Source organism: Caenorhabditis remanei, chromosome X (assembly GCF_010183535.1).
Source record: "Caenorhabditis remanei strain PX506 chromosome X, whole genome shotgun sequence".
Lineage (NCBI taxonomy): Eukaryota > Metazoa > Nematoda > Chromadorea > Rhabditida > Rhabditidae > Caenorhabditis > Caenorhabditis remanei.
Genome location: NC_071333.1, coordinates 20842659 through 21071189, shown reverse-complemented (window position 1 = coordinate 21071189; position 228531 = coordinate 20842659). Strand labels below are relative to the sequence as shown.

General features: G+C 37.6%; 43 protein-coding genes and 1 pseudogene across 44 annotated transcripts; 25 read left to right on the top strand and 19 right to left on the bottom strand.

The window, feature by feature from the left end:
- Positions 1-1785: 1785 nt before the first annotated feature.
- GCK72_026223 (uncharacterized protein) lies at positions 1786-2099 on the top strand (the record flags this gene model as incomplete). The annotated part of the gene is made up of 3 exons (XM_053736746.1): positions 1786-1822; positions 1871-1931; positions 1976-2099. The coding sequence occupies 3 exons, from the start codon at positions 1786-1788 to the stop codon at positions 2097-2099; spliced, it is 222 nt and encodes a 73-aa protein (XP_053580312.1).
- An 8839-nt stretch (positions 2100-10938) lies between these two features.
- GCK72_026222 (uncharacterized protein) lies at positions 10939-13187 on the top strand (the record flags this gene model as incomplete). Its single annotated transcript, XM_053736745.1, has 9 exons — positions 10939-11119; positions 11164-11390; positions 11453-11691; positions 11737-11833; positions 11888-12039; positions 12086-12338; positions 12386-12738; positions 12786-13059; positions 13107-13187. The coding sequence occupies 9 exons, from the start codon at positions 10939-10941 to the stop codon at positions 13185-13187; spliced, it is 1857 nt and encodes a 618-aa protein (XP_053580311.1).
- A 2366-nt stretch (positions 13188-15553) lies between these two features.
- On the top strand, positions 15554-15985 carry GCK72_026221 (uncharacterized protein; the record flags this gene model as incomplete). Its single annotated transcript, XM_053736744.1, has 2 exons — positions 15554-15732; positions 15784-15985. 2 exons carry the CDS (start codon positions 15554-15556, stop codon positions 15983-15985), a joined length of 381 nt encoding a protein of 126 aa, XP_053580310.1.
- Positions 15986-16436: 451 nt separating this feature from the next.
- GCK72_026220 (uncharacterized protein) lies at positions 16437-16949 on the bottom strand (the record flags this gene model as incomplete). The annotated part of the gene is made up of 2 exons (XM_053736743.1): positions 16437-16578; positions 16624-16949. The coding sequence occupies 2 exons, from the start codon at positions 16947-16949 to the stop codon at positions 16437-16439; spliced, it is 468 nt and encodes a 155-aa protein (XP_053580309.1).
- Positions 16950-24639: 7690 nt separating this feature from the next.
- Positions 24640-25925, top strand: GCK72_026219 (uncharacterized protein; the record flags this gene model as incomplete). The annotated part of the gene is made up of 3 exons (XM_053736742.1): positions 24640-24679; positions 25421-25497; positions 25545-25925. The coding sequence occupies 3 exons, from the start codon at positions 24640-24642 to the stop codon at positions 25923-25925; spliced, it is 498 nt and encodes a 165-aa protein (XP_053580308.1).
- Positions 25926-26945: 1020 nt separating this feature from the next.
- GCK72_026218 (uncharacterized protein) lies at positions 26946-28397 on the top strand (the record flags this gene model as incomplete). Its single annotated transcript, XM_053736741.1, has 4 exons — positions 26946-26981; positions 27030-27579; positions 27626-28199; positions 28247-28397. The coding sequence occupies 4 exons, from the start codon at positions 26946-26948 to the stop codon at positions 28395-28397; spliced, it is 1311 nt and encodes a 436-aa protein (XP_053580307.1).
- A 2078-nt stretch (positions 28398-30475) lies between these two features.
- Positions 30476-33819, top strand: GCK72_026217 (uncharacterized protein; the record flags this gene model as incomplete). Its single annotated transcript, XM_053736740.1, has 9 exons — positions 30476-30797; positions 30876-31070; positions 31326-31619; positions 31697-31882; positions 31937-32233; positions 32288-32695; positions 32750-33169; positions 33219-33669; positions 33717-33819. 9 exons carry the CDS (start codon positions 30476-30478, stop codon positions 33817-33819), a joined length of 2676 nt encoding a protein of 891 aa, XP_053580306.1.
- Positions 33820-46876: 13057 nt separating this feature from the next.
- Positions 46877-48674, top strand: GCK72_026216 (uncharacterized protein; the record flags this gene model as incomplete). Its single annotated transcript, XM_053736739.1, has 6 exons — positions 46877-46886; positions 47754-47849; positions 48173-48245; positions 48300-48385; positions 48432-48527; positions 48616-48674. 6 exons carry the CDS (start codon positions 46877-46879, stop codon positions 48672-48674), a joined length of 420 nt encoding a protein of 139 aa, XP_053580305.1.
- Positions 48675-51077: 2403 nt separating this feature from the next.
- GCK72_026215 (uncharacterized protein) lies at positions 51078-51701 on the top strand (the record flags this gene model as incomplete). The annotated part of the gene is made up of 3 exons (XM_003101925.2): positions 51078-51150; positions 51202-51498; positions 51574-51701. 3 exons carry the CDS (start codon positions 51078-51080, stop codon positions 51699-51701), a joined length of 498 nt encoding a protein of 165 aa, XP_003101973.2.
- Positions 51702-52532: 831 nt separating this feature from the next.
- On the bottom strand, positions 52533-53074 carry GCK72_026214 (uncharacterized protein; the record flags this gene model as incomplete). The annotated part of the gene is made up of 3 exons (XM_003101853.2): positions 52533-52591; positions 52646-52783; positions 53050-53074. The coding sequence occupies 3 exons, from the start codon at positions 53072-53074 to the stop codon at positions 52533-52535; spliced, it is 222 nt and encodes a 73-aa protein (XP_003101901.2).
- Positions 53075-58765: 5691 nt separating this feature from the next.
- On the top strand, positions 58766-59163 carry GCK72_026213 (uncharacterized protein; the record flags this gene model as incomplete). The annotated part of the gene is made up of 2 exons (XM_053736738.1): positions 58766-58880; positions 59075-59163. The coding sequence occupies 2 exons, from the start codon at positions 58766-58768 to the stop codon at positions 59161-59163; spliced, it is 204 nt and encodes a 67-aa protein (XP_053580304.1).
- A 3145-nt stretch (positions 59164-62308) lies between these two features.
- GCK72_026212 (uncharacterized protein) lies at positions 62309-65284 on the bottom strand (the record flags this gene model as incomplete). Its single annotated transcript, XM_003101852.2, has 11 exons — positions 62309-62387; positions 62461-62517; positions 62571-62648; positions 62697-62762; positions 62814-62873; positions 62919-62978; positions 63032-63106; positions 64345-64764; positions 64810-64910; positions 64968-65076; positions 65121-65284. 11 exons carry the CDS (start codon positions 65282-65284, stop codon positions 62309-62311), a joined length of 1269 nt encoding a protein of 422 aa, XP_003101900.2.
- A 5387-nt stretch (positions 65285-70671) lies between these two features.
- Positions 70672-71325, top strand: GCK72_026211 (uncharacterized protein; the record flags this gene model as incomplete). The annotated part of the gene is made up of 1 exon (XM_053736737.1): positions 70672-71325. One exon carries the CDS (start codon positions 70672-70674, stop codon positions 71323-71325), a length of 654 nt encoding a protein of 217 aa, XP_053580303.1.
- Positions 71326-72240: 915 nt separating this feature from the next.
- Positions 72241-73981, top strand: GCK72_026210 (uncharacterized protein; the record flags this gene model as incomplete). The annotated part of the gene is made up of 4 exons (XM_053736736.1): positions 72241-72645; positions 72692-72768; positions 73663-73773; positions 73822-73981. The coding sequence occupies 4 exons, from the start codon at positions 72241-72243 to the stop codon at positions 73979-73981; spliced, it is 753 nt and encodes a 250-aa protein (XP_053580302.1).
- A 3427-nt stretch (positions 73982-77408) lies between these two features.
- Positions 77409-77758, top strand: GCK72_026209 (uncharacterized protein; the record flags this gene model as incomplete). The annotated part of the gene is made up of 2 exons (XM_003101899.2): positions 77409-77551; positions 77641-77758. 2 exons carry the CDS (start codon positions 77409-77411, stop codon positions 77756-77758), a joined length of 261 nt encoding a protein of 86 aa, XP_003101947.2.
- A 974-nt stretch (positions 77759-78732) lies between these two features.
- On the bottom strand, positions 78733-82280 carry GCK72_026208 (uncharacterized protein; the record flags this gene model as incomplete). Its single annotated transcript, XM_003101849.2, has 12 exons — positions 78733-78856; positions 78901-78992; positions 79037-79215; positions 79297-79523; positions 80809-80913; positions 81088-81164; positions 81212-81340; positions 81387-81577; positions 81633-81739; positions 81785-81891; positions 81938-82092; positions 82235-82280. 12 exons carry the CDS (start codon positions 82278-82280, stop codon positions 78733-78735), a joined length of 1539 nt encoding a protein of 512 aa, XP_003101897.2.
- A 469-nt stretch (positions 82281-82749) lies between these two features.
- On the bottom strand, positions 82750-84030 carry GCK72_026207 (uncharacterized protein; the record flags this gene model as incomplete). Its single annotated transcript, XM_003101860.2, has 5 exons — positions 82750-82816; positions 82874-83045; positions 83236-83526; positions 83577-83902; positions 83999-84030. 5 exons carry the CDS (start codon positions 84028-84030, stop codon positions 82750-82752), a joined length of 888 nt encoding a protein of 295 aa, XP_003101908.2.
- Positions 84031-85459: 1429 nt separating this feature from the next.
- Positions 85460-87431, top strand: GCK72_026206 (uncharacterized protein; the record flags this gene model as incomplete). Its single annotated transcript, XM_053736735.1, has 3 exons — positions 85460-85737; positions 85806-86138; positions 87299-87431. The coding sequence occupies 3 exons, from the start codon at positions 85460-85462 to the stop codon at positions 87429-87431; spliced, it is 744 nt and encodes a 247-aa protein (XP_053580301.1).
- Positions 87432-88713: 1282 nt separating this feature from the next.
- GCK72_026205 (uncharacterized protein) lies at positions 88714-89409 on the bottom strand (the record flags this gene model as incomplete). Its single annotated transcript, XM_053736734.1, has 1 exon — positions 88714-89409. The coding sequence occupies one exon, from the start codon at positions 89407-89409 to the stop codon at positions 88714-88716; it is 696 nt and encodes a 231-aa protein (XP_053580300.1).
- Positions 89410-90324: 915 nt separating this feature from the next.
- On the top strand, positions 90325-91544 carry GCK72_026204 (uncharacterized protein; the record flags this gene model as incomplete). The annotated part of the gene is made up of 5 exons (XM_053736733.1): positions 90325-90404; positions 90459-90941; positions 90992-91075; positions 91122-91371; positions 91419-91544. The coding sequence occupies 5 exons, from the start codon at positions 90325-90327 to the stop codon at positions 91542-91544; spliced, it is 1023 nt and encodes a 340-aa protein (XP_053580299.1).
- Positions 91545-93309: 1765 nt separating this feature from the next.
- On the bottom strand, positions 93310-99450 carry GCK72_026203 (uncharacterized protein; the record flags this gene model as incomplete). The annotated part of the gene is made up of 8 exons (XM_053736732.1): positions 93310-93507; positions 93579-94245; positions 94290-94373; positions 94760-95404; positions 96836-97049; positions 98747-98831; positions 99182-99320; positions 99368-99450. The coding sequence occupies 8 exons, from the start codon at positions 99448-99450 to the stop codon at positions 93310-93312; spliced, it is 2115 nt and encodes a 704-aa protein (XP_053580298.1).
- A 135-nt stretch (positions 99451-99585) lies between these two features.
- GCK72_026202 (uncharacterized protein) lies at positions 99586-100281 on the bottom strand (the record flags this gene model as incomplete). Its single annotated transcript, XM_053736731.1, has 1 exon — positions 99586-100281. One exon carries the CDS (start codon positions 100279-100281, stop codon positions 99586-99588), a length of 696 nt encoding a protein of 231 aa, XP_053580297.1.
- Positions 100282-101197: 916 nt separating this feature from the next.
- On the top strand, positions 101198-102417 carry GCK72_026201 (uncharacterized protein; the record flags this gene model as incomplete). The annotated part of the gene is made up of 5 exons (XM_053736730.1): positions 101198-101277; positions 101332-101814; positions 101865-101948; positions 101995-102244; positions 102292-102417. The coding sequence occupies 5 exons, from the start codon at positions 101198-101200 to the stop codon at positions 102415-102417; spliced, it is 1023 nt and encodes a 340-aa protein (XP_053580296.1).
- Positions 102418-104233: 1816 nt separating this feature from the next.
- On the bottom strand, positions 104234-109809 carry GCK72_026200 (uncharacterized protein; the record flags this gene model as incomplete). Its single annotated transcript, XM_053736729.1, has 7 exons — positions 104234-104380; positions 104452-105118; positions 105163-105246; positions 105623-106267; positions 107700-107913; positions 109265-109363; positions 109770-109809. 7 exons carry the CDS (start codon positions 109807-109809, stop codon positions 104234-104236), a joined length of 1896 nt encoding a protein of 631 aa, XP_053580295.1.
- A 73-nt stretch (positions 109810-109882) lies between these two features.
- Positions 109883-110496, bottom strand: GCK72_026199 (uncharacterized protein; the record flags this gene model as incomplete). Its single annotated transcript, XM_053736728.1, has 2 exons — positions 109883-110191; positions 110437-110496. The coding sequence occupies 2 exons, from the start codon at positions 110494-110496 to the stop codon at positions 109883-109885; spliced, it is 369 nt and encodes a 122-aa protein (XP_053580294.1).
- A 4646-nt stretch (positions 110497-115142) lies between these two features.
- Positions 115143-115708, top strand: GCK72_026198 (uncharacterized protein; the record flags this gene model as incomplete). Its single annotated transcript, XM_053736727.1, has 4 exons — positions 115143-115160; positions 115240-115331; positions 115383-115464; positions 115592-115708. 4 exons carry the CDS (start codon positions 115143-115145, stop codon positions 115706-115708), a joined length of 309 nt encoding a protein of 102 aa, XP_053580293.1.
- Positions 115709-121913: 6205 nt separating this feature from the next.
- On the top strand, positions 121914-123493 carry GCK72_026197 (annotated as a pseudogene). The gene is made up of 5 exons: positions 121914-121950; positions 122124-122195; positions 122259-122318; positions 123095-123175; positions 123444-123493. Coding segments are annotated over exons 1-5 (300 nt in total).
- A 1698-nt stretch (positions 123494-125191) lies between these two features.
- On the top strand, positions 125192-126205 carry GCK72_026196 (uncharacterized protein; the record flags this gene model as incomplete). The annotated part of the gene is made up of 6 exons (XM_053736726.1): positions 125192-125258; positions 125306-125472; positions 125519-125619; positions 125665-125848; positions 125897-126103; positions 126152-126205. The coding sequence occupies 6 exons, from the start codon at positions 125192-125194 to the stop codon at positions 126203-126205; spliced, it is 780 nt and encodes a 259-aa protein (XP_053580292.1).
- Positions 126206-128464: 2259 nt separating this feature from the next.
- On the bottom strand, positions 128465-133006 carry GCK72_026195 (uncharacterized protein; the record flags this gene model as incomplete). Its single annotated transcript, XM_053736725.1, has 4 exons — positions 128465-128584; positions 129651-129787; positions 131863-132023; positions 132945-133006. The coding sequence occupies 4 exons, from the start codon at positions 133004-133006 to the stop codon at positions 128465-128467; spliced, it is 480 nt and encodes a 159-aa protein (XP_053580291.1).
- Positions 133007-135450: 2444 nt separating this feature from the next.
- GCK72_026194 (uncharacterized protein) lies at positions 135451-137624 on the bottom strand (the record flags this gene model as incomplete). The annotated part of the gene is made up of 7 exons (XM_053736724.1): positions 135451-135513; positions 135677-135892; positions 135943-136891; positions 137095-137205; positions 137252-137409; positions 137457-137553; positions 137602-137624. 7 exons carry the CDS (start codon positions 137622-137624, stop codon positions 135451-135453), a joined length of 1617 nt encoding a protein of 538 aa, XP_053580290.1.
- Positions 137625-141381: 3757 nt separating this feature from the next.
- GCK72_026193 (uncharacterized protein) lies at positions 141382-141745 on the top strand (the record flags this gene model as incomplete). The annotated part of the gene is made up of 3 exons (XM_003101845.2): positions 141382-141429; positions 141472-141590; positions 141640-141745. The coding sequence occupies 3 exons, from the start codon at positions 141382-141384 to the stop codon at positions 141743-141745; spliced, it is 273 nt and encodes a 90-aa protein (XP_003101893.2).
- A 2106-nt stretch (positions 141746-143851) lies between these two features.
- Positions 143852-146890, top strand: GCK72_026192 (uncharacterized protein; the record flags this gene model as incomplete). Its single annotated transcript, XM_003101898.2, has 3 exons — positions 143852-143931; positions 144063-144723; positions 146639-146890. The coding sequence occupies 3 exons, from the start codon at positions 143852-143854 to the stop codon at positions 146888-146890; spliced, it is 993 nt and encodes a 330-aa protein (XP_003101946.2).
- Positions 146891-148649: 1759 nt separating this feature from the next.
- On the top strand, positions 148650-150270 carry GCK72_026191 (uncharacterized protein; the record flags this gene model as incomplete). The annotated part of the gene is made up of 7 exons (XM_053736723.1): positions 148650-148676; positions 148732-148839; positions 148915-149028; positions 149384-149512; positions 149682-149804; positions 149864-150049; positions 150097-150270. The coding sequence occupies 7 exons, from the start codon at positions 148650-148652 to the stop codon at positions 150268-150270; spliced, it is 861 nt and encodes a 286-aa protein (XP_053580289.1).
- Positions 150271-152010: 1740 nt separating this feature from the next.
- GCK72_026190 (uncharacterized protein) lies at positions 152011-152989 on the bottom strand (the record flags this gene model as incomplete). The annotated part of the gene is made up of 3 exons (XM_053736722.1): positions 152011-152265; positions 152323-152905; positions 152952-152989. The coding sequence occupies 3 exons, from the start codon at positions 152987-152989 to the stop codon at positions 152011-152013; spliced, it is 876 nt and encodes a 291-aa protein (XP_053580288.1).
- Positions 152990-154606: 1617 nt separating this feature from the next.
- GCK72_026189 (uncharacterized protein) lies at positions 154607-156390 on the bottom strand (the record flags this gene model as incomplete). The annotated part of the gene is made up of 4 exons (XM_053736721.1): positions 154607-154914; positions 156021-156133; positions 156182-156300; positions 156343-156390. The coding sequence occupies 4 exons, from the start codon at positions 156388-156390 to the stop codon at positions 154607-154609; spliced, it is 588 nt and encodes a 195-aa protein (XP_053580287.1).
- Positions 156391-162879: 6489 nt separating this feature from the next.
- GCK72_026188 (uncharacterized protein) lies at positions 162880-168133 on the bottom strand (the record flags this gene model as incomplete). The annotated part of the gene is made up of 9 exons (XM_053736720.1): positions 162880-162975; positions 163354-163584; positions 163844-164562; positions 164752-165393; positions 165841-165982; positions 166041-166636; positions 166769-166857; positions 167412-167482; positions 168059-168133. 9 exons carry the CDS (start codon positions 168131-168133, stop codon positions 162880-162882), a joined length of 2661 nt encoding a protein of 886 aa, XP_053580286.1.
- A 3396-nt stretch (positions 168134-171529) lies between these two features.
- On the top strand, positions 171530-174944 carry GCK72_026187 (uncharacterized protein; the record flags this gene model as incomplete). The annotated part of the gene is made up of 6 exons (XM_053736719.1): positions 171530-171685; positions 172881-172984; positions 173711-174054; positions 174108-174450; positions 174503-174677; positions 174729-174944. The coding sequence occupies 6 exons, from the start codon at positions 171530-171532 to the stop codon at positions 174942-174944; spliced, it is 1338 nt and encodes a 445-aa protein (XP_053580285.1).
- Positions 174945-176247: 1303 nt separating this feature from the next.
- On the top strand, positions 176248-176532 carry GCK72_026186 (uncharacterized protein; the record flags this gene model as incomplete). Its single annotated transcript, XM_053736718.1, has 1 exon — positions 176248-176532. One exon carries the CDS (start codon positions 176248-176250, stop codon positions 176530-176532), a length of 285 nt encoding a protein of 94 aa, XP_053580284.1.
- A 3739-nt stretch (positions 176533-180271) lies between these two features.
- On the bottom strand, positions 180272-181273 carry GCK72_026185 (uncharacterized protein; the record flags this gene model as incomplete). Its single annotated transcript, XM_053736717.1, has 4 exons — positions 180272-180349; positions 180397-180556; positions 180609-180713; positions 181035-181273. The coding sequence occupies 4 exons, from the start codon at positions 181271-181273 to the stop codon at positions 180272-180274; spliced, it is 582 nt and encodes a 193-aa protein (XP_053580283.1).
- A 12359-nt stretch (positions 181274-193632) lies between these two features.
- Positions 193633-196114, bottom strand: GCK72_026184 (uncharacterized protein; the record flags this gene model as incomplete). The annotated part of the gene is made up of 5 exons (XM_003115992.2): positions 193633-194166; positions 194217-194405; positions 194453-194662; positions 194728-194895; positions 194999-196114. 5 exons carry the CDS (start codon positions 196112-196114, stop codon positions 193633-193635), a joined length of 2217 nt encoding a protein of 738 aa, XP_003116040.2.
- A 3051-nt stretch (positions 196115-199165) lies between these two features.
- GCK72_026183 (uncharacterized protein) lies at positions 199166-199886 on the bottom strand (the record flags this gene model as incomplete). The annotated part of the gene is made up of 2 exons (XM_053736716.1): positions 199166-199393; positions 199449-199886. The coding sequence occupies 2 exons, from the start codon at positions 199884-199886 to the stop codon at positions 199166-199168; spliced, it is 666 nt and encodes a 221-aa protein (XP_053580282.1).
- Positions 199887-203230: 3344 nt separating this feature from the next.
- GCK72_026182 (uncharacterized protein) lies at positions 203231-205665 on the top strand (the record flags this gene model as incomplete). Its single annotated transcript, XM_053736715.1, has 6 exons — positions 203231-203245; positions 204375-204436; positions 204484-204578; positions 205211-205286; positions 205487-205561; positions 205608-205665. 6 exons carry the CDS (start codon positions 203231-203233, stop codon positions 205663-205665), a joined length of 381 nt encoding a protein of 126 aa, XP_053580281.1.
- Positions 205666-206609: 944 nt separating this feature from the next.
- GCK72_026181 (uncharacterized protein) lies at positions 206610-207075 on the bottom strand (the record flags this gene model as incomplete). The annotated part of the gene is made up of 2 exons (XM_053736714.1): positions 206610-206672; positions 206830-207075. The coding sequence occupies 2 exons, from the start codon at positions 207073-207075 to the stop codon at positions 206610-206612; spliced, it is 309 nt and encodes a 102-aa protein (XP_053580280.1).
- Positions 207076-215969: 8894 nt separating this feature from the next.
- GCK72_026180 (uncharacterized protein) lies at positions 215970-218915 on the top strand (the record flags this gene model as incomplete). Its single annotated transcript, XM_053736713.1, has 4 exons — positions 215970-216029; positions 216938-217033; positions 218686-218784; positions 218847-218915. The coding sequence occupies 4 exons, from the start codon at positions 215970-215972 to the stop codon at positions 218913-218915; spliced, it is 324 nt and encodes a 107-aa protein (XP_053580279.1).
- Between the last annotated feature and the right edge of the window lie 9616 nt (positions 218916-228531).

Genomic DNA, 228531 nt, shown 5'->3' with positions numbered 1-228531 from the left:
TCCATTTTTCGGTGGCGAAACGCCTAGTGGCGAAATGTCCCGGAGCCAAAAAACTCGAATATTGGAATACCGCAGTCCCCCCTTCAGTTGAGAACCAAATCCGCTCAAATTCAACTGAAAAATTACCAGCCTCTCGAACAAGTTTTTCAGGATTCGTTTCACTCACCTCTTCCTTTTCCTTGGCGTTCTCGTCCTCCTCGTCCTCCTCTCGATCCACTTCTAACTCCAGCTCCAGTTGACGTTGGTGCCATTTTTGGTTTTTGAACTGATTGAACGATTTGTAGTAATATTTATTGATTGAAGGACCAAAGGCCGCTTATACATATCAAGGTAAAAATATATATACGAAGTAAAAATACGAAACATTAAAAGTTAAAATTATTGAGAATCAGAAAATTGTCAAAGTTATATGATGCAATATGGGATTTGAAAACAATAGATGAGGGACGTTGGGGGAAAAAGTGAGAAGGGAGGGCATTCCAACAACGCAAAGTTCTGTTAATGAGAAATTGGGAACCTATTTTAGAGGAATTTGACAGGAGAGAGCGTATATGGAAATTATGCCGACGTAAATTAGATACATTTGAAAATTTTACAAAAGAAATGTTGGGAATAATTATTTCTTTGGAGACAAGGAGTTTATACATGAAAGAAAGATCTAATAATAGTCTGCGCCGCTCTAGCGACTCTAAGTGACAATGTAAAAGTGAGTCAAAATAATAATTTGCTTGCTGGAAGTAGCAGAAATATGCTAGAAAAATAGTTGTAAAGTGGAAAGAACTTGTGTTGTCAAAGAAAAACTTATATTTTTTGAAAATATTTTTCTCATCTACGGAAATGGAAGTGATTTGAATTTCCTAAAAATTTGTATACGTACCTTACATTCCATTGCTCCAAACAAACAAAAATCGAGTTTAGATTTCAAAGAAAATAGTTTGGTATTTGAAAAGAATACTAGAAACGATGGGGGAGAACAGCAATCCGGCCGCCGCTCAGAGGGGAAATGAACACATTGATATGAAAAAGAGGGAAACGACAACCTTCAACAGAGAGAAAGAGGCGCAGGTCAGCAGATAGTGGAAAATAGTTAGAGAGCAGTGAAAACGCGACGCGAGGGGGGGGGGGGAGCAAACACGCGTCTCACAGCACGAAAAAAGTGGTCGTTTTGTCTATCGGAAATTTATTGTGAGGTAATTGATCTGTTGATGTTAAGCCGGAACCAGAGAGGAAAAATAAAATTTTTTTAAAAACCGTTCAGGCTAAAGACCGATGGAGAACAGCAAAGAAACTCCCAGCTTGAATCAACCTCCCAGTTTCAATCATTTCTTGACACAGCCATCACCCGGTTTTAATTATTTACTTTATCTGGTCATTTCGTAGAATACATTTCTTTTTTCCCTGTATTTAGCCTTTATTACGGTTTTCTCTTCCCCCTTGCCATTATGAAAGAAGTCACTGGGGAGTAAGCGCGTCTTTGAGTGTGCAGGTGGTTCAGTGGTGTATGAGTAGTATAGGTTTATCGAGTAAAAGTATATAATAAGTGATAAGCAAAGAAAATTGGGGTAGGGGAAATGAGGAGAAACGGTAGACAAATGAAGTATGGGAAAAACAGGGAGAGTCGGGTAAGATACCGACTCAATGACAATGACAGACAGACAACAAACAATCAACATAAAAATAAATTCACCAGCTGTTTTGTGCTTTGAAGAAAGTTGGATATTATCATTTGTGTCCGGACGTCGAACGCCGAATAGATTTGGATTATATTCGCGATTATTGGATCGAATGACTGCTGACCAAGCTGTGTTTTACAACCGAGCTGGTGAAGTATTGATATGGTGCTATAACATTGATGACAACTAGTATGTAGTGATCAACGGATGTGGGGCTGCTTATCCTGTGTCAGAGCTGTTCATTGTCAGAGTTCCAAGGTAACTACACTTCTTTTAATTAGAAAATATAATAATTTTTACAGACCTGAAGCTATGCAAAACAATAGAGAGGTTCGTGCTCAGAAGAAACGAGACTGCGGCATGAGATGGTCTATACCTTCATCGGATATTTCTGGTGCTCGAGGAATTCTACGTCCCAACAAGTGATATGATATTGTCAAATTGATGAATAATTGGTCTTTATGTATATGTGTTGGGTGCTTACTCCTACTTGTTAATAATGTATCAATTGTACACGAAAAATGCAACAATTTCAGTTATACAACTTTTCTAGTTGTATAACTAATGCCTAAAACTGTGTTGAATAAAGAACAATACATTATGTGAAGTTGAAAGAAACAACTATAAACATGCGGTCTTTACCACAAAGTCATCAAAAATAAAAGAACTGACAGGTCTTTAAATCAAATGGGTTTGAAACATATGCATACTTCATCGAAAAACAGTGGGTTATAGTCTTCTAACCCATATGCATTATTCGTCGACATAATTATAACATATAACCCTAATAAATTATCATAGTCAGAATTTGTGTGCTTTTTCAAAGATTGTTAAAAACAAAAAGGGTAATTTTTGAAGAAAGTACGAGCAACACTAACTCAAATAGGTGCAAAGTCAAATAGGTGCATTGCGATATAATAAGCTCTGGAGAACACACGAAACCTATATTTCAACATAAATTTAGCGAAATATTAGTATTTAGAAATAACTTTAATTGAAAAAGTCATTCAATTTATGAGTTTTTATCATGAATACTCATTTTTGCAACTCAAAAAAGACATAGACCGCCGATATTCTTCCGCAATTGTAAGGGTGATGAGAAGGGGGGGAGAGTCCCGTTTTTTTCCGCTGGGGGGGGGGGGGGGGGGTTACCGCCTTTTTCTGATATGGAGGTGGGTGTCGTGCGGGGAACAGCTGCTCGGGGGAGGGCCCTTCCTTTTTTCTTATCCCCATACTACTTGCGCTCTCTCAGGTTTCAAAGAGTAACATAACTTTTTTGAATATTTTCGAAAATTTCGATGTCTCCACTTTGAGAGCTCGTAACTTTGTGAGTTTTTGAGCTACCGTAATGGTTTTAGGCGCATTCCATAGGCAATAACATTGACTTTAAAAACGTTACTGAGAACAATTGCCAAAAACATAATTTGCTGATCTGCAGTTGAAAATCTAGAAAAGTCTTTATCTGAGTTAACAAAAAATTCCGAATTTCGACAATCAGAGAAACTAGGGACTACCACTTTCGTACTCCTTACTCCGAGTTATATCTGTATTCGTGTTCAAATATAAACTGTTCTCTGTAAGACTCAAGTAACGCGTGCCATAGGAATAGATTTTTATACTATTATGTACTATCGGTCTTGGTTAACACATATGCACAATTTTGGCGCCCAACTACCGGTCCCTGGGTTACTGTAGGTGCTCAAAGGCGCAGAACTCAAATTTTTTCTTTTGAATCGTAGAAGTACAATTTTTAGTGTAATTTATAGACGTTCATTATAGATTTCCGCAAAGTTTCGAAAAATTTCAAAAACATTTTGTCGAGTTATTCACAAAAAACTAACTTTTTGGAGCATTTTTTTGTATTTTTTTAAATTTCGCTTCTTAAAACAGAGATCCCCTTGACAAACTTTTGTTTAAATGAAAATCATTCAATGAGTTCACTAATAAATAGTATTTGAGAAAATTTTTTTTTTTCAAAGTGACTCGACCAAAAATTTGTTCAAGAAATTAAAATGCGTGCTTCTTTCTGAAAATGAAGTCGTTGCACTTTAAACTTATTTTATAGTTAAAGTCTTGATAAGGCATATCTTATGCTAAATTTTCGTCGGCAATCTCGCGTTTCACTCTGGATCACTACGCTGTTTAAGGAAAGAGATCACTCTTCTTAACAAACAAGGAGAAACTACTCCATAAGAAGATTTTGTCTCATTTAAACTATCATCATCATTGAAGCTTAACATTTTAAAAAATTCAGAAATTTTTTTTCTACAAAAACTCAAAATTTTAGCAGATGCAGTGAAGTCAAAAAAAGTGTAATACAAAAAGCGTTCAACAAATTGTGCTCTGTTCATTTTCATGTAGAAAACTAACTTTTCTTCAATCTTGAATCGTGGACCATTAAATTGACAATATTCTGCAAATGTGGTTCCTATAGGGGATTGGTAAAGTTCACTCAATCCTTTATAATATTTTTCTTTATATATTTTGTACTGGTCTTTAAATTTCGCTTCTTCTGAGCGAAGAATGACCATATATTTGCCAAGATAATCCTCAATTTTCTCATTATTGGTGTCTGCTCGGTTCTTGGATGGAACCTCGTGGAGCGTAGTATGCTTAGAACTATAAAAATTGGTGTTTATTTGTTTTTGTAAGTCAACAATTATATAATTTATTTCGCGTTATGTCAGAGTTATGTGGAAAGTTTTTTGTTTTTTTTTAAAGATTTTTTGGAATTTTGTATTAATGATGGATAAACGTTTGATTATAGATACTGTTTTCTAGGTAACTGATTTAAACACCTCTGAAGAGGTGTGAGGGGTGCCGATATCCGTACGTGGCTTAAGCTATTATAGCTGGCTGTTATAGCGCCGATCAAAGACCGGTATATTCCACTGAGTGGATTGGGACGTACCTGGATAAATCCTCCAATTGCTCGATTCAGTCGATGCACCAATGTCGGAATTTCCAGAGCCTCCGGTGAATCGGTTTAAAAATAGGTAGGTACATGTAGTTTATTGGGAGGAATAAATCATAGCATAATAAAAGGGTTAAAAAAAGGGAGAAGGCAAAAGGGATACTAAGGTTTTGGGGAGTTTGGACGGGGGAACAAACGTTTGCTTCAGGGAAGCAGTAAATCATCAAAAAATACTGAAACACAAGAATATTTATATTCGTTTGAACCGGCCCCAAATTGTTGCCAAATATTGTCCTTGCGAAGTTGTTAATGCACTTTTTTGTCCTCAAAAAATCATAAGAGGGTAATTGATGTTGTCCTTACAAAGTTGCCAAATATTACATTCGCGAAGTTACCAAATACTGTATTTGCGAAGTTGTTAATGGAAGGGCATGTTTCGGAAGGAAAGTGAAAGTGGTCGAAGGTGGAAGGAATGACGCAACAATTATTGAACAATTATAGAATAATTATGCAATCGCGTTTGCTGGGCGATTATATAATTTAAATGTTTTTGGAACGTCTAAACGTATTTCGAGACGTCTAAAGGTTTTTTGGGGCGTCTAAATGTTTTTGAGACGTCTAAACATTGGAAAAGACGTTTCAAAAAAATTAGATTTTGAAAGGACGTTTAAGTGTTTCAAGAGAAGTCTAAGTGTTTTGAGGGACGTTTAAGTGTTTTTTGGGATGTTCGAGTTTTTGAAGGACATCTAAACTGGAATAGAGCCCAAACGGTGAAACGCATCAGTATCAGCGTGTTTGGTTGTACCTGGTTGCCATTTGTTATACCCATTAACATCAAACTCACTGAGAAACGTCAATTTGACCAATAGTGAGAAATAGTGTGAAATAGTGTGAAATATGAAAAATGATGATAACTTTTTTTCTGAAAAAGATATTAATAAACGGTAAATTGCATCAGAATCAGCATGTTTGGTTGTACCTTCGCTATTTGTTAGATTCATTAAAATCAAACTCACTAAGAAACATAATGCCATTCCATCCAAGTTTCTCGAAATAATTCAATCGCTAACGTTTGGACTCACTTTCCATTCGTTTGAACGATTGTGGCAATAAGGCAATTTTCTTGAAAGTATGGACATAAAAGCGTCTGAAGTATGTTTTTTCAGGTGAAGAAAAGCATAAACTTGAAGATACAGAGGAATTTAATTCCATTCCATCCAAGTTTCTTGAGATGATTCAATCCCTATCGTTTGGACGCATTTTCCATACATTTGAACAATTGAGGAAACAAAGCGATTTTCTTGAAAGTATGAACATTAAAACGTCTAAAGTCATTTTTTCATGTTAAGAAAAGCATAATCTTCAAGATTTACATTAATTTATTGCCATTCCATCCAAGTTTCTCAACATAATTCAATTTCTAACGTTTGGACTCATTTTCCAAAATATGAGCCTGAAAGTCTCCAAAGTTTGCTTTTTCAACTAGAATAAAGCATAATCGAGAGATGATCATATTGGAGTTTCTATAATTGATTCAAGAATCTTCTTAAATGCTAAATCTTATAATGTCATCCCTCTGAAAACAGCAGAAACACATTCCTTGAACTCCATCTGTAAAGCATTTCTCAAAAATTAATAAAACCTTTGGGTCTCCTGAAATTTTATGAAAATTCTGACTCGATGTACCCTATGATAACCCTATAGATGTACCTCATGATCATTGCTCCTCGATGTATTCTAAGATTCACTGTACCCTTCGATTCAATGTACCCTATGATCAAATTTTTCATAGATGTACCATTTTTCGATGTACCCTTGGATTATGGGCCTCTAGTGTTTGATTTTATCCAATGCTACATTATGACTAAACTTCTGACACATAAAAAGCTCGCTTGTTGAGCTTTATTTCAACTCTAGTTTGTTTTGATGGAAATCTTTGGTTCATATTTTTACACATTCTGTTACCCGTATTTCGAAGTTTTATACTATTTTGTATATCCAGTTATAAAATTTTTAAAGTTATCACCCTGTAGTGATTCCGGTCAAAACAGTAAATACGCTGTAACATTTTCAATAGGAGATACTGGCAGACGGTAAAGTTAACCTGATTTAGCATATCTCACTTAGTTTGTGTGCTAAATGTCAAAGAATTTGACAACGAAGAAACTTTTTGGCTCTATTCCAGTTTAGATGTCCTTTGAAAACTTGAACGTCCCAAAAAACACTTAGACGTCCCTTAAAACACTTCGACGTCCCTTGAAACACTTAGACGTCCTTCGAAACATTTAAACGTCCTTTCGAATCCCAAATATGTTCAAAAATGTTTAAACGTCCCAAAAAACATTTAGACGTCCCAAAAAATGTTTAGACGTCCCATTAAATATTGAGACGTCCCTTGAAGTCCGAAAATTTGGTTTTGAATACTTAGACGTCCCAAAAACATTTAGACGTCCCAAAAAACATTTAAACGTCCCAAAAAATGTTTAGACGTCCCTTCAACACTAAAAGCCACTGAAAGTGTTCAAGGGACGTCTAAATATTTTTTGGGACGTTTGAATGTTTTTTGGGACGTTTAAATGTTTTTTGGGACGTCTAAATGTTTTTTGGGACGTTTAAATCTTCAGAACTATATTTTGGGATTTCAAGGGACGTCTTAACATTTTATGGGACGTTTAAACGTTTTTTGGGACGTCTAAACTTTTGAAAGGACGTTTAAAAAAAATTAGAGTTTGAAAGGACGTTTAAGTGTTTCAAGGGACGTCTAAGTGTTTTAAGGGACGTTTAAGTGTTTTAAGGGACGTTTTAGTTTTTAAAGGACATCTAAACTGGAATAGAGCCAACTTTTTTCTTATGTGAATTTTTTTTTTTGGAAAGCACGAGAGGTGCGTCAGTAACGGATGGTGCGCATTAATGGACGGCGAGGACGTGGACCTCCTCACTCTGTGTGTACCAGTGAGCGAAGACGCGTATTGATTTGTCTTCTTGCCTCTGCGCGTCTCGCTTTCTCACTCTTCCTCTCTGGTGTCTATTCATTTTGGGCTAATTTCCACAAAACTGCTCGCCGTTACACATGTAACGTCTTTTTTTTTGAATAGTCAAGTAAGTTCTGGAACGTTTTATAACATATGTAGTATTTCACAATTTACTAAACTTTAACATAGTCATTTTTGTGTACTTGCGTAATTTATCCGTTTTCAATCTTAGAATATTTTAACTTTCAGTTATTTACTTGCTTAGTTAATTAGCCTGTAATTAGCCTTCGCTCATTTTTTGTGCGCGGATCGCAACTATCCACTTTTTTCTGATCTTTGGCAATTGTGCCCCAATGTTTGATCAGTTGATTTCCTCGTTTTTTTACTTGGGATAGCTTCCTCATTTTTTTTCTGTGGAGGTTTTTCTCTTGATGTTCCTGGTGATTCCGTTGACATTTGTTGTGTTTTTGATATTGTTCAGTGCCACCAATGCTGCTTGTCGTCTTCTGTGTATTTCTGGTTCTAGATCGTTTTTTTGTGTTCAACAGTCTTCCCAAACACACACAATCCTCAACATGTTCGATTGTGGCCATGACGTTGTTTTTACTTTTTTTAGTTGGTGACTTGAGGCATACTTATTCCTCCACACTTTGGTTTTGCTCGCTTTTTTTCCAGACCGACTGTTTTGCAACTGTTTACCAGCTCTCGTAGCATTTTTCCGCTTTTTGTGAAGTTTTTGAAATGAGAATCATGTCGTCGGCGAATCGTAGATGTGTTAGGTTGCTACAGTTTATTTTGATACCAGGGGAGTTGTCGTTGTCTTTTTCGTTTCCTTTCAATTGTAACCATGACATTCGGCTGAAAGTCGATTCAAGGAAATCAAAAAATAGATTTAGTGAAATGGGGTCGCCTTGTCTGATACACCTGCTAATGGGAATATTGACGGTCTCTCGTGATTTTAAATACCGAATGGACGATTGGTATTCTTTGATCTCTCTTGCGACCTGCTTCAAACTCTTTTCTGGTTCGCAGTATTTAGAAATCTGTCTTTCGAGAAGTTTTCATGGTGCAAGTCCGTTGTCTGTTGCGACAGACCTGCAGTTGTCAGTGCAAATCATGAGATCGGTTCTTCTGGTTTTTGGCTGGACTTATATCAGATCGAATCAGTGCCCGGACAATACTAGTCTTGAATTGACCACATTTGTTGGTGAACAAATATCGCAAGGTTGATCTTCTAGCGTTTTACCGTGTTTTACCGTGTTTTTTTACCGTGATAGGTTGTTTGCCTGAAGGCGGTGAGTTGGGTCTTTCGGGATCTAGCGTAACCTGAAGTTGGATGATTATCTTAGTGAATCCACATTTAGAATTGATTCTTAAAAACACGGTTTTCAACGAATTTCTGTCAAGGAGACATTGATTTAGACATCGTCAAAGACATCCCTCTCGAAAACGTGGCTGGAAAAGCAGCAGTACACCGTTCACTTGCAGAATAACATTTTTGAAGTTATCACCCTATAGTGATTCCGGTCGGAACAGAAAATACGCTGTAACTTTTTCTGAAAGAGATAGTTACAGATGGTGAAGTATATATGATTCAGAATATCTCAATTAGTTTGTTTTGGGTTTTTTTAGTATTAAAGAATTTGATAACGAATTAACTGAGAAATGACAGTTTTACTTCGAATCGGTTATCAATTATTTTTTCTGTTAATTATCATTTCAATGCATTTTTCCTCAAGTGAAATCTTTGGTTTTTGAATGAGTGTCTCTCTGGTATTTGAGAGGTTTCTTCTGGGAAAGCACAAGAGGTGCGTCAGTAACGTTCGGTGTGCGCATTATTGGAGGGGAGGACGAGGACCTCCTCGCTGTGTTTGTGTACCAATGAACAAAGGCGCGTATTGATTTTTTCTTCTCTTTTCTGCCTCTGCGCATCTTGCTTTCTCACTCTTTCTTTGTGTGTGTCTATTGATTTTAGTCTGCAAAATCGCTTGCCATTACACATTTACGTCTTTAATTGAAAAGTCAAGTAAGTTCTGGAACGTTTTCATAAAATATGTAGTACTTCACAATTACTAAACATTAGCATAGTAATTTTTGTGTACTTGCGTAATTCATCCGCTTCCTATTTGTCCCGTCTTTAGTCTTATAATATTTCAATTTTCTGTTATTGTCGCAACAAAAAAGTTCCGACTTTTTTTCTACATCGGTGTTTGCGGACTTAAGCCAAAATTTGATAATTTTGGCTTAAGTCCGCAAACACCGATAAGGAAAAAATGTCAGAACTTTTTTATTTCGATAATACTTACTTAAATAGTTACTTAACCGATGCCTTCTTTGTTTGATCCGCGTTTTTTACGTACTATTGCATCTACCGTAACAATAGCAGAGACCGAGTGCGGAGAACTGAAGAATTCTATCGCCGCTCGGTCACAGAGAGTGTTCGAGGCTACTTCCGACTTGCGTCAGACGTTGTACTTCTCGGCCAGATGTTTCATTCCCAGCGTGACGAACTTGCCAGGTTTATAGAAGTCTAACATCTGTTGATCTTTTTTGCCACGAAAAGGCTCAATACAGAAGACTCGCAATTGATTTGTTATCAACCTCCAGTACGTGCGCTCTGCCGAACAGCGGCCAGACTCACTCTCAGTCCTATTTGCCCACATTTTCTTCTCCAGCCGTGAGCGTTCCGACGAACGGCAACACACATCTCTTACTTGCACCGTCGCGTGTGAATTTTCGTAAATGTCACGTCCGATGACGTTGACCGTGTGTTTACGAGGGTACAAAAATGAGTATCGATTTTTTTCTTCTTTTCTCTTTTTGTCTGTGCGTCTCAGTTACTTCTTTGCCTCTCGATTGCGTTTTGAATCACATTTTTTACCATCTCACCAACGCGATTTCCTGTTACTGACACAAAAAGTTACTGCTGTTTTTACGTTCTACTCTGTTTCCACTTTCCTTTTCATATGTTCTGTTTTTTTCCCATTCTTCCTGTTAAATGTGTGCTAAGCAGGATAATTCCCGCATTCATTTGTAAAACTAATGGCGCAAGGTACACCTCCTTGCTGTGTGCACCAGTGGGCAAAGACGCATATTGATGTTTTTTCTCATCTCGATTTCTCTGCTCATTTTGCTTTTTCATTCTTCCTCTGTGTGCTTCTATTGATTTTTGCCAATTTCTACAAAATTGCTTGCGGCTACACATTTAACGTCTTTAATTGAAAAGCCGAGTAACTTGCGAAACGTTTTCATAAAATATATAGTCTTTCACAAATTACTGAACTGTAACATAGTCATTTTTTGTGCATTTGCGTATTTTCTCCGTTTACTGTTTGTCCTGTCTTTATTCTTAAAATATCCATTTTTTCAGGGTAAAAAAATGACTGCAAAAGTGGATTTCGATGCGCAAATTACAAATGTTTGCTTCATGAAAGATACTCAGCTCGCTGCAACCACACTGAGCAACGGAACGTTCGAAATACTACATATGGATGGATTGCAGAAGAAAGGCAGATTTTCATCGATTGAGGACACCGTGAACACCTACGGAACGGAGACAGGTATTTAAAAGTTTTGATGATAAACAAGCAATTCTAAAATTTAGGGATTATATCAATTGGGGAGAGGAGTGGAATCAACGTTGTGGATGTATTCGAAGCGAAAAGTCAAACTCACAAGTACAAGTTACCACCGAGTTTCTTTGTGAAAGATTCCGCTGGATTTTCGAATTACCGTACATTCTGTCTGTTGGTTCTCGATGAAAATGATGACACGTCTGCTGTTCGTCTTTTCGATCTCCGAACTTCTATGAAACAATCGACAATAATCAAGGTAAGTTTTTAACCAACAGCAAAAATAAAAGCAAAAACAATCAAATATGATGAGTTTTGAAGAGTTCCGATGAGACAATCAACTCGATAAAAATGACGAAGAAAGATGAAACGTTCGCATTATGCACGAAGAACGGAATAATCCGAATTTATGATGTCAGAAACTCGTCACAACCTATTGATGTCGCTAAGGTCGAGGACAACTTGAATCACATGAGTCTCGTAAACAATAAGTTGATTTGTTCTTCAACTACATCTCACTTCGTATTCAGTGTTCAGAATGGAATCACTTTTGAACAACGGTAAATTGTTCTGATCACTAAGAAAAAGTAATCATTGTATTTCAGCATTCTCACTCAACGAAAAAAATGGATATACGGTTTCTTGCCAGGAACCACCGTTTGTCCATTGTATGCGGTGAATGGAAGTGAAAAATCGTCCTACGTGAGTTTAATTGAATAACGGTATCTCAGATTTAATTGTTTTTTTAAATTTCAGGTTTACTTCACTGCAGTCGACCAACTGACCGCAAAAAAGCCAATTGACACTTTGGTTTACAAAGCCGAAAAGCCGGTCGTCGCAGCAAATTCATCCGAATACTTTCTAGCAGGTTCTGGCGGCAACTTGTGCCAGCAACTTTGTGATTTTGAGTGAGTAATTCTCCTTTTTTCCGTATTCTATGCAGTGATAATTTAGGCTGGATCTGAGACAAGAATATCGAAAACTGAAGGACATCAACCGGAAGCACAGAAAGAACTCAGCAACCGATTTTCAAGAACAAACAAGGAAGAGATATGAACAGAAAGGAATCGAGGAAGGTGATCGAGGAATCATCGACAATGATGTCAAACTAGATGATATTGTAATCAAAGAAGAAATCGGTTCCGGAACATTCGGACAAGTTAGAGTCTGCGAGTCAAAAAAGACCGGACAACTGTTTGCCGTAAAGGTTAGTTTTTGGGTATATATTTCATAACGTGAATTTGAAAATTTCAGATACTGCCAAACACAAAGGCGATCATCGCCGAGAAGCATTTGTTGGAGAGAGAAATCGCGATTCAAGTGAAATTGTTGCATGAAAATGTTGTTCAGTTAATCACCAGCTTGGACACGCCATCGAACTTATACATAATCTTCGAGCTCATGGAATGTTCACTCCGGGAAAAAATGGAGCAAGTTGAGGTTTTCAACGAAATGACGACGTTCCTTATAATGGCTGACCTGTCATGCGGATTGGATTTCTGTCACACGGAAAACGTAATTCATCGGGATATAAAGCCAGAAAACTGCCTTTATGGATCGGACGGATTATGGAAGCTTGGCGATTTTGGTCTCTCAATTTCGACAAAGTTAGTTTTCAAAATGTATAGTTCTCTTAAGTTTGAATTACTTTCAGAGGGATGACAAAAGTTGGCACGGAGAGTTACCAGCCACCTGAGATTCTTGACGGCAAGACCCATTCATTTCCAGTTGATATCTGGTCTCTTGGATGTGTCTTCTATGAGTGCTTAGAAGCGCAAAGTCCGTTTCCACAGTGCTCTACAAAGGCGATGATCGATGCTATCATGTCAGGGAATCTTCGCCGTACTACTTACATGTCTGAAGAATCTCTAATGTTTGCTAAAGAGATGTTGACTGTGGATCCCAAAAAGCGTTTGTCTGCCATGGCGGTGAGCGAAACATGATCTAGCTTGCGAATAAATAAAATGGTTTTCAGGTGTCTCGACATCCCTGGATGAAAAAGCAACGAAAAGAGATCGTGGCCATCAAGCGCAGCAAACTCCGGAACATGCTGTAGACTGTATTGTCACCCCTCATCTATAAGCAATCATCATGACTCATTCTCTTCCACAGTTCATTCCCGTATTCACCAAATTGCTTTTTTTTGTGACCCTCAATTCTTTTTCCTTCTGAATAATTGATGGTTTGTGTAGTTTGAACATACTTTGAGTAGAGTATATTATTTTTTACTCTTTTCTAAAATGCTCTCTTTTCTCTCCAATGACCTTTAGTCATATCACATCCATACCGTTGTTGTGTAGCCCCTTTGAAATCTCTCCAGCTCTTAAAGCGATGTCTACTACTTGACACTGATTCTATTTGTAAAATCCTATATTTTCCCATTATGTTTCTAAGTGTCTTCCGTGCTTATAATTTCTCGAAACTCTTCTCCCGCCTTTTCTAATGTTTGCTACTTGTTCATAGTTAGTCATCTCATGCTTCCCTTGAGATTTTTGAAATTTTTGGAGCACTTAGTACACAGCTTTTTTCTCGATCTATCCCTCTGATTCATCGAGATATGTTTCTTGTTTTGTAAAAGCATCTACTCCTTTTGTTCCATCCCATCCAAAAGCCGTTTTAGCTATTATTTTTGAGTTGTCACGTTGTTGGTTGACAATTCTTTTGCTTTTTTGTATCCCCCCGTGCTCTTTTAACTTTCTTAATCCCGGTGTTCTCATAATTTCCACGTGTTCTAGTTATCATTGTGCTATTTCCTTGCCAAGTTGCCCCTTCCAGTACATATGACTGTCGGTACCCTAGATTCTCTAGAGTCTCCGGTAAATCGGTGTATAAGGGTTCAGTGGTATTTGTAGTTTATTGGGATGAATAAAATGTAGTATAATAAAATGGGTTGAAAAAGGGGGGAGAAGGCGATGGGGAAAAGAAGAAGAGGGAGTTTGGACGGGGGAACACTGTGCTTCGGGGAAGCAGTAAATCAGGGAAGTAAATCATACCAAAGTACAGGAGACAAGAGTATTTATAGTCGAGAAGACCGGCCCCTAATTGTTGCCAAATTGTTGCGTTGCCGATGCCATCCTTCGTCCTCCAAAAAACCATAAGAAGGTAATTGACGTGCTGATGCGGGAAAGCAATTGAGGCGAAACGAGAAGGTTTCGCTTGAGTAGGTGGGAGGATAATTACTTCAATGGATGGAAGGGAGGGCACGATTCGGAGGAAAGTGAAAGTGGTTGAAGATGGAAAAAATGATGCAACAATTATAGAATAATTATAGAACAATTATAAATCGCGTCCGCTGGGCGCGACACTCCCGGGCGGCAATGATTATGTGATAAGAGATAGAGCAAGAAAGAGTGGAAGGGAAAAACAGCTGACTGGGGAAGAAAGGGAATTGAAAATATGGGGAAACTTGGGGAATGCTTTTAAGAAAATTACATAAAAAGTTTCAAGGAACTGGGGAAGATAATGTGATACAATAAAAATACATAAAAGAAAAATGGCGGATTTCCGTCATCTTCCGGCGCCTACGCGATCGAGACGGCGGGTATAAAAGAGCTACTGTATTTTATTTTATCATCATTGGAAATGATTTTTTCATATTTCTTTCCGCTGTTTATTCTGTTTTCTATTTCTATTGAAGGTTCAGTTGTAGTACCGAAATGGCTCTTACAGGAAAATTGTGGGCCGTGCCGTTACTGTATTGGTCTTGATGGGTTGGTTGTTTTGTGGTGTAATCTTTTTTAATGATTCGATATTTTTTCAGGTATCCTGAACCTTATTTCTGTGTTCTTACTCCAACGGAGATTCCGTGTTACATCAGGATTGAGTTTTTTCCGTCTATTGCGGAGGATTGTAAAGTTGAGACAACGACTGAGTCATCTTCAACTCCAATTTCTTCTACTGAACATGAGACTGTTTCTGTTTATCCGAGTTCTACTGTATCTGTGACAGATTTTTCGGAATTTTCTACTCATTCAGTTTTTGATGTACCAGTCACTCCTCTTGAGATGACTGGGTGTTATTGTCCTTCTTGTGATTCTTCATATTCTTTATATGTATATTTGACGTTTGTGGTCACTCTCCTTTCCTTTTTCTTCATTTTGGGAATGTGTTATAGGGTGCATTTTCGATAATAGTGGGATAATGATTTTGACCTAGTTTTGTATTCAAAGAATTCTAGATTTTTGAATTATTTCGTGAAATTATTCTTCTGTGAATGGAATTTTCCATAGTCATAAAATGTTGCGAATTTTAATTGTTCTGTGTTGGATTTTTAGGTCAGAAAGGGGCGGGCCGTTATATGTGCCTGCTAGGGTACAAAAGGACGTGGTCTTCAACGAGAATGTTCATTTTTGGCTTTTGTTCGGTTAGTTATATTTACCTCTTTTTCTTTCAGTCTTTGTCAACCTTCATTCTTCGAACACCATGAACAATTCTGAGTCTCTACGTCATTTTCTAAACCGCGAGTGTCCGCGGTGGGATCTGAGGAACAACATCCCGCTCGTAAACGACCGTTTGGCTTCTTTCGGAAATCTATCGGTCTCCTTTTTACATCGTCCGCAGCGTGACCCAATTCTTGGGAGAATTGTGATTGAACGCTTCAAGTAAGTAATTCATTTTATATGTAAAGTTTTCATCTCATTTTGTGTTTGCAGTGCGATGGACGCCTACTTCTGGTATCGTCGATGCAAGAAGTGGATGTCAATCGAGGATTACTTCCTTGTGCATTATGGTTACGATGTCCGATACCCCAAGGGCTACGTATGCCGTTTGCTGCCGGCCGAGTACAAGGAGGCCGACTGCGAAGTCGGCTCTGATAATCTCTTCCCCCTGGAGGTCTTGTTAATCAACCATTAACCTCTAGATAATGTTTATTTTTATTTTTATTTTTGGCACTTCTTTTGTTTCCAAAAATTATTAGAATTTTGTCTCAAAAAAATTTTGTCAATGTGCCAAATTAAATTCAAAATAATGTCCGAACATTTTTTTTTGTTTCCAAAAGTTTTTTCGAATTTTTGTTTCAAAAACATTTTGTCAATGTTCCAATATTAAATGCTCTTATTCTCGTGTACTTAAAAATGCTGTTTTGTATCCAAAAAGGATTAGTTTTTTGTTTCAAAATTTCACAGAAAAAATACTTTTTCTTTTTTTTTCTTTTTCTTTTGTAAATATATATTATTTGTCTTTGATTTAACGATTTTAAATAAATGTATTTATTTGCAACTGTGTTTTGTTTTTTCATATTACAAGGTCAGTGTGATTAATAAGAATGGGGTTAATTATAGGCCTTGTTGTCCACTAGAGTCATTCAGTTGCTTGCTTTGAGGAAGCTTTGCGAAGTGCCGTTTGCCAGTTCTTCTTCTCCGATATCCGCCTCGTGGCGTGGAGACGCGTCGGGTGAAGTTGACGGGGTGGCATTGTCACAGATAGATTTGTGGTGGATTTTATATCTAAAGACGTTTAATGTGAATTTAGATTGAGTTCAAATTATTTACCTATTCTCGCACGCCTTGCGAAGGCATAGGATGTTTTGGTTCTTTAAAGCTCTGCATGCTGCGGGGTGGTGCCCAGCATGAGTGAGGCAGATCTGGCATATCTTCTTTTTCAATGCAATTTTCACCTTGTCCTTTTGTTTGATGGAGCGACATTCAGATGTGTGATGGCCTTGTTGGCAAAATCTGCACTTTGCTGGTGGTTTAGGTCCACGTTGGAGATCACGATTTGCTCTATCCGTGATAGATTTCAATTGCCAGGTGACGGCCATGCGCTTGGCTTCTTCATTGATTTCTTGGCTCAAATCGGAGTGAGGGCGTTTGGCCATGATTGATTGGAAGTTGGAAGTTGTGGGAGGGGTGAAGTCTGTAATAAGACATATATCATTTTTGGTATTTGTTAAGCGTATACGATAATTGAACGGGTTGAAATAGTTCCCGGTTAAACTTCACCAAGAATTACCGGTAGATTACCGGTAAGTTTACCGGTTAAACTTCACCAAGAATTACCGGTAGATTACCGGTGAGTTTACCGGTTAAACTTCACCGAGAATTACCGGTAATTTACCGGTAATTCATTTATTTATTTATTTTCTTGGTGAAATTTAACCGGTAAACTTACCGGTAATTTACCGGTAATTCTTGGTGAAGTTTAACCAATAAACTTACCGGTAATTTACCGGTAATTCTTGGTGAAATTTAACCGGTAAACTTACCGGTAATTTACCGGTAATTCTTGGTGAAGTTTAACCGGTAAACTTACCGGTAATTTACCGGTAATTCTCGGTGAAGTTTAACCGGTAAACTTACCGGTAATTTACCGGTAATTCTCGTTGAAATTTACCGGTAAACTTACCGGTAATTTACCGGTAATCCTCGGTAAAGTTTAACCGGTAAACTTACCGGTAATTTACCGGTAATTCTCGTTGAAATTTACCGGTAAACTTACCGGTAATTTACCTGTAATTTTCGGTGAAATTTAACCGGTAAACTTACCGGTAATTCTTGGTGAAATTTAACCGGTAAACTTACCGGTAATTTACCGGTAATTTTTGGTGAAATTTAACCGGTAATTAACCGGTAATTCTTGGTGAAATTTAACCGGTACACTTACCGGTAATTTACCGGTAATTCTTGGTGAAATTTAACAGGTAAAACCGGTAATTTACCGGTAATTCTTGGTGAAATTTAACCAATAAACTTACCGGTAATTTACCGGTAATTTTTGGTGAAATATAACCGGTAAACTTACCGGTAATTCTTGGTGAAATTTAACCGGTAAACTTACCGGTAATTTACCGGTAATTCTGTGTGAAATTTAACAGGTAAAACCGGTAATTTACCGGTAATTCTTGGTGAAATTTAACCAATAAACTTACCGGTAATTTTTGGTGAAATATAACCGGTAAACTTACCGGTAATTTACCGGTAATTCTCGGTGAAGTTTAACCGGTAAACTTACCGGTAATTTACCGGTAATTCTCGGTGAAATTTAACAGGTAAAACCGGTAATTTACCGGTAAGTTAATCGGGTAAATTTCACCAAGAATTACCAATAAATTACCGGTCAGTTTACCAGTTAAATTTTACCAAAAATTACCGGTAATTCTCGGTGAAATTTAACCGGTAAACTTACCGGTAATTAACGGTAATTTTCGGTGAAATTTAACCGGTAAACTTACCGGTAATTTACCGGTAATTCTCGGTGAAGTTTAACCGGTAAACTTACCGGTAATTTACCGGTAATTCTCGGTGAAATTTAACAGGTAAAACCGGTAATTTACCGGTAATTCTTGGTGAAATATAACCGGTAAACTTACCGGTAATTTACCGGTAATTCTCGGTGAAGTTTAACCGGTAAACTTACCGGTAATTTACCGGTAATTCTCGGTGAAATTTAACAGGTAAAACCGGTAATTTACCGGTAATTCTCGGTGAAGTTTAACCGGTAAACTTACCGGTAATTTACCGGTAATTCTCGGTGAAATTTAACAGGTAAAACCGGTAATTTACCGGTAAGTTAATCGGGTAAATTTCACCAAGAATTACCAATAAATTACCGGTCAGTTTACCAGTTAAATTTTACCAAAAATTACCGGTAATTTTCGGTGAAATTTAACCGGTAAACTTACCGGTAATTAACGGTAATTTTCGGTGAAATTTAACCGGTAAACTTACCGGTAATTCTTGGTGAAATTTAACCGGTAAACTTACCGGTAATTTACCGGTAATTTTCGGTGAAATTTAACCGGTAAACTTACCGGTAATTCTTGGTGAAATTTAACCGGTAAACTTACCGGGGTCGTATCAACAGAAATATGAAGAACTTTGATGTTATCAGGGTATCCTGATGAAGGAAAAGTGGGCAGAGTTAAGGATCACTATAAATAGAACATGACAGCTGATTAATTCAGTTTACTTCAAGATCTTCTCTGTATGAATGGTCGCAAAACAACTATTGATTCTTTTTGAGTTCTAAATATTTGCTTTTCTGCAATGGAAAAAAGTTAGTTATTGAACAATTCCGTTTAATTGGAAACATTTTAAGTTCGAAATTCGAGATATCAGCCTTTGCCAGCTGCCGCTCGGTTTCCTCAACCGCCTTCTAATCATTTTTACCTCACTGGGTTTTGATAATCATATCCTAAATTTCCCTTTCTGCATCAAACTAGAAACAGAGTTTGAACTTTTGATATTGCATGAACACAGCTTTTAACATAGATTACCAACATTTCCCACCTGCCGTGCGCTTTCCGCTCAACGCGACATTTGGCAACCCAGTAAAGTTCATAATCTTGATCTTTTGATCGCTATCTATTTGGACATGATGTGTGATGGCTTTTCAAAGAAAAGTAACTTTTGGTTTGGAGAATGAAATGATTGAGACTATATTCTGTTAGTTCTAAAACCACTTAAAAAGTGCATTGATTATCAAGGAAAGAACATGTTAATACAACTGTGATCATGAGGGATTGACGTCTAAATATTTATTTAATGCTAATTAAACTAAAACATGGCCGTGATTTATTTTTTTCCAGAACTGCGGAGGTTCTTGAAAAAAAGTAGGCGGAAAAATTGAAACTCAATCTCCTTATGTTTTTCTATTTGGAAATAAAGAGGATTATCATCGATATCCGTTGATTGGATTATATGAATAGTGAACACTCAGAAGCAGTAGCAAGCAGAGGTATTCAGAAGAATGACCCCCCCCCCCCCCTCCAAAAAATTGTTAAGCAGAATGAACTGTGTTTTGACAAATTTTCAACCTTTCCGAGTTGGCCACAATACAATAACAAACCTTGCAGCACCGCTCAGAACGTTATCATTTTTTGCTGTTTTCTATAAAAATTGACCAACTTGACAGTATGTTTTGACGTCACCTGATTGTCTAACAAATTTTATTTTGTATCGTATAAACAGAGCAAAAATAAGAAATAACGTTTGTAGTTGACTGTTTTTGTAGGGACACCCTCTAGAAAAAAACTGGTCATGAAATTCCACCCTTTCAGAGCATATTAGCGAAAAGATTCTCAATTTGACAACCTGTAACCTTAATGTCACTACAAAAAACATGGTCAACTACAAACATTCAACTACAGATCGCCCTACTCCACAAATGGATACAGAGCGGAGTGGGAGCCTGGAATTTTTCCAGCTCTTATTTTTTTCTTCCTTCCCACTATAGGAAGTAATAAAAAAATTGATTCACTCACGAAAACTGATTTTCTGATTTTAAAATATCAGTATGCACATCCGGAAATTTTTTCCACCACTCTATAATTAGGCTTTTTAGTAAATTTTATCCATGAAGGTAGATATCCCTGCTTGTAAAAAAAACCATTTTTTAAATAGAAATAAGAAAATGTGATCCCAATCTCAAAACTCCTTTACCTTAGTTTCATCCCTTTTTTAATAATCTAGAAACATCTAGAAAAGCGGGAAAAGGAACACCGCTCGGGAAACATTTCCAGTTGTCATGACAATGAACTTTCGAACTTTTGAGATCAAATATTGAATTTCACAAAATTGATGACTCCTCGGCCCAGTCTCAAAAATGTAATTTTTTAACCGTGCTTGGGTGACATGACTTGCCCCATATTGATTTTCCTCCATCCGCAAGTAAAGTCATTTATTCCATTTTTTATACAAACATGACGTTTATTGAAAACTTGAAATGTATTAATTCAGGGGAAACAATTGTGTCTCTTTTACAACAAATATTATATGAGGGAGGCATTGGGGTTTCTTACAGAAAAAGAGTAATAAGTGAGCAAATGAGATTGTGTGGAGAGATAAATTGAAAGATCGGGTGTTCTGGCGGTTGTAGATTTGGAACACAACAGCCACTTCTTTTTGTCGTCGTCGTTCTAATCGTCGTAATCGTCGACAGTGTAGTTGAAGGAGTGGAATTGTATTTATCCTCTGAAAAACTTCTATAGTAGTAACTATTCAAACTAAGGAAGCAACGAAATGTACATCTACTGAAAACATCTAACAAAGCACTTCAGAGAAGATTTTTAATGTCACACAATTGCCATCAAAAAAGAAACATACTCGGAACGTCCGGTTTCCAATCTAACTCAACTCCACTGATTCTTGCCCGTCTGACATTTAGGAGGCTGTTTTGAAGGTTATCAGGTTTTAGTAGAACAACCTTTTCTTCTCGTCGTCCTCGTTCAATTGAAGGAGTTGTGTCTCTTCTGGAACAGAACCATAGTTTGAACTATTCAAATTCATAAAACAGTGAAAACGCGCTATTAAAAATGTGTATTTTTAAAAAATATCTCATAAACACTGGATAAAAGTTTTTTTAATGTCACAGAAATGCCATTAAAAATGAAACATACCCATAAAAATCAGAGGACCACACCATAATGTTTCCCCCGAATCTCAAAGCATTTGACTGGTTCTCTTCAGTTTCTTGGTTTTGTTCCTTGTTTTCAAGCCAAAAACTTTGTCATTTTGCTAAACTTGTATTCAAAAAACTGTGAATTTCAAGGAAGCATCAGAATTTAAACATATGTGTTGTGCCACAGATTGTTTATCTGCATCTTCAAAACATTCAGTTCTTTTCCCTGAGTTTTCGTCGGCGCCCAGCTCTTCTTCCTCAGGAACCATTGAACGCTCTGAATTTAAAAATTGTTGCTTAGCTGAAATCATCTTCATGGGAACACACCATCTCTGTTGCTCATTTTAGACCGGTTTGTATGATCCATATCTTATTTGACTCTTTTCCCTGCTTCTTAGTTGGTTTAGTTTCCTGCCTTCTAGTCAAGTTGGTCTGTTTGTGGAGTTTATGATCTGCAAACTATGTATGAAGTTTAGAGTTTAACTATTAAAATACTCCGGAAAAAAGACGGAGCCGTCAAAAAATGGAAAGAGGCATTATCTCTTGTGCATGAAATTATTTGCACGAATTAGCAGCGGTACCACAGGAAATGGTGCTTATTTATCTTCCGGTCTTCTAAACATTCTCTCAACGTTTTCGAATGAAGGAAAACTGTTACGTAACTGTCGGCTGGGCAAATGTAGTTGATGAGAATGTAATTTTGTATAAAAAAGACAAGTAGAAAACAAAGAAAATTGCAAAATCACTGACAGCAATAAAGATGCACCAAACGTGCCGTCGCCAAAGTCTAAATGTGCCAATTAACCTCTATTTTGAAAGCGTGATTAACACTACAGCCGCGAGAAATGTGCGCGCGTTTGTAGGTTAACAGATCCACAAAGTAACATCTGGAGTAGCGCTCGAAATGGAACAAGTTGGGCCGTCCCGCGCGTCCCGGATTTTCATAAAACGGTTGAAAATGAACGTATATTTTTGAAACTTTGAGATTCGCGTTCCCAGCTATGTCTTCAGATTCTGTGGAAGTTTCACAATTCTCCAACAAAAACTGACAGTTTTCCAAAATTCCCGGAAAATACGGGGACGACCCATTTCGAGCGCTATTTCCAACAATTACCTATTTCAATCAAGTTCTGACGCGTTCCCAATAAATCTTTATGTTATCCAACAAACCCAAAGTAGAACTTTGTTTTTGTAGTTGGCAACTTTTATGTATGGACACTCCCTAGAGAGTTATGGTCATTTTAACTCGACAGCTCAAAAATTGCACTGAAATTGGTCGATTTGAAGGACAAATTACTTTGTCGATATGTAACTTTTGCTATTGATACGAAAACACATTTTCGAGATCCGTTACGGCAGATATCAAAATACCTTATAATCATGAACCTATTTACATCATATTAAAAAAACACAAACAAAGAACAAAATGTGCAAAATTAGATTCGTTTTTTGGTTTTTTTTAATGATCACAATGACAAGATCTCGAGTGAACTACTACTTTTTCTTAACATGACTCCTCATATTTAGAGAATCTAACGTGCAAGATCCTGATACTCAACCAGTTGTTTTGAAACAAAAGACAAGGTTCAAATTTACTCACCGCGTTGTGTGAAGAAGCCGCAACTCGAATAGGAATGGCTTCTCTTAGATCCTTATCCTACACGATTGATTGGAACACCTAAATAGTTGAAATACACTCATTGAAGAAATTAGATCGCAAAGACATTGGTATGAGTTAAACAGGATTGTTCCATAACTAACCTTTCTCCATCGCAGAAAAGCAAATATTTAGAATTTATTAAGAATCAATAGTTGTTTTTCGACCATTCATACAGAGAAAGTCTTGAATTAAACTGAATTTTTAATTTGTCCCGTTCTATTTATAGTGGTCCTAAGCTCCGCCTACTTTCACTTCGTAAGGCTGTCCTGATAAGGTCATATTTCTGTTGATACACCCGGAAGCATTTTGAGTTTGATATTTGAGTTATAAGCCTTTGCCACCTGCCGCTTGGTTTCCTCCACCGCTCTCTAATCATACTTATCTCACTGGGTTTTGAAAATGCTGATATCGAAACACCCGCTGCTACATTTCCCTTTCTGCATCAACCTAGAAACAGAGTTTGAACTTTTGATTTCGCAGAAACACGGCTTTGAACAGAAATTTCCCACCTGCCGCCCGCTTTCCGCTCAATTTCGGTTGTCAAAGGTTCCCTTCGCAACACTAGGAAACCCAGAAATGTTCATCTCAATTATTTCCTTCTCTAAACCAAAAGTATTTTTTCTTTGTAAAGTTATCACACAACATGTCTAAGTCGATAATGAGCAAGAGATCAGGAGATTAACGGTTTGGGTTGCCTGGTGTCCCAAGAAGAGTTTTGATATGTAAGATAAAACTCCAAATTCTGTCTCTAGGTTGATGCAGAAAGGGAAATTTAGGAGCGGATATTTTGATATGTGTCGCGTTGGGAATTTTTGATAACTGAGGTTCTAGATTGGTGATCATGGGAGGAAACAGATGAAAAGGTGTTTCAAGATTTAGGATTTAGGAACAACATTTTTTAGAACTTTAAATTATTTCTAAAAAAAAAGTAGGTTTTTCACAGATAATAGATCAAGTATCTTCTCTTTTCCGTTGTTGTCTTTTTTGTGTTTCTTTTTTTTTGAAGGCCATGATCATCACAACCTGCCACAAAAAGATTTTTGAAGCTTTTATAGTTCATATTGATTTCTAACGCCGTTTTAAGAAAATAATTCAAAAAGCTATTCTGCGTTTATGTTTTATTAGGTACTTTTTCTTGAAGCCTGGCCGACCGGACCGGGCTGTGCCGAATTTTGACAAGTTTGCTTCTCGCTAATGTTTCTGGGTCCGGTTTTCACGCTTTATTCCATTGCCGATAGAGATTTGGAAACATTGCATTGAAGTTCCAGTTAATATCAATGGTAATCATCAATTTTCAAAAATAAGAACATAACAATCAGGAGATTGTTTTCTCAACACTCCGGATATTTTTCCGTGACTTTTGAATTATTAGAGTATTGCCCCAATTATTTCAATTTTTAACCAAAAGTTTCTTTTCTTTGTAATACACAACGATAAGATCAAGAGATCAAAAGATGAACGTGTCTAAGTTGCTTGTCGCTTAGAACGGAATGCGCGCGGCAGGTGGGAAATGCTGGTAATCTCTGTTCAAAGCTGTGTTCATGAGAGAGGTATGGGTGTGTGCTAACGCACAGACAAGGGGAGGTGCGAGTGGGCCACGAGGTATTGACAGCTGAGAAACTGTATTTCCAGAGCGGTTGTTTATTTGTTTATTGTTTATTTTCAATTAATTATTAATTATTTTGTTTTAACTAATTAGTTTTCATTTGCTAATTAGTATTTCATTAATTAGTTCAAGTAATTAGTACTAATTAGTTCTTAATCGCTAATTAGTAGTTCATTAATTAGTTCAAGTTATTAAGAAAGTACCCGATAATTCCAGAAGTTTGACACGTGAACATCATAATCTTGTCACGTGAACATCATTATCTTGTCACGTGAACAGCTGATACACTTAACTCATTTTTGTTTTGAGTGCGGTAATGTATTTTTGTGCTGAAACATGAACTTGATTCAATATACAATGTTATTCTCAGAAAAAGGGTGTTTAGTCCCAAATTACCATTTCCGAGCATTTTCACCATTTTTCAAGGTTTTAACAGAAATTTACCACTAATCAAGCACTTGAAAAGGGGCGGAGCCTAACAAAATGGTATTTAAGGAAACCTAGGACCACCTACATTGTCATTCTGTGCAATAACGTGCGTGAGTTTTAATTTTACCTCCATTTATTTATGATTATTGTTTTCAACTTTTGAATATTCATTCTCGAATAACAACACATATGTTCCAGAAAATGGCTAAAAGAGCATTGTTGGTCATTTCACAGATATAAGATAAAGTTCAAATAGATGATCTAACACTTCAATCATCTGATGAATCATCTTCCGATCAAGTAGATGTCAAGAATAATCTTCCAAGCCAAAAGGTATATAAAAATATGAAATGTTCAATCTACATATATTTCTATTTCAGCCAGAGTCTAAAAACATTGTAAGAGTTTTGAGTAAGACATGTGAAGAACCAAAAGGAAAGTTTCAAGGAGCGATTGCAACTGTTCGTCTTCTTCTCGAACTACCACCAGCCTTGATTTTGCTCGACTCAGAAAAATTCGGAGAATGTGCAATCAAACTTATGAAAACTCATAACCCGTTTAAATCTGACCGTTCCATTGTATCCATAGCCATCGAAGGAGATGATAATACAAGCAATGTGTCTATTCAATTCAAACCAATAGGAAACATCAAACCTGTAGATGTTGCTGGTTGTATTGAAGACGCGGATCATGAAATAGACCTTGGTCTTCGACAGAAGACAGTAATTTTCACATATTTGAACCCACCAAGCTCAAATTGATTATTATAACAACTTTGTGTTGTTTTTATTCTATTTTCTCAAAATTTTGGTATTTTTGTTGTTTCATTGATCTATGTACTCACATGTTATTTTACAGTATCTATATAAATTTTGTATTTTTCCAAAAAAGTGAAAGAATGGAACGTTACTTAAGAAGACACATGTGAATAGACAACTATCCAAGATATGTTAAAGTTAAAAATAAAATGTGTATTTGGTAGTGCTTCATCTCCAGGTCACTTGTTGTGACCCTCCGATTTGTTTGATTGTGGTGTTGTGTTGTTATATGGGTAGGGGTTAGGAGACAATTAATTCAAGATTTCAAGATCAAGAAGTTCAATAGAGCAGGGTTGCATTGTACTTGACGTAGAAATCTAAGCATTTTGCTGTCGCTTCATCTCCAGGTCACTTGTTGTGACCCTCCGATTTGCTAGATTGTGGTGCTGTGTTGTTGTATGGAAAAAGGATGGGAAAAGTTCAACTGTGTTCAATAGAGCAGGTTTGCATTTCACTTGACCTAGAAGTATAATCAACAGGATTTGAGAAAATCGCCGTATTATCACATTTTATAGAGAAACTTGCAAAAATGACGATTATTGGACATATGACGGTAGAATGATTGAAAATCGTAGAATTCAGTACTTGGCACTTTTATAAAATAAGTGAGGTCATTGCTATAAAGCAATTACAAGATATGACGTCATGGAATGAAAAGGTAGAAAAAGTTCCAAAAACAATAATTATAGCTAAATACCACGTATTTCTTATATTTCCACTAGTATCAAATGTTATGGAGTAATGCGAAACTTGGTAAAATGACGATAATCGGTCGTATGACGGTGAAACGATCAAGAACGGTAGAATTCACCATAAAATGGGATATAAGGTAAATATCAGCCACACGGTGGGGTATACTAGGCAACATTTTTGACAGAGAGTCATTCATTACGCACTTTACAAGTGTCGGTAGCTCTGCTCTGCTCTGCTCTTATATATTTATTTTTTTTTCAAGACCATAAGATGGATTCGAAACTACATGAGAGTGACGAAAATGTGGTAAGAGAAATCACTATTTTTTCTGTTTTTCATTAAAAATTGTATCAGGTACAAGAGGGAGGAGCCAATGTTCGAATTCTGACTAAACATGCTGAGGATGCGAATGGAAGATTTAATGGACATGTCAATACAGTAACACTTTCTCTCGAACTTTCACCAACGATGACGTCCGATCCACGTGGAGCGGAACTATTTGCCGACACGCTGATTGATCTTGTTAGAAGAAATGACCCATTCAAAACTCCACAGACTAGAGCGGGATTCACCTTTGAATCTTCAGAGTTTCAAGAGACTGTTGGAATTCCATTCCAAAAAATTAGTAACATGTCAGTGTCAAAAATTGTAGAGAACATGTCCAAAATGTCTCAATCAAGTAGATCCCCGCTTGAACTTGAAGATCCTAAACTGACTATGAGGATCACATATCTCAACCCACCAAGCGGAAGTGGTAAACGGAAAATCAATACAGGAGATATTTTTGAGATAACAGCATTTGAGAAGAAGAAAAGAACAGACGATACCATTGACGAACCATGTTGTGAGAGTAAAAGCGTGGTGGAAACGAAACAGACAAGATCAAATATAATGCCGAATGAAGGTAACAAAATCATATGGCCTTATTACAATAATCATGTTTATTTCAGTACTCGACAATTGCCTAGTTCATGCACTGTATCAAACACTTAAGTGTCAAGAGATGCCAGCAAATATTCCAGCGTACCGCGAAGCCAACGGCAATCTCAACAAAACGTTCTCTGGTTTTGATTCAACTCGTGTTGAAGATTTGTATTTGGAGGACGAGTTGAATGAAACTATCAGAAACGACGAGTCAGTCAATGGTTATGGTATGAAAGCTCCGGAGAATGATGACACATTGGAAATTGCTAACGGCGATACTGTCAATATCGTTCGGTCGGACCAATGGACACATTTCATGAAAATGGAAGAGTTTGCATCTGACGTTTTCCCAAGAGGTGCGATTGCCGGGGTTTACACTTGCTGGGCTGGAAGAGTCCTAGAAATGCCATATATCGTAGTCGCGAAAGATTTCATCATGTTTTACGGCAAGACTGAGGCGCCACAGAGAATGCCTCCGTACTTTCAGTTTGAGCTCCTCCCTTTGGTCAAATCATCCGATGATCGGATTGTTTCCGGAGTTTATCGCTACGTTTCTGTTGATCACGAGATTTGGCCGTCGTTGATGTCACTTGGGGACCAGTAAGATATTGTGATTGCTTAATTTTTATTAAATGTTATTTTTTCAGTTTGAACAATGCCTGTCACTCAGCAGACCTCATCTACTACGAAGATGATAATATCAACAAGGTGTCGACGTCTAAAAAAGAAAAAGAGAAAGAAGCGATCGGTAGTTTTTCTCAATTCGCTCGCTCCTCCTATTTCAAAATAAACAAATGAAAAAGATCGTTCTCGGATGATTCATAGTTTGATGCGGTTGGGGTGTGCAAGAATAAGTGTTTATGCAAAATAATGGGGTTGATGTGTGACTGAGATGATATATTTCTGTTTCTTTTCTCATGTTTTGTGAAGGAGAAATGTCATTATTGCAGGGACGATGTATGATAAAAAGTGAGAATTCAAAAATGAAATCACTCAATCAGTAATGAGGAACAGATTTGTAGAAAAATATGAATTCCTCATTTGGGAAATGGATATTGAAACTGAAATTGGTGGGAATCAAATCGTACGGCTCGAAAGGTTGGAAACTTTGGCTGCTGTGAACGGAAAATTATAAATCTTTGATAATGTGTCACGGATTTAATGGTTCTCCTATAATTTCAACTTTTATAGAAATTGTAGATAATTGAACCTAGAGCTCAATTTTTGTAGTTGAGAACTTTTTTGTTCCGGAATTCCCTGAAAAGATATAAGTCAATTTTGCATTAAAAATTGGTTGATTTGAGGAAAAAGTTGCTTTGATCACCTGTAACTTTTCTGTGAGTGCTCCCTGCTTAAAAAATCTAACTGCAGAAATGAAGCTCTGAGTTTAATCATCTAAGATATAAAGATAACAAACAAGAATCAATAATTTTGTAACACACTCACAAAAATTCCTGTCAGTTTTTATGGAACGCGTTTGGAACACAGTACCTTCCAATGAATTGAACCAAACGTTCACCAACTTATTCAGCTTAATCTTCATAAGATCTTTTGAACTGTGGGCGTTAATAATGGTACACGATACAGATTCGAAGAGAATATTTTCGAAGTTAATTTCGTGAAAATATTTCATTTTTCATCAGGTATCAGTATTTGTTTATTGTTTTTCAGTGCACATGTTGAATATTTTATAAAATACACCTCCTGTTGTAAACATCCAAATAACCTTCATTACAATTTTATTTGTGTTGCAAATCTGGGTCACGATTAGTTGCTTTGTTTCCAGTTTTTATCCAGCTAGGTTCTGTCACTACTGTATGAATGACTGCAGTGAATCTGATTCTCGCCTAACTTTTTTGCTTTAATGATTTCCTTTCTGCGTGTTTCTTGTTTCCGTATAGTGTTAACATGTTTTTTGTGAGTAGATGTGTAATTTGTTTTAAACTAGAAATTTTCTCAGAAAAAAAACAAAAGTTGTTTTAATAGTTATAGGTTTGCCGACAGTTGTGATAAAATCACATTTTCTTAATTTTTTTTCAGTTTCTTTTTTCTTATAAACCACTTTCCGTACAGAAAAACATATCCGTTAACTTCTTTGTTTTCGTAAGAAGGCTGGGTGGCTAAATAGACAAACAGTGTGTGCTGTGTTTGCACTTGTTCTGCAGACACCGCAACGCGCAATTGCGGACTACGCCCACGCACTGCCATTTGCCCTCAATGGTCCTGACCTCATTGATTCCTCTTTTTCTTCTCTTGCCCTCTTTCTTCTTCTTCCGGTCTGCCAAACTATTGAACCACGCATTTTTTCGAGCACAATGCCTTGATAACCTCTATTTCAATGCGTTGATAACCTCTATTTCAATGCGCGATAATTATGATTTTGACCCAATCACTAAATGGCCGGCTGTTTGAAAACTCGGCCACGACTCGTTTCATATATGTACATAGAATTTTGAATTTTGCTTTTTTTCTCGAAAACAAGTTTTCCATTAACTCAAAAACAAGTTTTTCACGTAGAATATGAAAAACTGGTATACCATAGCAAAAAAACTCGGCCACATTTCGTTTTCGAGTTAAGTCGAAACCAGAGAATGTCCTGTTGGGATCGACATTAGCTTTGCGCTTTAATGTTAGTCGGTACGCTGGAATGTTAGTCGGCATCTCGACAGGCTTTCACTGGATGCCGTGCCCTCCTTGGATGGGGCAGAGATTCTTCCATTCCCTGTCTCATATCTCATATTTGCTTCATTTTCATTGGTTTTCGATAGCTTTTTAGTCACTGTTCTCTCGTTTATCACGTTCTTTTAATGTATATATCAGTCCTCATTAACTTTTTTGTTTTCAGGTAAATTGAAACACATCAAAACTCGCCTACAATGTCTGCCAACAATGACAAGAAGATTCGCCCATTTGGAATGGGTTGGAAGGAACAAGGGCAAAACCGAGCCGGCGCCAACGGAAACTCTGCTCTCCAACGCAATGAGTCGAACCGTGCTTGGGATTGCGAAAACGTGTTCTACGATGCAACTGGCGGTCGTCGCAACTATAATCGATCGATGCGCAATACTTCAGCGTCGAATGGAATTAAATCGAGGAACCAACACGACGCGGCCAACCGCACCTTCGGCCACGAGCAAGAATATTACAATGCTCCGAGAAAGTTCAGCCATCCATCAAACAGGTCCTACTGTGCTAACGGTGAGAATAACTATCAGATATTGACATCGTTTTACCATATTTGTTAGTTTGGTGGCACTCAATCATTTTCATTTGCAGAAGCGCCGTATTTCCATCCGACTGGTGATGGTTACAACAAAGTGCAACGTGCGCGTGTCACGAGCAATACAAGCACCAATAGTGGGACGTGTCGTGATGAATTGAGTGGAAGTATTGGTGGTGGTCGAACAACGAAAAGTTCCAGAATCAATTCTGCAACGTCGAATGGGAACTTGACGTTCCACGGCTATTCAGGTTAGTGGGATATATTCTGTTTTGACCTATTTTTGCTGTTTTTCATAATAATTTTCAAAAAACTTTTGAAAAATAGCAAAAATAGGTCGAACACTGTGAAATTCTGAGTCGGCGTGAGTAAAAATTCTGCGTCTCGCTGATTCTCTTTCGTTTGCGGTGGAGCGCAGTTGTAGAAGAGGGTGGGCTGCTAATAAGTGAATCAAATAACTTTTAAAAATTCAAAGTAACTTGTAACAATAAAATATCAAATTTCAGGCTACCAACATGAATACTCGAAGGCCAGCGAAGAACGAATCCATTCGAGATATGTCAATCCAAATGGTGGAAATCGTACGAATAGTGATTCCAGCAGCTATCCAGTTCCCGCTGTCAACTACACTAAGAAGTTATTTTCCCAAAACGCGGTCAAATCCTTCGGCTCCTATCAGAAACAGGAAACAGGGAATGAAAGTGCGGGCGAGCACCGAGGACGTGACAACCAGCGCAGAAGCCGCAACGCCAGAGCTTGGTCTGCTGTTGGAGCTGGTAACAAGACTTTTAATGGATATGGTGAGTGAAAGTTCCAGACAAAAAAGTTCATCTAACTCACCATCTCCGACTGTGACTCTTAAAATTTCAATTTCCAGAGCTGCAGCTCGACAAATCCTTCTTGGAGACGGATTCTATGATGTGTGATGAGGTGTTTGACGACAACACCACGTTGGACACCACTTCTGGACAGAAGAAATCGTCGGAACGACTCGATCACCAAGGATCACCTTGTCGCTCCAGATATGATCGTTCCCGTTCAAACAAGTCTTTTTCAGCGTTGAGTGAGTTTATTCATCCGCATTTTGCAGAAAACTTCAACATATTCCCATTTTCAGACGGCTCACACAACATGGACTACATCCCAGTCAAGCATCGTCCAGCCAGAAAATCGGATGATTTGCACTGCGCCCGTCCACCACTCCCACGCGGTGACGAGAAAGTCGATTCGAATAAAACATTCTCTGCAATTCAATATGGAAGCTCTCAAGCCAATATCACCATCAGAGGAGGTACCCGTAAAGCGGACATCATCCCACTGAAACTTCGCCCGGCGGGACTCGTCTCTCAGGAAAACGATAGTTATCGTTCCCGATCAAACCCAAGATTCGGCAAAAAGCCGTTCTATAAGCATGGTGAGTGTAAACTGCCGAATAAGAATTCCGCCAACATTAAATCTGACTTTCCAGAAAATAACCACGCGAAAGGAGTCGACACTACTCTTCAGATGATTTACAAAGGACATGGAGCTGAACATAAATGTCTTGCGAACAATGACAAGAGTGCGGCAAAGTCCACTGGAGCTGGAACGCAAAAATGTGTCACATCTTGTTTTGAGAAAGAAATCGGTGGACACAATCTCGTTGAGAATCAAGAAGAAATGCCACGCGGCGGCGAAAGAGACAATTTGAATGAGACGCCGAATTCTACTCAAAAAGAGAGCTGTCAAGGCATTCAAACCGCTACTAAAGGAGATACCCGTAAAGGGGACATCATCCCATTGAAACTTCGCCCGGCTGGAGTTACTCCCGAAAAGAACGAAGGTCGCCAGTCCCAATTGAAACCAAAATTTGGAAACAAGTCGTTCGATGAGTATAGTGAGTGTAAACTGAAGAATAGGAATTTCAGTAACATTAAAACTGACTTTTCAGAGAACTCTCATGCCAAAGGACTCGACACGGCTCGTTGTGTACAAATCACGGATTCCAAGTTGAATAATTCCGTCGTATGCGTCACTGGTGAACCGAATGATACTGCCTGCTCCGTTATGAAACAATCCTATTTCGTTATGCAAGGCAAAACTGTCAAAGCTGAGATGAGTGAAAATCGGGAAAGACTTGGATCGGAAAATCCAGATCAAGTGATCAATGATATCAATGCCGGAAAGGCCACTGGTGCCAGAACGGCAAATTGTGTCACATCTCAACTCGAGAAATGGATCGGTGGACACATTCAGTATGAGAGTCAAGACGACACTGGAGTCTACCAACAAGCTGCTCTCAAACACAATCAGTCGTTTGCTGGCTTTGACTCATCGTATTCGGATTACACCGGTGCGAAAAAAGATGAACGTGAGTTAATTCAAATAACACCAAAACATACTATAAATAATGTTTGCAGAGCTATCTAACTACGTTGCTGCAGTCTCGGACGATGGATGGGGAGTCGAAGCTTTGAGTGACGTTGTCACGGAGCGTGCCGTTGTTGTGAGCAAGGCCGAGCCGACCGATGGATGTGTTATGAAAGTTCCGAAGGATTGCACAATGGAGGGCCAATGGATTCATTGCATGAAGTTGAAAGAGTTCTCATGTGAGATTCTTCCAAACGATGAAAATGTCGGTATATACACATGCATTGCCGGAGGAGTTATTTCAATGCCTTATGTGGTCGTGGTTGAAAACTATGCAATGTTCTACCGCACCGACGATGAGGAGGCCCAGAAAATGCCACCGCATTTCGAATTCCAGCTCATTCCACTGGTGGAGCCTCTGGATAACCGCGTCGTTCCCGGTGTGTACCGTTACATCTCTAGTGATCACGAGATCTATCCGCAAGTCGTGGAGCTCATTGAGTAAGATATTGTAATCATGTTACTTTAATTAAATGCTCTTTTTTCAGTATGGGAAGCGCATACAGCTCGAGAGATCTTATGGACAACAAAGCTGATCGTCTCAACATGGCCTCAACTTCTGTGGCTTCTGATCCAACCAATAATGAATAGATATAAGATTGTCCTTTTGCTCTGATTTTCGTGCTTATTTTTGAATTTATAGTATATATCAAACTATTTATTGTGTATTATCTAACGCAATGTGTTTATCCCGTTTATTTGCCAACTCTTCTTTATTCTTGAGAACTTCCAAAATAAACTGTGAATGTGTACAGTAGTAGGAATTGTTATTCAGGTCTTTCAGGTCGGATGAAAAAAAAAACTCGATCTACTAAAAAGAAAAAGGTCTTAAAAAATTAGACTTTGTTTATGATTGAAAAAACATAGTAAATATTGGAACTAAAATATACTAACTAGTAAGGTTCTCGCTAACATTGTATAATAATTCCACTGAACACTGTTCCCCATTGACTTTTATATTTTCGCCGCATCTTTTAGAACGAGGAATTAAAAAATCATGTCACAAACAATCCCAATCTCTTGGAGAAAAAGTAGAAAGGTGGTGAGGACAGAGTTTCGAAGCAGGCACGAGAGAAAACTTTTTAGCCGTCAAATTGAAGCATTTGCGAGAACACATCTGGCATTCTGTGAAAAATGAGTTTTTGAGTGAAAAAAATTAGAAAAATTATTTTTTCTAAAAATATAATTTTTTTGATGTTCGTTTGTAGAAAAACTCAAGACACATCTTTTGGTACATGTTTCGACTAATTTGGAGCATTTTTTGATGAGTTATAAAAGTTTTCCCGAGGGCGCCACTTTTGACCTCTAGAGCTGTGGCACGATGCTCAGAAAGTAGAATGCCAATTCAACATAACTTGTTGTTTATTTGAGGGTTTTCCAACATTTTGACAATAAAAACTCAATAACTCCAAGAGAAAAACAAAATTTTTTTTTTCAAATTTTCAAATCACGATCAGGAAAAATCGATTATCAAAAAAAAATCAAAATTAGAACTATTTCAAAAAACTGATTTTCGTATTGCTGAATGTTTCAGCTATCTTTAAAAAAAAAGTTTATCCAAAACGGTCTTATTTCGGTTGAGATACATATGAAAGTATGCAGGTGTACTCACTTATGCTCGCTACTGTATGACAAGTTTGCTTCTTGCTAATTTTTCTGGGTCCCGTTCTCACGTTTTATTCCATTGCCAACAAAGAGCTTGCCACATAGCACAGAACATCTAACAGAAACCAATGATAATCTTCAATTTCAAAAGATAAGATCAAAGACATAAGGAGAATGAGTTTTCATTTTTTGGTTTTTTTTCTTCAAGAACCTTCGCAAGTTTAGAAACAACTAACTCTTTGGAAATAACGATGTTGCTATTGACTTGGCATTATACAAATAATTAAACATCAATTCCTAATGGTCACACTTGTAAGAAGATGTTATTTCCTTGATGATCTGGATATGTTTTCCTGATAAACAATCAGAATATAGTCTCAAATGTTTTATTCTTCAAACCAACGTTTTCCTATCTTTGTAAAGCCTTCACACAACATGCGTAAGATCAAAAGATCAAAAGATAAACATTTCTGGGTTTCCTATTGTCGCGAAGGGAAACTTTGATAACCGAAATTGAGCGGAAAGCGGGCGGCAGGTGGGAAATCTCTGTTCAAAGCCGTGTTCATGCGAAATCAAAAGTTCAAACCCTGTTTCTAGGTTGATGCAGTAAGGGGAATGTAGAAGCGGGTATTTCTATATCAGGATTTTCAAAACCCAGTGAGATAAGTATGATTAGAGAGCGGTGGAGGAAACCAAGCGGCAGGTGGCAAAGGCTAATAACTCTAATATCAAACTCAAAATGTTTCCGGGGCGTATCAACAGAAATATGATCTTATCAGGATAACCTTACAAAGTGAAAGTAGGCGGAGCTTAGGACCACTATGAATAGAACGGGACACATTAAAAATTTAGTTTAATTCAAGACTTTCTCTATATGAATGGTCGAAAAACAACTATTGATTCTTAATAAATTCTAAATATTTGCTTTTCTGCGATGGAGAAAGGTTAGTTATGGAACAATCCTGTTTAACTCATACCAATGTCTTTGCGATCTAATTTCTTCAGTGAGTGTTTTTTAACTATTCAGGTGTTCCAATCAATCGTTTCGGAGAGGGATTTGAGATCTACGGCATTACTGTTCATGTTGTGGTTTTTCGACTCAATTCAACCTATTTCAAATAAATAAAAGGTGAGTAAATTTGAACCAAATTTCTTGTTACAAAACAACTAGTTGAGTATTAAGAACCAACTATCGCTTAGCGGCTACTCTCGCTCTTATTGCGGTCATACTCACATTTATACTATCGATCACTGCTGTCACCTACATGTCCAAAAAGTAAATCTTCCAATCGGCGACTCGGCCGATTCTAATGTTCAATATCATGTTTGCGAATCTTCATCAAGTTATGTACGCTATCTTTTCGGTGAGTTCACATATTTTTAAACTGTGACCTAGCACGCTAGGATTGTTCTAATTTCTGGTTTGGGAATAGGGTAGTCGGGTTAAGATCTCGTCATTCGGGAAGTGGGTAACAAAATCGGGTTGGCGTCTAGTTCTGAATAAGTAGTTTTGCATCTAATGATGATTGAGTAGGTGATTAAAAAAACTTGAATTCAAGGAAACCTTAAATAGATTCTTTCTCTGTTTGTTTATAAATAACATTTTCGTGCAAAGAATATGTGAATATGTGATTAGATTGTAAAGTGTTGAGGCATGTTTTCATTTCAACTGATATTGGATTTGTATCCTTTTGATACCTTGAAAACGTTGATATCTATAAAGTTTTTCCAGAAAAACCACGCCAGATCGATGTACAAGTTGGAATGTGGGCAGTACAATCGTCGCGGTGGAGCGAAAATGCATTATAGATAGATTGTTTGTTTTTAGAGAAGATGATCACAAAGAATGCCTTGCCAACTAACTCTTCCACTCTCCCTATCCCTATCCTATCTAACTAAACCTTCTCATCCCCTTCAAAATAGTTCATTTTGTTAAAAATCTACACCCTCACCTTATTTTTTCCCGAAAAATATTCTAAATTTAAAGTAAATGTTTATTTTTATTTTCAAGAGCACGATCGGAAAACAAGTCCAATTTGTAGCTTACTGCATACACACCCAAAGGTAACGTATTAATTACTGATAACTAACTGTATAAAAGAGAATTCCACTACATACAGAGCTTATGTAATAACCCATCATGCTCTATCCTTTACAAAAAGCACATGATGTTATTAATGGTCAGAATGGGACACCCGAGGAGTACCCGAAGAGCGATAGAGCCATCTTGATGAAACTGCCAGAGAGTGTTGAAGTAGGAAAATCATGAAAGCAATAATTCGAAAAATAACATTTATCATTTATTATGTTTGTAACAAAATTGATAAAATATGTTTTTCTTTTGCAATTTTTTCTTCGCATTCCTTCAGTACTCCGTTTCGATTAGTTTGTGGATTACACCCAATGGCTCTCCGGTTTCGTCATTCACTTCGGTGGAATATATCAAATTTTTCAGGCAGTTGACATCAAAAAATGGTAGGAATGTGAGGATTTGATGCGGCTGATAACTCCCTGAGCTGAAGCTTGTTGGTCTTCAATTTGAACGTTGCGGTCTGAGTGCTGATCATTTGGAGGAGTGGGTCACAACAAACTTCATCTTAATTTGAATTTTTTACTAATTTTGATGCACTTTAGCTTTGTTGATATCTCTTTTAGAAAAAAAATTAGCTTGATTTTTCTCATTGCACACTTTTCATACTTTTGGTCAAATTGCCGTTTCACAGTGAGTTTAGTGTAAATGGGGCTGAAATTTAACACAAAAGTACAACAAAACACGATGATTTTGATACATTTTAGCTTTTGTTGATATTTCTCTTAGAAAAAAAGTGAAAAAGTGAAAAAAAAAGGCTTTCTCCATGTTTGTATACAATTCCAACCAGCACATCCAATCTCCACGACTTTCTACTATTTACACTTTTAGAGGAAAATTCTAAATTTCAAAACTAGTCGATATTCTTAGTATCCTTTTCCTCATATTCTCCTCTTTGAGACTGCCCTTGGTCTATTGTTTGGGTCTTTCGCCTTCTTAACATAAGAACACTTGTCTCCATATCCCTTTGGGGAATCTGATTTAGACTCCTCTCCTGCGCATATTTGCTAGTAGACCACCATTTAGTCATTCTTTCCTCATCTCGACCTAAGAGAAGGTTGTTCTAATTTGTTTCTTATTCACTCCAAGACACTTCTGCCCCTTCTCTTTTCTAGAACTCCTTTTTATTCCTTCTTCCTAACTTGTCTATTTGGCGGCTTGGAGGCACCTTTTGATATGAAGAACTATTCAGTTCTAACCAAATTCACTCTCATCCTCCTTATTCTTATTCCTTTTCCTGTAAGTCCGGCGTTGAAACTTGATCACCGTCAAATTCTCTACAAACACAATGAAGCCGATTTTTGAAATACCTATGTTTTTATATTCTAGGGGCTAAAGACCGTAAAATATGACAACGAAAAAGAGAAAATCCCTGATTTACATAGCTTACTAGTGAATGACTCACACGATGGTTGGACAACATGATATATATATATATATATATCGCTGGAAAGCTGATGTTTTTCTGATGCCGAAACTGTAATCAGTTTTTTCAGTGGCCTCCCAGTCTTGAGAAATTCAGCTCCAAAGTTTTTGTAAATGTTAGTGCTAAAACTCAAGTTCCCACTCCGCGTGTTGCCCCAACACGTAAATCCATTCGGGAAATAAACAATTCAGCGGTTGAATGGTCTAGGCGGTAGCATGTGAGGCTGTTGGTGGACACTCTATGGTTCGATTCCTCCCACTTTTTTCTTTTTTTGTCGTATTTGTTTCGGGTGCTATGGTCATCATAATGTGTCAGAAATGAATTTTTCCAGTCTATATTGACTTCCTACGACGTTTTAAGAAAAACATTTCTTTTTCAAGAAAACTGACTTTTTTGTGGCAATTCCATGATGAGAAGTCGATCGTAATTTTTTTTTGAAAAATGTATCTTTAAAAGTTAGAAAATAGATATTTTTTTCAAGCAAATACTCTGCTTAATGTGTGATGATACGAAGTTAGTCGCAGTCTGAAGATCTTTATCATGTAAACATGTTGGAATCAAATATCAAAACGCATTTTCTATTAGACCAAGCCCTACTAATAACTCAATCTCTAAAAAAACGATTGTTTCGTGAAGTATGAGAAAAACTTCAATTTTGATTTTTGAGGTCTTCCGGTAAATCATTTTTGATGCTCCAAAACAATAGTTTTTAGTCTATTTATTCAGTCTTGTCATTTTTCTTTAATCCCGTCACAGTTGTTGGTCATACCACAAAGCTATCTTCGAAAATCTATGTTCCAATCATATTCTCTTGGCCAAAACAAATTGGGGGCCGTGGCCTAGAAATTCTACGTCGGCCGCGTTGATTTTTTTCGATTTTGACGGTATTTTCGATTATTTTTGTTGTATTTCGTCAATAAATTTGATAGAATACGGCAAATTTTGATAGAAAAACACTAAAAAACTATCAGAAATATCGCCAGAAATAGCCAAATACTGAAAAAAAAAACCAACGGAAAATTTGGTCAGAAATTGTTCTAGAAATTTCACTTCGGCAAAGTTATTTTTTTGGTATTCTGCTATTTCTGGCGTTATTTTCGATTGTTTATAGCGTTTTTTAAAATCAATATTTGCCGCATTCTATCAAATTCATTAAAGAAATAAAACAAAAATGATCGAAAATTAAAATTAAAAATCAACGCGGCCGAAGTAGAATTTCTAGGCCACGTCCTCCAATTTTGTTCGGCCAACTCAATGACCAAGCAGGTTGAAAAATTCTTGAAGCTGGAAAATGAACTCGCCGAAACTAATACATTTTGATATGAAAACATAGCAGACCACAATACGTCTTCAATATTTTCAAAATTCTGAAAGTTTGTGAAATGAATACTCTACCCTCATTCAGCATATGCTGAAAATTTCAGCTTATTGTAATTTTCAAAAAGTTATTTTTCTTATCTATGAGCACCGAATATGCGTTTATTAATCAATTTCTTCTCAACTTCGTTCCTTTTCTCATCACCTCAATTATGATTCAGTTAAGTCTATTTTCAGCACTTCAAAATGATCCCCGCGCTAAAATCATGCAGAACGCTCCAGTCAACAGTGCTCCACCCATCACCGATCGCCATCTTGGTGACTAAAGACGATCGCCGCTTTTGTACGAAATGCGAAAGAGAACTCGAAACGAAGTGCAAGGACGACAGTAGTCTTCTCATGACTCTCAACCGACACGCCAACAAGAAACATGGAAGAGAACTGAGCACAAAAAACGCCTGTGTGATTCGAGAGTAAGTAATTATCAAACATTTGCTTTTTTGGGTAGAAAAGAAATATAATTGACAGTTTTTCAATGTTAGGGATTTTGGAAACTGAGCTGGGTACCGTGAGTATCTATGATAATCTTTCAGAGGGCGCAATGGAGAACTGCGCATCACTTACGATCTCAAGAACCTTTTCTGTTTCTCCGGTCAGCCGACTCACGACACCTCCGATGAAGTATCAGATGATGAAGAAGAAGAAGAAAAGGTGCATGAAGACGAAATTACGGTGGAACAAGAAGAAGAAAATGATGATGAAGAAGAAGATACAGTGGAAGAAGAAGAAGAAAAGGTGCATGAAGAAGACGGGAAGAGTGAGAGTTCTGAGCAGGAAGAGAATACGAAAAAGTTCTCTAACTCCCGGTCTGGTGATTATGATCACAATGTTGACGCATGTTTCCTTCAAACTAGTGTAATTGATTCGAGGCGCTGTTCATTGGAATCACCCGTAGTGGCCGGAATCAACCGGCGGGGCAACATTAAAGACCAGGAACATGTTCCGCCGGTTTCTAATGTCTCTCGGGATATCTCCTACATCAGTTTTGGCAACGAAACGAGCCTGTCACAGATGAATAGAAGTGAAGATCCGAATGATGAAAGATTAATCAGTCCGCAAAGGTACGCTTACTAAATTTTCTTCATAAATTTGAATCAAAAATATTGTTTTGCAGGGATCAACGGTCGGACATTTACAACGGAGAACTCAACCCGGGAGCGCATTTGACGATTGAAGCGGAGATTGGAAGCACTGTGACATTCAAAATAAATGGAGCAGTGTCGGAACTACCGTCTACGGGAGGAGTTGCTCCAATCAAAACAACATTCAATGAGCAGTCTCATGTCTTCACGGCATCAGCGATGGAGTGCGGAAAATGGGCGACTCTTTTCAAAATGATCAACGGACCACAAGCTATCATTATTGTTAAATTTTATTGATGTTTAAGTAGATTATTCATTTCGTTTGTGGTTCTTAACATAAATTCCTGTTAAATATTTAGATTTTTCATTTTTTTCAAGCCATTTGGTTGACCACAGAAAAAACCAGAGTTTTAACGAGAGGACTGTCTAGGCACCAACCTAAAACACTATTTTTTAGCCACTCAAAAGATCATTTTGATGCAAAAAAGTCTGGGCTGAAGAACAGTCTCACTGCACAGAAACAGAAGATCGAATTCACACCCTCAAAAAAGGAAGAAACTTATGCATCAGCCTAAAACTATAAAAATTAAAAATATCACTTCTGCGCCTACTTATTTTCTCATATGTCTTTTTCTCCATCTCTTCGCTCATGCATTTTTATTCCATAATTATACGAAGATTTTGCCGCGTTTTCAGAAGTGAACAGTTTTGTTTTCTGGGCTGCACGGAATCAGTTTAAATTTTCGGAACGTTTCGGTAAAATTTACCGGCAAATTTACCGGTAACTTTACCTGAAAATTACCGGCAAAGTTACCGGTAAATTTTACCAAAAATTACCGGATAATTACCGGCAAATTTACCGGTAAAATTCTACCAAAAATTACCGGTAAATTACCGGTAAATTACCGGTAAATTTGCCGGAAAATTACCGGCAAATTACCGGTAAATTTTACCAAAAATTACCGGTAAATTACCGGTAAATTTTACCAAAAACTACCGTAAAATTACCGGTAAACTTACCGGTGAAACTTTACCAAAAATTACTGGAAAATTACCGGTAAATTTACCGGTAAATTTTACCAAAAATTACTGGAAAATTACCGGTAAATTTTACCAAAAATTACCGAAAAATTACCGTTAAATTTACCGGTAAAATTCTACTAAAAATTACGGGCAAATTACCAGTAAATTTACCGGTAAAATTTTACCAAAAATTACCGGTAAATTTTACCAAAAACTACCGTAAAATTACCGGTAAACTTACCGGTGAAACTTTACCAAAAATTACTGGAAAATTACCGGTAAATTTACCGGTAAATTTTACCAAAAATTACTGGAAAATTACCGGTAAATTTTACCAAAAATTACCGGAAAGTTACCGGAAAATTTACCGGAAAATTACCGGTAAATTACCGGTAAATTTTACCAAAAATTACCGTAAAATTACCGGTAAACTTACCGGTGAAATTTTACTAAAAATTACCGAAAAATTACCGTTAAATTTACCGGTAAAATTCTACTAAAAATTACGGGCAAATTACCAGTAAATTTACCGGTAAAATTTTACCAAAAATTACCGGTAAATTTTACCAAAAATTACCGTAAAATTACGGATAAATTTACCGGAAAATTACCGGGAAATTTTACCAAAAATTACCGGCAAATTGCGGGTAAATTTACCGGTAAAATTCTACCAAAAATTACCGGTAAATTACCGGAAAATTTACCGGAAAATTACCGGTAAATTTACCGGAAAGTAATTATCGGAAAGCACACACTGCACGCAATTGAGTTCGCTAAGCAGGTGAAATGTCGCATACTTGCCAATTGACGGACCGTCCCGGCCCGGGTGGAAATTATTTAAAAATTTTTGCATCCCAAAAATAATTTTCAAATGTTTTTTATCACTGAATTCACTGTAGAACTAAGAAAAATCATCAATTCAGTCGATTTTTTGCAGAAAATGACCCAAAAACCACTTTTTCAAAAATTATTGCTGAAAAAAACATGTTTTTCGAAAAAAAGTCGCGTCACCCGGGCCGAGCCGGGCCGGGCCGACCGGGATGACCGGGCCGGGCAGGTGAAAATTTGGAAATCGGCCGGCACTTGACAAGTATGAAATGTGGTCCCCTACAAATCCACAGTAATCCGATTTAGGCATCGCTTTTTGTGGCTCATCGGAGGTTTTCAGTTCAATGAGTGGTTAGATGTTCTTAATTTGCTAAGCATCGACGATATCAATGAAAGCTGGCTCTGCAAAAATTACGGTGTTTCCACTTTGAGAACTCGCAACTTATTGAGTTTTTGTGTTACGGTGATAGTTTCAGGCTCATTCAATAGCCAATAACACGGGCTTTAAAAATGTGTCTTTGACCAACTACCAATAACAATAACCTGCAGAGCTGTTGCAAAAAGTGTGGAAAAGTTGTGAGTGTGAGGTTACGATAAATGTCAAACTTCAACAATCGGCGAACTGGGGACTACCACCTGCGTACTCCTTACTCCGAGATAAGTCTGTATTCGTGTTCGAATATAGGTCGAGCCTTTGAGTTACGAGATTTATTGCAAAATTTCGTGCTATCGCCTTCTTTTCGTTACTTGACCATATATTTGATAAAAATTGAACGTAGGGGGGGGGGGGTGACACCTCGCGTCATTTCCATGAAAGAAAAATCCGAAGTTATAGCTGCACTAGTAGACCTCCGAGGGGGTAAATTTACCCACTGATAGCCTGAATGATGGGATTGGCGCCTGGCTCTAGTTCTCAGGCTGGACAAGGGCCTGCCCAGAGCGTGAGCAAATAGTGCTCGAAAATGTGTCAAAGATGCTCCAGCGGGCCTGGTCTATGGGAACCATATTCGAACCGCCCTCTTGGTGGTGATAATTTTACAACGAGATATTATGTTATGAGTTGGGAGACCAGTCACCTACAAACAAATATTAGGCTCAGTAGATTTTCACATGCTTACTGGCTGTCTGCAGAAGCTCAAGAATGAACTAAAAGCGCTCCAGCTGGCCTTACCTATTGGATCATATGATCAAATTCACACCACCCAGCCTACTCACAGATGAAGTTAATTTTGCCATGGGGTTCTCTGCTGTGAGACCAGCTATCTAGTGCCTGATTCAAGGTTGCTCAGATAGCCTCAGGCTCAAAACCAGACCAGAGGTATTTAGAGTCATACGGGGTTTTTTCTTACAGCTCTCAATGTCGCACCGGAGGCACGCCAAAAAAAAATAACTGAAAAGACAGGACCGTAAGGGTAAATTCAACGCCACAGGGATGGCCATCTAGGTGGTTAAATGTTTACCTTCAAAGAGGAAACCACCCACTAACCTGAAACTCTGATCAGTGACCCGTAGACGTGATTTTTCGTCCTGTGAACAACCATCAGTTGAGGGTAATGTGAGACGTTCATCACATAATGACCAAGCTTTCTATTAATTTTCGCTGTTTCAATGTTTAATCTGGTGATGATAATCGTAGGAAAATCAATAGTTTCCTCATGTGAAGCCTCATGGGTAAAACATTTTTTCTTTATCCTCTATGTTGTTAAAATTGTGAGAGACCCCTCACCTCACTTAACCAGGCAAGGATTGAGCGAAAATAAACATTTAAGAGACAATGTCTCGCTCAAGCCACCAGACAAGGTTACACATGCACCAAGTTGATCCGTTTCGGCTGATTTTTTGATATGTTGGTACCCTAGGAATTCTAAGAATTTTATACCATACCTTATTAAGCTCCGCCCCCTTTGACCTACCAAAACGATCAATTAAAGTTGAAAAATGAAAATTTTTCTTTCGAAAGATAGGATCAAAATTCTTTCAGAAATGAATTGCCAGCCTCATTTTGTGCATTTTATAAGATAAACTATTTTTTCTAGCTACCCTGCATCATATAGAAAAAATCACTTTTTTGAAAAATTTGTCAATTTTTTCATGTTTTTTGGATTTTTCGGTTGGTCGAAGTACTGCGGTCCGAAATAAATTTATGATTTTAAGATACACATTCGTGTTGGCTATCTGAAAATATAAAGACTTTTCCCAGATTTGGGTGTCTAGCCGAGTTATGATCAAAAAAGTGGCAAAATTTAAGACATTTTAACGTACCCCCCTCCATGGTAAAAAATGACTGGGTGGCAAAAATCAAAAATATTTTGGATTTGAGTTATTTAAAGTTAAAATGGTACTCACACAAATTAGCAGACACTTCTGACCACACTTCAGTGAGTTACAGACACCTCCTCCATTTTTTCGACTCAAAAATTTTGAGCTCTCGTAACTTTCCAGATTATTACTCAAAGTTTATGAAACTTTGAGAGAATAGTGGAATATACTTTAAAAACACAAATAAAGTGTTGAAAGTAGATTATAAACAAAAATTCTGGTTTTTCATGCGCCAGAATATCTTGCTCTCGTAGACCCATGAAGTTCTCAGATATGAAATGAGAACAAAGTTGAACAAAATGATAGAAACTGACTTTTAGTTATTTTTTTGTGTTTTTGAAGTATATTCCACTATTTTCTCAAAGTTTCATAAACTTTGAGTAATAATCTGGAAAGTTACGAGAGCTCAAAATTTTTGAGTCGAAAAAATGGAGGAGGTGTCTGTAACTCACTGAAGTGTGGTCAGAAGTGTCTGCAAATTTGTGTGAGTACCATTTTAACTTTAAATAACTCAAATCCAAAATATTTTTGATTTTTGCCACCCAGTCATTTTTTACCATGGAGGGGGATACGTTAAAATGTCTTAAATTTTGTCACTTTTTTGATCATAACTCGGCTAGACACCCAAATCTGGGAAAAGTCATTATATTTTCAGATAGCCAACACAAATGTGTATCTTAAAATCATAAATTTACTTCGGACCGCAGTACTTCGACCAACCGAAAAATCCAAAAAACATGAAAAAATTGACAAATTTTTCAAAAAAGTGATTTTTTCTATATGATGCAGGGTAGCTAGAAAAAATAGTTTATCTTATAAAATGCACAAAATGAGGCTGGCAATTCATTTCTGAAAGAATTTTGATCCTATCTTTCGAAAGAAAAATTTTCATTTTTCAACTTTAATTGATCGTTTTGGTAGTTCAAAGGGGGCGGAGCTTAATAGGGTATGATATAAAATTCTTAGAATTCCCAGGGTACTAACATATCAAAAACTCAGCCGAAACGGATCAACTTGGTGCATGTGTAACATGGCCTGTAGGCCTATGCTCGAGCCAGTCAGAGATTGTCTCTTAACCACCTAGATGGCCATCCCCGTGGCGTTGAATTTAGCCTTACGATCCCTAGTTTGACTAATAAAAAAACATTATATATTTTTTATGAATTCCCTCTTCTGGCGTCGAATTTTGTAGGCCAAAGGTTTCTCTTCTGCTCAATTTATCAGAAATCCATGAAAAACTGTCGAACGCAACACTGCCAATAACGAAGAGGGGCGAATGAGGAACATTGATTGCACAACAAAGAGAACGCTCAAATTGTGGAAAAAATAGAGAATAAAACTGCGTTTTACCGGAAAAAGTTCATCCAAAGGAAAACTTCGAAAATAAGTGCAAACGAGAAAATAGTTTTGAATGTTCATAAAAAAAGAAGTCTCAGTCATCGGACGGTTGCCATCTTAGTACTTTCACTTTTTATTTGATGACTCATGGACATAAGATGTCCACTACCTGCTCTTTAGTCATACATATTTTTTCAGTTAAAAATTCGAAACACCTCAGGTTCATTGCGTCTCAGGTTGCTGTTTTTGCTTGCGTAAACAAATTTTCGAATTGCGGGTTGTCAATGTTCTTCACCTGTCGTTCTTCATCTTCTCTTGCTTCATAATAAACATTCCGAGCGGCAATAAGCAACCCAGGGACGCCTGCAGTTTGCAGGAGAGATCGAGGCGTAGAGGCAGAAGAGGGCGGTGCTTTGAAGCAAGAGGAGGCGGAGCTTGGAAACAGTATAAATAGGACACGACAGAGAGACAACTTATACCAGGATCTTCTAACGAAATGAAGATTGAAATCATTTACTCTTTATGATTATTTGTGAATTTTAATTTAATGTTTTTTTGGCGATGGAGAAAGGTTAGTTCTGAAGTAATAGATAATGACATTTTTAAGAAGACATGTTTTGAATGATGTTGGTTCCGGATCATATTTATTCAAAAGTGAATAGAATTTTACTGTCAGTGTTCCGTAAATATGTTCATTTATGTATAGTTAGTAACAATGATAATACATATGAAGTCATAGTAAGCTCTGCATTTAGGTTCATGTTTACTGAAAACAAAACATCGAACAGCAAGACCTATTAGAACGACATGTTCCTTTTTGATTCTGACGTTATTTGATTATGACGAACATAGAAAAATATGACTAAAATATATTTCACAATCTTGACAATCATAATTTTTTATTATTATTACTAACATAAACTCTTTTTAAACCATGGGTTGGTCAAGATGACTTTGTCAGCCAATAATAGTTCAGTTAATCTTTTGTGTAATGCTTTGCTGTCTTCTCGCACTACGTCGTCTTCTCCCCTTCCCCCCATTCTCAAATTTCTTGTTCACGCCGGCACCAGCTGCCCTTTTACTTTTGAAGGCCTTTCTCTCCCCTAGACATCAAAGAGACACAACCAAATTTCATACTAGCCAGTCGACCTTTAGATAACCTTAATGAGGTAGTTATGTGACTCATTAGCATTAAGTTTTGATGGTCACTTCATAATTTATGACCCTGTAAAGTAATTGGAAAAGCTTTTAGTTTCTATGCATTGCGAGAAAAAGACATAGGAAAATTTGAAAAGAGAGAAGTCACAGACATCAGTGTATTAGTATAAAAAAAACGGGGGTGTGTAACTTTCGGCCTTCAAAAATAGTTATTTGCAATCAATTCAAAACATAAATGTTGTTTGTCTTAATGTGACATGTTTAATTGATTTACTTTCAGAGAAAAAAACTGAATCTGCCAAAGCAAATATCGAGGAAGAGAGGAAAAAGAGGGAAGATGTCGAGAAAAAATTGGAACCAATGAAGAAGAAAGAGAGTGAGTATTGTAAAATTATCTATTTACACACCGTAAAACCTTTAATAGAGGGGTCCCCAGTGCCAAGAGTTTGGAGAACAATATCTCAACTACCTTGAGAACTATCAAATGTATTTCAACAAAAGAAATATTTCACAAATATTTAGCTATAATTTGTCTGTTAGCAACTTTTCAATATCTCGTTTGAGAAAAAAGATATAGCGTGTGAAATAGATTTTGCTTTGGGGGCACTTCTATTAGAGTCTTCAATTTTTTTACGATCACAAAAAGAAGGCATTCACAATTTGAAACAACTTTCAGATGAGGAGATCAAAAAATTGAAGACCGGGTTGAAAATAAGCGAGGACGCGAGGGAGAAGCAGGTCATGAATATGAAAAGGATAATAGACAAAGAAAGTGAGTAATGGACAATCCTATAAATTAGCAGAGAATAATTGATACACTTTTCAGGGAAGAAAACCGAGAAAAAATGAAGGAAGAGAAGAAAACGAGGGAAGCAGTGGAGCAGGAACTGGAAGAAATAAAGAAGAAAGAAAGTGAGTACTGTTTGATTATTAGTTTGTAAATTCGACTGGTTTTCAGACGAAGAAGTGCAAAAATTGTGGGCTGAGCTGGAAAAGGAGAGGGAGAAGAATCGAATGCTCCAGGCTCAACTGGATGAAGTCCCCAGAAATGAAGGTAAGTATGAAAAAGTCTTATATAAGTTGATTGGTATACTTGGAAATAACTGAAAAGGCATAATTTCACAATTTTTGTCAATTTTCAGATGTCCCATCTGAAACAAAGGAGATGGAAGTTCAGGCATCTATTGAGAAATTGGATTAAGAAAGCCAGACAGGTATGTTATACTGAGATCTAGTTAATCTAATCACTCATCGGATATTCTCTGGATTATGTTATCCTTGAGATTTTTTTCTACTTTCACGAAATTTTACCCTTTTCAATACAAATTTCAGACATTGGAGCTCCTGAAACAACAAGTCGCCCACCCTCGCCACCCAAACAAATTTTTGAAACTTTTTTTTCATTTTTTGTTTTAAAATTCTGGTAAAATATACAGTTTTCATGTAAAAACACCCTTTTGTTTGGTTTTTGTTTTTTTCAGAAGTTAAAGAAGTTTGCTGCCAGAGAATAGATATCGGGTTTCCATTTGGTTTGGTTTTGACTTGTTTCTTTTCGACTCATCCGCGTCGTCTTCTACCTACTCATGAATTTTTGAATTGTCAAAGTTTCGATATTTCTCATGGGATTTTTTTATTTTTGGGCGTGTTTCGTGTGCCTGAAGTCCTCTTCATTTGCATTTTTCAAGTAACCATTTTTCAACCATACAACAAAATTCCGTCAATGCTCTAATTGGGGAAAAAATAGAGAATAAGGCTGCCTAATATCGAAAAAGTGCATGAGAAAGAGAACTCCGAAAATAAGTGCAAACGAGAAAATAGTTTTGAAAGTTCTTGAAAAAGGGAAGTCTCAGTCATCGGAAGGTCGCCATTTTGGTACTTCAACTTTTTTTATTTGCTGACTTATGAATATAAAAGGTCCACTCCCTGCTTTTTTGTCATATTCATTTTTCAATTACCGATTCGAAACACCTCAGGTCCAATTCGTCTCAGGCTGCAGTTACCTCCTACGTAAACAAATTTTCAAATTGCTGGTTGTCAATGTTCCCCACGCCGTTTCTCCTATTCTCTCGCTTTATAATAAACATATTCCGAGCGACAACAAACAACCCAGGGACGCCTGCAGTTTGCAGGAGAGGGCGAGACGTAGAGGCAGAAAAGGGCGGAGTTTAGAAACAAAAGGAGGCGGAGCTTGGAATCAGTATAAATAGGGAACGACAAGGAGACAACTTATACCAGGATTTTCTAACGGAATGAAGATCGAAATCTATTTTTCTATATGATTATTTGCGAATTCTAATTTATTTCTTTTTTGCAATGGAGGCTTCTGTCAATGGAGGTTGGAGGTTAGTACTGGGTCAGTTAAAAATAACATTTCTATAGAAGGGAACTAGTTTTTAGTGAAAGTAAAAAAATTTTTACCAAACTTGTTACACCAAAATCAGAATTTTTCTTGCACGCCCCGGTCCGTCGTCTCTTCACACCCTTGTGTTTTGAAATTCAAAATGTTTTTTTTCAACCAAACGTTTAAATTTTTTTCGAAAACGTCGAATTTTTTATTATACTTAAGAATTCAATCAAACGCTAGTTATGCGTAAAGAAATTAATAATTCGAAAAATTTAAATTCAAAAATGTGGTCGAAAAGTAGGTACTTTTTCTTTTTTGAAAATCTTCTAGTAGTTATTCTCTAGAACCTTTCTTCGTATATTCAAACGGTTTTTATTGTATATCATGATGTCATTTTCCAATAGGCTCCTCTGTTTCAAATAACATGTGTACGTGACCCCGCGTGCACCTGCCCTTGTCGATGTTTCGCACGAGAGCGGAAGGGCATTGCGCAATTTGAAATAGACATCTGGTGACCTTTCCCCAGTATCGTTTAGCAGAATCCACTCGCATGAACAGATTAACTCCCTCTTCGAGATTGGGGGATCGTTTGAATGCGCACGGCATAGAATAATTACAAGCAGAAAGTTGCTTTACCAATAACAACTTATAATTTTGTAAACGGGTCTCTCTCTCTCTTCCCTAGACATCGGAGGGATCTGTTATTTTTAAAATGTTTTTCTACTCTCACGAATTCTTGAACGAAATGGTGATATTTTGTAATTTTTTCCAAAAATGTCGAATTTTCGACTATACTTTCAAAAGCTGTTCATGCATCAAGAAATGCAATTTTTTCCATGTGAAATTTATTTCGAAATTCACAAAAGTTGGTTGAAAATCGGTTACCTTTTCTTGAAGGCGGGCCGAAATTTGACAAATTTGGTTTTCACAGAAAGTTTTGTAGTAAATGTTTTAGGCAATATTATATTTCAAGTTTTTTCATTTCAGTTCCACCTCAGCATCACGGAGGCCAACCTGGCGGAATGATGTGAAAGGGACAGGATGCTTTTTGAAGAGTTCCGGAACCAGTTGAGGCTGGGATTCATTTAAAAAATTTTTTTGAAAATTTAAAGAACTGCCAAGATTGTCCGCTGTACAGCGACCAGTTCCTTCGTGAGTGATCAATCAGAATAATTCGATTCGACTTTTTGAACACTTTCAGCAGATCGGAGAAACCTGTTCAACCCGCAACACACTTCCCAAATTCCCTAAAAAGTGAGCATGAAACGGGTGACTGCAAAGCGGCTCTTCTTCAATTATCGGAAGTCTAAGACGCACGATATCAAAGTCACAAGTGAGTTTATAAAATAGCAGGCTTCTCAATTACTTGTTTACTTTATTCCAGAAGAGGAGTGGAAGCGAATCGAAAGTGAGGAGGGACAAGAGTTCTTCGATTGGTGCAAAAGGGATCGCTTGCTTTTTGAAGAATTCAAGCACCAATTGGAGAGAGGCTTCATCTGCACCAGAGAAACGGATGAGTTGGGTGCAGGTGAGGAAGAAGAGGATGAGGGGGAGGAGGAAAGAGAAGAAAAGAAAACGAGGAAGAGAGGAAGACCACGCAAGGACGAGAACGATGACAATGAGGGCGGACCGGATGGAAAGAAAACGAAGAAGGACGAAGCAGGACCACCGTCAAAATTATGTTATAATAAACTTTTTTTAAATCTAAAAACCCTTTGTTTTTCGGTTTTCGTTCCTTTCAGAACTTCAAGTTAAGGTTACTTTCTTGAGCTTTGCTACCAGAGAATGGGTTTGCGGTTGCCATGTGATTTGGCGTCGTTTTCTTTCTTCTTGGTTCGTCATTTCTTCGCTCGTCATTGGCGTCTTCTTCCATCACGTGAATAGTTGCATTTTTGCAGTTTTGAGTTTGCTTATCCGATTTTTGGCTTGTATCGTCTGTTTGAAGTTCCTTTTCTTTCGCGTGCTACAAGTAACTGCCAGAAATTGCATTTTTCGAGAGACTCAAAGCTGATTTTAGACAGAATTTCTTCAATTTTTTCAGTGTATTACTTTAAAGAAGGTTGAAAAAGCATATAAACAACGTTTTCTATTATAATTTTAAAAAGTTTCAAAAAGTTTAATCTCAAAAAGTTTAGTATTGATGTCAACACTAGTTTTATGTTTTTAAAATTGAAATTGTACGATTTCAAATGTTTTACTTTCATTTATTTCAAAAAACATCTTGGACGTCATATTCCTCAGCTCTCCCTTTTGCAATCAGTGACAAATGACTCTCGTCTTGTTTACATAAAAAAAACCATATATTTTCTCTTTTGTTTTTACTGTGAATCTTATTTCTGGCAACGCGCACACTTTGTAATAAAACGGGGGTTGCAAGCAGAGTGGGAAACTAAAAGAATATTAATATAAAACGGGCAGCAGAGAGGAAACGGCAGGTGTGGGTAGTGGATAATGAAAAAGGAAATGAGTGATACATGAGCTTGTGGGAAAATATGAAGTAATGGAATTGGTTTTATTGAAAGCCATAATTACTTTACGCTTAACATTTATTAAATTATATGTCTTCTTTCACAATTATGTATCCTTTAGATAGCTGGAATTTGTGTTCGGCTTTAATTTCCTTCGTGCTTTACCTGTAAGCTCGTTAGATTAAAAATTTAACAGGAACCGGCTGAAAAAAACTTACGAGCTGCTTCAGAGTTTTCACAACCCGTTTTAATGAACCATCTGTAGAATAAATGCTTTGCCCGAGTCGTAAATATTCATTGCTTGCACTGAAATATGAAAGTATAAGAGAAACAATTCGAAAATGGTTCGATTCTACTAACCATTAATCCAATCTTCATAAATTGGAGACTTCACAGTGTGCTCCAAGACTTCGACTGTCTTCATTTTGCGTTCATCGGGTGGTCCATACGCAAGAATTGCATAGAACTGCCTAGCCAAATCCTGTGGAGAGCAATCTCCTGAGACTGGTGAATCTTATATTTGCTCCATTTCATGTTTTGTCATGAACGACTGATTTGGTGTCCACGATGGGGAATCTGAAAATAATTTGAAAGTTTTTTTTGAAAGTTTTGAAAGTTTACAATGTAATTTTGATTTACCTTGGCTCGAACTGAGGAGTGTTTGGATTTAAAGCTTTCACAGGGAAGATGTTGCAAAATGTGAATTCAGTTCTTGACTTCCTGAAAAAGAGGAGGATACAATAAATATTGAGAAGAATACTAACCAAGATAGTGTGTTTTTGGTAACATATTGATTGGTTGTAACAGTCCTGATACCAAATTTGTTGGAAGATGGCTAGCGGTAGACGTGCTCTGAAGGGTCCTATTCATCCGAGTTCTTGATGCGAAGAAGTTATCTGAAACAATTATTCGAGGTAATTGGACTGTTTTAATTAGGATTAAAAACACTAACCAAGAAGAGGGTTTGGTGGCAATGAATTGGACGTTTGCAAAGATGCCGCGCACGGCAGTATTTTCACTCCAAAAAATGGTCTGAAACAATTTATCAAGCTCCCGCAATGGCAACTTAATAACTGGATTAAGTTTTAGTTATACTCACTTTGCCAGGTAGTGGAAGCCGAGTTGTTTGTAAGAAAGCTTCTTGCTGAATAAATACTGATACTTGATTGATTGACTGAAAGTTTCCAAAAATAGTTTATCGGAATCAGTATCTCACCACAGTTTCCTTGAAGCATATTCAAAAGGCTGGATTCATATCGTATTGATGGACATACATCGGGTCCAGTTGTGACAGCCAAAACAAATAATAAAATAATTAGAATTCCAAAATAATCACTCCGATACATTTCGAAATTTCAAGACGCTAACACAAAGCGTCAAGATAACACCAGTAGTTTGACAATATGATAATAATATGAATATTAGAAGTGAGCAAAGTATGAAATGGTTATAGACACAAACTATCACCGATACATTACATTCTGCTCCGATATGTTGCTCCAGGGCTTTCCATAAATGTTGCCGAGGAAACCAGAATGCTCGAGTTCATGCAAGATAATTTCCTTCTGCTCCGCTAAGCTCCACCTTTTCCGTTTTGGGTGTGGCTATGTTTCCTCCTTGCGTAATTGAAGTACATTTTATCTCGAACCAAAGTATATACATATGCTTGCATCAAATAACATATTAGCCGCCTCCTTTCACTTTATCAGGTTATTTTGATAATATCATATTTCTGTTGATACGCCCCGGAAACATTTTGAGTTCCAAATTCGAATAAACCAACCTTTGCCACCTGCTGTTCGCTTTCCGGTCAAGCTCCGTTATCAAAATTTTCCTACGCGACTTACGCGACACTAAACACGTTGATCTCCTGATCTCTAGACCTCAGACGAGGTGCTTAATGGTTTTAAAAAGAGAACAAACTTTGGGTTTAGAGAATAAAACCATTGAGACGATATTCTGATAGTTCATAGTTACTTACTTACTTACTTACTTAGTTACTTAGTCGATCCGTTCTTAGCTCAGTTGGTGTGGGCGCGAATCACAGCTATCCACTTGTTTCAATCTTTGGCGATTGTGCTCCAAGGTTCGATCAGTTGGTTTCCTTGTCGCACTGAAATCTCTTTCCTCGGGGAGTCGGCCCATCGCATTCCTGGTCTTCCTACTGGTCTTTTCTCATTTCTGGGAATCCATTCTTGAAGTAGCGTTGTCTACCGATTATCGTTCCTTCTCATCACGTGGCAGCCCACCCCAACTTTCGTTTAGTTAAGAATACAAGAGGATCTTTTACTTGGGATAGCTTCCTTATGTCTTCTCTGTGAAGGTTTTTTTCTCGCTGTTCAGTGAGGGTAATTTCGATGAGTTTCCGTTCAAGTGCGGCATGTGTAACTCTTACTCTTTCGGATAGAGCTATGATGAAAGTCCATGTTTCTGATCCATATGTCAACGCGGGGAAGACAGTGGCGTCGAAGAGTTAGGCTCGGATTTTTGGACATGATAAAGCATCTGTTGTGTTCTTGATGTTATTCAATGCCGCCCATCCTGATCGTTGTCTTCTGTGTATTTCTGGCTCTAGGTCGTTTTTCGTATTTTGCAGTCTTCCCAAATACACGTATTCCTCAACATCTTCAATTGTGGTCGTAACATTGTTGTTTCTTATATTTATTTGATGAATTGAGGTAAATTTGTTTTTCATCACTTTGGTTCTGCTTGCGTTTATTTCACAGTTCTAATGCAACAGAGTTTTTCTTCTCGCAGTTCTTTTACATACAGTTCTTTTGCAAAGTCATTTCTGAAACAATGTAGTAACGATTTGGGGCTCTAATTGTGTTTTCTTGGATAAGTTATCGCGAGAGTTGTTGCTTCGAGAGTCTAATTTGGAATTGAATAATAATTAGACAAAATATAAGAAAGAGAGCGGGAGAGATCGGATTACGTAGGCAGAGATGACTAACGTCAGTCGAGATGATACTAGTAATAAAAAATTTGTGACGAAATGAGAAGTTTTATGAGAATAAAGATCAGATAGAACAGAGTTTTTGTTTTGGGAATAGGTAATTAGGTATTGAAGACATGGGCGGGTTTAAATAAAACTTTTTTAAAAACATCAGAACGGTTACATATGCCAGCGTTCACATCAATGGGGGTACAGTGATAATTGGATTGAAACTGTGATCGAATGGTTTCAAGAAGCCCTACTGTTTGGGGAGAAAGCATAAAACGGGAACTACCAAAAGGGGAGAAACGAAAACGAAAACAAAGTGAGAATCACGAGTACTTGTGGGGTAATTTACGAAAACTTTGTGCCATACTTGTAAAATAGTTAAATTAGTTTGAATGACTTGTCTTCATTATGTGGGTTTTCAAAAATCACACATCAGGAATTTAAGGTGTATAGGATCAATATCCGTTGAATAAGAGTTTTTTTAATTTTAAATAAAATGAGCCTCTGGTTTTGTGTTTTCATCGTCGCCTTCTATTGGATCTAGAGGTGAGAGCTGGAAGCAGTAGGTGTCTCGGCTTCAGCAATATTTACTTCCAAGGTGTAGAGTGCTGGAAACTAATTGTGTCGGGTTTTGGTACGTATTTTGAAATAGCATTGATGTCAATTAACAAGAACTGTAGTTTATAACCTTAGAGAAAATACGGTGAGCTAGCCATCCATCATAGTTGCAAGTTTTCTTAGTTCCGAAACGACCTAGCTGCTAAACGTCTCAGTTTCCAAGCCTTCCCCTCTCAGTACTCACCTGTCTCAAAACCACGCACAACCCTAACTGAATCCATTTTTGCACCGCATTCCGGTTTTAGCGTCAAGTAGAAAATGGTAGCTATTTCATAGGTGATGAGCACAGCGGTGTCCATATCTGGAATATGGAATTTTTTATTTGAGGAGCGGTAGCGAGAATGTGGACTACGAGAAAGTGATAAGAGGAAGTAGATAAATTGAGAAAGTGTCAAAAAACAAAATTATAATATAATCAGACGCTTAGTCGAGGAAAAGGGGGGGGGGTTGATAGAGAGGATGAACTGAGTTTTTGGATATAGGATTTACAACGGCGTCTGTCCGTGTGTTCATCTGTCCGGAAAATATGTCATCAAGAAAGTAACGTTACAGGTATTCGAAATCCATCTCAAAATTTGGTTTACCATTAAAACTAGCCGAGGTACGTCTATTTCAATTGAGAACTCGTCTGCCCCTGTGTCTGTGTGTCCTGATGTCGAAATTATATATTTAAAAATGCTCAGACAAAAAAGATATGTATCTCGGTTGATTTTCCATTTACACAAAATCTGAAAATTGCTTTGAATTCCTCATATTGTCAGCTTTCGAAAATGAATAATTTGGAAATCTGGACAAATAGACCCACAGAATTTAGGGGTTCCTAATTGAAATTGCTGTAACTCACATGGAATGACTCCCGACTGGCTCCACAAAATTTTTGAACTTTTTGGCTTATTTGATAGATTCTACAGAAAAAATGACAAACTGGACCTAGTTTTCGAGATATTCAGATTTTTAGAAAATCAATTTTTTTTCAAAATTTTTTTTCATCATTTTTTATCTCAGTGTTATCCCATCTGGCGAAAAAAGCAAAAACAAGTAAAAAGTAGAAAATTTCATATACTTTTTGATAAGCTATGAACATTTTTTTGGTCATGTCCCTACTTTGACCAGACCCCCGAAAACTGAGAGTCAAAAAAATAATTTTTTCTGTGAAGTCGTTGGGCTGTTTTAAAAAGCTTTAAAAAATAGAAGAACTCATGCAAACAAATTTTTCAATAAAAAATTTGGGGGTGATCGCGAAAAAAAAACGAAATAAATTTTGTTGAAAATTTCGGTTTTTCAAGATTTTGATGGTGATAGGAAACATGTCATTTCTTCTGTTTAGACTTTGAAAACGTTGATATATTTAAAGAAATTAATAACCACAAACTTTTAAAACCTGTATCAAGAAGTTTGAATGTTTCCTGATCAGTTTCCAATTCGTAGCAGAGGCTCATAAACTGCATTCTTCTGAGGTGGTGAAAATTTCAAAAGCTTGCAACGTGCTTTAAACGTCAGATAAACAATTTTTGCTTTAAAAACATGCTTCAAATGAAAAATTCAAGAAATTCGGACACTTAAAACAAAAATTTAAAATTTTCATTTTTCATGAAAATTTCATGTGGTCCCTTATGAAATTTTCAAAAAAAAATTAAAATTAAAATTTTTGTTTAAAGAGTCCGAATTTGTTAATTCTTCTATTTTAAGTATGTTTTCAAAACAACAGTCGTTTATCTGACGTTCAAAGCACGTTGCAAGCTTTTGAAATTTTCACCACCTCAAATGAATGCATTTTATGAGCCTCTGCTAGGAATTGGAAACTGATCAGAAAACATTCAAACTTTTTGATACAGGTTTTGAAAGTTGGTGGTTATTAATTTCTTCAAATATATCAACGTTTTCAAAGCTTAAACAGAAGAAATGACATGTTTCCTATCACCATCAAAATCTTGAAAAACCGAAATTTTCAACAAAATTTAATTCGTTTTTTTTCGCGATTACCCCCAAATTTTTTTGTGAAAACTTTGTTTGCATGAGTTCTTCTATTTTTTAAAGCTTTTTAAAACAGCCCAACGACTTCACAGAAAAAATTATTTTTTTTGACTCTCAGTTTTCGGGGGTCTGGTCAAAGTAGGGACATGACCAAAAAAATGTTCATAGCTTATCAAAAAGTATATGAAATTCTCTACTTTTTACTTGTTTTTGCTTTTTTCGCCAGATGGGAGAACATTGAGATAAAAAATGATGAAAAAAAACTTTTGAAAAAAAATTGATTTTCTAAAAATCTGAAAATCTCGAAAACTAGGTCCAGTTTGTCATTTTTTCTGTAGAATCTATCAAATAAGCCAAAAAGTTCAAAAATTTTGTGGAGCCAGTCGGGAGTCATTCCATGTGAGTTACAGCAATTTCAATTAGGAACCCCTAAATTCTGTGGGTCTATTTGTCCAGATTTCCAAATTATTCATTTTCGAAAGCTGACAATATGAGGAATTCAAAGCAATTTTCAGATTTTGTGTAAATGGAAAATCAACCGAGATACATATCTTTTTTGTCTGAGCATTTTTAAATATATAATTTCGACATCAGGACACACAGACACAGGGGCAGACGAGTTCTCAATTGAAATAGACGTACCTCGGCTAGTTTTAATGGTAAACCAAATTTTGAGATGGATTTCGAATACCTGTAACGTTACTTTCTTGATGACATATTTTCCGGACAGATGAACACACGGACAGACGCCGTTGTAAATCCTATATCCAAAAACTCAGTTCATCCTCTCTATCAACCCCCCCCCCTTTTCCTCGACTAAGCGTCTGATTATATTATAATTTTGTTTTTTGACACTTTCTCAATTTATCTACTTCCTCTTATCACTTTCTCGTAGTCCACATTCTCGCTACCGCTCCTCAAATAAAAAATTCCATATTCCAGATATGGACACCGCTGTGCTCATCACCTATGAAATAGCTACCATTTTCTACTTGACGCTAAAACCGGAATGCGGTGCAAAAATGGATTCAGTTAGGGTTGTGCGTGGTTTTGAGACAGGTGAGTACTGAGAGGGGAAGGCTTGGAAACTGAGACGTTTAGCAGCTAGGTCGTTTCGGAACTAAGAAAACTTGCAACTATGATGGATGGCTAGCTCACCGTATTTTCTCTAAGGTTATAAACTACAGTTCTTGTTAATTGACATCAATGCTATTTCAAAATACGTACCAAAACCCGACACAATTAGTTTCCAGCACTCTACACCTTGGAAGTAAATATTGCTGAAGCCGAGACACCTACTGCTTCCAGCTCTCAAGCTCCAACATTTCCCTCATCAACCTAGAAACATGGTTTGAACTTTTGATATTGCATGAACACAGCCTTGAACAGCGATTACCAGCATTTCCCACCTGCTGTGCGCTTTCCGCTTAAGCTACGTTATCGTTATCAAACGCGACACTAGGCAACCCAGAAACGTTCCTCTTCTGATCTTTTGATCTAATATATGTTGTGTGATTACTTCACAAATAAAATAAACTGTTGGTTTGGAAAATGAAATAATTAAGAAGATTTTCTGATTCGAAAATTTCGTGATAAATACCCAGATCAGCAAGAAAATATCTTAATACAACTGTGACCATTAGGAATCGACGTTCAATTATTTATAAAATGGAAGCAAATTCAACAAAAACATCGTTTTTTCCGAAGTATTATTTGCTTGCAGAACTGCAAACGTTCTTGGAAAAAAAAATTAGAAGAAATTAAAACGAATTCTCTTTACGTTTACAGTACTGGTCATAAAGGATGCGATATTTGCTGGAAGTGGTCAACTTTGTGACTGTGACACGGCCTCCCTGATTGTCTCACAATATTGATTGTTCATGGACTATACAGATCACAAATAGAGCTTTTTTTTGTAGTTGACAACTTTTTTCTACGGGCACATACCAATAAGTTACAGGCAGTCTATGTAAACAGCTCAGAAATTCATCCTTTTTGCACTGAAAAAGAGTAACATATTCACAAATGTGATCATTTTCAACTAAAACTTCAAGTGTCGCATTTTCTATGTTATATATTATTAGTTCTCACCCGGATGCTTTTTCTACCACTCTCTAATTGAGATTTTCAGTAAGTTTTCATTCATAAATGTTACATATCCCTGTCTGTGGAAAAACCTTTTTTCATGAATAATAAGAAATGCTGCGAAGATGTAGTTCCAATCTCGAAACACATTTCCCTTTGTTCCCTCCTCTTTTCTTCACTAATCTAGAGATATCGAAAAGTGCGAGGAAAGGAACACCGCTCCGGAAACATTTTGAATTGTCATGAAAATGAACTTTCGAACCATTAAAATATCAGTCTCTGTCACCTGCTGCTCGGTTTCTTCCGCCGTTCTCTAATCATGTTTATCTCACTGGAATATGATAATCCTAATATCAAATTACCCGCCTTAAACTTCCCTTACTGCATCAATCTAGAAACATAGTTTGGAGTTGTGATCTTGCATGAACACAGCTTTGATCAGAGATTCCACCTGCCCTACGCTTTTTGCGCAAACTCGGTTATCAAAGTTTCCCTACGCGACACTAGGCAATCCAAAACGTTGATCTTCTGATCTCTGGCACGCTATCGACTTAAACTTGTTGTGGGATGGCTTTACAAAATAACTTTTGGTTTAGAAAATGAAATAATTGGGACGATATTCTGATTGTTTGAAAATCACGGAAAAATATCCAGGTTATTAAGAAAATTGTTTCTTAATTGAACTGTGACTATTAGGAACAAATCAATCATTTATAAAACGCGAATTCAACAGAAACATTGGTATTTATTTAGAGATACAGTGCCGGCCAAAAGTTTATAAGTTTAAGTTGTTTTCAGTTTTGTTGATCAACTTGGAGAAGATGTCTTAGTATCTCTGATTGACTCACAAACAAACTTTTATATGGACTATACAGAACAAAGGCAGAACTTCATTTTTGTAGTTGAAAATGTTTTTTGTACGAGCACTCTCAAGAAAGCAAGTTACAGGCTAAAAAATAGATTTGTTTTTTGTGTTAGTAGACTTTAGTGCGAAGTAGTAGAGTTTTAGCTTGGTTTACTTTAGTTTACTGTTACTTGCTAAAGAGTCGTCGTACAAAAGAACGATTAACTACAAAAATAAAATTTATTTTCGATATGTATAGTCCATACGAAACTTTCTTTGTAGGACAATCAGGAATAAAGAGATATCTTCTCAAAATTGTTTTTTTTAGTGAAAACATCTAAAATTGATACACTTTTGGCCGATACTGTATTTGTTTGCAAAACTGCAGAGGTTCTTGCAGAAAGTCAACTGGAAAATATTGAAACTCATTTTTCTTATGTTTATGTGCTTATCTTTTCAAACAAAGGATTATCTTTGACATCTATTGGAATTTCTTACAATGTGATATGCTCTCTGCCATCAATGGAATAAAGAGTGAAGACCGGTCCCATTTGCAAGAAGTTGTATTCAGAAGTATGATTTCCCCCGGGGTTTTAGAAACTTCAAACCTTTTCAAATACTCCATAATACTATATAATTCTTTTTACAAGATAAATCTTCAACGCTAAATAACATTTAAGCCAAATGACGGTGACAAAAAAGACTGACCGAATTTATTTCTCCTGAATTTAATAATAAAGAATCTTTTTCTGGTAAAACGCGAAATGCTGATATTAACTTATTATTCTATTTATTCTTATTTATTTACGTATGCTCGATACGTGAAGGTTAATCAATTAAAATTAAAAATAGAATACAAAAAAAGAAATACAATAAAAAGAGGAGGGGAAGTCAAGTCCAGAAATGTCAGAACTTATACAGTTTGCAATTTTAATTATATATTATCAGTTTTCTTTTCTCTTCCTTCCTATTTCAGGACTTATGTCTGAAAAATTTGATTTACTCAAGCCGAATGATCTTCTGATATTTTACTATTAGTATGCACAGCCTGGTGATTTCTTTCCGCTTTATAATTAAGCTTTTTATTCATAAAGGTTAGGTATCCCAGCTTTAAGAAAATAATTAGAGATGCTGGGAAAATGCAATCCGAATCTCAAAACACCCTTTCCCTGGTTTCCTTTTGTTCACCAATCTAGAGACATTTAGAGGTGCGGGAAAAGAAGAGCACCGCAGTCTCTCATTAATTTAGGAATTTGGGTGTGTTCGTGGATAAACACACGCTTGGTTATCCGCACCTGCACTATGCTAATGAGATGGAGAGTTGGTCTGCTACGTTTTAGTGGAATTTCATCCAGATTTAGCTTCATTATTTATCAAAATATTTGATTTTGAAAAGAAAAATGGAAAGGTATGATGAAATTGGTAGAGATAGTGAGTAGAGATATGCTGAGGGGTTCGACAGATTGCAATGGTAGCGTTTAGAAAAACTGGAAAAAAACAAAGAGGACAATCACTCAGAGCGTTCAAATTGAGAACGTAAGACATTTAATTCTATCTTTCAATCGAGTGTGATAACATCTGGCCTTCCGTTCCTTTTGGTCATCTGTTGTGTACTTTGCATGCGTGGTTGTACTTTACTGAAAATCGTGTTTGTTTATTTAGGAAACTAAATTCTCTAAATTTTCTTGCTAATTTAGAAAGAAAACCTACGGAAATACGGCTCCACCATTTTTGTTTAAGACTGGGAGTGGCCTGTTGAACCCGAAGCTGCAATTTATATAATTTTAAAGAAAAAGAAGAAGATAAGGTTTCAACAATACTTCCGCATGGTAGTGAAGCAACATTGAGATGCATTATTGGACCGTCTCAACTTCTCCACCCTTTCGCGTGCTTTCTTCCTGCAAAATACAACTTTAAAATTCTATAATTTCTAAATTTGATCTTACCCAGCTTCTTTGAAGAACACATGACTTTCTCGCTTAGAAGACCCTTCTATTAGGAAGAATTGTGGGCTGAAATTATTGAGTCGTTGGAAAAACTAGTAAACAAGTTGATTTGTTTACTTATAGAATTCTCGATGAAGATGATTATCAGGTTTGGCTGTAGTCGTATATGAATATGGTCTGAAACCTATGAAATGAGTTTGTAGACCATGCTTTAATAGTTACCCATTTTTTGCTTTAATTTGCGATGAGCTACTCTTCATTTTGACAACGTGAGTCATTGTTCTAAAATGAATATGTGCGAATTGATGACTGATTCTAAGTTTTTGTATATTTACCTGATGAATGCCGACGTTGGAAGCACATCAGTTGCCATTTCCAACGCGGTTGAGTGGAGAATGCGATTATGTGACCTGATTAATAAAAAATGATTAACATAAGTTGAAAAATAAAATAAAATATACATCATCTTACTCTTTTTTGGAGACACTTTTGCTGCAATTTTTATATCCAGCCATAATTGTTATTTCCTATGAAACGGCAAACACAATCTGAAAAGTCGATAATACCACTGAAAACAAACTATGCGTAAATGTAAATACTTTGAATCAGAAAGCTACGAATGAAAAAAATTGAAAAAAAAAAATTGAAAATGAGTCAATGAACAACACAAAAACACCCTCTGATCAAATCTCCATGACAACTTATCCCGGAGAGACAAAATGGAAGAGTTGGGCGAGGGTGTATAATTAAAAGCGCATGTTACTCATTTTCTCTACTCGAGCGACTAATTCATATTTTCGAATTTTCGCAGATTTGGTGTGTGGAATGAAAAGTTAGTGGGGATTGCAGAAATTATTTGACTGAAGTTATAACTACAAAACATTTGATGATGGCAGCAATATGGAATACGTCATAAGTTAAAAAATGTAAAATGAAAATATGTAAACTACAAATTAAAAAAAATATTTTAGTGGCATTTCGAATTTATTATTGTGTTGTTCGTTTTGAACGTTTATTGACTAAATACTTATAATTTAAACTCCAAATTAACTATATTGCGGTTACGAAGATATGAACATTCTCTACTTCATGCTTTGAGACATAAGTATGAACTTTTCTACAAGCTCAAATTTCTATTTGGCTATGTGGTCCACTTCTAGAACTCTATTTTTGTAGTTGACAACTTTGCTTGCTTCGCAAGACAGACATTTTTCTCGGCACTTGCCTTATTCTAGTGAGATGCTTTATGGTACCCTTTAATAAAGTTCTCAACTAAAAAAATGGAGTTCTAGGATTGGACCACTCAGTCGGGGTCTTAAAGGCGCATCTAACTTGTTCGAAATGGTTTCAGAATGGGAATCATGATTTGCATTTCTTTTTAGACTTGCAAAACCCCTGGCTAGTGTTTGTGAACCGATAGTACAAAACCAGGATATGAGAAATGTCTTACCTCTGTTTCAAGAAGCTATAATCTGCTATGAAATAAACTAAAAACATATTTCAAATAATAATTTACATGCTACTATTTTATTTGTGTATACCGAGACACAATGTTACATATAATAATGAGATAACCTGTAAACAAATAATCTATTGAGAAAAACTGAATTTCTGTTATTGGGAAAATACAATTGAAGTTAAAAATTACAATGAAAACTTAGAAGTGTTTGTGGTTGAGGACATAGTGGAATCTGAATCACTATGATTTATAGAACGATAACGAAAGGTGTGAACCAAAGATCTGGGAGGTTCAGGAAGACCAGAATCATCTAAAGAGGAGGCAATGACAACACTGTTCTTATAATTAGCTATGTCAGTTTCAGGACAGTTCCTACGTAAATAGTCAAACAATGAAGTTACAGTAGATGTAGTGGGGGCAGTAGTTGTAGGAGTGGTTGGCGTGGACGGTGTCGTTTTTTCACGCCAGACACACGAGTCAGATGGAAACACTGGTGGTCTTTTACCCCATATTGTATCTTTTTGAGGTAGTTCGAAATTCGAAGAAATATCGAGGCTGCTTTCGGAACCTAGGTCTCTCAAATCAATACCGTACTTGTATCCTACGCACCTGAAGAGAAACAACTGCATGATAGAAAAAACATAATAAACTTACTTTTCCATAAAATGTTGTACTTCAAAGTTGTGGTCTGCTTCATAGGTAGTTCCAAACACGGAGCAGTTGTGAATCATGTTGATTCCTAGTGAAAAATCGTCCTATAACGATAATTTCACAATTTCCAATTCAAAACTCATCAATTTTTAGTGACTTACCAATAACACAGAACTTTCTGTATGAAGCACATTTGTTCTGAGAAAATGTTCTAAAACTCTTGATCCATTTCGACAAACGTTTGGCATCTCATACACAACATCATCTACCCTAAAAGTAAAAAATTGTGAAATTTAAAAGTAATTAAAGCTTACAAAGTATCTCTTTCTACGTATGTCAACGATAAACACCATGTTTCGGCAATGTGACACCTGAATGAGCCCCAAAACTCGGCGAAACCCCAAGTGGGTTCCCGAGGACGAGCAAGAGAAGCACCAATGGTAAACAGAAGCAAAAAAATGATTTTGAGAACGTTCATGATCCTGAAAAACTAAGAAAATTCAGAAGCGTCTCAAATGGCTTTTAAGGAAAAAATCGAAAGCTCAGATATTCACATCAGAGAAAAAAAAGAATAGACCCCGCTCTTCTCCAATTGATTCGTCACCAGCTGCTTGGACTGGCAATTTAATTTATGGTTTCCTGTTTTCTTAATAGGCCAATTTTAAGGAGGGGGAACACAATGCTCAATTTTCATGTCACTTCGAAGATCCTAACGTCATCTCAATTTTAAATTTTTTGTTTTTCACTTTGAGATAGTTTCAGAAATAATGGAAATTTAATAAGCTTAAAAAACCAAAGGAATCACTAACTAAAAAATGTAATGCGTTCAAGAAATGAAACTTTCCATATCTTCCTAACACAGAGGTTCATTTCTGCATCCAAAATTCGATGAATCCTTTTGTTATCCTCTTGAAATAACAGAGTTATCAAAGGAAATTGCTTTGAGAAGTATTGGAAAAATACCGCGTTTTCATCTGAAAGTATTACAAATGGTTATGATAATCAGAAAGATCGGAAATGACAGCAATTAATTGTTTAATAAAAAACTTGTACTTGATTTGTCCATAATCTTTATTGACGATTAAAAGAAAATGTTTAGTTGGAAATCAAAAATTAGCATGATTCAGTGCGATATTGAAAAGAAAAAATGAGAAAGATATTTAAAAAAGACAATTTTAACAAATAATTCCATTCACACGAGAACTCGGGTAGCGTGTCCAATCGGATGAACCACGACATGGATTTCGGAAGCATCGTTGAGTTTTTCGATGTAGTAGCAATTAACTTTTTTCCGTTGAACCAAATCCGGGACGGTGTAGCAAGTGATGCGATTTCTGTAAACGTCATGATTTTAATAACGCCAACTGATTTTAAACAGTCTTACCCGTCAACAGAAATAGAACCCTTCACCGAATTTGGAATCAAACTCAGGATCTTGCAAGGTTAGTTCCATGGAATAGTGTTTTCCGATTGGCATATATACCAGCACCGATACGACGAAATTGTGGAGATCTTAAGAAAAGTGAATAGTTGAATTTTGCAAAATTTGTATCGAATGCGATCAGTTAGTGATCCAATCACCAAATAGCTGTTGCAAATTATATGAATTCCACAGTTTATGAAAATATCATAGTGATCATATGAAAATAACATAGTGATCATATTCAAAAGTTGTGATCGACTTCATCGCGTACTCCTCGTAGTTGATCTCTGGGGAAATTGAGTTCAGAGCCTTAGCGGCGTCTCTTTCCACCGTGATATTGTCCACTCTGATGTGTATTGTCCTTCAAAATTGACAATCGAACAGTTTTTAAAGCAATGAGTCTATCGCTTGTGCCATACAATTGGTATACTCCATATACTCCTTTTCTTGTGATTGTTTGAGCCGATTGTCAGTTGGATGTATTAATTGTATGGTGACGGTTGATTTGCTTTTTTCAGATGATACATTGCATTTTTCAGATGATACATTACACAAGAACCAACGACAAAAATCCTCGTCTAATCTGTAAAGGAGGTTTAATACTGAAAAGTTATAAACTTAAAAAATAATGGTATCTACATTCTTTTCAAAATTGACTATAACGGATAACGATTGAGAACGTGATACACTTTCGAGTGTTGTAATTTACCACAGAAAACAACTTTTTGAAAATGGTACTTTATTGCAACAGACTGAACACAAATGAAATAATTTATCAAAAAACGTATTACGAGGATTTATATGAAGAACTACTATTTTTAAAATTTTTAGGGTGATGATTAAAAGTGTGATGAATAGATCTTGGAGGTTCAGGTTGGCCAGAATTATCAGAAGAGGAAAACTTGGCAGCACTTTTCTGATAACTGGCCAAGTCAGCTTCAGAACAATTTTCACGTAAATATTGGAAGATTGGCATGGTAGTAGTAGTAGAAGTAGTAGTGGTTGGCACAGTAGTAGTCACTGGTTCTGTCGAAACAGTTGTTTTCTTTTTTTCAAACTCCTCTTCGCCTGAACAACCTTTGGTTGGGAACTCCGATGGCTTTACACCCCATGGATATTTCCAAAAGTCATATCGAGGAAGTTTAAAATATGCTGAGAAGTTCGTGCTGCTATCATATCCATCATCGTTCAAATGGAATGAGTATTCGTACGATCCACATCTAAAAAAAAAGTAGTCAGTGACTGCAATGAATGAGCAAACTCACTCTTTGGACGCCCTTTGACGTCGAAAATTGTGTTCTATTTCCAAGGTCATCCCATCTGTAGAACAGTTGTGTAGAATGTCAAGACCGGGAGCGTATTCGTCCTGTTTAAACAATTACCATAATTCTAACAATTTTGGCCGTTTTCAGTGGAAAATTTCCAACTTTGAGAGGCTGTTATGGTATCACTGATTGTCCCACCTAGTAAAATGCTTTGTAAGTCGTACAAGTCAACAGTAGAACTTAATTTTTGTAGTTGACAACTTTTTTGTGCGGGTACTCTCAAGCTATTTACGTACCGACAAAGTAATTTCTCTGTCAAATCGCCCAATTTTAAGGCAAAATAGCGCGATTCTCAAGCTGCCGTCTTAAAATGACAATAACTCTCTAGGGAGTGTCCGTACAAAAACGTTGTCAACTACAAAAATGGAGCTCTACTTTTGATCTGTACGCTCTATGAAAAACCGTGACACATTCTCAAAGCTGGAAATTTTGAAAAGAAAACCGCCAAAATGGTTAGAACTATTTGTTATTTAGTATAAATACAAACTTTTTCTCCCAGCAACCTCTTTTCATGCAGTTTCAGTTTTTGTTGCCTTTTCACTTACCGCAAGTCCAATTTCACTCCAAAAATAATCCAACTTCTTGTAATGCTCCAATACCTGATTTCTTTTTCCACATATATTTGGCATATCGAAGACAGTATCGTCTTTTCTGAAAATCCCCTCAATGTGAATGGAGACTCAATGAATGGAATTCACTAACAAACTATCTCTCTCCATATACGAAACTGATAAGCACCATACGTCGCATGCGCTGCATGTGTACTTTCCCCAGAACTCGATGTATCCATTGGTGGTAAAACGGGGGACTCGTCTTTCTGCATGAATACGAATAGTAATACTAATCAGAACAAATATTAGTTTGGCTAGAATTCTCATAATTTGAAGGAATTTTTCAAAATTTTAGAATTGAAATAGGAATTTTGTATTGCCGACTGAAAAATGAATGGGGTTTGCGTTATGTAGAACGAAAATCAAGAACATACATAGTACAGCTCATAATTCCCTCGAGAATCTTTTTATAGATTTATGAGGGCTGCTTCGTTTTTTTTTCAAATAAAAAATTCCAATTTGAGCTTTCAATTTCTTTTTAAATCCCTCAACATTTTCTTACCCTTTTCCACCACACACTTTTGTCTGCTATCTTTTCATCTTGCCTTCCGAAATTTTATGTTTTCTCCGAGACACTAAACCCCTTGCCCCTTCCCTTGTCCCTTCTTTTTCCTTTTCCTTTTTTCCTGGCACCCTGCCAAGAACCCCACCCCCCCTTTCTCCTCTTCTCTTCTCTTCCTTCCCGCATTCAGAATGTGTCCGCTACACACACTTTCCCTCAATGTTCGTTGCCGGCACTGCCACCAGCCGGGTTTCATAGCTATCGCTCCCTTTTTCTCTTCATGAGCCCTCAGAGGGGCCCCACACTTCTTTGTTTCTCTTATTTCTTTTGTCGAATGGAGAAAAGAAGAAGCTTAGGAAAAAGATGGATTTTGGCGGATGCACGTATTGAAGAGGTTTTGTGGAAGACCGGGAAGGGGGGGGGGAAGAATTTAATTAAATCTCAAACAGATACACAATATGTTTTGATTGATACATTGAAAACTGTGGGAGCCGATGAATGGTGATTCATCACAATAATGCGCACTTGTCACCTTCCGCCTTTTCATAGATTTTCTACTTAAAGGAAAATTTGTGTATTTATGTAATATTCCGAAGAGAAAAGACAAGACGCCAACCCTAATGACGCCATAAATTTTGACTGATGGTCAAAGCCATGTCGCCCCAACATTTTATTGAGCCTTTATTCTTTGGTTTGTAACGAAATTGCAAATGGGAGGAGCTTGTGAAAAGAGGTAGAAGAGGAATGTTGGCTTCAGCAAATGATGTCTCATTTCTAAACCAAGAGCTTCTGTGTAAAGTTCGCCCAAAAATGTATCGGAGCAGCATTAGGAGAGAATTGTAAAAATGCTGACTATTTTTATTTAATACTAATATCATATATTTTATAGGAAATGGAGTGATGTAAGTTTTTAATTCAACTTAGTGAATGTTATTTAATTTTTCAGATTGACAGCTTGTGTTGCCGTTTTTTCATTCTGGGATTTTGATTTTTAATGAATGCTTGTTTTTTTGGAATTGGAGAGTGGAAAGGTAAGTGTTTCATATAATTTTTCTTACCAATATGATTATACTAAAATCCAAAACATAATAAGTTTTCACTTTTGGATTATGAGCTCCTATCAACTTGAAGTCGTACTGTACATAGATATACTGCCGAACTATACATAGATACACTGTTCTTTCAGTTGCGGATCAAAAAAAACCTCTGCAACCGAAAACGCCAGTGTGTGCTGCGGAACATGCAAGGTAAGTGGTATACTACAAATTTAAAAGTTTGTAACTCATTATAATTATTTTCAGAAAGAAAAAAAGGATGCCCCACACTTGACCACTCCGCTTGGAATGAACTAATGCTGTTAATTTTTGAGTTTAATTTTTGTTTTGGTTTTCTCGGTGTGAAAAATGTTTAATAAAAAAATTTGAGTCCAAATCGCCTGTTGTTTGAAATTATTAACAGATATTCCTGATGTTGGTATAAAACTGTTCAGTTTGTACGGATCTCGAACGGATAACCTATCTGAAAATACGTTTGGAACCGCGATCTGCAATTAGAAGCAATCCGTCACTCTTTTTGGAGTTGCACAAAAATTAAAATCTCATATTTCGTCATTCAGACTAGCACAGAAACGGTCCGTTGGATTGAAAACGTTTTCACAAGAACCCACGTGTAATGTTCTTGAATCATATAAAAGATGTGTTCCAATCTATCTCAGTATTTCATAGGACCTGAAAACAACGAACGTAAAATGTTGTTTGTGAAAAAAAAGGGTGTTTCTGAAAACGTTAGCACACTCATTTCTTCTACAACTGATAAGAATTCCCTCATGTCGATACTGCCGAAATAATTGGTGAACAAACACGGTTTGACTAAATATGCTATATAATAAAACGACTTTCGACTTTTATTAACATTTTTTAGTTTCAACTTTCATATTTTGTTTCTTTTTTGCATTTTTGATACATTTTTTAAATTAACTCTTTTGAAATTCTTTCAGATATCACAATGGCTTTCATAACTCAATGCATTACTGCTAAACAAAAAAAGCATATAACTGAAGTGGAAATCGTTTTGGAATTAAGATCCATTGTTCTGAAACTGAATATATTTTCTGATCCTTCCACAACCCTCAAAATGAAATATAATCAGCAAGGAAATGATACATTGGTGGTTTGCAAAAAGCAAAATGTAGATTGGACAGTTGAAAACCGATATTTCATGACAATCTTTGTTCAAGAACTTGAAGAAATTTTATTGGATCCAGAATTGGATTTGAAACGTTTCAAATTCCTATACAACCCCTCAGGCTCGTTTGACTTGTCTTACATACGAGAGTACATGGACCCGTTAATTAGTCGATTCTATGAAAACTTGTGGAGAACTTTGAAGCTGAGAAGATCGAGAATCAATGTCAAAATTGTTTTCCTTCAAGCTAGAGACATTGCACAAGTTTGTTTGGTTCTATCTCAGATCGACTACAAATCTATTAAGTTTATATGGCTGGGAATGGAATTTGGTGACAATATTGTCAAAATCGGAGAATTGGTGTCGTTGGCTTGTAATCAGTGGAAATACGCAAAAGGTCTAACGATGAGAATGAAACTGAACTTGGTCACCACAAAAAATTTGGATGAAGTTAAAAAGGTGAGACACATGTAGCTAGAAAAAAAAAGATTTTCTTGTTATTTTTCTTGCAATGTATTTGCAAAAACATTGCAATGAAATCAGTAGCTTTCGTTAAAAAAAGGTCTTATGCTTTTCCAGTTGTTCTTCGAGTCTGCGGTTTTTCATGAAATTGAAATTCAATATCAAAGAAAAGAAGTGCAGTATCTGGATCACCTATTTGGCTTCCCTGTTAAATTATCGCCTACAAACATAAAACGGTTCAGATACATTCCAAAAACTGGCCAAGTTCTGAACACATTCGATAGAAATGGCTGTGTCTTTCGATTCGTCCGAGAAGAGTCTTCCAATAAAAATGCTTTGTCGAGCTGTAAAATGTCTGGTTTACAAAATGTAAGTTGTTTTTTTTCACTGTTTTCAAAATGAATTTGTTATAGATGAGACAGTCATTGCCAAACAAATCATTGGATTCGCTGAATATATTTGAGAACAATTTGATAATGAGCAAAATTCTGGAATACGTTTAATGCATCGAAATGTGAGTTGTGTATTTGATGAAATAACATTTTTCGGAGTATTTTCAGTCAAAAACTTCGAAAAGTTTCGCGAGGAATTCGGTTCACAATTGATGAGATCAAACCGGATTCAAAGATTGAGAATATTCTAATCTCAATCTCAAGTGGGAAATCAGCAATTCTTGGCATTCAACCATACAACAGTGATCAAATCAAAAATATAGTGTACATGAACTGTAAAATTGGTCGATTGGGAAAATTAGTAGTTTTTCATGGAAATAAGTATTAAGAAGAATTAGCCAATGACATCGGAACAAACTTGAAATTTCAAAAAGGCAGCTTGGAATTATTGGAGATATCATTTGACCATTATTTGACTGAATTTCGTCTACTTGAGCATGAACGTGGTATACCAACATTGCCACCTCATGATTTTATGCGATACCCTCGGATTAAGATGCATAATAGAACGCATGACAATTTGAATCAGTTTCTGAAACACTTTGAAGAAGTGTTGAAGTTTTGGAAAGAAGGACTGAAAGTCAAAAAACTATTCATTGAAATCGGAAACGAAAACCATTTGATACCGATTCTATCTCATATCAATACGATGACTCTACAAACCATTGAGATTGGCAATGCATCCCTTCAAAGAGACACTCCAAGCTATTTAGACATTGAGAATGCTACCAAACTAGAACAGTGGCTACAAGCAAAGCAACTGATAGCGAAAACGCATGTCATAACTACACCAATCGAAAAACTGAATTTAACTCATTTTGTCAAAGGGGATATATTGGTGGCGCATTTATCTGCAAGAGATATATTATACCTGAAAGAGGTAAGTGTTTCTTGAAATTAACTATATCTTATATAAAACTTTTCAGAGATTCCTCCTGTCTCAAACGCTTCAAAAATTCAAAATCACTACGAAAAACAGATCCGCTGGTGACAATCCTGAACAGTTACTAGGGGTCCCCCAGTTCCAATTCACCGAGATTTCGAATTCTAGAAATATTTGGTTGTTTCGAACTTTAAACCCATCAAACGTTTTGCATATAATGTATTATGTGAATAGAGCTATTATTTTCTCTATAATTAATTTGTCTGCAGTGCCAGCTGGAGTTATTTTGCTCTGAATTTATATGTTATCATCAGCAATCCTTTTTGAAGTATTAGCCGAATGAAAATAAAATTTTCTCTGAAAATGTTGTTTTAGATTATGCAAAGAAAAACAATTTCTTTATGGGAAAATCGAACAATTTTAACGTATCAAGTAGTCTACGCTGGTTATTTTGATTCTCGCACAAAATTATTTTTCAAGCCAACATTCTATGAGTAATCTATTATCAATTTTCAGAAAAACATTTCAGATTTTAGAATTCCCCAAAATCATTAGTCATCTGGAATTTTTGAAAGTTGTTTCTACAATGAGTCAGAATTCTGATCAGTTTATTTTATGTGTTGAAAAGGTTTTCACTAACATTAGTTTTATTAGTGAGGAGTTTCCACAAACAAAATAGATAAGAAACTAGACGCATATTGATACTGATCTCTTTTTATCTCTGCGTATCACGTATTCAAGAAAATTTCTAATGATCTGCTATCTATTTCCGTTAATTCGACGAACAACAACAACTTTGTTGTATTTTGTGTTATCTCTTAATCTCTATCTCTTAAACTATTCTATAGGAGGTCACTAACTATCACACGTCACGAGGGATGAAAATACATGAATGAGATCGGTCTTTGCGTTTCTTCGCCGAGTAATCGGAGATCAGATCATGTCTAAACGGAGTATATAAGGAAAGAAAATTGTTGGTGTGATATCAGTCGTTTGCAACATGAACCAATTCAGTTTACTACTTGTGTTTTGTCTTCTGGCTTTATCTGTCCTTCCTTCTTTTTCTTATCCATCTGATTTGAGCCTAGATGCCATGGAAGCTTTTAATACCGATGACATCGCAGAGTGAGTTTTTAGCATGCATAGTCAAATATTTTATTTTTTTATTTTCAGTGAATCTCCTCGTGTCAAGAGATATGGTGGCTGGGGAGGACGTGGTGGATGGGGAGGCGGCCGTGGATATTATGGAGGACGTGGAGGCGGCTGGGGACGTGGAGGAGGATGGGGACGTGGCGGAGGATGGGGACGTGGATATCGTGGATGGGGAAAGTAAATCTATCAATTTGTGATACTCATTTTTTGTATATTCACCTTATTAATAAAACTATTCCTACCTAACGATTATTTTTATTTTGAAAAGTTACGTGGAAACAGTATAGTTGGGTTTTTCAAAACACAAAAACACAAAATAACCATTGGTAGAAGTGAAAGTTTTAGAGGTCAGGTCTGAATACGTTTTTTTTCGGAGATAGCCATCAGCAGACATAGTGGAGGCCAAGAGAAGGGAGGAGACCAGAGACAGTGTAGATGTTGTTTCATAACGGAGGAAAGCATTTCTCGGGGGATTTTATAAAGAATTTTTTGATATTTTCCTGATATCACATACATCTGCTGAAAATACCATTAAAATTTGTATTATAACGGCACCCCATTTATACTTCATGAATATGATCATCACGGTGTTTTTCTTGGTTGTAATTAAAAACAGCGTGTATAGTAATTTTTATATTAGCAAATATGTCCAAAAAAGTTGTTTTCGTTTAACTTCAATATGTTTCTGAATCCACAAAAGTTCACTCGGAAGCAGTGGGAAAATATAACGATATGCCGTAATAATGCAGTACAAAACTTGTTTATTTACTGAATGAGACAGTCCTACTAACGAAACATTCAAAAATATTGTGTTTATTTGATGGAAGAATCTCATAACTGTTGCTAAAATTCATTGTTTCTAAGTAAACCAAAAAAACGTTCTTTAATTTTTGGTCAACAAAATGCTTTTCAGTCAAGGTATGATTCCAATCAAAAAAACTTTCACTAGAATCTTTTGGTTTCAGAATTCAAGATATTAGTCATCATTAATTTTCTGAAATTGTTTTTGTAATTGGTCATATAACTCATTATTGTTTTTTGAAAAAATTGCAACACTAACATATTTCTGACTAATATCACATCTAAATAGGCGGTTCCCACAAACAAGATAGTTTGTTATTTCCACGACTACTAAACTGATAAGAAACATGTTAATACATATAACGCATTCTCTGTAAGACTCGAGCATGGCATCAAAGGGTGTGGGCCTAGGACCTGTATGCATGGTACAGCTTAGATATTGCAGTCAAACATACTATTGGTCATTAGTAACCTATACAAAAATTTTTGAGCTCGGGCTCCGGGTTACGGTAGTACTGTAGGTGCTCAAAGAGCAAAAAAAATTTTTTTTTGTTTTCAACCGTAGAACGCTATAATTTTTGGAATGAAATGAGTATTGTTAGTGTAGTATTTTCTCAAAATTTTAAAACATGAAAATAATTTTTGACCAAGTTATAACAAAATTAGTCCATTTTTTCTGAAATTTTGGGAAAAACTGTAATTTTTATGGAACAAATAGGTAATACCTTTTTACCAAGCTATGTTTACATGAAACAACAATGTTTAAGCTTTATTTTAAAGATAAAAATTTCAAAAAAATCCTTTACTGTTTTTTGAAAAATTTCGATATCTGACAATGAAAAAAACTTTTTTTGAGATAACTCAAAAATTGTTTCAGAATCGAACTGTTCATACTTTTTTAAGTGTTTTTTGTACTGACACTTTATTTCCAACTCTTCAACATCATTGAGAAAAATGCACTTCTATGTATGAATTTTCGCCAAATTTTCAACTTTTTTCAAAAGTTGATTTTTCAAATACTAATAATGAATACCTTTTTACCACACTAGTTTTACATTACACAACAACACTTTAACTTCATTTTGAAATTAAAATTTCAGAAAAAAATCGATACATATTGTCTGAAAATTTTTGATGTCTGAAACTGAAAAAATTTTTTTTTGAGATAGCTTCAAAATTCTTTTAGAATCAAATTGCCCGCTAATTTTGGAGCATTTTTTGTATTGACCTTTTATTTCTAATTGTTTCTCATCATTATAAAAAATCCAATATTCCTTCAATTCAACCATTTTAAGAACATAGTCAGTTTCAGGCTCAAATTTGACGTATTTCGTGGTTACGCAGTTATTATTTTTTTCTAAATAGTTTTTCTAGTTCATAAATATTACAATCCTTTCTTTATTGACAATAAACTATTTCTAGTTTTCACAAAAAATGTTTCTGAAAATTTTTTGGTAGTGAATGCTTATTGATGCTTAAAAACTTTGAACTTAAATCTTTTCAATTAAGAAAGGATTTCAATATTTATGAACTAAAAAAACTATTTAGAGAAAAATAATAACTGCGTAACCACGAAATACATCAAATTTGAGCCTGAAACTGACTATGTTCTTAAAATGGTTGAATTGAAGGAATATTGGATTTTTTATAATGATGAGAAACAATTAGAAATAAAAGGTCAATACAAAAAATGCTCCAAAATTAGCGGGCAATTTGATTCTAAAAGAATTTTGAAGCTATCTCAAAAAAAAATTTTTTCAGTTTCAGACATCAAAAATTTTCAGACAATATGTATCGATTTTTTTCTGAAATTTTAATTTCAAAATGAAGTTAAAGTGTTGTTGTGTAATGTAAAACTAGTGTGGTAAAAAGGTATTCATTATTAGTATTTGAAAAATCAACTTTTGAAAAAAGTTGAAAATTTGGCGAAAATTCATACATAGAAGTGCATTTTTCTCAATGATGTTGAAGAGTTGGAAATAAAGTGTCAGTACAAAAAACACTTAAAAAAGTATGAACAGTTCGATTCTAAAACAATTTACGAGTTATCTCAAAAAAAGTTTTTTTCATTGTCAGATATCGAAATTTTTCAAAAAACAGTAAAGGATTTTTTTGAAATTTTTATCTTTAAAATAAAGCTTAAACATTGTTGTTTCATGTAAACATAGCTTGGTAAAAAGGTATTACCTATTTGTTCCATAAAAATTACAGTTTTTCCCAAAATTTCAGAAAAAATGGACTAATTTTGTTATAACTTGGTCAAAAATTATTTTCATGTTTTAAAATTTTGAGAAAATACTACACTAACAATACTCATTTCATTCCAAAAATTATAGCGTTCTACGGTTGAAAACAAAAAAAAATTTTTTTGCTCTTTGAGCACCTACAGTACTACCGTAACCCGGAGCCCGAGCTCAAAAATTTTTGTATGGGTTACTAATGACCAATAGTATCTGTTTTTATAAAAATCTTGCCCTAGGGCACACGTTGCTCGAGTCTTACAAAGAATGCGTTATATCTCTTTTCATGTCTCGGTCTCATAATTTTCAAAAAAATCAAGAATGATCTGATCCGTTATTCGTTGATTTGACGAACAACAACATTTTCTTTTCGTTTTCTTTTGTGTTATCTTTCGATCTCTATCTCTTTGAATCGGATCAAGGAGGTCACTAACTAACATGCGTCATAAGGTGTGAAAATCGGATCGGTCTTCCCATCTCTTCGCCGAATAATCGTAGATCAGATCAAAACTAGAAGGAGTATATAAGGAATGAAAAATTTGAGGAGAAGTATCAGTTGTTTCGAATATGAATCAATTCAACTTACTACTTGTATTTTGCCTTCTGGCTTTGACTGCTCTACCAGTTTTTTCTTATCCTAGCAGTCTATCTGATCCATCTAACTTGGGTATTGATGCTATGGAAGTTTTTGATAACGACGGAATCGCTGGGTAGGTTTTGTCTGTTTGTCTATTTGTCCAAATGTCTGTGTGTTTATTGAAACTCTAAAATGCATAATATTTTATTATTTTACTTTCAGTGAATCCCCTCGTGTAAAAAGATATGGCGGATGGGGTGGACGTGGCGGATGGGGACGCGGAGGAGGATGGGGACGTGGCGGAGGATGGGGACGCGGATATCGTGGATGGGGAAAGTAAAACGTTCCAATCTTTACTTAACTTAATTTCTGTTTTGTATATAATTTCATTTAATAAATGTGGCATATATACTTTTTTGTGGATTCAAAAACAGTGCAATACTTCCGAAAAAAGATTTTTTCGGGAAAATTCTTTCTCTTCAATTTTTTAAAATGCTATTGAAAAATATCGTTCAAGGTGTCTCGATTAATTAGAAGTAGGCAACGAAAAATCACATCCTTGAGTTGGTTTTTAGCTAAAGAAAATAAAGTGGATCTCAGTAAGTGTTGGAGGGTGCAGAGACACATCAGAAAACTTTTTGCTGCGAAAAAGTACAACAATTGGCAAGACAATATACCAACATTGAAAAACAACAAATGACAGTTGAGTGAAACGAAGAATGAACTTTCATTTGACAATATCTATATGCAATTTGATTTTTTTTGGTATACTCCTAAAATTTGAAATTTAATCCCAACACGTTGAAAACTTGGGCACCAAAATAAAATATAGCACATTTTAGCACTTTCAGTTCTTCGCACATATCCCGCTTTCATCCTCGGTCCCGACACAATACTAGCTATTCTCTCATTTCATTTTCTCACTACTTTCAATTACCTTTGCGCATTTTTTACCAAACAGCTGGCGTTCTACTAACTAGCAAGGTAAAGCACCCTTTTTTCTCTTATTCTGTCTTGCATTTCTTTCAAAGCACTGACATTAGAGAGCGAATCTTTTTTCCTACTTTTTCTATTGCCTCAACTTGTGAAAACACAAGGAAATCAAACGCAGGAGTTTACACTCACATTCAGAAAAAAAAACGACATGATACTGCAAGCTCTAATAGTAATTTTTGCTTCATTGGTCACTTTCCTAACAAAAATCTTATAATAGTTAAAAAAAACAATGCCTTAATCGGAAGCAATTTTTATTGAATAAACATTGTTTGAAATGACTTTCTCTGTCGACTCTTCAATGGAAAACTTTCAAAAAACTTATTGTGGAGTAATTTGGACATAGAATCCACGGAAAACAGATTGGTTATCAGATGTAAATCGAGCAGTGATGGTGCTGGAGGTTGTCGAGAAAATACTTCCAGTCACTTCAAAACCGGTGAAGCTGTAACAAAAAAATTCAGAACAATCCAATTTGAGTACGCTAACCTTGCAATGAGATTGTTTGATGAATCGTAGAATTTCAAGAAATCTTTTCCAGCTTCCAGTTCGTAGAATACTTTAACTTGAAGACCGTTTCCCTAAAATCAGTGATTTTAAATTACATTTCTGAACAAAAACGCACATTTGGATTGGTGTAGGTATATTGATTGTTAGCAAAGTTACAGTATCTTGTTGACTGTCCATCAAATGGATCTTTCCATTTGTCGTTGGTTGTGTTTGAAGGACCGTTATAGTTGAATGGTTCTTGGAAGTACATGTACGATTCGTCAGGCGAATTGGTCACAGGAAATTGTGGACACCCTGAAAATACCACGTCTATCTCATAGAAACACACTTAATTTTTCCGACGAGTGTTGCTTAATACAAAACATTTTAACTCACAAGTGTTTGGTGAAGACTTGTCATTGAAGTAAAACGGATTGACGAATTGAGCAACAGCGGTGTCATTCGAACCAACAGCATTTAGTACATTGTACCATCTGTTATCTCCTCCTGATAGTTGGTTCCATTCGACAGTGGTCAAATTAAATCCAACTACTAGGAGATTGACTCCTTTTGCGTCAAAAGCTGATTGGATGTCGGCGGCTAGATTGGCATTTGCAGATGGCCTTAAAGAAATCAATTTTTTTAACCCGTCTCGAAACAAAAGCAGAATAATCAGTTTTCCAACCGAGAACTTTTTTCTGAAAGTGCTTAGTGGAAAGTTACACCTAGAATTTTGCTTTATCAAAAAATCCCCTTCTCGGTTATTTCATTCATTTCATTCTTATCTTCTCCCCTCCTGTCAATTAATTCTCGAATCATCAGTTCCCTCATTTTTCCCCTATACCTTCGGACTTAAAATCTTGCTTTCCTTTTATTTCGCCCTCCTACCAGGTCTAGAGCCTCGTGAGGGGCTTGTTCCGGTCTCCTGTATAATTTTAATGATTTATATTCCAGTCAATAAATAAATAAAATAAATAAATTGAAAGCTGTTGCATTTAGACTGCATTTTTTGAAGAACTGAAAATTCAGTTTGGTCTCAGCCAACACAGAAAGTTATACAGTAGCGGGCATAGGTTAGTACTCCTCCATACTTTCATATGTAACTCAGCTGAAACAAGTCCGTTTTGCACAAACTATTTTTCGAAGGTAGCTCAAATACACAGTAAAACTGAAATACGTTTTTCTTTGAGTGATAAACTGATTTTGTAAAAAACACGTTTTGGTTTTGAACTATGATTTTTGAAGAGAAAAATGTTGAACAACGTTTATAAAAAAAACATAAAATTAGAATGCTTCTGCGCATCTTGATCACCGGGATACAGTTTCAGATGTCTAAAGTGGTTTGCCTGGCTAAATCGTTAAAACTTGTCGTAACGAAACCCAAAGTAGCCAAAAAATACAACAAAAAAAACGTATCAAATTTATCAACATTATTACAATGGAAAATCAAGATTTTGAGAAAAACTTTTTTGAATTTTTTCACTCAAAAAATTTTTAATTCCAACATTTACCCAATTTTTCATGTTTTTGATTATCAAACAACTGTAATTAACTGAAAAAAGGTCAAAAATGCTTTTTCATGTAAAATGCAATCCATAATTGCAAGTTGTTACTGTTTTATAATTAAAAAACAAAAATTCCGTAAAAGTCGGAAACAAACATTTTTGAGAGAAAAAATTCAAACATTATTTTTTTCAAAATTTTGATTTTTATAAGTAATAATGTGTTGCGTTCAGTAAACAAATTTTAGGAAAGCGAGATATTCAACTTTTTATGCGCCCGACTAAGTAGAAATGTGGCTTTTCTATTGAGTATTACTGTAGGCAATGCGAACGTGCCCTACGGCTAATTTTCGTTGTTTCGCTTGCGTACTCCTGGTGCAGGGTGCTGTGCCCCGTTCACACTTACCACTCAGCTGTCAACAAAATGACTGATCTTTGCACATTCCGTCTACTATCAGTACTTGTATTCGTGCTCACATTGAATGACAAGTTAACCAATCCAGTGAGTGCTCTGAAAAACTAATAACGTCACACATTTAGGTCTTATCAGTTTTAAGGGCGTTGGTAATTTGATTTTTTTAACACGAGGAATGTTGAAAAAGTGCCACACCCTAATTTAATTGAGGTATCGGTGGAATATTTGTTTTGTCAAGTAGGAAAATCTGGGAGAAAACTGTGAACTTACGAATCAATTTTTCCTTCAATGGAAACTCCACTTAGTGGTAGATTGTTCGTAACGTCTGTCGCGTCCATACCCCAAATCTGAACGAGTGTAATCAATTAGAGCTCATAAAAATGTTTTCACTAACTTCTCCTCTGATAGCGTAATAAGGTTGATAAGGAGTCAAAGTAGCCAACGCTAGTCTGGAAGATCCAGCAGAGTTGATATCTGTAGTGACATCAAGAAGGCGAACAAAATTAGTGGCAATAGTGTCGAGCTAAAAAAATAACATCTTCTTTGCAATAAAACACTAACCAACTCACCTGAGTCAAAGCTGTAATTCCACCACTAGTTTTTTGATTCACCACTACCAAAATATCGTGTGTAATGAGAGCTAGATCATGATTGTATTCTGGGTGGTTGAATGTTCTAGTGGTAGGCATTGCAGTAGTAGAGGTTGGTCCAGCAGTTGGTTGGAGACCGGGCACTGCTTTGATTGATCCATAGTAGACATCTAAAGTCATTTGGTTGAGGAACATTTTATTTTTAAATAATTAAAATCAACTTACTAGCGCTTGTAGTCGAAGACTGGCTGTATTTTATCGTAATTCTTGGAGATGTGCTTTTAATCATGTATTTTGGAGAACTACTGTCTACATTTTCACCTTCATTAATCCTGAAAAATGAATATGAGTATAAATACTAAAGATTCATCATTCACTGAATAAGTGCAGGTGGAAGTGTTGATGAGAGATCAGGGGTTCCATCGAAAATTTGAAGTAAACCACCTGCACCAGCTAGAGGTGCTGCCCAGTTAAAAGTGAAGTACTGAAATAATATCTGAACATATCACCATTTATGAATGTAAGCTCACTGTCCATCCTTTCGTATCATCTCCACTGTAAGCTACATAGCTACACGCTGATGAGAAGCAAGCTGAGAAATCAGTGGTGTTATAAGAATTGCTGATTGGTGCAGTTGCTCCTGTGTAGTTTCCTGCTTGGTAGCAATTGCACACGGCGTGAGCATCTGTAAATTAGTCTGAATTTATTTGGACCGAAAAAATCGGGAAATTTCAAACATGAATATGATCAAAAAAATAGTTTTAAAAATAATTTTTTTATTTTTAGAATATAAATATAAAAATATAAATCTTATTTGAAACACTCACCTTTCACTAACACAGCTAATAAAAGCACTGCTAACTTCCACCCCATTGCTCTAAAAAACCAAAACCAAATCAACTTTTTTTTTTCTCCGCACAAAAAAGAAACTCAAATGAAGTCAAAATTGAAAACTGCCATGAATGAAAATTATAAACATTAAACACTCTCCATTTTTCACTGATAACACTCCACGGCAACGGTTTTATAGCGGCACTAAAGAATTCCGCTGTTTAATATTCTCTTATCTTTTTCTCCCTCTAGCTGCAATGATGTGGGTTTAGTTTTGTTTAATCGTTTATTGAAGGAGAGGAAAAAAGAATTCAATAAGTTTGGGCTGTTATATTGAAAGTGTTGGTGTCGGACTATACTTTTTGTGCAGCTTGTAACACAATGTTCTCATTATCGTGGGTGGTCATCATCCAGCTTACCGCATTGTCCACATGATAAGAAAAACAACAAAAAAAGCAAAACAAAAAGTTTATTTTTTGGCGAAAAAAATACTAATAAATGATTTTCAAAATTAGTGTTTGTGTTTTCCTCGCTTTACAAAAACGAAGTCTTCCTTGAGATGTGTGTAGAGATCGTAGCTGGAAAAATTGTTCCTAGGATCAGATGAGTTGAATCATTTTGAAAAGAAAACCCACAATTTTGTTTTCTGATTTTTGTCGCACCCATTTCTTTCCTCTGTGCATGTATCGAGATCGTTATCATTTCCCGTTGTTTCTTTGTTTGCATAGTGCTTCCGAGTCTCTTCTTTAATTTCAAATTTAAACTCGTTCCAGTTAGCTTTTCTTTTCATGTAAGCGTAGTAGGGATCTGAAAATTTTTTGTCTGAAAATTTCATTTGTTGAGCTTCAATGACTCATGTTTCAATTCAATTTTACGACGTGCACCGGAAGAGGGTGTGTTTGGAAGTTATCAGTTTTGTATCTAAGAGTATTATCTTTCTGTCAAAAAGTTAACAGCAACTATTGGACTTTTGAAATTAGTTGTTGAAAAAACTCACATCTCCCACCAAAATTGCTGGCCACGAAATGTTGCTCGCCAAGTCTCATATAATTCTTTGGGGCTCTGATGAAATTGTACACCACTATAGTAGATTTCTCATCTTTTTCGTTTTCCGGAATAACTTTCTTATCCGATTTTCTATTTTTGTCCAAGAAATGAGAATATGTTTGACCAAATATTGAATTCAGTGTTGATTTGGAGTAAGTCACTTCTCCTGTGTCACCAGATTTCTTACAGCTGTGAAGTGTTTGAATATGAAAATCTTGAGGACATGTTACATATGGTAGATCTGAATTATCAAAACTCAGAAATTCAATTCTAGGTCAATAGAAAACTTACATTTCCAATCAAAAGTCTTCAAATTGACCCTCTCCAGAAACAATATTTCATCGGCTGAGTTTTCATGAAAAACTTGAACGTCTTCTAACATTTGATCTCCCACGTTTTCCAGGACAACCCATCTTTTACGCTTGTTCAAGGAATAAGTGACCAATGGAGTTAGATCTCCGGAATATGAGTCAATTGAATCAGAAGTTGGAGATGGGGTACCGAGAAGATGAACGGATTTCATAAGAATCCCTTCGGTCTTCAGATGAGACATTCCAAGACGAGCAGAAGCATTCCGAACGATGTATGGTTGGAAGATGCAGTTTTGGTTTTTACGCCTAAAGTTATTTTGTCCATAAACGTCTAGAAAATCCATATCTAAAATCGCTGGAACTTTGAAAGCATCACAATTCAATAATTGAAAACAAACTCACAAGAAATATTCATCCTCCAAATCGTCGGACATCCTCTGTCGTCATTTCTCTTTTCCACTACACTCTTTATATAAAAAAGTTGAGAAATGTTTCGCAATATTTTTGTTTGTTTGTGTGTTGACTCTTCTTATCGGAACGGAGTGGACGGGAAAGGTTGCCCAACAAATCTAGGTTGATGGGAAAATTAGAGTGATGTCATTTTAAAACAACTTTTTGACAGAAATAATGCATTTTAGTTATTTAGTTTGAGTTTCACTAAAAGGGTTCAGAGAAATTTGATTATATTTTTCGTTCAGTGAAAATTTTTATTGCCTCTAGCTGTTGAAACTTTATGATCATTAAAATTGATAAAGTTTCATCAGCTTCTCACATGTTTATTTATTTTCAGAAGTTCAAATAAATTTTATTTGAATTTTTACATTTAAAGGATTTGTTTACTAGTTTTTCACTTTTTTTTTAAAATATTGGCAGCATTTAAAAATTTCCTTATTGGTATGTTGAAAAGCATTTAATACTTTTTTGCGTTTTAATCTATCGCAGGTTGCAAATTCCGAAGCGCTGCCGTCTGGGTGCTAGTATTGATAAGACTCATAAATTTCAAAATAAGAAACATTACACAAATTAACTGAATAAATTAATATTTTTATCACTTGGTTTCTATTCAATTTTTTCGTAAAAATCTGAAGAAAAGACATATACTGGTTGAGAGAAGAACTGTTGAAGCAGGTGATGGTGGTAAAATGCACAAAAACTTTTTTTCAGCGATCTGATAACTCAAAAACATTTATTCGTAAGTTAATGATATAATTAAAAAAATTGAAAAAAATTATGTTTGTAGTTTTGGAGATAATTACACTTAAAGAACTGGAGGGAGAAAAAGAAATCATGAAAAAACTAAGGTTGTACTACTATTCTGCATTATTGGAGGCAGCTAAGTTAAAAACAGATACAAATTATGAGATTCTAAATAATGAGTGAGAAGTAGAAAGCAGCTGGGTATGTTGGATTATTCACAGGCAAGAATAAACGATGCCGTACGTCTTTTTGATGTCCGAAAAAACATGAGCCATGTTGTCTGCCAGTCCGCATAACAATTTTTCAGCTTCTATATGAGTTAACACTTTGAATAATGATTTAAAGTTTTCTCGAGCATAAACTCATCAGAAAGATTTCATCAAACTCATGTTGTTTAAAGATTCCCAGTTGGATCAAATACGGAAGTTTGAGGACTCTAATAGACATCTTGAGACTAAAAAGAATATGAGTATGGGGAGGCAGGTGAATCTCGCTATGGAGTCCCCGGGTGTATGTTAGTCGTTATGAGACCTACAGACCTGTCACGTTGCGGGCGATTGGTCTCGTAACGAACACACACATACACATCCCAAAAAATCAATAGTTGTTTGGCCACGACCTATTTTCCTTTAGTCTTGCTAACTGTAGCACTCATATTTATTCTAAATGTCTATTCAATTCCTTAAGTTCCCTTGGTTGGCACAACTCGAAGTTCTAAAGCAACTGGAGCTCCATGAAATATTCTTGTTGAGTTTATGCTCAGAAAAAATGAAAAAAGTCGTTCAATGTCTTAACATGAAACCAACGAACTTGGTGTATTTATTTCTGGACAATGGAGTTGGAGTAGTCGCGAGATATGACAACACTCACAATCAGATTGACCATAACTTTGCCAACGTGGAGTTTGTTCCAGCCATCCCTAGTGATGAAATTAAACCTATGAAGTTAGGAGGCGACAAAATTAGTTGCAGGTAAGTGACTATCTTAAGAACATCAACATAGGCATTTTCAGGTGCATGAAAGAAACTTTTGAAGGAGAGTTCTTCCACTCATTACACTATTTTGCACCTGAAGAAATTACAGTTCTAGAATCCCTCCAACGTCATATGAGAGACTTGTTCCGATTTGACGTTCGTGTTCAGCTGGAGTTATATTCTCTTCATTACTTGAACATGTCTCGCATCATCAAAGACGTCACAGACACTAGTTTTGATGTAGAAAAGTTGGATACAGAGCAACTCGAGAACTATCTGACTATTCATCCAGGTCAGGATAGTCTTCATTTGACGGCGAAACTCACTGGACCGCAGTTGAGAAGTGATTCAAAATTGTGTTCAATCAAAGGGTTAGTGGTCCAAAGAACACACGATGGAGATGAACTAGATCCTCTTTTTTTGTTTGAGACGACTCAACAAAACCCCCGCTTACATTTCTCGGAAATCATTAATAATTTCGGGGGAGAATATCTAGTTTTTTTCAAGGTTATTTATGATGTCAACGATTGGGCGCAATTAATTCGGAGATGGAAACGGAAGGAGGCCTACCACAATTTGAAATGTGTTGCCACAACGTCACTTACAGGAGTCTCTATACAGTTTGAACACACTATGCAACAATTTGATTTTGTGAAGTGGGATGGTCAGCGAAGACCGCGAATTGCCAAGTTAGATCCAAAGTAGGTTTAAACATACTTCAACACCGTGCCTACATGTGTCTTGCTCGCTTAAAACTGAATGTTATCGGCTGAAAATATACAAAAATGTAGATCTCGGCGAGTTCAATGCCACTAGCCTACCACCAGAAGTATGGCTAGTCGCTCATATCCCGCGGGCCTAGAAAAATAGCCAAAAAGCCGTTCTAGGCCGGCCCGCGGCATAATAACGACAAGCTGTTTTTAAACCTAAAATGGGCTGGTTTCAGAATGTCCTGGTTATAAACTGACCAAACCTAAGATCATTTTTAAACTGCGACATTTTGTAACCAAAGTTTGTTAGTTTCAAAACGTCCCGGTTTTAGAGCGTCTTGGTTTTCTACGAGTTCAAAATACTCACGCAATTAAAAAATAGGGGCCGACGATTTGAGATATGTCATAGTTGCAAAATAACTTATCTTAGAGACGTTTCGGGGCCGGGATATCTCGAAAACGGAACACTTTCACACCAAAAAGTAAGCAATGGTTCCGAAACGTCAGATTTGGAATTTTCGGTTTGGAAATGGTGTACATATGTACATGTGTATTTGGGGAATAATTAGGTTTTTGAGAATTTGCGCGGGACAGCCTTGAATATATTTTTTTGCACCTTTTTTGTTTTTTGGCACTTTTTCCCAATACGTAGTAGGTCAAAGACATAGAACTCGCCGAGATCAACATTTTGGTATACTTTTCAGCTCATTGCGTTTTAGTATCGCGCCGGCCCGTGTTGGTTCATTTTACCCCGGCCTGCAAATATGGGTTTAAAAACACAGAATAATTACGATTAGAGACACAAATATTCCAATTTATAGAATTATCTACTTCAAATTAGACTCTGAAGTTATGGACTGCTCCGAGTGGATGGATATACAACAGGACGGAGGCGGCAAATGGGCTTCTATTACGTGGTCACAGAAACATATCTGCTTCATTGTATGGGACTAAGAGCCGATTTTTCTTATCAAATATGCACTTGTTCTCCCTCATTAAAACAAATTGAACCAAATATCTATATCTACAATATTACTTTCAGTAAAAATCAGTTCTTTCTGCGAAAATCGCTAAGCCCCCACACCAAGAAAACAGACATCGGGGCACCTTGACACACAAACACTCAATAACATATTAAAAGCGCATATGACGGCTTACTGTTGAACCAAATTTCTTTTTTCCAGAATCTTTTTTCTATTCTTCAAAATTTTAATGGTTGGTCCGTCCACTATGTTAGCATAAACAGACACACATACAGATGAGTGTCATTTTAAAGGCGCATATGATGTGACAAGCGGTGAGTCTCGTAACAAATGCGTCCGGCTTAGGTACGTCATTTTTCAACAGTAAAGCTACACAGAAAATCTATCTTGCATCACACTATATTATTCAATTACCTGTTCTCCCTCCCCAGAATGCCTCTTCTCTTTCTTTAATTTCTATGGTTGATTCAATCGAAAGTATTGAAACAACTCGAACCACCTGAAATATTTTTGATCATTGTGTGTTCTGAAAACGCAAATACGTTATCGAAAGTTGAAGCCAAAAAAAATCAAATTTTTTCTACGGACTTGTCAAGAATTATCCGAAAAGCAGGTGCTCTCACCTTTGGACTGTTGAAATAAGAAGTAAGAAACGAGAATTTAATAATTAGGAAAAATTTTTGAAACGGTGAGTAAAAATGATGTTTATCAAATCCTGTTCAAGCGGTGGACTACTCATTTCAAATGAAGAAATTGAATGGTTCAGTTTTCCTTGGCAGACACCATTTGCAGGCTTTTGTAATTGAAATAAACAAAATGAGAAACAACGAGATTAGAATGAATTATTACAGTCAGATCTTCCACGAAAACAAATTTTAGTCTCAGCCACCACTTCGAGTCGTCTTCTCTCACTAACCTCCCACGTTGTTCAATCAGTTCATAAGAGACATTGAGAATAAATACAACATCGATGCGAAGTTGAACTTGTCTGAAAATAATCATCATAGCAAATAAGGATTTGATAGAAACGCTCACTTTTCAGAAGAACCAAGTATTTCTTGTCTCTGTCTTAGACTGTCCAGACAATGCTTCACGGTCTCTTCGCTTTTGACTCCCATACAGAAAGTGGTCCCAACCGGACGCCCCTGTTGCAGCCAATTCTCAATCAAATCCAGGCAATTATTTGCTGGATTCAATGCGTTCTCATTCTCCAAGCACACTCTTCGGTTGGTCAAATTCAGAAGAATTGGGGATCATGAATCATTTTCACTGGGATCATTATAGATAATCAAACTTTTTGCTTCTCTCACAATGTTGTTTTGAAAATAGTCAGTAGAATTATTAATTGCAACTTTCAGTTGTTGAATTGGAAGAGATGATGGATGAATGACTTCCTTGAAACGTTCAAATGCAAGTGAATTCCAGCATAAAACTTCTAAATTATTGATTTTCAAAAAAGTTCCAACGGGGAAACGGAGAATTTGATTGTGAATCTCGATTTTCAGATTCTTCACAGATATATTCGAACCACGATTTCCAATTAGTTTCGTGAGCACCGTCTTTTTTGCTTCATAAAGATATTTATTGTATGCAACACGTTGGATTGTTTTTCTTGGTGAGCGTGTAGTAAATTGAATCCAGGGAGTATATGGCCGGTTCTGATTGTTTTGACGATTGTTGAAAACACTGAGGCGGTCCCGAATTGATTCAATTTGAAATTGAATGTATTCTTCAGACTCGTTTAATGTAATTTCTCGATATGTTGTCTCTAGTAAAGCATTCGAACGATTTAAACGACCATCATTTGCGCTCCTGGTTTCGTCGTCTTCAATATATTCCTGATTCAACCGTTTGGAAAGCAGAATTTTCAAAATTCTCAGTTGCTGGACTAGATATTCTTCCGATTCCTCCGTAATTAACCAATCATTATGTGGAATAGATTCAGTCATTTTGGTACTCCGTATCAACGTGCATTAATGCTAAACCCCTCTTATGAAATGATTGAACAACGTGGGAGATTACTGAGAAAAAATAAGTCTTCAAGTGAAGAAGGGCAAATTGTATATCTTACTGCATGGCGCTGTATTATATTTGGAAAAAAAGTTTGTGAGTATATTGGGAGGTTATTCCTGGCGCTCCGGCGTGTTCCACCATTTTATGTAAAATCTAACAAGTACGAATTATTAGCTAAAGAGGTCGTCGATATAACCGAAAAAGTATATCCACGAAAGAGGAGTTCTCCTTCTTTTTTTCGGAAATGAACTTTTTTATGGTTCTTCATTTGTTTTTAACAAAAGCCTAACAAATACACAAAATTTGTTTTGCAAAGTTGAATGCAAATTTCTGCAATAAGCTGTTTCGTGTACTTTGTTTCACAAAATAACCATTATAAGAGAGATAACCCATTTCCAGAAACGAGAAAATCAAAATAGAAAAAAGAAAAAAAAGAATTGCGTCCGGAGGAACCGAACCCTGACCTCTTGCTCCCCAACCCAACCTGTTACCCACTCTGCCATCCAACCGTTGAAAAACGTGGATTATCTAGGCAGTGACAATAACCAGGGGTGAACACACTAACAGTGAGACGTTCACACGAGAAACGCGCCCTATCATTACTGGCGCATTCTTTGCTAGTCCAATGTATCTCTTTCCCTTTTGTATACCTTTTCTGTCATTTTTTTTGTTTTGAACAAGTTGTTCTTAGTTTTTTTGCGTAAACTAGTTGAGCATAAATGATTAAAAATAAATTTTCGGAGAAGGCTTGATTGGTGGGCGAGAATTTTACTTAAGATAATCTTTGTTTTTTTTTCGTTCACATCTAAACACAAATTCGGTAAGCAATGTTTTTGTTTTTTTCAGAAACTATGGGTCGGGTTACGAAAAATTGTGATGCCAAATCTTCCGCCGACTACGAGTCATTTGCGAGAAATTCAATTTGTAAACGGTATGTGTATATTAGACTTCACTTATATGTAACTAGAAAATTTTCAATCTTTAGATCCGAAAACCAGCGCCCCTGTGATCCCCGATTAACCAATGATGATCGTTCAGTTCTCGCTGATTTCAAGCTTATAAGGAAGATTGACTCAGATATTAGTAATCTTGGGGAGAGATATTTCGAGGAGGACGACCAAGTGACTAGATCTCTCATTCATAGTATTCTGAAGAAATTGGATACCATTGGAGACGGTACTGAGGAATCACTGAATATCGATACGATCGATTCTTTCCGCTCCTATTGCGTACGAGCCAAGGATCTCTATAATGATAAAATTGTGCGCCTACGAGCTAAAAAATCTGAGCAAGAGGAATTGCTCACAGATAGAAAAGAATCGTTAATGGCCGCTATTGAGCGGAAATTAAAACAAGCGACCCAAGATGCGGATCGTTCTATTGACTTGAATGCGATCTTTTCTCACGACTCATTCTGTGAAAAGTCGGCTACCGGGGACTCTGCTCATTCTGAATATACTAAATCAACGTGAGTTATTTGCCAAAAATTCAATACCCATAATTACATTTTTTTTTCAGACAACAAGATGAGGTCACCGGCATGGATATGCTCCACGGACAAAACTATGGTTTTATGACGAGTTATGGAGAACATCGGGGAGGGTTAGTGTGGAAGTATGTATTTCTATCAATTATTGTGTTGTTTCAGAGACTCTACTCCACAAAAGCCTGTATTCGAATTCCTCACGCCAAAATTGCCATCTGAATCCAAAAAGTACAATCACAAGTTAGAACAACATTCCAGCGCTGGAAAGTCTACACCAAAAACTGTTAAGTTTACACCTTACAAGATTCCACAACAACGGAAAATGTCGGCGCGGAGTGATGTGATGTGTACCGAGTCACCAAGTAAAGCAGTTTCGGGGGCCTTTTCTCAACTCTCTGTTTCCGCTACTAATGTGAGTAAAGTTAAACAAAAGTTGAAAATTGATAAATTATTTTGCAGAAACAGACCAGTTCTATTAGGAACTTGTTGACCGCCGGTGGACACCAAAGTGGATTGCCACAAGAGACGCAAGCAACGGTTACTGTGCGAAATACGACTACCACCATGACTTCCCTACACGAATAGGGATTTTTCGATGTGACACTCATTTTCAACGCATCGACAGAATTGTCGAACTATCTGTTAAATAGTTTCCAATTTTTTACCGAATCTTCCTATCGTGGTATTATTATTATAATTATTAGTCTATTTGCTGCTTTTCTCACTTGTAATCTCATTTAGGTATGACATGATTCTCGTTTTATATGCTAGTTATTCTTTAGATAGGTTTGTTTTATTGTTTGTTTTAATTTATTGATTTATTCCTATAGTTGGGTTTTAATCAGGGTAAAGTTTATATGTATGCTTTCTTTTTCTCATCTATCATATTTTCCTTTGGCCACCCACTACTTTCGTCTTACAATTTCAATAGAGGCTTTATGTAATCGGCGAAAAACCCTCCTTTGACCGAAGCCTCTTCTGGCCAATGCCAGATTTCATGATACTTGAGCACCTTGTACCCTTTAGAAATGGTCTAGTTCAGCTCATCTGTGCACCATACTCCAGTCAAAAATCTTTCAGAGACCTTCATACACTTTCCTTCAATGTTCTGATCAGTCGCACGAGTTCTACAAAGAACAAGCATTGCTTCTTCCTTATTTTCTGATTTAAATATCTCATAGCTGCGTCTTGTGTGGCCAGTACTTCACAAAACACAATTCCTAATTGTAAAATGAAAATATTAATAAAAATGGGGAAAATGTGCATACCATTAAGATTTAATGGTTCATCTAGTCTGGGAAAATCAATCTGGACAATTATTGGGTTTCCTCGTGGGAATGCGGCGCCTTCTGCATTGAGATATTCACATCCCCAATCAGAATTCAGATTGAATCCCTCATATAGAATACCTTTTTTTCTCTTCATTGTTTCCTTATACAAACATTCCATTGTCTTGTCGAATCTCATTGAACATTTCTTGTCACGATCCGGATAACACGTTGAGCACCCGTGCCATACACATCCATTTGCATTTGACTATTTATTTCTGAATTCAAATGATTTATACATCTGGTTATAGATACTTTTGACCCCGGGGAGTCTATTTGTCATTGATTTTTCGAAATCAAAACCGGCTAAACTTATCTGCGAGCCGAGTTACAGGCTCTCACACTTTCCGTACGATTAAGTTTTTACACCTAGAACTCCAAATCGGGCACATATACGCCATCGCGTAGTTTCATTTGTGTTTCTCCTGTGCTCGTACGTTGAAAAGATGAAACATCATTCTTATATATAAAAGACAATTGGGCGTTGTCTGAGGCGCTGTCCGCAACGGTTTTGGAAAGAGAAGAGAAACTAAGCCAGCGGGCAAAACCGAACTAGCGTGCTTTGAACACGACCGCCGCTTTAGACCACTCGGCCATGCGGGCACATTTGAAAAAGGGTTGCCACGTAAATGAGAAGAGGCCAGCCGACTGAACCCGCCGAAGGCGGGGAAGAGAGGCTGGTTTTTGTGAATAATATTTGTTGATTCGGAATTGCATGTGAAAAAATTGACCGTATGTAACGTTTGAAAGCTCATAACTCGGTTCGCAGAGACAATTAGCAGGTTTTGATGGCGAAAATGGACTCCCCGTAGTCGAAAGTACATATAAATTTACAGATCGTTTGAAAGCAGAGTCTCCAAAGACTTATTCTGTATGTACAAATTTGATTTCGTATTTACATTCAAATTGTATTGTGAAATGTGACCTGTAAGTTTTTATTACATCCCAAGACTCACAGAAAATAAATTTATTGTTTTCAAAAACTACCAGAAAACAAAAAAATGGTAAGCGAGAGCTAACAACTAATTGAACTTGGAGATTGTAACATTTGTCATTCCCACCTCAACCACATATCGCTGTTTTTGTGCATTTCTAAACGCTCGGATTCGCGTATTAGGACGCGGCGGCAGGAACTCTAGTCTACCGAAGATGTCGTCTGGGTTGAGCTGGAACATGGTTCCAATTTCGAACCTCTTCACAGCACTTGACGCGAAGACCATCTGAAAAATATTCATTAGTTTTTTTAAAGACTTTTAACAATTTTTAGCAGTAATCAAAAACTAATACTCACTTGAGTGATGTAGATGATTGCATCCATTGGGAGTTCCTTGTTGAGAAGCATCAACTTCACATTTGGACACTTCATGAGGCTCTCAATAGGGAATCCCTGTTGACCGTGGATTTTGAGTATCTTTGTCGTAGCTTTCTCCCATTGTGTCATTCCAACAATTGAGTCGATTTGTTCCTTTGTCATTGGATTCTGATAATCTTTTATTTCGATTTCAAGCTCCTCGAGATATCCTGGGTCGATGTGTTCAAGAATCATCATCTCGTCTCCTGGTTTCGAAGCAACAATTTTTAGATTCTTCGTTTTCAATTTATCTTTGAGATTTTTCAAAAGATGTTCAATTTTTTCGAAGTCATCCCAGCCTCCATTTTCAATAATAATCCTGTTCATGATGAACTGTCCATGACGCAAGTGGAGTCGGAGTTGGGTCAACAACATTTCCGTCGAGCATGTGTTTTCAACTACTTTTCTTTTGCTTCCACAAGTGACGGAACATACAAAACCACCGCCCACAACTTGGAGATCTTGGTACACGACGGCATGCACAAACCAAGGATGACTCATTGTGAACTGGCAGTTTCCTGGTTCGAAGACAGCCTCAAGGGACTTGAAAATAGGGCGATTGTCAACGTAGTCGCGGAGGAAACGGTTCTGTCCACGGAGAAGGAACCTGAAACACACGTTTTTTGAGTTTTTGAGTGAATAATTTCTTACGTTTCAACTGGAGGCAAATGTTTCGTGATCATGTCCAGTGCGGTTCCCGGAAGGTTGTTGATTGTAATAGTGGTCCGTCTTGGCCTGAAATTGATATCGAGTTGAGCTAAGATTTATTTGTTTAAAAACTAAAAAAATAACAACTTTGTTGCCTAAAATTACAAAAATACAGACTTTTCAAAGCTGGTGCCGGCAAGGATTCAAAAAGTGTTATTTTTGACAAAATTTTTCAGAAAGTTTTGAAATTTCAGAGTAAAAGTACTAAAACTTTGGCTCATATCCATTTTTTTTATTGAATTCTAAACTGCTAAGTGAAAAGAAGACTTTTTCAAAAAAAAATCCAACAACTACGAAAAAAATTGAACATTTGGCTCGAAGCATGTTTTTCTGATTTAAAACGGGCCGGTCCAAGAATAATTTTGATTGTGGCCCGTGCCGAACTACCCCAAGTGTGCAAAGATATAACTTACGGTGATACATAGTCGTAATCGAGGTCTCCGCTCCTCAATTTCGAGTACAAGTACTCGAACGCCGTGTACTCCATGAACGTTTTCTTGAACAGGTTGCAGAACCCATTGTAAGCCACAGAGACTGGCACATTGGTCAACACGTGCACAAGCACTGCACCACGGAACATGACTGAATTGTTGAGGAGGTGTTCCGGGTTTGGAGGTGCCACCATTGCCTGCAAAGCAGCTCGGTCTCCTGCGATGGCTCTGTCTTCCTGGGCTGCTTGCTCAACCGCTGGTGGGAGAAGTGGTTGCCCTTCGAGACCTGGTGGTGGTCCCATGAGTAAGGATGGTGCTTCGAACGCTGATGATGCTCCCAAGTCTTGCTGGTCTTCAGAGAGTCCTGATGGTCCTCCTGATACTTCATATGGTAGAAAAGCTGCGGACCCTCCGAATGATCCCAGCCCATCATGACGTCTTTTTTGTCCTCCAAATGCAGGATGAATTTTGATTCCTGGTTGTCTTCTCCGATCTTCTTGATGTCTTTGTCCTCTCAATCTCTCTTCCAATTCTTCTGCGGCTAGTGGTCTTCCGATTTCAACTATTCTTCCTCCTTCCTCGATAACTCCATAAACCACATGTCCATCGATCTTTGCCATTGTTTTCCTGGAAACAATACGATAAGAGTTTTCAAAAAACAAAACAATAACTGCGAGACGTAAAAAAGGAAGAAAGAAACGGAAAGTATGTAGAAGATAAGGTAATTGAAGCTGCGAGGTAGAGTGATAAGAAAGAAGGTAACAGAGAACATAAGGAAGGAAGAAAAAATCAAAAATATTGAAATACTTTACGTATTGAACTAGAAATGTAATTAGGAATGGGCGGTGGAAAAAATGGTCAAAAACAGTGTGACTGCTGGAACAGGAGAGCTTCGAATTTTCAAAAGTAGTATAAAGATGCGGAAGGAGATCTTCTTTTTTCCAAAAGCAGTCTGTTGAAATAAATATCAATCAAGGGATGAGAGAAAACTTTATGATTAAGAAAGGAGTTAATATTAACTAATGGGGCAGGAGAAAAAGAAAAAAGATTTGAAAATTGCTTGAAGTGAGATGAGTTCCTCAGTTTTTTAAAGAAAAGAAGAACAGTAAAGTGAGAGCTGAAATATAACAACTCGCACATTACATTTCACGAGTTTACTTAAACCATGCTAGCTCTTCAAAGATTTGCTACACCAGACGACATTTTTCAAAATGATAGTAACACACGAGACCTAGTACTAGTTAACACACGAGACCCCTAACCCGTGACTTTGATTACGGAAAAGTAACTTGACCCCCATTTTTTATAAGTCCATTGCATAAAACGAAACGCAAAAGCCAAGCAAGTCACTCTTTTTCCTAGCTTTCGTTTTTAGCCATTCTGTGCGTTTCAGTCATGTCTTATCCAATCATTTCATTATTCTATCATGTACAAAACCCTTCTCACAAATTTCCCGGCAACGTTATAAAAATCGTTCATTTAGATAGTTTTTCACCAGATATACACATGCAGACAATAATCACAGATAGAATATTGGAGAAATTCGAATTAAACATGCTCGATATTGAGAAAATTAAAAAGCGAATGGAGAAGCTGGGATAACTCATACAGCCCATACATAAAAATGAGTCCACGAAGACCACCAGAACAAAAACTTGGAATATAATCAGTAAACAATAAATATCCACGAAAAAAATTAAACACAATAAGCGGACGAATCATTTAGTGGACAGCCATTGAGATTTGAACCAATTTTTTTTGAAAATTCCAGAACCATGGTTTTCTGAAACATAAGTCAGGCTGAAAAAGAAGCGCTCGCTTTTCTACGGAACTGTTGAACTTCCATAGAAAACCCCAAATATTGCTTTTTTGATCCAACAGAATTGAGTTTTTTTCGGAATAGTAAAAAGATCTGATGAAGTTGCCGAGCAGACTAAGAGGACAGAAGAGGTACCTTCTAGTTTTCTCTTCTGCCACTTCCCTGTGCACCTGACTACGTTATCAGTGCAAATATCGCGAATACGTTTCTATTTCAAACCAACCAATCCTCCTTGTCACCCAATAACATGAACTGTGGCTGTATCGGTCTGTACGTTGACAACTTCTTGCATAAATTCATCTTTTTTCCCCAGGCGACGCCAATCACGATAGATTGATCCTTTGAGGAACCCTCCATTATTTTCCGATACAGCCGCATTTTCTTCTGCTACTGCTCTGTACGCCTTCCACATCGGCCTTACTTTCCTCTGAACCAGTGCTATTATTGACGAGCCTGAAATGAAATGATGTGTTTTCTATTACTCAATCGCGATTTTCATCTTATTGGCTCTGATTTTTTACAAGAAACTGGGGTTTTAGCAGTTTCTTGTATATATTATTACTTGGCTGGACTTTTTGCAAGTTTTCACAACATTCACCTTCTTCTTTTTGGCGAAACCTTTTATCTGCCTTGTTGGACGCAATACCGAATAAAAGTAACTATCTTTTCCAGCTAACAAAATACTGTTTTACACAACGTTTTTTGAAGCTGCCCCGAAATATAATATTCCATATGTTTGTAGCAATTTCTTGGATATCCACTTCATTTCTAAGATGGAATCAGCTTTTGGCAGCCTAAAATTATTCGAATCCAGTTGAGATCATTTTCGAATGTGGTACAGAGGTCTTACCACGAATCTTCCAAAAAATAAAGTACTGTAGGTGTCCTAAAGGAGATCGGTCTGTCTGTGTTCTGGTTTATCCGCACGTCGAAAACGCGTTATTGGTACGCCAGTTGGTTGCTGAAAGCTTATAAAATATTGTCATAGGCGGTTCAATAAGCTCATAATCATCAAAGATACGCCAGACAGCCAACAATTTCACAATATGGCGCACCTTCGACGCCCTTTTCCTCTTAATTTTGGCATTTTTTGCCTTATTTTACGAGCCACGTTCTCAAAAAGCTCAAATACTCACTTAGATCTCGGCGAGTTCAATGTCACTAGCCTACCACCAGAAGTATGGCTAGTCGCTCATATCCCGCGGGCCCAGAAAAATAGCCAAAAAGCCGTTCTAAAGTAAGCAATGGTTCCGAAACGTCAGATTTGGAATTTTCGGTTTGGAAATGGTGTACATATGTACATGTGTATTTGGGGAATAATTAGGTTTTTGAGAATTTGCGCGGGACAGCCTTGAATATATTTTTTTGCATCTTTTTTGTTTTTTGGCACTTTTTCCCAATACGTAGTAGTAAAGACATAGAACTCGCCGAGATCAACATTTTGGTATACTTTTCAGCTCATTGCGTTTTAGTATCGCGCCGGCCCGTGTTGGTTCATTTTACCCCGGCCTGCAAATATGGGTTTAAAAACACAGAATAATTACGATTAGAGACACAAATATTCCAATTTATAGAATTATCTACTTCAAATTAGACTCTGAAGTTATGGACTGCTCCGAGTGGATGGATATACAACAGGACGGAGGCGGCAAATGGGCTTCTATTACGTGGTCACAGAAACATATCTGCTTCATTGTATGGGACTAAGAGCCGATTTTTCTTATCAAATATGCACTTGTTCTCCCTCATTAAAACAAATTGAACCAAATATCTATATCTACAATATTACTTTCAGTAAAAATCATTTCTTTCTGCGAAAATCGCTAAGCCCCCACACCAAGAAAACAGACATCGGGGCACCTTGACACACAAACACTCAATAACATATTAAAAGCGCATATGACGGCTTACTGTTGAACCAAATTTCTTTTTTCCAGAATCTTTTTTCTATTCTTCAAAATTTTAATGGTTGGTCCGTCCACTATGTTAGCATAAACAGACACACATACAGATGAGTGTCATTTTAAAGGCGCATATGATGTGACAAGCGGTGAGTCTCGTAACAAATGCGTCCGGCTTAGGTACGTCATTTTTCAACAGTAAAGCTACACAGAAAATCTATCTTGCATCACACTATATTATTCAATTACCTGTTCTCCCTCCCCAGAATGCCTCTTCTCTTTCTTTAATTTCTATGGTTGATTCAATCGAAAGTATTGAAACAACTCGAACCACCTGAAATATTTTTGATCATTGTGTGTTCTGAAAAAGCAAATACGTTATCGAAAGTTGAAGCCAAAAAAAATCAAATTTTTTCTACGGACTTGTCAAGAATTATCCGAAAAGCAGGTGCTCTCACCTTTGGACTGTTGAAATAAGAAGTAAGAAACGAGAATTTAATAATTAGGAAAAAATTTTGAAACGGTGAGTAAAAATGATGTTTATCAAATCCTGTTCAAGCGGTGGACCACTCATTTCAAGTGAAGAAATTGAATGGTTCAGTTTTCCTTGGCAGACACCATTTGCAGGCTTTTGTAATTGAAATAAACAAAATGAGAAACAACAAGATTAGAATGAATTATTACAGTCAGATCTTCCACGAAAACAAATTTTAGTCTCAGCCACCACTTCGAGTCGTCTTCTCTCACTAACCTCCCACGTTGTTCAATCAGTTCATAGGAGACATTGAGGATAAATACAGCATCGATGCGAAGTTGAACTTGTCTGAAAATAATCATCATAGCAAATAAGGATTTGATAGAAACGCTCACTTTTCAGAAGAACCAAGTACTTCTTGTCTCTGTCTTAGACTGTCCAGACAATGCTTCACGGTCTCTTCGCTTTTGACTCCCATACAGAAAGTGGTCCCAACCGGACGCCCCTGTTGCAGCCAATTCTCAATCAAATCCAGGCAATTATTTGCTGGATTCAATGCGTTCTCATTCTCCAAGCACACTCTTCGGTTGGTCAAATTCAGAAGAATTGGGGATCATGAATCATTTTCACTGGGATCATTATAGATAATCAAACTTTTTGCTTCTCTCACAATGTTGTTTTGAAAATAGTCAGTAGAATTATTAATTGCAACTTTCAGTTGTTGAATTGGAAGAGATGATGGATGAATGACTTCCTTGAAACGTTCAAATGCAAGTGAATTCCAGCATAAAACTTCTAAATTATTGATTTTCAAAAAAGTTCCAACGGGGAAACGGAGAATTTGATTGTGAATCTCGATTTTCAGATTCTTCACAGATATATTCGAACCACGATTTCCAATTAGTTTCGTGAGCACCGTCTTTTTTGCTTCATAAAGATATTTATTGTATGCAACACGTTGGATTGTTTTTCTTGGTGAGCGTGTAGTAAATTGAATCCAGGGAGTATATGGCCGGTTCTGATTGTTTTGACGATTGTTGAAAACACTGAGGCGGTCCCGAATTGATTCAATTTGAAATTGAATGTATTCTTCAGACTCGTTTAATGTAATTTCTCGATATGTTGTCTCTAGTAAAGCATTCGAACGATTTAAACGACCATCATTTGCGCTCCTGGTTTCGTCGTCTTCAATATATTCCTGATTCAACCGTTTGGAAAGCAGAATTTTCAAAATTCTCAGTTGCTGGACTAGATATTCTTCCGATTCCTCCGTAATTAACCAATCATTATGTGGAATAGATTCAGTCATTTTGGTACTCCGTATCAACGTGCATTAATGCTAAACCCCTCTTATGAAATGATTGAACAACGTGGGAGATTACTGAGAAAAAATAAGTCTTCAAGTGAAGAAGGGCAAATTGTATATCTTACTGCATGGCGCTGTATTATATTTGGAAAAAAAGTTTGTGAGTATATTGGGAGGTTATTCCTGGCGCTCCGGCGTGTTCCACCATTTTATGTAAAATCTAACAAGTACGAATTATTAGCTAAAGAGGTCGTCGATATAACCGAAAAAGTATATCCACGAAAGAGGAGTTCTCCTTCTTTTTTTCGGAAATGAACTTTTTTATGGTTCTTCATTTGTTTTTAACAAAAGCCTAACAAATACACAAAATTTGTTTTGCAAAGTTGAATGCAAATTTCTGCAATAAGCTGTTTCGTGTACTTTGTTTCACAAAATAACCATTATAAGAGAGATAACCCATTTCCAGAAACGAGAAAATCAAAATAGAAAAAAGAAAAAAAAAGAATTGCGTCCGGAGGAACCGAACCCTGACCTCTTGCTCCCCAACCCAACCTGTTACCCACTCTGCCATCCAACCGTTGAAAAACGTGGATTATCTAGGCAGTGACAATAACCAGGGGTGAACACACTAACAGTGAGACGTTCACACGAGAAACGCGCCCTATCATTACTGGCGCATTCTTTGCTAGTCCAATGTATCTCTTTCCCTTTTGTATACCTTTTCTGTCATTTTTTTTGTTTTGAACAAGTTGTTCTTAGTTTTTTTGCGTAAACTAGTTGAGCATAAATGATTAAAAATAAATTTTCGGAGAAGGCTTGATTGGTGGGCGAGAATTTTACTTAAGACAATCTTTGTTTTTTTTTCGTTCACATCTAAACACAAATTCGGTAAGCAATGTTTTTGTTTTTTTCAGAAACTATGGGTCGGGTTACGAAAAATTGTGATGCCAAATCTTCCGCCGACTACGAGTCATTTGCGAGAAATTCAATTTGTAAACGGTATGTGTATATTAGACTTCACTTATATGTAACTAGAAAATTTTCAATCTTTAGATCCGAAAACCAGCGCCCCTGTGATCCCCGATTAACCAATGATGATCGTTCAGTTCTCGCTGATTTCAAGCTTATAAAGAAGATTGACTCAGATATTAGTAATCTTGGGGAGAGATATTTCGAGGAGGACGACCAAGTGACTAGATCTCTCATTCATAGTATTCTGAAGAAATTGGATACCATTGGAGACGGTACTGAGGAATCACTGAATATCGATACGATCGATTCTTTCCGCTCCTATTGCGTACGAGCCAAGGATCTCTATAATGATAAAATTGTGCGCCTACGAGCTAAAAAATCTGAGCAAGAGGAATTGCTCACAGATAGAAAAGAATCGTTAATGGCCGCTATTGAGCGGAAATTAAAACAAGCGACCCAAGATGCGGATCGTTCTATTGACTTGAATGCGATCTTTTCTCACGACTCATTCTGTGAAAAGTCGGCTACCGGGGACTCTGCTCATTCTGAATATACTAAATCAACGTGAGTTATTTGCCAAAAATTCAATACCCATAATTACATTTTTTTTTCAGACAACAAGATGAGGTCACCGGCATGGATATGCTCCACGGACAAAACTATGGTTTTATGACGAGTTATGGAGAACATCGGGGAGGGTTAGTGTGGAAGTATGTATTTCTATCAATTATTGTGTTGTTTCAGAGACTCTACTCCACAAAAGCCTGTATTCGAATTCCTCACGCCAAAATTGCCATCTGAATCCAAAAAGTACAATCACAAGTTAGAACAACATTCCAGCGCTGGAAAGTCTACACCAAAAACTGTTAAGTTTACACCTTACAAGATTCCACAACAACGGAAAATGTCGGCGCGGAGTGATGTGATGTGTACCGAGTCACCAAGTAAAGCAGTTTCGGGGGCCTTTTCTCAACTCTCTGTTTCCGCTACTAATGTGAGTAAAGTTAAACAAAAGTTGAAAATTGATAAATTATTTTGCAGAAACAGACCAGTTCTATTAGGAACTTGTTGACCGCCGGTGGACACCAAAGTGGATTGCCACAAGAGACGCAAGCAACGGTTACTGTGCGAAATACGACTACCACCATGACTTCCCTACACGAATAGGGATTTTTCGATGTGACACTCATTTTCAACGCATCGACAGAATTGTCGAACTATCTGTTAAATAGTTTCCAATTTTTTACCGAATCTTCCCATCGTGGTATTATTATTATAATTATTAGTCTATTTGCTGCTTTTCTCACTTGTAATCTCATTTAGGTATGACATGATTCTCGTTTTATATGCTAGTTATTCTTTAGATAGGTTTGTTTTATTGTTTGTTTTAATTTATTGATTTATTCCTATAGTTGGGTTTTAATCAGGGTAAAGTTTATATGTATGCTTTCTTTTTCTCATCTATCATATTTTCCTTTGGCCACCCACTACTTTCGTCTTACAATTTCAATAGAGGCTTTATGTAATCGGCGAAAAACCCTCCTTTGACCGAAGCCTCTTCTGGCCAATGCCAGATTTCATGATACTTGAGCACCTTGTACCCTTTAGAAATGGTCTAGTTCAGCTCATCTGTGCACCATACTCCAGTCAAAAATCTTTCAGAGACCTTCATACACTTTCCTTCAATGTTCTGATCAGTCGCACGAGTTCTACAAAGAACAAGCATTGCTTCTTCCTTATTTTCTGATTTAAATATCTCATAGCTGCGTCTTGTGTGGCCAGTACTTCACAAAACACAATTCCTAATTGTAAAATGAAAATATTAATAAAAATGGGGAAAATGTGCATACCATTAAGATTTAATGGTTCATCTAGTCTGGGAAAATCAATCTGGACAATTATTGGGTTTCCTCGTGGGAATGCGGCGCCTTCTGCATTGAGATATTCACATCCCCAATCAGAATTCAGATTGAATCCCTCATATAGAATACCTTTTTTTCTCTTCATTGTTTCCTTATACAAACATTCCATTGTCTTGTCGAATCTCATTGAACATTTCTTGTCACGATCCGGATAACACGTTGAGCACCCGTGCCATACACATCCATTTGCATTTGACTATTTATTTCTGAATTCAAATGATTTATACATCTGGTTATAGATACTTTTGACCCCGGGGAGTCTATTTGTCATTGATTTTTCGAAATCAAAACCGGCTAAACTTATCTGCGAGCCGAGTTACAGGCTCTCACACTTTCCGTACGATTAAGTTTTTACACCTAGAACTCCAAATCGGGCACATATACGCCATCGCGTAGTTTCATTTGTGTTTCTCCTGTGCTCGTACGTTGAAAAGATGAAACATCATTCTTATATATAAAAGACAATTGGGCGTTGTCTGAGGCGCTGTCCGCAACGGTTTTGGAAAGAGAAGAGAAACTAAGCCAGCGGGCAAAACCGAACTAGCGTGCTTTGAACACGACCGCCGCTTTAGACCACTCGGCCATGCGGGCACATTTGAAAAAGGGTTGCCACGTAAATGAGAAGAGGCCAGCCGACTGAACCCGCCGAAGGCGGGGAAGAGAGGCTGGTTTTTGTGAATAATATTTGTTGATTCGGAATTGCATGTGAAAAAATTGACCGTATGTAACGTTTGAAAGCTCATAACTCGGTTCGCAGAGACAATTAGCAGGTTTTGATGGCGAAAATGGACTCCCCGTAGTCGAAAGTACATATAAATTTACAGATCGTTTGAAAGCAGAGGCTCCAAAGACTTATTCTGTATGTACAAATTTGATTTCGTATTTACATTCAAATTGTATTGTGAAATGTGACCTGTAAGTTTTTATTACATCCCAAGACTCACAGAAAATAAATTTATTGTTTTCAAAAACTACCAGAAAACAAAAAAATGGTAAGCGAGAGCTAACAACTAATTGAACTTGGAGATTGTAACATTTGTCATTCCCACCTCAACCACATATCACTGTTTTTGTGCATTTCTAAACGCTCGGATTCGCGTATTAGGACGCGGCGGCAGGAACTCTAGTCTACCGAAGATGTCGTCTGGGTTGAGCTGGAACATGGTTCCAATTTCGAACCTCTTCACAGCACTTGACGCGAGGACCATCTGAAAAATATTCATTAGTTTTTTTAAAGACTTTTAACAATTTTTAGCAGTAATCAAAAACTAATACTCACTTGAGTGATGTAGATGATTGCATCCATTGGGAGTTCCTTGTTGAGAAGCATCAACTTCACATTTGGACACTTCATGAGGCTCTCAATAGGGAATCCCTGTTGACCGTGGATTTTGAGTATCTTTGTCGTAGCTTTCTCCCATTGTGTCATTCCAACAATTGAGTCGATTTGTTCCTTTGTCATTGGATTCTGATAATCTTTTATTTCGATTTCAAGCTCCTCGAGATATCCTGGGTCGATGTGTTCAAGAATCATCATCTCGTCTCCTGGTTTCAAAGCAACAATTTTTAGATTCTTCGTTTTCAATTTATCTTTGAGATTTTTCAAAAGATGTTCAATTTTTTCGAAGTCATCCCAGCCTCCATTTTCAATAACAATCCTGTTCATGATGAACTGTCCATGACGCAAGTGGAGTCGGAGTTGGGTCAACAACATTTCCGTCGAGCATGTGTTTTCAACTACTTTTCTTTTGCTTCCACAAGTGACGGAACATACAAAACCACCGCCCACAACTTGGAGATCTTGGTACACGACGGCATGCACAAACCAAGGATGACTCATTGTGAACTGGCAGTTTCCTGGTTCGAAGACAGCCTCAAGGGACTTGAAAATAGGGCGATTGTCAACGTAGTCGCGGAGGAAACGGTTCTGTCCACGGAGAAGGAACCTGAAACACACGTTTTTTGAGTTTTTGAGTGAATAATTTCTTACGTTTCAACTGGAGGCAAATGTTTCGTGATCATGTCCAGTGCGGTTCCCGGAAGGTTGTTGATTGTAATAGTGGTCCGTCTTGGCCTGAAATTGATATCGAGTTGAGCTAAGATTTATTTGTTTAAAAACTAAAAAAATAACAACTTTGTTGCCTAAAATTACAAAAATACAGACTTTTCAAAGCAAGGATTCAAAAAGTGTTATTTTTGACAAAATTTTTCAGAAAGTTTTGAAATTTCAGAGTAAAAGTACTAAAACTTTGGCTCATATCCATTTTTTTTATTGAATTCTAAACTGCTAAGTGAAAAGAAGACTTTTTCAAAAAAAAATCCAACAACTACGAAAAAAATTGAACATTTGGCTCGAAGCATGTTTTTCTGATTTAAAACGGGCCGGTCCAAGAATAATTTTGATTGTGGCCCGTGCCGAACTACCCCAAGTGTGCAAAGATATAACTTACGGTGATACATAGTCGTAATCGAGGTCTCCGCTCCTCAATTTCGAGTACAAGTACTCGAACGCCGTGTACTCCATGAACGTTTTCTTGAACAGGTTGCAGAACCCATTGTAAGCCACAGAGACTGGCACATTGGTCAACACGTGCACAAGCACTGCACCACGGAACATGACTGAATTGTTGAGGAGGTGTTCCGGGTTTGGAGGTGCCACCATTGCCTGCAAAGCAGCTCGGTCTCCTGCGATGGCTCTGTCTTCCTGGGCTGCTTGCTCAACCGCTGGTGGGAGAAGTGGTTGCCCTTCGAGACCTGGTGGTGGTCCCATGAGTAAGGATGGTGCTTCGAACGCTGATGATGCTCCCAAGTCTTGCTGGTCTTCAGAGAGTCCTGATGGTCCTCCTGATACTTCATATGGTAGAAAAGCTGCGGACCCTCCGAATGATCCCAGCCCATCATGACGTCTTTTTTGTCCTCCAAATGCAGGATGAATTTTGATTCCTGGTTGACTTCTCCGATCTTCTTGATGTCTTTGTCCTCTCAATCTCTCTTCCAATTCTTCTGCGGCTAGTGGTCTTCCGATTTCAACTATTCTTCCTCCTTCCTCGATAACTCCATAAACCACATGTCCATCGATCTTTGCCATTGTTTTCCTGGAAACAATACGATAAGAGTTTTCAAAAAACAAAACAATAACTGCGAGACGTAAAAAAGGAAGAAAGAAACGGAAAGTATGTAGAAGATAAGGTAATTGAAGCTGCGAGGTAGAGTGATAAGAAAGAAGGTAACAGAGAACATAAGGAAGGAAGAAAAAATCAAAAATATTGAAATACTTTACGTATTGAACTAGAAATGTAATTAGGAATGGGCGGTGGAAAAAATGGTCAAAAACAGTGTGACTGCTGGAACAGGAGAGCTTCGAATTTTCAAAAGTAGTATAAAGATGCGGAAGGAGATCTTCTTTTTTCCAAAAGCAGTCTGTTGAAATAAATATCAATCAAGGGATGAGAGAAAACTTTATGATTAAGAAAGGAGTTAATATTAACTAATGGGGCAGGAGAAAAAGAAAAAAGATTTGAAAATTGCTTGAAGTGAGATGAGTTCCTCAGTTTTTTAAAGAAAAGAAGAACAGTAAAGTGAGAGCTGAAATATAACAACTCGCACATTACATTTCACGAGTTTACTTAAACCATGCTAGCTCTTCAAAGATTTGCTACACCAGACGACATTTTTCAAAATGATAGTAACACACGAGACCTAGTACTAGTTAACACACGAGACCCCTAACCCGTGACTTTGATTACGGAAAAGTAACTTGACCCCCATTTTTTATAAGTCCATTGCATAAAACGAAACGCAAAAGCCAAGCAAGTCACTCTTTTTCCTAGCTTTCGTTTTTAGCCATTCTGTGCGTTTCAGTCATGTCTTATCCAATCATTTCATTATTCTATCATGTACAAAACCCTTCTCACAAATTTCCCGGCAACGTTATAAAAATCGTTCATTTAGATAGTTTTTCACCAGATATACACATGCAGACAATAATCACAGATAGAATATTGGAGAAATTCGAATTAAACATGCTTGATATTGAGAAAATTAAAAAGCGAATGGAGAAGCTGGGATAACTCATACAGCCCATACATAAAAATGAGTCCACGAAGACCACCAGAACAAAAACTTGGAATATAATCAGTAAACAATAAATATCCACGAAAAAAATTAAACACAATAAGCGGACGAATCATTTAGTGGACAGCCATTGAGATTTGAACCAATTTTTTTTTGAAAATTCCAGAACCATGGTTTTCTGAAACATAAGTCAGGCTGAAAAAGAAGCGCTCGCTTTTCTACGGAACTGTTGAACTTCCATAGAAAACCCCAAATATTGCTTTTTTGATCCAACAGAATTGAGTTTTTTTCGGAATAGTAAAAAGATCTGATGAAGTTGCCGAGCAGACTAAGAGGACAGAAGAGGTACCTTCTAGTTTTCTCTTCTGCCACTTCCCTGTGCACCTGACTACGTTATCAGTGCAAATATCGCGAATACGTTTCTATTTCAAACCAACCAATCCTCCTTGTCACCCAATAACATGAACTGTGGCTGTATCGGTCTGTACGTTGACAACTTCTTGCATAAATTCATCTTTTTTCCCCAGGCGACGCCAATCACGATAGATTGATCCTTTGAGGAACCCTCCATTATTTTCCGATACAGCCGCATTTTCTTCTGCTACTGCTCTGTACGCCTTCCACATCGGCCTTACTTTCCTCTGAACCAGTGCTATTATTGACGAGCCTGAAATGAAATGATGTGTTTTCTATTACTCAATCGCGATTTTCATCTTATTGGCTCTGATTTTTTACAAGAAACTGGGGTTTTAGCAGTTTCTTGTATATATTATTACTTGGCTGGACTTTTTGCAAGTTTTCACAACATTCACCTTCTTCTTTTTGGCGAAACCTTTTATCTGCCTTGTTGGACGCAATACCGAATAAAAGTAACTATCTTTTCCAGCTAACAAAATACTGTTTTACACAACGTTTTTTGAAGCTGCCCCGAAAGATAATATTCCATATGTTTGTAGCAATTTCTTGGATATCCACTTCATTTCTAAGATGGAATCAGCTTTTGGCAGCCTAAAATTATTCGAATCCAGTTGAGATCATTTTCGAATGTGGTACAGAGGTCTTACCACGAATCTTCCAAAAAATAAAGTACTGCAGGTGTCCTAAAGGAGATCGGTCTGTCTGTGTTCTGGTTTATCCGCACGTCGAAAACGCGTTATTGGTACGCCAGTTGGTTGCTGAAAGCTTATAAAATATTGTCATAGGCGGTTCAATAAGCTCAGAATCATCAAAGATACGCCAGACATCCAACAATTTCACAATATGGCGCACCTTCGACGCCCTTTTCTTCTTAATTTTGGTATTTTTTGCCTTATTTTACGAGCCACGTTCTCAAAAAGCTCAAATACTCACTTCTTCACACAATAACACGTCTTCATCTATCAGATCATCTTGCCAATTGAATTTCACTTATTGATTTGATCAAGGATGCTCGTAGTTTCCTCCTCGTTTTTTCTGTGTTTTGATGTACCATCACAACAGCCTTTCTTCTCCATTCAAGTCTTTGCAGCAATAATTGAGAACCATCGACATTTACGCAAGGAATGTGTAGAATTTCTGCAACAATTCATGTTTCATTTATCTGATTTTTGTTTGCAACATCTCACAAGTCATCCACCAGTCATTGGTTTTGCCAATCGAAGGTGAATAGACATAACATGGCGCAGCAGCCGAGGAGAAAGATTCTGATTTTATTCATTATTTGGATTTTGGAGAGCACTATTAAAATCGGGCAGCATTCCAAAAAAACTTTGATCCAGACATTTAGAGTATGCTTAAAATCGGGCGCTGTCGTTTGACATCTTGCTCCATCTTGGTCCAATCGAAACGTCACATCTCCACCATCAGACGAGATCCTGAAGACAGATCAGAAAGTTTTGAGTTCAACGAGATGTCAATCTGAATAAAAAACGTCCATTCTTTTCCGATACAGCCGCATTTTCTTCTGCCTACTTCTTGCATAAATTAATTTTTTCTCAGCCGACGCCAATCACGATAGATTGATTCTTTGAGGAACGGACCATTCTTTTCCGATACAGCCGCATTTCCTTCTGCAACTGCTTTGTACGCCTTCCACATCGACTTCACTTTCCTCTGAACCGGCGCCAACATTGACGAGCCTGAAATGAAATAAATTGCTTTCTAACACTCAATCGCTGTTAATACTGATGGAGTTAGCTCAATGAGTGAATAGAGCGCGCTTCCCAAAATAAATGTCAACTTTTCAAGTTTTCACATCGCTCACCTTCATTTTTTGACGAAATCATCTAACTGCTTTGTTGGACGCGTAGGATGCTGTCGAACGATATGTTCATTACCTGCCCTTTTTGGATGCTGTTGAACACTGCTCTTTTAGCGAAGATTGCGGAGCATCCGAGTATCAGAACGGCGTCCAGGAAGAGAAATTGCTGAAATTATTGCTGAAAACTCTTACTGAAACTCACATTTTGCGATGCCCACGATGTTCCTTTCCTCGTGACATACTTCACGTTCCCTTCTCCACAAAACTCTTCACATGTCGGGTACCTTTCTCGCCGTTATTCGCGTCAATTGCCAAAAACTGCATGTCGAGAATCTGAATTTTGGCGTCAAGAAGCACGTAATTCACAACCGGACACCAATCAAAAACGACAACTTTTTCAACTTGTCGAATTTTTCGGCCAAGTAGTTGCCTTATAAACGTGACCGAAATTTAAAGCCAACGTGTCTCCCAGATATTGTTGTAGTGCTTTCTTGCAATCGGCGTGGTCGCCTCTTCCATTCGTTTTATAGTCCTTTTCAGCAGTCTTACTGTACTTCCATGAGCAAATGGGATGGGCCAATGTCCGATTTGGGGGAAATGAGCGAGTTGTGGGCGAGTTGTGGGGGATGGCTAGGTCGAGATCGTGGCCGAAGGTCGAGGCATCCGAATGAGTTTTCTCGGGTTTGGGAGACCAATCGCAGAGGAACTGAAAATGGAAATATGTAATTTTTGGAGCAAAAAATTCGGAAATTTTAATAATTTTTCGGTAAATATCGGTATATCAAGAAAACTGGAAAAGTCAGGATTCTAGGAATTAATATTCGGTTTTTTTTCGGCTTTTCCAAGTGAGATTAGGTTTTTAGTATTGAAATAATTTTTGGCTACGCCAAAGTGGGGCGGTTTATTCCTACCCAATGAAGACTAATGTCGAATGGGGTGCTCAGGTCTTACCGCGAATCTTCCACAAAATACAGTACAGTAGATGTCCTGATAGCTGCCTTGATAGATCATCTTGCTATTTGATTGTCATTGATTAAAATTGCAAAGAATTCTCGTCGTTTCATAAACGTTTTCGATAATTTTCCGTTGATGTACCTCCACCAAATCCTTTTTTCGTTGAACCTATTTTTTGCCACACCAGTTGGAATCCATTGACAATTTTGCAAAGAATGCGTAGAATTTCTGTAACAATTTTTGTTTTATTCGTCTGAAATACATTAGCAACAACTTACCCCTCCACAAATAATCCAACTGTCATTGGTTTCGCCAATCAAAGGCGACAAGACATTATATGGTGTAACAACAGTGAGGAATACTTCTGGTTCTATTCATTGATTCGGATTCCGGTGAGCACCTTGTTCAAGATCGGCCATACAAATCGACCGAACCGAACAAAAACTTTGATCCAGCCAATTGAAGACTCTTATTCAATATCTCGCTCCAAGTTGGTGCGAATAAGAATAACGTCAGGTTATTGACGGCTCTCATTTTGCATGACACTACATTCTTGAGACGCAACAGGGTGTTTTGAGTTCAACGAGACATCAACCTAGAAAAATATCAGATTAACTATGTGAAAACACATAAAATTTTGCGAATTGACAGTGGATTCGGCTTGTATGAACATTGACTGACTTTTCGGCTTCATCGTATTTTAGATTTGAAAGCATACCATATCAAAAATATGCAAACAAGAACGGGATGCAGAGGAGGAAAAAACGAGTTTTCTGATTCAAAAATAAGATATATGCTTACTTTCCAATGTTCACACTTGGTAAAGGAAGGTTGTCAAAATGTCTGGAGAGCATAAAATCCACGATTTTGTCCGGAATGATTCCAATTGTCACTGGGCTCTCTGGAAAGCATGTTTTTGTAACAGACCACAAAAAATAATGAGAACTAAAGGTCTATAATTTTCCAGTTTCATCAATTTTTAATATTCACTTTGAATTTTTTTTATATATCAATTTTTTAATATTCACAATGACAAAACTGATGTAGTTAGCTCCCCGAGTCAATAGAGCAGGCTTCACATCATTGATGTTATCTAGCTGCACTTTTTCAGGTTTTCACATCATTCACCTTCTTCTTTTCGTCGAAATCTTCTATCTCCTTCGTTGGACGCAATACCTTCATCTTTTGCCCTCCTTCGTCTATCTCCCTCATCCGTCCCTCATGTTCAATACTCCACCTCACACCTGATAAGATCTTCGGACGCCGCTGTCAGCCCTGCCACCGAATATTCTGAAATAAAAACAAGATTAGAATATAAGTCATTATCTTTTCCAGCAGTTGAAATACTTTTCAAACAATTTTTTTCAAACTGCACTGAAATCCAATACATTGTTTATTTCTGAAGCAATTTCTCAGCTTTCCACATTATTTCTAGGATTGAATTAACTTTTTTTGGTTTATCCGCATCTTCGGACGAAAACGCGTCAATGGCACACCAGATGGTTGCTGAAAGCTAATCAAATGTCGTTAGAGCGGTTCAAAGAGCTCAGAAGCATCAAAGACACGCCAGCCAGCCAAAAAATTCACATTCTGGTGGATCTTTGATGCGTTTTCTTCGGCATTTTTTTGCCTTATTTCACGAGCCACGTTCTCAAAAAGCTCAAATACTCACTTCTTCACATAACAACACGTCTTCATCTATCAGATCATATTGTCAATTGGATGCCATATATTGATACTAAAAAGAACGGTATCAGTTTCCTCCTCGTTTTATTGAGCAGCCCAGTTGATGTGCAATCATCAAATCCTTTCTTCTTTGAACACATTTTTGCCACACCAGTTGGAATCCACAGCAATGTTTGCAAGGAATATGTAGGATTTCTGTAACAAATCATGTTTTATTTATCTGATATTTGTGTGCATCAACTTACAAGTCATTCAACTGTCATTTGTTTCTCCAACCGAAGAAAAACAGACATCACATGGTGTAACAAACTGTGAAGAAAGCTAACGGTTTCGTTGCTCAGCGATTGCATCTCCAGGTTCTTTGACGGTTTATATTCCACCACACTGGCAATTTTAGAACGGATCACGGTGTGTTGATTTCAACGAGACGTCAACCTAGAAAAAAATCTGACTATTTATGTAAAATCACCGAAAACTCAGCAAATTGATAGTGGATTCGGCTTGTGTGTATATTGATTGACTTTCTGCTCTATCGGGTTTTTGATTTGAAAGCACACCAGATTTCACGTAACTCAAAAAAAAACGGATGCGAAGGAGTTCCAGAAGCCAGCCTATTTTTGTTCGAATCTATTAACAGAGCGCACCTTCGCAATAAAAAATTGGGCAGCGCTTCCCGCGCTCATAACGTCTTTTCTGATTTAATAATAAGGAAAATACTTACTTTCGAAGTTTCAAACTTGGTACATGACGATTGTTGAAGTCTCTGAAGTGCATGAAATCCATTATTTTGTCCGGAACGATGCCAAATGTCACTTTTAGTTGGGCTCTGGAAGAACACTTATTTTTCAACAAACCACGACAAAATATCGAGAATTAGAGATTTTCATGCATGAAAAATTATTTAAAACAACAATCAGAACAAGTTTCATTCAATTGGAGTCATTTTAATGACTATAAATCGCTGAAAACGTAAAAAAAGAAAATCGATGCCTTCTGCCTTTCTTTGCGTCTCCAATCTCTAATGCGTGTCAATAGAGCGCGTTTTGCTGGCCTAGCGGGCGGACACCTCGGCCACAACGTTTCAAAGGTGATGTTTATCTTCTAATGGCGTGATAAATAGTTAGATTTCTTCTACTTTCACGTTTCAATTGTATGACAATTTTCTGAAATTTGTAATAAAAAGTTGAAAGTCAAGAAATTAGGCATCTAGCAGTACACAAAACTACATCAGACGAGCGGTAAAACCCGAAAACCGCATTTTTCAGAAAACCAGCTTGTTTTCAGTTGCATTCTTCGTGTTTGAGCATTGAAAGTCAATATAAATGTACTACGAAGCTTTTTCTCTTTTGGATACAGAAAATACTCATCTATCTTGGTCAAAAATGGGAAATCGTAAGAAAAATGAGAAAACTGAAGAGAAATGACAAGAACTCTGAAAAATAAACATTGTATCTAAACAATTGTAAAATTATTTTGAGTAAAACTCATAAAAAATTGTCTGCTTAAGGGTTAAAATGATGAATTTTCCACAAAATAGCGTAAGTTGAACACCGAGAGCGAGAGTTAACATAGCCGAAAATTCAAAACAGGCAATTATTAGGCTTTACAAATAAAAATTGTTGTAAGTACGGCAATTCAAACAGATTCTTTCTGTTCCATGGCTCACTTCAAATTCGATGACTTATTTCAGTTATATTTCAGTGATTCTAAACAGTTTTTATCGTTTTCTAAATTTTTTGAAATCAGAATCACTTTCAAGTTACCTATATATGAAGACAGTTGCTGGGTGGAAACCTGACAAAGACTGAATTTTACCGAATTGGGTACAAAGGAAACGGAAAAAAGATGTCAAACGCTTCGAATAATGCAAAGCGTTGGACTAAAACAGCCAAAAATATTGTTTTACAACCAAAAATTGAGAAAATCTTTCTGTTTCATCATTCACTGTGAAATTATTGCCTTTTTCAGTGATTTTTCGGAGCCTAGCGGTGTTTGATAGGGGAAAAACAGCTTTTTTTGAGCAGTTTTTTAAGGTTCTCAAAAGTTTTCGAAATGAGAATGTCTTTTAAATTGGCCTTTATAAAGGTCAATGACTTAAAAGTCATTAGCTGAGTTCTTCTACTGTTCTAGATACGGAAAACTTAGAATTACGGCCCAATAATGACGCCAAATAATTCAGAATCCCTGAAAAGAAGTGTTATTTGTCAAGCTAGCAGTTTTTCCATAGCCACAAGGCATACTTTGTTGAAATTTGAGTTGGTAACCTTTTGTATCATCCCCAGCGATAAAACTTTTTATCGGCTCATCGAGTTTTCGTTCTCTTTCAGGATCGCATTATATAAAATGTCCCAGGAGAGAAATAGGAACCCAAAACTGTTTTGTACTTCCAACTGATAAGATGGCAAAACCGGGTTCGCTGGACAAAATGTGATGAAAGCGCAGGAAAGGATGAAAAAAGGGGAAGAAAGGGTTTCAAAATGACATTAGTAGAAGAAAATGAGGTGGTAAGATGGAAAGAGACGCAAGAAAGTGATACAAAGATGTGATGTTCCCAATGTGTGTAGAACAGCTTTCAGGGACGCAAGTAATCTTTCATGTAGCCTTGAATCTAGAGTTTAATGACAAGTTGGTTATACATTTCGAAGTAGCTTTTTTTTCGCCCGTTGGTTAGTGGAAGTGGTGAAACACAATGAAAGGAAATATGCATCTGACTCACCTCAAACTGACAAATGTTGAGGAGAGAGAACTGGCGAGCCGCAGAAAGCACGAATTGTTCACACACGTTTCGACCATATTTTCTATGTGGCGAACGGCGAGAGTGTGTGGGAAACTGATATACAGCAAAGACTACGAGGAACAGCCAACTCACCCGGCCGCTCGTTTTTTCAATCATTTTTCTTGCAATATCGTTGCAATTCGTGAGTTGGCTTATTGTTTTGCTTTTAGTATATAAAAAATTATTTTAATTGTTCCAGCTATTTAAATAATATTTGTAGTTTTTCAGATGCAATAATTTCATGTTTGAGTTCTTGGAGGTCAGTCACTATTGTGAAAATAGAAAACAATTATATAATTTTCATTCTTAGGCAATCCTTCGGATCCTCAAACTTCTAGGATTCCTGTGAATCCGAATCTAGAGGACAACTTGAAAAGAAAGAGACTCCGGACGTGCCAGGTTCCAGCAAAAAGCGGAAACACGAGGCATCGTAAGATTAAACATTACCTAGCGTACAAAACTCTTAAAATCCTGTTTCCAGAAGAACCAAACTCACTGTGCCGGACACCTTGGAATATAACATACTCTTTGCGGTGAATGCTTTCCTGGACGACCTGTGTAAGGTGCAGAGTGCTCTGAATAGCCTATCAAAAGAGTTTGAGAAAACATTGGAGAAGAAAGAAAAGGAGCAATAAGAGAAGGTGGGTATCATTTGAGCACACTTGCATCGCATCATAGTTTTTATTCCAGAAAGTCCCATACAACACGTTCTTCGACCATCTGGAGTTGGTGTACAAACTTGGAGAGGAATTGGAAATGGATAGCAAGGACAATGGCAAGATGCTGTTTCAAATTTTGAATTATTAAATTGTACATTTATTTTGTAAATATTATATAGCAAATATTGTTTTCTTTCTCAAATAAACTATCTGGATAATAACAAGAAGTTCATTGTCTTTTCACATTTCATTCTTCTATCTTTAAGACGTCTTTAAGAACGCTATCTAACTATTTTTAAGACCGCTATCTAACTTCTAAATTTAAATAATTTTTCCGCGAAACCGGAAGCTCAATGAAACCCGTTTGCACACGACTTGGCAGGCTGCTAAGCGAGTCGCGGATCAGCATAGTTCCGCCCGTATGCGGGACTTCTAACGTGGGCACAATAAGACGAACGATGAAAAAATGGTTACAAAAGTGGGATGAAAAGAAGAACTCAAGAAATTTAGAACTAAGATTCTCTAGTTTTCATTGGGATCGCATACTATCAGAAGGACATTCAAGGGCTACTATGATGCTGAAACTTCCTCTTCCTACTAATGGAATAGTTCTGTCTGTGTGTCCGACGCTTCTGCCTGAATAACTTTTGGCTCTTTATGATTTAACGGGGGTTTTAAGAATTAACGGGGGTTTTAAAAATAGACGGGGGTTTTAAGAATTAACGGGGGTTTTAAAAATAGACGGGGGTTTTAAGAATTGACGGGGGTTTTCAGAATAAACGGGGGTTTTCGACAAGTTCTATTTACTTATACTAAGAAAACCCCAAAATTGTCAGAAACGACTACACTCCCTCCAGTATACATTTTTTCATAGGATTTTCCAATTTTTTTGGTTTTTTCTGCATTTTCTCATTTAAATATCTATTTTGTACGTCGCATTGTTTTTTGATCAGAGAAGTGTAATAATTGTCCTCCTTCTTCTTTTGCTCTACATTTGAAATCGACGAAACGGCGATGTTTCGGGCGAAATATAATCGGGATCATATGGTAGATCGTCCAATTGTTTGGGTTTTTGGATTGCTGGATAGAAAGACTAATAAGGTAGATTCGATAATCCTGCTGCCCATAATCAGACGTAATCGGAAACCTGGTATGATCTCTGAAAAAAAATAGATAAAAAAAAGAGATTTTTGCAAGAACAACGATTATCAGCAATAGGGGCTTTGTTCAAGGAGGGAATAAAGAGCGTCAACATTGAAAAACGTTTTGACATTCCATCAGCATCAGTACGATGTTGGTTACCTTCAAAAAGTATAGAAGTCTCTAACGAAAGGAAAAAAATTCGGCCGACCAGCAACAGGCAACACTTGTAGGACTCGAGGAATAAAAAAATTAAATTTAAAAAATCTCCCGCAATTATGATATAAGAGATTGTAAATTTCAAAAAAAAAGTTTTCAAGTGAAAACGCAAAGTTTTAAAGAAAAACTGTAGTGATTATACTTTGTTTCTTGAATGTTATATTCCTGTCTTTTGGATCCAAGTATGGAAGGACTCGAAGGACTTGAGTTTGATTCATTGCATGCATTTTGAGATTTGATACTCGAAGTTGAGTCTCATTGGTGGATAGAATTGGATAGAACTGTGCCACGACAGGGAAATGTATGGAATGTACGTCCCTCTTATATGCAATCCACAACTGTCCTCTACGTCTGATGAAAAAGGTAGACGCCGAATGACAGCTAAAGAGATGGAGCTGAGACTACTCAAAAATTCTAACTCAGCAGAATGCCTGGTTTGTGTTACTAAATGAAGCCCTTTCTTTAGTATTCACAACATACCAGGAATCTGGGATATTCTTCTGTATGCGGCCCAGCCATCGCTGATAATCGTTGTTCTTGCAAAAATCTCTTTTTTAATCTATTTTTTTCAGAGATCATACCAGGTTTCCGATTACGTCTGATTATGGGCAGCAGGATTATCGAATCTACCTTATTAGTCTTTCTATCCAGCAATCCAAAAACCCAAACAGTTGGACGATCTACCATATGATCCCGATTATATTTCGCCCGAAACATCGCCGTTTCGTCGATTTCAAATGTAGAGCAAAAGAAGAAGGAGGACAATTATTACACTTCTCTGATCAAAAAACAATGCGACGTAAAAAATAGATATTTAAATGAGAAAATGCAGAAAAAACCAAAAAAAATTGGAAAATCCTATGAAAAAATGTATACTGGAGGGAGTGTAGTCGTTTCTGACAATTTTGGGGTTTTCTTAGTATAAGTAAATAGAACTTGTCGAAAACCCCCGTTTATTCTGAAAACCCCGTCTATTCTTAAAACCCCCGTCTATTTTTAAAACCCCCGTTAATTCTTAAAACCCCCGTTAAATCATAAAGAGCCTAACTTTTTTCTCTCTGAACCGTTTCAAAAGATGTTTGGGGGTATACCCATGAACCTCCGAGCGCTTCAATTTTTTGTACCCCGGGTGTCAGATTACTGTAGGATTACTGTAGCTACCGTAACCCAAAAAATGAAAAAGGGTTCCAAACAGAACGAGAGGAGACCAAACTTGAGTGGTAACAACCTTGACATCTCAGCAAGACAACCAAAAAAAGTTGAGCCGGTTACTGTAGGATTACGGTTGTTACAGAGTTTTGAACATTTACAGTCCAATCTGAATACCTTGGAAGGTTCAGATCCCCACTGATCGAGTACGTTGATAAATTTGTTAACTCTATAGTCCCGTACTTTTCCTTAGGACACTTTGCAGATTTTCCACTGCCATACCCCTAAAGGGGTACTGTAGCTACCGTAACCCACAAATCGGAAAAGCAGGTGCAAACTGAATATACGGGGCCAATACTTTGCCCGTGACACCCTTGGCAACTTAAGACAATACTCCGAAAAACTTGAGCCAGTTTGGCAGCAACATCCAGAAATTTCCAAAAGTTTCCAGAATGTTCCAGAAACTTCTAGAAACTTCTAAAAATTTCCAGATACATATGGAGAGTTCTAGAAAGTTTTAGAAATTAAAAGAACTTTCCAGAAAATTCCGCCTGACTTTTCCAGAGCCTTCCAAAAGATTCCAGAATAGAAAGCGTTTTGAATTTCGGCGGGAATTCAAATATTCCAGAACCTTCTAGAAACTTTAAGAAAGAGTTTTGAATTTCGGCGGAAATTCAAATATTCCAGAAGCTTCTAGAAACTTCTAGAAGGAGTTTCGAATTTTGCCAAATTTGCAAAGCTGTCATACGGCCGACCGAGGAAGACCGCGGGCTCGTGTCAGCTTTGCCTCCAACAACTAAAAAAACAGCGGCCGGGTGAGCTGCTGTGAAATTGTCTGAAGTGGTGTGTTAGAGCCGGAATCAAGAATACCTATAGTGCAAAGGTCAGAAATTTTTTGTACCGCACCTTATGCTGAACGACAAAACAGTGCAATTAAGAAGAAATAATGAAAAATATCACCTACGGGCACGCGCGCATTTCTCGCAGCTGTTTTGTTAACTTCGCTTTTAAATGGAAAACTTCGGCCCCGCACAGGGATGCAAAACGCAAGGTCGCTTAAACGCGCTCCGTCGCTCAGTGGTTGGCACGGTGCCAAAAACTGACTTGGCTGAGTGCCAAGTTCAAGTTTAGCGTGTGTTTGTTGTATATTTTGATGAAAAAAGCGACGCACACGCATCGCGACTCGGCCGGTAATTTCAAAACTTTTCGTTGCGGACCTTACGCCTCGCACCCCTGTGACCCCGTTCTTCTCATTAGTAAATATTTATCTCTTGCTTTGGTTTTTAGACCATTTTTATAGTTTTCTTAGGTTTATTGTGCATTTTTAGCCGATTGGCTTGAAATAAACTGACTATTTCATCTAAAACGTTTGTTTTGTTAGTCTTCCTTTGGGCTGTCGGACTGACCCCCCAGACTCTTTTAATTTATGTCTAACAATTAAACAGTTACTGTTTTTGAAAAGTTACTACTCCCTGACCCCAATTATTAATTTTACTGCGGTAGTTCGGGTAATTAACAGATGTCTATTTCCAACGTTGACATGTCAACTAATTCACACGTTGTCTCTTTCGGTCTATTGTCTGGTACGTTTTTCTTCACATATTACCATCCGCCACCTTATCTTCTCGTGAAATCAAGCCAACAGGCCCCGCCCTCTTGCGCGCAACTGCTAATAGACCAGTACTCAGTCATTCTTCCTTCATTCCGGCCTACAACAAAGTCTTTCTAGGTTTTCGATTTTTGTTCTATTGCAGTTTGTTTCCCACAACAATACTTATGTATATCTTTTTAATGTTGTACCATTTACGTTGAATTCAACTATTTATTTCAGCACCGCGTGACAAGCTGACGGCCTGCACATCGACAAATGGAACACCAAATGGAAGACAAGGAAATGGAAATGGCGACCGAGACGAATCGATAACTGACTGCACAGACGAGAAGAGTTGCTTATCACACAAAAGGACTCGGAAATTGGTAAGTTATTGACTTCCCCCACCATTCTTATCTGTGTCGGTACCGGATAGACTCGTCGATCAGAGGATGTAGTAGTCTATAATACCCGGGCTGAAGGATACTTCAGTAGACGCGGGTTTGAATCCTCCCGGGTTAGAAATTAACAAAATTATAATTGAAATTCCTAAAAACAGGACATTTTGTATCTAGAAATCAATAAAATTATGATTGAAATTCCTAAAAACAGGGTATTTTTAATGAAATTAACTTCCCCCACCATTCTTATCTGTGTCGGTACCGGATAGACAGATCAACTGACATATCTTCTATGCCCATCAAAATATTGAAAAACCGAAATTTTCAACAAAATGTATTTTTTTTTCATCGCGGGTACCCCCTAATTTTTTTCGAAAAAAATACACAAAATGAGTTGTTCTTTTTTTTTAGAGTTGAAAACTCACACCTTCATGGTATAAAAAAGTTTTTTTTGGAGGCCTTCAGATTTTAGAAAAATTCAAACATTTTCGAAAAATATTTTTTAGTTTAAATTTTAGTGTTTTGTAGCTGAAGACATTATGTATCTAATACATGTAATTCCTATTTGCTCTTCATGCTGCATTGTGGACATAAAAATTAATGAAAAAAAATTTGAAATTTTTTTTTCCAAAAATAGTTTTTTCTAAAAATCTCAATATCTTGAAAATTAGGTTTAGTCACCGGAAAAGCTCCTGGATTAGTCATTTTTTTTCGCAGAATCTATCAAATGAGTCAATAAACTCGCAAGTTGTGGGGGAGCAGGCGGAGTACATTCCATGTTAGCTCAATCTGTGATCAACGAATGAAGCAGTTGGTAGATTACATCTCATTATATCTGTGAACCTCCTATCCTCCTGGTGACACTTTTCAACACAGAACTTTGTTGGGTAAAGCTATTGTCAATCAAACTACACAAATTCAGAGAGATAATCTTGGAAAAGAAAATACAGTTCTTCTAAAACTGCCAAAAATCAGGTTTTACAAGCAAAAATGGTTTTAAGTAAGGAGATTGAGACAGATTCCTTCCGTTTCACGTTTTTCTTCAAAATGGTTGCTTTGATTCGGTGATTTTCCGGGACTTCGTGGTATTTGATAATGAAATACTGTTTTTTGAGCAGTATCTGCCGTTTTTGAAAGTTTTTAAGATAAGAATGCTTTTGAGTATCTAAAGGACCGATTCTTGGAGAGGATTAAGTATGGAGGTACCTTTCTATTTCAAAAATCTCGCACTCGGCTGAGAAACCGTATCTGCCAACTGTGAGACAACTATTTTTATAAATTTCGATCGAAAATTGCAGAATATGTATCCACATGAAATATTTTTTGGGAGGAACAAGTATGGAGGTACCTTTCTATCTCAATAATGGCACAATTGGCTCAGAAACAGTTTCCGCCATCTGTGAGACAACTATTTTTCTCATTTTTGATCAAAAATTGAAGAGTATCTTTCCAATCGAACGATTCTTCGGAAAAATTGAGTATAGAGTTCCTTTTCTATCCCAATAATGACACAATTGGCTCAGAAACAAAATCCGCCATATGTGAGACAAGTATTTACTATTTTACGCACCTCACCACTGTGTACACGAACCTCGCCACTATTCACTTCAGGAACTTTTGGTCGTTTTGCGTGTATGCAAGGGAAAGAAGAGAGGATTGATTTACTCTTGCCGTCTGACTCTCCCCTCACTATATTCCGTGTCACGTTGTCCTCTTCTCTTCACTTTATTCCCCATTTTACTCTTCAATAACCCCCTCAGAGACCATCTCGTATGAAGGTCGAAAAAGTATATATTCTTGATTTTATTTGAAGTCTAATTTTTGTTATATATTTTTTATCAATTGTCCGGACGATGTGGCTAAAACTCGTCGGAAACGCGGCCACGGAGAGTAAGTGTTCGATTAAGGTTTTTCTGATGATTTTAATTTTATTTCAGCTTTCCGAGAGATCCGAAAATACCAAAAGACTGGGTCGCAGGAGAGGACGAGGATTGCGTGTAAATATTGACTACTTGTAAGCCAATTTAAGAATCCTCTTCGATTTTTCAAATTGTTTTTTCCAGACGACGTCGAGAAGCACCCGTCTTCAAACCCTCCTCCCAGCTCATCAACAATGGCCGACCGTCAAGCCGAAAGTAAGTGTAACTTTTATTATTTTTCGCTAATACTCGAAGAAATCTTCAACTTTCCTTTTTTAGTTGATGCGCTGCAAAGACAATTGGAAGCCACCAGAGCTCACCTTGATTCTGTTCAAAAGCGTGAGTTATGAATATAAGAATTGTTAAGAGACAATGTCTCGCTCAAGCCACCAGGCCATGTTACACATAAACCAAAGTGATCCGTTTCGGCTGATTTTTTGATATGTTACTACCCTAGAAATTCTAAGAATTTTGTATCATACCAGATTAGGCTCCGCCCCTTTTGACCTACCGAAACGATCGATTGAAGTTGAAAAATGAAAATTTTTCTTTCAAAAGATAGCATTAAAATCTCTTTAGAAATGAATTGCCAGCCTTATTTTGTGCATTTTACAAGATAACAACTTTTTTCTACCTCTCCTGCATCATATAGAAAAAATCACTTTTTTGAAAAAATTGTCGATTTTTTCATGTTTTTTGGATTTTTCGGTTAGTCGAAGTACTGTGGTCCGAAGCAAATTTATGATTTTAAGATACATATTTGTGTTGGCTATTTGAAAATATAAACAGCTTCCCCAGATTTCAGTGGCTAGCCGAGTTATGATCAGAAAAGTGACTAAATTTGATGCATTTCAACGTACCCCCCTCCATGGTATAAAATGGCTGGGCGACGAAAATCAAAAATATTCCTGATTTAAGTTATAAAGAGCTAGTGTAGTATTCACACAAACTTGCAGACAATTCGGGCCATGTTTCAGTGAGTTACAGACACGTCCTTCATTTTTTCGAGTCAAAAAGTTTGACCTTTCGTAACTTTAAAGGCTATGGCTCAAAATCTTAGAAACTGTGGGAAAACAATGGAATACACTTTAATGTAATGTAATGTACATTTACAGACTTAGTTCGTGAGATACGTCGAAACGAAGCTCGTCAAAATGAGGCCCTGGAAACTGAAGCCCAACTTGGGGAGGCTCATTGTAAGTTTTAATATAATTCTTGAAATAATTGGGGAAAATTATTTTGTTTCTGCAATCAATTTACAAATTAAACAATTGTGTTATTTCAATTTACATCATTCAGGAGAAACCGCTATTCTTCGCGAAGAAACCCATCGCAGTTGCGAATTGATGGAAGAAGAGAGTAAGTGCATTTCAATTAACTTGGTTCAGAAAATGAATAAAAACGATTTCAGTGGCAAATAAACACCGTTCCAAAATTTTCCCAATAAAATTAAGTTATTTTCAGAAAACAACATGGTTCTCCGTCGCGAGCTCAACGCTGCCAGACAAAACTGATGTGGTAGGGTCAAATGTGGAGCAACGGCTCATATAAGAAATATTAATTGTTTTCTATTTTTGTTTCTCTCTTTATTTTCTCCAAGAAAAGAAAAATAAACTTTCATGAGTAATTCATTTCTTTTGTACAGTAATACAGATTTCATTCGATTCCCTAATCATGGGTTTGAAAAAATATGTGATGGGGCTGATCACGGTCGGAAAAAAAGTTTTTTCTGTTAAAGGAATCGAGGGAAAAGCTTTTTTCCGACGTTTTTATAGCCCCATTAGCAAACACAGTCGTCCACACCGAACTGGACTCTACAGTGATATTATCTGAAGAAAAAAAGGAAATTTTTTCAAGGGTCCACGACAAGACGACCGCGTCTATGAGCAAATCACCGTTCTTGAGCTGTGTTTGGCGCATGAAATGAGAGAGTCAGCTCGGAAAGATGGTATGATAAACAGGAATTTTTTCAAGAAAAAATTGTTTCGTTTTCAAAAGGGGAACAACTGATTCTGCAATTGTTCGTATTAACCTGTAGTTCTATTTCCTCAATATTAACTGTTGTAATCGCGTTTCTGTATGTATAATATTTAATGAACTAATAACTCTGATTTCACTGGTTTTGTTATAGACGAAACAATAAAAGAAGAGAAAGGGAGAAGAGAGCCGGCTAATGGAGACATGTATGCCATTCGGTCGAAAGGAGTCGGAAATTAATGGGTCATTATTTCAGGCCTTCAGACGTCTAATGACGAAATCACTAATGCGACTCAGATTGTCGACGTCGACTTCGTAACTTTTGAAGGCGGTCAATCAAGGCGAAAAAATCGAAAAATCATCGATTGTTTTGTAGGTGGTTCCGGAGATATTGCTTTCTAAATATTTTCATACTCTGAAATATATTAGATTGAGATCTGCCAACGATGCAGGCTTAATAACAAGGCACCAGCAGCCAGGAAAATGAGAAACATGGAGATGTTTGTTTATTTGGAACTGTGTGACGTTGCCTAATCTAGTTGAAAGATAACAAACGGTCAGCAATGTGTTTTTGCAGTACAGGAAAACAAAACATTTTTCAAAGCCTTTAGTTTTGGTGGACCCCGAGTAGATTTTTTCATTTCCGTTAATGAAAACCGACGAAGTTCTACCGTCAGATGTCACGGCGAGTCATACCAGCGCAGTCTTAGGGAAAAGGTGATCATGTGCCTGGTGACGTTTTGGTCAATTCATATTTATCACAATTGAAACCTTAAATTTTCGAATGAGTGCTTCTCCGTTATTTTCGTGTTTTTCGCTGCAAAGCACTAGAAGTGCGCCAGTAACGTGGCAGTGGCGCGTATTGATTTTTTTTTCGTCTCTCGTTTTTTCTGCGCGTCTTGTTTTCTCACTCTCTCTCTCTGTGCGTGTGTTTTGATGTTTGCCCATTCTACGAGATTGCTTGCCACTACAAACATTTCAGTGTTTTGTTGTGTTTTTTCAGTGCCAAGTAAATTATTGAACGTTTTAACTTCCCCTATTTCTGCCTTTCTAACATCACACAGCACTGTCTTTCTGTCTTTCCTTCGCACACTTATGCATCCGATGTACGCACTCCTTATTGATTTTTGTCTGAAACAGTTGTATTCCGATTGTTCCTACTTTTCCTCTATCATTTCTATTTTTCTAGGTAGCACTCTAATCTTTCTGTCGTTCAATTGCTGTCGATCAAAAACATGGATTGGTACGACAGTGCGTTGTTTGGTGTCGACTGGATAGAATACGAAGCTATGTATCCCCCAGGTATGTTCTTCTAGATTCCATATTTCTCTTCACAGTCACATTTCCAGCGATGAAAAGCAAATGCATAAACAGAACTCTGGAGATCAACATGATACAATCACTACTGAAACATGGATTTGCCAACGAAGATCCCGTTGTTCTCAGCGAGTTCTGGAGATGTTTCGCGGAAGAAGCGAACTTGAACGGAAGTTGGACGCTATACAAGAATCAGTACGTACCACGTTTTTTTTTCAAATCCACTAACATAAATGTTTTTTTAGCTTCAACAAGACAATAACTGCATATGTCACTTTGACGGAAACTCGCGGATCATCTCCATACACTCAGATGATAATGAAATTGTGAAGAGCGGCACGCACAGGTAGAACTAGTAACTATAGACCACTTTACATCAGAATAATTTCAGAAAGGTTGCTAAAAAAGACGCACCGAAATGTGATAAGGTTCTTGATGTGAAAGATACGAAGGATAATGTCAAGACAATTGAAATGTTTTACGACAAGGTTAGACATCTTCTCGATTCTCATTTCAAGCGCAAACGCTTGGACTATCAATTGTATATTGGATTGAAGGAAGACACAAAACAGAAGGTAAATACTTACTTCCACACATCTTTAAAAAAATGTTTTCTATTTTAGGAAGTCTCAAATCACGGATTGCTTGTCATAATCAAAAAGTTAGCCCAAAATGTTGTGGAATCAGAAGAAGAAGAAGGAAATGGTCCCAAAATGGAGAAGTATGAGTTCTTGTTGATCCTCAATACAATGGCAATTGTTATCCCTGGTGACAAATACACAAAGAACCGTATTGATAGGATGTTCAACTTGGAAGCAGAGAGAAATGAGGTAACAATACATGAACAAAAACAAGATTTTGACAATTTCTTATTTCAGTGTATCTCGTTGGCTATGCTGGGACAATTGAATGTAAAGGTTATGGGAGAATGAGCGAAGGAGGTTATGAAAGAATGAGTGGAAAATAAATGATGATTATGTGTATTATAACGTTTTACTGTATTATAAAATAAATAGATTTCTTGTATTAGTTCAAAAATACAACAAAATTTCAGAAACGAAAAAATGAAACAGGAATCAGAGAAGACTTGTTTAAAAAGTTCTCAAAAATAGTAGAAATGCATCTTTTTGATATTCAAAATTGTAAGTTTCTGTCGAACGAAGAAACACTTGTTTCAACCGCTTTCCATTGGACAAGAACAAAAAAAAGAAAATTCTTGAACGATTCGCGAGTGCTCGTCGAATTGTGCATTCGCAATGGTCGGCAGCCAGTCTTCAATAATAAATTTTTCACTTGAAGCCACGATTCACTCTTGCTTAAACTCCTCCGAAACTTTCGGAATATCCAATTCGAGCGGTGATTTGTTTGATTAATTCATAATTCATCCCGGCATCCTTTTTCTATTTTTTTACTTTTTAAAGGACTTTCTCAACTTGTTGATTTTTCTACTCGATCGTGCTAGTGTTCGTCTTTCTAAACTTCATGCTTCCCCTACTTCTTCCTTCCTCGGTTTCCACTCTCTCAACTCTCGAATTAGGGATCTGACCAAAACTATTCGTTGCAACTACTGCAGAACGGAAAAACTCAACTCCGCTCACAGCCTCGTGGCCCGCTTACAGAAGTTTGTCATAAAACAAAGTTTTGAGTTGACACCTTCCAATCGTAAAGTTTTTCGTCGTCCCTGTTAGAACATTGACGAGATTACAACTTTGAATGAAAGGATGTCGCATTGTTGAACGTTGAAAGGCTTTCTGAATTCAACATATCACTACCTAAGAAGAATTCAAGAGCTCGGTAAGAAGGACACTCATCAAATAGCAATTCGGAAAAAAAATGACTTGAATTTGTGGAAAATCTCAGTTTTTATGAAAAAATTCGTAGTACTTGAAAAACATGAGGAGGGAGTGACCGAAAAATTAATGACTAGTAGAGAGGAACAAAAAGAGTGGTACGGCTCTGCGTCTCTCCGTTCCGTTGTGTATTTCTCGCTAGGGAGAGAAAGTGGGAGTGGTGAATGGATAAATTGTATGGATAAGGTGAGATGAGGCAGTCGCAGATGTTGTTACCGACAATCAATTTTAGAATAGCGTTATTCAAGAGACGGAAAATACTTTGAGAGTACTACATATAAAGTTTAGAAATAATCATTTATCGAAAATAACCAATTTATTTAATTTCGTATTAATCAAAAGTTCGTTTAAAATAAGTACTTTTATTGAAACTTGTCTGTAACGATATGGTCCGGCATCACAGGTCGGAGGGTTGTTCCAGAATCGCTCAAATGAGAAAAAAATTATTGTCTGGTTAAAAATTGGAGTCACCCTACTAGAATTGACGAGCAGGTTCTATAATTTTGTATTCGCTTCTCAGCGAAACTCTTGAAAGGCTACAAAGCAAACCACAAAATTATCATGTATTTTTCTCAAAGCTATTGAAAACATCTGTTGAAGTTGTCGAGCAGACTGAGAGGACAGAAGAGAGACCCTCTCTTCTGCCACTTCTCTGTGTACCTGACTACATTATCAGAGCAGATTTAGAAGTCATGAACCTATTTCACACCGGCCGATCCTGCTTTTTACCCAACCACACGAATTGTCGCTCTATCGATCTGATCGTTGATGACTTCTTGTATTAGTGCATCTTCCTTCTTAGCCGGCGTCAACATCGACAAGCCTAAAACAACATATACGGTTTTTTTCACACAAAATGGATATTTTTCTTGTCATTGTATTTTGACTTTCAAGTCCAAATTGTAATCGATTTTTCCTTTTTCAACGTGATGCATTACTAAAAATGGATTGCTGAGCAAATAAAGCATGCTACAGACAACATTATTTCCTTAAATAAGCTTTGTGTACGTTTTTAAACTATTCACCTTACCTTTCGTAGACAAAGTCCTCTATCGGCGTCTTTGAACGCGGCAATTTCATTTTCAATGACTTCGCTTGCCCTTCGATGATCTTGTATGTTTCCTTAGGTCGTCCGGACGGTTTACTGACAATTCTGAATTGAAAATGAAGGTAGAAACAAAGGAATTCTTATTTTCAGCAATGAACAACGAATTTTAACTAAATTTTTCATTATCTGTTCTGAAAATCAATAAATTCCGTACTTAGGTGACCTCAACGCTGTCCGGCCTATCTATGTTCCGGTTTATCAGCATGTCCGGACAAAAACACGTCAATGGTCCGTCAGTTGGTTGTTGGAAGCAAATAAAACATCTTCACAGGCGGTTCAACAAGCTCAGAAGCATCAAAGATACGCCAGCCAGCCAAACAATTCACAATCTGGTTCGCCTTTGACGCTTTAATCTTAATTTTGGCATTTGCTGCTTTGTTTCACGAGCCACGTCTTCAGAACTATCAAATACTCACTTCTTCACATAACAACACGTTTTCATCTAGCAGATCATCTTTTGAATTGAATGCCATTCATTGATACCATACATATTTCTCTTTGTTTTTAATGCCTCCTCGTTGATGTGCCATCACCAACGCGTTACTTCTTTGAACCCATTTTCGCCATACCAGTTGAAATTCATAGCCATTTTTCCATGAAAGAGCTTCTGTAACAATTCATGCTTCTATTATCTAATATTTGTTTGCAATAACTTACAAGTCATCCACCAGTCATTGGTTTTGCCAATTGAACGTGAATAGACATCACATGGTGCAACAGCCGAGGGAAATGTTTCTGGTTTCATTCATTATTTCAATTTTTGAGAGCACTATCGATATCGAGAATCGAGAATCATTCCAACAAAAAGAGTCGAGCACTGTCGTTTGATAATTTGTTCCATGTTTCATCTCCATCATCAGACAATATTCGAAAGACAGATCGGGGAGTTTTGAGTTCAACGAGACGTCAACTTGAAAAAATCTGATAATTTATGTGAAATCATAAAAATTTTCAGTTGATTGGCTTCGATTATGTTGAGAACAGGGTTTTAGTAACTATTCCCAAAACTTCATTCACTTATTCTATTACAGAACCTCTTCCACTCGTTTTATAGTCCTTTTAAGTAGTCTTACTGTCTTTCCATGATCAAATGGGAAGGATCAATGACCGGTTTGTGTCAAATGGGCGAGTTGAGGGCGAGTTGTGGGCGGATGACCTTCATTTTCTGCTCTTTTCTTATATCTGACATCTGTTCCCCGTGTCGTTCAAACAAATACTCAGATCTAATATATTCCATATTTTCGAAGAAATTTCATGGTGATTTCACTTGTCGTGTTTAGCACAGGACACCGCAGCAAGTGATCCAGTTTTTGAGGCTACTGCTCTTTTGGCGAAGATTGCAGAGCATCCGAGTATCAGAACGGCGTCCCGGAAGAGAAATTGCTGGAAATATTGCTAAAAATTCTAACTGAAACTTACATTCTGCGATGCCCCCGATGTTCCTTTCATCGTGACATACTTCACGTCATATCCTTTCTCCACAAAACTCTTCACATGTCGGGTACCTCTTCCATTGTTATTTGCGTCAATCACCGACAGTTGCATGTGTTGGGAATCTGAGCTTTGGCGTCAAGAAGAACATAATTCTTAACCGGACACCAATCGAATACGGCAACTTTTTTGAAATGTCGAGTTTTTCAGAGCAGGAGTTGACTGATGGCCTTATAAATATGACTGAAATTTATAGTCAACGTGTCTTCCAGATATTGTTGTAGTGCCTTCTTGCAATCGGTGTTCGTCGCCTCTTCCACTCGTTTATAGTCCTTTTCAGCACTCCTACTGTATTTCCAAGAACAAATGGGATGGGCCAATGACCGATTTGTGTCAAATGGGCGAGTTGTGGGGGATGACTAGGTCGAGATTGTGGTCGTAGGTCGTGGCGTCCGAATGAGTTCTCTCAGGATCGAGAAACCGATTGCGGAGGAACTGTAAATGAAAATGTGTAATTTTTTAAGAAAAATCGGGAATTTTCGGCATATATCGGTAAATATCGGTACGTCGATAAAGCTGGAGACGTCAGGAAATGGAAGTTTTCACATCACCCACTTTTTTCTTTTCGGCGGAATCTCCTATCTGCTTTGCTGGACGATACTTTCATCTTTTGCCCTTCGTCTATCTTTCACCCGTCCGTCATGTTCGATACTTCACCGCACACCTGACAAAACCTCGGACGCCGCTATCAGCTCTGCCAGCAATTATTCTGAAAAGAAAATGAAATCAGAATAGGAGTATTCATCTTTTCCAGCAATTAAAATACTGTTTGAGACAACTTTTTCTAGCTGCTCTGAAAATCAATACAACCCATATCTTGGAAGCAATTTCTTGGCTTTCCAATTTGTTTCTAAGATTGAATCACTTTTTTGGCTACGCAAAAGTAAAGAATCTTCTAGAAAAGGCAGTACTGTAGATATCCTAAAAGCTCCACGGTCTGTCTATGTTCCGGCTTTTCCGCATGTCCGCACGAAAACGCGTCAATGGTACGCCAATCGGTTGTTGGAAGCTAATCGAATTTCGTCATAGTCGGTTCAATGAGCTCAGAAGCATCAAAGATACCCCAGCCAGCCAAAAAATCCACAATCTGGCACACCTTCAATGTCTTTTTCACTTAATTTTGGCATTTTCAGTCTTATTTCACAAGCCACGTCCTCAACAAGCTCAGTTACTCACGTCTTCACATAACAGCACGTCCTCATCAGTCAGATCATCTTGCCGAATGGGTGCCATTTATCGATACCATCAATTATGCTTGCAATTTCCTTCTTGTTTTTCAGTGCTTCCCCGTTGATGTAACATCACAACAGCTTGTCTTCTCTAATCAAGTTTTTGCAGCAACAATTGAAAACCATAGGCATTTTTGCAATGATTATGTGGAATATCTGCAACAATTCATCTTACATTTAATTTGTAACTGTTTGCATGAACTTACGTCTCTACAAGTTATTCAACTGCCATTGATGTAGCTGATCGAAGACAAATTGACATTACATGGTGCAACAACAGTGGAGAAAGCTTCTGATTTCAATCATTTATCGGATTTTTGAGTCTTCGCACAAATCCGTTTTTCTTCAAAATCGACCATCCTATTTACAAAAAAATTGACCCAGCAAAACTGGAGTTGACTGCAGAGTCGGTCACTATTGATCGATATGTTGCTCCAGGTTGCTCTAAATCGGTATGCCGCATCTCCAGGTTCTTTGACGGACTCCATTTCAAATAACACGATTTCGTGAAGACAGATTGGGGTGTTTTGAATTCAATGAGACGTCAACCTGAAAAAAAATCTGATTAACTATTTGAAATCATAGAAATTTTCAGCTGATTGGATTTGATTTTGATGAGCAACGGGGTTTTAGCAGCTTTTCCTAAAACTTCATTCAATTTTTCTGTTACAGAACAATTTGTTTAAGTGAAACGCACTATTGTTTCCGATCAGCATCTTGTGGTAGACAGCATGTTTCTTAATCCGATCGGTTATTCTGGGGGAAAGAGACATGAATATAGAAATATAGGGTGTCTCAATACTTTTCCTGCACCTTTAAGCATGAACCGTCGATAGAAAATAGCTTTCACGTGGACTGTAGCAGAATCCTACTAAAATTTACCTGAAACCTGCAGATTTTACAGCGCTCACCTTCTCCTTTTTGACGAAATGTTCTATCTGCCTCGTTGGACGCGATACCTTCTCCATCTTCAGCCCTCCTTCGTCGATTTTCTCTTGTCCCTTGTGCTCGATACTTCACCTCCCGTCTGACAAGACCTCGGATGCCGCTATCAGCCTTGTCATCGACTATTCTGAAATGAAAAACTAGATTAAAATATAAGTATTTATCTTTTCCATTACTGCTTTTCACTCTTCGTCAATGGTACGTCAGTTGGCTGTTGGAATCTAATAAAGCATTTTCATAGTCGGTTCAATGAGCTCAGAAGCATCAAAGATACGCCAGGCAGCTAAAAAATTCAGAATCTGGCGCAACTTCAATGCCATTCTCGTTTAGTTTTGAGGTTTTGAGCCATATTTCACGAGCCACGACCTCAAAAAACTCAAATACTCACTTCTTCACATAACAACACGTCTTCATCCATCAGATCATCTTGCCAAGTGAATCCCATTTATTGATACCATCAAGGACGATCGCAGTTTCCTCCTGGTGCTTAGAGCTTCTCCGTTGATGTCCCATCATCAAAGCCTTCCTTCTGAAAATCAATTTCGCCGTACCAGTAGGAATCCACTGCCATGTTTGTAAGGAATATGACGAATTTCTGTAACAATTCATGTTTTATTTATCTGATATTTGTTTGCAACAACTTACTAGTCACCCAACTGTCATTCCTTTTAGCAATCAAACGCAAATAGACATCATAAGGAGCGACAACCGTGGAGAAAGCTTCTGGTTCCAATCATTTATCGGGTTTTGGAGAGCACTGTCCCGTTCAATCTAGAGAAAAATGTTATTAATTTTGTGAAATCATCGAAAATTCAGCAAATAGATAGTAGATTCGACTAATTTTCTTTGGACTGATTTTCTCGCTTATCTGTTCCGGATTTGATAGCACTTTCGAATTCAAATGATTCATGAGGGGGCTGGAAAGCAAAAAAATCACCCAGAAGTCTATTTTTGTTTGAATCCAATTACATCGTCGCAATGAAAAATTGGGCAGCGCTTCCCGCGTCCATAACGTGTTTTTTGGTTTAAAAATGAGATGAACACTTACTTTTCATGTTTCACGATTGGTACAGGACGGTTATCAAGGTGTTTGAAGAGCACAAAAGCCATTATTTTGTCCCGAACGATGCCATTTGTCGATTTTTGGTGATCCCTGAAAAAAAACACGTTTTTCTGACAAACAACAAAATATTATTGAGAACTAGCGTTTTTTAAATATGAAAAATTACTTTAAGCAATTATCTGAGTAATTTTCATTCAATTGGAGTCCTTTTAACGACTATAAAGCGCTGAAAAAGTCGAAAAAAGAAAATCGATGCCTTCTGCCTCTCTGCCTTTCTTTGCGTCTCCAATCTCTAATGCGTGTCAATAAAGCGCGTTTTGCTGGCCTAGCGGGCGGACACCTCGGCCACAAGGTTTTAAAGGTGATGTTTATCTTCTAATGGCGTGATAAATAGTTATATTTATTCAACTTTCACGTTTCAATTGTACGACAATTTTCTGAAATTTAAAAAAAAAGTTGAAAGTCGAGAAATCAGACATTTAGCAGCACACAAAACTACACCAGACGAGCGGTGAAACCCGAAAACCGCATTTTTCAGAAAACCAGCACGTTTTCAGTGGCATTCTTCATGTATTTGGATCGGAAGTCAAGATGAATGTGCTATGAAGTTTTTTTCTCTCATCGGATACTGAAAATACTCTTCTCTCCTGGTCAAAAATGAGAAATCGTCAGAAAAATGAGAAAACTGAAGAGAAATGACAAGAACTCTGAAAAAAAAACAATATAACTAAACAATTGTTTTAAGATTTTGAGTCAAACTCATAAAAAATATGCGCATAAGATGAAAATTATAAATCTTCCCAAATTAACGTAAGTTGAACACCCAGGGCGAGAATTATGCTAGCCGTAGGCCAAAAACATTAAAAAATCAGGTTTCACAAGCAAAAAAATGTTTTAGTAGGGAGATTAGGACATATTCGTTCTGTTCCTTGTTTCACTTTGAAATCAATGTCATATTTTAGTGATTTTCCTGAGCCTGACGGTGTTTTATAGGGAAAAATGGTATTTCTATAAAGTTTCTATTTTTTTCAAAGCTTTTTAAAGTCGAAATGAGTTTCAAGTTATAGATAAAGTCAGTTGGTGAGTGACAGCTTAACAAAGGTGGGATTATACTGAATGGTTATAAATGAAATGGAAGAGCGATGTCAAATACTTCAAAACTCTAATGAAAAGAGGTTTCTGCCGGAACAACTCACCTTTTTAAGTCCCAAAGACGATTTTGGTGAAAATTATGTTGGAAATCATCTATAACGATGTTATTTTTCTGTTGGTATTTGATAACTGTTGGTATTTGATAAGGAAAAATCGTATTTTTGAGCAGTTTATGCAGTTTCCAATTTAATATTGAAATCAGAATGTCTTTTGTACCGGCCTTCAAGTCATTGGATAAGTGACAGCTTGACAACATTTGAATTATACTGTTCCGGATACAAAAAATTCAGAATTACGGCCCAATGAATGCGCCAAATGCTTCAAAATCCCGACAAAAAAGTTTTTTTTGTCAAGCTAGCTCTTTTTCCGTAGTCACAAGGCCGATTTTGTTGAAATTTGTGATGGAAACTTTTTTTTTTATCATCCATTCTCACTCTCGATGAAAAAAGAACAATAAATTTATATGAGTGATCAATCATTCCGTTCGATTCTCTAATTATGTGATTAAAAGAATATATTAACATCGTGTAATCAGAAAATTGTAAAACAAAAAAGTTCCGACCATTTGGTAGTTTTGTGTGTATGCTATGGAGAGAAGAGAAAAGTGATTTATTTTCGTCGACTAATTCCTTCCTCATTATACTACGTCCCTCCCCCGTTGTCGTCTTCTCGTCCCGCTGCTTCCATTTTTTCCTAATGCCCTCTAAGAATTTAGACCTTCTCAGGGAGAGAAGAAAAGAGTGGTGAATGGATTAGGTGATATGAGGTAATCGCAGGTGTTGCGTCCGATAAACATTTATCTATTAGAATTTATCAAAAGACGGAAAATGACTTAAGAGTAGCAAATGTATATTCAGAAAAGGTCCAAATGAAGGAATGGCAAGTTAGACCCATCTCGCGCTGGCTAAAATGAAAATCGTCGTAATTAACAATTACCAACGATTCAACAACCCAGTTTGCAAGTGCAACGTGGATAATCATATCAAAAATGGATATAATTTCTAACAATTATTTATTTAACATTAAACGTTTTAAACTTAAGAAGAAAATATTGCATTAGGTATACGATTATTACCTGAAAACCTGTAAAAGAGGAGCACCTAGCTGTGCCTGTTCGCAGCGGTTAATCTCGGTTCCGAAAGAAAATATCAAAAAGCTGCTGATTGACAAAAAATCATAAATATACATTCTTCAGTTTTGAAAATTTTAATAACTTCAAACACAGCCAAGCTCGAAAATTTTTCTAGCGAGTGAGCTTACAGGTTCTACAATATGTAGATGGAGCCATTGGAAGGAATAATTCATATTTTTCAAGATAATGACCCAACGGGTGTCAGAATCATAGTATACATTCCTGCATAACGTTTCGTAGTGATAGGATGAGTGTTTCCTTTAAGACGAGCTGAAAATCATTTATAAAAGATTTGACAAAACTTTTTCTGAAAAAACAAAAGAAAAACTGCTAATTCATTTACCAGAATCAAGTTTGGCTCGTCAAATGTTTTTCTTAACACTTTTCAAAAAGTCTTCTTTATATTCATTTTCTAGTAAAATTGTGAACTCACGTTTTTCAGTGGTCTCTGCTCCTCAACCAATTTCAGAATATAGTTCTCCAGACTTAAAAGCGGGCTCAAATCCAAGCTTTTGATTAAAACCAAGAATGAATTTAACGTTTCAATAACTTCGACCGATTGAGGCACATCTCTATTAGCGGATGCACTTCCCATGATTTTTCTTAGAGATGAGCGCAACGCTGACTTTATGGTTTTGATTTGGGTCACCTGGAAGATTTATATTATGAAAGTGAAGCAAAATGAAGGGGATTATGTACCTTCCGTGGCGAAATCTGGTTCATTAAGTTTCTGAATTTGATGCGGACTTCTGACGAGTTCGGAGCAGCGAAGAGTATGAGAGTTGCATAGAGATGTTGTAAGAACTCTTGGGTGCTATAAACCGTTTGCATACGGCGGCCACGATAGTTCTGGCTATTAGCCAAGGATTTTTGCTGTATGTTTATTTGTGGGTCAGCATATGTTATGCATGAAATGGTTGGCACGTTCACAGTTTTATAAAGTGCAATAGCTTCGTTTATTGGAAGAATTGAAGTCTGATGATCTATGGTCATGTCGACAGGAAGACTGGGTGGGCGGCACAGGTTTTGAATCTCACATCCAGGAATCATTCCAACATGGTCATTATTTCGTTTTAACAAAGTTGGAGCTGGACCAGAAGTTTCCAAACTTGGCAGAGCTTCTTTACATGATGATTCGTCTATTTGTGATTGAACATGCGACGAATCGTCATCAAATTGTGAAACGGGCAGTCTGAGTTGTTCTGTTACCTGTTGATGCTGATTAAGAGATAATCCAGGAACGATGAACCACGTTTTCATGAAAGATTGCAAAATTTCTTCTCGTTTTTTCAAATCTTCTGGAGTTTTGCAAAAGTTCTGATCGAGAATATCAAGATACAACTCTCCAGGATTGATTTCGCTTGCCATTAAGTGACTGACGTTATTGGCGGTGTTTGATGAAGTTTTAACACTATGCCCTCCTCCATGCTCCAACTTGACATAATAAGGTTCATAGCGGGTTTTTATTTTGATACGATTTCTGGTCCCTCTCTTCTGCGGTTCGAGTCTTCCAAAGAATTCTATTCTACTTTTTACTCCAGATGCTGTTTTAGAACTATTTGGTTTTTCCAAACGAATTTTCCTATCGTGGGAGACATATTTGATTATCACGTCGTCGTCCATTATTCCTTCGCCGTGAACTCTCATTCTTCAATAATCAATTATATTTAAACGACGTGACCAGAAGGAATGTTGGACAAAAAATGGCTCCGGGATATTTCGCCACTAGACGTTTTGTCACCAATTATAGGAAAATTTCCAAAGCTTTATAAGGAACAAAACATATCACCTTAATTAGCATGGTCAGCGCGTACTAGTGCTATGTCTTTACCTTAGGCATAACAAACTCACTTTTTCTTTAGAGCTTCATTCACTGGATACTGTGTAACAAACGCCATTTGAATCCGTGTATGGAAAAAGTACTTATGTTCTTTCATCATAGCCGGCTTCACCATTTCCATTCTAAAAAGTTTTTAATTGACTGAAACCAATCAAAAGTTCTACTCACTGCATAGCCAAGTCGTCCACAGGGAGAGCAGATTTGTTCCTTTTTAAGTACTCAGTCGCCAATTCTTTAGTGGAAAGTGGAACTGACACAATGATAGAATATTCAGCCAGGAAACAAAGAAGGTCATGTTGATTTTCGTATTCGACAAGTGGGCGAGTCTAAAATGACTAATCTAAAAAAAAAGGTCAAACTGGGTGACACTTACATAGTCTGCCTTTCCAGTGACAACATCTCCTCTAGAATCTTCACACAGAACGATTCGATGGGTATTGTCAGTCAAAATGTAGTAATTGGTAATTGATCTAAATAAACACATGTAATTACCAAAATAGCTCAAAAGTATGACTCACTTTTTTGAAAAGTTTGGGTCCATCGGGATTCTTAGGGTATGAAGTATTTTCAGAATAGACCTGGTACGTAGGCACTGCAGACAACCATTATGAGTCAGCTCATGTAGAACTTGATTGTATAGATCATCTATGTTTTCTAATTTGATACGAGGTGGCTGGTTATAGGCGTCACAGATTTCTTTCAAGCTTAAGAAGGTGCATGCATTTTTGCATTTATCGAAAATGAAATTGTACAAGTACATCAAGTCCATTTTTGTTTTGATAGTATCTAGAATGAGAAATTTAACATTGAAATTCACAAGCTCTATGAAGGTCACAGACAAAATAAAATATAGGTGCGAATAACTTTCAAATTCTACAATTACCATGAGAACCATGGTCATTTCATTTCGTTTTAAGTTTAACCAAGAGCAGATGATTGGAGCTACGTCATTTAATCTAGAATGCATATCAGTAAACAACAGTGGGTGTAGTATGATCGTTAAAAAGAAAAAACGCAAGATTTTGAAGTTTGAAAAAACTATACTACTTTTCAATTTTATGTATTTGCAAATGGCAAGCGTTTTCTAGATTTTCTCGAAAAGTTCACATGCACTTAACAAATCGACAAAAGAAATAGAGATTTCCAAGAAAAAGATGTCATGATAAAAGAAGAAGTATGCTAATTAGATCACAGGGATTGAAAAAATGAAAATAAACTAAGTAAAATCTGAAAACGAAAAAAACATCTCCTTCTGATACTCACTTTACGTTTTCTAAGAATGCGAGTGAAATATAGAGATAATAAAAGGGTAAGGAAATCCCAACAGGCGGAGGTTGTCATAACAACCGATATTTCTTTGTTGTTCTACTCAACCAAAAACAAGTATATCGTTGTTTGGCAATGCCCTCTGTCACACTAACTAACACTAAAACTCCGTTGATTGTCTGTTATGACTCGGATCGTGTTTTGAAATCATAGTATGCTTCCATCGGCGCGTTACAGCTTCCGCCTTCCTGCTTTTCAATTCAAGCTGAAACGTGTGATACCGTATTCAATTAACACCGATGATGAAAATAGTTTGAAAATCAAAATATTCTATGAAATTCTAAATTTTTAGCGTGACATGTTATCAACAGATAATTTCCACGCAAATGAACATTTTTCCACATGATTTCACTGCAAATACGAAATCTCACTTTTTGTTTTTCAATGAGCAATGAATGATTATAAAGTTAATTATAACTTTTAGATTAAAAAAAAAAAACAAACATGAGAAAAAAAACTAAAATATTTTTTATTGTAAACATAACATTTTAAAAACATGGAGACTAATTAATTTATGTTGAGGGCAGCAGTGTGTTTTGATTTCCTCAAACCCGCGAAGAACAATGACGATTCTACCCGAAGTCCTGAAAAATAAATGTGAAAAATTCTGAAGTCAGGTTTCTTGTGCTTACTCACCAACAAAACCCGAAAAACAGAAGTGACCCGCAATTTCAAATACTCTTTGCTGTAAATGTCATATAGTTTATACAAATTTTTGATTATTCAACTTACGGTTCCTCATAATCCAAGAACTTCTTGGCCCGTCGTCCTCTTGAGAGGATCTTGTGGTGCTCTTGGTCCATTTGAGCCTTTTGAAAATCTTCAAGAGATCACGATCTACCCGAAATATCACCCGAGGAATACTGAAAAAAAAGTTTTCATTTCATCTGAAACTTGGCTATTTTCCTTACCTTCAACAAATAAAAATATAAAATTAGAATTCAAAAATAATCAGAAAAGAAGGGGACGACGTCTATACACAAAGACATCTGGAGAGAAGGGGAGTAAAACTAGATTTTCAGCTCCCACGGCTGCTTATATATCATTTTCCTGCGTCTCACTTTCTTTCTCATCAGCCGCTTTCTTGGCTCTCACACTTAGATTATCAAACCGCATAGATTATCAACGTCTTGGACACGCCCTACTCTTATGTTGTCAACAAGATTTTTCATGCGTTAATAACATATGACATTAGCAAAAACCCGTGGCCTCATACTGGAAATATCACCTGACTAAAAAAAGGGGAGTTAGTCCAGCTCTAAATATAATCCGAACTTAAAATAGCAAAAAGATTAGAGCAGCTTTTTGAGGGATTTCTCAAACCATAAATAATCTTGTTCGAGAAAGAAGCGTTTTATTTTGAGATGAGATGTTTGTTACATCTTAACATTATTTTTATGATAAATAATGAAGGTGGATTTTACATCGAACCCTTTTTTTGTGCAATTGTACTTCCGCTGGTCTTTCATACTGCAGCACCAAAACTAGAGACCTGGAAATAATTTTTGCTGAAAGTTAAGAAAAAATAATGCAGGCGGAATCAGCCGCATTTAGCCTCATGACAAGTTTTGGCTAGGTGACGTTTTTTTGTTTGTAGCTTGTTTCCACTTATTTTCCTCTTTTTAGGGTAACACACATCGCACTCGGCAGAAATTTAGTTTTTTCTATTAAGACAGATTCCACATGATTTAACTTGTACTCGAGCTCTCGATTCTGTGAAATTGAAGAATGAAGTGTTTCCTCCCGTTTAGTTTCTTGTTACTGTAAATCATTAAAATCCGTTGACTGACTTTTACGACGCTCTTGCAGCTTCTAGATAGACGCTCCCATCAGCAACTCTGAAACTTCTTCCGTCTTCTTCTAAGTTCTGACTTCCTGTTATCAAAGACCCAAATTTCCAGTTTTATCGAGGAAGCTCTTTCCTGCGTCTCGCTTTCCCTCTCATCATCTGCTTTTTTGGCTCTCACACTTCCACATGGATTAGCAACGTCATGGAAACGTGCTAATCTTATGATGTCAACGAGATTTTTCATGCGTCAATAACACGTGATATCTTTATATAATAACTTGGAATAACAAAAAGATTATAGATGCTTTTTGAAAGATTTTCAAAACCAGAGTTGGCTCTTTCAAAATTCTTGTTTTGCTTGTTGAAAACATAGATCACTGTAAAACAAAAGCCCAGAGCTTGCTCGATTTTGAGATGCTTATTATTTTCATGATAATCAATGAATTTGCATTTTTTCCTGCAGCCCCTTTTCTGCATGAAAAAAGTTTAGCTCTCCTCTCCTTTTGCCACATTAAAGTTTGAACTTTCTTGCTCCGAAAGTTATTCTTCTTCTGAAAAACATAAAGAAGCACTATCCCAAAAAACGTAACTATTTTTGTAGAAGAATCCTGCTGTTATCCGGTTAGAATCCTAGAATCCGGCTATATTCTGCTTTTAGTCCATTTCATCCGCCCGTCCAATGATGTCTAATACATATCACAACGAGATTTTAATTCGATGACTTCCCCTAATAAAATAAATGTATTTGTGACAAAAATTGCATCCTAGATCTTCCTGCAAATACTTGTGATACAAAATGTGCTTCCGATTGAAATGAGATACTAAATTATATAGGAATATTTCTGTTATTAATGACCAGGAAACCATCTGTCAGATTAGGTATCCTCCAAAACATAAAGACATGCAATTAGTTGGTTGCCGACAGTGAGCCGTGGGTGGACTATTAAAGGGGGTTATTAGTCATGATCAAGCCAGACCACCTTTACTGCAGGTGCCCCCCCCCCATTTCTTTTACCTAGAAACGTGTGTCCGATGTCTTAGACGGTTAATGTGATTTTTTCTTCTTTTTTATATAGGTTCTCGTAAATTCTTTTTAACAAGTCATTATTGCTTTCCAAACTCCTTTTTCTTATGTATTGTTTTGCAGACCCTTCTCAACAATCGAATAACATCATCGGCAAAAATGGAAGACAAGAAAGAAAAGAAATACATCAAAATTATAGTTGAACTGGTAAAAACAGTAATTAGAAAAAATTAAAACTTGCCATTTTAGGCTCGAAATCCGGAAGGGGATCCGGTACTTGCCCATTATCGCATAACAGAAAACGTCAAAATGAAACGAGTGAAAGACGATTTTGCTGAAAAGATGAACGAAAGTGTCCGCCTCTATCGGTAAATCAAATGTTACAAGTTAAAAAAATATATTTAACAACGTTTCTAGATTTCTATATTATGGATCATTCGTGGCTGATGATGCCACAGCAAAAACACTTAAAATGGAGGACGGGGATTGGATCGAGGTGTTCGAAACACTAGAAAGTGGATAAGGTTTATGTATTGTTTTATGAATTCGCTATAATCATATGTTTTTGAAACTATTTTTTATATATTTTAGTTTATTCATATCTATCTGAAATTTATTCCACTTTCATGTAATTCAAAAACCATTGAAAGCATCATATCTGTTCATCACATTTCCTAAGAATACACATATTGCTTCTGAATTTTTTGATATTGATAAATTAAACACTACCAACTAACTGTCTTATAAATTTTATCTCAATTTGAAAGTGTATTAATTGCCTTGGTAAAAAAGGCTAAGTGGTTTTCTGGATAGTGGCGGCGGATCTTAATCCGGATATAAGGGCAGAATGCACCTGTCCGCGGAAATAAGAAGATTAGAAGGGGATTAGAACCTTCATTGGTGCATTGGTGTTTCTCTCGTTAACTAAAATTTAGAATAGCATAAAAAAGTGTTTTGAGATTAGCGTTAACTTTTTAAGAGGTTCTTCTAAAAAATCGGAAAAACCACAATCGATAAAAATAGTCCATAAGAGACAAAAGTGAATTTGATTGATAGAGAATAACTATTTAGTGAGAAACCGTAGAAGACAGTTGTTCATTATAAAATTGAATATATACTTCAGATCTACGTCTAATATAAATAATTGGTTAAATGAAATGAGTCAAAACTCCGGAGAACGATCTTAAAATCTACCATGCATCAACCTACCGTAAAACCTCTAATAGAGGGAGCCCCCGGTAGCAATAGTTTGAAACACGATATCTCAACTGTTTAAGAGCTATCAAATGTTCTCTAACTAAAGAAATATTTTACTAATATTCAGCTATATTTTGTCTGTTGGCAACTTTTTGATATCTTCTTTGAGAAAAATGATATACCGCGTTAAATAGGCTTTGCTGGAGACACCTCTATTGAAGGTTTTACGGGTCATATGTTTGCAAAAGGGAGTTACCAAAGCTCTGGGTTGATATCCATTAAAGAATAAAACGTAAGTAAGTGTGCTGGAACACCGTATTCATGACCCACCACATAGCCTGAAACAATTTTTTGACAGAAATCCGTCCCGAATAAATATCTTCAGAGGCATTGATGAAAAGCCAATAAATAGTACCATACACATGGAAATTGGGACAATAACTCGGTGTGTTGGCCATTATGAAACAAAATATGCTTCAGATATTCTTGGAGATATTCTTGGCTGCAGGCACTTAAAAATCCATTATATTAAAATTGAAACGGTTTTTTGGAAAACCATGCTAAAGTATGTGGTCATTTTTGTACCGCATCTGAATAAACCTCCATTTTTGTAGTTGACGCATTTTTTGTGGCAGCAAATTCATTTTGGCTTTCAGGTTCCATAATTTGGCTCTGAATTTTGCTCCGGGCACCTATAAAAAAAAAGTTCTTTCAACAATCATCGGATAGGTGTCATTCAAAAATCTCAACTACTACAAAATTAACTACAAAAGTGGATGTTTGAGTTGAAACTAACAGATACACAAGTACATAACTTTTCTATTACACATTGTTATCTTAAAACAGCAGTAATATGTGTTTCCAGTGGGCTCATTTCAGAGAATTTGATCTTGTCTAGAGACAGAGACCTGTGCCTATTCAAGCCAGGTATTCGGCAGGGTACTCACAGAAATAAGGGAATGAATGAAGAACATATGTGAATCAATCTGCACAGAATTTATTGAAGTGGTGGGCCACACCGCTCCTATTTCTTTTGGTTTCTCTTCATTTTTCAGAAATTCAACAGGCGTTACAGTAACACACCATTTCTCTTCGAAAATAACTGTTCCTGACAATTACTACTTTATAGAATCTTTTGCTCACAATCCCCTCCAATTTTATTCATAATTTACTTCTCCCTCTTCAGAAATCAAAGAAGAAATCCATGAATGTCGAAATAACCGCAAAATATTACTATATTTCGTTCCCAAGACAATTTTTATGATGCACACCTCACATTATTTTTTGGCGCCCTCCTTTGAAGTCAACGCCGCGCCCTCTATTTGTACACATCCGCGACTATCAAAAGTCCATTCTCATTGCGCGTTCCTCTTTCCCCCTTTGTTTTTTACTTCTCATTTTTCCCTTTTTACCATTTTCCTACTTATAGGAGATGCATTCACAGCCGAATTTACAAAACCTACCCGCTCCAGCGTTGAGGAAAATCTTCATGGGTTCTAATTTCATTGAAATGTAAGTTTTTTTGCTGGATTATCGGAATATTATACTGGAAAAGTTTCTTTCGATCATTTTTTTGTACTAATTTTCATTGGTTTTTGAAATAGTGGTCCAAACTAGAATATTTTTCAAAATTGTCTTTCCAGGCAATCATACCGCAAGATCCATCCAAAACTCACCTATTTTATTGACTCCGAAAATCCCGAATCCAATTTACTGGTAGTGATTGTGCAGGAGAATGACGGAGGGATCCACGTGGAGCTGGGAAGCCATTGGCGCTATGTTGAAGTAGACTACCAAAAACATGATGAAGGATGTCTTGTCACTGCAAGCAAGACAACCTTATTGACCGGCAAGGGAATAGTGGAACGATCTGAGGATGACTTGGAATTGGTTTTGAAGCATCAGAGAAAGACACTGGAAGCATTTTCTTTTAAGTTCACTTCTTCACTTTATAATGTCTTTTTTGACAAAATGGCCACATATTTGGAATCGAGAGAGAAGCCTCTTAAAGTGAAAGAGCTTACACTGGAATGTCCGCATACAAGTAATTTCAAACGAATACTCTCCTCTATTGACAGTGAAGCGCTGAGAACAATCCGTCTTTCCAAGCCAGTCACCGAAACTGCAGATGAAGGAATTTGGGACATTCATAACTTTTCAACTCTCGATCAGTGGATGAACGCAAGGGAGTTGTACATTGAAAACATGACGGTGTCTATTCCAATCCGGGATCTGCTACATTTCTGCAGATTCGAAGTCTTTATTCAAAGAATATCAGCGGAAGACGTCATTTCGCTACGTCAGGTATAGTTATTCAGCTTTTCACTCACAAAATTAATGATATATAACCTATTCTCCGTAAGATTCGAGCATCACCACTGTATGTAGGGCGTAGAGCCCACAGGAAAGATTGGGTTTACACAGTTTGTGGGCATGCACTATGAGTCTTCGATAACCCATATGCAAAATTTTTGTGCCCACCTACCGGTCCCTGGGTTACTGTAGGTGCTCAAAGGTGCAAAACTTAAATTTTTTCTTTCGAGTCGAAGAAGCCCAATTTTTTTAGTGTAGTTTATAGACGTTTATTGTAGTTTTTCCACAAAGTTTCAAAAAATTTCAAAAAAATTTTGTCGAGTTTTTCGCAAAAAAACTAACTTTTTGGAGCATTTTATCTCTATTTTTAAAATTTTCGGATCTTAAAACAAAAAACACCCTCGGCAAACTTTATTTAAAATGAAAGTCTTCTGATGAGTTTACAAATAAATGTTATTTGAATAAATTTTAAGTCTGTGCGAAGGTCGAAAAGTGCCCATGTAAAGTACTGAAAATTTCAAAATTGAAGATAAGTCGATTTTCTTTATCAAAATGACTAGATCATTGTTTTTTGAACATTTTTTGTGTTACACTTTTCTTAGCAACTTTACTGTATCCTGCTAAAATTTTGAGTTTTTGCCAAAAAAAAATTTTTTTCAAAATTTTTAAAATGTTAACCTTCAATGATGATGTTAGTTTTCTTTATTTATAGCGTTGGAAATTGCTGCGATTATGTGTTTTTGTTCACTTTGACACTAATATGTGAGCTGGGAATAGTTTTTCCTTTTTTGTTAAGAAGAAGACCCTCTTTTTCTTTGACAAGGTATTGGCCCAGAATGAAACGCGAGATTGTCGACGATATCTTGAGAAAAGATAGACCTTATTGAGACTACAAAGAAACTATATGTTTTACGTGTAACAACTCCGTTTCCAGGAAGTTGCACACACTTTTTATTTGTTGGTCGATTTTTTTTTGATAGAGTCACTTTGAGACATTGTAACTTTATTCACTTCGAAGGACTTCTATAAATTTAAAATGATCTAAGAAGGTGAAGACGTAGGCTACAAAAAATCTGAATACACCAATTTACCAAAACTGAAACCTGGAAAGATACGAGTCATAACGTAAAAATTGACATTACTCGTGAAATCAGAAAGTGATCATTTTTGAAAAACGTCTTGCCTTGAGTGATGTGCACATACATATGTAAATATAAAACTTATTTTTCATTTTGGAGATTTTTGGACCTAAACGCAAGGTTGCAAAATAGCGAAAAACTATTTTTGAAAAAATGTTGAAAAAAGTGATTTTTTGGCAAAAACTCAAAATTTTAGAAGAATACAGTAAAGTTAGTAAGAAAAGTGTAATACAAAAAATGTTCAAAAAACAATGATCTAGTCATTTTGATAAAGAAAATCGACTTATCTTCTATTTTGAAATTTTCAGTACTTTACATGGGCACTTTTCGACCTTCGCACAGACTTAAAATTTATTCAAATAACATTTATTTGTAAACTCATCAGAAGACTTTTATTTTAAATAAAGTTTGCCGAGGGTGTTTTTTGTTTTAAGATCCGAAAATTTTAAAAATAGAGATAAAATGCTCCAAAAAGTTAGTTTTTTTGCGAAAAACTCGACAAAATTTTTTGGAAATTTTTTGAAACTTTGTGGAAAAACTACAATAAACGTATATAAACTACACTAAAAAAATTGGGCTTCTTCGACTCGAAAGAAAAAATTTAAGTTTTGCACCTTTGAGCACCTACAGTAACCCAGGGACCGGTAGGTGGGCACCAAAATTTTGCATATGGGTTACCGAAGACCCATAGTACGTGCTGATAAAAGAATCTGTTCCTATGGCACATGTTGCTCGAGTCTTACAGAGAACACGTTATATGTTTGCAGACTGCAGTTCATTCTCACCATTTCGATTATTTCTTTCTTGGCTTCGAAGTTTACTACGACGAACAGTATCTCCTCGAAGTTCTGGGTGAACCAGATGTGCAACTGACAGCTGATAACGATAGAGAGAGGAAATGGTGGTTCTCCGTGGCTGATGACGACCGGATTGTTGAAGTTATCATCACCAATGATAAATCGATTGAATTTTCGAAAACAAATGGACTGGAAGCTCAAAATATCACCATAATTGTGTAGTTTTAGCCAAATATCATTTGACAGAACAATAATATGTGATAAATATACACTTTCTGTCAATTTTTGTATACTTGATGCTTGATAAGTGCCAATAAATTCTATTTCAGTGTGATACAACTTTAAAACTTGGGTGAAAGTTCAAAAATTGATTTCTTTTGTCCATTCACTCAAGTTTGAAGCAAAGTTTAAACAAATTGGGAAATTTTCGGGTTGAGAAATTTCGTTTTTTACTCATTTTGGTACCAGCAGAAAAGTCATGACCGGACCGTTTTCTCAAGATCTAATCAGTTGTTGATCACATTAAGAAACCGAAAAGAGTGGGGGTCAACATTCTTGTGTGCTAAATGTCATACTCGTAATGTTGTTTTTATGTGTGTGAACCACGAAATTGGGAGTCATATTATTTTGGAGTTTGAGAACGCTTCAAATTGAGGGAAAAATTGTTGAAGTATGCAAATAAAACAATGAGGAACTATGAATCATTTGTTTTTTGAGTTTTGAAAATCGGTGTTTTTCTGAAGACGTGGTGTTTACAATAAGAGATGGAACATCAAGCCATAACATAGTTCTAGGCAGTACGATCTTGATCTTTGAGCTCAGTTTTTTTGATTGCTGGATGCGTTCAGCAAAATTAGAAAATAGTTTTGAAATTCCCAGTCAATTTCCTTTTCAATCATGTAGGTCTCGACCCGTAACCCCAACTTGACTCGAAATCCATTCCTAGAAAACTAGACTGGTCATTTAGCACATTGACCAGCCGTTAAAAGTATATCATTTTTTCGAGAGTCAACCTGGTTTCTATTCCTCTAAATGTCTGGAAAACTTATTCGTCTGTGTCATATGCAGTTAGGTTCATAGTTGCTGGAAGGCAGCACAGTTGGGCTCACAGTTGTTGGACGGCTGGTAGAAATGCGAAGATCTCTAAGCTGATTTCACGGAGTTGCCGAAATTTTTGTCTTAGTCGAAATGAGCTCCAGGATTCAGCAGATGCTACAAAACCTGTTGATGGTGTTTTCAATGAACTTGTTGACTTCGGATACACTATATCAGGTCTTCACATTATTAGTTTCCTTCGATTCCTTCAAGCATTATATTGTTTAGATGACTCATGCACCTCTTGGTCTAAGCGACCAAACACCATTCCGTTCGCTCGTTTCCAGAATTCCTGCGGACTTTTCTAAGTCTCCCCCACTATTTCTCTAGCTCCCCTCCTACAGTCACAAATAGAAAAGCGGCCCCGTTCCGTCCCTTTCCTCAGTTTTCTCCTTACCACCAAACATTTTGCCTTCTCCCTTTTTTCTATTTTGTAGTCTAGATTCAGATGTCTGCAAATGTTTTTTACTCCGGCAATAACTTGTTATAGACCCTTGATGAGAGATGTATACGTCCACCTGTTTGCTCCAAAGCCGGCTCCCTTTTGTTTTTTCTTCGGGAAGTATTTTGCGCGATGAACAAATGCGGTGTGGTAAAAAGAACATCTGTGCATTGAGTGAGGAACTTGTAGAAGGTCATGACATCAAATTATGGAAGAGAAGGCGAGAGAAGTGGTACAGTTGGTCACCACCCCCTTCCAACACACATATATTCACAAGCCGTAAATTTTGATATATGCGACACCCGAATCTTTCCTTCATTTTCCTCACTTTCATATTTATTTGTTTTCTTCTTCTTCGACTGATTTTATATCATTTTTATTGATTTTTCATGACGTTTCAGACTAAACCATCTGTTGTTCCACTCTTGTTCGATACGATAGAACATGTCGTACTCCATCTCGATGACAAAAGTAAGTTACATATATATATTTTTTTGTTGAATAGGCTAACAACAACTTTTTTCAGTCGTCCGAAAGAACTTCCGAAAGATCCCCGGCTTCTTCTCTCTCTCGTTCACCGTCCGAAAGCTCCTTGTCCTCCCTCGGCTCTGATTTTTCGGGTGATGAATACATGGTATGATATGCCCAAATTTCCTTCTCTTAAATTTCATATTTACTGCTAGTTGAATTATTAACTATTTGATTCCAGGAGCAAACGAGATGCCGCACGAGACGCAGCACCAGTTCCACGAGTTCTGAAGATTCGACACTTCGCCCAACGGTCTACTATGTGATCAACGATGAAGGACAACGCATTCAAATAGTAAGTTAAACATTGATGCTCTAATGCCTTTTTGACAATAGTGTGACAAGCCAAAGTCAGAAAAAATGAGGCGACATGCTTAGGAGTATGAGTTCGTGTTTAAGTGAGATGTGAGGAGTAGTCGTTAACGTAGAGAGGGAAGGAATGAGAAAAAAGGGATAAAAAGAGAAGAACATAGGAAAACACTTGTTAAAAACTGGGTGAAAACTGAAAAAAACGGTATGGAGGTAAAAAGAGAACATGTGGTCAGGTATTGAGCTAAATGACAGCACGGGGGTTCCCCACTTGGATACTGTAGCGCTGCTGACACAAAAACCGGTGTGATCCCAATACGTTCTTCAACTTAAACTTCCAGGATAAACGCATCTTCGAAGATTCTTTCAATGCCGAAGCACTTCGAAGATTCTGTGCAACTTATAATGAAGAGCCAACCGATGCTCAAATTGCTGTATTAGCAGACATGTTGCAGATTGAATTCAATCCAGTAAGAGTTTACTCAAAAATTTTATCATCACTTGTTTTTTTCTGATAAAAATAGCCGTGTATGGAACTATCACGGGCCAATTGAAAACCGAACGAGCTGAAAACGGTCGCCAACCTGAAAATCTGGTGTGTTTCAATCTATACAATTAGTTTCAAAATGTGCGTTTCAGAAAGCTCAAGAGAAACAACGGGAATACAGGAAACACATGAAGGAACTATTTTCTAAACACCAGTGGTGTAGTGGGACGAAAAGAACCCAGATCAGTATGGCACTGGGATATAAAGAAGGAAAGGTACGATTTCAATAACATATTACCAATATTTTGAAAAAACAACACACAAATATTTTCAGATGAAGGCGGACCTCCAAAAAATGAGGAAAACAGCGATGGATGCTTTCTTGACCAAAGGGTTCCCGTTGCCGTGCCAGATGAAAACACTTATGAAGTACGAGGAAAAGTACAACAAAACCTCGAAGAAGAAGTTGGCGGAATTAACACGGAAAATAGTATTGAAAACAAACGTTCATGGAGCTCAAGTGAGTGAATTTCATTAAAATCTTATAGCGAATCGTTAAAATTTCAGGTAGTTTCTTTCATGAATCTCGCAAGAGATCGAAAGGCTAAGTTCGAGAGAAAATTGAGGAGAGCAGCGAGAACGCCACTGGTTGACAGTGATTTTGAAATGGAGGAAAATTATCATGAAAGGAATGATGATTACGTGAGAAACGAAGAAAATGGAAACAATGACGATATGTAATTGTCCCAGGATCCTTTACCATCTACTACACCCCGCCTTAAACTTTCGTAAGACTAATTTTGATAAGATTCGGTACCGCCCTCCCCGATGAATTTGATACTTCTTTTCCAATTACATTATTGTCGCTCTCTCTCTCTCCTCCCTTCTTCCTATTTGGCTCATCCTAATTTTCTTTCTTCTCCTGTTTTCCCAAATAATCTAACTGCATTTCACTTCCCTTTATCTTTTGTAATGTCCTGGTTTTTTCCACTATCTCTTCGCTCCCCTCTCTCAGTCCCAAGCAGAAAAACGATCCTGTTCTGTCCTGTTCCGTCCCTCTTCTTCAGCTATATCCTTACGACCCAATCGTTTTACTCTTTTCTCTGTTTCACCCCTTTAATTGATCCTTTCCACTTTTTCCCTACTTATTCAGTTCCCAGGTCAAACCAGACTCAACCGGTCAAGAATTCGGTGTCTGCAAATGTATTTTACTCTGACAATAACTCCACGAATTACCTATTTCAGAGTCTAGAATTGTCCCAGTATCATTGTCCACCTACTATCCGCTTTGAAATATTGTAAAACTAATTATTATAAGATTCGGTACACTCCCCCGGTTATTTTGATATCCTTTTTTTCTTATTGTCCTTCACATTCCTCCCTTCTTCCCATTCGGCTCATCATTTTTTTTCTTTTTCTTCTTCTTCTTTTCTCAAATAATCTATCTGCATTTCACTTTCTCAATGTAACGTTAAAAAAATATATTTCCCAATAAAGTTTCCATCCAACTTCTCTATATCATCATTGTCTAGTGAATTAAGCGCCGTTTCTGGCGTTATCGAATTGAAAACAACAGTTTTAGAAGGTCGAGCTACGTCACTGTAGTCCTTTAGTAAGTTGCGAGTATGTCTCTCGTTTTGTTTTCTTTCATTCCGTCGCATACCACCCATCCAATCTCCACTTTATTCTGTTTAGCCACTGAACTACCCCTTCTTTCTCTGAACGACTTGACGGATTTTCACCCCAGTTTTGGAAATTTGTTGTGATCTGGGGAGAAAAAAATGAGTGGAAAAGAAAAAATATGTCACTTCGGGGCTCAACAGCAATAAATATGAATCCTGCAAGCAATGATAGGCGAGGCGGAGAAATCAAGAAAAGACCACGGACAAGTAGAAAGAAAGAGGTCCAAAACGTTCTCCAGTGCAACATTCGCGCATTTTGCTTTGACTTCGGATCATTCAACGTTTGTCTGCACCTGTATTTCACCTTTCCATATTTGCAACGGATTTTTGTTTTGACTTTTAACGAAAACGACTCACTAATGTTTTTCTCTTTTATGTTAGACCAGCCTATCTGCCTCGCCTTCGGCGATTCAGTCGGCTGGCCTCTCCTCATTCACGTGGCCACACTTTCTCAAACGTGCCCGCATGGCCGAGTGGTCTAAAGCGGCTGTCGCTGTCCAAAGCACGGCAGTTCGGTTTTGCCCGCTGGCTCAGTTTCTATTCTCTTTCCAAAACCGTTGCGGACATCGCCTCAGACAGACAGACAAACACCACTTGTCTTTTATATATAAGAATGATAGGCCACCCCTTCTTTTGGGTTGCGTGACTGTTTCTTAGAGCGCAATTTGATTTTTCTACTAGAATCTTAGATGCTCATAATAAGATAGCTCATAAGAAGCGTCTGAAGTACAATTGTGCCAGATGTCAACATTATTTATTAGTTTTTCATCGAAAAAAAACAAAGTAACCGGTGAAAAAATCAACGAATGATCAAAATATCGTCTGGAGCCATTTTCAACTTCACTCTAGTGAACTTGAAGTACCGATTCTGTTGAAAAATCACTCTGACTGCATGACCAGATCCTTTCGTTGAGAACCACCACACGAATCTGTCACCGTCTAGAGTTTCCGTTTGGCAAAACCACTGTCCAAATGAATCATTGAGTTCCCTCTCATTCTCAAAGTATTGGAATTGAATAAGGAAGGAATGTAGCTTAAAAGAATGGATAGCGGTCTGGAACAGTACTAATTTTTAAACTAACATTAAGTGGAATTGTGAGAAATGACTTACATTTCGCAACCAAATCGCATCCGAAGTGGTGATGACAGGAATCGAGACGTCTACTATTGAAAAGTGGAGGAGATTCAGAATGGGAATGTTCACACAGATTCCTTCGATATGAAGTGTCTTGGCCTTTTCCCATTGGGTAGACTCACTAAGGTCTTTGAGGTTCCACGGTTTTGGAATGTCTTCTTCAGCGACAGTAAAAATACGAATATCTCGCAAATAGTCCGGATGCAAGTGTTTGACCACCATATTCAGATGCTCATAGCGTTTCACTTCCAGAGTCAGCTCCTTAACTTTCAGAAGCTCATCTCGTGATTTCAAGCAGTTATGAATAGACTCCATGAGGTCGTCCGAGAGGGAGAAATGCTTCAAAATATCCATCTGGTGACGTAGAAAGTGTTCCAACTCTTTATGGAGATCGTTAACTTGGGCCTCACGGGTATCTGATCTCTTCAACACAAGGGTACTGCCATCGTGATGCTTTTGATATTCAACTCTATCACAATCCAAAACTTTTTCAAGATCGTAAAAACCGGGGTCACGCTTGGTAGGTATTTGGTCTACCGGACTGCTCTCGGAGTCTGGCCTGAAAATAAACAGTTATGAAGTGGCTGAAGGCTCACGATACTTACGAGAATCGACGTTCCTTGTTTACAAGATCTATCGGCATTTGTACAGCAAAAATGAGGAAAACTCTGAATAAAACAAATGAGAGAAATAGTAGAGACCAATGATCGAAACTATGAAACAAAAAAAAACACAAAAAGGGAAAAAGGGGACCGACGACCATGTATGCTGCATGTCATACTCGTTATGTTTTTATTTAATGTGTGAAAAGAACTCGACTAAATGGGAAATCACATTAATTTGGAGTATGAGAACGTTTCAAATTGAGGGAGAAAAATGAAAGGGGGCATTCGTTGCAGAGTATGAAAAAAGAACAATGAGGGACTATGAATCATTTGCTTTTTTTTCTTTGTTTTGAAATTAACAGTTTTTCGAAGAACATGGTATTTACAATAAGGATCAAACATCAATATTCACTTACTTTATTGTAATATTTACTTGAAAGAACTTTTTTAGAGTCTACCTGGTTCATACCCTTCTAAATACCTGGAATAATCACTCTTCTCTGTCATAATCCTTTGTTTTGATAATGAATTGTACTGTAGTCAGGTTTCTGATATTGCTGCCTGTCTTATTCTTACTATTCTACTAGGTCAGTGTTTCTCCTCTCAATTGTCTGCAATTCTCCTCATGAGTCGTTTGTGAAAATTCAAGTTGGTATCAAAATGTATGTCAAGGACTGCATTCCGTGTTCATGACGAGCTGAAATAAGAAGTTGTCAACTGTTTGAGAATTTTTTGTTCTATTCGCAGTACATTGCTCAACTCAACCTCCGTTCATTTTCGTCACGACAGATTTCATGTTCGAGCAGGCACAGAATGAATGGATCGGCATGAAGGGTTCCGAAGTTTCATTATCATCCTGCTCTCCTGATTTTTGTTCTTCAGTTTTGTTCATTAGGACTGATTCTCAAAAAACTCACTTTTTTGTTTATATTTGAAAGAAATGAGAGTCCAACACGATTGAAAACCTGCAGATGGTGGTTGAATTATCATTTGTCCTATCACACGAATCCAATTTGTTTTCCATTTCTCAGGGACCTCGACACAGCCAGGAAGCGGTTTTGACGTTGTGGAGGCTCACATTTTGATATTATCCCGGTAAGTTTTTACAATCACAGCTTTGGCTTGACCAAATTTCTAAGAGCAGTGAATGATGATAAAGAGCATCTGAAAATAAAACTATTGGAACTAATAAAAGAAATAGTACTCTTACCTTGACTCAGTCTCATCAAAATAACATTTCCTGATCGCATCAATATCTTATCGTTGATGGCACCGTCTTGAAATTTCTTGCTGCAGTTTTACATTGTTGTCTGGATTCGTAAATTATAATTTTGAAATATTTGAGTAGCTCATAAGTATTTCTCATCAAAAATTGATGTTTTCAATCCAAAAATGCACGTATTTTGCCTGTTTTCAACGTTTACGATAAAGAATCACTTACATTTTCTAATCGGATTGAATGATTGCTGTAATTTTCACGTTCTCGATGCGCATCCATTCTTTTTTATCGTTTTTCTGCTAAAAATCTCAAATTTTGTCAAAGCTTGAGAAAAAAACAGCGAAGAAAATAAGAGAAAGTATTCTGCTGTGTACTTAACACATTTTCAGTTAGAAAATGATGGAAAACAGAAAAAAAGATAAAATAAAAGGTATTACTATTCGTGGTAGCAACATAAGAATCCGTCCCCAGCCATCACTGCAACTTTTCCATCTTTTGAAATATCTACGTTCCGCATTCCTAAGCGTTCCTCGTTGGTTTTGACGATACAATTTTTTCCGTCATTATCGTTAATTTCACTCACTCCATCACCATGAAGTGGATTTGGGCGGAAATCATCATCATCAATCTCGTCTGGGTCTTCAACAATTTCAACCATCTCAACATCATTGTCAACGTCTGCAATATGATTCACGTGAACGTCATTAAGGGCAGGCACTGCTATTGGAATTTGAGATGTTTCAACTAAAATGATAATTATATCAGAGTGAACTAATACTCGTTTTTTATGACAGTGAGAAACGAAAGAAAAACGCGCCTATGGAACGCCAGCGCGTCTTTCCTTTGAGGAGGTTAGGGCAGTGTATCTCGGCTGTTTGGAAACGGACAGAAAGGTTGATAATAGATAAAATCATCCGTGTATTGAGATCTACATTTTTATAGTTGACACATTCTGGATTGGAATACCACCAAGCAAGTTATAGCAGTAAGAAACGGAAGGAGGCGGGTGAACTTATGTTGCTGCCCTTAAAACTAAGAGTCTGATGTGCTCTTCACATTCAAAGAGTATCAAAAGCATATTGTGTCCTATAACAGCCAGCACACCGAGTTTTTGTTTCACTTTCCACTAATATCATTCATTTTTCACATGATATCGGTTTTATTTGAAGACGGTGCACTAGCACATTCATACCTTATTCAAACATGTTGGCTTGCAGCTGTGCAAAATGTTTTTAGCCTTCGGGCTTCACTGGTTATCAACCTAAAGGTTTTGTTATTCCGTTTTGCAGACATAGATTGATGCTTCTCCCCCAAACAACAACGCTCTGAAGAAGACCTGAATCCACAATAAAACGATTTATGAAAGTATTGGTCAAAAAGATTTGGGTCTTTGCAGTTTTCGGATGAAAACTATAAATTTTGAATGTTTATTGAACCAATTGTTTGTATATATTGTAGATTTTTTCCCCGTCAGCATAAATGCAAATCTCAAAACAGTTTTTTTATGATGTTCGTGTTTTTAGTAAACGAGACAGACACTAATGCACCAATGAAGGTTCTCCTCCCCTCCTAATCTTCTTATTTCCGCGGGCAGGTGCATTTCTATCTAATATCCGGATTAAGATCCGCTACTGCTACCCAGAACACCAATTACCCATTTTAACACCGCAGTTAATACACTTTCAAATTGAGGAAAAATTCATAAACAATATGGGTTTTATTATGGAAAGTCAGAAACAGATATGATAGTGCCAATGGTTTTTGAATTACATGAACAACAGTACAGATATAAATCCACTATCATACATAACAAGCGATTTCCAATATATATGATTTCAGCTAATTTATACCTGGCCTTATCCACTTTCTTGTGTTTCGAACACCTCGATCCAATCCCAGTTCTTCTATTTCGAGTGTTTTTGCAGTGTCTTCATCTGCCACGCGTTCTCCATAATATAGAAATCTGGAAACATAATTAATTATCTTAAAGAACTAGTAACATTTGATTTACCGATAGAGGCGGACACTTTCGTTCATCTTTTCAGCAAAATCGTCTTTCACTCGTTTCATTTTGACGTTTTCTGTTATGCGATAATGGGCAAGTACCGGATCCCCTTCCGGATTTCGAGCCTAAAATGGGAAGTTTTAATACTTTCTAATTACTGTTTTTACCAGTTCAACTATAATTTTGATGTATTTCTTTTTTTCCTTGGCTCCCATTTCTGTTGAGGATGATGTTTTTTGATTGTTGGGAAGGGTCTGCAAAACAACATTTAAACAATTTGAAAATAAGTATTTTGAAAGGCAATAATTGCTTGTGAGAAAGAGTTTACCAGAATCTATTGGAATATTTAAAAAATCACAAAAACCGTCTAAGACACCAGACAGATGTTTCTTGGTGGAAGACATAGGTGAGCACCTGCAGTAGAGGTGCGCTTGATCAGAAACAAAACTAATTAGTAATAATTCCTTCTAATAGTCCAACCACGGCTCACGGTCGGCAACCAAAAACGTCCGTGGACACTAATTGCATGTCTCTATGTTTTGGAGGACACCTAGTCTGACAGATGGTTTCCTGGCCATTAATTTCACGAGTATATCTCGAATCGGATTATATTTGAATTATACACGCAATTTGTCTCACAAATATCTACCGGAAGATGATACATTTTTGATACAATATGCAGATAATACTTTTCTGGCTACAAGACATTTATTTTATTAGAGAAAGTTATTCAATGACGTCATTATATTAGAGAGCAAATGAAATGAGCTACAAGCAGAGCACGTGTACAGGCCAAAATTTGTACAGTCGGTACCTAGGATGCTAGCCGGATGATAGCTGAATTTTTCAGCAAAAATAGAGTTTACGTTCTTGAGAGAGTGTTGCTCATAATTTTCAAAAAAAGGATGGTTTTTGAACATCGTGAAGGAACTTTCTAAGTCATCATGAAAAGAAAATAGAAAACAATAAGCTTTCAAAAAACAAACTAGCTTTGCTCTCATTTATCATCGATCTGTGTTCTCAACGTGCAATACACCAATGTTGTCCAACAGTATTAATTTTGATTTTGAAAATCTCTCAAGAATCGGCTCTAATCTTTTGTTATTCAAAGTCTAGATTATATTCAGAGCTGGACTGACTCATTTTTTTCTAGTCAGGTGATATTCCCAGTATGAGCCCACGGGTTTTTGCTGCTGTCACGTGTTATTAATGGATAAAAACCTTGTTGGCAACATAAGATTAGTGCGTAACCATGGCGTTATTAATCCATGCGAATGTGCCATGTGCTCAGAGCCGAAAAAGCAGAGAAAGAAAGCGAGACGCAGGAAAATGATATATAAGCAGCCGTGGGAGCGGAAAATCTAACTATACTCCCTTTCTCTCCAGATGTCTTAATGCATAGACGTCGTCCCCTTTTTTCTGATTATTTTTGAATTCTAATTGTTCAGTTTTAGTGGTTGAAGGTAAGGAAAATAGCCATGCTCCAGATGAAATGAAATGAATACTTTCAGTATTCCCCGGTTGATATTTCGGGTAGATTTATATTATATATATAAGTATGTATACCATATCGGCATGCGGGAACAGTGTGAGTCAATTAGTGCGATCCTCGACATAAATTGTACGCAACGTTTTTCAGAGAGTGGTTTCAATTTTACGGGTCTGTAACATATAAAATAAGATTGGAATCAACGGGTTGTTGACACGTAAGTTGTAAAATTGAACCTTCGTTAAATATACTAGAAACTTGCAGAAAACGGCTTCAGAACTTGCGGAACAGTACACTTCGGGTTGTTTCATGTAGTTTTTCTCACGGGTTTTTGATATTGGTCTCCGAAGTTACTAATTGCTCAAAAACAATGCTCTACCGGTCCTTCATCGTTTAAAATAATATATAATATGTCCGCAATAAAAATTTTAGAGTTTTTCATTTTCTTATACTTATTTTCCAGGTATTTTAAAGTCACCTGACACCAGCTGTATTCTGTTTTTATACTATGTATGAGAAAAAATTTTAAACGTTTTTTTCTTATTTTCTTGCTGTCAATCACGAAAATTCTCTATAAAACTAGGAATATGGAGTTTTGATCACAGGTAGTAAGATCTCAAAAAAAAGTTCAGATTTGTCAGAATCGTAATTTTTTTTGTAATTTTCAGAAAAAACGTTATCAGATCTGGTATCGTCTAGTTTTATTGTTTCAGAATGAAATAAGAGTCTAAGTTACCCCATGCAGAAAAGGGGGTATGATGAAGAATTAGTCATCATGAAAATAATGATAGGAAATAATAAACATCTCAAAATCAAACGTTTCTGTTTTACGTTGAATTGTGTTTGCGACGTGGAATTCACCGAAGTTCTCACGCAAGATAAGCTTTAGTTTTGGAAATCTTTCAAGAAGCCTCTCTAATCTTTTTGTTATTCCAAATGCAGATTTTTTTTTCAAATATGGACTACCGTAAATACTGTATTATAACGGCATGCCGTTATATTTTTCAACTGTCTCCCAGAGAAGTTTTGAAGTTTTAAAAACTCATTAAATTTAGACGAAAAAAACTTTTTTGGGCATTCTTTTCGCTGATCAAGACGTTATCAATCACGCTGCTTCTAATCAGAAACAATAAAAAAACACCGGGATATTCATATTTATGAATTCTGAGTATTTATGAGGTGCCGTTATAATACAGGTGCCGTTCTATTACAGGTGCTGTTATAATACAGTATTTACGGTAATTTCATTTTCTAATCATGTGATATTCCCAGTATGAGCCCCCGGGTTTTTGCTGATGTCACGTGTTATTAATGCACGAAAAATCTTGTTGACAACATTAGATTAGCTGGTATCCAAGACGTTGATAATCTATACGGAAGTGTGGAGAGCCAAGAAAGCGGCCGATGAGAGGGATGGCGAGACGCAGAAAAAAAGATATTTAAGCAGCCGTGGGAGCTAAAAATCCAACTATACTCCCCTTCTCTCCAGATTTTTTAATGTATAGACGTCGTCTCTCTTATTCTGATTATTTTCGAATTCTAATTTTTTAGTTTAAGTGGTTGAATGTAAGGAAGATAGCCAAGTTTTAACACAAATAACCACAAAATTTTTAGTATTCCACGGGTGATGTTGGTAGTTGGAGTCGGAGAAAAATATTTTTAAGTATCGATGGTTTACTCCGTTTGTGGCTCAGTGTAAGTCAAATAGTGCAATTTTTATCAAAACGTATGCAACATTTTCAGAGAGTAGTTTCAATTATTACGGGTCTAATCTACGAGTTGTGTAAGTTGTAAAATTAAACTTTCGTTAAATATACAAGAAACTTGCAGAAAACCATTTCTGAACTAGCGGAACAATACATTTTATGGGTTTAATTGGAAGGTGAAACAAAGGAGGGCACAATTCTGGAATAAGTATATATTTTTTTTCCAGGACTACGTGTTGATTTATGAGGTGTTTTCCAAAGGGTTTGTGGTGTACCGATCCCACTGCGGTTCAAAAATCCCCCTCAACCAACCAACATGCTCCTTATAATAGTTGTTTTTTAATTGTACAGAGTCCATCCCCTATGCTCCTTCTACTACGGTTTAAAAAAAGAGTTATGTTTATAATAAAATGGTCAAAATATCAGAATTTCTCTTGTTATTTCAAGGTAACTTAAGGTTACAATAAGCTTTAGAATCATCCATTGCGTGATGTTATTTGAATCAATACAGATACTGTATTTAGAAATGACTGGTTTCAGTACATAAGAAAGAACATTCGAGTATGATGTATGTTACTCTAAAAAGAGGAAATGAAAACAAACTACGAACAAAAAAAATTACTTAGCCAAAACTTGTCATGAAGCTAGATTCAGCTGGTTCTGTCTGGAAGAATGGAATTCTTGTTGTCAAAATCGTGATTTTTCGTGTAATTTTCGGTATTTTTGGTTATAGACCCCATGACGGTATCGTCTAGTTTCAGTGTTGCAGAATGAAAGACGTGCTAAGGTTACTTCATAGAGAAAAGGGTATGAAAAATGCACATTTACTAATCATTATGAAAACAATGATAGGAAATAATAAACATCTTGTTTTACATTGATATCTGTTCTCAACGTGCTATACACAAATTCTCTTTCACAGGAATAACTTTGATTTTGTAAATCTCTCAAGAAACCGCTTTAATCTTTTTGTCATTCCGAATGCAGATTATAATTACAGCGAGCTGGACTGACTCATTTTTGCTAGTCAGGTGATATTCCCAGTATGGGCCCACGGGTTTTTGCTGATATCATGTGTTATTAATGCATGAAAAATCTTGTTGACAACATAAGAATAGGGCGTGTCCAAGACGTTGATAATCCATGCGGAAGTGTGAGAGCCGAAAAAGCAGCTGATGAGAAAGAAAGAGAGACGCAGGAAAATGATATATAAGCAGCCGTGGGAGCTGAAAATCTAGTTTTACTACCCTTCTCTCCAGATGTCTTTGTGTATAGACGTCGTCCCCTTCTTTTCTGATTTTTTTTGAATTCTAATTTTATATTTTTATTGGTTGAAGGTAAGGAAAATAGCCAAGTTTCAGATGAAATGGAAACTTTTTTTCAGTATTCCTCGGGTGATATTTCGGGTAGGCTCTTGAATGTCGGAGATCACCGGTGACGCTGCGGAAGACGTGTAACCACCTTCGTCATGGCAGTATGCGGTCAAATCTATGAGCCAAGTACGTTAATAACTAACAAATAATAACATTGGTTGAAAAACTATTCAATTTCAGCCACTGCATTCAATATTTGTGTCATCCATTACTACGGGTCCGGTGTTTGAATTTTTTTATTAGATTGAAGTTCTGAAATTGTGCGGGAACCGTAAGTTAAATAATTTATATATTGTGTAAAGTATATAATATTTACAGTTAAAAGTAATTAAAATTCCGGGTCACTTCTCTTTTTCGGGTTTTGTTAGTGAGTGAAGTTCAAGAAACCTGACTTCTGAATTTTTAACATTCATTTTCCAGGACTTCGGGTTGATTCGTCTTGTTTTTTCGTTAGTTTGATGAATGACGAAATTCGAGCAGTGTGCTGTCCCGTCGAAAAATAATTAGTCCCCTTGTTTTATTTTTGTATTCTGTCTAAAATAAAAAGTTTTTAAGTTTTTGTTTTTCTCTAGTTTGTTTTTCAGATACCTGAAAGTTATAATCAGCTCTATAATCATTCATTGCTCATAGAAAAACAAAAAGTGAGATTTCGTATTTGCAGTGACATCATGTGGAAAAGTTTTCATTTGCGAGGAAGTAATCTGTAATCATGGCATGTTAATCCGTTTACGGAATGTCGCCTAACACTTGCAATATAGGCATTATTTTGTCATATGTATGGCAGTCAGAATAGAATATAATATTGGATTGAAATACTTCTACTTTGTCATTCACGAAAATGACATTTTATTGAGTATAAAATATTCAGAATGTAACAGGAAAACAAAAAAATCTTCTTGATGTATGATGAAAGAATAGATTTGGCAGCTCCAAAGCAATTCAAAGTAAACAGGTAAAATCTCATGGCTCAACGAAATCATGCAATACCTTCTACAAGTACAGTACCGTCCAACAAGTTGTAAACGTTGGTCATTTTTAGTTGAAATTGGCCAACTTTGAGAATGTGGTGTGGTAATACTGATTGTTTTATCAAATAGATTTTTGATGAGTTATACATAACAAGGGTAAAGCTTCATTTTTGTGGTTGACAACTTTTTTGTACGGGCACCCCTAGCTAGTTACGTATTGAAAAAGTTTTTCTCCTTGATATCAACCAATTTCAGTGTAAATTAAGGCAATTTTTGAGCTGTGGTCTTAAAATGATCATAACTTTTTACGGAATGTCCGTGCCAAAAAGTTGTCAACTACAAAAATAAAGCTCTACTTTTTATCTGTATAATTTATTGAAAATCTACTTGATGGGATGATCAAAATTGCCATGGCACACTCACAAATGTGGCCAATTTCAACTGAAAACGGTCAAAGTTTACAACCTTTTGGACGGTACTGTAGGCTCGTTGTAACAATAAACATAAGCACGACTGGATGTTGTGACTGCCTGATATTAACCAAATTTTCCTATTTTCTTAATTTTATCTCTGAATTTAAGTACTTTAGCTAGACGTAGGCTCACCCCGCGGAGTTCTCTGTTGAAAAATGTCACCCGATGAATAGATTGTGTAGATTCACGGATTTGATCATCTGTATCTTTACCACATCGTTCATACGTTGATTACAGCTTCAGCTAGTGGGGTTCTGAATGTGAGCACAAAATTTTTTTATTTTATAAAGAGGGATTTTGAAAAAGTTAGAGGAGCAGCACAAAAAAGAAAAAGACAATCAATCAAATATCTGGAAATGAGAATTTTTAGCGTAATAGAAAGATACAAGCAAATACAATGAGAAGACGTATTTCGAACTTTGAGAAAAAAATAATAGCAAGAAAATATAGATCCAAGAGGCAAGGGAAAAAAGGGAAATTCTGTCATTTTTAAAACATTTGGAGTCATGAATGAAGAAAAAAAGTTGCGAGGTAAGTGAATACAATAGGAATACAATAAAATTCCATCTGGAATTTTCAGAAAAAGCGGTAAACATGTTCAATAGGTGAAGGAGATGGGGAAGAAATACAGCAATTTTTGGAATGGAAATCATTGAAAAAATAGCACAAACCAGGAAATATGTTGAATCAAATAATTATTTCCTTGCAGCCTTTCTTCCCTTTGCTGCATAAATGTTTGTGACTACTTTGTTGATTCTTTCCAGTGTAGTGACATTCTGTGTTTTCGACGGCTGGAAAAGATCGACTACAATATACATAGGCGTTTTTATGAGACATTTTGGAATCCGGACGTTTCGGAACTGGTATCATACGATTTGTTTTATAACTAAGACTTTTGAAACCGGGATGTATTAAAACGGAGACTATTTCCAACGGGAAATGTTGCGAATTGCAGTTATTTTGAAAAAGAGAAATCTCGAAACTGTGTCGATTCAGAAATTTTTGGATGTGCGCGAACCAGGACGTCACGGATTTCAGTCAATTGGTAACCAGGATATCTCGAACCTAAATCGATTTAACATCCTGATAAATGGGTTCCGAAACCTGGGACCTTTCGAAACTAGGATGTTTCAAAACTGGAACATTTCAAATCCGCAAAAAAGACTCACAATTCGAATTCTGGTGATACTACTGTGTTTGGAGAATTCATCCAAAACCTGATCAATACGGGTAGACATTGCCGCGACAGTTCGCTTCTCTCTGTCTATCATTCCCTGACGAGTTTTGATCAATTGAGCTGCGTCGATTACTCGTCTCGATCCGGATGAGATGGGTGTTGTATTGAACCAGACGAGGAATTGGTTGTAGTTGTCCAGATGAGCTTTTGAGATTGACACTTGCTGAAAAAAAGAGAATTTAAAGATGTTTGATGTTCCCCCGAGGCTCAACCAGTAGGCGGATCTTATGATATTTTATGCGAAAATTTTTAAAAGTTTCTATAATATGACCAGTATTTAGATCCCAGAAAGTTAAAGTCAAAATTTCAGTATTCGCGATTTTCGGAGTTTTTTTTTCATGGTCATGTGCTCCAAATTCGGCTGATTTCCAACAAAACTTCAATTTTTTCAGTTTTCTCAGTTCAAAATTCACAAAACTCACTTCATCCTGAATCCCTGGTCTCGCCACAGCTGGCTTCACCGCCGACGTCAATCTCTGCGACGAGGAGCTCGCTTTATTCGTCTTCGCCTTCTTCGTTGTTCCCTCCTCCTCTCCAGAACTGTCATCTGATGATGACTCGTGTTGACGTCGTCTGCTCACTTTGGTAGCCGGTTTCTTCGCGTAGACGTTTTGTGGGCGCACTTTTTGAACACTCTGGTTATTCACTCTCTCGTCATCGTCTTCCTGTTCATCTTCATCATTTTCCTGCTCTCCATCAGCATCTTCCTCTAATTCATCAACCTCCTGATTCTCTTCAACAATTTCATTTGCGCGATGAGCCTGCTCATTCTTCGGAACCATCGGGAGAGCCTCAACTGGCTGCAAATCCTCGTCCTCCACCTCTCCAACTATCGCTGGTCTTGGTGCTTTATTGATTTTCGGCACATTTCTCTTTGTCTCTTCAACCGATCTCTCCGCTAATCGTCTACCCTCCGAATTTATATTCGAAGCCATTCGATCGACAGGAATCGCTGGAGCGACATGAACCGGTGGCAATGGAGCTTGTGGTGGCAAGCGCCGAGTGTGCTCATCGTCGCTTCTGACCCGATTTGGAAGACTACGAGACCCACAACACTGTAGATTGATGGCGCTGCAGCGGAAATATGGATATTCCCCTGGAGGGGTGTTGCCGGGTGTACGACGCCATGTTTTGCACGATTCTGAAAAAATCACAAGTTGGTAGTGGGAGGAGCCTAATTAGTGATGCTTTTTAAAAGTATTTTCGAAAATAGTGTTTTCTGCTGGAGGAGTCCGGTAAATCCGCCCGTTTTTAAGCAATTTGCTGAGGATAAACGCATACACCGGCTCAATTTTGCGATTTCTCCCAATGAAAGTATGAAAAAACTCACGGCACAAGATCCAAACACCGCAACACGATACGATCGTTTTCTTGGCCTCATCAGCCAACTGGCTTCTCGGCAAATTCGCCGTAGTGGCGTCATTGTATCCATATTTCTGCCAAAACTCAGCCCAAACATCAGCGTCCGGCTGGAGTTTATAAGCCCATTTCTGTTTCAAATGATCCGGGATCCATTGGTACTCCATTTGCTTCTGATAGATGTTCAAGAAGGCGTTGCACTTTTTGACAAGCAATTTGAAGTCTTCCTGACTCTCGAAACTCTGTTTGTTGTGCGTTGGACTGAAGACATCGTAGGAGACGTTGACGTACAACGAGATTCCCAGCGTGTGCGTCGTGCTTGATCGGAAGATCGCTGACTTGTGTCCCCAAGTGATGAGACGGTTGTTGATGTAGAAGTGCATTCCGTTGTTCTCTCGATTCTGGACGTCACACCCCATTATGACTTTGAACTTCTTCTGTCTATTCGCATTTTGAAGATCTTTGAGTATCTTATCGCAAGAATCCAGTTCTTCTTGGAGTGAGGCGGTCCTTTCGTTGAGATGCCTTCGAGTTGCTTTCATTTGATCAATTGTCTGTACAGACTCGTTCCGATATTGGGTATCGGTAGCGAAGCCGTCGATCTGTTGTTTTACTGAAAATAAAAGAATTTGAATGGGATTGCAATCAGGCTTGTAATTAGCTCTGAATTGAAATCACACCGTTTACGAATATGAAAACTAAACGTGTCAGACAACTTTGTAGGCTGAGAAATCTTGGTCGGAAGTTTGGCTAGTGAAATAAAATAACGCTGGCCACATTCTTCTATAAATCAACAAAAAATTTTTCGAGTTAAAATTTGTTCAGCATGTTTAGCATGATTTCAGCTATCAAATGATATATAACATCTGTCAGAAAGCTCAATCGCGTCTAAAAGTATATGAAAATAAAAATAAAATCCGCCAAAAATCGATAACAATGCCATGAAAACCCGATTTTTAATTATGCCAAGTGTAAATGAAAAGGCCGAAACGCGATGTTTGGGTTTATTGAAACAAAGTCACCGTTATTTTTTACTTTTCCCATAATTTTTGACACTCACTTCTGTCTCTAGCCGAGACCATGTCAGAAACGTTCTTATTGTGGCCGTGTTTGAAGGCCTCCGCAGATAGTTCCGCATGATATCTGCCCAACCAATTAGCGCAAAGCTTTTTTGGTTGGACAGCCTCTTCGATGAGAATTATCTGGAAAATTAGTTCTTCTCTACTTTCATCATTTTTCAGTCTAAAAGCACCAACTCACTCTCATTTTTGGAAAGAGATAGAGAACGCTGAGGTATTCTCTCAGCGATCGTTCGATGAGTGTCCCGTCCTCCGTTTTCGTTTCAATATCGTTTCCATTTACAACTATCTCCAGTTGTTTTCCAACATCTCCGGTCTTTTTCAGACGACCGATGATTATGAGAGTACCAGATCTATCGCGAATCCTTCCGATCATCTCCTGGAGAGTGCGTCCTCTCAATGGCGCGTATTGATTGATGATGTCGAGCTCCTTTTCGTGTGTCTGCAGTATCCATGGGAATTTTCTTGCTCTATTCTCCACTGGATTTCCGCGATCATCCATCGATACACACGGGCACAAGACTTCATCAGTTATCTTGTTGTCCGCGTGAAATGCATGTGAGATGAGGAGACACGTGTTGATGCCGTCTTTTTTGGTGATCATGAAGAGTTCACGACCGAGATGGAAGCCACCGGATTTCATTCCGTTTCCGTATCGACCAATTTTATCACTGGTCTTGTTTGAGTGACCGAAGAGAATCATCTTTGACACTTCCTCTTGCGACATACCGGTACCGTCGTCCTTGAATTCCAGGTAGTAGTCATTGTAGTCTCGAACTGGAAAATAAAGAATTGAAAAATAATTTCTTAAAATTTGGGACAGGACAAAAATGACAATGATTTCACTGTCTTTATCATCAAAATTCAAATTTTCACTTCTCTATCATCTATATCATGTCCAAAACTCACCGAGATTGATCTCCAGAGTGTCAGCGTCGGCATCGTACGCGTTATCCACAAGTTCTGCAATGGCAGAGAACGGTGAGGTGTGGGTCGTACTGAAATAGACGAGAGTTGGGTATAGAGAATGACTCAGTGGTTTTTCTTTCGTTTTCGATATATTTTCATAAGAAATTTGGTGAATCAGCTTCCTCGATCCAGAATTTCCATCAAAAACGTATTTTTGTATTCTGTATAATAGAACTAATGAAAAATAGATTTTCCCTTCTTCGGATTTTTTTTCTTTGGAGGTCATAAGAGAACTTGAAAATTATAATTTGAACTGTCTTCGAGAAATATCGATTGAGGATCAAAAAGAATGAATTAGTTACTAAGCTCAAGAACTTTGTGTCACTATAGTTTTGCCCATGGAGAACCCAATTTTGAGAATGAAATCGTCTTAAAACCGAGTATAAGGCTTTTTCCTAACAATTCTTTTGTCTCAGTCTAAAAACGTCTAGATCTAAAACTGAAATGTTTTTCTTTGAAAATTATGAAGAACCAGGTAAATCAGTACCAAAGTGAGGCCAACTTTCAGATTTTTTCAGTTTTGAAAACTTTCAATCAAAATCTCCGCTTTTTATACTGTTTTGAGCCCCCATATCTCCCTCACCTGTTCGTATTGAGGTAGTTGAGCGCCAGAGTGGCTCTTGGAATGCTCAAGAATTCCATTGTCATGGTCATCTATAAATGATACAAATGATAAGTAAAATTGCAAAAAAAAGTGAAAATTGAAAGGTAGCCAACTCGGAATTGAACCGAAAAACAGGAAACAAGCATTATTTTTAGAAATTACAAAAAAACACGGATTTTATGCATTTTTGTTTAAAAAAATAAATATGTTAGTATTTAACTGCATTCTGATAATACAAGAAATGAATAGCAACAGATCTACAACTTGGTGACAACAATCAAAATTAGTACAAAAATGCGAGTAACAGTAAGAATACAAATCGATCCGCTTTGAAGACGTTTTTCACAGCTTTCGACACTCGGATTGACGATTGATCCTCGTTGCAGTCGATTCTGAAAGAATTGATGGATAAGGCCACGCCCCAATCTCAAAAAAATGACAATTTTTTCAGCCAGTTTCACTTCAAAACGTTCCGGAAATGCCGGGCTCCTCCCACTTTTGCAAGGTCTTTGACAGAACCGTGCGAGAGCATTTTTACCAATTTTACCTGAGAAAACCGGGATTTTCATTCACATTTTAAGAAATTGTTCATAGAATTATCTTCTGAAATAGCTAGAAGTACTCACATTTTCATTCTCGTACCTAATAAGCCGCAGACAATGAGTGAGCCTTGGTGTGGCTTGTTCCGTCGTCTGCTCCATTAATTTCTCCTCTCTCTCTCTCTAATTGATCTTCCGTATGACTCCACACGGGTTCCTCTTCTGTTTCTTGACGCCAGTCTTTTAATTCAACTAGGGCCATTCGTTCTTCTGGAAACTGGGGATGGATGATAAATGGTGAGAAGTAGTAATTTTAGGTGACAATTTAAAAGAAAAATCTGGCTTTGAGGAGTTTTTGGACTTAAAAATGGAGAAATTCACTAAGAAATGAAGATTTTTGGAAGAAATCCAAGCTTTTCTTTCATAAAAATGGTAAAACGGAAATGTTTTTTTTAGATTTCTTAACTCCAGTATTCGGGGAAATATGTTTTCTCTAATTTAATATCTAGGTTAATTTTTGAGGTAATCACGGTGAAAATTAGAAAATGCATTGTTTAATCGTAAAAACCTTTTGAAATTTCGAACTTTAGAGTTTTTAGACACATTTTTCTGAGAAAAATGAAGTTTTTCACACAATTGTTCCAAACATTAGATTTTTGCATGAATTTTGACTATTCCTCAAGAAAATGTGAAATTAATCACAAATGTTCAGCCAAAACTTGAAAAATCTGTATTTTTGTCTCAATTCAAATAATTTCTCACCATCTTCAGAACTCCTAACAATCGCATCCAAATTATCCTAATAGTCGACTTTGGTGAGCATTCGATCTCAGAAGCAGGAAAATGCCCGTTAACTTCCGAGTGGTGCCATCAACTTTATTTTTCATTTGCTGCCGCCGCCGGACGTCGTCTATTCTGAAAATAGCAAGATAATCTATTAACCACGCGATAATGGCATCAAGGCATCTAACGAGAAGGGGGGGAGGTGATAGAGAAAAATTAAATTATATCATAAAAAATAAATTAGTTTCTATGTGCAAAATGAGAAGGGAAGCGGAGCTCGAAGGAGAATTATCGATTTTGTGTGTCGGCGACGTTGAGGGGAGAATAGAGAGTAAAGAGAGGTTATAATCAAATTCATCATGAATTATTTGATGCGGAATAATGAATGAGCACTGATTTTTTTAAAAGTTCAGTTTTTTGCTGAAAAGTCATTTTTCAATGAAAAAAACTATTGAAAACGTCACTGTTTTGAGTGAGAAATTCAAAATTTGAATTTTTCGATAATATTATTTAGAAAACTTTCCAAAAAATGAAAAAAATCCAAAGCTTCTGTCAAATTTTAACAAACGTTCCGATGGGAAATCAAAACAACGAAAAGTATCTAAGGTTTTCGAACTTCCTATGCTCTTCTTGAACGCGGTCAGACTTGGTCTTGCCTTTCTCTTCGACTCTTTCAAAAAGAGAAAGGAATAACAACGTTTGCACACATAGATCTATGACAGCTGCCCTTCGGACGCATTGCGTGTGCCATTCATTTGGGCTCACACTCCTTGTGGCTACGTTGTGGCCGGAACGTCTTTGTAAATGGTGTGGTGGGAGAGAAGAGAGTGCACGCATAATCGAGAGGTTTCTTTCCCTTATCGCCTCTCCCATCTTTCCGTCAGACGCTTTCCGTCGGACGCTTTCCCCTGACGATGAAAAGAGGGAAAAAGAGACGCAAAGATTAAAAGGGTTTAAGGCCCACACAGAATTACGCTGCTCGGGTCTCGTCACGGAGAAATGTTTTTCGTTGGTTCTCTGCAGAAGAGAGCGTGTTTTTTTTTTCGCTGAAATTGCGAATTTTAATCACAAAAAATGCAACAAAAAAGTATTCTAGCTCTGTATTTGGAATGGCTTTCAGTATTCAACAGTATTCCTTGACTTTCACAAGGAAAACCTTATTTATGTGGTAGTATATCGTTATAATATCAAAGAAGTGAGTTTTTCTTTCAAATTTTCAGTTTCAGAGACAGCAGCCACAGAGAAAATGTCATAAAAAACTCATTCTCCTAAAAAATGTTCGGTGATGATTAAAATAATTTAGCTATGCCCTTGACTCAAATAACATTAAACAGAAGGAATCTATGCTAATTCACCTACCCAAAACAATTTTTACTTGTAAAACCTGATTTTTGGGTATTTTGAATTTACTACTAGCATAGTTCTCGTCCTGGGTGTTCAGCTTTTGCTGATTTGCGGAAGATTCATAATTTCAACACTCAAACAGCTAATTTTGTTAGTTTGATTGAAAATCGCAGAGAAAATGTATTAAAAATGTTGTTTTTTCTGAAGTTATCGGAACTTTTGCAGTTTTTACATGTTTTTGATCGTTTGCCAGTTTCGCCACAAATTGACGTGGTGTTTCTTGCATCCAATAAGAAAAAAACACATTTATCTCGACTTTCGGTCCTAAAACACGAAGAATGCAGCTGAAAAGAAGTTGGTTTTCTTAAAATAGCTGTATTCTGGTGCTGACGGTTGTTTGATTAAGTTCTGTGTGTGCAGTAATTTATTTTCTCAACTATTGAAATTTGAAAGATCATCAAATCTAATCATATTAATTAGAAGAACAACTTGAAGTGTCTAGGGCTAGAGGGGACAAATGCGCTCTATTGACACGCATTAGAGATGAGAGACGCAGACCATCGATTTTTCTGTTTACACGTTTTCAGCTGTTTTTAGTAACTGAAATGACTCTAATTGAATGGAAATGCTTCTAATCGCTTTTTTATGTACATTTTCATACTTAAAAACCTCCAGTTATTATTAGTTGTTTGTGGTTTGCTAGAAAAACTTCTTTTTTCAAGGGCACATCGAAAAATGACAATTGCAATCGATCGGGACAAAATTATGAAGAATGTGCATATTGGACACTTCGACAATCTCTCTGTACTTGATATAAAACTCGAAAAGTGAGTATTTACTTCATTATTAAATCATAAACAACGTTATGGGCGCGGGAAGCGCTGCCCAATTTTTCATTGCAAAAAGGTTCGAGACGAAAATGATTCTGACAGTTTCTTTAAGTAAATTTTCATACTCGGAAACCTCTAGCTCCAATTATTTGTTCGTAGTTTGTTTGAAAAACGTGATTAATTCCAGAGCCCACCGAAAGTGACATTTGCCATCGATCCGGACAAAAACATGGATTTTATGCTGTTCAGACATCTTGACAATTTATCTGCCCATAATTTAAAACTTGAAAAGTAAGTATTTACGTTATTATCAAATCAAAAAATACATTATAAGCGCTGCCCAATTTTACATTGCAAAAAGGTTCGAGACGTGTGTTGATAGACTCCGATAAAATTTGGCAATTTTTAAGATTTCATTTGCATAACGGCCTTCTTGTATATCATTTCAACCCTGGAGTGTTATCAAATTCGAAACCTAAGAGCGAGGAAGTCAGTCACAGAAAAACTAGCCAATTCCACGGCAGCATTTTTTATAATTACACATAGTTCATCTGTATTTTTTCAGGATTTGGTGATAATCGAAAAACATTTTTTAGTCTGTATGATGCCTCCTTATGCGGAAGAGACGTCTGAAATTGGGAAGCGATATCAAACGACACTGGCCCGTCCTGAAGAAAGGTTCTCTCAGGAATTCAGAAAAACGGAAAATGATCTCTTCAAAGTTGTTCCATTTGATGTGTGTAGTGATGTGTTTCCAGTAAGACTAGCGAAAAATTGCCTGAAATTTATGAAATTTATCGATTTTTGGAACATGTAATCAAAAATTCAGTCAAAATTAGCGGTTCCTCTCTTAAAAGAAGAATCTCTTTGTTTTTGATTCTATTTTTATTTCAGAGTAGTTGGGAAATCGTTGGTATACACACAAAAGAAGTGTACAAGAGCGTCAAAGGACAAAGCAAATGCCTGAAAATGAACCTGTAGCGCCCAAGAAAGCCGATAGAAGATTTCGTAATTGAAGGGAAGACGAATGGTTTGAAAATCTGCTCAAGATCGACCGGTGTGAAATAGAACTGGGAATGCAAATCTGCTCTGATAATGTAGTCAGGTGCACAGAGAAGTGACAGAAGAGAGTGTCTCTCTTCTGTCCTCTCAGTCTGCTCGACAACTTCAACAGATCCACTTAATAATTTAGAAAAAATAGTTTCTGGTTTTTCTGGGTAACTTTTCAATAGTTTCACTGAGAAGCAAAAGCCAAATGGTGGAAAATGATAGTCAGTGCTAGCAGGGAGACCTCAATTTTCTATCAGGCAATAATTTTTTCTCATTTGAGCGATTCTGGAACAACCGTTCTACCTGTAATGCCTGAAACATATCGTTACTGACAAGTCCTAATAAAAATACTTATTTTATACTTTTTTGATTATTACAAGGTTGAATAAGTTATTATTTTCGATAAAAAGGTTTTTATTATATTTTCTTCGGATCTTTTCCCGATTATGCTACTCTCAAGTCTATCTTTTTTCTTCATTAATGCTATCGAATAGATGTTCATCGCACACAACATCTTGCCTCATCTCATTTAATCCATTCACCCTTCCTTTATTCCCACCCTAGCATACACAAAAACGGCCAAATGATCCTGTCTGCCACCTTTCACATGAACAGGGCAGTGCATGTACACACTAGGAATCAGGTCACCAGCGAAATTGACGGGTGTTTCTTGTATCCAATGCAGGGGAGAAATGCGCTCTATTGACACGCATTAGAGATGAGAGACGAAGAATGCTAACCATCGATCCCCCATCTTCAACGTTTTCAGCAATTTTTAGTCGTTAAAATGGCTGAAATTGATTACAAATTATTCTGATAGTTGCTTTAAGCAAATTTTCATATTTGGAAACCTCTTGTTCTCATTATTCTTACGTGGTTTGTAAAAAAACGTGTTTTTTCAGCGCCCACCGAAAGTGCAATTTGCCATCGACCCGCACACAAAAATGAATAACCAGAACTTTGAGCAACTCGACTCTCGTACTGTACGTGATGTCCTATTTGAAAAGTGAGTATTTACCTTATTTTTAAGTAAAAAAACATTATGGACGCGGGAAGCGCTGCCCAATTTTTCATTGCAAAGATGTTTTGATATGTGTTGATAAACGCTGACAGAATTAGGCAACTAGTTAGACTTTGTTTGGATCACGGCTCTTTTATGAATCACGTGAACCCAGAAATTCTATCATGATGAGTTCGACTGAAAATCGTAGAAAAATGTATCAAGAAAGTTTTTTTTTTTGAAGTGTTTTAGAATTTTTCTGCAGTTTTCTCATACTTTTCTTACTTTTTTATTTATCTTCAAGAGAAATGAGTTTTTCTTTGATCCAATAAGAGAGAAAGCTCAAAGCATATTTATCTCGATTTTCAATGCAAAAACACGAAGAATGCAACTAAAAACAATTTGTTTTTGCATTCTTCAATTTTTCCGCATGAAAAATTGAAAAATAAGAAAAAAAGTCAGAAACCCCATATCCCTGACAAGACGGGCATGGCGGACCGGACCGGGGCGAAGCTTTCTAGGGCCGGCCCGTCATTTGAAAAGTATTGAAACAAATAGTTTGATGAAAATTTCCGTATTCTATGGGTTGATGCCTGTCTGATCTCTTTCTACGTGCTGCGAACTACTTTTCAAGCAGCGTTAAACGCCTTCCGCCTTTTGCTCAAAATTTTTCTATTCCGCCTTCCGTCATTTCAAAAACCGCGAACCCTGTTTCCAAAAATATTATTCCAGAATGTCATCGCCACATTATCAACCTCGCACTGCCAGGACCGAGCCAGCAGCCCCTCAAGTCTGGGGACCTACACTCAATGTCCCCCAATTGCCAGAGGAAGATCCGAACCGAAAGATGACAATGAAAGAATACTTTTCAGTGACAAAAATCCCACCAATAAGGACGCAGAAATGGAACACTATCAATATTCCCGCGAAAGAAAAAGAATTATTGAAGCTGGTCATTTTGGATTCCATTTCGAGAAGACCAGATATCCTTGATATTAAAAACACAAGTGTTATTCGTCTGGAGTATGCAATAGTCGCCATTCAAGTATTCAAGAGAACCGGCCACATCTTGAGCTGTAAGTTTTACTAGAACACGATACGATTCCAAGTGAATAATGACATTTTTTAGCGCAGTTGCTCATGTATGTATTCAAAAGAGCCAAGGAGCAGCTGAGAATTCACCTCCGAGCTGCAATTTCCACAAAATTGAGGTCACCAGCGGAAGTTGAACAGAAACTGCGGAAATGGCCCGTGTACGAATTCATCCGGTTTTACCGGGTCAAACTCCAAGACTGGGAGGCACAATTCCGTCAAAAATACATCACCCCGGCGGACGGACAACCCGTTGTGTTTGAAATCGACGAGGATCAGTTTGAGGATGTGGACGAGGAGCAGAATCAGGAAATGTCGTTTTCCGCTCAAGAGGAGCTCTATGAAGGAACGGATATTGTTGGCGAAGCAACACACCAAAGGTTTATTTCTTCTTTCTCGATCTGATCGAACAAACTAATGAACAATTTTTAGCGAATCTCCACCCGCGCTTCTGACGGCGAATATCAAGTCGGAGCCCCATCAGCCACTAGAGGACCCAACAACGTCTGGTTTCCCAGGTCAACTAGATCAAGTGGGTCAAATGAATGATACCGAGGACCATGATCAAATTGGAAATCAAGAAATGAGGATTCCTGCCAACATTTCCGTAAGTTTCATAGCAAACATCAGCTTGTCTCAACAATAATCACAGTTGCAGAATGTCACCGACGATCAAATTGAGGATATGAAAGACTTCGAGATCAGCATGGACCATATCACGCACCAGGCGAATTGTGTTGCTCGCCGTCAACCAGAAAAAATTGACAGCATGCGTCAAGCGATGTTCCTTGCCGTGTTGGAAATGGAGAAAAGTGACGCCACCGATTTGGGCGAGTTCTTTGCTGGAATGGCAAAATTGCATACACGCAAATAATTGCTTTTGTTACAATCATTAGCGTTTATACAATTTTGTGAAGCGATAATCCTGAAACCTTATGTATTTGTGGTTTTTTGTCCTAGTTTTGGTCATATCTCAGTTGACCTAAAAAAGAAATCCCCTGCCTTCTATCATTGAATAATCATCTGCCTTACTAGTGTCATTATTCTTACGTGTCACTATTTTTGCTCAATTTTTTTTGACCTCAATGACCCTTTCACGTATTTCTACGGACGTATTTAAATAAATAAATGAATAAAATAATATTATTTCCTCACGGTTCATTTTAATTTACCTGTCCACATTCACACAACAACGAATAAATAGTTTTTTTTAAACTTTTTGTGTTCTCGACACTGGAAACTTATCGGTTCTTTTCCGATTATATCTTCATCTCTCTTATCGTCCTCCTCGGTCCACTCGCTGTTGGTTTCTCGGTTAGCCCACACCTATTAACACTGTCCCTTTACTCATTTTCCGCCCCTAAAGCAACGCGGTCGCGTCGCGGTCCACAACGCTTGTTTTCCATTGAATAAGTTCTATTTTATCATTTTCCTAGTGTTTTTCATGAATTTTTTCACTGAAATTATGTTCAATACGTAGGAGACTACTTTTTTCATCTTTTCTACTGCGTTTTTCTCACGAATTTTGACAAAATTGAATTTTTTTCAGAAAATCGATAAAGACGATTGGATGCGCACCGGGAACTCTAAAATACTATCAAGTAATCTATCCGATCAAAAAATGTGAGTGATTCTTCATTGTAGTCGTAGAAAACAGGCAAAATACGTGCATTTTTTTTTGGTGTGACGTTCATTATTGATAATACTGATGAGCAATTCAAATACCTCAAAGTTATCATTTCAGAATCTGCACAGCGACGGGAAACATCAGCAAAAAGCACCAAGACTTGACCAACATCGATGATAGACCGATGTGACCGGAAATTGTGATTTCGAAGAGACAAAATGACGGTAAGAGTACTATTTCTGTCAGCAATTCCAAAAATTATGTTCTCAGGTAGTCTTCATTATCCGACAACTCCGAGGTGAAACACTCCTCATACACGAAGACTTTGGTCAAGCCAAAGCTGGGTTAGTAGGAAACGAGGAATAAGATTGAAATGTGAGATTGGACAACATTGAAACGGCTCCCTGGTTGTATCGAGATCCTGATTAGAAGATGGAAAATGAATTTGATGCGTGAAAAAACTGGAAAATGATTGTATACACAAATGTGATGCTGTTGGTTACGACTACTCAAAAACCAATCGATGATTCCAGTCGGGCGGCGACACTTTATGGTCTCGAGACAATATTTTTCACTCGGATCGGCGTCCCACGATCTGGTTATGGAAATGATTATCCAGGATTCTTTTCATCACGACCCGCTGAGGGATCCTTTCCTCTACCATAATCATCCGGACTCTCCTCCTCATAATCTGAGTCGATTGGCACCGTTTGATCTAAAAATTCACAAAGAACCGTCTCGAGACTATTTGGAGCCGGCGGCGGAAATGCTTCAGATGCTGGATCCGAATCCACCGAATCCCGATGAATATTTTCAAATAGCTAACCGTTTATGAAACCACGATATGCTGAAAAGGTGAGTCTTGGATGAAATTAGCCGAAATTAACTCAAATCAAAATACTAAAACCGATCAACAAACTTTGTTGCTGCCTTGTGCGTTTTCTCCAGAAGTTATGTGTTGATTTTAGCAAGTGTGATAAACTCCAGAAAAGCAACATCTTTTTATGCTGGACAGACTAGCAGTTCTTTGGGCGGAATGATGAGAAAACTGAGATCGGAAGCCGTCGACTCCCAGTTTCGTTTTATGACTATCTTCCGTTAGTTTTCTATGTCCGGTTTCTTGACTTTCAACTTTATTTTGAGTTTTTTAAGTTGTCTTATTCTTTCTTAACCACTGAAAGATGAAAGATGAGCAAATCTTGAAATTGCTGGCAAAGGAAGACCAGTAGGCGAAGGCCGGGCAAACGCGCTCTATTGACACGCATTAGAGATGAGAGACGTGAGACTAGACTAGGAGAGACTAACTATTGATCCCCTTCTTCAACGTTTTCAGCGATTTGTAATCGTTGGAATGGCTCCAATTCTATGAAAATTGTTTTGATAGTTGCTCTTAGTAAGTTTTTATATTTGGAAACCTCTATTTCACAACATTTCTTTGTGGTTTGTTAAAAAAACTTGTTTTTTTCCAGAGTCAACGAAAAGTGACATTTGGCATCGATCCGGACAAAATCGTGGATTGTGTGCTCTTCAGTCATCCCAGATCTCGTTATATTCCGATTGTGAACTTGTAAAGTGAGTATTATCTAATTTTTTGGAATAGAAAAGACGTTATGGGCGCGGGAAGCGCTGCCCAATTTTTCATTGCAAAGATGTGCTCTGTTAATAGATTCAAACAAATATAGGCTTACATCGCTCGCGAATCCACTATCGATTTTCTTAATTTTCGGTGATTTGACAGAACAAATGTGATTTGCTTCCAGGTTGGCAACTCGTTCAAATCAGATCACCATGAGCAGTCCTTCGAATATTGTGTGATACGGAATAGGATTCGTCAACGAACATAAAGTTACGACATTCTGATTGGGACCTACTTGGAGCAAGGTTTTGAACGACACTGCCCTGCTTTTTAACGTCTCCAGTTGGCTTTCCAGTAGACCCGCTCAATTGGAAAAGTGCTCCCCAAAAGCCGATGAATGACAAAAACCTGATATCAATTGAATTCCGATACTCTTCAAGATATCAGACAGCTAAGGTTATCATAATTTGGTTATTAAGCAGCTGGTTTCACGATAGATATGGATTTTAATGTTATTACGGTAAGACTTTGATTGTTACCACCAGCATCAACGTCTATCCTTTTCAGGTTGTTCACAACAAGCTACTGATAATGCCTCAAATATCTCCAATTGTTCATTTGGTAGACCAAGTGCGAGAAGCCTGCAAAAAGGTGTAATGAGAAGAAAAGTGGTGTCTTCAGTATGGCGGATAGACACAAAAAGACGCGAACGACTCGTTCGACAGTGGCATGTGGATTCGACGGGCCTAATCGGGATTTACTGGACACCATCGACCAACTGTTTAGCCGAAACAGGTACTAATAGTTATAGTTATAGTGATGTTTTCAGGTGATAGCGATAGCACGTGGTAAAACCCAAACGTTCAAAGTTTATTGATTGAAAAAGGATTATTTGTCTCAAAATGCGATGACACATGTGAAATATCGGATTTTGATCATCCCTTTGACGTCCACACGATTGTGGCTTCAAATACTGGTGACTTTGGACACGAAGACTCCAATGGCGCTCAATTTTATTGGCATTTGATTGGGCAACAAGCTCATTGGTAAGTCTTTGTTTCTATTCTCGTTTTTTATTTAGACTCATTGGTGAATGCAAAGAAAGAGTACAAAAGCGGATAGACCAAGTGCTCTAAATTTGTCGAAAGATGCGATGTGAAGACAAATTGTGTCATGGCTCAATTATCTTCTTGGGTCTGGATCAGTGTTGTTGTTGTGTCAATCAACGATTCTGCAGCCACAAACATCAAAAAGGCAACTGCTGGATGTTGAGACAACCAAAAATGATTCAAAACCATTATCTCTCCTGATTTTTGGCTGTTTTGATAGAACTGTGTCTCCTTCTTCCTAGATTTTATCCCGTAGGCTCACCCCACGGTGTTCTCTGTTGAAAAATGTCACCAGATGAATTGGTTGTGTAGATTCACGGATTAGATTATCTGTATTTCTACCAACTCGTTCATTCGTTGATTACAGATTGAGCGCTGTAATCTCTTTAACAGAACCACCTCTACAGTTTAAAACGACGATTTTAGTCACATTTGTATCGTTATGTGTTCACATTTTCTTCTTTTTTTGACCATTTCATTCAGATTGTTTGGTCTTTTTCCAATTAGATTCATCTCTCTTCCCATCCTCTTCGGACCATTTTCTATTAGTTTTGTCGTGTGGCCCGCACCTAATAACACTGTCTCCTTATTCTCTGTCCTCCCCGGAAGCAACGCGGACGCGTCGCGGTCATTAATGCATTTTTAAAAAATGAATACTTCTTATTTTATCAATTTCTTGTGTTTTTTATCATTTCTTTCACTGGAATTATGTTCAGTACATAGCAGTCTACTTTTTCCTTCTTTTTTAACTGTTTTCTATCGAATTTGGTCAGAAATTCAAGTTTTTTCAGAAGAACTACACAAATGAATGGACGCGCGTCGAAAAAGACATAATAACTGCAATTATTCTATCGGATCATAAAATGTTAGTAATTCAACAGTGTGAACGTTGAAAACAGGAGAAACATACCGATTGTTGATAAGAAATACTGAAAAGCTATTCAAATATCTCAATATTTTTACTTCAGAAGCTGAAGAGCGATGCCCCAATTGAGAGATGGATATCAAATTGGATGTGTGTGATAGGACAATTGATGACTGAATCATGTAAAGAAGTTCTTCCATATGTGATTACTTCGGGTCTAACGCCAATCATGTTATAAACAAGTAATGAGCATATTGGGATGATTCCTGGATGACGGACTCAAAACCTACGCAGCCCACCTTGTCTTCCGTGAGTTTTCTGATTTGAAATACAAAAAAACTCTGAAGAAAACTAAAACTCAAAAGGAAAAAGCGAAATAGGACTTTCTTGCTGTGGTGTTGAAGCATCTGATGCCTTCATTGGGGCGCGATTCAGTTTTTTATTCCAGTGCAGTAGAATCCAACCTTCGTCAAGTTGCCATTGTTGAAATACCGAATCAAAGCAATCATTTTGAAGAAAAACACGAAACAGATGAAATCTGTCCTAATCTTCCTCATTAGAACAGTTTTTGCTTGTAAAACCTAACTCTTGGCTGTTTTGGAAGAACTCTGTTTCTTTTTTCCTAGAGTTTATCTCCGGATTCATGTAGTTTGACCAGACGTAGGCTCACCCCACAGAGTTCTCTGTTGAAAAATGTCACCAGGTGGATAGGTTGCGTAGATTCATAAATACGATAAGATGTAATCTACCAACTGCTCCGTTTGTTGATTACAGATTGAGCTAAGGGGATTCTCAGCATCATAGTAGCCCTCGAATGTCCATAGTGAAGAGCCTGGAATGTAAGAAGTGAGATAGCGGCGATGCCGTTATAAAGATAGAAGAATGAAATTAGAAGAGAAAAGACAATGAATTTCTTTTTCTGTAGCTTTTATTATCCAGGTAGTTCATTTTGCAAAAGAAAACAACATTTACAATATAATATTTACAACATGAATTCACAATTTTATATTTCAAAATTTAAATTTCACAACCTTCGCTTCTTCTCCTTTAAAAACTTGTAAGCATACTCCAGGTTGTCAAAGAACGTGTCGTATGGAACCTTCTGTAACAAAAAATTAAATTAGCAAGTTCGCTCTAATGATAACTCACCTTCTCTTTATGCCCTTTTTCTTTCGTCTCCAATGTTTTCTCAAACTCTTTTGCCAGGCTATTCAGAGCACTCTGTACCTTACACAGGTCGTCCAGGTAAGCATTCACGGCAAAGAGCATGTTATATGCCGAGGTGTCCGGCACAGCGAGTTTGGTGTTTCTAGAAAACAAGATTTTAAGAGTCTAGTATGTTAGGTAATGCCTAAACTTACGATTCCTCGTGTTTCCGTTTTTTTTTGCTGGAACCTGGCACGTCCGGGGTTTCTCCTTTCACGGAATTCAAGATGTTTGAGGATCCGAAGGATGGGTTTTGTTTCCTAAAATTGAAAATTGTATTATTGCTCACAATTTTGAGAACAGTGACTTACCTCAAAGAACTCCAAAACTAATAAAAATTAGAACTTCAAAAAAATCAAATAACAAATTATTTCGACGATCCATCCAGTAGGATATCTGAAAAACTGTAATAGTTATTTGAATACCTAGAACATTTATGACTCACCTTCAAAAACCAAATACAAAAAATCCAAGGCTTCACGAAAAATCAATATTATATTACATTGTTTCGACTTCTAACCAGAAAGATGTCTGAAAGACAATTTTTTATAGACTAAAAGCAGAAGAATAAGCCAATTCACCTATTGCAACGATATTGGGAAAGGAATGAATGAAAGGAAGAGCGGCCGGCTGAGTTGGCCGTTCCTCCTCGTCCCTGCTGCATATCAATTTCTTTCACACTCTCGCCTTTTGTCATATTGAAAGTGTGGTCGATACGTGTGAACGACTCGTGTTCTCTGCGTCTCATCAGTTCTTTTTTCTCGAGAGCTGTCAGTTCGAAGTGACTCACAGATGCGTTTTCCTTTCTTATATTTTCCATCACTTCCACCAACCAGTGGTCGAAAAAGAGGGGCTACTTCGAAATGCGTATCCAACTTGTCATTGAGCTCTAGATTCAAGGCTATATGAAAAAACACGTATGTTTCCTAGAAGGCTGTTCTACACACGTTGGGAACATAGTTTCTTCGTATCCCTCATGCGTCTCTTTCCATCTTACCTCCTCATTGTCTTCAAGTAATGTGTTTTTGATCCACCTTTCTTTCTCCCCCCTTTCTCATCCTTTCCTGCCCGCTCATCACATTTCGTTCAGCGAACCTTGATTTGTTATCTTAGCAGTTGAAAGTACTTCGCATTTTCGATTTCCCTTTTTTCTGATGGAGAATAACAATTTTTGATATAATTTTAGAAATACGTTCTGTTTTCAGTTGAAAGTGTCCAACTTTCAGTATCGGTCACGCCATTGCTGATTGTCTCTCAGAGTGAATCTTGGAGGGACTAGACAAATTAAAAATAGCATACTTTTCAAGGCTCGGGGGCGGTGCGAAGGTGCTTCAAAAAAAACCCGTTTTTTTCAATTGTTCATCAAAAAATGTGAACATTCTAGATGATTTTTCAGAATTTCTTCTACTTCCGAATGATAGTCAAAAATTTGACTTTTTCGCGAAATAAACTCAAAAATTTCCAAAAATCCGAAAACATTTTAATTTTGAATTTTAACGCCAATTACCCGGGCCTTGACAACTATGAAAAATAAAGCCTTATTTTTGTAGTTGACCATATTTTTGTAAGTGCATTATCTGAAGAGTTACAACTTGACGAATACATATTTGGGTTGCGAGACACAATCCTAAAAACGAATTTTTCAGGTTTCGCAACGGAACTCTTCACAAAGTCAACCACTAAGAAGATGCGGGAAGAGGTGAGCCATTTTTCGGTAAAAATTCATTAGATTACGGTTCTTTCTTCAGGATCCCCTCCTTAGGCAAGTCAACTGCTTTCCCAGAACACCACACTGCTGACTTTTGCCGGTATGATTTTGTGTTTATTTGAGACCTGAAATAACAAAAAATTCTATCAATTCAGATTTCTGCGCCATCATCCAAAGTAATGCATCAGGCCTCAAACCGTTTGTGGCTGCTGGTTGAGGTATAACACCCCTATTTTTGCCGGGAAACTCGATGACGTCTGGCAGTAAGTTTTTTGGATTCCTGATTCCTTAACATTGTATTTTTTAAAGCAGCGAACGGAGAACGATTGAGGAGAAAGAAAAAAATGAAGTAGAAAAAAAAGAAGAATGAGATGAAAAAGAACATAACGATGAACTGAAAAATTATGATGAAGAAGAAGAAGAAAAAGACGAAAAAGACAAAAAAGAAGAAAGTGGCGGAAATGAAGGAAATGATTTAATAGAAGGAAGAAGAAATGTATTACTTGATGTCTGCTTGCTTTATCAATTAGGTATAATCATTATATTGACTTTTCTTCTGACTCCTCTTTGCTTTACCAAGCTATTTACTTTTTCCTTTTTCCTTGAACACAAAAAATGAAAAAAAAAACCATTTATTAACATGATGAATGTCAAAGGCAATGAGATCGAAATTGGAAAAACGATATGAAAGAAGGAAATACATACCAGTAGGAAACATCCGTATAAAAATTAGAAAATAAATTACATGTTAGATCGTAGATAACTAAACGAGCTTCCAAACGCCACAATAGTCGCCATCAGAGCAGTTCTTCGAGGTTGCCATTTCCTGATTCTCGACGGCCGATGACATTTCTGGAAATAGATTTTTTCCGGTTTTCTTTAAAAAATTACTGATTTATTTACGAAATTTAACTAAGAATGAAAGAAGTAAATCAAAACATACCTTTTTCTGTCTCTCATTCTTCATTCTTCATATTCACATTTGGACCAAGACGACAGCTAGGAAGGTGCGGCATCTGGAGCAAATTAGAATCTTGTCTGTAAATTTAAAAATAATTTGAGAAAATATAAAACATGCATACCCTGTATCTTTTGAAATTTTTCCGAGGAGAAAGGAATTGGCACCCGTAAACTTAATCGTCTGACCATTTTGGCGACTTTTATGAACTGAAAAGAAAGGATTGGTTTTTTTTGTTCCAAATATTAACATAAATACATACGATTTCTGACTTTGCTGGTATTGCGCTCACAAAACCCCCTTTTCAATGATCTCCCAATTAACATGGATTTTTTCTAGAAGAAAAATAAAAATTATATAATTACTTTCAACCTAGACAGCAATGACTTACCTCCAAAATCTCCACATGACAAAACTAATAAAAAATTAGAACTCCAAAACAATCAAATATAAAATTATAGCGACGTCTATACAGTAAGACATCTGAAATAAACAGTAAACATTATTTTAAAATTTGGAGAGAATTAATGAAACTCACCTTAAGACCTGATTTATATACAAAATTAAAACAAGAATTCACAAATAATCAAGAATACATTGTTGTTTCGATTTTCATTCAGTAGGAAATCTGAAAACAAAACAGATTATTAAAATATAAATAACAACTCAACAACTGACCTAGTGATTTTACGGAAAGAATGAGAGAGAGAGCGGCGGAGTGGGTCGTCATGTCGGCGCCGGTTTATCGGTCTTTTACGCACTTTTCACTTTTTTCCTATCAAAAACACTGACCGATACATGATGACTAGTGTTCTCTGTGTCTCTTCAGTTCTCTCTGTCCATTTTCTACATGTTAAAATGAATTGGTCGACCCCTTGCAATGTCAAGAAGATTGGAAAAAAGATACGTCTTCTCTTTTTTTGCACTAACTAGTAAAAAAAGAAAAGAGAAGAACGCTTCATCATGTGGAATGACTCAACTGCCAGCTGTCGCCGCCTCTCTTTGCAAAAACCAAATTGTTCTGGGGGAAGAAAAGAAAATATTGAAGTAAGGCCCCAGTGGACTCTCTCGGTTACCCTTTTTTCTAAATGCTCCTTCTTTCTTTTTCGCAAGGCCAACGCTTTTATTTTTACGAACAGATGGCGGGGAGAGAGAGCATTGGCGAGACGCAAAAAAACACATTTTGTTGACAATGCCTGTAGGTCCAGTCGAAGACCAGGACACAGTCATAACCCAGGGAGACTCCCTGTATGCGCCGTATGAGACCCGGTTCCGCAGAACCTTCGGATAAGCTATGCAAATGACAAAACAGTACACAATTTCTCAATGACCCGTTTATTAAGAGAAAGATAGGGACAAGAGAAAGGGAAAATCCGTTGACAGGAATTGTGGAGCAAAATGCGTAGGAGTAAAACCTCGCTCCCTAGTGGGATGCGAGGAAACCTTTCGGTTCTCCTTCCTGTCAGGTAAAACCTGTTTCGTAGAGTTTCGTAGAGTTTTGTAGAGTATTGTAGAGGTTTTGTAGATGGTTTAGAGGGGAAAAACGAGGGGAAGGAGAACAGAGAAAAAGGGATAAAAATAAGGGAAAAAATGGGGGAAAAATCCGTCACCAACGGGCCGCAACGTGGCGTAAAAGTAGTAGAAGTGCGGTGGTGAAGAGTGAGCGGTGTGCAGCGGGCGTTGGCCTAAAAAGGCGGTGCGCCGCCTGCACATCTAACTCCCGCGACGAACGGGATACTGTAGACAAAAGCGCGCGCCGTTTAAATAATGGGGCGCGGCAATAAATTAGTAGAATTCGGTAGAATTGACCGTTTTGAGTAGAACAAAAAGGGGAAAAGAAGTATAGGAAGAGAGATAAATGACAAGAAAGATTGGAACTATAATTTCGGGGGATTTTGTGGGGAAAATCGGTGCGACCCGGAATTATAGGGCCACAAAGTTGGCAGGTTGCATGCCAGAAGCGTCAAACTGACAACACTCCGGGGGCCCAGAAAAAGAAAGATGACGAACAGTCATATGATGCACGTAGTTCACGTATGGAGCCTTTGCCTTCCGTGGAAGGTACTCACGAGCTCTGTGTGGGTGCAGGATCGGTTGATCAATTATATCAAGTCTGTGGGCTGCGGGAGCGTTTGGATCTTGATAACTGGTCACCATATCATCGTCTTCTTGTTCCAGATCGTGTAGATCATAGTCAATTTCTTCTTCGTCGACGACTTTTTCACCGATAATGGGTAATTCAGCAGTGTGTGGGATTGCGTCTGGGTGGGATGCGTCATTGCTGTTTGTAAAGTAACTGGGTGAGTATCGTGCATTGGGAATATCAAAGATTGCGGGAGATGGAGGTATTGGTTTAGATTTGTACCGTGGGTCTGTCTCCGTATCTTTTTGATCTTTTGGACAATTTTCGTTGTTAAGTGTCTCGATCTCGAGTGGGATCAGTTGACATACAGCACGTTTGTAAAGTTTTCCTTTACATTTCACGATTACGGATCTGATTTCTCCAGTTTTACTTTCACAGATTTTGACGATGAGACCAAGTGGCCATTTCTGGCGACGGACGAGATTCGTATTGATGATTACCACCTGACCCACTGTTGGTTGTATCCTGGAGCACCTCTTGTTTTTGTGTTTGGATTCTCGTAGATGAAGAAGATATCCGAGTGACCAACCTTTCCATAGCCTCTCTAATACGTTCTCGTATTGTTCGAGGTGGGCTCGCGTTCTCTGTTCAGTCTTAGACTGAGTGGGTTCGAACGGTTTAGTATTGAAGGGGAGGTCTATGAGGGCTGCCGGTAACTGGAAGTCAATGGGGCGTAGCGCCACCATATCATTCGGTCTTTTCGGGTGTGGTGTCAGTGGTCGGCTATTAATCATCGCTTCTACTCCTGCTAGTACTCGCCGTAAGCCTTGGAAATCCAGTTTCATATCTCCGATTTCTTTCATCAGCTGATGTTTGACCAGCTTGACGATGCGTTCGTAGATGCCCCCTTGCCATGGGGCAAGAGGGGTGATGTAGATGAAGTCGATCTCCTGATTGGCTAGAAAGCTTGTCAAGGACTCCGACGCTTCATCTCCCGCAATGTCTTCATTGATGATTTTTTCACCAAGTTGGAATGTCTTGGCGTTATCCGAATAGATGGTTTTCGGGACACCAGATCGGGAGAAGACAATGGACAAGGCTTCGAGATATCTCTCGACTGTTCCGTCTGGAATTATCTCTAAGCGGGCTCCACGGGTGACTAGACACGTGTAGATCAGAATGAAAGCTTTGCTCAAAGAGCCGTCGTCTCTAGTGTACATGATTGGGCCGAGATAATCGATTCCAGAATGTTCAAACGGTGTGGATGGTTCCGTTCGAAATTGTGGGAGTGCCTGTGAATGTGGGTATGCAAATGGTAAGCCATTTACTTTTTTGCACTGCACACAATTTGCGATGACTTTACCCGCAATCTGACGGTCGTGCAGGACCCAGTATTTGGTGCGGGCTGCGCTGATAGTATACGATTCTGGGAGATGACCATTTATTTCATGAGTCTCTCGGATTATCAATTCGGCTAATGGATGTTTGGAGTGGATGAGAATTGGTTCTCGAGCTTCCAGTGGGAGTACTTTCGATCTGACTTGTCTCTTGTAGCGGTACAGTCCGTCTTGGTCTTGATACGCGTTCATGTCTTGTGGGAACGTATATCCCTGACTTTTGCATTCCAGATAGTGTTGCTGAATTACGAATGTTCTAGCTAGATTTCTTCTAGCTGTAGGGGATGTTTCTTTACAACGGACGAATTCTTTCATGATGTAGCTCTGCCACTCATGATGTGGGTTGCTCTGCACAAGGAATTTCATGGCAGAATGCATGGTTGAGACGAGTTTTCGCATCGAGTTGGTCTTAGTATACGGGACAATCGATTGGAACTTGCTATCGTGGGATGCCGTCAGAATAGTCTCTGTTTCAGAAGGTTTAGTTGGAGTAGGAAGAGGGAGCATGCTCTTTTTCTTCTTCTTAGTAGTTGGATCTACTACTTCTGAGAATACGAGAGCTTGAAATTCTTTGATATTTTCGCTAACGCCTTCAATTTTGGTTGGCCATTCACTTCTGTCTGTCTTCAAAAATGCTGGTCCATTGAACCATAGTGAACTGCTCTGTAGTTCTGAAGTACTCATTCCTCGCGTTGCGAGGTCTGCTGGATTATCTTTTGTGGGACAATGTCGTATGTTGACCTCCTCGATATTCTGTTTAGTCAGTATATCTTTATTCGTGTGAATTGCTTCAACGCGATTGGCTACGAATGGTCTCGTGAGTTTTTTGGTTAGAATCCAGAACAGGGCACATGCAGAGTCAGTGAAGAAACAGACTTCTGTGATTGGTAGGCGGATTTCGTTGACGGTGGCGACGGCAAGATTTGTAGCAATTTCAATTGCCATGAGTTCCAACTTGGGGATGGTCCATTTCTCGTTTTTGGATGGTCTGATTTTGTTTTTGCTGCAGATGAGGGAGATAGTGGGATGCTTGTCTTCGAATGTGTATAACGCGTACACTGAGGCTGCCATCATGTCTTTAGATGCGTCAGAGAACACCATTAGCCGAACATCGAGGAAGTTGTAGGCGGGCGTTAGTTCTCGTGGGATTACTATCTCTTCATCTTTAAACTGTTCTTGGACTTTGCGCCAATCGGACAGTAGTTGTGGCGGTAGTGGTTCATTCCACTTGACACCGTCTAGCCAGCAATTTTGCATTAGTCTTTTGAATCCTACGAGAATGGGTGTTACCAGCCCAAGGGGGTCGAATGTTTCCGCTAAGCGGGATGCTACTTGTCTTTTTGTGGGGTGGGATTCTTCAAGATTAGCAATTTTAATAGTCCAGGTATCTTCCTTAGAGCTCCAAAGGTATCCGAGGACTTTTACCGAGAGGGATGCCGCTCTATCTTTTTCTGGAATTTTCATCATCTCCTCAGCTTCGTTGACAATGAATTCTCGCAAATTCATATCCATGTCATCGAAAATTTGTTTGGCGGCTTTGACTATTTCAGGGATTTCTCCCTTGTCGTTGGTATAGTACAGACAATTATCAACGTAAAGATTTTCTCTTGTCATATCATTCAACTTATTTGGGTTCTTTGCCAAAAAGTAATGAATAACCGCCGCCAACAAAAAAGGGCTGCATGCAAGTCCGAATGGGATTTTATTGAAATGGAATGTTTCAATATTGTCCGGAGTTGCGGGATGCTCAATGTTTTTCAACCAGAGAAAGCGAGTTAGACTTCGGAATTGTTCCTGCATTTGTACTTGGTGAAATGCCTTCTCAATGTCGGCGATCACCAGGTACTTGTACATTCGAGCTCGGATGAGAATACCAAAAATGGACTGGAGGATAGAAGGGCCGGGAAAAACGCAATCATTTAGTGATAGCTGGTCTCTTTTGTGACTCGACGCATCGTACACAATGCGGAGTTTTGTGGTCATTGATGATAATTTTACAACTCCTCTGTGAGGGATATTGTAAACCACTTGTCCTCGTTTCCTTTCTTCCTCCATCATTTGTGGGGTTACTTTGGAAATGATACCTTTCGCAAGTTGCTCTTGAATGATATCATTGTATTGCTTTAGAAGATTGGTGCCCTTTTTGAGGGTCACAATTAGATGGATGAGTCGTTTGATAGCGATCTCATAGTTGTTGGCTAGTCTGGCTTCGTTGCCGTTTAATGGGAGTGCAACTTCAAACTCTCCCTTCTCGTTATATTTCGCATTTCTATTGAATTCGTCCATCAGATCACGCTGTTCCTTTTTGAAGGTCTCATCTAGCTCTGGAGATTTTGCTCCAAGGTTTTGGATATTCCACATTTGACACACTTCCGCAATTAGTCTCGATAATGGATCTTCGGGATCTGAGTAGTCCATGAGAGTCATGATGTAATTCTCATCGTCCAGATCAACCGAAGTGTTACTGAGTTTGTGGGTTGCTTGAATGAGCAGACCCAAATCTGGAGTGGGGTGTACGATGAACCCGAACGGAGATGTTTCCATCAGCCTTCCGGAAGGTAGAATGTGTCTGGTTGTGGTAGCTAGAGAGTTGAACCAGGCTATGACATCATTGCCTAAAATTAGGTCAATCCGTTTGCCTGTTTGATTTCGGGATGCATTGAGTTCTGATTTCGGAATATTCAGTTCTTGGATGTATTGTAGATCTTTTTTGCTCAAGATAGGAGCGCGAAAACGAGTGGGTGGAAGTTGAGGGGAGCCAGCTATTCTGATTGTGACAGGTGTAGTTGAGTATTTACTCTTTAGGGGGACCTTATAGGCATTAGAGGGGATAGTAACAGTGGAATCGAAGCCGGTGACAGTGATGTTTGTGGTACCAAGAATTTCAAATCCCAGTTTATCTGCCGCAGTATGATCGATCATAGAGAGGGTTGCACCTGTATCGACAAGAGCTCTGATGGGCTTGCCTTCGTGACTGTGTAAGCACAGGAATGGTAGCTTGTAATCTCTGTCTGATTCGTCATGTTTTGGTGTGGCAACATGATTGACATGATGTGTAGTTTGGGATAGGAATTTGAGAAATTCTTGGTTTTCACTCGGCGTCGAGTCCGTAGAGATAAATGTTTTTGAAGAAACAACAGTGGAGTTAGTAGAAACAGTAACAGTGGGAACGGTTTTGAGAGAAGAGTCGGGGGGTTGATTGGTATTAGTAGAACAATTGTGTGAGCTAGTAGCTCGGGAGTCTGGTGGCAAGGCAGATTGTGGCACGTGAAGCAATGACTTAGCTTCCGCGCCTGCCCTGGAAAGAGAGTTAATGAGTTGAGTTTCGTGAGTAGCCACGAAAAAATTTCTTTCTCTCTTCTGTGACAATTGGTCCAATCTTCGATGGGAGATTGGCTGGAACTCTGTAGTACTCTTTTTGTGGGCATGCTCCCATGTGATGGCGTCCCCCACAGTATCCACACATGTATCTCGAAGTACAGTTCTCAATTTTGTGGGATTTGCCAGTGCACAGCTCACACAGACCTTTTTGTTTCAGCGCTTGTCTAAACTCTCCACTTGGTAGCGGGCACCGGATTGCGTTGTGGGGCTGGTTACAGGCGTTGCATGTCGATTGTGTTTCCGGCTTACTGAACGGGAATGAGTATCTGATAATGTTCAGATTGATCCCCGAGTGACCTGGCTGGTAGTTTTCGTCGAGTGTGACGCCGGAGGTGTCTACAACTTTATTCGAAGATAACTGTGGCTTAGCTCGTTGAGCGTAGTTGTTATTCTGTGGGTAATTATTCCGGAAATTCCCGTCAGTGGGTTGCCGTGAACCCTGTCGTGGAACGCCACCGGTCTGGCTACTGTTGCGTGTACCGTTACTGTTGCTGTTGAACTGTTGGTAGTTGTTGTTTCTGTAGTAGTTTCCTGTGGGATGCGATTGTTGAGCATCCATTGCGTGGATAGCGGCTGGGATTTCGTTTTGAATTCTCTGCCGAGTCGATAACTCAAAGAAGGACTCCTCAGTTTGTAGCTCTGAGATTCCTCTCTGTACTGCGTCATGAACCATATCGAAAGTCAGTCTGTCTTTATATTCATTGATCATTGAGACTATTTGCTTTCTGATATCTCTGGGAAGTTTCACACAGAAATGCTTGATGATCATTTCATCGTTTACATTCATGCCTCGGCCTTTCATTTGGCTGAGGATTTTTCTGTGCTCTCGCAAGTCGTCTTCCATTCGGTGATGGTCGGTTGGATGAAATGGGAGGTTTGCGAGTTTGTTGTGCAACTCCATTCTGTCACTCTTCTTCCCATATTTGGTTTCGAGTTCATTGAATGTGAGGCGGACTGCTTCTTCCGGGTCGTCTAAGCTGTAGAGACACTTCGCAGCTTTTCCTTTCAGTTGACCCTTTAATAGGACCCATTTGTGGTCTTTGGAGATGTTGGGGTTCTGGGTGACGTAGTCGTTGAAGGTATTGCGAAAGATTTGGAAATCGTCTGAGCCATCAAAAGTGACCAGATTTGACTTGACACTGTCGAATGTGACGTTTTTCAGGTGAGTTGGTGCCTTTTTAGGTGTAGAATGTGGGATGCGGTGGTTCTTATCACGTGATTTGTCATCGCGTGGGTTGCACCCTTCCATGTATCTCCTGGCGTAATCGTCCTCGTCTTCTGATGATGTGATATCATCATCAGAGTCCAGGCGAGTATTCTTGGCTCTGTTATTGTCTTTCTTCAAAGTATTGAAGATTTTTTCAAAGTTGGCGCTCACTGAGTTCATAAATTTGTTTTGATTTGACTTTTCTTTTTCGACGTGTTGCTCAAGTCGTGAGATATGTTGTAGTAGTTGTGATTGAATCGGTTCGGAGAGAAGCGATTCTTGGGAATGAGTTGCTATGACTCTCATGTTGTTGACCTGAGATTGCTCTGCCGAGTGCTGTGTCTCGTGCATTGTGGGATGCTTGTGATCATTTTTGGGAAGAGTTTGCCCTGTCGATTTGTTCTCTTTGATGGAAATAGTTGGCGAAGGTGTTGCGACGCCCCTGTTCGCAAACGCAGCCTTCTTCATAGCTATCTCATCTCGGAGCCTTTTTCCTTCGGCAAGTTTTCCTTGGCGCTCTAATATGGCTTTCTCCATATCGGTTTCCAAATCTTCCAGTCTATCATTCATATTAGAGTCCGCCGAGTGGGATGCCGCCTCTTCCACTGATGAATGCTGTTGCTCAATCTCGGTTTTTGCGAGTGGCGTTAGATCTTTAGCATCACCATCATTATTTTCACTAGCATCTTTTAATGACTCAGCGAGTAGATTCGTCTCTGCTAGCTCCTCAGTGAGCTGGTCAATGATGTCTTCAATGGGATCCCCCTCCTCTTCGATCAGGTCTCCCGTTTGTGGGTCGATAACGAGCAAACCCAATTGTTCGACTGCCGTGTTGGCGTCGTGGATACTTTCGTCAAATGGGCTGGCTGGTTGACCATGTTCGGACAACTCGGCCTCGATCTGTTTGATCAGTTCGGTGCAGGTGGAGATGGCTGTCAAGTACTGGGTCTTGGCAAGGTAATTGTCCATTTCCTCCAAGTATTTGTCTTTATTGACCGATTCGAGGACGAGTGGGTGCACCTTACTCGAGTTGACCTGATCTGGGAGGGCTCTCAAGTTCGTGATCTGCTTACGGGTCTCCGTAAGCGTCATGGTTGAAGTTGTTGTTCGTTCGAACGTTGAAAAGCAGTACCCTGGAAATAGATGTATTATGGATATGTTATAGGGGATACAGTGATAATTATATGGGATTGGTATAATGGTGTGGATGTTGCCCAATCGAACTGGAGAAACAGTAGAATTGAGATTAATCTCTGGTATTTAGTGTTGTTGGTTGTTGACGTAGAGGGGTTTGTAAAAAGACTGTTGTCAGTGAGTAGCCCTCTTGCTATAACACCAATTCCTGTAAAATCCCGGCGTGAACAGACCTTTAGTGGGTAGCTGTTGCTAGTGGATAGTTGTCTTACTATACCACTAGTTTCCGTGAGATTCCAGTGTGAACAGACTTTTGTGGGTTGCTGTTGTTAGTGGATAGTTCTCTTGCTATTCCACCAATTTCTGTAAAATCCCGGCGTGAACAGACCCGTTGTGGGTAGCTGTTGCTGGTGGATAGTTGTCTTACTATACCACTAGTTTCCGTGAGATTCCAGTGTGAACAGACTTTTGCATGTATAGGATCGAATACTTTTAGGTCTATTGTCCTCTCACATCTATCACACGTGCTGCATTTGCGCTATGTCAGAACCTTGTGATCCTTATAGGACTGCCGCTTCGCCTAATAACATGTTGACTTTCCCGGATACCTTTAGATCCTTAGACCTGTTATGCGACGCCCAACAGTGACCAGGATGAATTTATTCATTAGGTAGCAAGCCCTCTGGTGGGACTGAAGGGGCCTTATAGGTCTGTGTCGCTCCGAGTTGTCAGTGTAGAAATTAGTGGATGGACATTATAACCACTAGCTCTTTGAGACTGTGGGATGCGAGTTGATGGTTTTAGTCGATGAGCATCAGTTGAATTTGCTAGTTTCCTCTGAACCTTTCTTCGACGTCATGAAGAGAGGTTTGCTCCTACCGTAGAGAACTCGCTTTTCTGGTCCGAATAGTCGTCCGGCTCTTTTAGTCCGGTTCTCAGACTCCAACATCTTTCTACACCAAGATGTGGATGAATCAAATGTGTCATGGACAATGCCACGTAATTGGATATATTGATTCACAGAAAGAAGGACTAGTGATCGTCCTAAAAACGCTCACATCCTCATATTCTCGCAGAGGAGTGTCGAAAACTAATTCGTTCGGAGAGACTCTGAAGAGAAATCTGTAACGATGTGTAAGAGTACAGAGGACATATACAGTCTTGTCTCTTATTATGTAGGCTTGTTCATTTCAACGTGGTTTAAAATAAATCAATTTTATCTTTGTGGGATGCCATACTATACAATAAGTTGAGACAAGGAAAGAGAAGAAAAATTAGAGTAGGATAATTGTGTGGGATGCCTCTGTGCTGCTATTGGAGAGCAACTCGACATCCCGAGTTGCCATCCGTAACCAGCCATTCCGTTAGCTGTTCCCAGTTGTGGATGAGACGAGCTTGACGATCGTCAAATGGAATCCTGGCGAAAAGTGCAAGTGTCGGAATGAACAATTGGTGACCATGGTCATTCAGGTAAAGTGACTCATCGCAGCGTGTGAAATGGATACTGATGACTCGTTGAACACGGCGAATTTTGGCGACAGTACGTAGCACTCCGGTTAGCATGCGAGCGTAGTCGCGAAGAATGAATTGTGGATATGCTTCCATCTCTTCCTCAATCCTTCTGCCTGTGACTGTTTGCACTTGCCACGCGATTCGGTCTCGCAAGTTCTGTGGGTCCAGTGGGATGCTATTCGCAGCAAGAAGGTCGAGGTCGTCTGCCGCCGAGAGTACCTCCAATGTTCGATCTCGATAGCTCGAGATTCGGGCCGCCGTCAGAGCTAATTGTCTCTCTTGCTCGGCCTCTCGAACGATATCCCACTGACTGTCTTCCGTGTGGAAGATGTCCTGAAAACAAAGAATGGAATGTTGTTTCAATTGCGTGTCTTATCACTGACCGCTTGTGGGACTACTGGTTGGGCTTCTGCTGAAGGTTCCACCACTGGTCGAGCTTCAACTTGAGGTTCCACAACTGCTGGAGCTTCTACGGGCTCCCGTACTTCTGGTGGGAATGCGGCTGGAAGTACGGCGACTGGCTCCTCTACTGCCGGAGGGACTGCTGGCTCTTCGTTATCCCGAGAATCACTCTGAATAGTATGGATCAATACTAGTGTGATCTACTATTTCAACCCACCGATGACATAGAAGATTCGACGGGTTCTGAGTCATCTTCACGATTGGAGTCTTCGATGGATTCATTTGAGTTGTCAGAAGTGGACACATTGGAGTCGGCAGAACTCGACGCATTGGATTCTTCTGAATGGGCCTCAATGTCGTCTTCTTGACTTATGTCGTCGGGGATTTGCTCCTCCAGTGGTGGGTGCTGTTGGGCTACCTCTTCCTGCTGAAATTAAGGAGTAATTATCCTGTTCTTGCTCTTTGGATCTGAATTTATCAGATCAGTCTTACTCGTTGTTCTTCGTTCATTTCTACACTCCAGTCGTCAACGATCACCGGCAGTATCGGTTCATTGAGAGCCCTTTGGGCTTGCAGACGTTCTTCACGAATGCGGGATCGTTGTCCGATGAACTCGTTGATGGTGTAGGTGGGATGCGGATTTGTACGGTTGAATCTGGTCTGTAACTTATCGTGTACATAAGTTGATTCACTGAGTTCATGGATCATGTAGATCCAAACAGAGCAATAGCTCAAGGTAGATTAAAGTAGAATGTTAACTCACTTGGCGTCCGAAACGGATTTCGTCCACTCTCCATTGTAGCCTTTCGATCTCATCCATCTCTGATGGTTGAAACACTGGATATTCATTCGACCATGCTGCGTCTGATTCCGGTGTGACCAAACCCGAGTACAGCTGGGTAGTCTGATACCGTATTCGTGGAATTTGTGGATACTCTCTTTGGTAGTCCAGGAAGAGACCCCAACCGGCGGGATGCAAACTCTCTTCGATAATTCTTCTACTGTAGTAGGGGTGGGTTGCGTCAGAAATGATTCTGTACCGAAGTTCGCCTCTTTCAGCTAGACGTCTGCAGTGCTCGTAGTATTCACGCCGATATTGAGTTACTCGGGTCTTTTGTTCTTCGGCTGTCATTGGGTCCACTCCGACTGATTCGCATAACTTTTGGCATTCCATGTGGTCAACCGCGCCGCACTGACGGCAGGCGCTTTCACGCTGCATGCATTCTGCGATGGTGTGGGTTGCGCTGCGAGAGCCACAATACGGGCAGAACGCCAAGTGATTGATCGACATGAATTGCATGAGAGTGTGTCGATCGAGGTGGCGAAATATACAATTGGAGTGGTGGTGGTTCGAGAGTGGGATGCCCAACAAATTTGATCCACATAGTTGACACCTTCCGGATCCGCCCGCTTCCAGATGGTTAACTTCCTGGGTACCTCTGACGTTTCGAAGAAACCAGATTTGCAGTCCTGGAAGAGTCGCGAGAAAAGGCATTCTCTTTGAGACTTCATCGAAGTGGGTTGCTGGGTCAGGAATAGACTGTTTCCAGACTTGTAGACGTAGGCATCCGTAGTCAAATATCAGTGGAGGAACATCGTTTGCCGCCCATTCGCCTTCATATTCCGCCCAGGTTCTCAGTACGTCATCTGGGACCGGCAATGCCTGGCCGGTGAACTGATGGAAGCTTTGAACTCTGAATTTGTTAGGCTTGTTTCGCCTTCTGTCCCCTGGGCCGGCTACTTCTCCGTAATGGAGCACTGAGTATTTGGGGTGCTGGATGCGAAGAGGAATTTCTCTGGTGGGTTGCAACGTCGGTGCCTCCTGCTGGTGGGGTGCTGGTGGCTCTGGTTGAATGTCCAATGCTGGGTTGGGCTCCATTTTGGCTGTAAGAATTGTATAGTAGTACAATTTTGTCGAGGATCTCTTTTTTCGACTGATCCCGTGGACGTGGCTTACAGGGGTGCTCTGGCCTGTTGAGAATGCAGATGTGAGTGTATTTACTCTTTTAACTGCTTTATTCTACTTTGAATCAACTTATGTACTATTGTATTGGGGCTACCGTGTCGTTTTGATACGGGTTTCTGGGCTAGTATGCCGTTTTAAAGTTTATTTCAACACGTTTTTGAAATGAATTAGTGGAAATGAATTGTAGAATTTGGTTTCACATCGAAACGTCTCTCAACGATCGAATTGTCAAATTAAAAGGACGTAGAAACTTTTCAGTATTATTATTTTCGATTGTAGATACTACTGTCCTCAGCTCTTTACTTCGCGGGTTGCACTATTAATTGGGATACTGTTGAATTCACTAAACTGATCATTTTTCAGTGATCCAGGTGTATTGGATGTTGTAATAGAGCCAAGGATTTACACGTGTAGATGTTTGTGGGCTGCCTGACATACTGCCACTATAATAGGTCAGCCTGGTGTAATCCTCTTTTTGTATCTGTGACTGGCCGGAAACAGATACTCTCCGGTCCTTAGCAAGATGCTGGAAGTCATAGAATCTAGTCTCGTTGATAGAATACTTCAAGTATCGCAATCTGTCTAATTTTCATACTGGGATTGTATGATTCGACACTATTATGTGTTCTTAGATTGAGGGCTTCCCTGTCCATAGGGGTCACCCGACTCTTCTACCGAGTCACAGTTGGTGGATTTATTCCTATCTTTATCTGTAGATCTTATGTAGTTTTTTCGTAGAATTTCTTGTGCTTGTAGATGTTTGTTTCTTTCCAGTCATTATGGGTCACATTCCAGGGGACACAGTCGTATAAATAATAGCAAGTAATAGTAGATCATATATTAATCGAGTAATATGACTCGTGGGTATTTAATAAGTAGAGAATAGTAGGGTTATGGTCCAAAAAAAAATTTTTACTTTTATTCTGGTGGACACTACAATAAAAAGATCAACAAATAAGATTTAATAACAAAACAAAAAACAACAGAACAATGATTGATGTGGGATGCCAAACAATAGACAGAGCTGATGGCTCAATTGTGGGATGCCACGGTCCTAGTGGCGGCGTCGTGCCGGAGATGGCATGCGTCCCTGAAACAATTCCCAGTTATCAATTTTGTTTTGTTATATATAGTGTGGTCAGTTCTTACTCGTCTGCTTCGTGGGTGCTTGGATCCTGCTCTGCCGGGTGGCTTGCCGGATGGCTTGGGCTGCGATTTGGGACAGATGGCCGGGTGATGAAAGGCTCCGGTCTTATTTTTCTCTCCGTAAAAATCATCCTTGCAAATCGAGCACGCACGATTTGAACTTGGACAAGGTTCGTGCATTGATCCTGGCAAGTTATTTAGCTCCAAGCAACGTGGGCAGCGATTTTGTTGGATAAGCGCTGTCTTGCGGGATGCCGCTGATGGGAAATCGAGGCAGTTTGTAGCGCTGTGGTTGGATCGGTTGCAGAATGGACACTGTAAGAACGACAGTTATTTATTGAAATTCTATTGTAGTGTGTGTACTTACGTGTCTTTTAGACGTTTTGTCTTGCTTGACAGCTGTTTTGACTGTGGTTGATAGTGGTGGGGCTGCTGTCACCTTCTCCGAACCGGATTGCTCACTTGGACGTGGGATGCGATCAAGATCTTCGGGTGTCCCGAATCGTGGGATTGGCTCCGGGTCTGCCATCGAGTTTATGGAATACCTCGACGAATGATAGCTCGGAGTTCCCAGGTTGTATCGGATCGGGCTTGGTGCCGGAAGTGGTGGGGATGTAGATGGGCTTCGCTCCCGTCGAGAGGTGTGGGATGCCGTTGCGGTCTCCGTACTCTTCGATTCTTCTTGCACAATTTGTTTGAAGGCAACAGAATAGCTCGGAACTTCGATGCAGCTGAGGATGTGTTTGATCTCGGTGTGTTGCTTTTGGACTTCGTGTAGGGCGCTGCTGTTGATTAGCAGAGATCTCTCAGATTTCTCGATAATACTTTCGTACTCTTTAGCGATCAGTCGCGTTTTTCCGAGTGACGCCCATACATCCTTCGTCAACTTCTCCGAGTTCAACACCATCTCGTTGTACTTCTTTAGCAGTTCTTCGTACTTCCGGGCGAGTCGCTTGTTCTCCTCTTTGTTGGTGCGAAGTTCCACCCTCAGATCGGTGATTTCTCTTCTGAGAAGCTCCACGATTTCTCTTTGGAAATCCATCAGCTGTTTGGTGACATCTGAAACCACGTCATGATTGTTCTCTTACATGTCATATTAGTTTAGGTCTTTTGCTATGATATTCTAACTGAATACTCTGTTGATTATTTTTACCTTCAGTGTTCAATGGAACAAGTGTCATGGGGACCGAGAACCCTGATGAAGGTTCCAGGCGGAGCCTTTTTGGAGCTTGTGGGCTTCCCGCTGAGTCCTTTCCATCCTCATGCTGCTCAGCAGTTCTCTTGCTGTCTGTCTTTGGAGTATTGATCTTCTTAGACTCCTTCTGTCTAGTGGGTGCCTCTTTCTTTTCCTTTTTCTTTTCAGCTTCAGCATCTGGTACCACTTCGATGACATCCGAGTCCTCTTGGATCTCACGGTCTGACTCATCCGACGATTCGGTAGAGTCCTTCGGCTCAATAGTGGGCTGCTGATGTGCTTCCTCACGTGGTGGGGATGCAGTTGGCTCAATGATTGGTTGGGTGTTTGATGATGACATCTGAAAACACGTTGGAAAAAATGAAAATTTGGGCATGACGGGTAGAGCAACAGAGTAAGATTTCAGGTCTTTTTCATCCTTGATAGGTAAAACAATAACTGAGCATTTGTATTTATAATTATAAATCAATTATTTATTGACCAATTAGGTTCATTCAGGTATTAATCAATTGAGTTTATTCAGTGGGTTGCCATAGGTCAACAAGTTATAACAGTAACAACAACAGAAAATAAAAGTAAAAAGTAACAAGTATGTGTAAGTGGGATGCCAGACGTAAGAGAATTTATGCGAAGAGGTCATCCGGGAGGACGACTCCTTCGACGGGCTGTCCTTGCCAAATGATCTCCGCCAGGGCTGCACCGATACCATGGGCCATGCACATCAGCTTGTCATGGTGCTGGCAGCGAGTGTCTCCGTGATATGCGGGATTGCACTTGCAACGGAGTCTGCGGGTTGCCGTCTGACGCGTCCACACCTGAGTGGATCCACTGGCGATTTTTGCCGATTTCTTCTGGAAGAAGATACTTGTTAATTTTAAGTTGATAGTTACGTTTAGGTTAACTCACTGGCTTTCCTGATGAAGCGGAAGGGAATGGATCTTCCTCCTCGAGTGGGTTCTTTCTCATTACAGTCCGGTTCTTGACCTGGAACAACTGGTTCGGGGCAGCTCGATTTCCAAACTCGTATGGGGTGGTGTCCATCACGATGGTGATGTGGTGGGTGCGCTCGATTTCAACGATCGCCACGGCGATTTGGACCATCGGTGCCATCGGCCAGAGTGGGACTGCCTTCTCTTTCTTTTCTTCTGGAACGTCTCCTTGTGGGATGCCGCTGTCTCCCTGGTTCTCTTTCTCTTCCTGTTCAGCGATGATCTTCTCAACAGCGACTTGCATCGCTGCGAAATCTTCTTTCACCTTCTCGGCGGTTGCTTGGAGGGTGCTGTAGAGATCACCGCACTCCTTGACGAGCTGCTCGAAAGTGATGGCTTGGGGCGTTGAGGACATTCTGGAAGAACAGTAATGTTTGAATGTTTTATGGAGAGATAAGAGAGTTTTTAAGAGATCGCGTAGCATTTTTAAGAAGGAAATTTTCAGGAAGTATTTGAATATCCAGCAAAGGTGATATGCATATATAAAGAATACAATTTCTAGCCAAAATTCTGAATTCTGTGCATCGAAAAGAATGTAAGCAATCGTATTTATATTGCCGTTGTGTTCAATAGAATGCTTTTAGTCACAGAGATTCTTTGCTGGAATATCTAGATTGACAGTTTTTTATCGAAATTGGTGAATTCTGATCAATAACTCCGGTATTTTTAACTCGGAGAACTATTAGTCCTTTTGGATTCGGTTTAGAATCAATTTTGAGTCAATATAGACAGTCAGAATCACTTTTTGGCTTATTACCAATTGGTATGGTTCCAAAAGGTTTTAGAAATTTCAGTGAATTTTTCTGGGTTGTCGATAAAAAGTGGGTTGCGAGTAACCTTATGAGGCTCTGATGCTTCCTTGAGTGGGGAAGTCTGATGTAGATTAAAAACTCCACAAAAGAAAAAATTTTTATCCGAATTTCAGGATGGAAATTTTTCTAAGTTTTTAGAAAAAATGAAAATTTGGGCAGCACCTCCCCTAGCAAAACTGCTTTCTGGCATGCCGTTTTTGGCTATGCTTAGTGATTGTGGGATGCTATGAAAATATTTAAGTCGGATGTTATCATCTCTTTGGAGTTGTTCCGATATTTTCAGCCAAATCTCATCTGACTTGTTTTTTCAGATTAGAATTTTTTCTAAGTTTTCAGAAAAATGAAAATTTGGGCAGCACTTCCCCTAGTAAAACTGCTTTTTGGCATGCCGTTTTTGGCTATGCTTAACGTTTGTGGGGTGCTATGAAAATATTCTGATCGGGTATTACCGACCTTCCGAAGTTTTTCCAATATTTTCCGTCAAATTTTCAGCCAATCAACCGAAAGTTTTTAGATTGGGGATTTTTCTAAGTTTTTAGAAAAAAAAAATGAAAATTTGGGCAGCACCTCCCCTAGCAAAAATGCTTTTCGTCATGCCCTTTGGGCTATGAAAGGTGTTTGAAAGAGTGCTTAGAAAATATTCAAACCGAGTATTATCGATTTTTTGGAAATTTTCGAATATTTTCCGCCAAATATTTCTGATTTCTGATGTGTGGGCTGCAAATCTTACAAAATTTTGCTTCGCCAGCCTTGGCATTCACTTTTTTATTGATTGCTAGGCTCTTGGAGCTTCGGAATTACTAACGCCGAAGATTTTTATCGATCTTTCGAAATTTTCAACTGAATTTTTAGTGAAATCTGGCTGATCGGATACGAAATCGATCAAAATTTTGCCAAACTATGGCGAATTGCTTGTGGGATGCATTATTTCAATGAGTCAGAATCATTTGAGTCTTTACACTATTCGGAATTGTTGTTAAAGACATTCGAGAATGTTCGAAATAAATTTCTCGTAGAAATTCTGGATTCTGGTCAAAATCGGGCATAGGTTCCCCTCGAAATGTGGGTTGCGCCGATTGAAATCATTGAAATAATGAATAAGAATCATTATAAAATCGATTTTTTATCGATTTGAATTTTTCTGGATTTTCGAAATTTTTCGAAATCACGTTCTCACTGAAAACTATCTGATTTTTGTCGAAATTTGGGCATTGCTTCCCCTAAAAGGGTGGGATGCTCCGATTATATTCATTATTGAATGAATTGAAATCAGTTCGTCTCGATTTGTATCGATTTTCGAGTTTTTATTGATTTTCGAAATTTTCGAAAACAATTTTCAGTGAGAAATTGGTGATTCTTGAAATTTTGGGCAGCAATTCGCCTTGTAAAATCGATAATTTACTGTTCTGGATATTCCTTTTTTTAAGAATTCTCAGAATTTTTGGCATTTTTCAGCACAAGTACATCAGAAAAGTAAATTTTCAGCCATTTTTGGCTCTTAGTGGGCTGCTCCCTGGCTTTTCGGAAATTTTTCCGGCCACGCGTTCACCTGGGAGGCCGTTCTACCCCGATCGATCCGTTTTTTTTGGTACCGATGGGGAATTTTTAGCAAAATTGCCGGTTTTTCGGTCATTTTTGCGATTTTTCGTAGAAATTTGTTGAATGTGAAAACTTACGATGGTTCAGTAGAATTTTATAGTAGATGGGTGGGTTACCACTCCGATTTGTAGACGGTTTCGCTGGAGTACGCGAATTTTCACCAATTTTGGCGATTTTTAGCCGATTTTCGGCATTTTTGTGGGCTACGTAGACTTTTTTAGCCTCCTGGCTGTGAAAATGACTGGAATCGTGTAGATTGCGCCTATTTTGGCGACTTTTTCATAGAAATTTCCGTCGATTGGTGGGCTGCGGCTCGGATGTCGATTTTTTCGTGTAGAATACGCTTTTCAGCGATTTTCGTCGATTTTCGAGTACTTTTAAACTCAAATCTTACCTTTAATGTTGTGGGATGCAACATTTTATTCGATTTTTATCGAATTTTGTGGGGAAAGGGGAAAAAATCGATGAAAAACGTGGATTTTTCGTTAAAAAATCGGAAATTTTTAAAGTGAGCAATGGTGAGTGTGTGGAGTGTATGGCATACACCTCGCGCCCAAAACGCTCATTTTTGAGCGTCGGCGCACTCTTCTCGGGGTGAGTACTGTCGACGACCGAGTGCGCATTGTACGCAATCGGTGTTTGCGTACAGTGACTCGCGCATTGTCGACCGTATACCTCCGAAAATAATTTGAACTTAATTCAAATAATTTCGATGTTTTTACATCGATTCTTGGGTAAATTGGACCGAATTTTTCGGAAAAAATGACAACCGAAGACCGAAAGAGCCTGGGAACACCTGATTTCAGATTTTTTCAGGATTTTTTGTAGATTTCGACCGGACTTGGTACTGATTTCGTCGCGAGGACGATTTATCTCGATTTTCCGGATTTTCTCGATGGATTGTGGCAGTTTCTGGCAAAAATAGTAGAATTTCAGCGGGAATCAAAACTTTTCGTGTGTATTAAATTATTTTATCACGATTTGAAGCTGATTTATGTAGAATTATCGATATTTATGTCAGATTTATCGATTTTTTGTAGATTTTCTCGCCGATGATGCAATTTTGGCGGTCAATTTGTAGATTTTCGCCTCAGTGGGCTGCCAGAAGTTGTCGATCGAGTATATTTTCGTGGAAATCGTAGAAATTCGTCGTTTTTTGTCGAGTTCGTGGAAGTGGGGTGCTCAGACGCCAGGAAGGCTAGCGGGTTCGACTTGGGTTCGAAATGTAGCTTGTAGATGGGAGAACTCGAAGTTCTGCTACCTTAAACAGACCGTCCGTCGATGCACCATGTTGACAATGCCTGTAGGTCCAGTCGAAGACCAGGACACAGTCATAACCCAGGGAGACTCCCTGTATGCGCCGTATGAGACCCGGTTCCGCAGAACCTTCGGATAAGCTATGCAAATGACAAAACAGTACACAATTTCTCAATGACCCGTTTATTAAGAGAAAGATAGGGACAAGAGAAAGGGAAAATCCGTTGACAGGAATTGTGGAGCAAAATGCGTAGGAGTAAAACCTCGCTCCCTAGTGGGATGCGAGGAAACCTTTCGGTTCTCCTTCCTGTCAGGTAAAACCTGTTTCGTAGAGTTTCGTAGAGTTTTGTAGAGTATTGTAGAGGTTTTGTAGATGGTTTAGAGGGGAAAAACGAGGGGAAGGAGAACAGAGAAAAAGGGATAAAAATAAGGGAAAAAATGGGGGAAAAATCCGTCACCAACGGGCCGCAACGTGGCGTAAAAGTAGTAGAAGTGCGGTGGTGAAGAGTGAGCGGTGTGCAGCGGGCGTTGGCCTAAAAAGGCGGTGCGCCGCCTGCACATCTAACTCCCGCGACGAACGGGATACTGTAGACAAAAGCGCGCGCCGTTTAAATAATGGGGCGCGGCAATAAATTAGTAGAATTCGGTAGAATTGACCGTTTTGAGTAGAACAAAAAGGGGAAAAGAAGTATAGGAAGAGAGATAAATGACAAGAAAGATTGGAACTATAATTTCGGGGGATTTTGTGGGGAAAATCGGTGCGACCCGGAATTATAGGGCCACAAAGTTGGCAGGTTGCATGCCAGAAGCGTCAAACTGACAACACATTTAGAATGTTTGGAATGAAGAGCACAGAGAAATAATAAACAGGAAAAAGCTCGACAGCCGTGGAACCCTTCTCCCCGCTATCCCTCCAGTCTTCTCTCAAAATATCGAGGTGAGTAGTCCTACTGGGTCGCGAGACCTCCCAATTTGTTTCTAACCGGGATCTGAATGGTAACAATAGTTGTTTTTCAGATACTCAGACGTCCTACTGTATGGATGTCGAAATCATTCGCTATATTTGCTACCTGATTATTATGGAATTCTAATTTTATTTATTTTTGATTGTGGTATTTTTGGAGGTGAGTCATCGGTTGTATACATAACCATTTCTTAGTTTCTTTTAATTTCAGAAAGAACCCTCGCCCTGCCAACGATGTCATGTAGTCCGTTCAAAAGAGGAGCATATTGAAAGGTATGTTGATATTGTTTTACAAATATATCAACCACCGGATTTTCCAGACCGGCCACACAGCATCAACATAATTGTGCTCCACCTCCCTGCTCCGTGGGATCAAATAAATCTCCAAGACCGGAAGCCGCTGATATTGAAAAAGGTTGGAATGTCTACTCCTGAGCACGAAGCCCCTCCTCGTGTCTGCCCATCAGCACCAAGAAGAGATTGGGGTAACTTTTTTTTAACTTTTTTTTTAGCTAAATACTTTAGTAAAACAAAACAGTTTCGTCAATTTTTCGATATTTGCCCTCACGAAAGATACTTATTTCGAAAAAAAGCATGTTAGTTCATTCGAATATGTAGGCCGTCACATTTTCGTAACCGCGATTTTAGATGCTAGTGTACTAATAATATTTGAAGCAATAACTCCTCGGGTTGTAGCTCTGTAAATACCGTCAAACCTGTAAAAGAGGCGAAAATGTGGAGCATCCTATCTCGGCTGTCTTTGAAGATATGCAAATTTTAACTAATGAAATATTCTATAAGTTTTAAGCTATATTTTGTAAGTTGGCAGGTTTGTGATATTTCACTTGGGAACCGAGATTTACCGCTGCGAACTGGCCACACTAGGTGCGCCTTTATTACATGCTTTACAGTTGATATTTTTTGTAGTTTCAAATGTGCACTAAAATTTAGGCTTATTAACAATTTCTGCTGGAACTGTGTATAAGCAATGAAATTAGCAATAATAATGTTCCCAGTGTTCATTCATCCAGCTTTTTCAAATTTCAGAGCCGCAACGGTACACTGGACGCCATCATCAAGAAGTTCTCATGCGCTCTTCTCGATCATGTGGAGAATATGCCGAGTAAGTTGCATTTTTAGGACTTTCAAATAAGTAAAGTAGTATTATTTGAAGGGAAAGCGATTCCACTATTCTTCGACATTGAAGTGTTGGAGAAAGAACCTGGAGCACATCAACACTTTCCGTAGTCAGGAATATGGAAGCACAAGTATGTTTCTTTATTATTTTCTTTTAAACTAAAATAGTAATTCTCCAATTTTCAGAGCCACACGACCACCGGTTATCCAGAATTTCACATCAAGCTGTGACATTGTGGAGAAAACTCCAACATACTTCACGTGAGTTTTACTCTTGATGATTATCACAACATTTGTAATTGCTCAGATCGAGTTGGAGCTATGAGTGCCAGGATCAAAATGCCCAGTCGTCGCCGCCTACATAAACTTTTTCTATCTTCTCGAAGTTTCTGAATAAATCCAACTTTGCTAAAAGTGTTTTTTACTAGAAGATTTATGAAACTTATGAATAATTTCGCTTCCGATTGAAATTTCTTTCTAGATTCTTTGACCCATCGGACTCGAATAGTACTTTCTAGCGAGAAAAAAAATGTCTCTTAACTTTTTGTGCTTGGGAAAAATGCGAAGAGGATATTGAACAAATGTTTCCGATCTCACAAGGAAAGTTCATGACAAAAAAACTGCCGAGAGGCAGAACAGAACGCGCCCTGTCAAACATTACCCTTGAAACTTACCATTGAACGAATCATACATGGAAATATCCCATGATTGCGAAGGTGCACTTTTCGGTTCACTCGTGAATAGCTTTTCAATAGTGAACACCAAACGAAAATTTTGGGTTTGAATCACTGTTAAGGAGGATTATTTAATACTCCAAATCCAGGTAGCTCAATCTGTAATCAACGTATGAACTAGTTGGTAGAAATACAGATAATCGAATCCGTGAATCTACACAACCTATTCATCTGGTGACATTTTTCAACAGAGAACTCCGTAAGGTGAGCCTACGATTAGTCAAACTACATAAACTCACATCAGGGATAAAATATAGACAGAAGGGAATACAGATCCACTGGAAAAAGGAGATAATAGGTTTTAATTATTTTAAGCTGTGACAACATCTAGCGGTCCCCTTCTCGATCTCGATGTTTCGCCACACGAATCCATAGACATTTTTGCAAGGAATATATTGAATTTCTGTAACAACGTATGGTTCATTCGACCAATATCATTTTCGAACTCACTTGTTCACAAATTATCCATCCGCCAATCGTCTTGCCTATTGAATTCGAATAAATAGACATCGAATGAAACAACCGTAGATAGATCTTTTTTTATCGTTTCTCTAATTTCCGGAAAAATATATTCCTCAGGGTGGGTCTCGAACGTCCAACATTGATACTATTATCAATAGATGGTTTGATGCAGCTATCTGAAAATTGATATAGAGGCTAGAATTCGAGATCGTGTCCCAGCAAAGTCAGATTCTCGGACATTTATCACCCATAAATTGGTCGGTTCTCGATTTAACAGTCGATTTTCACTGAATTTTTACCCTAAATTCTCTAGTTTTCTCATTTTCATATCACACTAAACCAGAACATTGCTCGGGCTCCGAAACCTCGTCCATTATTCTCGTCCACTTTCGGAACCTCGTCCACTTTCGGAACCTCGTCCACTTTCGGAATTTCTATCCGCCAGGCATTCTTCTCGTCGCATTTTACTACATTCCCGTTCCACCTCCTCCACTGACGTCCCGATTCAAAGTCCGTCACAACGTTAAATTCAGAATCCTCAGATTCAGAATCTCCAGTATTAGTATCCGCCGGCTTCATTCGATAAACACGTGCCAGTATAGAAATAGGCTCTCCCGATGAGCCACAATCAGAAAACGATCCATTCGCGAGGCCGCCAATTTACATATCACAGGAAGCCGTGACGTCAGAAGCGCCTTCTGCTACTTCAGAATCCTCCTCGGTGCCGGCGGCTCCAGAAACCGATGAATCCCATTGTCAATATCTACTCTCGCACTGCCGAGGAGAAGCCACAAATGTCGGCGAAGCGGTCGTCGCTGTTCCAATCAGAAGAATAAGCTGTAGAATGTGTTCGACACGACGCCCATTGAGCCGAAACCGCCGAAACTGAAAAATGCTTTTAAAATAGGGAAAATAGACAAAAATTTGACACAAATTGCTCCTCCGAAACCATTGATTTTCGTGTTTCACACAAAATGCTCGAAAAGCGCCCTCGAGTAATCCGTTTTTAGCCCAAAACACTCTAACATTTATTTAAACTGGTCCATTTTCCACTCAAAATTTTCAAAATTCGACTCCGATTGCTGGAACTGCTCAAAACACACCAATCAGTGGAATCGGCTAATTTTCTTTCCACTGACTTTCATGCTTATTGGTTTTCAATCACGTCTCGCTCGTCTTCGCAAAAAAAAAATTGGCCAGCGCTTCCCGCACCCATAATGTATTTTTGATTCAATAATCAGGTAAATACTCACTTTCCAAGTTTCATATCAGGTGCAGAAAGGTTCTCGAAGTGTCCAAAATGAAGATTGTACATGATTTCGTCCGGATCATTGGCATATGCCACTTCCGGTGGACTCTGAAAAAAAAACACGTTTTTATTACAAACCACGAACAAATAATGAGATCTAAAGGTTTTCAAATACGAACATTTACTGATAGCAACTATGAGAATCACTTTTGTTTGATTGAAGTCATTTTAACGACTACAAAGCGCAGAAAACGTTGAAGAAGGGAATCGATAGTTAGTCTCATCTAGTCTAGTCTCACGTCTCTCATCTCTAATGCGTGTCAATAGAGCGCGTTTGTTTTACCCTGGCCTAGTGGTCTTCTCTTGCTGGCAATTTCAATATTTGGTTCTTTTTCAAGTTTCAACAGTTGAGGAACAATAAGGAAGTTCTCAGAACCTTGAAATAAAGTTGAAAGTCGAAAAACCGGACAGTTAGCACGACGCAGAACTATATCAGAGAAGCGGCAGCATCAGAAAGCAATTTTCAGAGAATTAAACTTGTTTTCAGTTGCATTCTTCATGTTTTAGCATCGAGAGTCAAGATAAATATGCTACGAAGCTTTTCTCTGTGACTTTCAGTCAAACGCAACAAAAATATCCACTGGACTGTTGAAATCAAGGATTTTCCTTTGGACGAGGCTTCTAATCTCAGTGTTTTCATTAATCCGACCAGGCAACTCACTTATTCAAAGCTAGTTCACCCATCATGAAACGTTGTTGCTTTTTTGGACTTGATAACATTGTCTAAAATCAACACATCACTTTCGGAGAAGACGCACAAGATTGTAATAAATCAGTTTTTTGATCAATTTCTATAATTTCACAAAAATCTTGGTGCTTCTCGCTGCTGTTTTCAACCGCTGTTCAAATTCTTAAATGATGATATTGAGATATTTGAACAGCACTTCAATATTTTTCAACAAAAATCGACGTTACACTAAAAAATGCACGTATTTTTCCTGTTTTCAACATTTCCAACGAAGAATCACTTACCCTTTCCAATCGGATGAAATAATTGTTTGTTTTTTGAGTTTTTCATGCGGAATCCCTCGTTTTTTTATCGTGCTTCTGAAAAAATTTCAAATTTTATCAAATTTTGAAAGAAAAAAAGATAAGAAAAAAAGAAAATGTAGTCTGCCCTGTACTAAACTTAATTTCAACAAAAAATATTTTAAAAACACAGGAAATTGACGGAAATTGGTAAAATAAGAAGCAATTATTGGAAAACTCATTGTGGACCGCGACGCAACCGCGTTGCATGCGGGGAGGAACGAGAGTAAAAAGACAGTGCTATTAAGTGTGAGCCGCCCGAGAAAATTAGTCTGCTAACTCAATCTGTAATCAACCTATAAACTTGTTAGTAGAAATACAGATAGTTAAAACTCTAACGTAAATATCCAACCCACTGAGGTTAATGCAAACGCGCCCCGTTGCACCACTCAAAAACGCGGTAGTTTGAATTCGATTTTTTGAGACTACTATTATATTTTTAATTCTGAATAAATTATTGTTTTCAAAAGAACCGTTCAGTTCTGTTTTTTTACTACGCTTCTAGATAAAACACTTTCATTTGTTATTTCCATGTTAACAGTTGGAAATATCAGAATTGTTGGACATTTTCTTGTTGGAAACTGTATTTTTAGTGTTTTAGATATTCCGTGTCCGTATGTTGATTGGTAATATTTTGAATGTGATGAAACTATGAACCGCTAATTGAAAAAATTATCAGGAGGACACTTCTTTTGATGTTTCAGATTTTTTTGCCCGCTTTCGGCTCCTGATATTGGGAAACACGTTGTATTGTCATAAAAATCATAAGCATCATTATCAATCAACGTCCTGACTGATAACGGTAAAACACAGTAGAGATCATATTAACTTAAGAGAGCCGAGAGTCCAAGACGCATTTTTAAAGCAGCAGGAGGAAAGATTTTTCATTCCTTATGCACACTATCCAGGTGAGTTTGTATTAAAAAAGATTTTTTAACAATATAACAATTTACAATTACATAAATAAGTTTTTCAGATGTTTTACTGAATAAACGTCACCGTCTACTGATTTTTCGAGAATTAATGTATTATTGTTTTGTTTCTTTGTTTTTTTGAAGGTGAGTATACTTGCCTCACTAGCTTTCTTATAAATCGTGTTTTTCAGATGTTCTTCTGGTTGAATATTTCTTGAGAACCTCTCACTGGAGGTTTTTGAAGGAGGAGGTTGTGAGGGTAAACAATGGTTTCCGAGAGATAACTTGGAAGTTATGTTCACAGAATTTTTGCCAACTGGATAAAGCTATTGAGGCCATGCAGTTCAGTAGTGGAAAGTTCCAGGTATGTAATTTTTAATGAAAAGGGAGACGAATATTTGGAGATCAACAGAGAGCAAGTTTTTGTTTTGAGATAAATTGTTGGTCATAAACGGTTCAAAATAAACAATAACTGAGCATCCGTTTTTCAGCATTGACAGCAACATGTCTGCATGACCAAAAAAGAGTACCATTCGCCACGGGGTGGGAAGATCCCATTTAGGGAAGTTGCGATAGTTGGGAATGGTAAATTGTTCGATTATACTGTTTGTAACATGAGCTTTTTTCAGACTTCACACGGAAGAGTCGTGTTCAACAGAATGCGAATTGCAGGTGAGTTTTAGTTTCAAAAATGTATATGTCTCAGAAATTTATGAGTCAGCCTTCCAAAATTCAAAAAAAAATTAGGTTTAAGAAAATTAGGTGTTTTGAAAACAATGGTAAAAAAGCCACAAAAACGTAAATATATTAAACATGTTTCTAATTCAGAGAGTGGAGCAATTGCGACTGAACTAGAAGACCCATTTTGAAAAAGTTGGATAAATTCAGATTGGTGAGTGAAGCTATACCATTTTTTTTAACATGCGTATAATAAAAATTACTCCAATTTTTTTACAGCAATTACCCGGAAGCTCGATGAACGTCATTGAGGATTCGGAACAGTCCTTGGACAGTGAGTTACTTTATATCAATGCTTAGTAGCTGTGAAATACTAAAATAACAGTATTGTATTTGATAGTGTTTTTCTGCATAGAAATGTGAATAATGACATAATAATGTTATTTCAGAGTCGACACGCCTACGATGTCAGTGCTAATTTTTGAAAAAATTTTGCTTCATTTTCAATAAATGATTGTTTTGAAAAAATACCGTTCTGTTCTGTTTCTGTAACTACTCATGTAATCAAAACACTATTGTTTATTATTTCTATGCAAGCAGATGGAAATATCAAAATTATTGGAAGCAAAAGTTTAATAGAGTCTAGTCACAGTCTCTGAACTACTTCAGCTGAAGAATCGTAATATCTCTTTAGAAATTCATGAAGATTTTCTATGGAGAGTACTGAACGCTCTAAAATGTGATTAAGAGTAACAGTCCTCTTCATTACAGCATGTTTGACTCCTTGTTAGCTGCTTGGTACCTATACATGTTCGCTCACACACCTTGCTCCCCAAGGGAGACTAAAAATAGAATTTCGACCTGTTCAATGAACAAATCTATTTATAGTCAAAAAAATCTATTCATAGTCAGACATAAGTTGACTACACTAAAAAACGGAGATAAGAATAAAATGTTCTCTCAAAAAGTGCGATTGTACATTTCCACAGTCCAAAGTTCCACCTGCCGACAAGTCACAAACGTTATCACAAAAAGAAATGTAATCCTATTTGTGTCGCGTATCGGAAGAAATTTTTCCGTCAAAAAAGAGAATTGTACATTTTCACAGGCGAAAGTTTCACTTGCAGACAAGTCACACACGTTATCACAAAAAGAAATGTAATCCTATTTGTGTCGCGTATCGGAAGAAATTTTTCCGTCAAAAAAGAGAATTGTACATTTTCACAGGCGAAAGTTTCACTTGCAGACAAGTCACACACGTTATCACAAAAAGAAATGCAATTATATTTGTGTCGCGTATCGGAATAAAGTTTTCTGTCAAAAAAGTGCATTGTACATTTTCACAGGCTAAAGTTCTTCTTGCCGACATGTCACAGACGTTGTCATATAGAATATTATCATCCTCTTTGTGTTGCGTATCGGTGTCTTGTCCAATCAGCCAAAATTTAGAGAGCATAAAAAAATGAGAGACATAAAAACATGACTATCTAGTTTTATGTTTGTTTGAACATTTTTTCATTATTTTAGTCAGACTTTAAAATTTTTGTATTTGTTGGATTTTAGGTAAGTCTTTGTGATTTTTAACTAATATGAAAATTTCTTTGTTTTCAGACGTCTTAACGGAATAGATGTCGTCAAATATTGGTTATTAAATGATTTTTTTGGAGTTCTAGTTTTAATTTATTTGTATATCTGTTGAATTTTGAAGGTGAGTAATTTCGATAATTGTTGAGTTCAGTTTCACGTTTCCAGAGTGTGAAAAATGGGCCAATGAACAACGGTGTCTATGTAATGTCGGGAGGACCGATTTTGTAGAATAAGTAGCACGCAAGATTTGGTTGCTCAAAAAGAAGACCAGTGAGTTCTTAAAATAAATTTTTAAATACAAAACCATATCAGTTACAGTTGATTTGGGCCATTATTTGGACCGCATCAACCAAAATTAATGTTGGAAAGTGCCGGTGAGTTGTATGTTCCTCTCTCACGTTTTAACTAACGTGTTTCAGCTAGGCGATGAGGATGACGAGTGGGAGAACTAAGAAGACAAGTTGGACGACTGGATTCATTTTTTAAATTTCATGTTTTCAGCATTTCATTTTGTGTTTTATTTTTGCAGTTTGGCTTCTGTTTGGCAATTTTTTGATGTTTAAATTCTTTTCTGTTTTTTTTTCTTGTCTTCTCAGTTTAAAATAAATATATTATAACTTAATACGAAATATATTCAGTGCTACCTAACTTCAGGCGGCTTTTTGTCTGGTTTGCTTACTATTCCAACTGAATTGCTCAATTGAACAGTTAACATTGAACACTAAACGATGTGCGAGATTTAATGGGCATAAATTGGCACGTTAAGGAAGGAAATGTCGGAGTTGAAGATGCCGGATGTGTAGAGACAGAAGGTTCGGTTTTTTTTTTAAATTCACACGCGCAAATCAATGAAAAATGTTGAATTTTCAACCGAAAAATGCAAAAATATTGTCAAAAAGTCGAAATCGATAATTTTAGGCTAAAAACCCACCTATCTGGCGTACCGTTGGCGCGTTTTTCCATTTCGTTTATAGTTTCAATGTTCAGCGTGAGAAAAATACCTCGAGATACGGTAATTCCGTAATCAATGATCAGTCTACAACCTTCCCGACAGAGAACCGATAATAAAACTAGAACGATGACACCCTTAACTAGAGAGTATAACAAATCAAGAGACGCGAGACACGCCAGAGAGAGAACACAACCTCTTTCAAACCTGTCGCGACGCTATCTTCTCATTCTACTTGTATTTTTTTGAAGTGAATAGACCATCGTTTTGGTTTTATAATTTTTAAGTTTTTTTTTCTTCCAGACTTTTTACTAAATGGAAGTCGACATTACTTGATATTTGATTTTTTTAGAATTATGTTTATATTTATTAGATTTGAGGTGAGTGGTTGACACTTTATATGAAAACTATATGAATATTGTTTTCAGATTTCCTTCTGGTTGGAGATCGAACAATTTGTTATGATGATTTTTATGGAATTCTAATTTTAAATATTTTTCTAAATTTGTTTTGTCTTGGTAAGTTCAAGTGACGAGTTGCGGGAAATTGTTGCAAAATGTACATTAGTTGTTTAATTCGTAGTTACAAAGTGTCACAAACTAATAACTAACATAAAAACTTTCAAATACATTTTTGCAAATAGTCAATCATGTTCTCTTCACCTTAGTCAGGTTCCTCATGGGTGTTGGGATCACAATATCCATGGGAATTGCAGCGATGTTCGTCATGGAGTAGAAGGTAAGTCGGTTTCAAAAATTAGTAGCTTTTTTGACAAAAAAAAAGAAAACCAACTGCTGGAACCAAATGTGGCAAGCTTTTTCAAATGAAGTATCAATATCTGAAACGGTCCAAAATCTCAGTGAGATGATGAAGGAAACTGTTGCAATAAACTTTAAACTTCAGATTTTGACTCTGAAATTTCTATTTCTGCGTTCCAAAATAGTTTTCTTCTTGCTGTGTTTTTGTTTTGGCAAAAATAAGCCCTTTTTAAAAGTCATAATTATTCACCAGTAGGATTCAACTCATTCTGAATGCATAACTAAAACCCTCATAGTCAAAAAAGTCTAAAATTGATATCATAGCAATAGTTAACTACTTGATCTCACTAAATTTTCTGGCTGAACGTTTTCTAGTTGCAGTTCCGAATAAAACATCCAAAACTCAGAATTTCATAACTCTCAAAACATTTTTCAGGAAGACGGAGTTTCCCGAAAGATTGTCAAACGAATATATCAGTAAGCTCCTGCGACTTGTTTCCAGCTCGTGAGTTAATTTAAGATATATTTTCAAACTTGCAAAAGTCGGACCGATCCGACCAGTAATAACTGTGACATTTTTTAGCAAAATTAAACGATATTTACTGAAAAAAACGTAAAAAAATATTTAGCTATGAGCTTATTAGCATTACTAATACATAGCTAATATTTTCAGTCAATACCCACGAAGACCATGTTGACGCTGCGAAGTAGGAAAAAATGGGACCAGACGCACTGGGCATGACAAATGTGAGTATAAACAAAGTTTTACCAATTTGAAAACAAGAATTCGGATTTCATTGTTTTATACTTTTCAGTCAATCCCTTCGTAAAACTTGCCACGAATGCTACAAGATGAAACACCAGAGATGTTGGTTTAATTTTTATTCCACTTTTTTCTGTCAATCTGAAAAATTTTGTTCAATGTCTTTCAATTTTCAGACAATCCATCCGAAAAGCCTGTCACGACTTCGACAAGATTAAGTGCCTAAAATTAATTTTTGTTAAATTTTCATTTCACTGTTTGTTAAAATTGTTTTGTTGTCATAATGAAGTTATTTTGAGAAAAAAATCCAGTGTGTTCTTTTTTCGTTGATTTGATTCCTGTTCGAATACGTTTTTAAAGTGTGTATGCAGCCTGAAATAGTCTTCAGGATGATTGCTTGTGAAAATAAGCTCATCGTTTTGCCTCTCTACTTTTCTCTGTCTCCCTTCTATCTCAACTTCCATCCGACTTCAGAACGACTGACCAACTGACACATAAACCTCGAAAATAGTAAGAAACGTAGAGAAAGAGAAAATGATCCCTTTCTCCTCCCGGTGACACACTAACACAAATGAATTTTCCCCGATAACAGACTGTTGAAAAAGGAGAGGCGCCAGAGAACACGACGCTCCAACTAGCCAATATACTGCGTGGGTTTTCTCATTCCCGTCGCAAGACTAGGTAAGTAGTTTTTGGGGGGAAATTAGAACATCTACTATTTTTTTAAAGTTAATTATTAAAACTTTTTTCAGACGTTCTACTGTATGAATGTCGGCCTAGGTATATATTGATTTTATGTGAAGCCTAAAGTTTATGATTGGTGGTTTTGGGTGAGGAAAATATTGACCAAAAGTTTTTTAACTGAAAAATGTTTTTCAGATTTTAGTCGCCATCGATTCAATTTGATTTTTATGGAAGTCTAATTTTTTTGTTTGGAGATTTTAAAAGTGAGCTCTGTTCAAACTTTTTGAAAATTTTTGAAAATTCTTTCAATTTCCAAACTGAATTAGTTATTTTTTCAGATTTGAAACCGGTGTCGATGTAGAGTATGTCGCAATGGATTGGTTGTTCAACAGAGGTGAGATTTTATTTCAAAAAATAGTTTTAAAAAAAGTAAAAATTATATCAGAATCATTTTTGGAGTAAAAAAAAACTTAATAAACGTGAGGGAATAGACTACTCTGACAGTAGACCATTATTTTGTAACAGCTTGAAGGGCCAAGAGCTTGGAAATTTCTGAAAATCTTAGCAGGTGGTTAGGACGGTCTGAATGCAAGTTTTTGCAATAGGTCCGCCACTCAGAACCAAATTATGGGGAACCAAAGAGCCGAGTTCACACATTTTCTTATTTTGGATAACATCTGAAGTTTATCACACAACTATTTCCAGAAGTACAAAAAATGGTTTTCAAATAACTCGGTTTGAAATTTTAATACTTTTTTTGTTGGATGATCAAGTGTATTTATAATATTACTTTTCAGACAAAATGGGTTCCAGCCTCGTTATGACTGCCCAAACGTTCCAAAGTTCGAGAAATGGAACATGGGTGAGTTGATAATTTTCAAAGTTTAGTTTTCATTCTTTTGGTCTAAAAATATCAGCAACGTGCACCTAGAAATTCATATTGTTCTTTGGTTGTAGATGATGTTAACACTGTTTCTGATGGTTTAGCCTGTTTTCTATAGTTTTTCTTCGTATCTTCTCGAAATTGTTGAAGAAAGCAGCAAAAATCATGGAAAATAATGACAAAAAAATCCGAGAAATGAGAAAATGAGAGAGACAAAGTTGAACTTTTAGACCACCGCGCTAAGTTTCTGCATCCAACGAAATGTGAAAACGGTCCAGATCGAAAACACAATAGTTTTCAGCAGCCATGATCTCCACGCTCCGAGCTCCTACTGAAACCGCCACCAGAGGGTGATTCAAAAATACAATCCAAAGCCAGTGGAGTTGCAAAAACAAGTGCGGTGAGTTACAATCTAATTATTTTTCATTTTAAACAAAAAAAAACTAAATTTTCCGATAACAGTTAGCTAGGTGGCCAACTACGGACATGTTATTTTTCGGTTAAAATTTTTTGGTATTTTTTTCGAGAGAAAACCGCCGAAACTGGCGAAAATTAGAATAAAATCGTCTATGAACTAAAAGGTTCACATGTCCGTGAATAAATTTCTAGGCCAACACACCAGTTTTCAAAAAGTAGCAATATTATCTAACATTTCGCTGTAAAAACATAAATATCGTAACATGCAATCATCAGAACTTTAAAACAGACCTTAAAACACCATTGAGTCAATGTGGGTCGAACGTTTCCTAATCTTTCAAAAACTAGGTAACTAAAGTACATTTTTTCAGCAAATATCATCTTTCAAGCGAAACTCAACTGCCAATGGATGAGTGGGGTAGGTTAGTTGCTTAAATATTTTCCTGGTTTTAAAACTGATGAGTTTTCAGCTACGGTCAACCAACTCATCAGCCAACTACACTCCTCAAACCGTCAACAACACGAAGGATATCGGAATGTGGATGATAGATGATGTTGAAACGCAAGTAAGTTTTTTCTTCTATATTGAATTTTCGATACTTTTCTTAAACCGTGTAAAGACAAACGAGTCAATTTGGGGATAGTTCTCTTGATATCTCGAGCTCAGTTAAACCGAAAGCTTTGTAATTTGGTACAGCTAGGTAATTTACATGGGTAAAATGGCTATTAAATCAATATTTGAAATGGATCTAATGGCTTCGAGTAACACTCAAAAACCCGTCAAAAAATAAGCAAAATACGGCATTTACCCGGCAAATCTTAACAGGCTGTAAGTCACTCAGTTTTGAGAAACGTGTAAAATGTTTCTTGGAGGCGCGACAAGCTAGCCAAAACCGATTAAACATGTTCGCAACTATATTCTTTTAAAAATAGGAACACTCCGCCGCTGACTGGAATCAAGATGATGCTGAAACCACATACAACTCAAAATTTTCAACACCGGTAAGTAAATTTTCCAAACCTTTTCGGTTTCTAAGAACTGTTTTTCAGACAAAAGAAACAATTCGATCTCCTGTCCGTCCGCCCAGTTATATTTTTAGAATTTTTCAATCAAATAAATATTGCTTAAGAATGTTTCTCTTTTTTTCAAATTTCTTCTTGCATGGTTAGCCAGCTGCATTTTTACCAGGAACGACCAAAAGTACTGCTTCCAACATTCAGACCTCATCCCTCTTTACCTCCCAAACCTTCTTTTTAGAAATGGTAAGTTTGATTGTCCTTCCAAGCTCTTCACTCCAAGATATCAACAGATGAATAGGGCTGAGAAGGTTTGCAAAACCGATACAACGTCTATCTTCCATCTGGTTCAAATGTAGATCAGAATTTGAGCATGAATTTTGAAACAGTTCGACAGCTTTCATAAATGAAAACTAGTATATATGCACATATATATTTTCATGTAGTCTATTAAGATTTATGTTATGAACGTCATACCTGAATCTTATAATCATTTTCTATTGAAGTGTGTGCATACAAAATTGAAGTTTGAACATACAAAGCTTTTTTTCTAGAAACGCTGCCATCTTTCACTGATGGCAATTCGTTCTCCAACGTTCGACCGGCAGACAGCACGAAACGTAGGGAAAGAAAGAATGACCCTAGTCCAAAAATTGAAGTTTTTGATATGAATCGACTCAGAAATTTGGGCAAAAGAAAAAACTCTCTTGGTCCGAGGCCCAAAAATTAGTCTAAAACGTGTTATGAGTCCTCAAAATGTCAAAAAAAACCTGTCGTTGTGCAGATTTTCCTTATATTTTGTCGAAAAACTCCCTCGCCGTCCTCGTGAAAAAGTGAATTTTAGGAAAATAACGCCGTGAACTCTTTTTTATCTGAATATTCTACAGTTCAAATGAAGAAGTATGTTTATGAATAGGAAATCATCAGCTAATGTAAGACTACCGCGCCGTCATTTTTGGAAATGAAAATAAAATGCAAACATTGCGATGGACAGACAGATTCTATTTTTATATATAAAAATCATTGTATTTCCCTTCATCTTTTTCTCAATATAGAAATCAAAAATTGTTCATTTTTCAGCTAACAAACAGCCAAAACATGAAAATGGTTCACGGATCAAAGCGTTCAAAAGGTGTCCACTGTGACAAATGATTCGGTAAGTTGAATTATAATTGAATTTTTTAAAACGCAATTTTTTCAGGCAACACCATCGTCAAGTCAGAATCGCCGTCCCAGTACTTCTGCTAAAAGGTGGAAAGTGTCATGGAGCTGGTTGAAAACGCGGCGGATCATTGTGAAAGTAATCCTGTATGTCTTAAAATAATGATTGAAAGTTTACATCACTACTACTAATTTTTCCAGTATATTCCCCTCAAAACAGTTAAGGAATCAATTCTCTCGATTGATCAAAGACAAGCGGAGAAGAATTGATCGCTACCCCGCTACATATTCTCTATTCGATATCTATCCTATATTCTCATCTGTGATATAATTACTCCGACTATTGAATATCTACGCCAATGATGTCGAAACGGAAACATACTGATACGTTGCCGGACGATCCGCCTCAATTCGTTGCCTACTCGGATTACATGGAACTTTTCAATCATGTGTCGAAGCTCACTGCAATTATCAACGAACTGAGGTCGGGTATCATCGAATCTGGTTCAAAAACACTCGGTGAGAAAATTGCTCTGACTTGTGAGCCACTTCCAGATATGTCACCTATCGGACTTCCCGTATTGGCACCTCCTGTTTTCGATGAAGTATTCCCGCAATCAATTTTTCCCACGTCTTATGCTTCCGTGACTTCCAAGAATGCTGGTGCCAACCCCAATACCGTCCCAAAGGTCTCCTCTTTCACGCCGAATCACTTGGATAAATTGGAAATCGCGCGGGAGGCCGCTAAATTGATCGATAAAGCTACACGGGTCGTCATCGAACGCTTCCCTGATGATCGCAACGACAAGGAGCAAGATACAAAGCAACTCCGCATTCTCCAGAATCTTGCATCCTCTAACAACCTTCCAGTGCCAGTCAAGATCCATCGTCACGAATGCAAGTCAATGTACCGCCCTTTGAAAGTTCAATTTGAATCCAGCTCCGACCGTGACTCGTTCCTACACGGATTCCACATTGCTCGTCGTACCAACCCTGATATCCTTGCCATGCCGTCGAAACCACGTGCTCGAAGAGATCTGACTCGTCCTGAATGGGAAACACTCCGTGCTTCTCGCAAGCACGTCTACGACGAGAACAAGAAAGCTGGTAAGACTATCTTCATCATGTCTGATATCAATTACCGCGTCAACAAGAATCCGCTTCCTTTTCTCTAGACTCCCGATTTGCCGCCTCCTCATTTTCTCCCTCTCCAACTTCTTGCCCCATTGCTCATTTGACCTTCCCCAATTCTAGGCCTACCCACTCGTTTTTAGACCTCTCATACGTTTCATCTCATTCCTCTCCTCCTGTCTCCTCTCCAGCTCCTGATACTTCCACTTCTAAAATACCTGACATGGGTCTCAAACTTTTGCTTGCCAATATAAGAGGCATTTCCACGCTCGCTAAAATTTCACTATTGATTGATCTCTTCCTCTCCTCTGGGTACCATCTTCTAGCTCTTACTGAAACATTTCTCGACGACACTATTCCCTCTTCTCTTTTCTCCTCGCATGACTTATCCATCCTCAGGTTCGACCGTTCTAATACTGTTCACCGTAAAAATAGTGGTGGAGGAGTTGCTTTTATTTATAAGAACTCTCTCTCCCTTTCCACCCTTGATATCAACATGTCCCACCACTACCCGCTTCACCAATCTGAAATTTTAGCTTGTCTTATCTCTCCTTCAGTTCATTCTTCCACTCTTTTTACGCCCTTTAATTTCTTCTTAGTCTACCGTCCACCAGACGCTTCCTCAGCTCAATCACTAGCCCTAATTGATCATCTTGATGAATATCTCCCTCTAAAATCTTGCATCCTCGCAGGAGATTTTAATTACCCATCTCTTACCTGGAATCCTCCATCTTCTAATCATCCATTCTCCTTATTCCTCCAGTCTAAAGGTCTCTACCAGAACGTCACCTTTCCCACTCGTACTTCTGCCACATCTTCCAACATTCTTGACCTTGTTCTTTCTTCCCCTGATATTGCGATTCCCCACATCTCTAAGGAGCCACCATTACTCAACTCTGATCATTTCAGTGTTGATTTCTCCCTAATTACTACTGTTAGTAACCACTCCTCAGCCTCCTTGCCAACTTCTCCCACATTTCGTAATGAACATCGCTTGAATTACAAGAAGTGTGATTTTAAATCCCTCAACGCTGATATCGCTAACGTAGACTGGGATTTAGTCCTCAGTTCTATTTCTTCCCCCACTGACAAGTTTGCACTCTTTTCTAAAATGTTGTCTGATTTTATCATCTCCCATACTCCTTTATCCACGCCTCCTAAAACTCATCGGACTTCCTTCTCTATCCGTCAACTCAAACGTGCTCGTCAAAGATACTCAAAACTTTTAAAACTTCCCAATCCTCCGGCGGACCAAATCTTCCGACTTCGTACCCTCATTGCTTCTACTTCCAAAAGAATCAAGTCCAACATGGTTACTGAGGAGCGAAAAATTTTATCGGCACCCAACTCCCGCTCCGCCCGACTACTTATCAAGAAGCGTACTAGAACCTCCCCCAAAATACCTCCTCTTTACGTCAATAATCAACTGATATCCTCCAACGCAGCTAAATCATCCATATTCTCATCTGTATTTTTTAGCAACTACAACCTTTCCCCTTCCAGCTCGCTTATCCCGGTGTCGAACAATTCTAGCAATAATATCTCTCCTTCTGAGCTTTTTCTTCCCTGGATCATCGAGAACACGCTTCGTAAAGTCCCTCCCCGTTGCGGTTTCACAACCCATCATGCCAACTTCTATATCATTCGTAACTGCGCTACCACCCTCGCTATTCCGTTGTCAATAATCTACTCTGACTCTTTTCTTAAGTCACACGTCCCTGCTTCTTGGAAACACGCTATCATCATCCCAATTCCCAAAAAAGGATCCTTGACCTCTCCTGAAAACTACCGCCCGATATCGCTCACAGACCCCTTTTCTCGTGTCTGTGAGCGTATCTTGTGCAATTATATTAAGATTAATCTCTTCCGCAATATAAGCAGATTTCAACACGGGTTTCTGTCTAAACGATCTTGCTCTAGCTCACTTGTCCACTCCATCTCTGAATACCGATTATTACTCTCCAGTCACAAGTCTCTTGACGTTGTCTATTTCGACTTCCGCAAGGCATTCGATCAAGTGGACCACCAATTTCTTATTTCGAAACTTGACAGCTTCGGAATCCCTAGTAATATCATTTCCTGGCTTACTGATTTTCTGTCTGATCGAACATTCTCTGTCAAGATTGACGACTTCGTTGGCACTCCCTCTGCTTCTATCCCCTCCGGTGTCCCCCAGGGCTCCGTCTCTGGCCCTCTCCTGTTTTTAGTCTTTATTAATGATCTCCTGCTCAAACTTGCTGACATTTCATCGCTATGTATCGCAGCTTTCGCTGACGATATTAAGCTTTACTCTCATGATCCTCTAGCACTTCAAATGGGAATAGACTTGGTAGAGTCTTGGGCTTCTGATAACTCCTTACCTCTGGCCCACTCTAAGACTGCCCTTCTTCGTCTCGGACCTCGAAACTCTTCTCACCCGTACACTATTGGAGGTTCCCTCATTGATTCCGTTGATTCTGTTAGGGATTTAGGTTTATTAATAGAACCTAATCTCAAGTTCACTAGACACATTAATCGGGCTGTTGCTCTCGCCTTACTCCGTTCAAAACAACTACTGAAATCTTTCAAATCCAACTCTCCCCAATTTTATATCTTCCTATTCAAAAGTTATGTACTCCCTCTAGTTGAATACTGCTCCGTCGTTTATTCGCCTCCCCCATCATCTAAACTAGCGCACAAGCTCGAAACTCCTCTCAGATTCTTTTCGCGGAAAATTCTTCAACGCTGTAACACACCTTATTGTTCCTACTCGGATCGCCTCTCCCAACTTGACCTCTTTTCTATGCGCCACCGTAGGCTCAAAGCGCAACTACTTCTCTTATACAATCTTATAATCGGCGCCTCATATTTTCCTAGTCTTGAGACCCATGTCAGGTTAAGTTCCTCCTCCCGTCGCCCAATGTCTCTTATCTGTATAAATCCTAATTGCTCTAATTTTTTCTCAACTGTAATACCTATTTGGAATGCCTTAACTATTAATGTTCCCCATTTCCTTTGCCCATCAGAATTCAACTCTCTTCTTGTAAATAATATTGCACGATTCTGATATTTTTTTTCTTTCTTTATTCTCCCTCCCCCTTGCCCAACACCTATTTTATAATTCCTTATTCCCGGTTTCCTTTCTCAGGTTTAGTCTCGTGAGGGACTTTACCTGACCTCCAGTGACATTTTCTGTATATTTAAATAGTTAAATAAAATATCAAATATCAAGAAGTGTGATGTTTGGAGATCAATTCAGAGGAATTCTATAATTACGTAAGTATCCGTTTTTTGATCTGAAACGATTTTGCACCGTGATACTATGTATTTCGAAACTGCAATATTGAAATTTCCTACACTTTGTCGATTGACAATTTTTTGATATCGTTTCACCCTATCGAGATACAGTGTTTCAAACTATTGAGGAGCGACGCAGGCAGTTGAAGCGTCTTGCTTCTTTGTGCCCTCATATATTCTACCTCCTGATCTTTAAATGGGCGTGTCTCGACAGAGTGAAGAGATATTAAAATAGTGAAAACTGATGAAATACAGGAAATTTCAAGAGCTACATTTTTGTAGTTGATAATTTCTAGGTTGCTCCACCCACTTTTGAGGCATACGGCTCAAAAGTTGGTGAGAGCAAAATACACCCAAAAATAAGGATTTTCATAGATGTTGACCGATTTCAGCCGATTCTAGCAATTCTTGCGCATTTTATTAGAGAACTGTCAAATATTGAATTTTTTTGAAAAAACAAAAAAATCATTTTTATGATTTCGAAATTATTGGGTCATATTTCTAAACATTTTCTGGTTTTTCAGAAATATCCGGATAACACATCCATCGAAGCTATGACAAAACTGGTCAAACAGTGCACACCGCAAGAAATTCTCCAAGATCTGCTACCTCAATCTTGATTTTTATAAAAAAATTTCAATTAAATAAAGATTTTTAAAGAAAGTTTCTGTGTTTTCTTCTCTTTTCTTCTTTGATGGTTAGCGATATTCATTTTTACCTGGAACTTCCGAAAGTTCTACTCGATCCAGTTTTCCAATTTTCAAACCACAACTCCTTATCTCCCGAACCTTCTTTTTAGAAATCGTAAGTTTGGTTGCGAATTCCAGTAATTTGTAAAATAATCATTGCCATGATATTATGATTGTTTTCTTTCCCTTCAAAAATTTGTAAACATGTTACTTTCCTTCCATAAGTCCATCCCTTCAAATAATTGATAGTGAAATGCACTTCTCTCTTTCTCTCTGTCTCCCTTCTATCTCAACCACCATCCGACTAGAGGGCGAGTGACCCACTATATATCCCAAAGATAATGAGACAGGTTAGAGACTGTTGAACAAGAAGAGACGCGAGAGAGCACGACGGACGCACCAACTGGCCAACGTACTGCGTCTATATTTTTATTTTCCGTCGCAAGACAGCTAGGTGAGTCTTTCAGTTTGGGGAATATTAGAAAATTCTTAATGTTCGTTGCGTATTAGTTAATGAAACCTTTTTTCAGATGTTCTACTGAATGAATGTCGACATATGTACATATTTTGATTTTTTTTGAAATCTGAAGTTCACGATTGGGGGTTTTGGGTAAGTAAAATATTGGCTACAAATTTTTAAAATTAATTACCAAAATGTTATTCAGATACCATACTGTATGGAAGTCGCCACGGACACAATCTGATTTCTACGGAAGTCTAATTTTGTACAGTTTGGAAATATGAGAGGTGAGTTTTGTTGAAGTATACTGATGATCGTTCCAGATTATTTTCATTTTAAAACTGGACTAACATAACTATGTCTTTCAGATTTGGAGTCAGTAGTCGACGTGGAGTATATCGAGATGGATTGGTTGGAGTGAGGAAGTAAGATTTTATTATTTAGTAAAACTTTATCAGGACCATTTTTGAAGTGAAAAAAAACCAGACTTGCAACGGACCGGGACGGACCAAAATCCAAACTTCTCGGGGTCGACCCGGAAGATCAGTACTGAAAACATCCAAAAAAAATGTTTTTTCTTCAAAATTTCCCGAATATTTTGGAAAAAGAGTTCAAAACATCTTATCCGGGTCGACGGGGTCGAACCGGACCGACCCGAAACTTTGCAAGTCTGCTCTTTTCGATGTTAAAAATGACCCGATCTGATGAGATACAGTATCCGCAATTAAAAGCTTCTTCGGAGATAATTAGTCTAGATGCTCCTTTCAATATTAAGAATGGCCCAGTCTCTCGAGATACAGTATGCGCTAACTATTATCCACCTTTTCTTCTAATCTTTGATTGAAAATCGCTGGAAAGAATCCCAGTTGAAAGATTATTTGAAGAGAACTAGTCTAGATACTCCTTATCTTAAGAATGGACTAGTCTAATGAGATACAGTATCCACCAACTATTAAACAGCTATTCATCTAATTTTTGACTGAAAATTGCTGGATAGCGAGCATAATTGTTAGACTACAATGAATACAATTCCACTTGCAATTCTTTATCCTCTGTAGATTACGACATGGACTTCCGACCGGATTACAAAACGGGAGAACGGTTCATATCTATGAAAAAGTACAAAAAGAATCTCAAAGAAGGAAAACATGGTGAGAGTTAACCAGAATTTTGTCCATTCTCGAATAATTATTCTTTTCAGCAGGAGAAGACCACCAAGTCGGAGTCGAAGTGTGACTGTGCGACGTTCAACCAGTTTGGCAGGTCCATCAAAACGCCCAGAGGTGGCTTTTTAACAATGACTTTTACAGATTGAATGGTAAACACATCCATGGATTCTTTGTCGTATGGACGGATAAGAAGCACTATCACACGAATGGAAAGGCCAGGAGATATTTGGTTGACATGTTCAGTCACCAACATTTCCCATTGTTCGTTAAATACAAAAGGTGAGCAATTTAATTACTCAAAAATCTGTTTTTAGATCATATTAAATTTTTCCAGCTGGGAAACTCGATTGAAAATGGCATTCAACAGAGTAACAGCTTATAATCCGAACTTGGCTGAAATCATCCGTGCAAATCGACTCAGAATCCATCTTTTCTGAAACCGATTACTTTGGAAGAGATTATGTGCTCGGTGAGAATCCGGAGGAAGCTCAAAATTTTCGACATCTGTAAGTAAAGTTTCCAAACCTCTTCGGTTTCTAAGAACTGTTTTTCAGGCAAAAGAAACAAATTGATCTGCTGTCCTGCTTCTTTAATAATATATATTTTTTTAAATTTCACCTAAATAAATTTTGTTTAAATAATTTTCTTGTTTTTTTTTTAACATTTCTTCTTGAATGGTTAGCCATATTCATTCTTACCTGGAACTTCCAAAAGTTCTGCTCGATCCAGTTTTCCAATTTTCAGACCACAAGCTTCCTCATGTCCCGAACATTCCTTTTAGAAATGATAAGTTTGAATTCGAACTCCAGTAGTTTGTTAAATAATCGCTGCCATGATTTTATGAGATTCACGTGGTCAAACTATTTTCAATTTAGAAATAGCAGCAATCGCAACGGGCCAAAATTAGTGAGCATATTACTTTTCAATAATATTGATGGTCTAACAATTCCATCCTTTCCTCCAAGTAATTGATAGTCAAATGCACTTCTCTCTTTCTCTTTCCGAATTTGTTCAAAATTATACATGTTGGCTATGAGTAGGCTAAAATTGACAAGGCCAGGTAATTGTGAACACTAGAAAAAAGTGGAAAAAAATCTAAACACGTCGCTGACATCAAAATGTCTGTGTCTCTCTTCTATTTAAACCGCCATCCAACTGGAGAACGACTGGCCCACTGCCACAGAGACCTCAAAGATAGTATTATAAGAAACTTAAAGAAAGAGAGAATAGTTTTTTCTCCTTCCGGGGACTCAACAGCACGAACGAATTTCCTCTCGATAACAGCTTAGAGAGCTTTGAAAAAGGGGAGACTCTAGAGAGCACGACGGGCGCTCCAACTAGCCAACGTACTGCGTCGTATTCTTATACTCCGTCGCAAGACAATTAGGCGAGTGGTTCAGTCGGGAAAAATTAGGATATTCATGTTTTTTGTATATTAGTTACCGAAACTTTTTTCAGATGTTCTACAGAATGAATGTCGACCTATAAATATATATTGATTTTATATGAAGTCTAATTTTTTATGATTGGTGGTTTTTTGGGTAAGTTCTGTTAAAATTTTCTGATGATTTTTTCAGATTCTTTTGATTTCATAACTGGACTAATTATATTTTCAGAATTGGAATCGGTGGGCGAAGTGGAGTATGTCAAAATGGATTGGTTGGAGTGATGAAGTAAGTTTTTATTATTTAGTAAAACTTTATCAGGACCATTTTTGTAGTAAAAAAACCAACCTTGTTTCGGGTCAACGGACCGGGTAACGCTTCGAAACCTTTGAAGATCGGTACTGAAAAGATAGGTACTAAAGAATACTTTTTTTTCGAAAAATTTCCTGAATATTCTCTAAAAACGTTCTTAAGAACAATTTTTTTGTAGGTTTCCATACTTTTTTGGCGATTATAGTTAAGGAAAAACTCGGAAATTGTTCAAAAAATGAATTTTTGCAAAAATTGTAGTGACAAAATTTCAAAAATTAAAATCCGGGCTGTCCGGGTTGTGCCGGACCGACCCGAAACTTCGCAAGTCTGCTCTATTCGATTTTAAGAATGGCCCAGTCTGATGAGATACAGATACCGCCAACTATTAACCAGCTTTTTTTCTAATTTTTGATTAGAAATCGCTGGTGATTTTTTCGATTATCAATTTTTCCTGATCTTGAATTGAAAATCCAGAAACCTTTTTTAATTTTTGAACTGGACCTTACCGGTTTTAAAGTCAGAAATGTTGAACAGAGTTTATTAAAACGAAATATAATCTTGACATGCTTGCGCGCATCTTGATCACCGTGCTACAGCTTTCGATGTCCAAAATGGTATTTTGGGATAAATCGTTATAATTTATCTAAAAATGACAAGAAGCAGAAAAAAACAAATAATGTTATTTACTTATTTATGTTTTAAGGAAAAATGTGGAAAAATACGAGAAGATACAACAAAATAAAGAAAAAATAATCGAATTCGAGAAGTTGAAGAAAGAATCTTAGGAAGAAAATGGAAGAAAATTGGCCGAGAAGAACACGGAAATTGAAAACTTGAAAGAGAGTCTGAAGACGTCAAAAGAAGAAACCAGAAGAGAAACAGCAAAAAATCAAGATCTCAATGAGAAATTGAATAGCGAGACCACAGCTCGTAAATCGGATTGGTTACACTGGAACGCCGCTAGAGCGAAGGAAATCAAGAAAATGGAGGAGACATAAATTGTTATAAAAGTTTTTTAATTTCAATAAATATTGATTGAGAATGTTTCTGTGTTTTCTCACATTTCTTCTTAGATGGTTAGCCATATTCATTCTTACCTGGAACTTCCAAAAGTTCTACTCAATCTAGTTTTCCAATTTTCAGACTACAAGTCTCCTCATCTCCCGAACCTTTCTTTAAAAAATGGTAAGTTTGATTGTGAATTCTAGTAGTTTGTAGAGTAATCGATACCGTGATTTTATGATTTCCACGTAATCAAACTATTTTCAATTTAGAAATAGGACTAATCTCAAAGGAGTTGGAAGATCGCATTTAGGGAAGTTGTAATTGCTGAAAATTGTAAATCGTTCAATTATATTGTTTTGAACATGCTTTTTTTCAACTTTCACGCCGAGAAGTCGTGTCCAACAGAATGCAAATTGTTGGAGAGTTTTTGATATTTACAAAATGTGTACGTCTCAAAAA